The sequence below is a fragment of the Lepidochelys kempii genome, chromosome 14 (assembly GCF_965140265.1).
Source record: "Lepidochelys kempii isolate rLepKem1 chromosome 14, rLepKem1.hap2, whole genome shotgun sequence".
NCBI lineage: Eukaryota > Metazoa > Chordata > Testudines > Cheloniidae > Lepidochelys > Lepidochelys kempii.
The window spans coordinates 3,777,930-3,993,270 of record NC_133269.1 but is presented as its reverse complement, the minus strand read 5'-3'; the positions used below and the strand labels follow the sequence as shown (position 1 = coordinate 3,993,270).

The following is a 215,341-nucleotide window of genomic DNA, read 5'->3' as shown; positions in this document are numbered from 1 at the left end:
AGCCATCCCGTTTTTCATATGGGCGCGGGAACAAAGCATTGCACAAACGGAGCGTGGCTGGGATTTGCAGACAAAGAACCCATCAGACCGCATGGCCCACAGGATACACACCTGCCTTGAGGCTGTTCTTGGCTGGGTGCTGCATGTAGTGAGTGCCTATGGCGAAGGGTCCAGCATTCGCAAAGCACTTTGCAAAGGAGGGATATATACTATTATCCCCATTTTACAGCTGAGGAGACTGAGGCAGAGGAAAGCTGAAGTGACTTGCCCAAGGGGAAAGGCTGAGCCAGTGGCAGAGCTAGGACTGGACCCCACCTTGGCTAAATGCTAGCCAGGGGTTCTACCCACTACCCCAAGCTGGTTCCCTAGCCATTGGCTGATAAATAACCATTTGTATACACAATGCTAACTACATTTAACTCTACCCCGCAGCCCAACACTGCTGCATCGCAGGGGGCTGGCAGGAGAGCGTGTTCGCGTGAGACAGCCCAGTCAGGAGGAATTAGAATCAATCGCCGGAGCTGCGCTGGTGGGGAGATGGCTGACATTAGGCTGCAGCCAGAGGGGCTGCCGGACTTTGCAGAAGGGCGACACGCAGGCATCCACTGACCTCGAAAACCTGCCAGTCAGCGTCGGGCCCTCCCAACCTGCCCCAGCTCTGCTCTGGCTCCAGGCTGCACAGAGCCTCCTGGACCCAGCCTGCGGGGTTTGTCCACGGTCACTGGTGTTTCCAGGCTCAGGAGCAGGGGTGTGGGTGGGGCGAGCTGAATCAATAACAACCCCTCCCCCACCCCAAAGTCCGTTGCTGGGTTTCTTCCATGGCTTCTCAGAACACTCTTAAAAGAAGCGGCCAGAAACCAATGAAACAGCCCTCGCTCACAAGGCCAAAGATAATGTGCCAGCCCATGACAGCAGCCGCTGCCCCGCCATTCCTCCAGGAACTGTAATTGAGCGTGCAAGACGATGGCATGCCAGGCTTGTCTTACTAGATCGTCTTCAGGGGCACAGGAGACCCTTTCAGAACAGCACAGCCTGAGAGAGGTGGCTTCCCATCATGCCCTCCTGGGAAAACCAGAACGAACCAGGTTTGGTTTACATATGAGCATAAGCGTTGTCAGACTAGATCAGCCCCTTGGGCCATCTAGCTCAGCAGCCTGGCTCACCACCAGGGACCAGATGCTCCAGGGGAAGGTTCAAGGAACCCTGCAGGAGGCAGATGTGGGATAATCTGGCTCCCCATGAAGTCCTCAGCCTAATCCGTAATGGAGATGGGTTTAAACCCTGGAACATGAGGGGCTTTTAATCTCCCTTCTAACACTCTTTTGTTCACATGCACCATTACAACTCTGGCTGTCCTTGTTATCCACACGAATGTCCAATCCGTCTTTGATGCTTTGCTAAATTCTTGGCCTCAATGACATCCTGTGGCAGAGAGTTCCACAGGCTAATCACATGCTGGGCCAAAAGCAGTTCCTGTGCCTAGTTTTGAATTTGCCACTTTTTGAGTTCATTGCTTGTCCCCTGCTCCCTTCCCCGCCTGGGTGGGCTTTTCTTGTTTAGTCTTTGAAATGGGGGAGTGAATTCCATGGTGGTGGTGACGGACGAGTGGTGATGGTTTCAAAGCTTTGTTGGGGCACCTCCCTGCTCGTCACACCCGAGGAAAAGTATCCAAGCTCCAGGGAATGATGTACGGACTCAGTCACGTGGGTAACTATCAACAGCCCTTCAGATATTACCACATGTGACTAATTAAAAACTGGTTTCAGAGTAGCCGCCGTGTTAGTCTGTATTCGCAAAAAGAAAAGGAGGACTTGGGGCACCTTAGAGACTAACCAATTTATTTGAGCCTAAGCTTCTGTGAGCTACAGCTCACTTCATCGGATGCATCAAGTGAGCTGTAGCTCACGAAAGCTTAGGCTCAAATAAATTGGTTAGTCTCTAAGGTGTCACAAGTCCTCCTTTTCTTTTTAATTAAAAGCTGTTCAAGGATTGAGGGCAGATCAATGGATTTAACCCTGCTGGCTGGGACGGCAGTTTAGAGGATGTCCCTTTGTTGTGTGTGGGTGTGTGTGGGCACTGGAATGATGTGCGCATGCTGGACTCAGAGAAGCCTCACCCATCCCTGCCTTCACCGGTAGCATGAAGCAACGGGTCTGACTGTGATGCCAGGATGCAAACTCAGCCACCTAAATTGCATATAGAGTCACATGCCTGCCGAGACACTGAGCTGGCTCCAATGTCTGCTCTGGGGGGATGAGTGTGGGTGGCCGGAGAAGGAGGGCAGGGGTCTGAAAGCTACAGTCCGGTGTTGTGTGAGGACCAGGCTCCTTCAGGGGCGCAGCCTAGCGGGGAGCTGACTAAATAGCCCGTGAGCAGCGGAGGGCAAAGCAGAGGGGGCCGGGCAGCAGTGGGCTTTACCCAGGTCCCACTCTGCGAACTGCAGGGTTGGTCACAGCTATACGTGGCCTGGCAGCTCCAGCCAGCCGGGGTGGCATTCTGACGGGGGGCACGAGCTGGGACTACTGGAACCCCGGTGGAAAAGCCTTGGGGCTAAGCCCACAGGCGGGTTGCTCAGAAAACGGGAGGGATGGCGCAAACCGAGTCTGACTTACACGTGGAGGGCCCCTCCCGCAGCTACACGTCCACCCTGCGTGTCACTCATTGGGTTCGATTCCCAGCTCGCCGGGTTCCCTTTAGGCCTTAAAGTGGCTGTGACCATCCTCATGAGAGTCTCCCCTGCCCCCTGGTGCTGGGGGCTTCCCCAGGTGGTGAAGGGCATGCATTAGGGCCCTGCTTCTCCCCCGTGGCGCAGGGGACAGACTGGGGCCATCTCGGGTGTGGCCAGACTGCACTGCCCTATGGCTCGTCTCTGATTCCCAGGGGATCTTGGGCAGCAGAGGCTGAGCGTACGTTAGAGCAGCCCTGAAACGGCTCTAAGTTACAGCCGGGTGAGGCTGGTCCCCAAACAGAGGGACCCGAGCCACCTCTGTCCACATCCTCAAGGGGAGGACAAGCCTCACTGAGAATCACGGCCCTTGTCGTACACTGACCTGTTCAGATTGCCAAGCTACATTCACCCCCTCCTAGCGCCGGGCAGGAATTGCACTGTTTGCCTCCCACAAAAGCAAAACTAGTGCAAGGGATTCTGCTTGCACTCAAGGGGCGCTGACCTGTAACTCTTGCCCACACTGGTGTGACTGCAGGATGTGGTCTCAGGGAGCTGTTTGCTTTGGGCAGCCTGTAGAGAAGCAGCTTAGGATATTTGGTGCTGCCTGGCATTGAGGGCGTAACCTGCATGGAAGGGGCTGATCCCTGTACCGGGGGACACGCCCCACCCTTGCTGTTGTATTCACGGCACAAGGCTCCGGCCTTTGAGATAGTCACTTGCACCAAAGCCAAGTTCTGCTCTTGGAAACTTGCAAATGTCACCAAGAATTCACGGCGGGCCTCCAGCAGCGGGAGCCGCTGCAGGGCCCAGTCCCACGGGCTCTGAAGACTGGGTCACGCCTGTCATGGCTGGCAGGGTGCTGGGGCTCCAACGCAGGGCTGGAGGGAGCTATCGGAGGTTCCTCCTGACGCGATGTGACGTGACGTGGTCGGTGGCGCAGGGCGGGAGGCTCGAAGGAACACGCATCCTCCTCAGATCTGGTACAGCAGGGCAACACCAGGCAGGAGATAACGTCACTGCTCCTTAGCCGCCGTAGGAGACCTTGGCTTCACATCCCCCCCGTGAAGGATGGCATTGTGAGACAGAGCAGCCCCCTTGCTCTGGGGAGTGCCAGCTCAAGGTCTAATCATAGAATCATAGAATCATAGAATATCAGGGTTGGAAGGGACCCCAGAAGGTCATCTAGTCCAACCCCCTGCTCAAAGCAGGACCAATTCCCAGTTAAATCATCCCAGCCAGGGCTTTGTCAAGCCTGACCTTAAAAACCTCTAAGGAAGGAGATTCTACCACCTCCCTAGGTAACGCATTCCAGTGTTTCACCACCCTCTTAGTGAAAAAGTTTTTCCTAATATCCAATCTAAACCTCCCCCACTGCAATTTGAGACCATTACTCCTCGTTCTGTCATCTGCTACCATTGAGAACAGTCTAGAGCCATCCTCTTTGGAACCCCCTTTCAGGTAGTTGAAAGCAGCTATCAAATCCCCCCTCATTCTTCTCTTCTGCAGGCTAAACAATCCCAGCTCCCTCAGCCTCTCCTCATAACTCATGTGTTCCAGTCCCCTAATCATTTTTGTTGCCCTTCGCTGGACTCTCTCCAATTTATCCACATCCTTCTTGAAGTGTGGGGCCCAAAACTGGACACAGTACTCCAGATGAGGCCTCACCAATGTCGAATAGAGGGGAACGATCACGTCCCTCGATCTGCTCGCTATGCCCCTACTTATACATCCCAAAATGCCATTGGCCTTCTTGGCAACAAGGGCACACTGCTGACTCATATCCAGCTTCTCGTCCACTGTCACCCCTAGGTCCTTTTCCGCAGAACTGCTGCCTAGCCATTCGGTCCCTAGTCTGTAGCTGTGCATTGGGTTCTTCCGTCCTAAGTGCAGGACCCTGCACTTATCCTTATTGAACCTCATCAGATTTCTTTTGGCCCAATCCTCCAATTTGTCTAGGTCCTTCTGTATCCTATCCCTCCCCTCCAGCGTATCTACCACTCCTCCCAGTTTAGTATCATCCGCAAATTTGCTGAGAGTGCAATCCACACCATCCTCCAGATCATTTATGAAGATATTGAACAAAACCGGCCCCAGGACCGACCCTTGGGGCTCTCCACTTGATACCGACTGCCAACTAGACATGGAGCCATTGATCACTACCCGTTGAGCCCGACAATCTAGCCAGCTTTCTACCCACCTTATAGTGCAATGTGGTTCCTGATGTGGGTTCCTTTGTCCAGGCTGCTTCCCGGAGGCCCACTGGGGCCAGGGGCCAAACTATATCAGGGCAGCCCTGGGACAAGTGACCCCGCCCTGGGTTCTGCACCAGTGCAGGGATGCATCGCACCGAATCTAAAGCATCCCTGGGAATCTCAACGCCCTTTATCAACTGCCTCGTGGCAGAGCAGTAACCGTTGGGGTCCTGGCCCGCGGGAGTTTTGCCGCTGGCCTCAGTGGGACGCGGGTTTGGCTGCCAGTCCGGAAGAAAGGCTGGGGTTGAGGTTTGCATGCATGGAGCATCGGTTCTACCTACCGCAGAACTGGGCAGGACAATGCACACAGGGCGGTCCCAGCCAGAATGTTACAGGGCAAGCGGCTGTTTGGTGCCGTCTGTGCAGGTGCTCTCCAGCCCAGTTGCCAAGACAGGGCGGATGGCCTGGGAAATAGCCCCTGGGCGGGCCAGGACAGCCCGGGGGCAATTAAAGCAGCCTGGAGGTGTCAAGCCACTTTTGACCCACCCGGCTTTGCAGTGAGCACAGCTCAGCCAGAGCAGAGGATCCTGCTGCCTGGGATCTGGGTGACTGGTTCACAAGCCCTGAGTGCTGCGGGAAGGGGAGCCATGGCCTTTTCCTTAGTGGTGCGAGGGCTGACCTCTTGGCACTGGGTAAGGTAGCAGCAGGGGGCCGGGGCTCTGGTCTGCCAGGATGGCTCCCTTCCCCAGAGCTCTGCCTGCAGAATTGCTCCTCTTCCCATCTTGTCTGGTTTGCAAACTGCTGATAAGCGACTGTGTTTTGCCCTTGGGAGAAGCTCAAGTCATAACAGTGCAAAACTCTGGAGGCCTGTCAAGGCCCATTTGGTCCCCACGCTGATCCAAGGAGACAGCTCGCTCTCCCCTGTTACTCCTTGGTACACATGGGCTGTTGAGTGTGTCTGCAAAGCCCAGTGCCTGGCAGCCAATGCCAAGGCAAGTGACATGATAAGACACGTCCTGGTGAATTCACGGTGGCCGTGTGGGGGTTGTATGGGGGGGCAGTTGTATAAACCTTGCTCCCCCCCCAGCCGCCTTCCTGTTTCTCAGCAGCCCTGGGTGCAGCAGGCACCCCCTCCAGCGTGCAGTGCTTGCATGGGCATGGGGGGGGGGGTCCTGTCTCAGTGTCAGACACGGGGCACCAGCAATCAGCCCATCACCTGGTGTAGAAGAAGGGTCAAAACAAACCCTGCCGTCGCCGGTTGCACCTGAGCAGGTGGGGAAGCATTTTGAGGACAGATGGAGCCGCTGGGCCTCACGCTTACGGGACGCCACTCCATGGCTGCTCACCGGGCCAAAGCCAGCAGGAGCCCGTCCATTGAGCACCCAGGGCTCTGCATCGGGCCTGCCCCTGCCTGTCAGCACCCACCCGGGACGAGTCACTCTCGTGGCTAGAAGAAAAGGAGGACGTGTGGCACCTTAGAGACGAACCAATTTATTTGAGCATGAGCTTTCGATGTATCCGATGAAGTGAGCTGTGGCTCACGAAAGCTTCTGCTCAAATAAATTGGTTCGTCTCTAAGGTGCCACAAGTCCTCCTGTTCTTTTTGCGAATACAGACTAACACGGCTGCTCCTCTGAAACCTCTCATTGCTAAGTACAGCTACTGCCAGCCGGGAGCCCCAGGAGCAGCTTTTGGTCATTCCTGGGCATGGTGCTGGAGAAACCAACAGCAATTCCTTCCTTCAGCCAAGTGCCGAGCAATCCCCCGCCCTCAGCTCCGGCAGCTCAAATCACCGAGCCGAGGTGGACACAGCCCCGATTCCTTCTGAGCCAGGTGGACGGGCACTGCCTCACACCCCACCCCGCAACGCAGGCCCCGGGGTGGAGTCGGGGAACCTCGCGCTTTCATTCTGAGTACACGGCCTTTCGGCTGGAGCTTGGCCTTCCACATCCACTAGTGAGTTCGCAGTCCCACGACGGGCACCAGCCAAAGGTGAACTAACACCAGCCACTTAGGGTTAAATAAAAGATAAAGCTTCCTGGTGGAGGGGTTGGACGGACACTAAAGCCAGTGCTGACGGTGACCCGGGGGTCACAACGCCTTTGTGCAGAAAGCCTCTCTGTATCCGGCTGAGCTGAGGCCGTTGCTCGCTGCCTTGGGACAGCACCACTGCTAAGCACTCACACGGACTTATGCTCCAGTCAATGATACAATTCTGCGTGTGTGGGTGGATGCAGATACACTATAAACACAATCTGGACCAACCGGGACTTTCTGTCAGGTTTTCCCCTCGCCCTGTACTTTCCCAGAGGTCGTCAGCACCAGCAAAGAGCGAAATTCAACACAGAGGAACCACTGCTGAGCCAGTCCTGCTAGCGGCAATGAGCTGCCTGTGGCATTTGGACTGGGCACTGCTCCCAAGTTCAGCTGCTCTGCTCCAGGCTCTCCCGGCAGAGCAGTTGGTCTTGGGGTCTCTGCGTGCCGCTCATTTGGGGAGAGGTCCAGCCCAAGGCACTGAGCAGCGCATAGGCCTTGGGCCAGCTCTCTGCATGGGCTGGATGTCATCCGGGTAGCAGAAACAGCTTAGCGGCAATGGGCTGGGGCCTGTCAAGTGACTGCGTTTGCAGCTGGGCTCTTGCCGTATGTGCAGCGCTAAGAGCCATCAAAGCAGCAAAGCCTCCCTGGAGAATCGGGCTTCACCCAGAGCTGAAAAGCAGGCCCCGGAGTCCCTGGAAAGGGCCTGGGGGCGGCTCGTTCACCAGGTGACCTGGTCTGGGATGCGGGGTGGAGAGAGCCGATGAAGGGCCACTCCAGATGTGCTGCTGTGGAAATGGCAGGTGCTCCGTGCAGCGGCTACGAGACTGGTGCTTGGAGGGGGAGGCCCGGGATGTGTCTTGCACTGGCCTTCGCACTGCATTTCTCCCGCCGTTCTGCTCACCCCCGAGCGCTTCACAGAAGGGTTAAATCCAGGGGTGGAGCCAGCCTGGATGCTCAGTCGCCCAGGCCTGGGGCTGTCCTTTGGAAGCAGGGAGTGGAAGGAGACGCATGGCGCCCTGAATCCCAGTCCAGCTGCAAACGCACCCTGCCTGACAGCCGATAAAGGGGACCTGTGCTGAGGCAGCTTCCGCAGCCGGCTACAGGCCCCCCATCCTCCGGCAGGGTCATCGAGCTCACCCACGCCCTTCTGGGCCCCCTTTAGGCCCATGCGTTTCCATGACTTTGCTCATGATACACAACGGCTCTGGCCACACCTGAGCTAAAGCCCCTTTCCCCCCTTCACATGCCACCTGCTCATGTGGACACCCACCATGGGAAGCGCGCCCTCTCTCTCTGTGGTTTTCCTTCTGTCAGTCCCATCCGCGGCTGATGGCTCTGGTCATGCAGGTTTGATGACTGGCTGTCACAGCTGCACAGGAAGGTTTCTGCCACTCTGACCTCACCCCTCAAACGCAGGGAGTGTGAGTTCAGCTCTGGGCGAGCCTGAGCCGCTCCCCAGGCAAAGTGTCCTTCTGCTCTTTGTCTGGATCCAGAGCGACCTCCCCCCATTCACCCCACAAGGAACCAGCCCCGCTGTTAATGGGTTTGGAATCTGCAAATTAAACTCCCAGCCGGCCCCCTGAGGATTCTTTATTACCTATTTCCTGGCTCTGAGCTAATCCCAAATCACGCCTTGGCCTGCAAGCCAGGGTCAGTGTCCTCAGTGTATTAGAAGGTGCTGATTAAATCCTGGGCTCAAGGGAAGCAGCCAGCACTTGCCCTGTCTGTGGTGGTGAGCAGAGGGGATGAGGATTTAGCTACCTTACAATGAGGGGGGTTATGGGTTTGACTGTCCAGGGACGCTTCTTTCCTGCATAGCTGTGATCCCGGGGAGGTAGAGATGGCGCGACAGGGCATCTTTACGCCACAGCTACGTAGGGTAGATGCTTCCTACAGTGACAGAAGGGGTTTTCCCTGGCTGGAGTTAATGAAACTCTCCACAAGGCGGTCTCTATCGACCTTGCCGTGCCCACACAGGGTTAGGGCGCCCTACCTATCCCACAGCCCTACGCGGTGTAACCAGCGCGATCTCATCTTTAGGTGTAGGCCAGGCCTCACTGTGGGACCTTAGACACCTCACTCAACTTCTGTAGGTCGCACGTCTCCCCCCTGCCAGGCAGGGATAAGACCTCGGTCTGCGTCGTAGGAGGGCTGAGCTTGGGAGCTCTAGTGTAGCCAAGGTTCTGGGAGACATGGGTATTTTAGCCCCGGTGCTGTCGAGCCCTGCCCTGACCGCTCAGACAGCACAGGAGAGCTGATTTCTGTCCATCACTTTCCCAGGATAACCTGTTTCTCAGCCACCTGCACAGAAACCATCGCTCCTTCTCCGCACATCTGAACACGGGGGAGAGAGACCCCGTGGGCCACAACTACTTAGCCACATCGGCCTCCCTTGCAGGAATACGCCTGCAAAAGGGACCGGCAGCTGGGAAGTTCGGGGTGATCCCAGTTCCATCCCTTTCTCAAGTTCTGCAGGGTACAGGGTTATTCCAGAGTGCGTCTCTCTATTTTTGGGGGAGAGAAATAAGCCAAACAACTATTCCAGTGCTTTTGATTCTTTATTAAAGGGACCCCACGCACAAGGTTCAATCCTCCGCCAACCAGACTGGACAGAGATGTGCAAATACGGGCGAGAGCAGGTGGGGTGTCATGGATGGAGCTACATCACCATGGTGACAGCTCCGGACCCCCTCCGCAGAAGGACACAGTGGGGGACAGCTGGATCCTCCAGCTTGCACTGTGCACCCCGCATGGAAGGGAACACGGCTGAGGAGTTTGGGATCCAGCTGACGAGTAGGCACTGTGTGTGTTTTGCGATGATGGAAACAACCACCACCACCGATCCCCCTCATCTCGATTCTGGCCCCCTCCCCTCGCATCCCCCACCAAACCTGGGTACTAAACCAGAACACAAAATCAAGGCTGCAGCGGCCAATCCATCATGCCAGCAGAGCCCTGCCCCCCCGCCCCTTCTGTTCTGCTGGAGTTAAAGGGGCGGCGTCCGTCACAAGCCAGGGGGAGAGGACCACATTGTGGGTGGAGTGTACATCTCACCCCGCAACCATCCTGGGGCCCAGGGAATTTTCCTTTCCCTCCCCCTCTCCAGGATGGGGCCAAGGAAGGAAGAAATGAATTGCTGCCCCAAAGCGAATGTCAGTGCCGATAAGCGATGCCCCCGTGCTGAGCTGCCCCGTGGCGCAGTTCCGCCGCAGAGGACCCCTCCCCAGTGGGCAGCGCTTCTCACCAGGGCTGGGGGGCTGGGAGGGGGATGTCTCCTCCAGAAGGATTCAAGAAAATTGATCACAACTCCAGCGTCCTTGTCCCCCCAAAATCCACTCTCCGCTCCCCCATCCCGTCCCAATGCCGCAAACCAAATGGCTGCATACGGGCTTTGTGTTTTGGTCTGTCACTTTTCCACTCTCTGACACGGTGCGGCACGGGGAGACAGGAGAGGAGACTGGCAGAGGAGGGACTGGCGAGCCGAGCGGGCAGCCTGGCAAAGCGGGTCCCATGTCCAGCATACGGGCCATCATTGGGCACATCCGCAGCCCACTGGGAAGCAAGGGCCCGCGGGCATGATTGCCACCTAACGCTGAGCAGAAGAGCTGCACCATTCCCATCCCATGTCAGGCTCTGCGGTGCTGGGCCGAGGACACCCTTGGTCGCTAGCGTGGGTTCGCTGCTTGAAGTCTTGTGCGACCACGCTGGCCAATGGCATTTCCACACCCCGCTCCTGTGGACGCCGCGGGTTGCCGCTAGCTGGCTGGCCACTCAGGGGTCACACAAAGAAAGCTTTGGCCAAAAAGGGGTGGGTTTGTCCTGCCAGCAAAGGCCCTTGAGGAAACCCGCCTGCAAGGAGCCAGCGCCGTGCGGAGACCCCAGCGTCGGCTGGGAGCCCACCAGCTGCTGTCCTTTCCCCCGTGAATTTCCTCTCCGCGCCTCAGCCTCAAAGAGAAGAGAAGGCCCCTCCAGACGGACTCGCGGCCCTGCAAACTTTTGCAAAGGTCCTTTCAAGGGGTTCCTCTTCTACAGGGCTCCATGCGCCTCTGGAAGCAGCAAATGATTAGAATCCGAACTGGGTCCGCGTGTCTCTCCCCGGCCGGCGCTGGGCTCGCCCTGCCGGGGTGTCTCCTTCGCCTCGGAAAAAATAACTCTGGACGTAAACGTGGGTTTGGGATTTTTCGTCCTTTTTCGCTTTTCTTTATTTCTTTTGAAACCATCAAACAAAAGAAGAAAATCCCGCTATGGGGGCTCGAGAGCCCGGAGCCAGGCTGCTGGGGGGGCGGTACAGGGTGCTCTGTTGGCTGGGGGGGTTGACGGGCGTCTGGGGGGTTGGAGTCCTACTGACTTTGGGCCGGAAGAGGCTGCCTTGCTGGGTGCTGGTGCTGTTGGCCAAGGGGCAGTGGTCGGGGTCGCCGGAATCGCTCTCCGTGTAGCTGTAGGCCGGGGCCCGTGAGATGCCCTTCTGCTGGCGCCGCCAGGAGTTGTAGTAGGTCGGGTCGCTGATGTAGTGGTTGACGAAGGAGTGGGCCTTCTGGTGGGTCTGATCCACTTCGTACTCGCTGTCGCTCCCCTGAAGAGACAGAGCGCTGGGTTACGACAGGTCTGGCTGTGCCCGGCTGCAGCCCTCAGCCGGCCCGACAAGCACATGCCCGCAAGGACACGGTGCTAGTCGAAGGAGCTGAGGAAACACCCGCTGGGCAGTGCCCCCAGCAGCCCACTGGGCACTGGACTTGTGAGAGGCATCTTGGAAACCGTGACCCTACACGACATCAGAGCAAGAGGCCTGCATCTGACTCCTTCACCACCGCACCCATCCTGCAGGCAGGGGAGGGGGTTGGCAGGTGGGCAGCAGCCCCTCCCTGTGTATCCACTGAGCTCAGGGGACCGGGGTCTCCCGTACACTGGTGTGAGCCCAGAGTGATTCCATGGAACCGCACTAGAGTGAGGGAGGGTCAGAATTGGGCCCTGGGGGAACCTGGTGATAGAGCACGACCAGACCCAGACCCCGTCCCGTCCCGGCGTCCCTTCCCCGGTGACCAGACCCGGACCCCGTCCCGTCCCGGCGTCCCTTCCCCGGTGACCAGACCCGGACCCCGGCCCGGCCCGGCGTCCCTTCCCCAGTGACCAGACCCAGACCCCGGCCCGGCCCGGCGTCCCTTCCCCGGTGACCAGACCCAGACCCCGTCCCGTCCCGGCGTCCCTTCCCCGGTGACCAGACCCGGACCCCGTCCCGTCCCGGCGTCCCTTCCCCAGTGACCAGGCACAGACCCCGTCCCGGCCCGGCGTCCCTTCCCCAGTGACCAGACCCAGACCGCATCCCGGCCCGGCGTCCCTTCCCCGGTGACCAGACCCGGACCCCGGCCCGGCCCGGCGTCCCTTCCCCAGTGACCAGGCCCAGACCCCGTCCCGTCCCGGCGTCCCTTCCCCGGTGACCAGACCCGGACCCCGTCCCGGCCCGGCGTCCCTTCCCCGGTGACCAGACCCAGACCCCGTCCCGTCCCGGCCCGGCGTCCCTTCCCCGGTGACCAGACCCAGACCCCGTCCCGGCCCGGCCCGGCGTCCCTTCCCCGGTGACCAGACCCGGACCCCGTCCCGGCCCGGCGTCCCTTCCCCGGTGACCAGACCCGGACCCCGTCCCGTCCCGGCGTCCCTTCCCCGGTGACCAGACCCGGACCCCGTCCCGGCCCGGCATCCCTTCCCCGGTGACCAGGCACAGACCCCGTCCCGGCCCGGCGTCCCTTCCCCGGTGACCAGGCCCGGACCCCGTCCCGGCGTCCCTTCCCCGGTGACCAGGCCCGGACCCCGTCCCGGCCCGGCGTCCCTTCCCCGGTGACCAGGCCCGGACCCCGTCCCGGCCCGGCGTCCCTTCCCCGGTGACCAGGCCCGGACCCCGGCCCGGCCCGGCGTCCCTTCCCCGGTGACCAGGCCCGGACCCCGGCCCGGCCCGGCGTCCCTTCCCCGGTGACCAGGCCCGGACCCCGGCCCGGCCCGGCGTCCCTTCCCCGGTGACCAGGCCCGGACCCCGTCCCGGCCCGGCGTCCCTTCCCCGGTGACCAGGCCCGGACCCCGTCCCGTCCCGGCGTCCCTTCCCCGATGACCAGGCCCAGTGCCCACCCGGCCTGGTGTCCCTTCCCGATGACCAGGCCCAGTGCCCACCCCGGCCTGGTGTCCCTTCCCCGATGACCAGGCCCAGTGCCCACCCCGGCCTGGTGTCCCTTCCCCGATGACCAGGCCCAGTGCCCACCCCGGCCTGGTGTCCCTTCCCCGATGACCAGGCCCAGTGCCCACCCCGGCCTGGTGTCCCTTCCCGATGACCAGGCCCAGTGCCCACCCCGGCCTGGTGTCCCTTCCCGATGACCAGGCCCAGTGCCCACCCCGGCCTGGTGTCCCTTCCCGATGACCAGGCCCAGCGCCCGCCCTGGCAGCGCTGACCCTACGCGCCATCTCTGGGAACAGCCAAAGTTATTTCTGTCAGAGGGCAAGGCGGGGAGGATGGGGGAAGAAGAGAGAGCTCAGGCAGAGGCTGGGTTGGCTCGCGTCCCTCCTTTCAACTCGCCCTCTGCTTTCCATAATTGAATTCAGCTTCCCCCTTCTCCAAGGCACAATGGCCCCATTCATCAGGAAGCTCAGGCGGGCCAGGAAAGCAATCAAGTGACAGCTTTCAGCTAGCTCAGCTCTGAACAGCTCCTCAAAGACACTCAACCATGATAATGCAAAGGGGGGTTAACTTGGACTTGCCTCCACTTTGCAGGCAAAGAAAAGGCCAGGCAAGGCCCAGGATTATGGGGCAGCTGGGGGGTTGCTGAAGATCTGCAAAGTCCTGGAGAGCAGGAAGCCCTCAGCTGCCTGTTCCCCTCCGTGGCTCTGAGACACAAGCCTGCACCAGGCTCAGGTGATGGGAGCGGCCACCGAATTCCCAGCTGTGCCACAGATGCCCCGAGTAAGCGTCACTGCACTTGTGGGGGCCCCAGCTCTCCAGCCTTTGTCTTCTCTGCTCCGAGTGCGAGGCCTTCTCCATGCGGGGCTACCCAGTGCCTGGAACAAGGAGGTCCTGATCTCTGGGGGCACCTGCAGGAGCTCCTGTCGTGGGGCTACACAGGCAGGCTTGGTACTCACGCAGCACCCACGTCTCCACCCCCTCGGGCTCCCTCTGCCCCTTCCCAGCGCTCTGCCACGGCTTGGTCGCGCAGCTACAGTCCTCCAAGGCGTAGGGAGGAAAGAGCCGGTCGGCTGGGTTCTCAGAGCCAGCTGGGCCAGATGCCCACTCCCTGCACTTCGGTAGCATAAAGGAGCTATGGGTGCAAGTGAAAGGGCAAAGGGACCTTGGTGTAAAAGAGATGCAGGCATTATGAGCCAGAGTCAGATCTCAGCTACACCCAGAACGTCCCCCCCAGCTCAGAGGGGATTTGCCTGGCTGCAACTGACAGAAGGATCTGGCCTGTCACCTTTGCCTGCTGCTCCGTGCGCGTACCATAATCCTGCTCTGAGGCTTAGGTTATTCCCTAGGTGCTCTCAGCACTGGCCACTCCCAAGTGAGGGTCCTGCAGGGCGGGAAGAACCAGTGCACCAGGAAGTCGAGTGGCTCAGCTGAGACAGTTGCGAAGTGGGATTAGCAGGCACGGGCCTGCTGCTCGCCCCACGTGGCCGGCGCGAGGTGCTGCATGACCACTCGACCGTCTTCGAGTTGCTGTCACAGCCCAGGGGCTAATGAGAACGCTGAGCGGCAGGGTCTGTTTTGGCCTCGCCATCACTCACAGTCTTCCAGATGGAGTGGGGATTCCAGGCAGCCATTTGAATCTCAGCCCCCAAGGCCACTGCAGGAGAGGGGCTCGTTTAGGCAGGCCTCGTTAGGGGCCAGTCCCAGCACAGCTGCAGCATCTGCACCTGGAAATGCACGGCCGGCCGGGAGAAACCGGGTTCCGTAATGGGAGGTCCTGGGGGAATACTCGGTTTCCTGGGGTCTCTCTCTAGCCCCGTCCTGTTCCCAGGAGTATCGCTGCCGAGGGTCTCCCTGAACCTTGGCCTGGACCCTGAGGCCACTGCTCTACATGCATTGCATCCGAGAGTGCTAAAGGAGTTGGCGGATGTGATTGCGGAGCTATTGGCCATTATCTTTGAAAACTCATGGCGATCGGGGGAGGTCCCAGACGACTGGAAAAAGGCTAATGTAGTGCCCATCTTTAAAAAAGGGAAGAAGGAGGATCCTGGGAACTACAGGCCAGTCAGCCTCACCTCAGTCCCTGGAAAAATCATGGAGCAGGTCCTCAAGGAATCAATTCTGAAGCACTGAGAGGAGAGGAAAGTGATCAGGAACAGTCAGCATGGATCCACCAAGGGCAAATCATGCCTGACTAATCTAATTGCCTTCTAGGACGAGATAACTGGTTCTGTGGATGAAGGGAAAGCAGTGGACGTGTTGTTCTTTGACTTTAGCAAAGCTTTTGACACGGTCTCCCACAGTATTCTTGCCAGCAAGTTAAAGAAGTATGGGCTGGGTGAATGGACTATAAGGTGGATAGAAAGCTGGCTTGATCGTCAGGCTCAATGGGTAGTGATCAATGACTCCGTGTCTAGTTGGCAGCCGGTATCAAGTGGAGTGCCCCAAGGGTCGGTCCTGGGGCTGGTTTTGTTCAACATCTTCAAAAATGATCTGGAGGATGGTGTGGATTGCACCCTCAGCAAGTTTGCAGATGATACTAAACTGGGAGAAGAGGTATATATGCTGGAGGGTAGGGATAGGATACAGAGGGACCTCGACAAATTGGAGGATTGGGCCAAAAGAAATCTGATGAGGTTCAACAAGGACAAGTGCAGAGCCCTGCACTTAGGACGGAAGAATCCCATGCACCGCTACAGACTAGGGACCAAATGGCTAGGCAGCAGTTCTGCAGAAAAGGACCTAGGGGTTACAGTGGATGAGAAGCTGGATATGAGTCAACAGTGTGCCCTTGTTGCCAAGAAGGCCAATGGCATTTTGGGATGTATAAGTAAGGGCATTGCCAGCAGATCGAGGGACGTGATCGTTCCCCTCTATTCGACATTGGTGAGGCCTCATCTGGAGTACTGTGTCCAGTTTTGGGCCCCACACTACAAGAAGGATGTGGAAAAATTGGAAAGAGTCCAGCGGAGGGCAACGAAAATGATTAGGGGACTGGAACACATGAGTTATGAGGAGAGGCTGGGGGAACTGGGGATATTTAGTCTACGGAAGAGAAGAATGAGGGAGGATTTGATAGCTGCTTTCAACTACTTGAAAGGGGGTTCCAAAGAGGATGGCTCTAGACTGTTCTCAGTGGTAGCAGATGACAGAACAAGGAGTAATGGTCTCAAGTTGCAGTGGGGGAGATTTAGGTTGGATATTAGGAAAAACTTTTTCACTAGGAGGGTGGTAAAACACTGGAATGCGTTACCTAGGGAGGTGGTGGAATCTCCTTCCTTAGAAGTTTTTAAGGTCAGGCTTGACAAAGCCCTGGCTGGGATGATTGAGTTGGGGATCGGTCCTGCTTTGAGCAGGGGGTTGGACTAGATGACCTCCTGAGGTCCCTTCCAACCCTGATATTCTATGATTCTATGGCCCAAAGAGTGGTTGTGTCAGATGGGGACACAGGCTTCCCTGGGGTCCTGGAGCAGCTGTTCCCTTGGCGGAGAACCGGGCAAAACACCCGACAGCTCACGGCGTGGTCAAGGCAGTGCAGGGTAGCCAGCTGGGGTTTGATACCAGTGTGGAGGGAGCCCGTAGTGCAGGCCTGTTTCCACTGTCCCTGGGTATATTCAGCTTCTGGCAGTTGCCGCAGCTCAGATTCCAGCCTTCTGGATCTGTGCTCAACTCCCCACTGTGCGAACGCCCGGCTCCCCCCTCCGACACCAGGAAAGCCAGGGTCCCATTGTGCCCTGGCCATGCTGGTCGCTGCGGGGCATCCTGCTAGGGTTCTGGCTGTCTGAGCAGTAAAGCAGGGGCATGCTGGTGCATTGGGGACAGGCCAAAGCCTCCGACCCCCACCCATGTGCTGTGCCAGCTGGGGCAGAACAAACAGTCCCGGGGGCACATGCCAGGGGACAGGAGTTTTGTGTCCGTCAGGCCCAGCTGAGAAGCTAAACTACAACCCTGGGTGCTCTGGGGGTGACCCATGCCCGTGGTGCTGCCCAGTGTGCATGGGGGGCAGCCTGCCTGCAAACAGGGAAAGAGCCTTTGGTGTTGCACGCCCCACGGCGGAAACCCCGGGCAGCAATGGGGATTCTACCAGGAATTAGTCGGGGGTGGGGAACTGTATCATTCCTCCCTTTCCCAGCATGCATTGGAACACACTCCCGTTCCCGATCCCCTTTGCTGGGTGCGGAGAGGTGATGAGGACCAGGGGATGCAGCTGACAGAGGGGACAGGAATTGTGGGGGATGATGGGGGCAGCCAGCCTGGGGATCCCAGGCATGGGATGCAATTTTCCCCCACAGGGGGCAATGGCTGAATGGGGTGGGGAGGCCTATCTGACCCCTGCCTCCAACCCGTTGGGCCGCAGATGCCTCTCACCCTCTAGCCAGGCCCTGCCATGAGCATGTGCTGCCCCCCAGCCCTGCCGAGCTGAGAGCCCTGGCCCCGGCGGGCCCCCCTCACCTGGGAGTCGGAGATCTCGGAGGGCTTCTCCGTCAGGCTGCTGCTCTCGGCCGGGATGAGGTCGTTGTACTTGGTGACGTCCTCGTCGGAGTAATGCAGGCTCCCAGGGCTGGGCCGCGGCGGGGACCTCGGCAGGAACATGGAAGCTCTACGTTTCGTTTGGAAGGGGAGAACTCTGGCGCTGGAGATGATCCCCCGGGCCCCGCTTGGGCAGACCAGCCACGGCCACCCCTGCAGGCCCCACCTGAGCCCATTGACGCCCATCCCTGTGACCTCTGGGCACTAGCAGGGCTGTTCAGAGCACCCCAGCTGTCCCCACTGCAGTCTGCCGGCCTCTGGGGCTGAGCCATTAACCAGCGGGGTCCCGGCGGCTCCGGCTTCCTCTCCTGCCGAGCAATCCTGTGGGATGCCTATGGGCTTTGCTTTGGCACAGCTGGGGTCCCGGCTCCAGGTGCTTCAGAGCAATGCTAGCCCCCGCCCGCCTCGACAGCCCTGAGTGAGGGGCGAGCAGCGGCAGCCCCACTGAGCCGACGGCTTGAGGTGGAGGGCCCGATCCGGAGCCACGTCCAACCCCTGTGTTGCTCCGGGCTTCCCCTCCCCGCCCAGAACCACCTGCGGGTGCGGATGGTGTTGGGGAGCGTCCGGCAGGTGCTCGCACACCAGTAAGCCGGCCAGTGGGGCACAGTGGGGGCGGGGGCCTGGCCCCAGATCTCTTGCTGGGCACACAGAGCCCTGGGCCCCTGCGGCCGGTACCTGGTGTAGATGCCGTTCTTCCTGCAGAAGGAGTTCTTGACGGAGAGGCGCCGGTTGTTGAGCTCCAGGGCCGGGAAGCTGCCCTCGTCCAGACTCACCATCTCACCGTGGCTCAGTGCGTTCGCCTTGGAGTTGTTCCCTGTCGGGGCGGGGGGGAGCCATCAGCTCGGGCAGCGCCGAGCCCCGTGGGGAACCCACACATCACACACCCGGCTACAGGACCGGCACAGACTCCTGGGCCGACCCTCCCGGACCTGCTGTGGGGAGCGGCCTGGAGACGAGCAATGGGATTTGGAACGGAAGCCCCCCCAAAAGTTGAGGGAGAAAGGGGGAGCAGGCAGGTGTACTGGAGCCAGGGGTTCCCCAGGCCAATGACCCCCCCTCTCTCCGCAGATGCGTGGGCATAGGAAACCCCCCAGCTCAGCCAGCGGGCACCCCGCCCAGCAAGCTCAGTGGCTATAAAGGGGTAGGGCAGCCTTCACCCGTCCCATCTCATCACTCAGTCTGGTCTGCACCAGTGCCAGCCACAGCTTCGAACTGGGCTGGGAGGGCTCAGGGAACGAGCTCACCCCCCGCTCTCCAGCCAGCCCTCGGATCCCAGGGCTGCGGCGCCTCCGTGGGGCTGGCTCAAGGCTGGGGTGCTGCTCTTCACAGGTCCCCAGCGTGGCCGGGGTGGGGGGCACGGGTTACGCAGAGCTCCCGGTGCCAGCCCACCCCCTGGAGGCGTGAGGAGCAGGCCGCATGGCTGGTGCTCTGCTGGAAGTTGGTCTCAGCTCTGTGTCTGGCCAGCCCTGCTCGCTACGCTGCGAGCGTGGTAAAATCCTGCCCGGCATGCAATCTGCTAAGTGCCCAGGCCCTCTGGCACGCTGCGCCCAGCGGTGGGGGAGCAGGCCCTGGGCAAATCAGGGCTGAGCATCAGGAGATCTGCGTCCCAGCTCTGCCAGCAGTTCACTGGGCAAATCACCACCTGCTTGTGACTCAGTTTCCCCATCCCTAAAACGAGGATACTGATGCTTCCTGATTTCCTGCATGGGTTAACTCTTTAATGTCTATAAAGTGCTTTGAGATCCCTGAAGGGCAAGTGCTGGGGTTGGGCACAGGGTTCCTCTGCAAACAGCTGCACAAGCTGCCCGGCTCTGGTCCCTTGGGGCCCCACTGCTCCCTGCCTTCCAGCCGGGGTGGGCGTTTCCTGGTGCAGAGCTGCCGTCGGACACTGGCACCAGCAGGGCGAACGGTGCGGTGGCATTTCACACCCACGATGCCCAGGTGGGAGCAATGACCCAGCAGCAGGGGGGCGGAGAATCGGGCCCCTTGGCATCTAACTCCGGGCCCCACGAACCCAGGCACCAGTGCTAGAGGCTCTGGGTGCGACTCGCCCCAGGAGTCCAGGCTCCCAGCGCCAGGCGTCTCTCCCTTGCTCTGCTACACAAGTGTATTGAGTGAGCAGGGCGGGCGGCATTAGCCCCACAATCTGAGCCCTTCATTTGGCTAAGAAAACAGAGCCGCATTTACAAACCCCGTGATCCTTCCTGCTGCTGGCAGCTCACAATGAGAGAAGCTGTTCGTTGGATCCTTAGCTCCCAGGACCATTAACACGGCCCGCGAGGCACTTTTCTAACCCGCGTCTGTGGCAGAGCAGGGGTGGGATGGGCCGGTTGTGCTGGGGGGACGGTTCTGGTGTCGCTCCTCTCCCGTCAGCAGAGCAGCTCGCGGGCCAGTGGCAGAAGGCGACAAGGTCTTACCCGCAGGCCAGGGCAGTGAAGGGAAAGGCTCCCACTGATCAGGCTGCTGGGGGGGCTTTCGGGGAAACTTCCCAGCACTGGGGGGCCGGGGCAGGCCCCATGCCCAGCCCAGAAACGCCAGGGCGCACCCCGACACTGGCTCCCCCGGCTTTGGAGTCACCAATTGAGCCACGTCCCACCCTAACACCAGGGTTAGGGGGTGCAGGGAGGTACGTGAACCATAACAACTAGGGCAAAAGCTGATGGAGAGCCCTGGCCCTCCACTGGTATATCCAGGCACACCTCCAGCAGAGCAGCGCTGGTCTACCCCAGCCACGCGGCCAGGCCCTCTGGGGTGCAAGCTGCAGGCAGGGAAGGCGAAACGCAATCTCCCGTACCCAGGCACGGCTCTCGGGTTCCCAGCACCGCACCTCTGTCTTTGACACCGGGGCAGCTCGGAGCCAGCCCCCCTGGTTCCCAGCACCTTGCCCCCGGCTGGGTGAGTCTGGGGGCTGCTCCTCCCGCGCCGCAGCCTCCGTGGCACCATGTCCCCCTAGGCCAGGCCGGGCAGCCCCGCTGGGCGCTCACCTGCATCTGACTTCTTGGCATACTTCTTGCTCTGCCCACGGATGATGAGGACGAAGACCAGCAGGAGGATGAAGATGAGCCCGACCAAGGCGATGACCACCAGGAACCACCACTCCTCGTAGAAGGGGTTGGCTTTCTGGGCTGGAAGGCAGCCGTAGAGAGCAGGGTGAGTCCCCCACCCGCCCTGCTGGCTCACACCCTGGGGCCTGTCCTGGGTGCTAGCGGGGCTTGGAGCTTGTTTGTGTGTTGGGATGGGACCTGACTCATTCCAGGGACTCTTCCTCTGCTCCCGAGGAACCCCAATAGACTTGCAAACAACGAACCTGTTGAACTGGGGGGCTGGGATAGCAGGGGGCTGGGAGGGGGAGTTGGGGGCATTGGCAGAGCGAGGGGGAGAGTCCAGGGCTGGGTGAGCAGGGGCAATGGGTTAGGAGTGAGGGGCCCTGGCAGAGCTGTGTGGGAGCCCAGGGCTGGGCTGGCAGGGGCGATGGGTGGGGAGTGAGGGGCATGGGCAGTGTCTGTGGGGAGGGAAGGGGAATCACAGTACGGTGACTGCCAGGTGTCCTGGCCGTATCTGTCCATTTTCAGGCACCCGAGCGGAGCTGCCAAGAGTTTTCTTGTTTCCAAGGAAGCAGGTGCCCGTGCGCATGGAGAGATCACCCCCTTCCCAGGAGCGGCTGCTCCAGTGCCCTTTAACTCAGCCCCCCACCTCCTCCGCTGAGCTCCCCTCCAGTCCCGGCCCCTGCCCCCAGGGCGCTAACAGCACCTGCTGCCCCCCACCCTGGGGGCAGGGGAAATGGGCTGCAGGGAGGGGGGTACATTAGGTGGGACAGGGTGGATGAGGTGGTCCCTGCCTCCCTGTGGCATGAACCCTCCTTCCTGGCACAGCGGCCCCACAGACAGGCCAGGAGAGCAGCCTGGGGCACGTCCCTCCCAGCCCCAGCACCTGAGATGGAGGGGGAGGGTGCACTGGGTGTCCCGTAGCCGTAGTCATTGACGGCGATGACCCGGAAGTCGTAGCTGACCCCCTGCTTCAGGATGTCCATGCTGAAGGTGTAGGAGGTCACCTCCCTGGGGATGTCCTTGATAAGGATGTCCCACAGCCCCTCGTCTGGAAGAGAGGAGAGGCGCCCAGCTTGGTGAGGGGCGGGAGCGGCCCTAGAGAGCCAGGGGTGGGTGCACGGGTGGGGGGCAGAAGGCAGCAAGTTCCTCGCCCCAAGTGATGGGTGCAAAGGTCCTGGCTGAACGGCACACACGGCATGAGGGTCTGGAGTCAGCACCTTTGGGTGGCAGGGGTCCTCTGAGCTAACAGGGGATCGCCATCTGCTGCAGCAGCACCAGGGCTTGTACTTCCCTGGATCTTCAGCCACCGGAGGGTCGCCTGACTGTAACCGGCTGTTCCATTGCCATGCACGCTGGGCTTCCCCCGCGCTCTGTGCATCTGGCCCTCCTTTCCCCGTGCTCGGTGCGGCCGGCTCTCCTTCCCCTGCACTCTGGGAGGCTGGCCCTCCTTCCCCCCGCGCTCTGGGAGGCTGGCCCTCCTTCCCCCGTGCTCTGGGAGGCTGGCCCTCCTTCCCCCCACGCTCTGTGCATCTGGCCCTCCTTACCCCTGTGCTCAGTGCGGCTGGCTCTCCTTCCCCCGCGCTCTGTGCATCTGGCCCTCCTTACCCCCGTGCTCAGTGCGGCTGGCTCTCCTTCCCCCGCGCTCTGAGAGGCTGGCCCTCCTTCCCTCCGTGCTCTGTGCATCTGGCCCTCCTTCCCCCCGTGCTCGGTGCGGCCGGCTCTCCTTCCCCCGCGCTCTGAGAGGCTGGCCCTCCTTCCCTCCGTGCTCTGTGCATCTGGCCCTCCTTCCCCCCGCGCTCTGTGCATCTGGCCCTCCTTCCCCCCGCGCTCTGGGAGGCTGGCCCTCCTTCCCCCCGTGCTCTGTGCATCTGGCCCTCCTTCCCCCCGTGCTCGGTGCGGCCGGCTCTCCTTCCCCCGCGCTCTGGGAGGCTGGCCCTCCTTCCCCCCACGCTCTGTGCATCTGGCCCTCCTTACCCCCGTGCTCTGTGCATCTGGTCCTGCTTACCCCCATGCTGTGTGTGGCCGGCTCTTCTTCCCCCATGCTCTGTGCGGCAAGGGGTCCCAGAGCGCGCTGCCCCACTCCCCCACCGGCCACTCTGCGTGTGGTGCCGGTGGGGTTACAAAAGCAGGGCTGCCCTGGCAGCAGTTCTGCCAGGCGAAGTGGCTGGGGAACCCAGGTACAACCCAGTAGAACCCGCCTGGCGTAACCCCGTTCGGTCCTGCACTGTAGAAAGGCCCCACGTGGGTTAGCATGGGTTACCTCAGCCTCCCTGCCTGGCGTCTGCCCACACCACCCACCGCAGCAACCTCTCAGGCCCTGGGGAGGCGCCGTCTAGAGTGGAAGGTGCTCAGGGGTGCCCATAGGGCCTGGTCCTGCGGTGGGCCCCAGGGGCCCAGGTGCCTTGCGAGGCCACCAGCACGTGTCCTGCCCTGTAGGGATGGCAGCCATGGGGCAGAGCTGGGCCCTGTGTTCCTGTCAGGCCAGTGGCGGGGGGAGGGAGGGGTGGGGGAATGCATGGGGAGGGGTCACGTACGGTACCTGAGGGCCGGGCCTCGATGACGGATCGGGTGATGGGCCCCTTGCCGGGATCCCCATTCGCCCAGTGGATAGTGATGGCTGAGCCATACCGGGAGATGAAGGGCTCACCCGGTGGCCCGGGGGCACCTGGCAAACCACAACAAAACACATTGTAACAGGGAGAAAAACCACAACCTTCCCCTAACATCGCTGGGGGCGGGGGAGCCCAGCCCCCTGCCCTCCTCTCTTCTCAGCCCCCCATGGCTCCAACCCCCACGTCCAACCCCGACTGCCCATCCAGGCTCCCACTACATTGGCCCATGGGGCCCTTCAGGTGAATCCTTCCTGCTGCAGAGATCTGTGCTCGCAGGAATCCTGGGGGACCCTCCCCCCATCACAAAGCCACTCCCCGCCCCCGAGAGGCAGCGTGAGCCTGCGCGGCAGTGCCGTACCTTCCCCCGGCCCCGTGGTGACATTGGCCTCGATCTCGGGCCCGTAGGCGAAGGTTTTGGCCCGGATCCGGAACCTGTATGTCACGCCCTCCGCCAGGTCCTTCACCTTCATCCACAGGGGGCTGTTCCCCTTCACGTCCACCGTCACAATCTTACTCACGCCTGGGGGGCAGAGGGCACAGACGTGGCATGCAGAAATCCTGGCGCCCACGCCACCCTCACAGTGCCAGGATCTGGCGTTGGGGAAGAGAGCTGCAAGCCTGGTGCTGAGTGTGGCCAAACCAACCCCATCCAGTGTGAAATCCAGGCCTGAACCCACCTCGCTCTGGCCTATGTGGGGCAGCGACGCCCTGCAGCACAATTCCGGAGTAGCCGGGCTGGTGTCTCTGGTCTGGGGACTGGATCCCAGGTCTCCTGCACTGTAGTCCAGGCTGTGTCTGTTAACATTCACCTACATGGCCCAGCGAGTCCCATGTCCTGCCCCCAGTACCCTGTCGGGGCTGCTTTGCAGGAAGCACATAATGCCCCCCGCTAGCTAGCAGAAGGAGAGCCTTCCTGACCCCGCGGGATCAGCGCATGCCCTGAAGCATGCCCTTTGCTTGGCAGAACCCCAGGCCCCCGTGCGCTGTGGGCGGCAAGCCGGGTTTGCAGGATCAAAGGACAACCTGCATGGCGCAGGTTCAAAGGAGAAGCCCCCCCTGCCGCTCCCTGGGGTCACTGCGGCCCGCCTCCAGAGCCCTCGCTTCACAGCCCTTCCTCTGAACCCGACTCTCAGAAGCCCAGGTGGCAGCAGGGAACACTGAGCAGCCATTGTCCCTCCGGCCACCCCACCCGCGCGCTTCACTGCGTTCTCAGGCTCTCTCCTGCCCACTCTGGACGGCCCATCAGCCGCTCGGGGAGGAGGGGGGAGCCAATGCTCCCCCTCTTTTGTCTGTTGCTCCGGACGTAACAGCTCGGGTAGGAGAGCTGGGGTGGTGGCAGCGGTGGGCCGGGCTACCGGGGGCACTGCAGAGAGACGAGGGAGGGAGGCGCTAGACTCCAGCTCTGAAGACGTGACGAAGGATCATTAGAGCTGGCTGCACCGGGATGTTTTGGCCCCGTGGGAATTCCACTGCAGATGCTCTGCCCGGTTTTGTTTTGTTTTGGTTTTTTTCTGAATCCCGGAAACTTTTCACCAACAAAGGGTCTTGGGCCAAAATTCTCCATTTTGTTGAAAAAACCATTTTCACCGTCAAAATGGCGGGACAGAATGTGCACGGACACGCTCAGAACCGGGCATCCCTGTGTCTCTCCGAGCCCTTTGCACAGTGACCTATGGGACAAACCCAGGGTTGCCCTGGCCTCGCTGCCCTGCAGCCACCTCTGGGGAGGAACACGGGAAAGGTTTTAAAGTGAATAGCAACAGAAGGGAACAGCACAAGCGGGAGTTGGGCCGGGACACTGGGCTGGTCCCCAAAGCCTAGTGATGAGTGGCAGGCAGCCACAGAGAGATTCTACCCCATGCTGCTCAGCACATCCGCCTGGCCTGGGGTAAATTTAATCCTTCCCCAGAAACAGATTTTCCTGCCACCCAGGCTCCTTTACCAGCTTTGCTTCCCCACTCTGCAGGGAGTGGTGGCCCCTGAACCCCCATCACACCCTGCCCCCCGCAGCCAATAGCCCTGCCGTACCTCCAGCCCCCGCCCCGCCCGTTGAGCCCTGGACCCTTACCATCCACAGGCGTGCAGGGCTCATAGACCAGCCTGTACCCTTCCAGGATGCCATTGGGCAGCAGAGGCGGTTCCCAGGAGACGTTCACCGAGGTGGTGGTCAGCTCGCTGAACCTGATGGTGCTGGGGGCGCTGGGGGCTGCATGGAGAAAGCAGAGGGGCTTTGCAGACTTCCCCCGGGTGAGGGAGGAGAGGGGTGTAGATCCCACTGGCCCCCCTCGCTCCTCTGTCAGCTCGTCCTGGGTTTGCTGGGCGGGGCGGTTGGCGAGCGAGGCCGTGGGAAAGAGATGGATTCAGTCACACTACGTCAGCATTAACGGGTGTGTGTTTGTGACCTGCCTGAATTCCCCCCCTCCCCGCAAATCCTCCTGAGCAGGTGAGGGAAGCAGACAGGCAGTCCCTCGGAGCTGGGGGTGGGGAGGGTGGGCCTGGAGACTGTGTGAGTTTGTGTTCTGTGTTTGAAAGACTTTGACCAAGTTTGGGTTACCAGGAGAGAGACACTGGACTGGGGCCTAGAGGGCCAGCATGCACCTGAGGACTCACTAAATGGGACCCTGGGAGGGGGTGTCACGGAGTCCCCGGGCGATGCTCTGGAACTGCTCCCCATGAAGCCAGTCAGGACTCTGGGGTAGTCGCCTTTCTGTGAGCAGCCTGTCTTCAGGACACACAGCTCACACAGCTTCCACCTTCCTGGGTCTGACCTCGGAGCATTCAGCATCCTCTGCCCCTCCGTGTGCTTCCCCCCAGCGAGTCCGCTCAGGCAGGGCTCCTGGGGAAGCCAGAGGGTCCTGCACCCCAACTTCGCAGTCAGACGTGACTCTCAGCCAGCCAGTAAAACAGAAGGTTTATTAGACGACAGGAACATGGTCTAAAACAGAGCTTGCAGGTGCAGAGAACGGGACCCCTCAGCTGGGTCCATTCTGGGGGGGCAGTGAGCCAGACAACCACGTCTGCCCTTCACTCCATGTCCCAGCCAGCCCCAAACTGAAACTCCCTCCAGCCCCTCCTCCTCTGGGCTTTGTTCCTTTCCCGGGCCAGGTGGTCACCGGATTCCTTTGTTCTCCAACCCTTTAGCTCTCACCTCGCAGGGGGGAAGGGCCCAGGCCATCAGTTGCCAGGAAACAGGGTGTCGGCCATTCTCTGTGTCCAGACTCCTGCACACACCGGCCCTCTAGGGCTCTGCAATGATCATACACCCTTACCCCACCCCCTAGATACTTAAGAACTGCATAGGGGAAACTGAGGCACCCCCACAATATTCGGAGGAAACATTAAGAACAGGCCCACTTCGTCACATCTCTCCCCCCTTCGAGATCGAACTGAGCGGGGTCACTTTACCCGGTGACCTGGGGAAGTTCGAAGCCACCAATGTTCCCATGGATGCCCCAGCATCTCTCCCATTCCTTGGTAGGAGTTACACCAGGCCCTTCCAGTTTCACGCCCTCCCTTAGGTCGGGGTGGTCGATAGCACTAGCAGGCTGCATGTGGTAAGGTTTCTGCAGCCCATGCCCTTTGGCCACCCCAAAACCCCAGGGGGTCAAACTGGGATTGGGTTTTCTCCGAGTGCTCCAGTCTGGAGGGCTGCAATTCGGGCTCTCTTGGTTAAGGGCCCCCATCTTGACCTGGGCCACATACTGTTCACTTACAGAACTAGCATGGAGACATCCCTTTCTCCACAACCTTGTCTCCCCAACAAGCTGGCCAAACACAGCCACTTGGTTATAGGACGGTGTACCTTTCTTAACAGCTTTCACTGCATCTGAGACCTTCTCAAAGCTCTCCACACTGGATCTTTCAACAGGAAAGTCAGTGGATCCATTCACAACAGAAAATTTCTGGCTGTTAGGAACTGAAACTTTCTTGATTAAATCATTTTCACACCCTTCAGTTGCAGTAAACTGCTTGCAAAGACTCCATGAGGATTCCTTTCCCAAGGGCTTTTCTATGCAACAATTCACCCCTCCCAGAAATTCTGCTCTTACCCTCTTTACCTAGGGCTTGCTCTAGGGGAACACTTTCCTGAGCAACAACAGACTCTTTCTGGGTCTCCCTTACATCCAGAATCACCTCTGGCCCATCCGGTGGATTCCTACATAATCCCCTTTGAGGCAAACTTACAGACTTCCTAGATAAAAGGTTAGAAGCATTCTCCTTCCCTTTGCCACACACAAGTTCAGGAATCTTTTCCTTCTTGCTACAGGTTTCCACACCCTCAGTAGGTAACACAATCACACACCTTCATGCTCTCCTTGTGCCCTGGCTAGGATCTCACCCTGATTAGACAGAGTTGCTCCACCCTTTCCAACAACACACTAGCAACAGGCAAAATACAAGCACCAGAATTGTCTGGTCTCTGGGATTTTACATAGACCCTAACTGGATGCGACCTAGTTACAGGGCCATTCTCCCGAGCAAACAGAAACTTAGGACCCTTCCCTTCCTGGGCTTTAGCTGAATCCAGAACCAGCTCTGAGACAACTGCACGACCCTCAACCATCACAGGCTGAAAGGCCCCTTCTGTCTGCTCCACAGACAAAGAAGAGCCGGACACACTTTCTCCTTTACCAGACACACAGGTTGGGATCTCATTCCCTTTGTCCCAGCACACAAGGCTGGTCACAGACAACTGCTTGGAGATCAGGGTAGCTCCCTCCATAGGCAAGTCAATACCCCTGACAGACAGAGACCCATTTCCTTCACTGTCCCAATTCTCCACCCAGCTAACAGGTAAGGTCCAGGGACACTCATCTTCCACTCTCCTCGCCTTCCCACCCTGCTGACTGGACACAGCCATCAGATCACAAGGCTGCCTAGGCTCATCCAAACTTTCCTTACCAAGCACCTTGCCACTCCCCACAGATCCCCTGCCCTGCCTGTGTCTCCCCCCACTCTGCTGGGGTCTCAGCTCCCACTGTGCTCAGCGCTGCCCTTGCTGTCCCAGTGGGGGCAGGCCACTGCTTTCCTCAATGCATCAGAGCCAGCGAGAGTCCCCACTCTGGTGTGCAAGGGGGCAGGGAGCATCTCTCTGTCCCACCCAGCCCCAGGGGTCTGGTTACAGGCAGGCAGGTATCCTGAGCCTAGCGGCTCCTCCCTGCTGCCAGCCAGGTCATCTGCATTTTCACTGACCATTTCCCTCTCCGCCGATTGGTTCCCTGGATTCAAATTCAAACCCTTGGCAGTTACAGGAACAGGGCCTGGATCCTGTCCCAAAGAGACACAGTCACCCCACAACAGGGTCTCGCAGCTGGTGTCCTGGGGCACCCCAACGACCAGCCAGCCCCACCCCTCCTGGGTCTGCACAGGGATCTGGAACCATAGGGAAGGCGAGGGGCTTCGTCCCTGGGACCCTCACACAGCTCACGCAGCCCCTCAGCATCTGAGGCTGCACCACCCAGGGTCTGACACCAGTTCTCTCTGTCCCAGGATCTCGCCACCCCAGGAATGTCTCCCCATTGACCATCACCTTCTGCTCCCACTGGGGGTCCGAGGGGCCTGGCCCCAGGAAACTCCACACAGACATATAGGTTGGGGTCAGGAGTGGGAGCGTGTCCACCTCCCCACCCATCTGGCTGATGGAGTCTGTGGCCTTGGGACCCAGCAAGGGAGCTAGACACCGGGGCTTTTCCGCAGGGTCCCCTTGGTTCAAATCGCCAGCCTGCTCAAAGGCAGTGAGGTGGGCATCCACCCCGCCCCCCTTAACTAGGGGCAGCAATTTAGTCTCGAGGTTCCCTGCGGAACTGGCTCCCCGGGGTCTATCCCCACTCACCCCGGGGAGGTCCCCTAGGCCTCTCCGCTCCCCCACCGCCAGTTCATGCTGCTGCTGCTTCTGCAGCTCTTTCTCGGGCTCTCGCTGTCTCCCACAGTCCTCTTGCTCTCTCGGACTCAGCTCCAATCCCGTCCATCTCCGATCCCCCGATGGGGAACCCGATCGTGAAGACCCCCGTCTGGTCGGGGACAGGAGTCTTGGCGATGCCTGGCTACCACTCCAGCTGCTCCCAGATCCTGCTATAGCCCCATTGGGGGTCAGGAATCTGTTCCTTAGAGCGGTCATCCTCCTCCAGCTGCACGATTAACTCTGCTTTGGTGAACTTTCCAACGCTCAACCCTCTCTTTCTGCACCGGGTTACAATGTCCTTCTTAAGGAGACGGGGACAGACCATCACTCCGCTCCTCCCAAGGTGTTGTGGACTCACAGGCCCGTGTGTTCTCAGCTCCCCACGGTTTCCAGGGAGAACCCCTAGTGTGCCAGCCCTTCTCGAGGTCACCACCTCTTTGCCAGGGTCGAGCTGCAGACTCCTCCGCCCCTTGGACTGCTTGCTGCAATCCCCAGGGGAACCCTGTTACTGCACAGTCCTTCTCGCTGGTCACACACTCCCAGGGGTTAACCGCCCCCCGAAACCGCTCCTCTCCGAGCCTTCAGCAGGCCTGGTCCTCGGCAATCCCCCTTCGTGTTACTGCTCCCCAGTCACTTACTGCAGGAAGTGCCATCCACGGGGTGCAGTACATCCCACCGCTGCCACCAGTTGTCACGGAGTCCCCGGGCGATGCTCTGGAACTGCTCCCCATGAAGCCAGTCAGGACTCTGGGGTAGTCGCCTTTCTGTGAGCAGCCTGTCTTCAGGACACACAGCTCACACAGCTTCCACCTTCCTGGGTCTGACCTCGGAGCATTCAGCATCCTCTGCCCCTCCGTGTGCTTCCCCCCAGCGAGTCCGCTCAGGCAGGGCTCCTGGGGAAGCCAGAGGGTCCTGCACCCCAACTTCGCAGTCAGACGTGACTCTCAGCCAGCCAGTAAAACAGAAGGTTTATTAGACGACAGGAACATGGTCTAAAACAGAGCTTGCAGGTGCAGAGAACGGGACCCCTCAGCTGGGTCCATTCTGGGGGGGCAGTGAGCCAGACAACCACGTCTGCCCTTCACTCCATGTCCCAGCCAGCCCCAAACTGAAACTCCCTCCAGCCCCTCCTCCTCTGGGCTTTGTTCCTTTCCCGGGCCAGGTGGTCACCGGATTCCTTTGTTCTCCAACCCTTTAGCTCTCACCTCGCAGGGGGGAAGGGCCCAGGCCATCAGTTGCCAGGAAACAGGGTGTCGGCCATTCTCTGTGTCCAGACTCCTGCACACACCGGCCCTCTAGGGCTCTGCAATGATCATACACCCTTACCCCACCCCCTAGATACTTAAGAACTGCATAGGGGAAACTGAGGCACCCCCACAATATTCGGAGGAAACATTAAGAACAGGCCCACTTCGTCACAGGGGGTCACTTGAGACACTTTTGGACCAAGTGAGTTCTTAAAGGGCCCTTAGGAGGGGGGGACATTGAGGCAGGGCGCGATGGAGCAACCTTGGACCATGAGGGGGCATTCAGGAGGTGGCTGTCTGTGGTACAGTGAGTTAGCTGAGAACTCCAAACTCATCCCGCCAGTGCCAACTCCCCAGTAACACCCTCCTTGCGGGGCTGGACTCTTCAGGACCCCCCTCTTCCCACCGCAACTTCGGAAAAGAGTGAGAGAACCAAGTGCTCCAGACCCGATAGGAAACAACTGATGGGCCCTGCTGGGCCCCTCTCTGTTTCTCCTCTGCAGAGCTATGCAGCCCCCGCGTGTCTGGGCTGTGTCTCCTCCTGACACCGGCGTGCCTCTGGTTTCCCTGTGGACCAGCTCCCTGCCAAGACACCTTGCATGTCTGGGTTATTTGGGCAAATGCTGACGCATTACCTCTCGGGCAGGTGGGAGGAGGAAGGGGTTAATGCCCCCATTGCACTTTTGCCCGGGGGGCAGGAATGGTCAAGGAGAACGAGGCGTTGTTGTAGCGTCCTCAAAGCCCGCCCAGCAGAGTGTCTCCAGGACTTGGCTCCTGAGGCCCCCCCGAAAGGCTGAGAAGGGGGGCCTGCCCCAGCGGGGAGCCCCAGAGCTACCTGGGCAGATCCAGCACAAAGAACTGGGGCGATTATTTTCAGCCTCCTCCTTGGTGCTGTGCCAAGAAGAAGCCCAAGGCCGTGACGAGAGGCTGGCTCCGAAACCGCCTCTGCTCCGCCCCGGCGGGTGACGGGCTGGAACCCCAGGGCCAGCTCCTGCACGGGCATCAGCTGGGGCAGCACCGTTGGTGGCAGTGAGGTACCATGGCCAGACACGGCTGTGGATCCGGCCTGGTTCCCCCACGCTGGCTCCGTACCTGGAGTACGTGGATGCACTGGCTGGTTTACTTCTTGAATGGGAAGGGAGGGCGTTGGGGGCTTCAGCAGCCAGGCGTCCCCACAGCATCGTTAACTGCAGAGCCCCGCCCTCGCCTGGCTTCAATCCCAGGCCGAGGCCAAAAGTGGGACGAGTCTGTCAGGTCTCAACCTAGAAGAGCCTCATCTGCAAATAGCACTGAACCACCCCCCAGGAGCACAACTCGGCCCAGCGGCCAGCCTCTGCTCAGGACAGGACCAGAACACAGAGGGACATGGTGGCAACACACAGGGCTTGGCAGAGCTGGGTGGGGGGAGTCCAGGGCTGGGATAAGGCAGGACAGGAGGGGCTGCAGGTTGGGATGGAGCATGTGGGCCGCTGTGCGATCCCTCCTGATTCGCGGCCCCATCAGTGAAAGGAGGATGGGCCCGGTGTCCCCAGGCACGGCAAGGAGCCCACCTGCCTGCTGCGTCCTGCCCCTGACGAGGGCGCTGCGGGGCCCGTCCCCGGCGGCGTTGAAGGCCAAGACGGTGATCAGGTATGAGGTGTATCCCGTGAGGTTCTTCAGCTTGGCCCCATTCTCGGGCAGGAAGAGCGTCTTCACCCGCTCCGTGCCATTCTGGCGCTGGGCCTCCCAGAAATAGATCTGCAGGGGGTGGGGGTTACGGGGAAGAAGAGGGCTGGGGTAAGGCCAGGCCCAATGCTGGCAGGGGCCTGACATAGCTGCTAGCCCCGCTGATCCCCAGGCACTCCCCTTCACAGCCTGCTCCCGGCGCTGACCACCCCGGGCTGGGGCTCCCCCCCCACAGACTCAGCTTCCCCCAGATCCAGCCCGCCTGGCTTCTCCTTCTGCAGAGCAGCACCGGGAAGTGGTCCCCGCTGCTGGCCCCTTGGCGGAGCGACTGGGGCAGTGGCTGCTCTGCGGTGGAGGAGATGTAGGGCCATTTACATTTAAGGTCCCCTGACCCCCAAGAAAGACCCTGCCCCATCTTTCAGTGGGACACAGTCAGACACGCTCCAGAAGGAGGAAAGCTCCTGGGCCTTGCCTACCCTACAGTGGTGTAGCCAGGCCAGTGCCCTCTCCTAGGGCTAGTCCAAACAGGAAACGCAACCGCTTGGCACAGGGAAGGGGGCAGGGGAGTTCAACCAATTTCTCGAAGCCTCTGTGAGGGGATATCGACTGCGGGTCAAAAGCAGCTTTTCTGGGTTTAGCTTAAATGCCTCCTGATCAGTTTCAGCCAAGCGCCACCGGGCTGCTCTCAAAGTGAAGTGAGTGTGTCCACATGGGGCTTGCACCGGTTTCATTAAGTCCCATTTTCAGCCCCTCGAAGTTAAAGGCCTGCAGTGTCTGGGTCTGGACAGTTGCAGGTTCTAGAACCAGCAAAGCTCCAGAGGCGTCTCCACTCCAGAAGCCCCCAGAAGCCCCTCTCGGTTCCAAAGGGCCCAGCCAAACACAGGCCGGGAGCACAAAAGACACACGCCTGTCTCTGGCTCTGAGTCGGAGAAGGGGCTTTCCTGTGTCCAGAGGAAAGGAGGGAGCAGGGTGCGTCGGCTCCAGACCATGCTAGATGGAAAATGTGACCCACGTCCCTTGGCTTAGCTAGGTCAGAGCCCAGAGAATCAAACGCGGGCTGAGGTCACCCTTGAGCGGTGCCCAAATATCCAGGGAGAGGCTGTACGGTCCCAGCAATCCTGCCCCGGTCCCACTTCCCTGAGAGCTGCAAAGCCACTGCCCAGAACTGGCCCTCTGCAGCACACCCCATGGCCTGGGCATGGGCCCATTCTGCCCCCGCCCGCTGACCCAGTATCCCGCAGCGGTACACCCCCACCAAACTACAGCAAGCGTCAGCTCAGGGGCACAGGCCAACCCCAGCCCTACAGGGGATGCAATGGGGTGGCTGACCAAGCTGAAAGCTCCCACCACCGGGTTATGGGGCAAAGAAGTCCGGCCCATGTGGAAATGCCAGGGCCCTGCCCAAATCCCAGCTATGCCCTGCTGCAGGGAGCGCCCAGACCCCTGAGAGGGCCTGGAGAACAGGGCTGGTGCGGGATTGGAAGTGAAACCACGCCGCCTGCTGAGCACACCGGGAACTGCGCACGGGTGTGGGGGCTGTGCGGGGGTGTGGGGGGGTGTGGGGGTGTGTACGCAAGCGCCATGCCAGCTGACTCAGGGCTGGGCACTGCCCCCGGAGTGGAAGAACCCGCGACGGCTGGGCACTGCAGCTGCAGGGTGGCAACAGACTGAGCAGTGAGGGGTGGTGGCAACATCCCCCGTTCCCATTCCCTTGCAAACCCAATGCCACGGACTGCTGGGCTTTAGCCCTCCTGGCTCTGATGGTGTCGGGTCAAACAGGTTCACTGTGCTTTGTATTCCTGGAGCGCCTTCTACCCGAGCATCTCCCAGCCCCGACCAGTTAAACTCAGTCCCTCCTTCACACACCCGGCTCAGTGCTCCTGGCCCTGTTGGCATCAGAGGGAAACTAAGGCACGGAGGGGTTGCTGAGCTGGTGTTGAGTGGGTAGCCAATGGGAACTCTGGGTGCCCAGCTCCCCGCAGCGACGTGCCCCTCGGGGAGCCGGGGCAGAGGGGGGCAGGCTCCTGGGTGCTGTGAGGATTGTAACAGCCAGCGGGAGATGGGGGGCCAGTACCTTATAGCCCTGGATGTCTCCGTTCTGCGCCTCCAGGGGGGGCGGCTCCCACGTGACGTCCAGCTGGGTGGCCGTGGTGGTCTGAACGGCCACGTTCTGCGGCGGGGCGGTGGGCACTACAGAAGGAGAGCGAGTGGGGTGAGAGCGCCCGAGCCCCCCGGCACTCTCGTCCCCCGGCACGGCGGCTGGGGTGCAGGGGGAGAGGGGGACGTCTGATCGCACCCTCTCCCTGCGGACACCGGGGGTCTCTCCGAGTCCTGCAGCCGCTGTGCCGCCATCCATGGGCCATGGCCACTGAATCCCAGCCCTTCGCCTGCTCAGACGGTGTCCTGCTGCTGGCTGGCGGCTGGGGAGTGGGGCAGGCCGCAGGCACAGGCTGGCTCCTGGCGGGGAAGCGCAGCCCCGCCGCCGATAGGGAAAGGCAACAGCGACCTGCTCCGGGAGAGGATCCCTTAGCTCAGCTGGGCAGGGCCCGTGAATTCCCTGGCGAGCGCTGGATGTGGCCAAGGGACGGGGCGGCCCTTAGTGACCAACGGGGGAGCTCAAAGCCTGCCCGGAAGCAGAGATGCTCACACCTGCCCTGACTCACCTGCCTCGCCCACGAAAACCTCCTGGGGGGGGCTGGAGGGCCCCTCGCCCGCGGCATTGTACACACTCATGCGGATCTCGTAACGCCTGTGCTTGCTCAGATCTGCAGGGGGTGAGAGGAGGGGAAGTGGGTGCCAGGAAGAGCCGGGCAGGAGCCCATCCACAGGGCCAGGAGCACTGGTGTTTCACCTCCCTCCCATTAACCCCTTCTCTGCCCCCTCGGGGCTAGGCTGGGCGGTGGGGATGTCCCGTCTTGCTGTGATACCCCAGCCGCAGGGGGCAGCTCTGCCGATACGTCTGCCCCCCGTCCCAGGTACGATGGGGAGCAGTGAAGTGACTAGCGGTCGCCCGTAGGTACCCAGCTAATACCCCGGGCACCCTGTGCTTTCTGGAAGGCGGAGGGGGCGGGGAAGTCAGGAGGGGAGCGACACGCAGACGGACAGAGACGAGCCCCGAAGCAGAGAGCGGAGACTTACTGTCCAGTTCGTGGTGCGTGAGGCCGGCTCCGGTCAGGTTCCGCACGGCGTACCCTGCTGCGGGCGTTGAAAGGGAGCGCAGGGGAGAGCGGTCAGTGGGGTTAGTCACACACAGACAGAACAAGCAGGACGGACGCCCCGCAGGCCTGGGAGTGGCGGGACGGCTGCCAGGGGTAGCGCAGGGGGCAGCGTTGGTTAGCGGGGAGGGAGAAGAAACCCCGTGGAGCTTCACTGCTGCCACCAGGGGTTCAGAGGGGCCCGAGCTGGGGAGCACCCCGGGAGTGACAGGAGCTGGCTGTGCCCTGCCGTGTGTGTACGCCCTGGGGACTGCCCTCAGACTGCTTCCTGCCTCCCTGGCCCTGGCGTGCCCCGGCTCTGCCCCTCAGCTCCTCTGAAGGGAGTCCTGCCTGGCATTGGCATTAGCCCTGCTGGCAGTGCCAGCCTACCTGCTGCCCACCTAGCCTCTGCCCTACCATCCCACTCCCCTTCTCCACTACCAGGGCGTGGGCTGCAGCCCTCCCCAGTGATGCTGTTCCTCTGCGTAGCAGCCTGGGCGTTAACCGGTGCCAGCAGGGAGCAAGATCAGAGATGACTGACAGTCCTCAGCACAGCAACCCTGGGAATTGGGGGCCGGGGCTCCCCTCAGGGGGGCTTCAGCATCGTCTGGGGAGGACCTCAGCCCCTGGCCAACACCCCTGGCCCCTGGTTAAGCGTACAGGAGACTTCACAAACAGGGAAAAGGAAAAAAAAGCACCAGGTCAAATTTCGGTCTCCCCAGCTAACCAACATCCCTCTCAAGCCGTCAGCTCCTGACCTAGCCCTCTCCAGATCCCCCCACCCAGCAGAGAGCAGCCCCCTGCCCCGCCCCCCCCTCGGCATCAGCACTCACACCGCCAGCCATGTCACTCCCCTGAGGCGCGGGGCTCAGCCCTGCAGGGTGACGCTGCCCCGAGCCCCGCGGGAGAAGAGCGGGACACGCTGGCCCAGGACAGCTCCTGGAGCTCAGATCGGTGCGTTGGAGGCTCTGGGGCCGGCCGGCTGGTGTCCACACACAGAGCGCTCGGGGGGGCTGCAAGGCAGGGCACGGGGCGGGGCTGAGCATCACGGAGAGCCCCGTGGGGTGGGGTGAGAGGAATCCCCCCACGACGTCCCTTCCCCACCCATCTGCGTTCCCAGGGGACCGAATAAGGGCACTCACGGGTGAGCTCCGTCCACTTGGCGCCGGGGCTGCTGACGCTGCGCGTGGTGAAGCCGCGCAGCCCATCGTAGACCAGCTCCCGGTAGCGGATCCGGAAGCCCAGCAGGATCCCGTTGATCTTGTCCTCGGTGGGGGGCTGCACGGGGGGGGACAGGAGCCAAGAGGCGGGGGCAGTCAGCGGGGGGAGCCCATGGAGACGGTGCATGGCACTGCCTGCCCCCGGAGCCTGTGCTGCCCTCACCCCCCTGTGGGATTTCCCCCTTCACTCGCTGCCTCCCGCTGCGCCCTGCTGCAAGGAGGCTCCCTACAGCCAGGGAGGGATCAGGGGTCCTTGCAGAGCCCAGCCCTGGGGTAAGCAGGGAATCTAACCTGAGAGGTGCAAGGTGCCTTAACCGCGCTCCCAGCCCCTGCAGGTCCCCGGAGCCCCGAGCCCGCTGGGAAGCAGCAGTACCCACCGGGGCCAGCCTGCTTCCGGCCCCTCTCTGCGGCAGCCACTGGGCGCCCCGGATGCCGGGGTCCTACTCGACCAGCAGCGGCATGCGGGAGCTTTGGAGTGGATGCAGCACCGGGTGGCAAAGCCACACTGGCAGTTAGCCAGTGGCCCTGCCCAGAGAGAGCAGAGCGGACAGGAACGGCGGGCGAGGGGATCCGCAGTGCCAAGGGGACACTGCTCCCAGGCCTTCCCGGGGCTCGGGAAAGTGAGTCAAGCTGCTGCCTTACAGAGACGGGTGGGGGCAGTGCAGTGCCGCACGGTACCTGCCAGCGGATCAGGACAGAGGTGGTGGTGTGAGGCATGACCGAGAGGATGGTGGGGGCTTCCTCTGGGGCTGGGGGGAGAAGAAACATAGGTGAGATGCTGAGAGGCACGAGGGTCCCTCCCCCTGGCCAGGAGAACAGGTGCTGGCTGGCTCCAGACTCTGGCTCCCTCCCACCCTGCGCAGCTCAGGCGGTCGGAGCCTTCCACAGGGTCACTGGTTTGAATCCTCTCCACGCTGGGAGAGGTGAGCCAATGGGCCCACGTGACCAACCCCCATCTCGCCCCAAGGAGCGCCAGCTGGCCTGCTGGCTGACCACTGGACGGGTCCCGGGGAACAAGGCTGCCTCGTTCCACAGACAAGGCTCCGGCCTGGAGTGTGCTGGGAGCTGTGACCCAGCGTGGGCTGCACCCTGCCACTGAAGAGACAAGGCTGGCACCGGGCGCCCTGCAGCCTCCGTGCGCCGCGTCTCCCATGCCTGCCCGGGGCCGAGCCCAGCTGGCAATGGGGCACCAGCCCAGTCCTGCAGGGAAGGGGCACTGACCGGCCTGCAAGGTGGTGAGTGACTCCGACTCTTGGCTGTATTCGCTGTCCCCGATGTCGTTGGTCGCCTTGATGCGGAACTTGTAGGAGGTGAAGGGCTTCAACCTGGGCCAGGAGCACACGGGAGGGGAAGGGGATGGGTGTGAGGCACAGCTGGGGGGCTGCAGGGCAGGGGTCCAGTGCCTTCCAGTAGAGGCAGGATATGAAATGGAGCAGCCTTACTTTGGCCAGCGCATGGGGGGGATGAGATCAGCCCCACAAAAGCCATTCTCCTAATTTCAGGTGGGGAAACTGAGGCACAGAGCGGTGCCTAAGGTTGGTGGCAAAGCCAGGAATAAAAGCCAGACCAGTGCCCCTAGGCCACGCTGCCTCTCGCCTGCCCCACCCTGCCACAGACCCTACCGGGCCTTGCCCACTTCGAAGGCCCCCGCCTCACCTGTCCACGACGAAGGAGGTGGCGTTGTGGCTGACAGAGGCGGAGTGCAGTGTCCACTCGCCAGCCGGCAGCTCGCGGGTCTGCACCGTGTAGTACCGGACCGGCGAGAGGCCGTCGCTGCCCGGCTCCCAGCACAAGAGCACACTGCAGGCCTTCACATCCTCCTGCCGCACCACGGGCTTGCTGGGGGGCTGCGGGCGGTCTGAGGAGGGGGAGAAGGGTGTGAGGGCTCGGCCAGAAGGCCCAGCAAGGCTGCACCTGGCCCCGTTCCCCCCTTGGGCAGGGCCTGGGTTCCACACCCGCGGCTGCCTTGGAGCCGTGCCCCACCCCTGCCCTGGGAGAGCGCCCCCCAGCCCCGGCATGGTCACCTCTCTTCTCGGTGGTCACCACCAGCGCCTCGGCCGCCTCGCCCCAGCCTTTGCGGGTCTGCGCCGTGATGCGGAAGAGGTAGGTCGACTCCGGCTGCAGGCCGGCGGCCGTGTACTGGCGGGCGCTGGGGTTGAGCACCTCCACGGTGGCAGCATTGGCACTGGTGGTGTTCAGGCGGTGGGTGATCTGGTACGCTGCGGAGAAGGGGGACGGAGGCGGTCAGCCAGAGCTGGGACAAGGCTGCCCCCCACCCCGGCCTGCAAGGGGGCAGAAAGGCTGCTCCAGGAGAAGCAGGATGGAGCCAGGACTGGCAGGGGGAGGCACAAACGAGACAGTCGTGAGCGCCTGGGCCCAGCTCCCCGCGCAGGGTCCGGCCCTAGGGCCCGCCCGGGAGGTGACCCCACGCCGGGTGCGGGAGGCGCTGGGCTGGCTCCCCTGTCTCAGCCTAGGCGAGACGTTCACAAATGTCCATGTCTGCCCCGCAGCAGGAAGATGGGTGCCCTTGCCCAGCCCACCTCGGTGCCAGGCAGGATTCTGCTTCCCTCTGGTGGCTGATGGGGCTCGCCAGCTCTGTGATTTATCAGGGGAGCAGCTTGGGCGCCTCCAGGGACCCAGGGACCGAGGCGGCTGGCTCCGGCCTGGTGCAGAGAAGCCCTGAGCGGCGGAGTAGCTGCTTCAGCAGCCGCCATTCCCCCAGCGGGAACATGCTGTGCACATGGACATGCGCTGGTGGGCGACTTCCTGCAGAGGCCCCCAGCACGGCCCTCCCCCCTGCAGGGCTCAGCTCAGCTGCATCCCCGGGCCCCAGCTCTGTCGCTCACACCCAGCTGCATGCCCGCGAAACACCTGCCAGCACAGCAACATCACACCCTCCCGCTGCCCAGCATCCCGAGCACGGCCCCCTCCCAGTGTTCCCGGGACCGCTACCCACACGCCAGGGCGCTCGGAGAAGCGCTTACCTAGAATGATGCCGTTCGGCGCGGCTGGGGGCTGCCAGATCAGCCGGACTGAAGTGGTCCTCACTTCTGGGAAGAGGATGCCCACCGGGGGCCCGGGCACTGGGGCAGGACGAGAGCAGAGGGAGCGCTGGGTGACGGGCAATCGGGCTCAGAGCCCTCGGCCGGAGCAAATGGGGAGTGGAGCCCGTCCCAGCCCAGCGGCTGGGGGAGCCCGCTGGCCAAGCCCTGAAGCTAGTGGCTGCTGGGCCTCCATCGCAGAACTCTGCTGGGTGCACCTGGGTGCAAATGCCCCACAGGGCACCCGGGGCTTCCCCTCCCCTGGGAGCCGTCCCGCTGAAAACTGCCAACGACCCGTGTGAGACTGACGGAGCAGGGCGTGCAGAAAGACTCCCACACGCACACGCATGTACTTAGGGACAGAGATGCACCCCCCCCAGAGACAAACACCGACCTGCCCTCCACACCTTTAGGGACACCCGCCCCACACACCAACACACACCATTAGGGACACCCACCCCACCCCACCCCCACAGCCCCTTTAGGGGCACACACCAACACTCACCCTGCTAGGGAACCCCCCCATCTGTACACACCCCCTTAGGGGCATGCATACTCCCTCCTCAGCATACCCTGGGGGCACAAACACACACATGCAGGCATGGGGGCACACCCGAGCGTTTGTGCACTCCCCCGGGGGCCCAGATGCACACTCAGGAAGGCAGACAGGGCAAAGTGCTCTCTCCTGCCCTGTTACGTCCCCACCTTGTATTTCTGGGGCTGGCACCCGCCCCCCTGCCCGTGCAGAGGCCAGAGCCCTCCCAGAACGGGCAGACAGAGGGGGAGGCTGTCCGCACTGAGTGCGACAGAGGGCCGACCAGAGGCTGTTTTCTCCTCATCCCAGCGTGACGGGGGCACTCGCCCTTCCACTGACCGGCCCTCGTTTGCGCCCGGCCTCACCCCGCGTGTCACCCGCCGCGAGCACCGCCCCGTCCAAAGACCCTGAGCGCCCCGTCAGCGCGAATGGGCGGGGGAGGAGTGGCGCCTACCGTCGTCCAGAGTCCTCTCCAGGATGGGTGGGGAGCTGGGCGCGCCGTCCCCGATCCGGGTGAAGGCCAGCACGCGGATCTCGTACAGCACGTACTTGCCCAGGCCTGCGAGCTGGGCGCTGCGGGAGGCGTTCCCCTCGGCCGGCCAGAACCGGGCCCGCGCGTCCGAGTCCTTCTCCTTGTACACGACCTGGAACACAGCCCATGTGAAACCCACGGAGCCAGTGCCGCACGCCCCGGGCTGCCCTGCCGCGCCAGCCGAACCCACTTCCCAGGCTGAATGGGGCCCCCCCGCGGGTGGGGCCGGGGCACCCGACAGCCCCTCAGTTCACAGCCCCATGCAGGGCAGCCTGTCCCCAAGGAAAAGCCATGGCAGAAGCATTGACAGGCATGTTTCGGGGAGCCCAGGAGTGGAATAGCCACAGGCCACAGGACTGGGGGAGCAGGGGGTTGCGGGTGGGGATTGAGGGGACCAGCAGAGCGAGTGGGGGGCAGCCCAGGGCTGGCATAGCCGGGGGGTTGTGGATTGGGATTGAGGGGACCAGCAGAGCGAGTGGGGGGCAGCCCAGGGCTGGCATAGCAGGGGGTTGCGGGTCGGGATTGAGGGGACCAGCAGAGCGAGTGGGGGGCAGCCCAGGGCTGGCATAGCCGGGGGTTGCGGGTGGGGATTGAGGGGACCAGCAGAGCGAGTGGGGGGCAGCCCAGGGCTGCGTTGCAGGGGGTTGCGGGTTGGGATTGAGGGGACCAGCAGAGCGAGTGGGGGGCAGCCCAGGGCTGGCATAGCCGGGGGTTGCGGGTGGGGATTGAGGGGACCAGCAGAGCGAGTGGGGGGCAGCCCAGGGCTGCGTTGCAGGGAGCTGTGGGTGGGGCTGAGGGGCACCGGCCCAGCTCTCGAGGGGGCTGCTGCGTCCGAACGAGCGATCACACGGGCTGACACCCACCTTGTAGCCCAGGATGAGCCCGTTGCGATCCGCCTCGGGGATCTCGCTCCATCGGACCAGCATGCTGCTGGAGGTGGTGGCCAGCGCGGACACGTTGGTGGGGCCGGACGAGGGGACTGGCGAGGGGAGAAGAAAGTGAGGTCAGAAGCCGGCCCGGCTGCTGCCCGTGGCAGTGGGGCCGGGAGCCGGGCAGGGCACACTCAGGCTGGGGGTCTGATGGGCACTGCAAGCTCAGGGGCAGCTGGGCACAGGACAGGGATCTCTCCGCCGGCCCAGCGGTGGGGCAGGCCCCAGAGCCGGCAGGGGGAGCGGCAGGTACCTGACTCCCTGGTGCGTCCCAGCACGACGTGGCTCCAGGGCCCGGCCCCGATGGCGTTGAAGGCCTGGACCTGCACGCGGTACTCCGTCCACTCCTCCAGGTCCTCGATGGTGAACTCCCGCTCCACCCGGTCGTGGATCACGTGCACCACCGTCCTGCCCCGCCCGTCCGCCCGCGTGTACCGCAGCTTGTAGCCCACCGACTCCGGGTTCCCGTTGTACTCCAGCTCCGGGAGCGGCTGGGGGAGGGGGTGACACTCAGCACCAGCCGCCCTCACCCGCCCCCCCCCCAGCCGCTAACAAACGTACCCTCCCCCCCACCCAGAACAGCCCCCCAAACCCACCTCCCCTCCCCCCCACCCAGCACAGCCCCCCGCTAACAAACGTACCCTCCCCCCCACCCAGAACAGCCCCCCAAACCCACCTCCCCTCCCCCCCACCCAGAACAGCCCCCCGCTAACAAACGTACCCTCCCCCACACCCAGCACAGCCCCCCAAACCCACCTCCCCTCCCCCGACACCCAGCACAGCCCCCCAAACCCACGCACCCTCTCCCGACACCCAGCACAGCCCCCCAAACCCACCTACCCTCCCCCCCACCCAGAACAGCCCCCCAAACCCACCTCCCCTCCCCCCCACCCAGAACAGCCCCCCGCTAACAAACGTACCCTCCCCCCCACCCAGCACAGCCCCCCAAACCCACCTCTCCTCCCCCCCACCCAGCACAGCCCCCCGCTAACAAACGTACCCTCCCCCCACCCAGCACAGCCCCCCAAACCCACGCACCCTCCCCCGACACCCAGCACAGCCCCCCAAACCCACCTACCCTCCCCCCCACCCAGAACAGCCCCCCGCTAACAAACGTACCCTCCCCCCCACCCAGAACAGCCCCCCAAACCCACCTCCCCTCCCCCCCACCCAGCACAGCCCCCCAAACCCACCTCCCCTCCCCCCCACCCAGCACAGCCCCCCGCTAACAAACGTACCCTCCCCCCCACCCAGCACAGCCCCCAAACCCACCTCCCCTCCCCCCCACCCAGCACAGCCCCCCGCTAACAAACGTACCCTCCCCCCCACCCAGCACAGCCCCCCAAACCCACCTCCCCTCCCCCCCACCCAGCACAGCCCCCCGCTAACAAACGTACCCTCCCCCCCACCCAGCACAGCCCCCCAAACCCACCTCCCCTCCCCCCCACCCAGCACAGCCCCCCAAACCCACCTCCCCTCCCCCCCACCCAGAACAGCCCCCCGCTAACAAACGTACCCTCCCCCACACCCAGCACAGCCCCCCAAACCCACCTCCCCTCCCCCCCACCCAGCACAGCCCCCCAAACCCACCTCCCCTCCCCCCACATCCAGCACAGCCCCCCAAACCCACCTCCCCTCCCCCCCACCCAGCACAGCCCCCCGCTAACAAACGTACCCTCCCCCACACCCAGCACAGCCCCCCAAACCCACCTCCCCTCCCCCCCCACCCAGCACAGCCCCCCAAACCCACCTCCCCTCCCCCCCCACCCAGCACAGCCCCCCAAACCCACCTACCCTCCCCCCCCACCCAGCACAGCCCCCCAAACCCACCTCCCCTCCCCCCCACCCAGAACAGCCCCCTGCTAACAAACGTACCCTCCCCCACACCCAGCACAGCCCCCCAAACCCACCTCCCCTCCCCCCCACCCAGCACAGCCCCCCAAACCCACCTCCCCTCCCCACACACCCACCACAGGCCCCTGCTAACCCATGTATCCTCCCCCCAAGCCCAGCACAGCCCCCACTAACCTATGTACCATCTCCCACACCCAACACAGCCCCCCAAACCCACCTACCCTCCCCCCCACCCAGAACAGCCCCCACTAACCCACCTACTCTCCCCCGACACCCAGCACAACCTCTCACTAACCCTCCTACCCTCCCCCCCCACCCAGCACAGCCCCCCGCTAACTCACGGACCCTCCCCCCACACCCAGCACAGCCCCCCAAACCCACGGACCCTCCCCCCCATGCCTAGCACAGCCCCCCGCTAACTCACGGACCCTCCCACCACACCCAGCACAGCCCCTCGCTAACCCCATTCATCCAGATTTATCCCCTTGCCCAACTAACCTGTGTGCAGGTCCCCCCCAGCACACAAAGGCCTTTTAGCCTCCCCAGCATTGCAATGCACAGCCAGGCTGCTTCCCCGCACCCCACAGGAAGACAGTGGCTAACGCTGCATTAAACAAGGCTGCAGCCCCCAGACCCTGTGACTGCCATTTTCTCTCTGCTTCATTCCCGGCTCCCCACCCAAGGGAGTGCCCCGGGCAGTGCCTGTCCGGGCAGAGGGTGGGCACCGGCCCGGGGTTTACCTGGCCGCCCCGCATTGTCACTTACCATCCAGCGCAACCACAGGCTGGTCTCGCTGGCCGTCCGCAGGGTGACATTGGCGGGCGCCACGTCCGGGGGAGCCTGCAGGGTCTGCATCCTTCTGGAGGGCACGCTGGGCGGGCTGGTGCCCACGATGTTCACCTGCCGCAGGCGGAAGCTGCGCGGAGTGGAGCCGAGTCACCGTGGGCAGGGAAGGGACGCAGGAGGGCTGCGGGCACCCCCCATCCCCTTCCCGAGGGCAACGGGGCGCGGGCTACAATACAACCCCCACCCCCTCTCAGCGCATAGCTCAGGGCGTCCCCACCGGCAACGCTGCACCCATGCTGTGCTCCGGCGGACACTAGGGGGCGCTGCTGCTGGGGAAAGGTTCAACCACACCTAGGACCCAGGGCCCCCCTCCCTGGTGCTCTGCTGGGTGCACGGTGCTAGGGGAGGAGAGGCTCTGCCCAGCCCCTCTGGGGTACCCGTCTTTGGGAGAGGAAAGCCTGGGGCCCGATGGGCTGAGAAGGCCCATTAGGGCCAGGCCCCCATGCCACCCAGAGTGGGTGCCAGCCGCCTGCAGGGCAAGGAGGGGGGTGGTAGCAGCCTTGGCACTCGCCAGGCGCCGGTCCCCAGCACCCACCTGTAGTGCATGTAGGGGTGGAGGTTGGGTACCTCCATGGAGCGGGCGTCGGGGTCGTTGGCCAGCTGGTGAATGAGCTCCCACTCCTCGTTCTCGCCGATCTGACCCACCTGTGGACAAGGGGGTGGCGTGAGGGGCGCCGCACGTGGGCCTGTCAGCGCAGTGTCCCAGCCCAAGAGCCCCCACGCGCAAGGTGCTGTACACCCCCTCAATAGGCCTGGGCTCCCCGGCTCCTTCACCTCCCCGCCCCAGAGACCCCCTCACCTGAGCTTCCACCAGCCAGCGGGAAATGGAGGTCTTCCCGTCGTAGCCCGGCCTGAACTGGAGCGTCACGGAGCGCGGGCCGATGTTGGAGATGCCCAGATTGGTCGGCGCGCCGGGGAGCTCTGTGGGGAGAGGACAGGATGGGAGGGGACATCCTGTTGCGGGTCCGAGGGGCAAGTGTGGCCGGCCTTCGCCCTCCCCGCCCGCGGCAGCAGCGAGGGGAGATGGTAGGGGAGAACAGCACAGCCATCATGCACACGCCCCGGCAGCGATAGGGCAGAGTCACCCCCAGCACGAGTGGCCGGGCCTGGCCGATGGCTACTAAGGCCTGGAGAGCCAGCTCCTGCCCTGTGCTGCCCCTGCTCCAGACCCGCTCCCCGCGCATTCTTCATGGGGTGCCCTTGACCCAGGGCCTGCTCGTGCTCTGCCGGAAGCCAAAGGGAGGGCGGTGACAGGAGCAGAAGGGGGCTGGGAGCCAGGTTTACCTGGAGGCACCCCGGAGGAGATGGTGGAGGAGGACACCTGGCCCTGCCCCTTGGACGTCATGGCGGCCACCTCGATGGTGTAGGTGGTGAGGGCGGTGAGGCCGGTGACGCGGTACTCCAGGGTGACGTTGGGTAGGTAGTGCGTCACCCGCGTGTTGGTGCGGTTGTATTCCTCCCAGGAGATCCGGTAGCCTGCAAAACACAACCCAGCCACATGGGCACATGGGTGTCACGCTCTACGCCCCATTGTGGGAAACTTCCCTGCCCCCCCGGGGGGGAGACTCCCTTCAACTTGCCCGCACCCCTCCCCAGGCCACCACGTGGGCCCCAGCCAATGTAGTGTCACCCCCATGCTTTGTCGGCAGAGGGGCCTCACTTCACAGATCTCCCCAGTAGCCTGACAGCCCGGCGCAAGGGGCCACTAGCCAGAGGCCAAAGGGTGCACAGACAGCTCCTCGAGCCAGCGCTGGTCCCTTCTGCCCCACACCTCTCGCTTGCCAACCGCTCTGCGGTTCGGGCACAAGGAGTAGGATGTTCAAGCCGCATGGGGGGTTGGGAAGGTCCCACCCAACGGCTCCTGCCCTGAATTCTCCATCAAGTGTTTGCCATGGAGCCGGTTTTCCACCATCCTCCATAGCAACATCTGCCTGGTTTGGCGGGCACTGTCCTGGCCACGCCAGCGTCTCCTTCGTACTCCGTGACGTGGAGGGAGCCAGACGTGGCTGGGATGTGGGGCCAAGGGGAGCGGGGTGGAAATGGGGTAACTGAAGCATCCCAGGAGAACAGCAGCAGCTGCAAGGACGTTAGGCCCCCACCATGCGGGAAGGAAGGGGTTGGGGGGCTGGGGAGACAGGACTGTCCCGCGGCCCAGAGAGTGTTCCCGGTTGCAGCCTTGGGCAGCACCAGGCTGCCACTGTTTGGAAGCATGGAGCCGTGCTGATCGCGCCGGGCCTGCAGCTCAGCTGGGCTGGGGGAGAGTCCGGTGAGCAGCCCCCCCGGGAGCTCCTTACCGGTCAGGATGCCGTTCTTCTCCAGGGGCTCCTGCCAGCTGACCTTCAGTGACGTGTCCAGGATGTCGCTGAAGCTGAGGTGCCCCACGGGGCCAGGCGCTGCCCAAAAAACCCCAACGCCAAGAGTTAGAGAGGAGCAAGCAGCGCACATCTCAGCACAGCTGAGCAGCCAGGCCGAGGTGACCTGGGGTCTCCCCAGGGCGCTGGCCAGTGAAAGCGAGTGGTGAGCTGGAGCGAGTGGGGGTCTCCCCGGGGTATCCCCCGTGGTGAGCTGGAGCGAGCGGGGGTCTCCCCGGGGTATCCCCCATGGTGAGTAGGGGGAGATTCTAGGGCCCAGGTCCCTGGCTCAGCAGGAGCCTCTGGGAGCTGGGCTGCCCGCCCCACCCTATGTCCCAAGGGAATGCAAGGCCTCCCCGTACCGTCCTCGTGGGTGCGCACCAGCTGCGGCGGGCTGCGCGGGCCGTCCCCCGGTGTGGTGAAGCACACCACCGAGGTGAAGTACTCCGTGAACTTCTTCAGGCCTCCGATGTAGCCCACGTGGATGCTGTCCTGGAAGTTGGGCCTCACCGTCACCACTGTCACCTCCTCCTCCTGCTCCGGCTCCCACGCGATCAGCTAGGGGTGAAAAACAACAGTGTCCCAGCCCCGCGTGGGGGTGAGAACCAGCCCTCAGCCCACAGCTGCCCCTTCAGTCGCCTCTCCTCCCAAAGGACGGGTCGTGAGTGACGGAAACGCCCGGGGCGTCCACTGATCACAGAGGGACGCCAAGAAGCCAGGTCACTGCCCCAGCCCCACAGCAGGAAGGGCTGCCCGTATGGGGGCTCCACAAGCAATTCCAGCTAGCTAGCAGGGTGTATGGGGGGGTGGGATTTCAAAGCCAGAGAGGCCCATTCTGGGCATCAAGTCTTTCTGACCTCCTCCGTAACACAGGCCAGAGACCCTCACCCAGCGATCCCCACATTAAGCTCAATCATTTGTGCCTGACTAGCACAGTATCTTTCAGTCTGCATTCAAAGACACAGTGATGGAGAATTTACAACCTCCCTTGGTAACCTGCCCCGATACTTAATTAGACAGACGGGAAGGTGTGACAAGGGTAGACAGAGCCAGATGGTGATAGATAAGCCAAGGACGCGTTAATCTCCTTTCAGCTGTTGCAGAGTCGTGACCTTGGCAGCAACGGTCAGGCAATAGGAGTTTGTTTCTGATGAATCCGTGTTTCTAGCTAGTGTGACTTTTGGGGTATAAGATCCTGGATCTCCTCTAAACTCAGCTCACTCCCCCAGCTTGATCTTGCATCTGGCCATGACGCTGGAGTTTGACTTTCACAGGGCGCTGACAGCCAGGCCAGAAGGGACGTGGGGAGGGGGAATGGAGCAGCTTTGCAATATCAGTGGAAAGGTTCCCAGCGTTGGGTTTAGCTGGCCCCCAAACACTGCAGCACCCGTCTCTGGCAGGAGACTCACCCAGGGCAAGGGGCCCGACTATTTTCAGTGCCCGGGCTCAGTGAAGGGCAAAACATTAAAACAGACCAGAAAACAGGGAAAAGGTAAATCTGATGCTTAAAACTAGGTCGTGGTCAACAATCAAAGGAGTTGTTAGCAACACAGCCCATGTCGGGGGTGGGTGGGTTATTTTTGAATATATGATTTTTAACCTTTAATAAAGAACATTTTTAAAACAGCCTCATTATTATGATTATTTGCTATGGCAGGTGCCCTACAAACACAGAACAAAGAGATGGCCACTGTCCCAGAGCCCGGGCAATCTCTGAGCGCTTAACAACTTGGCTTTACAAACTTCGCAGGCTCTCGGCCACCAGCCAATAAGTTGAACTCTGAGGTGGTTGTGCACTGGACACCCACTGCCTTTTCACTCACAAGCCATGGGGGATGTTTTTGCTTTCCACAAGGGAACAGAGATTTCCTTTGGGGAGGGGGCCGTCTCCCCACACGTCTCTTCAAGACAATGCAAACCCTCCAATGCATCTCCAAATCAAAGCTTTTCATTCGGAGTCTCTCATTTATTCGGAGTTGATTAAACATCAATTAATGGTGCAAAGCAAACACTCAATGAGTTTTAATAAGCGTTTGTATTTATCCGTACAAAACAACAGAGAGCTGATGCTTTGCGATTAACTCCCCCGATAACAATGCACAATAGCCTGCTTCCCTATGGCGTTACATTTAGAAGGGATGTCTAGGCATTAAATTGGGACCATGGAAGATAGCCTATAGCAAGTTAATTAGATACTAATTAGGCCCTAAAATACTAATCAGGCCCTAAAATACTAATCAAAAATACTAAGTGGCATTTAATAAGTATGTTAAATATCCTGCTTACTCTGGTTATCTCGTTTGTTGGCAATTAAATTCCTGAACTTCTTTGCAGTAGATTAAGAAACAAGTATAATATTTTAATTCAATGCAATTAATGTAAATTTGAATTAATTACAATTTGGAATTAATTACAGAGCATCAGAGGCTGAGCTCCTGTGTAAGTGTTAAATCTTAGGAAATATTACTTTAATAGTCAGTTAGACTCAATTAGAAGACCTGCTTTTGGGGAGTTTTAAATGCAAAGGGAAGCTATTTTTGTTCAGGATCTGGGAAGCAGACACAGGAAAGACTTTTCCTCAGAAAGAGGTTTAGAAAGTTTGAGGCCACGAGTGTGAAATGAGGGTTTAGGCAGAGATGCTGTTGATTTTGTTCACATTGCCGGCTCGCCCCCCGATGGAGAATCCAAGACGGTGGCGCAGTTCAGAGCAAAGACGGATTAGGGTCTCCTAGTACAGCCCTGAATGTCTGCAACACACGGGCGCAGTGTGTCCTGCCCACCCTGTAGCAGCTGGCTCACATTGAGGATAACAGCCTACTACTGCTGCCAGCTAGTGGAGTTATTCTGTTAGCTCAGTGGGAGAGGTTGGTGCTGGAGGTCCCAGGTCTAAGCCCGAGTGATGACCCATGGAGAGGGAGATGCTGTTTCACTCTCACCGTAGGGAGGTAAGGAAATGAGACATGGACTGGCTGTAGCTAAGTGTGAATGTGTGAGAAGAAAGGAATGTATTGAATGTAATGGAGCGCTCAGCACCTCCTAGGATCAGGCCCTTCTTTCACGCTGGGTTTCCTACCCCCAGCTTTGCTCAGGCTGATGAGGCCCGTACTGCTGGTGGGTGTCTCAAGGAGCGGGTGCCATCCTGTGCCTTGTGTTAGATTTGCAGCTCGGGAGCCCTCCCCTCCTCCGTCTGCCCCTTACCTTGTATCCCTGGTTGATGCCATTTATGAACTGGGGGCTGGGCGGGTTCCAGGTGAAGCGGATGGTGGTGGCATTGGTGGCCTCGGCCTGAACGTTGCCCGGGGGCACGGTGGGAACTGCAGGAGGGGAGGGCAGGCTTAGCATGGGGGCAGGGACGCGGTGCGGGATGGAGGTGCTGCTGGGCCTGGGGCTTGCAGTCAGGGGCACTGGCAACGGGAGCATCTCTCTGATCAGGCAGCCTCCCTCCCTGCCACGGCACTGGGACACCAGGCAGGCAGGGAGTGGCAGGCTGGGCTCCCCTCCCTAGCTGTGCTGAACCCCAGCACCCCCCCCCCCCCGACCAGTGGGCTCTGAAACCTCCCTGGGAACGGAGGCACTGCAGAGTCCAGCCCTGCCTCTGCCCCAACCGCAGGGCAGGTTCGCTTGGGGGGCGGGGGCTGCCTGGGGCAGACACTGGCCAGGCCCCTCCAGGGACCCAGCCGCGCGGCTGACCAAGCAGCCTGGCAAATGCTGCTTTGCAGGGCGGTGATCTGGGCCCAGAGCCCACTGCTGATCTCCTGGTCCCCAGCAGCTTGTGAGCTGAGGCCAGGCTCATGAAGCCCCTGGGGCCCAGCACCCCTCAGCCCTTCCCTGAGCAGACTGGGCCAGCGGAGACCCAGCCCCTTCCCCCCGGAGCTGGGGAAAGCCCCCCCCTCCTCGCCCACCTCCCTGCAGGGTCCACTCGGTCACCCTGGCGCTGTAGACCCCCAGGCCGGCGCTGTTGTACGCTGCCACCTCGATCTCGTAGTTGGTCCAGATGATGAGATCCTCCAGGAGCAGGTTGTTGACCTCGGCGTTGGTAATGTTCTTGAACTGATAGCCGACGGGCAGGCCAGCCAGGCAGAACCTGGGGGCAAGGGGAGGGCAAGTCAGGCCAGCAGGCAGCCGGGTCCCTTCTGGGAGGTAGGCAGATGCCACGCTGGGGACTGGCCGGGTGGGGAGGGCTGGCTCCCCACCCCAGTGGCCTACCTGATGAAGTAGCCTTTCAAGATGCCATTCTGGTGGCTCTCGGGAGGCGGCTGCCACTGGATCATGATGGACTGGTTGGTCCTGCCGCTGGCGATGACGTTCTGGGGAGGCGCGGTGGGGGGCTCCTCCGGCAGGGACACCCTGGGAGGGGAGGCAGCGAAGGTAGGGAGTGAGACCCCCCTGCCCTGCCCTGGCCAGCTCCTGGGCTACACAGGAGGCCACCTGGACCCGCCTTACCTCTCGGTGTCCTTGCTGAACTGCCCTTTGCCCACGTCATTGGCAGCGCAGAGGCGGAACTGGTAGGAGCGAGCGGGCACCAGGCCTTGCACCACCACGGAGGTCGCCTCGGGGTCAACGCTGGCCATGAGGGTGGTCCAGGGGGCGTCTGCGGGACAGAGAGGGGAGGGGTGGAGTGGAGAGCCAGCATGGGGCTGGGGGGCAAACGGTCCTTTCAGTCGCCAATAGGCCCCATCCCCGCTCCCTGGCCTGGCGCCCACTGCTGTCAGAGGTCCCTGGCTGGCTCCCGGCTGTCAGGGAGCCATTCTCTACGATGCACTGCAAGCAAAGCCTCTGGGGTGTGGAGGGCGAACTTGCCTGCAGGGAAGAGCTCCAGGCCCCCTCCCGATGGTGTGTGGTTAGTGCCACAAACCAGAGAGCTGTGTATGGCTATTGCACGCAAACTGGTAGCTGGACTTCCCCCTGCCCTTTGCAGGTTCCCTCTTGGGGAGCCCAGTCGGGCGGGCCAGGCCCCCTCACCCCTGTGCCCGCTCCCCAGCCCCAGCGCCCTGCTCCCAGTGCCCTGCGGCAGGGTGGAAGTGGCAGATGCCTTACTGTTCTCGGAGACCTCGAGGATGTAGTGCAGCAAGGGGCTGTTCCCGTCGAAGGGCTTGGCCCATGTCAGGTTGATAGCGCGCTTCTCCAGCGGGCTCAGCACGGCCACCGGATTCTCCGGGGCATGGGGGAGCTGCCTGGAGGGGGAGGAGAAACCACCGCTGGAAACAGTGGGACAGCTTCAGAGGGGACGGTGCCCTGGGCGGGGGTGTGTTGAAGTGGGACTGTTCTTAATGTTTCCTCTGAATACTGTAGGGGTGCCTCAGTTTCCCCAACACATTTCTTAAGTATCTAGGTGGTGGGATAAGGGGGTTGTGATGAAGTGGGACTGTTCTTAATGTTTCCTCTGAAGAGTGTGGGGGTGCCTCAGTTTCCCCTAAGCAGTTCTTAAGTATCTAGGTGGTGGGATAAGGGTGTATGATAGTTGCAGAGCCCTAGGCAGCAGGGGTGTGCAGGGGTCTGGACACAGACAATGGCCGACACTCTGTCTCCTGGCCACTGATGGCCTAGGCCCTTCCCCCCTGCAAGGTGAGAGCTAAAGGGTTTGGAGAACAAAGGAATCAGGTGATCTCCTGGCCCGGGAAAGGGACAAAGCCCAGAGGAGGAGGGGCTGGAGGGAGTTTCAGTTTGGGGCTGGCTAGAGACATGGAGTGAAGGGCAGACATGGTTGTCTGGCTCACTGCTCCCCAAAATGGACGCAGCTGAGGGGTCCTGTTCTCTGCACCTACAAGCTCTGTGTTAGATCATGTTCCTGTCATCTAATAAACCTTCTGTTTTACTGCCTGGCTGAGAGTCACGTCTGACTGCGAAGTTGGGGTGCAGGACCCTCTGGCTTCCCCAGGACCCCACCTGGGCGGACTCGCTGGGGGAAGCGCACGGAGGAGCAGAGGAGGCTGAGTGCTCCGAGGTCAGACCCAGGAAGATGGAAGCTGTGTGCCCTGCAGACAGGCTGCTCACAGAAAGGCGACTTCCTCAGAGTCCTGCCTGGCTTCGTAGGGAGCATCGCCCGGGGACTCCATGACAGGGGGGCAGGCAGGGAGGAGGTGGGGCAGGGAGCTGAGGGCATATGGGACAGGTCACAGGAGCTCACCCACGTAGGATCTGGCAACACGAGGGCAAGCCTGCCTGTATTGCCGGGCTGCCATGGCACAGGGTGCTGGAGCCTGTGGGCCTGGAGGGTGCCCAGGTTAGCCGCATCACAAGGGAGAAGGGGATGCTGTGGCAGGAGGAGGCAGGGCATTTGCGCAGGGGGGATGCCATAGAAGGAACGCCGTGGCCAGAGGGGACCCCATGGCAGGAGGAGGCAGGGTGCGCGGGTAGGGGGGAGGGGGAGATGCCATGGCAGGAAGCCGGCAGGGCGCCTACGTGGGAGGACGAGCCCCTGCAGTGTTCCTGTCCCAGGCGGAGCGCGTCGGGGGGTCTCAGGCCAGTAGCCTCCCTCACCTGACACGCAGGTGGGCGCTGCGGGAGTCGTTGCCGCCGGCGGAGAGGACTCGGCAGGTGTAGGTGCCAATGTCCCCGGACCAGGTCTGGGAGATGTGCAGGGTGCCCTCCTCATCCAGCCGGAGCCGCGGGATGCCCTCCACGCTCACAGGCGCACCGTCCTTCTCCCAAAGATACCTGCCGCAAGGCCACCACGGGCTTCAGGGCTGGAGCTGGGAATGGAACCCAGGCGTCCTGACCCCAGCCCTCCTGTGGCAACCACCAGACCCCACTCCCCTCCAACAGTTGGGGGAGAACCCAGGTGTTCCAGCCCCCACGTAACCCCCAGACCCAGCCCTGTCTCTCTGTAACGCGGCGACGTTCCTTGCTCTGGAGGAGTCCTACTGGCCCCTCGGCGGGACGTGCCGCGTGGGCTGCCCCATGCCCTCTGGCTGCCCCGTGCATGCTGGCTTTGCTCAGAGCAACCCCCCAGCCTGGGTCTCAGCCGCCAGGTGGGGCGGGGAGGGCGGCATGGGCATGGCCCAGCTCACAGCCTCCCAGGCGCTGTACCCAGGTCGGGCACCAGGTGGCGGTGCAGGGCTGCAATGCCGTGGCTCGGGAAGCTGGGGGGGGGGGGGGGACCCGAGATGGCTAGGGGAGCTCCCTCAGCAAGGCAGGATTTATCCCCCCATCAGATACTCAACCGGGGCCATGGGAGCGGATCTCTCAGGGCTGGGGTCTCTGGCTCTGCGGGGAGGGTCCCCTGGCTCCCACCTGCCCAGCACTTGGGGTGGGGGTGGGGGGGGACGTTAGTTCACCCACTGCATCTCTGCCCTGCCTGGGGGAATAGGGAAGTCCCTGATCACCCCCCCTGGGAGCAGGGCTGGGACCCCGAGCGCCTGGCCAGGGACCTTTGGGCAGGGCTGGGACCCCGAACTCCCTGGCAAGGAGCTCCGGGAGCAGGGTTGGGACCCTGAACGCCTGGCCAGGGAGCTCCGGGAGCAGGGCTGGGACCCCGAACACCCGGCCAGGAACCTTTGGGCAGGGCTGGGACCCTGAACTCCCTGGCAAGGAGCTCCGGGAGCAGGGCTGGGAGCTGGGGTTCCCAGGACGGATCCCTGCTAAGCCTGTTGTCTCACCAAGGCCACGTACCTGACGGTCACGCTGGGGTCGTGGGCGACGCCGCAGCTCATGGAGGCTTTGGTTCCCTTGATGACGCTCTGGTCCTGAGGGGGGCTGGTGATGCGGGTGCGGGCTGGGGAACAGACACATAGTGAGCAGCCACCTCCGCCAACCGGGAGGCCAGCCCAGGCAGGGCTCTCTCTGGGGCGGAGGGCAGGAGAGAGCGTCACAGCTTGGCTGGGGAGGGTCGTGCACAGCCCTGCCATGCCAGGGGCCTGGGGGAAACCGGACCCAGGGTGAGAGCCGTGCAGCGCTGGTGCTGGAGACGTCGGTTTGGGTCTGGCGGGGGCAGATGGGGCGGGGGCCAGCAGAGGAGGAACGGCCTTACCCCATACAACGAGGTCCGCAGTGGCCTCGTCCACCCCACGGGAGTTGGTGGCCAAGCAGGTGTAGCTGCCGGCGTCGACGATGTGCGTGGGGCTGACGAGGAGGCTGCCCGACTCCAGCAGGGTGAAGCGTGGCAGCTGCACCGAGCCGCTGGCCAGGATCCGCTCCCCTGTGGGGAGAGGGGAGAGCCCCGTCATCCGTGGGAAGCGATGGCCAGGGACAGCCTGGCACCCGTAAGCCAGCCCGGCACCCGTAAGCCAGCCCAGCGCCGTGCTCCTGAGCCAGACGGGGAAGGAGCTGGAGGGTCAATGGCTTGTCCTCCCTGCCTGGACACCTGCCTGCGAACCAGCCCACTCACAAGTAACATGAGTTTGCAGAGTCCTGCGGGGCTGGGAGAACAGGGGGGCTGCGGATTGAGGGGCATCGACGGAGCTGGGCAGGGTCCATCACACCTGCTCTGTGCCTGGCTCTGAGCCAAGCTCTCAGCCCCTCAATCTCATGCTTACCGAGCCGACCCCCGGGCCTGGCCTGGAAATGCCAGCAGGAAATGCTGCCTGTCTCCCGGGCACTCAGCTGGGGGCGGGCGAGCGGGCTTTGCCCCGGACAAGGAGTGAGAACCTCCGACCAAGGAGTGTTGCGGCCTTAAGAGCCGGCGCCCGGTGGGTGTTGACAGGGCAGTGACGTGGGCCTGTGGGGGAAGCAGCGTAACCCAGAGGTGTCCTCCCAGAGGGGGTGGGTGAGCCCAGCACGTTGGGAACAGGGTAAGATGCTGCTCCTGGAAGGGGGACATGCCGGGGGTGCGGCAGCAAAGGGACCCGGCCTGGCTGCCACGTGCCTGATGTTATGGGGCAGGCAGGGCACTGCCCGGGGAGTGAGAGCCCAGGTGAGTCCCCCACTGCCCTCTGGCTCGGGGGCAGGGCATAGAGCTTTGGGAGCTGCCAGCTGCAATGAACTGGGGCAACACCCACTGCCTTCCCCCCAACTCCTTCCCCCATCTCCAGCCAGGGGGCAGGAGGAACCGAAACGCTGCCCCTAGCCCCGAGCGCCTGCCCCCAGGCTGGATGCCCTGCCCAGGTCACACCACTAGACCAATGCCCAGTGCACCCCCCAGCACACGGGATGCTGATCCAAACCACTGTCTGCGCTGGCTTGGCATTAACCCTCTGACTGCTCCCCCCCCGTCTGAACAGGGGGGCCCAGCCTCAGCAGTGGGGTGGGGACCAGGTGGAAGTGGGGTGCTGTTCTTGGCAGCAGGAAGGTTGGGAGGTTGGGAGGAGGGCCAGGTCCGGCTGGGAGCTGTGCCCAGAGACGCAGCCCTGGGGCATGGCCCATCCTCCCCGTGGCCCCCTTTACCTTTCTGCCAGGTGATGGCCGGCCTCGGTGCCCCCGAGGTCTCGCAACTGAGAACCACGGACATGCCATCAATCACAGTGCTGTCCAGGGGGCCCTTGGTGATGTTGGGAGCGATGCCTGAGCAGAGGAGACACAGAGAAGCCTGTGAAGCAGCTCCCGGGGGCCAGCTCCGGGGTGACCCAGCGGCTACCACCAGGCTGCGGCAGCCCCTGGCCCGCTCGGGCTCTCAGCACCTCATCTTTGGGCTGACCCATGCCAGGGGCTTGGGATCCACTCCCACCCTGAGCACCCTCCGGTGCCCGGGGAGAGACCCCGCGCTCCCGTGGCTTTTGCTCTGGCAGCTGTCCGGCACCCTCCTTCCCTCGACGCTGCACAAGGGGCCGGACAGCACCGCCCAGCACGGGATGGGCAGTGAAGGGGCACTGGGGATTCTCAGTGGCACCGTGCTCAGGGCTGGCAGTGCCCCTTTTATCCTTAGGCAGCAACTCCCGCACCCTGTGCTGAGGCATTGGGGTCAGCCCTGACTGCCAGGGGAGAGCCCCCCATCCTGAGATCCCCAGCGCCCCTTAGCGCCACACTGGGGCATTGGGGTCAGCACCTCCTACTGGGGATCCCCACTCCACTCCCCACAGCACAGGCCCCCTAGCTCCACACAGGGGTCAGCACTGACTGCCCGGGGAGAGTCACCCACCCCACTCCCTGCAAAGCCTAGCTAGATACTCTCTGGAGGTCTCCCAGCGAGGGGCAGCCTTGGCCCGTCCCTGCTGGGCTCCCAGCCCGTGGCACGCCCGAGGGGCTGGTGCCAGGCACCGACAGGCCCAGGAGCTGAGAGTCCTGGGCCCACTGCTGGGCGCTATTCCCTGGCCTGCGGGGCTGAGAGCTGGCACCTACTGGTCACTGCCAGGTACGTGGAGGTCTGCACCTCGCCGGCGGCGTTGCGGGCGAAGCACTGGAACATGCCGGTGTCATCGGGCACCAGCCCGCTGATCTGCAAGCTCCCGTCGCCCAGCAGCCGGAACCGTGAGAGCTTCTCCACGTGCACCAGGGCCGCGTCCTTGTACCAGGCCATGGCTGGCGGCGGGAATCCTGCAACCCAAAGCCCGCCCCCGAGAGGCCGCGTTAGACACAAGCAGCCCCGGCTCTGGGCAGCAGCAGGGCGCCGGGGGGTGGGGCTGGGGAGACATGATACCTTTGGCCTGGCAAGGGATGGTCACCACCTTCTCCATCTCGGCCGTGACGTGCCTCTCTGGTTCCTGGATAAACTGGGGCGGCTCTGCAATGAGACCCCCAGAGCTGGAGGCAGGAACAACCGGAGCAGCCCGCTTCTCTTTCCCCTGCCACTGGATGGAGCAGCCAGCCGGGGGCACCCCCAGGGCCTGGCTCTGATGGGCCCCAGCCGCAGGAGGGTGCTGGAGGCAGCCAAGGGGCTGCGGGGGGCCCCACCCCCTTGCTGTGCAGCCCTGGGGAGCGCGCCCAGGAGGCAGAGAGAGCCCGGCAGCCCTCAATTCCCAGCCCGGGCGCTAATACACTCCTCCCCACCGGCCCCTGGCACTGAGAGCCTGGAACGGGCAAAGGCAGGAGCCTGGCCAGGCTGCCACAGCTCCTCCAGCACCTGGAGGCTGTACGGTGACCCGGTGCCGAGGCCTCCCCAGACTCGCTGCACTTGGGCCTCAGGCCTGGGCTGCCAGAGAGCGGGGCCCTTACCCAGCACGGCGAGGAAGGCCCCCTCGGCCACGGCGGGCACGCTGCTGCTGCGCAGCACGGCCTCGCACTCGTAGTACCCACTGTCGCCCAGCGTGGGGTTGAGGATGGTGAGCCGGCGGTTGTAGTCGCTGAGCCCGCTGGACAGCGGCTCCCCGTCCTTCTTCCAGACGATGTGCAGCTTCATCAGCGGCCTGGGGGGTGAGGAAAGCGTGGGAGAGCCGCCCCGGACACAGCCCCTGTCCCCAGCCCGCCCCAGGTAGTGGTGCCATTGAACCCCCACTGAGCGCCTGCAACCGGAGCCTCCCAGTCCGCAGGGGAACGGGGACCCAGGCGTCCTAGGGGGAGGGAGGTTTCAGAGCAGCTCTGGACCAGGGATCAGGTCCCTCTAGGTTTGCAGGGCTCAGCAGAAGGGGACCCCGAGCCCGAGGGGAGTCTCTGGCCACGCAGTGGGAGGTGGGTTCGGAGCCGGTCTTGACCTGCAGCATTCCCCCCTGCACTGCATCCCTCGAGCCCTCTCCTGGGGCACTATTGCTATGCCAGGAACCCCACCCCACACCTAGAGGAGCCTGCTCAGGATCTGCCCCAAGGGACAGCCCTGGATAGGCCCCAGACGAGAGTCCAGCCCCAGGGACCTTGGGGGACAGCTACCCACCTGGCGTTGGCCACGCACTCCATGGTCACTTCCGAGGTGCCGGCCACCACGCTGGTGTTCCTGGGCGGGATGATGATGGTGGGAGCGATGGGATCGGCCGGGCCGCCGACATCTAAGGGGAGCCGAGGTGGCAGAGCAGGCTGTTAGACGGGGCTTGCAGGGCAGGGCCATGTACCAGCACGGAGTCGAGGGGGAGGGAGCTGTGCTTTCGGTGGCTGGGAACCGGCAGCAGGCGAGTCAGTGCTCTGGCAAGCCGATCAGAGCCCCTCAGTCCTGCCTCGGAGACCTCTCCAGGCTCAGCACGGCTCCGCTCTGACCCACACCAACTCCCGGCTCGGTGCACGCTGGCACCCTCCTGCTCTCCACCACGGCCTGGCCCACCAGCTGCCCAGACACGGGGGGTCCCATGCCCAGACAGTCAGAGATGCCAAGGGTGCTTAGCTGAGTGCCTGGCCATCCCCTTTGGGAAAGGATTCAGGGGGTTCTGTAACCCACCCTCCCGCATGGTCCCTACAAGCCCTGCAGGGCGTTGGGCATCCATCCCCTGCCCCCTGCTACGGTCCTCCTGGGGCAATCTCGGCAGCCCTGCGCTGCCTGCGGCTTCGGCAGAGAAGGAGGGAGTGGGGAAGTGTAGAAGGCAAAATAATTGCGATGATAAAAAACCCTCTTGTAGGTGCTGTAAAAAAGGGATCAGCGTGAAAGCTGCTGATCTAGCTGAATCCATAAACCGGGCCTCGGCGTTGTTTATTTACATGGCGGGACGCAACAGGGCAGCACTACGGATTAATGGCATGCCGGGCCGAGCCGGGCAGATAAAGCCCGACAAGGAAAGCCATAAAGCGGCCGTGGAGCACACAGCAGGAGGGAGAGAGCTAAGGGAGGAGATCGCGCGGGTGCTTTGTACCAACTCAGGGCTTTTCCGTGGGATGGGTCACTCGGTGGCAGGGACCACGCTGGTCAGGGTGGGCCATGGCCAGGTGAGGTCAAAGGGGAACCCATTGCTCATCGCAAAACCACCGTGTCACTCGACACAACTGGCAGGACAGGCCCTGGCCTAGGGAAGCTGGGGCTGTGGGGCAGGATTGAGGGGCACCGGCACAGCCATTGGGAGGCAGAGCCCAGGACAGGAATTGCACAGTTGGGTGGAGCTGCAGGGCAGAGCCAGAACAGCTGCACCAGTGCATGGGGAGTCCCTGCCCCATGCAGAGCTCCACCCCTGCCAACAGCCCCGCACGCGTGGGCAGGAAAGGTAGGTACCATGAGAACCGCTCAAAATGCCCACAGGGGCGGGGCGGCTCACTTGCAAAGAAATCCAGCCCTCTCTGCAAGGCGGCGCTGCCCAGAGCGGCTCCTATGCGCCCCCATCTCCAGGGACAGAGCAGGGGATGTGCAGTGCGGAGGCAGGGCCTACGGGGAAGGGGCTGGGCTGGCGGTATAATTAGTGTCCGCCGGCTCCTGCGGCACAGCCCAAAGTGCCGAAATAAATTTCGAGGAGGCTGAGCTGTTAAGTCAGCAGAAGTCAGAGCCTCCGAAGAGATTTACTGCAAATTAAATTTGGGCCTGAGCCAACGGGAGCGCCGGGAAGTGGGGCCAGAAAGCCAGATGCACAGAGACAGCCCTGTAAAATGGCCTGGAGACACTGGGGCTGTGGGGGGCGGAGGGGTGGGCACCTCCTGGGTGGGGAGGGATGGGACGGGACCGGGCCCTGATGGAGCCAGGAGAGCTATTTGCAGGGAACAATTCCCCCAAAGAATGTAGGGGGTGAGCTGCAACCCCCAACCCATGAAAAGCCCTGGTACAGCTTCTGTGGCCGGCTGCTCCCCCCTCCCCGGCACCGGACGGCACTACAGAGCCAGTGTCACCATTTAGGCTTCCCTGCTCCCTGGGCGTTCTGGTTAACGCCAGGCCGAGCATGGGGGCCCATCACCCTCCTCTTGAGAGAGTGCACTCACGCCCGCCCGTGCACACACACTGCACCGAGTCTCGATGTTGCGGCTCCAACCCAATGCCAACACCCCACGAGGGTGACCAGATGTCCCGATTTTGTAGGGACAGCCCCGATATTTGGGGCTTTTTCTTACATAGGTGCCAATTACCCCCCACCCCCGTCCCGATTTTTCACCCTTGCAATCCGGTCACCCTGCACCCCGCCTCCTGGATCTGGCCCTGGGATTCATGCACCAGGCGGTGCAGAGCCAGCAGGGCACTTATTCTTTCCCTGCGCTTCCTGGATTCCTCCTCTGAGGAACAAGCCCCTGGGGTGGCCTCCGGAAGCTCCAACCAGCTCCCTTTACACCCCCCCGGAGCTCAGCACTTACTCTCCACGGTGAGAGTGATGGGCTGGCTGGTCTTGTTATCCCCGTTCTTGTCATTCACGGCCTGCACGTAGTACCGGCCTGCGTCGGGCGCCACCGTCGACAGGATGACCAGGGTGTTCTCCAGCGTGATGGCTCTGGCAGGGACAGTGCAGAAGAGACAGCGTGAGAGGAGTGAACCCGCCAAGGGGAGCAAGGGTGCGGGGCGGGGGGCAGCCCTCAAGTTCAGGGATCTTTGGTCCAGGGCCAGTTCAGGCTGGTCTCCAGACAGGGGTCCCTGCGGACATTCGGATCCAGAGCTGGTGGGGAAGGCAGCTCAGAGCCTAGCTCAGATTCGGTTCACGCTCTCCCATCGCGGGTTTCACTCAGAGGGTAAAATACCACTGCAGACACCGAGCGCAGCGCAGGAAGACTCAAATTAACGAGCTCACAAAACCCTTAATCTCGGACAATGAGCAGAATTCACACAATTGATCACGCCTGTCTTTATGTTCCCCAGTGCCTAAGCATTGAGGGAGGGGCCGACAGATCGGACCGTTGCCGATTAATAAGCTTTTCTTTTCTTTTTTTACCCAATGATCTAATCTGATGGAAACATAAAATGGCCTGAGGAATACATTTTGCCATTAAATACGAGATAAAGGAGTTTTATCTCCTCCATCCTGCTTTGCAAATAGAAAAGAGACCGGTTCAATTCTCACATAATGTGGGTTACAAATTCATTTCCATCTCGCTGCAGCTGTCAGCACCCAACACTGCCGCCACCACTGTGAGTGTGTGTCCGTGTCCCCGTAGTTGTGCGTGTACGTGTGACTGCATGGGAGTGTCTGCCTGGGTGTGTCTCTCTGGTCCGGAGACATGGGTACAAGTGTGCATAAGTATTTATATATACACGCACGGGCGTGTGAAACGCATACCGGGAGCATGCGACTCCTCTAGCAGCTGGTCCGAATAGGAAGTTACAAGCCTACTACAGCTGCCAGTGAGTGGAGGTGCTCCTTTAGCTAAAGCAGCAGACGTTCAGGCTTTTTGGGCTTCAGAGTTCAAACTCCCGGGGATGCCCCGAGCAGAGGGGCCGTTACCCTTGCCTACGTGTGTGTGCGTGTATGGAATATGTCTATCTGTGTGCCCCGTAAGTGTGTTCAGAACGATGACATGTGTGCATGGCTGCAGCGTGTATTATTGGTATGTACGTTTACGCATGCCATGTACGTGTTCGTGGCCGAGGCTGTGCACCGCCTCGCTATTACCCGCGTGTGTGAGCACACAAGCAGAGAGGAGGCTGGTGTGAGAGCTCTCTTTCCCCAGGCCTAACCCAGGGGAGAACGCGTGTCTCACTAGGAATGTATCTGTCGGCATGGGGAGAGGGAGCCATTTTTCCCGGCAGACTATTCCAGCCCGCGTGGGTGCCAGCACTTTCCCTCACCCATTTCCTCTGGCTCCTGCTTTTTTTCTTTTTTTTTTTTTAAATTCATTTTCTCAACGATAAACAAAACCATTAGTTTGTCAAGTCTATCGCTGGATCCTAATGTGATGCGCCCGCGACATCTGTTAAGCATCCTTAATGCTAGTTTAACAAGGACAAATACAGTCTAGTTCCTTTCGCTTTCTCATTAGGTGAGCGTGGCAGGGTTTGGATGGATTCTCTCCAATAAACAGCTCTGCTAATGTCTCTGCCTCCCCGCAGGCGGGTTGGCGGGAGGGGGGATTGGGACGTCTGACGCGCATCTGAAAGGCTGTGAGAGAAGTCCGAGATGCCCTTCTGCAGCCTCAAAGTATCGATGGTCCAGGAAACAGTACTTTGTCTGCCTGATCTCGAAGCAACCTGACCCACAATTTAGCACAATCCAGGGATGCAGGTACACCCCCATATGGCTCCCTCCCCCAGCTGTGGCCCCAGCTCTCCTCGAGCTGCCAGCAGGTTTCAGAATTAAGATGAATGAGGCATCTTGGAGCTATTGTTTCCGGCTCTCTGCAAACTCAGACAACCAATAGTCACGCTTGGCTCACATTTCCAAGCTTTTCTTTGCACGCATGAGAGCGAGAAATATATAGATGTTCTTCATCATGCGACTCCGGGAGCTGTGGCCCAGGCCTACGATATCCGCACTTTAAACCAGACCCGGGCCCAAGCAACCCTGTCATGCAAGACAAGCTCACTGCACCATGGTGACACCGGTGACACGTCCTGGGAGGGAACCGGTGGCACGTGCTGGGAGGGAGCGGCACGTCATGGCTTAGCAGCAGCAGCGTCTCAAGGCTGAGAAGCCGCATGACAATGGGGTGGCAGCAGCCCGGAATAATCTGGGCGTCACGTTAACAGCTGTGCCCACCGAGCTGGTGAGAAGTGTGACCCCACAAAATCCCGGAATAAGTGTCAGCCCTAGACTGACCAGCCTGGGCCAGTTCTTTCAGCTTGGGGCTGCTGGAGAGAGCTGGGGCCAACTCTTTCTTTGCACTCAGGGTCGGCTGGGATGGCAGCACTTCCGAGCCATCAGAGCTGGGAATCTCACCCGGCTGTGGAAGGCTGCTGGGCCCTGATGCATGCTGGGATGAGCTATCCCGAAGGCAGGGGACCTCAGCTCTGGGGACCCAGCAAGCGGGCACCCAGGACTGGGGGTTTGCGTCGTGCTGGGAACCCAATCGCTACAGAGATCTTTGAAGTCAAAAGGGACGTGGCTCCCCTTCCCTCTGTTAGGCTCACCCTCGGCACACCGGGAAGCACCAGCATTCCACAGGTCCGTCAGCAGGGGGTGCTCTTTGCCCTGAAATACTTTCTGAGCAATACCCGGACGCACCACCAGGAGGTGCTGTGCTGCCGCTGTTGGGTTATTAGTGTCCTGGTTCTGTTTGCCTGGAGAGCTCAGCCCCTTGGCCGTACTCCCTGGCTCCTGCTGGCGCGCCTTGTGGCTGTGTGGGGGTGCCGTGACGGCTCTAAGAACAGACTACATACCCCCTGGAATCCCGAGGAAGAAAGGGGCTCTAGGGATGTCATGCAATGATAATAAATACTTTGCACTGATACCGCTTGGCCGTGACTGTATGGAACAGCCCAGTGCCGGGGGCGACCGGCTGCTGCCTCGGAGGCGACTCCATTGAAAGGAAAGTAACCCTTCACGTGGTTGACAATTTAAAACGGAAAGCGTCAGTTAGTCTGTGTCCTGCACGCAAACCATGCAAGACAGAGCGCCGGCTGCTCTCAGGCCTGGGCTACGCCACGAGCTCCAGTGCTCAAGGCTGTGAAACATTTCACGCCCTGCGCGCCGTAGTTAGGTGGACGGAAGAATTCTTCCATCAGCTGAGCCACCGCCGCTTGGAGAGCTGGGTGAATGACACTGACCTCCACGCACCAGTGTATCAAGATTGGAGGTAAAACGATAACACTGAATCTCCTGCAGAGAGTGGCACGGTGCAGGTGCTGTCTGGAAGCGGAGAAGGAGCTGGGGGCACCAGGGAAGAAGCTGGGGGCCAAGGCCTTAAGATGCTAAGGGGACAGAAGGCCAGTAAGGGGTGGGGGAGATGAGGGGAAGGTAAATGGGGAGAATCCCCTGTGTTTTGGATGCAAGCTGTCACCCTAAGCAGCTCCATCACTGCCAGCCTGCGTTAAATAAATGAAAGGCTGCATCTCCTTGTTACCCATTGTTGCCATGGGTACATTTCCTCCCTCTCCCTGCTCTCCTAGACAGGATTCTGTAGTTACTTAGTCGAGCTCCTGCAGCCACCTGATAATTTAATTAGAGGACAAAAGCAAATCAATCCCAAATAAATAAACGAATAAACAAACCCACTGCCGGCTGCTCCCTGCTTGTCCTGGCATGGGCAGGACCCGGCCAGTGGGTTGATAAGCAGCTGCTAATCACCAGGTAGGGGGCGGGAAGCTGAATTTCCCAGTCAGATAGTGGGCTCCCAGGGCTGGTGGCTACATGCCACCCTGGCCTGCCTCTGCCAGCCTGATAGCATTCATCAGATCCGTATCTCTGCCCCACAGACACCAGCCGATTCACTCTCCAGGACCCCTTTGAACTCCGAGATGAATATTAATCTGCTGTAACTGCCAGGAGCAGGGTGACGGAGCGGGCGTTTAATTGAATCAGCGCGCAGAGCCCGGGGAGGAGGCGGGGGGCTGGTTTGCGGGCTGGTAAGCAGGCTGGCTCCCCAGAGGGCTGTTCGCCAGGGGAGGACACGCTGGAGTGCAGACTCCCCCAAGGGAAGGTGCAGTACAGGGCCCCTGGGGGCCATGGGGGATGTGCTCAGGGGTTTTCTCTGTCTCCTGACGTGCAGCAGGCGCTTGGCAGGCAGAGGGGTGAAGCTAGGGGGCAGACAGTTGAAGAGGAGCGAGAAGCTGGTGCGTGGACACATGCAAGAGGAAGGCTTGGTGTTTCCCTCCACACCGCGGTCCCAGTGTGCTCGGAACACTACTCCTGCCCCCAGCGTTCCCTGGGGGTCTGCGCTGCTGCAGGGGGGCGCAGTAGGGCGCAGAGTGAGCGCTGCCCTGATGCCAGTCGTGCCCTTCCAGGCCCGGCTGGATTGCTGCCCTGGGGACCGCGCTCAGTACTGCCGTGCGGGCGGCCTGGGGGGAAGTCACCTTGCGCAGTCAGGGTGGGCTTGCCTTGCTCAGTAGGGGGTTATTTAGTTAGAGAACCCCCTGCCTGCATAGGCCACAACAACCCCCCACAGGCAGCAGGCCCCAAACCTTCACCCCGTCCCGTTCCAGCCGGTGCTGTTGGGCCACCGGGGCAACTGTCTTTGGCCTCCCTAGAGACAGCGGCTCCTCCCCGCCTCACCCCGCCCACAGGCGTCCTTCCAGGGCTGGGACTAGGACTCACATGCGGCTGCTGGGGGGGATTTTCCGGCCGTCCCGGAACCAGGTGACCTGGGGCTGTGGGAAGCTGGCGATGCGGGGGGCGTGGATGACGGCCGCTTCGCCGTGGGACACGCTCTGGTGCGTCTCACTCTCCTCGAAGCTGCCCATGTCTGGAAAACAAACAGAGACAAAGGGGTCAGGGCCAGCAGGGAGCCGGCAAGGTGCTCTCGGAGCCCAGCACCAGAGCGTGGGCCAAGGAGGGAACTGTCTGTGTCCGTCTCCTTGCCACCGCATGGGCCTGCCGCTCGCCCCCATCCCGAGCAGGGCCAACGTGGCTGTCCCCAGCACCAGCCTCACTGCTCAGCTGCCATGCCTGGCTCCGAAGGTCATGGGCAGCTCTTTGTCTCCTGCTCATGGCAGGGCTAGACTCTCCTTTGCTGCAATGCCGACACTAAGCTTCGGCCATGGTTCAGCTGCTGGTGTGCAGAGACCACAGCCCGACATGCTGACCAGTACTGCCTCACTGTCTCCTGGTGCCTCCCCACTCCGCCCGTCTGCATCCATCCCTCGTTTCATGTCTTTGACCGTGACTGGAAAGGCTTTGGGGCAGAGACCGTCCCTTTGTCCTGGGCTTGTCCAGCGCCCGGCACACTGGGGGCCTGTTCCCAGGTGCCACAAAGAAATTGCATTTTGGGGTGACCCACAGACGGCTGTGAATCCCCTCCTGCCTCCACACGAACAGACCTGGTGCTTCAACCGAAGCGGCGGAGGCTCATGCTTCGAGGTCGTGAGTTCAGTCCCTGAAGACAACCCACCCGTGCTCCATTCAGCCTGCCCGTTGAGCACGCCTTGGGGAGAGGAGGGCAGGGCGAGCTGAGGAAATGAAGGCACGCCCATTCAAGGCTCCGTACCCTTTGTGGATAACCCCCTACCGCTTCAACACATGGGGGAAGTCCACAGGGCTGAATGCATTAGAGAAGGAGGAGGAACCACTATTTATATCCACTATTGGATATTAGGAAACACTATTTCATGAGGAGGGTGGTGAAGCACGGGAACGGGTTCTCTAGGGAGGTGGTGGGATCTCCATCCTTAGAGGTTTTTAAGGTCAGGCTTGACAGAGCCCTGGCTGGGATGATTTAGCTGGGGTTGGCGCTGCTTTGAGCAGGGGTTTGGACTAGATGAGCTCCCAGATGAGCTTCCAACCCTAATCTCCTAGGATAGGCCAACTGTGTGGATGGTTCGAGCCGACTCATGACTGTGGCACTGCGGGCAAGGTCAGAGTCTCACTCTGCCGTCTTACTGCTCAGCCACGCGCACCCTGGAAATGTATTGCGGTTTCAAAAAATAGGAGTAAACGGAGTAAACTAGGGTGTGTGAGGAAGAGGGGAGGGAGGGGAGATATTTTATTGACTTCCCTTAATTGCTGTAATTAAAAACATGTAAAGAATCTTTTTTTAACGACTTCGCCATTATCATTAGTTGTTAGCGCAGCTGCCTTATTAATTTCTCATTAGCTTCTTGATTTGTCATCACTCTTCGGGAGCGGGGTTCATGGGGATCTGGCTGGGACCAGCTCTGGGGGTGACACTGGAGTGGGGTGGGCTCCCATCCAAATGACCAGAGGAGAAAGCCAGTCCCTCAGCACTGGAGTGAAATCACCGCTGGGCAGGGGGCCAAGACAATACCTAGGGCACCGCTTGAGCCCTGCTTTGGCCCACAGGATTAAGTGCCACTCCTGCAGCCCACACCAGGAACGGTCCCAGTCCAGACACAGAGCCACCAAACTCATTGCACCAAGGCCTGGGCCATTTTCAAACTAAGCTGCAAAGGCCTCCTTACCGATCAGCTGGATTGTACCGTTCTGTCACTGCTTGGCTCTGCTCGGAGACTTTAATGCTAGATGAGACAATGAGACACAAGCGGGGGCTTGCTCAGACAGATTCCTCAGCTCATTACAACGGCCCGGAAATCTCTCGCACTGCAGAGGATGGGCTGAGTTTCTGAGGAACCCAGGAGAGCTCACCTGGGTGTGCCGGTACTTTTTGATTCATAGATTTGTAAGGCTCAAATGGCACATGGGGACCATCTAATGTGACCTCCTACGTCACAGCACACCCCCACCCCCATGATTCCAGCATGCAGCCCTCACCTTCTGGCTGAGCGAGAGCGTGCCTTTGAGAAAGAGTCTTGATTTAAAGACTTCATGTCCCCCATTTCCCTAGCTATCCTGTCGCAACGGTGAATTGTCTTCCCTGCAAACAGTGTGCACCTTACTTCCAGCCTGTTCTCGCACCGACTCCCAGCCACAGCCTGCTGGGCCTGTCGCTGCGGCTTTTTGGCCAGGTTTTTCATGACGGCAACGAGCGGTTCCGTTATCAAACAAAAGGGTAGACGAGCGTTTGCATCTTCAGATCCAGCCGCTGTGAGTCCCACTGGGGCAGCTCGGGCGGGGCGAAAGCCCTCGCCGGACGTGTCAGGGATGATGACTGAGGGAACCTTGTCCTGCCATTTTAATATTTCACCTTGAAAATCTGTTGCCTGCAACAGGCTTGTTCGACCTCCACCTGCTCTGCGCTGCCTTGACAACCCGCTTAGCCCCACCCCGGGCTGGGGCGAGTGTAGGGAGCTGGTTGGTCTCGCACGCAGAGCCCAGCTGCGCTAGGTGCTGGGCTTAGCCATCGCAGGAGACAGATTCTCCTGTCTCGCAGGAGACTCCAAATCTGAACAGACAACTGGGCCCGGGGAGAGGAAGTGACTCGCCCAAGGGCACACAGGGAGGCTGTGACAGGGCTAGGCCCTGAACCCAGATCTCTGGAGTCGTAGCTCAGAGGCCACCCTTTCGTTCTAGCAGAGCTTTGCTCTGAGGGTAAGGCTGTGCCCGTTAGGAGCTGTAATTCGCCCCCCTGCCAGCTCTGCCGGGTGGGACCAGGGGAGGCTGCTGCGCAGACGGGGCTCTGAGCAGGGGCAGGTGACCTGATGGTTAAAACGCCCGAGACTGGCTTGCTGTGCAGCCTCCACCTTGCTAGCCCGGAGGGCTGCCCCGCTGGTGAATCATGGGGCCTCTGCCCAAAGCAGGGGCCAGCGCATTGCCGTTATACGGACTGCTGGAGATGGCAGCCCTTCCCAGGCTGTGCTCGTGACCAGCGGGCACAGGACCCCATTCGCAGAGGCGGCTGGGAGTGCGCAGGCCTGCTCAGGTGGCTGCGGTGGTTCTGATTGCAGCGATGAGGGGCTCACCCCTGAAGGATGTAGGTCCGCCGTGAGGGGAGGGGACACGTAGCCCATCCCAAGAGGCCTCAGGCCTGCGTGGGAACAGTGCTGGGAGAACCAGACCCGGAAGGGAGGAAGACAGAAAAGCCTTGGGGTGACAAACACTCAAGGACGCGGTCAGTGGGGGGCCTGTGCTCCAGCGTTCCCCCTCCCGCCCCCAGCTGAGTAGCTGTCAGATGAGAGGCGGCTCAGTTAATTAGAACGAGTCGCCTGGCTTTTCCCTTCGTTACTGCTGAGAACCGGTCCTGGCCCGAGGCTTTCATCCTAGCGCCGAATGAGGGGGATCCGAAGAGCCCGGGCGCTGCGGGACAGCAAGCCCCCCAGCCAACCAGGCTCCTGTCATCCCTGCATTACCAGCCCCCTGCCGCTGTGGTGTTTGACCCCATGGTTGGGGCACCCCCCTGCCTCCCTCAACAGCACCGTGCCCAGCGAGGATCCCCCTTCTGCCCGCTTCCTGCCAGCCTAGGCCACCCCTCCCTTTTCAAACGCTTCCCAGCCAATTCTGCCTCTGCCCTTCTCCCGTGCTGAGAGGCGGGGAGCTAGGTCAGCCAGCCCTGGGCGCACGGCTGGCTCTGGGTCCCTGCCTTCCACATGCCCCATGTGAACCTCCAAAACAACCACCCCTCTGCCCGAGGGGTCCCAGCCTGCTGTGCTGGTTGCCCACCTCAGGGCCTGATCCTGCCTGCCTCGTCTCTTTACAGTGTCGGCCCTTCAGGGCAGTGCCCGTCTCTCAGCAGGTGTCTGTGCAGCTCCTGGCAAAAGGGGTAGGAAGCAACGCGGCCAGGGGTGGGCCCCGACCCAGACTGGGACCCACCACTGGCCGCGTTGCTTCCCAGCCCCACGCTCCTTGGCCCCGTTGCTCCAGTTCTTTCCCCTCTCTCTGACGGACGAGACTCGCCAGCTCCACACGGCTCGGCAGGAGCCATCTGGCAATCCCGTGCCTCACGCCAGCCTGAAATCCATCATCTTCCTTCCAGCCTTTCCCGCTCTTTAGGGCGCCTGCAGATGCCTCACTGCTGATTTATGCGGGCGGCTTGCCCCACACCAGCGTTTGCATTTGCTTTCCATAATGATTGTAAATGCTGTTTACTTTGGGTGCCTGTCGAAGGCTACTCAGAGGAACAGATTTCTCTCGCTCTTGGGTGAATTCTACTTCTGAGTGAAGCCTGGACGATGCCAGCTTGAGATAGGAGTGGGGCAAGCTGCCCCTGCCCTAGCTCTGCCAAAACACCCCAGTCCTGACCCACAGCCCCCCCTGCTCTTCCAGTTTGGCCCTGCACCCCCCAGTTCTGTCAATGCTCCCTTCGTGCTGAACCACAGCCCCCTGGCTATCCCAGCCCTGGGCTCCCCACCCCCAGCTCTGCCAGTGACCCTCAATCCCAACCTGTAGCCTCCAGCTATCCCAGCCCTGGGCTCCTCACCCCCCAGCTCTGCAGTGACCCCCAATTCCAACCTGCAGCTATCCCAGTCTTGGAAACTTCTCACAACTCTGCCAACACCCCCAACTCATGGCCCGGTTGCAGCTAATTTCAAGCCCAGCAGTGTGTCTGAGTGGCTCAAATGATTCCTTCCAGCGTGTATTGTCTTGCGGTGAATTCTATCTACCGTCCTGCCGCCCGTTCCCCTCGCTTCATTAGGCCCCTCTGAAGTTCTTCATGCTCTCTCCTGTGTCCTGCACATTTTGTCACCTCGCTGTTCCCCCCGTTTTCCAGCCAGTGCCAGGATGCCCTGTCTGTGAACCTTTAGTGTGTCAAAAACGGAGCTCCAATTCCGACCCCTTTGCTGCTGGTCTCTTAGCCAGAGTCTGAGCCAGCCGAATCTACTGCACTGAGCATCTCTTAACGACAAGAGTGGAATTCACTCGGGGGAGTTACACCCGGCGAGGAATTTATCCCGAGGTCACCACTGCTCACGAAGGGCTCTGCCCATATAGAGGTAGCATCACCAGGCACAAGATTGGAAGGTCCTTGGGGCAGGGCCTCTTTGCTGTTCTGTGTTCATATGGCACCTAGCGCAGGGGGGCCGCGGCCTCGGTCAGGCGCTACTGTCATAACCAGAATTAAGAACAATGACATCTGCCCGCCGTGGGCCGTGAAGGTCTTTGGGCCCTGGTGGATTCTTCAGGGCACTCCAACTCCGGGTACAAAAACTCACCCACCAACGGAGACAAGAAGGAGGGTGCGACTTACATGCCACCTGGACTTCTGTCTGCCTTTGCAAGAGGGCCCCCATCCGATTGCGGACGATGCAGCGGTAGATGCCGGCATGGGTGCGGTCCAATGATGTGATCATGTACCTAGAGGGAGAGAGGGAGAGGTGACTAAATAGATACAGACACGCAACTGATTAGGTACGCTGGGAGGCCAACCACAATCTGTCATCTCAGCCAAGAGACTAACCGAGTTCCCACTACCTTTAAATCTCTCTGTGCAGAACCACAACGATCCAGGCACTTAGCTATTGATGTGCCTCGCTGCAGTCGCTCATCAGGTGCCCGTTACTTCTCCAAAGCCAGACCACAGATGTCCCAACCCATGAAAGAAGCTGGAGGGGTGGGGGAAGGGAGGGAAAAAGAGAAAGCCCCCTGCTGGCAGCCAATGGTATTACAGGAACACAGCCTGCAGGATATATTTGCATTTTTTACCCAAGATGCTTTGTGGAGCATAGATCCATCAGTGGCTATTAGCCAAGATGCCCAGGGACACAAGCCCGTGCTGCAGAGATGACCCTAAACCTCTGACTGCGAGAGGCTGGGACTGGGCAATAAGGGGATGGATCAGTCAATAAATTGCCCTGTTCTATTCTTTGCTTCAGAAGCACCTGGCACTGGGCACTGTCAGAAGACAGAAAATTGGGTGAGATCAGTGGTTCCCAACCCGTGAGCACCTTTCACGAAAATATCAAATCTCGCAAACCCCCTCCTGAAAATGAATATTGCCAGGGATTTTCTCCCTTACCTGAGCATAAATTATAAAAGCAGTGATCTTGGAAATAATTTGTTTTGTTTTTTTTGACACGCTTGTTACACACTATTATTACATTATTATTGATCATTACATTATTAATTTTATTACATTATGAAAACGGCAACACTCTTCCAAGATCTCACTTTTGTAGCTCATATCACTTCGATTAAGCCTACATGTTTCATCCAGGAGTACAGACGTGAACCAGCACAAAGGTATTTAAGAAGCCAACCCAGATAAAGAGTTCCTCCCACAAGCATTCGGGTCTTGAGCAGTCCAGGCAAACAATGCATGACTACAACAAAACTTAAACTTGTTCTGCCAGGAAGTCATGGTCCCGGGGCTTGAGCTGCCGGGCCCTGGTGCCTGGGGTCCCTAGGGACGGCTCTGTCTGCCATTACAGAATTTTTTTTCCCGAGAACCCCCTGATACATTTCGCGAACTCCAGTTTGGGAACCACTGGGCTAGATGGACCCTTGGTCTGCCCCAACATAGGCACCATCTTTATGAGTTGCTGACCCCTGCTCTGCCCCCAAAGGCACCCCGCCCTCACTCCTCCCTCTCCCCCCCAGTGCCTCCTGCACGCTGCTGAACAGCTGATCTGCGGCTGGCGGGAATCGCTGGGAGGGAGCATCCACTATTTTTCCCTGTGGGTGCTCCGGCCCCGGAGCACCCAAGGAGTCAGTGCCTATGTGACCCAATTTGGCCGTTCTTATGGGCTTTGCAGCCACGTGGCTGCCCTTGCTCTAACGCATACCCTAACGCATGCCTTTCAAAAGCAACCACGCCAAGTGTGGGATGGGAGAAACCTCTTGCTGCGGTGAAATTGGCACCCTGGTGCAGGATTCGGCACTCCTCACAGTACAGGACACAACGCAGACATGCGTTGCGTACGTATTTCTGCCAGGAAACACGAGCAGTGTTCACTAGCTGCCCCACTGCCCGTGTCCACCTGTGGCAGGGATAGGAGACGATTCACATGATGGAGAGGCAGCAGGCTGTCAAAGGTAGAGACGTCTGGAGGGGCTGTCCCAGAACTCCTGACCTTTGCTTGCAGCCTCTGAGCTTCACAGAGGCCAAACGAATTCCCGACAAAGCGCTGCTCTGAGTCACTGGCACCCGGCTGCACAGCTCTGACCCCCAGCAAGGACCCAGAGACCTTCAGGTCTATTCTGGGCCTTGGGGAACAAGCATCCTTGGCCCTGCTGACCCCACGAGGGAAGGGGAGAGAGCTCAGGGCTCCTTCCCCCACATTCTGGACTGCAGCCTTTAATGCATGTGCTTTTCCCTTTCACTGCTGTGCCGTTAATGGCCACACCATTCCCACACCTACCACTCAGCACGGCGGGGGAGTCTGGAGCTTGTGTGGGCCCCTTGCCTGGGGGATCCCCGCCCAGGTCTGGGGCCAATGCTGGGAGCTGGTGCCACGGGTCAATGCATCACACTAGACCTCCAGGCATCAGATTAAAGCGAAGCAAAGTCCCAGGGGCTGTCTCTGAAAACAACCCTGTTCTGCCCCCTTTCCGAGGGGACCCCAGGTAAGGAAGTGGCTGTAAAGGGTTGAGCCGTGCCATTCGCTAGGCGCTCTTCAGAGTCTTTCTTGGCTGACTTTATTACACTTTTACACTCGACTGGCCAGAGTTTATGCTCCTTTCTCTTTCCCTCACCAGGATTCAACTTCCTACTTTTAAAGGAGGATTTTTTGCCTCTAGCCGCCTCTTTTACTCTGCTGCTGAGCCCTGGAGGCATTTTTTGGCCCCTTGACTGTTCCTTTCTTATTTAGGGTCCATATTTCATTCGAGCCTCTATTATGGTGTTTTGAAATAGTCTCCATGCAGCTTGCAGGCATTTCACTCTGGTGACTGCTCCTGTTGATGGCCGTCTAATTAGCTTCCTCGTTTCCGTGTCGTTCCCTGTTTGGAAGTGAAATGCTACAGCGGTGGGTCTCTTTGGCATTTCCCCCCTACCAGGCTGTTAAATTTAGCACATTCTGGTCACTATTATCAAGCAGTTCAGCTGCATTCACCTCTGGGACCAGAGCCGGTGTGACACTTAGCACTAAATGAAGAACTGCCTCCCGCCCTGTGGGTTCCAGGACTAGCTGGTCCAAGGAACAGAATTTTTATCTCTGCATCCCGCCCTTTGACTCGATGCGTCTTTCACATACAATGCCAATCCCCCAGCAGCACGACCTCCTCTGCCTTTCCTGTCCCTTTTGTACCCTGGTATAACTGCGTCCCATGGATTATCCTCATTCCCCCAAGTTTCCACAAGGCCTCACTTCCTGCCAGGCACCCTACCTCATCTGTCTTAGTATTTCCACTCTAGCATTTTGACAGGCTGTCTGCAGCCAAAGATTCCTGTATGAAGGTAGCTCCAGCCCCTCGGCTAAGGCAGCCAGGAGAAACAACCCCCCCCCGTGGCCCAAGATCCAAGCCAAACACCGCAGGAACCCCAGAAGAGCGAAGTTCTGCTTGGCCAGTGGCGTTCTCCCTTTCCTGCCCACGTCCAGGGCTAGACGGAGGTTACAGGACCCCATGGTCAATGCTAGCTTTGCAGTCAGAGCATTGCTCTGAGCACAGCAAGCCCATTGCAGCTCAAAGAGAAGCGAGCCATGAGCCAGCGTGGCCATTCCTGGGGCCCAGTCCAGCTCCCCGGCATGACACAAAGGGAACCCAGGAGCTTCCCCTGGGGATGGGGAACATGGAGCAGCCTGGCTTCCCAGCTCCAGCTCTCGACGGGAGACAAGCTCTGCCAGCCTGGGGCAACAGGCAACTTCTCCAGCTCGAGCAGGGACGCTGCCAGGCATCGCTCAGACAAACTAGCTCTAGTCCCTGAAGCCCCACTCTTTGCCTGCTCCTCGGCCGAGCCGCTGTGCCGCCCCCTCTCGAAAGGCCCTCATGGCTCACTCCAGCCCACCCAGTTTGTGCCAACGTGACTCCAGTGCCTGGAGAGACAGGATGCAGCCTCAGCCGCTCCCAGGAGAGGGCCCAGTGAGGCTGCCGGGGGAGCAGGGCCGGCCCGCCCGGCAAGGTCACCCAGCCCGGCGTGGTTCTGATTAGTCTGGATCGAGCTGCACGCCAAGCCTCTTATCATCACCGCCACCCGCGGCTGCTGCGCTTATCTCTCCCTCGCTAGCCTCAGAAGATTATTAGGAGATAAGGAAAATAAATGTACATTGGCTCGTTTCGGCGCCCTTGGGCACGAGTGCTTACCTCCTCCATCCTAGCCAGGCCCCACTCACCCCAGCTTGGAATGGGGCGCCAATTCCCTGTGTATTTAACACTCATCCCCCCGTATTGAATCATGTGGGGATTACAGGGGCCCCGACCACGATCAGAGCCCCATGGCACACAGTCCCTGCCCCAAAGCGTTCACATCCTAGACCAGGCAGGAGGGGGACAGGGATGCACAGAAAGGGGGAGCGATTTGCCCAAGTCATGCAGCGGGGTGCGGAGCTAGGAACAGAACCCAGCTCAGCAGTGTCCCAGGCTAGCAGCCTGCCTACTAGACAACACTGCCCCTTAGCTTCAGCCCCCCGAGCTTGCAGGGTAAAGCAGCACCTCACTGTTGGAAGGCATGAGTGGCAGCCGGGGCATTAACCTCGGGGCTTCCTCTGGACTATTTTTCTTCAGAACAGAGAGAAACCGGAGACGGAGAGGAGTAAATAAATAAGGGAACCCAAGCCTCCCCCGTGAAATCCAATCAAATGCCGCAGACTGCTTTGATTCGGCTGCGTTTTGTCTTTTCGATACACAGTTTAAATTAAACTTTAATAACGAGAGACTAATGGATAGTCACTGCCTGAGAGACTAAAACCCCCTGCCCAGCCGCTGAGGGCGTCAGCACTGCCAATGCCCCCCATCGAGGCCCCCCACCCGGTCAGCTGGCACCCAGACAAGAGCTCGAGTTGAGCATCTCGCCCCCTGCGCGGCTGCACATGGAATTGAATCTGCCCCATGCGGTGGCTGCAGAATGGGAGCCGGGAGCCTTTGATGCAGCAAAGGGGAGGAGGGCGATAAAGGTTTAGCTTCAAAACCCCACAGAGATCTGGGGGGAGCAGCAGCCGCAGCGCTCTGCCGTGCCAGGGCTCCGATGCCAAGCAGGGGGCGGCTAAGGGAGTCGAAGAAGTGGCTGTTTCACCCCAAGGAACCTCTCAGGGGGCCTGAGATAACCTAGATGTGCCCTGAGCCACCCCTGGGTGCATCAGTGAGTTGATAGCTGGGAGAGGTAGTCATATCGTGGGGACGTGCTGTACAAAGCTTCCCCCACCTGCTCCATCTTTGATGACGCCCCTCGATCACAAGTGGCAAAATACCTCCCTGCCCCCTGTTCCACTCCTGGGCTTCAGACATACCCAGCTCTGCCAGGGCACCTCAATCCCGACCTGCAGCCCCCGGCTATGCCAGCTCTCGGCTCCAGACACACCCAGCTCTGCCAGGGCACCTCAATCCCGACCCGCAGCCCGCGGCTATGCCAGCTCTCGGCTCCAGACACACCCAGATCTGCCAGGGCACCTCAATCCCGACCCGCAGCCCGCGGCTATGCCAGCTCTCGGCTCCAGACACACCCGGCTCTGCCAGAGCACCTCAATCCCGACCTGCAGCCCCCGGCTATGCCAGCTCTCGACTCCAGACACACCAAGCTCTGCCAGGGCACCTCAATCCCGACCCGCAGCCCGCGACTATGCCAGCTCTCGGCTCCAGACACACCCGGCTCTGCCAGAGCACCTCAATCCCGACCCGCAGCCCCTGGCTATGCCAGCTCTCGACTCCAGACACACCCAGCTCTGCCAGAGCACCTCAATCCCGACCCGCAGCCCCCAGCTATCCCAGCTCTCGCCTCCCCACACACCCAGCTCTGCCAGTGTATCTCAATCCCAACCCGCAGCCCCTGACTATGCCAGCTCTGGGCTCCCCACACACCCAGCTCTGCCAGGGCACCGCAATCCCGACCTGCAGCCCCCGGGTATGCCAGCTCTGGGCTCCCCACATACCCAGCTCTGCCAGAGCACCTCAATCCTGACCCACAGCACCCCCTGATATTCCATTTGTGCACTGCACCCTCTTCACGCACATATCTCTGCCAACGCACTTCCTCATCCCCAGTGTGAAGCCCACCCCTGAAACGCAGTCGGCTCTGCTGATGCCCCTGAATCCCAGCCCTGGCCACCACACTGGACTGTGCTATAGGGCACAGGAGGCCTTCTGCTCAGGGGCACGCTCACTGCTGAGACCTAGCAAACTCATGTCACTCACCACCACAGCCTAGATGACTCCTCGGTCTCTCCATAATGACTGACAAGCCTGGAGGACCCCAGGCCTGCCATGGGCTATGAGTGCTGGGCCGTCTTCCTGTCCACGCTGCTTGACTGCCCTGGCCTTGGGAGCTAGCAGGGGATTTGCAGAGACAAGACAAGCACTGTCCAAGTGTGTCTGAGAGAAGGATCCTTGCGTATTTCAATCCCCTGCCGGCTCACAAGAACAGAGCAGAAAGGCAGATTGGAGCCAGGAACAGGCGCATGCCGGCCTGGTGTGCATGACTGCAAGCAGGCCCTGTGTCCTGAGAGCTGCTCAGCAGAGATACAAGAGCTAATCGGCATGGCTTGCCAGGCCTCTTCTCAAAAACAGGGCACCGCTGTTCCGAGAGCAGCCGTGCGAGTCACCAGCGTGTGCAAGCCACCACTGTGCTGAAATTCCACCGAGTCCCCTACCAGCCCCTAGGTGGCAGTGTAGGACCCCCGTTGGGCCAGGAAACCGTTTCCTAAGCGCTCAGCTCTGGCTCTCCAGCGCAATGGACAGGCCAGGGGCCACCAGCGTCCTGCCAGCCCTCCCCCTGCCCCGCTTTCCACTGGCGGCCAAGCAAGCCCGGAGTTCCAAGCCCCAGCTTGGCTGGCCTCGTTAGCCCGAGCGGCTGCGACTCCCTGGCAGCCGTCACTGTCACCGGCTCTTCGGGCGCTTTGGGCCAGAGGGAGCACCGCCAGGCCCCTGCATTCCTGCAGCACCTCCCTTTCCACAGCACACAGCTGTCCCCCCGCACCCCCAGATGATCACAGCGCTCCCGGCTGGGCCAATCCCAGCATGCCTCTGGTGGCAGCCGCCCAATGCAGCCACCTCTGGGGTGGAGGGTGTTAACCCACTGGCACACATCGCGCTGCACAGGAGCGAGCTGAGCCTCAGGACTTGTCAGCCCAGGCCCCGGCTGACAGGTTATGAGCTCAGCTGGGTGGCGGTAGAACCGGGCTGGCTGAGTGATTGCTCCTCCCCCTGCCCGGTTCCTGTCCCGATCGCTCCTGATCCCTTGCTCCCGACTCCTGCTCCAGCCATTAGGCCTGCCTTGCCCACGCCTCGCTCAGGACGCCACCATTCTCCCGCCTAGGTGGGGCTGGGGTGAGGGTCATCGGGGGATGCATCCCCCTCCCAGCCCTGGATCTCCTGCTGTGCTGAGCGGGGGCAGATGGCTCACTAAGGGGGAGCTGCTGATCCTGCCCCCCTGCCCCGGCCTTGTCTCTGCCTCACGTTTTGTCGTGGCTCAGTTTTGTCGTGGTTTGGAGAGACACGGTGAGCGAGCGGCATCCAGGAGAGAAGCAGGCGAGCCCAAGTCCCCCCAGCCCCGACCCCCGCTGTCTGGGCCAGTGGCCAGCAGTCCCTTGGGCACTGTGTAACTGCCCCCATCCTCCGCTTCCCCCCAACAAGGGCCGGCTGTCACTGGCCACTGCTGGAAACGTCTGACCGAGCTGTCCCGGGCAGGGAGCTGGCAGAACAGGGCCGGGGGGCAGGATAAGCCCCAGGGGGGAAAACGCCCTCGCCCCCGGCAGGTGTTTGCAGTGTGACAGTGTCCAGCAGTCCCCCAGAAGGCCTGTGTGCCCCACTGGGGTCCAGAGCCAGGGCTGGGCTCTGAGCGTCGCTGGGGCCAGGGCACGAGAGAAGAGCTGGGTGGAGCCTCTCCTGCCTGACGCCAGCCTCGGGGAGATCAGAACTGGGCCCCACCAGTGAGGGCTTCCCTGCTCCCCTGCCCGAGCGCCCGGCTTCAGAGCAAAGCTTCCTGGAGCGGGTCTGGAGCCTGCCCTCTGGGGCGGGCACAGCGGGGCCGGCAGTGCTGTTCGAAAGACAAAGAGGTGCCAATATAAAAGAACCGGCTGAGCCCTATGGCCTGTGCCTGACCCTGCAGGGAGCACGCCTGGTGCCCGGTGGAAGAGAGTCCTTCAGTGTCACGCCCGATATCGACCAAGATCCTGACTGGCTTTCAACGAGAGATTTCAATTCCGCCGAGCTGTCAGGAGCCGATGCGGACACCAGAACTAATGGGCAGACTCTCCTTGCACTGTCCTCGGTAATAAATCTCACCCGCACCCCCAGCGCCGGCGTAGAGACACACACGTGCTCAAACCCACACACAGACATGGAGCCACGGACAAGCACACATATGTATGTGCCTACCCTGGGGCCCAGAAACACACACGCCAAGGCCTGGCACACCTCAGAACAGACCCAGGTGTGTTTCCTTACACAGGTGCACGCACACGCACACCCATCCACATGTACACAGACGCAGCTGTGTGCTCGTACCCCCTCCCTCTGCTCACTCGCCTGGAGCTCTGTGGACCTGGACCCCATGCACCTCTCACTCCCTCCCCATGGGAAACAATGGGAGGTCGCGGCCCGGCAGGGCTGCCGCGCAGGCCAGCAGCGCCAGGGGGAGATATGCACCCCAGGGACCCGTGCGTGTGGCTTGGCAGACCCGGTGCTGTCCCCTGGCTGAGTCACACGCAGACAGCTGGGCCAGACAAGCGTGGGGCTGGCGGGAGGAGGGCGAAAGGGGCAGGGTGCTGCGGCTGGCCCAGGTCTGCAGAGGACGCTATGCCCTGGTGGAAATTAAACAGGGTGCCCAGGGATTTGCAGCCACCCCAGACCAATGACACACCCTGCTGGCCCACCCGCAGCCTGGTGCTGAGACGGCCACATGCATGAGCTGGGCACAGAGGGAGCTGGCAAGACTGGTGTGATGCAGGGGCAATGATACACAAGGGCACGGGGGCAGCCAGGCAACCCCAGGGGTGTCAGCCGCCCCCACGTGCACTCCTCATCTGGGGACAGCAGCGAGATCCCATGGGACCAGCGTCCTGCTCAGAGATGCAGAAGGGCTGGCGACCCTCTGGGCTTCTCTCTGCCCTACGTCTGGCTGGCATTGGCAACATGTCTACTTCAAACTGAGCTCCCGCCGGGCTCCAATCTGCGAGTGCTGCGTCCGTCTGGAATTGACCAACCAGTCAGAAATGGCCCACGCCCCCACCCGTGAGCAAGTGAGCAAGGCTCATTGGGGCGGAGCACACACTGCACCTGCACCTCACCGCAGCGGGACTGCCAACCCCCCGGGCACAGCGTACGGAAGAGACAGCGAGCGCGTGATACTGCAGTCGCACGCCGACTTGCAGAGAGCAAAGGGCGGGAAAGCTCGCGGGGACTCGGCAGCTGCATTCCCGGCTCCGACACTGTCTCACTGTGTGACCTGGGGCCATGTCCCCGTGCCGTGCCTCAGTTTCCCATCTGTAAAAGGGGGATGAGAATATGCCCTGTTGCCTTAAGCAGACTGTGCAGGGCTCAGAGCTTGCTAAGTGCTCGGTAAATAAACAGGAAGGGCTGAGTACCACACGTGCTTCCTGAATTGCTGGCTCACCCAGAGGATCAGATCACGTTGGGCGTGTGGGTAACCCTCACTTGTCTGATCCCCAGCAGCGCCCGTTACATGATACCTGGCCTTGCATCATGCCTGGTGCACATGCAGCCTGCTCACAGAAGTGCCCTCTGTGTAGGCACAAGCATAGCCATGTCTGTAAATGCACAGACAGACACAAAACTCTTACGATGCTTCACCCCACCGAGTCTGTGCTGTGAGCTGGGTGTGTCAAATTGGTCCGCCAACCCCCGGAGCCAGGGCTAGAGACTCATTTGAATTCAACCTCCCCGCTCACACCCCTGCTGGCCTTTTCTATCAAATGAGCAGCATGTCAGTGTCTCGGCCTGCCAGGCTCTTTGCCTGGATTCACCGGCACTGTGGAGTGCATCAAACACCTCGGAGCCGTCACCTTGGGCCTGCCAGGGGAGAATGAAGAGATCCTGAGCTAGGTCCGTGACGCGAGACACCCCTGCAGGCCCAATTAATGGGCCTCTTCTCCTTGCCACCAGAGGCAAAGGGGCCATTAAGGAGCCGGCCTGTTTTGCACACCTGAATGGATGGAAATCGCCCAGAGAAAGGAAACAAATTACTCAGCACAGCTTGGCCTGCAGTTATTAACCAAATCAGAGGAGAGACTTTGTTCTCCACTGCTGGCCTTCCGTAAAGGCTTTTATCTACTTTGGCTTTAATTTTGTTTCCTTTCTGATCTCCCTTGGCATTTAGAGGATCGTTACTGAGTGCAGGTGGCTGCCTGACAAAGGGCCAGGGCTGTCTTCACGGGGACGCGAATTAATCGGGGATCACAATGCAGTGGTGGGCAGCTCTGCAGTTATTAAGCAGGAAGTTTTGTTTATGGTATAAACCCTTAGGAGCGTTTGGCACTGAAACCAGCCCCGTCGTGGCACGGCCTGTCCTCCGTCACAGCCTGGTTTGTTGCTGCCACGCTGCTCACGAGCACTGGGCTGGGGCAAACCGGTTTGTTATTGTAGGGTCACTCACAGGGTGGGGAGAAACATGCTGGTTTCTTCTTGTACGGTCACTCACAAGGGTGGGGATATACACAATGGTTTGTTATTGTAGGGTCACTCACAAGGGTGGGGAGAAACACGCTGGTTTCTTATGGTGCGGTCACTCACAAGGGTGGGGATATACACACTGGTTTGTTATTGTAGGGTCACTCACAGGGTGGGGACAAGCGCTGGTTTGTTATTGGAGGGTCGCTCACAGGGGCTGGGACACACGATGGTTTGTTATTGGAAGGTTGCCCATACGTGCCGGGCTGCTGGCATTGATTTTCCGGGCTTTTCAGTGATAGAGAGAACGTTGTTTCTGAGCGGAATCCATGCCTACAGAGATGAATGGTCCGGGCTGTGCAAACGGGACCGATGACCGAGAGTTAGAAGGAAAAGCCAAGCCAGACTTCCAGGCCCAGGGTTCAGGAAGGGAGCTCAGCCCAGGGAGGGAGAGGTTATGCAGGTGGCTTCGTGGCTTTTCTGAAGCACCAAGCCAGAGCCCCTGAGAGCTGCAGTGATAATGTGACATGGCGATGGCCAAGCGATAGCGTGACACTGAACCCTCCCCGTCTATCTATCCAATGTGATCTAGCTCTGCGTAAACCCGGCACCACTTGACACCCTGATGGAGAACGGCTTAATTAAGTCCCCTCACGTGTCCATCACAGACAGCTAATAGGCCTGAAAGCTCAGTGGCTGTCCAAGCCCCCGGAGCTGTCACCGCACTGCTACTCCCGGGGTTCAATAACGCTGTTTTAAATCCCATTGGCCATAGGCTAAACCAAATCAATCCACGCAGTAGGTCTTTTCTTCCAGGCCTGGGAGAATGACGCTGCATCCAATGCCGGGGCAGCAAAGGCCAAGGGGCAGAGAAAAGGAACGGCCCCTGAGCTGCCCCAGGAAATCCATCTCCCAAAGCCCTTCCCCTCCAAAAGGGGTTTGGAACCGGGGTGACCCACACCTGCTCCCCTGGGCGAACCTGCTGGCAAAACAGCCCCTTCTGCCCAGGGGAGGAGACGTGGGGATTTCTAGGCTCATCTGCTTTGTTGGTTCGGGTGGGAGATGCCCTTGTGGGCTCCTTCCCCAGCCCTCTCCTCCCATGAAGATGAAACAACTAGAAACAGTGGCTAGCACTTCCTTCTGTGGCAGCAAATCCGATGCAAAGGCATCTGGGCTATTTTGGGGGGTGGCCGCCTGACCCAAGACATCACCCGAAGCTCATGTCACTTTATTATCATAGGGTCACTCACGAGGGCTGGGCTGCAAGTGCTGGTTTGTTATTGTACAGCACGGGTGCTTACGAGCCCTGGGATGCTAACACTCCCTTTGTTAGCGTAGGGTTGCCCAGGATCGTGCAGGCTGGTTTGTTATTGAAGGGATGTTTAATGGCTTATGCCACTGATTTATTTTGGGGGGTGAGGGGACGTCGCAGCTGAAGCATCTGCTTTAGCAAATTAAAAACCAGAACGCCGCAAGGTCCAGTGACGCTTTCAACACAAGCCACGGTAAGCAGCAGCTCAATAGATTTGGGATCGCAGAGCCTTGGCACAGCCCCTTTGATTAACACACTGTATAACGACTAATTAATTCTACAGGGGGACGTGTACGAGAATCGTTATTGTGTGATCAGGACATGGCAAGAGAGCATTAAAACACACTTAGCAAGATTTACCAGCTCCCCACATGCAGAGAGCCGTGGCCAGCCCCAGCCGAGGCCTCACTCAATATGTTTTTAACCATCCCCCTGGTATTTAATCAGCTCATGTTAACGGCATTATTGAATCTCAATTAGCTCCTGATTGGAGAAAGCTGCATTTTGACACATGAGGCCAGAGCCATCCTTGGCGGCTCCTGCAAAGAGTCCTTTTGCTGTGGTCAGGGGAATTCCAGTAACTCCAGCGGCCTTGTAAATCGCCAGCTCAATTGGTCCGGCTAGAACAATAAGCTGTTTAATAATTTATGCACATGCATTAATCTGCTGGCTTCCTACGGCGCGCAAGGGGCGGAGAGCCCAGCCACGTCGGGCCGGAGAGAGGCACAAACAACAAGACGGCTATTCATGTTTCAGTATCTAAGAGGGACAGAGCCAAGGTCAGGGCAGGAGGCTGGGAACACGTCCTACTTTCCTCCGCTGCTGGGGTGAGTGCCTTCCTGGACTGCTGATCCAAACTCACGAATAGACACTGGATCTGTAACCCCAGCTCTTCCACGGACACCTCCCCTCCCCATTAACCAATCAACACGCACAGCTTGGCTATCCTACAATAACACACGCAGCCCCGCCCTCCAGAGCAACCCTACAATAACATACCAACCTGGGTAGGTCAGGGCTCAGGAGAAAACTGAAAATCAAAAAAGTGTCTCTTTCCAAATATAACCGGGAAACACCCCCCTAGGGCTTCCCATGATATTGGCCTTTTCAGTGTTTTTTAAACTTTGTTCCTCTTCTCCAGAAACAAATAATTCGATGGGGACACTGCGCTGCATGGACCCTCCTGCCAGCAATGGGGCTAGAACTCAGAGCCCCCTGCTCCAGAAGCACGCACCCCAGCTATATGAATCAAAGAAAAGTCTCCCCTACCTCGGAGGGGCCTGTCACACGCAGTAGAGCGGTCCCGATTGCCCCCAGTACAGGGCACTGGTACATACATACACGCGGCACTGAGCAGACCCTTCAAACGAAGTGACACCCAGAAAGGGCAGAAGCAGCAGCCTCCCACAGGGCGGGGGTGGGGACTCACCACTGTGAGTGGGGGGCGCCGGCGGGAGAAGTGACTGCAAACCCGCTGCTTCTCCAATCCGCCCCAATCCCTGGCCAGGCGGTGGCCACCTGGCTCACTGGAATGTGGGTCCCCACAGGCAGGGCAAAGCCTGACGGACACGGGTCCCCCACCCTTTCCACTCCTCCTTCCCGCTCTGGTTTAAATGTAAAGTTCACTGAACCCTCAAGAACCTTGCAGGGTTTGGGATGTGTCTGATTTTTAACTGGCTGCATTTCCCTCACCCCTGCGGTCAATTCCGATCAGACAGCCAAACCCTGAGCTCTCCGCTCAGCTCAGATCCCCACAGCCGGTGGCCATTTACTTGTGAGGCGCGAGGAAGGAGCCCAGAAACCAAACTGGGATTCTGCTCTCTGGTTTCAGCAGCCGATTCTTGCTCTCGCTTGCGTCAGCTTCGCACTGGTGCAAAACCACTGACTCGGGCAGAGCCGCTCCAGAGGGAAACCGGTGGGAGCGAGAGCAGAACTAGGCCCGTTTTCTTCCCAGCTTCCTCCGAAAAGGTATTACAAGAGCCAAAACGACAATCCTGTGCCAGAAAGAGAACCCGCGGGCATCTGGCCCGAGCGAGGCGGTGTGGGGGCTGTGGCATAGCAAAGGAAACCCAAACCAGAGCCTTGTGGGGAATTAGTCATGCAAAAATGTTTTGGGGGGTGAGCGATGTGTCTGACGAAGCTAATATGCAAGCCAAGGAGCTAATTAAATTTTCCTAGTCTCCATGCTTCTGGCAGAGGGCTTCTGGGTTCTTGGGAAAACGTGGGAAATCCTCTGGGTGGGCGCTGGAGTCCTGCACCAGATGTGGAGGGGAAAAGGGATGGAAGCGGAATGAGAATTTATTTAATAGAGGGAGAGGGGCGTGTGTGTGAGAGTCCGTCCGTCCTTCCATATTCTAATATATGCGCGATGTAATTTCAGAAGGGAGCAGGACTCAATGCAAACCCTAATACGACAATCTCATGTGATAAATTACCAGCTCTAACCAATCTGCATGTTAAATTTCTTGCACGAGAAATAAATATCCTCAATCCGCCAGAGAAGCTCTTTCCTTCGGAGGGTTTCATTGAAGACATCGCACGGCCTGATTTGCATGTTATGATTCCGTGTATGAAAAGAGCTCAGACTCCGGAGAACCCACAGGAGAGCCACACGCTGGAGAGAGAAACCGCAGAAAAATTTCTTAGCCCCGAGCCATAGGAGTGTGTGCGCACCGGGCTGGGGTAGAGAGAGTGCAGCACACAATAGGCAAAATCTTTCCAACTTCTCGGCCTCAAAACTCTCCGGAGACGCTGCGTTAAGCTGCCTTCTCCTTAAGGAAGGACGAAACCCTCCTCTGAGCTGTTTAGCTTTTCCCTGAGAGCCTCCCCAGGATTTTTCCAGACACATGCACCAGGCAGGTAAAAGGGGAGGGTGGGAGCTGACCTGCAGAGACTGGTGCACAGACACAAGCTAACCAGCACAGCGATCTTCTGTATCCTTGCAGCGCCCCGTAGGCCGGGCTGTTGGAGCCACAAGGATGAGCCCAGCACGCTTCATGGGGGAAGCTCGCCAGCTCTGCGCCAGGCTGATGCAACCCCAGGGCTGCGCAAGGAGGAAGGGCTCCCTGACCCGCATCCTTCCCCCTCGCCCTTCTCGGCACCTCCACAAGTCGCCCCCCTTTGCGTGCCAGGCCCTGACTGAGGCAGGGGAGAAGAGGGGGGTTACTATGGAAACGCCGGGGCAAAGCCGGGAGACAGGTTCTTTTCTTTAAAAAGAAAAAAGTGAACTTATTAGTCTTAAATGCCATAATGATTGAAAGGCAGCGCAGGAGCCCTCGCTGGGCTAATCAGCCTTCGTGCCCCCGCTCCTTCCTACTTCCCTGCTCTTTTCAATCGGTTTGAGGGCTCGGTGTATGCGGGGGGAGGGACTCCAGGGCAGTTGCACCCATGACGGGCTGCCCGCGACAGCACCCAGATCCGGTGCAAGGTGGGCAACGAAAGCAACGGAGCAGACGCCAGGCTGGGGGGCATGGCGCTTGCTTTGGGAATTAGTGATGCCTTGTTTGGCAAGAGCAACTGGAGCCTGGGCTGTCCCCATGCCAGGGCAAGGAGCCCCCAGCGCTGCAGCCAGCTGGCCAAGGGCTTTCCGGGAACCACCGTCCACCGGCTCCTTGCGCGGAGCCTCGGCAGACAGGCTGCCACTTCCTCAGACACTCCCTGCTCTTGGCGAGGGAGGAATCTGTCTTGCCAGGGGGCGGCATGGATGGGGTGTAGGCAGGGGCGGATGTAGCCTCCAGATTCAAAGGGTGCACTGTTCTAAACTCTTCTGGGGTCACGGACCTCCCTCCCCATGGGCATGGGGGGGTCAGAGAGGGCCTGGGCCTGTTGGGTCACTGCCCTCCCCAGGGGGATGGGGGGACTCTGCCCTGCGTGTGGCCAAGGGCTGCTTTCCTGTCCGGGGAGAGAGAGAGAGGAGATTGCTGGAGTGGTTAAATGGGAGACAGAGACAGGACGCCTGGGTTCCTGGGCCAGCCCTGCGACTGCCTCACTCTGCGAAGCTGGGCAAAGCCGTTCCCCTCTCTGTGTTCCACACAGAGCCTTGGGCCAAACCTAGCCCAGAGGGCGGGTGCAAAGGATAACAAGAAGCCAACCCAAATCCAGAACTCCCATCTCGCATCCAGGCATTTCTCACTGGGCAGGCAGCTGGCATCTTGGACACCCCAGTTTCACGGGGGCAGGCTGCCAGCTCTTTGGGGCAGGGACTGGCTTTCTGGCCTGGCCTAGCGCAACAGTGTCCTGGCTCGGTCTCGGGGCGATACGGTGACACAGACAATAACCAGTGTCTAGGGTGGCCATCAACTCCTAGGCTATCAGCCAACTCCTAACGCTCTGGCCTGCATCTCTGCTGACCAAGCCGGGCCTCCCGGGGCGAACGCCTGGATGGAGAGAGAGGATCGAGCGACAGAGCAACCAAGCCAGGAGTCAGCCGGTACTTCTCTTCTCCAGCTGTACCCAGGGCTGCTACCGGGCGACAATACCCCAAACTGCTTCCTTCCTGGGCTGGTGCCAAGACGGAAGGATCAAGGCACAGAGATTACTCAGCTGGCTTGGTAACCGGGCTGCCCTTGTGCCACTTTAAACAACTACAAATCAAACTGGGCACTAGTTCATAGCCCTGGCAATGGAACCGATCAGATAGTGAATAGCTATCAATGGCCAGCGCTCACCCCACCCTGTCGCTGTCTGCTGGCTCCCAGGTGCTCCTCTGGAGTCTGCTGTCAACACCTGTTGTGTCTCGTCTGAAACTCAGTGCTTCAGGGTAGAGACCTTGACTGGTGTTAGGCTTGAATCGGGCCCAGAGTAACAGGTCCCTGGGCCCAGCTCCTCAATGGAATTTTGGTGCCTAACTCCCCTTCAAATCAAGGTGCCTAAATACCTTTGGGGTCTGGGTCCTGCCCCCTTAGTGTACCGCAATACAAATAAATAATCATGTTGTGCATTTCGAAAGCACCTTCCACCCAGCGGCACCAATTTGCTTAACGATTGCATTAAGCCCCACACCCTCCGACTGGAACCCCTTAACAAGAGGGGAAACTGAGGGCGCAGAGGAAAGCCAGGGACTTGCAGAGCCAGGATTAGAACCCAGGAGTCCCCTGTACTAAGCATTATAACAGCAGACTCTACAATCCAATTACCTTTCTCCTGATGTACCTGAAGGGAAAACACTCTCTCCAGATGCGGCAAAATTCACTGTTAATTGTGAAAAAACTTCACTGGTAAAGCAATTGATCCGAGCAGAAACCCCGGCTAGTGAAGAGAAGCACTAAAGATGATAAACAATTTTGACCCGCGTAATTACTTTTTTCCACCCTGAAACTGGTATTTGCTGAACAACCGTGAGTGATTTTCCTGTTACGAGGGCTGCACAGTGCAGTAATTGTGCCATTAGGAGCGAGCTATTGGCAGGGCTGGCTGAGCTCGGCTCCGGAGAAAGGGGAAAGAAAGCCGCAGCATTGGGTTTCAGGTCACATTTCAGCATCGCTGCTAAGCCCCAAAGCATCCCAGTGGGAGTGACCGGCTGGCAGCCGTATGGTGCATGCTGCTTGACTTACAGTCCCTGGCGCTGTACATAGCCGGAGCACGCTGAACGGACCAGGTAGAGCATATTGCTACGCAGGCTAGCTCTGCCCCGGCGGGCTGCCTGATCAGTCCGATGCTGAAAGTAACAGCCACACAGCTACACGGCTCTGGCTTGTCGCTAGGCCCCTGGCAAGCCAAGGGGTGCAGCCACCCACGGGATGTTGGAAAGAGACCGCCGGCCTAGTTTGGTGCTTGATTTTGTAACCTGTAATGACGTGGCGGTGGGTTGCCTCTCCATTCGCCACTCCCACCTGATGTGTAGCAGAGACCCAGGCAGCTCCACATCCTTCGCCCCGGTGCTGGGAAGAGCTGCCGAAGCAAACCCACTGCAATGACCCAGCCATGCTGGGGCCCAGGGCAGTGAAGGAGAAGATGGGTTTCCTGGGGGCAGTGAAGGAGAAGTGAAGGGTTTCAAGGGGCGCACACGGGGGGCCTGCCTTGTTCCTTTTGCACCAGGGCCCGCAGCACAGACGGATGGCGGGTGCGAGCTCTTCCAAGCCTAAACTGGCAGCAAAGAACGAAACTGCCGGAGCACTGGGGAGCGAGACGCTCTGCAAGGCCAGCCGGGCCCAGCGGCAGCTCCACGGCGTCGATCCACTCGCCCGCTGGAGAGGTGCCCATGGCCGCACCCCGGCGCAACCCTCCCGAGGGTCAGAGAAAGGCGGGAGCCCTTGGCATAAAGGGATCTCCCAGCCCTGCCCTTGCATCCAGGCCAGCCCTACTGTCCCCAAGGACAAGTCCATTTCTAAACTCGTTAGCAGCTAATTACTACCGCCCCTCTGGCTGGCACCGTGCCACCTACATCTTTATTAACCTTCCATTTAGGCCCATCACAACTAATTCTGGTGCTTCTGCTTCCTCACCAGCAGCCCCCCACTTCCAGACAAGAGGCCCAGACCCTCGCCTCAATGGCGTCCGTCTCCACGGAGACTCAGGCGGCACCAAGCTGCCGAGGGCCGGCTGGGCCCGAGCGGCTAGAGAAGAGGGTTAGAGTTAGGCAGTGATTTGCTTCATTAGCTGCAGATCGGCGGGTTGACTTGTTTGCCTTTCCCCGCAGCACGTGGTTGTTTTCTCTCACAAGCCTCTGGCTGGAAGCTGGATTGGGGAATCTGGAGCCTTCTCAAAAAACGGCCACCTTTGCACCCAAGAGACAACCGTGACCGTCACACTTACATGAAACCTTTCAGCCAATGATCTCAAAGCGCTTCAGCAATATGGGCCCTGCTCGTATATTACAGATGGAGAAACTGAGGCCCAGAGCTAGACGGTGACTCTCCCGTGGCCACCCAATGAGTCAGTGGCAGACCCGGAAATAGAACCCAGAAGTCCTGACTACCAGTCCTTTAATTACTAAACCACGCTTCTTCCCAGAGCCAGCAAGCAGACCCCCAGAGCCCCACTGCTCTAACCACTAGCCCCCACTGCCCAGCTCAGTGGTGGGAATAGAACCCAGGAGTCCGGACTCCAGGTCTCCTATGCTAATCAGGAGGCCACGCTGCCTGTAGTAAACCCAACCCACCCACTCTCGGCACCGGGACACGACAGTGGTGGATGCTGCAGGGTGCATTTGGGGCGGCCTTGTCCCCGTGACCTCAGCACCCCCTTTGCAGACTCTCCTCCACAGACTGTGCACGCCGCCCCTCCACCCCCACCCTGTTCTTACTCGGGTTCCCACAATCCAATTTAATGGTTGACATTTTGCATTATTCCCGCAGCAATGGGGACCACGTTTTGCTCCTGGCCTGAGAGTGCTTCAGCTAATCTGGGCCCCTCTTCGGGCTCCCCATTCCTCATCGCCAATGGGAGATCTAACGTAACTCTCATCAAGACATGAACTGTGCCACCCGCCGGGCTTAATGACTCCTGTTTTCACCGACACCTCTGGCCTGGAAACGGAGGGGTTTCCACACGCTGGCCAGTCCAGCTTGTACCCTAGAGCACTGAGAGCCTTGATGTCATGTGGGGCCAAATCCAGCCATGGGGTAAAGGAGGCATCAAATTCAGTGGCCTGGCACTTGCTTACACTAGGCCTGCAAGCCCCATGTGCTGAGACACGGGAGAGCAGCTCCCCTGGCCCAGAACACTGGACGACCAGCTGGTGGGGGTCAGAAAGGGTCCTCTCCCCTGGGCACGCTGACCCACCAGTCGAAGATGGCATTGGTACGACTGACCACGTGCATCGCAGGCAGGGGCAGCAGCATGGTCCAGCAGAAAGGGCAGAGGAGACCTGGCTCCTAACTCCAGGCTCTGTCGCTGACTTGAGACTCGTCGTCGGGTGCCCGGGCCTCCGTTTCTGCCGTGGTTAACTGAGGAGAGGGAAGCCTGCGGGGAGCCACAGAGGTACGGCTAGTTATTAGAGCGACGATGATGGTTTTCACTTTGCATCAGGTGCTTGTTTTCCAATGTGTCCAGGTCACCAAGGGGCAAGACCGTTGGCGTGACATCCTCAGCCCAGCCCTGCTCTCCTGACACCTAAAACCTGGGAAACCCGGCCACAGCCCTGTGAAATCCAGAGAACGTCCCCATCACTCCAAGGGCTCGCGGGCCGATGCAGTCAGGGAGAGAAAGATGGGGCCATAACTGAAGGGGTTAATCCCCCCTGACCCTCTTGGGAGTTGGACCCTGGCAGCCAGAGAGTCCTTGGAGAAGTGGCTACGTCAGCTGCCCTGCCTTTCCACGCCAGACAAGTGACTGGCTGCCGTTTGGCAAAGTGAAAAGGTTTCCTTCCTCCAGCAGCTCAGAGGCACTCTCTCTCCAGTGTCCAGCTGGTGCAAGCAGGCTGAGTAACTTGGACAAGGCCCTGGAGAAGGTCTAATCTTTATTGTTTGTCCCTTTCCTTTCCCTCCCTCCCACCCTGGCATCACATCTCCCCATCCCTCTCCCAGCCAGAGGCTGGGCAAAAACCCATTTTCATTTCTGTACCTTTCGATGGATAACAGTGACGTTTATTCTTAAGCAGGTTTATTTTTTAATTTTTATCAATGTAAATTTTCACAGTTGTGGGAAATTATGGGGTGGGGATGTCAGACAATGGGGAAGCCGGGCAATTATTTAATGACAGTAGACTTGAGATTCAAAAAGTTAAAGGTCTCTAACAGTGGTTTTCAACCTGGGGTCCACAAACTATGTCTAACATTCCCCAAAAGGGTCTGCACCCTTCATTGGAAATTTTTTTAGGGGTTCGCAAATGAGAAAAGGTTGAAAACCACTGCTCTGTAACCCTGAAAACACAACCTGTCATCATCCCGTGTCAGAACACACAAAGGAAGTAGCCTTAAATCCAACTCGAACGAGTTCTCAGGCAGCATTTGCCTTACTTTGCCTAGCTGTAAATTTCACTTCTCCTTGATGGACCTATTGGTTTGTGGTGAAACGGACATTTTCTGATATCCCGCTAACCCTTCCAAGCCTCCCTAGCCACGTGACCCTTTCCCACGGGGAAAGGCCTCGATTCCCCCTCCCCATGCCACTAACAAAGATAGGACGACACCAGCTTGGTTCTCAGCGGAGGCAGCCCGTATCGAAATGCCCCGCAGCACCTACGCTGGCCAGCGGGGCGGCGCTGCGGGCGAGGGGGCAGCGAGTGGCTCTGCGTCCCGGTCTTGCACAGTGCAGCTGTTGCGGGACTTTCCAAGAAGACGGAAAAAGCCCCCTTGACATACTGCCCCACACCATAACACGTTAATCAGGAGCCTGTTTTCTGTCTTCTCCTTTAAGAGCTGCAATGGCTGGCTCCTTTCCAGGCTGATCCGTGTGCATGCCACAATCCCAGCCCCAGCACCTGTCACATGAATAAATAAGCCCACCTTGGAAACACCGCCACAGCAGCTGCCAGATAAGCTGTCGGGTCGGCCTCCACCTCAGCGCTTCTCTCGCTGCCCTGATTCATCGGCTCCCCATATTGCTCACCACACCGATCCCCAGCCCCCCACAGGGACCCAGAGATCCACCCCGCCCACAGCCCCGCCGGCTTTTCTGTTGCCTCCCGGATGTTTCAGCATCGAAGGAGAGTTTATAGAAATGCACAGGTGGCAGAGCAGCAAACCCAGCCTGATTCTAGCTCCCAGCTCTAGCCCTCTGTCTGGGAGTCCACACCCCCGGTCGGGACACTCATCTCGCTTCCCACTCCAACAGTGCCCTCAAGTCCCCATCTTGGTGCCTCCCCTGACTGGTCAGTCCCCTGAGTCGGCTGTGCTAAGCGTCTTGGTGGGTTTGCCCCAGCTGCCCGCGGGGTGTGTGTGTGTGTGTGTGTCTGTCTGTCTGTCTCCTGGGCCTGCGGGTTGTCAGAAGCCCGAATGGGAGCATTTGTACCCACAGATCCCTAGCTCCCTCAAACTGGCAGCTGTGTTCCCATGACTGGCTGCAGTGTAGGGGGCTCCCAAGAACCCTGGGCTCTGCTGCCCTGGACAGGCTCCCCCCCCCACTCCACGGGGCTGCTGCGGGCATCACGGTGGTGCCTCCCTCCCAATTCAGGGTGCAAGAGCTGGGGCGGGCGGGTCTGTTCTCACAGCAGGGGGCAGGGAAGGCTGAGGCGTGTGACGGGCTGCGTGTGAAACACCCACACGTTGTGCTGGTTCTTCCTCACCCACCCGGCCCCCACTCCACTGGGCAGCACCAGCTTCACTCTCGCCCTCTCACTGGCAATTTGTTCTATGCTTGTTGGCTTAGTGAGTGACACCCCCCTCCCCTGCCCTGCCCCAGAGAGTCACTGCAAGCCAAGTCTGGAGGGTCTTACGCTCGCTGCAGGATTGTGGCTAAGGCACTGGGCCAGTATTTGGGAGCTCTGGGTTCAATAGCCAGCTGCCTCTGTGACTGCAGGCAAGACCCTTTGCAGCTCTGTGCCTCAGTTTCCCTATCTATAACATGGGGAAAATGACACTTGCCCAGCTCCAGGGGCTTATGTAAAGACAAAGTCATTAATGATGGTGCGATGCCCAGATGCGATGGTGATGGGAGCTGCAGAGACATTGTTCACTCAGGCAAATGCCCCAAGAGGTTAGCTGGAGTGCAGAGCCCAGGAATGGGCCCTGGGTGCAGAGCGACGGGGTGTGACTCTGGCTTTCCCAGAGCTCGCTGCCTGTCTGGGCACAGCAGGGAGGGGTAATTTGACTCTGAGTTTGGCATTTTTTCTTGCAACCCCAGAATTTCAACTGGAAAAATAAACCTCAAAGCAGAAGCCCACCCCAGCCGCCCTGCGCAAGGTGCCCCCTCAGTCTGCCTGCGGAGTGCTCCCACGGACATGCCAGGGAGCTCAGCAAACCTTCCCGCATGCCGGGTCCCGCTTTCAGCCTTGCAAGGAAAGCGAACGGCTCCAGACAGCTCCAGAAGGCAGATCCCACCCAGTGCAGCGAGGGCAGAGACTGGCATTCCTGAGCCTTCTGCTCCCACCCCCTCGGCTAACACAAAACAAAGTTACTTCCCTTCATAGCAGGCCGTGGGCCCAGCGGCCAACAATGGGGCCCTCAAGGCGACCGTCAGGGAGGGGATTTCACACGCGGGCCCATTGTCTGCAGTTCCCAGGGTCCTGGACCACTTAGGAGTTGCTACGGCAACGAGAAGCTTTTGGATTTGATTACTTGAAATGGGGAATGGCTTATCTAGGGCTGAATTATTGATTAAAATAGAGAGGATGACACACATGGAGGAGAGGGGGAGAGGCACCCGGCTTGATTTAAAGGTGAGCCTCGAGCGGCTGTGACTCCGGGCCAGTGGCTTTTCTTTCTGATTCCTCCCACCTGCCACGAGAGCCGGGGAGCTGGGAATAAAGCTGACAATGGTCCCCGGGGTCAGCGGGAGGGGCTATCATCGCCAGGCTGGAGGGGGTGGCGTTGCCAATCGCGGCGAAAGCTATCAATAATGGTCAAAGCACGGGACAACGTGAAGATGGCGAGCACCGGCTAAGTACACAGCTCTGCAATATTAGCATGCGGCGCTTTTCATCTTCAAAGCGCTCTGCCCAGCGTTAATGGATTAACAGAGCGGGGTGCACGCCGCACACAGATCTCACCGCCCAAATCAGTACCCAGCCCCCTGCCCCCGTTTGCTGTAGCCACCCGGGCAGGGGCTGTCTTTGGGTTACACGTGTGTCCGGTGCCTGGGGAAGCCACCAGGCGGATGCCCTGGCCCACGTGCTCTCCTGCCGGAGGCCCCAGTCCCTTTTCTCCCAGGCCTCAGCTCTGGATCTTCCAAATCAAACAGTGTGACATAAATTCAACAGGTCAATCCGATCCTCTCCCCTGACCAGGGGTCTTCTGTTGGAGCCAGCTCCTCGCCAGAATTACCCCACACTGGCTGCCTGCCTGCCTGTCAAAGGCCTCACTGCTTCCTTCTCCTTCCTAGCCTGCTCCCTGCAGGATCACTCTTTGCAGGCCACCTGCCTGAGCTGGCTAGAAACCCGGTCCCAGCTGCTCATGCAGGATCTACCAACTTGCCGCAGTTCTGCTGGGCTCCTGCTGGCTTTTATGAGGACCAGGTGATCTTCAAGTTATCACCGGGTCCTTGGCCTCCCAGTCTCAGTGGGCGGCAGCTGATCAGTCCCAGGTGGGGTCAGCCTGGGACAGCCTAGCACAGTGAGGGCCCCATCCCTACCCGTGGCTTCCAGGTGCTACTGCACTATAATATTTCAACATCCAGTGGGTTTCCCCATGCCCCCCCGGGTCCCGCACTCGCTCCCTGGGAACGTCTCGGCCAGGGGGTGGTGCTGGTCCGGGGCAGAGGGAGTCCACAGCCAAACTGCTCCTGGGAAACGGGTTTTAAACCCTCCTGGGAAAGCAGGGACCTCAGCAGGCCCGGCAGGCTCCGGTTCCTGCCCCTTCCCCCTTGACAAACATGCAGGCCTCTCCAGACCGTGCCCTGGGTGTGCTGCATGCCAGCAGGGTCGCCTTGGCCTCTGCCCACTGCGCAGTCCGCATGCCGCTCTGCCTGAGCACTCCCTCCCGACGCCGGCCTGCTCAAATCCGCTTCCCCAGACGCGGCAAGGCAGCCCTTGGCATGCTCAGCAGCGTGCGCCGACCCAGGGGCACCACACGCACGGCTCCTTCCCTCCCACCCAGATGGACCAGAACCAGGGGCCAGGCCTGAGGAACCTCGGGGGGAGGGAGCCACGTCATTTGCCTAAAATGTGGCCGATACCAGCTGCTCTCATCTCCTGCAGAGGGGCAGCCAGCTGAGACTACAAGTCCCAGCATGCAACACTCCCCCTTAATCCCCTGTGCTGGGCCAAGATGGAGCACTGAATGCTGGGACCTGTAGTCTCCCCAGGCCGCACTCCACGGTCAAGGGGACGGCAGCCACAGATCGCATTGGCATGGCATTGGCATGGGCTGCACCGTGGCCACCTCGTCCCTGTCAATCCTGAGTCCCTGCTCAGCCACCTCCCAAAAGCCCCTGCCACAGTGTTCACGGGGCAGCCTGCAGGGCAACAGGTGGGCAGACTGCCCCCAACGGGCACAAGCCAGAGACTAGACCGTAGCGTCTGGGAGAAGGGGGTGAATCTGGGAATTAACTGTCAATTCCCACAGGCCTCTTGGACACCCATGGCCAGCACAGGGCAGTTGCCCACGCCCCAGGAAAACCACCGCCGGCACCTGCCACCCTCGCTGCCCAGCGGGGCCCTTAGCAAGGGACAGGAGCTCGGAGAACAAAGGGGGACACGTCTCCTGCTACTCTTCACTTTTTCCTCAGCCCTGGCCCTTTAGCCGCTCTCCAGTGCCTTGGCTGTGGGGGCTGGTGCATCCCGGCACATCCTGGGGGCCCTGCCTGCTCCTCGATCGCTGATCAACCTACGGGGGCGGACGGCTGGCGACATTGTTAGCGATTTCCTGCCCTCGGGTGGATTGGGCCCAGGGATGTGGGGAGAGGGCAACGTCACTTCATCTTGGCTCCGAGCTTGTCCCTGCATCCCACCTCCCCAGCAAGCCACCCCCTCTGTGGGCCCAGACCACGGGGGAACTCGTCCGCTTCACAGGACACTTATGTGCCCTCACCTGGGGTCCCCCAGCGCCAGGCCAGCTCCCCTCGCTCCACCCCACAACAGCCTGAGCAGAAGAAACAGTCAAGACGCGGAAGCCTCCCCAGCGCCGTTGCTGAGGAAAGGTCCCGGCAGTTCCCCACCGGGGCAGGGCAGGGCAGGCCTAGGGGCTCGCTCACCTGTATTCCAGAGAGAACTTGGTCAGCTCCTTGTTGTTGTGAAGCCACTTGAACTCCAGGGGCCAGCTGCCCTCGGCCATGCAGGTCAGGACCAAGCGGTTCCCTTCCAGGTGGACCTGGCTCCGGACCGGCTCCGTTTTGAAATATGGCGAAACGTCATCTAGAAAGAGAGGCAAAGGGGGCAAAATGAAACCCACTGGATCCCCAGAGCACCCCACGGGGCCCCCGTCCCCTCTCACGGTGCATACACCTCCCCATGGTACCCACGGCATTGCAGGCGCCGGACACCAGGCCGAACAGCAACTGGTAGGAGTCACCCCCTCCCAAGGCCAGCCTCAGCCCCGTCAGGTGAGCACACGCCAGCCCAGCTGCCTCCCTGAGCCACTGGCAGGTGCCTCCGTTGACTCCAGCAGAGCTGCCCTGCGGGGAGGTGGGGGCTGCACTGCTGGGCATTGGGCCCTGGGCTGGCTTGAGACTGAGGCCTCCTCTTTGCTCGTTCGGCCTGGACGGTCAGAGCCCCATGGTCCTAGGCAGGAGGACGCAAGGATTACCTGGGGGGACTGAAGCCCTGGGAGGTGAAGAGCCTTGCCCGGGGCACACCGGCACTCAGTGGCAGAGAGGAAGTTGATCTCTTGACTCTCAGCCCAGTGCTGTACCCCAAGGCCACTTTCCCTCTCCCAGGGCTGCCAGGCACAGGGGCAGCACTTCTCCAGCGACCCCTTGCGCCATCCCGGGGCCCCATGACACACCTTGGCCAGTCTCAGTCCTGCTTTACAGCTGGGGAAACCAAGGGCAGGTGGCCCGGTTCAGGGACAGAGCTGGGACGAGAACCCAGGAGTCCTGTTCAAACCGTCAGAGCCATCTCCCTCCCTCAATGGGGGTAAATCCCTGGGACCTGGACTCTCAATCCCATGCCCTAACCTGCCTCCCAACCCCCTGCTCTAACCTCCCTTGTCACCATGCTAACCAGCCCAGCCCACTGTTGCCAGAACAGTGGGCAGCTCGTTATGCCGGAGCTGGGAGGGGGGTAGGACTGGGAGAGGTGTGGGTTGGGTTTCCACAGAGAAAACCCCCTCAACGGAGCTGCTGGGGGTCTACTCCAATGTCCCCGCACTGGCTGACAGTGCCACGGTCTGGCCGGGCTGGTGGCTGAGAGACGGAGCCAATTCTCTCCTCTGCATACGCAGGATGGAGCTGTCAGGACTCCTACCAAAAAAAGCCAGTGCAGCCCCCGAGACCCGCCCGGGCTGGGCCTCACTGAGGCAATTTCAGCCCCAGCCTTGCTCTCTGGAAGTCCCCCCCTTGCCAACCTGACCCCTCCTGTGCAGCAGGGTAGAGGCCCTGGCACACGTCTGGGTGGGGGAGGAGGTTTGGAAAGGGGCCGGGGTGGGCAGGGGCGAAAGGCATGGGGGATGGAGAAGGAGCAAGTGAGAGGGGGGGAGTAAGGGGACTTTGAAGGGCTTGTTCTTTCCAGCCACCTTGTGCTTAAAAGAGCCCTGCCAAGGCTGAGATGAGACCTGGGGACGTCTTTGCCCCAGGGAAGATTTCTTCTGCGCTGACAGTGGAGGCTTCCATGCTGCGGCCAGGGAGATAATGAGGCTTTGGTGCCAGGGAGTCTCAGAGCCCTTTGCAAACCTCCTCCCCACCCCGCCAGGCCGGGCAGGAGCTGTACCCCTGTTTCCCAGCACAGGGGAACCCCGAGGACATCACCCACAGTCACACAAGGGGGGTATGGAACCCAGACATCCCAGGTCCCCAGACACATGCTCAGGCTGTGAAACCAAGCGTTCTCTATCCTAGGCAATGTCGGGGGCACACGCCAATAGACCGTGTCCTGTGAACATCTCCCTGGCCACTAGCCATTGCCCTGACACCACTACCCCTTGCATTCGGCACCCCACCTTCCACTGATCATCAACCAGACACCACTACCTCTCACATTCGTCACCCTGCTTTCCACTGGCCATCAACCAGACATCACTACCCCTCGCATTCGGCACCCCGCCTTCCACTGACCATCAACCAGACACCACTACCCCTCGCATTCGGCACCCCGCCTTCCACTGGCCATCAACCAGACACCACTACCCCTCGCATTCGGCACCTCACCTTCCAGTGGCCATCAACCAGACACCACTACCCCTCGCATTCGGCACCCCGCCTTCCACTGGCCATCAACCAGACATCACTACCCCTCGCATTTGGCACCCCGCCTTCCACTGGCCATCAACCAGACATCACTACCCCTCTCATTCGGCACCCCGCCTTCCACTGACCATCAACCAGACACCACTACCCCTCGCATTCGGCACCCCGCCTTCCACTGGCCATCAACCAGACACCACTACTCCTCACATTCGGCACCTCGCCTTCCACTGGCCATCAACCAGACACCACTACACCTCGCATTCGGCACCTCGCCTTCCACTGGCCATCAACCAGACACCACTACCCCTCGCATTCGGCACCCCGCCTTCCACTGGCCATCAACCAGACACCACTACCCCTCGCATTCGGCACCTCGCCTTCTACTGGCCATCAACCAGACACCACTACCCCTCGCATTCGTCACCCCGCCTTCCACTGATCATCAACCACACACCACTACCTCTCACATTCGTCACCCTGCTTTCCACTGGCCATCAACCAGACATCACTACCCCTCGCATTCGGCACCTCGCCTTCCACTGGCCATCAACCAGACACCACTACCCCTCGCATTCGGCACCCCGCCTTCCACTGGCCATCAACCAGACACCACTACCCCTCGCATTCGGCACCTCACCTTCCAGTGGCCATCAACCAGACACCACTACCCCTCGCATTCGGCACCTCACCTTCCAGTGGCCATCAACCAGACACCACTACCCCTCGCATTCGGCACCCCGCCTTCCACTGGCCATCAACCAGACACCACTACCCCTCTCATTCGGCACCCCGCCTTCCACTGGCCATCAACCAGACACCACTTCCCCTCGCATTCGGCACCTCACCTTCCAGTGGCCATCAACCAGACACCACTTCCCCTCGCATTCGGCACCTCACCTTCCACTGGCCATCAACCAGACACCACTACCCCTCGCATTCGGCACCTCACCTTCCAGTGGCCATCAACCAGACACCACTACCCCTCGCATTCGGCACCCCGCCTTCCACTGGCCATCAACCAGACACCACTACCCCTCGCATTTGGCACCCCGCCTTCCACTGGCCATCAACCAGACACCACTACCCCTCGCATTCGGCACCCCGCCTTCCACTGGCCATCAACCAGACACCACTACCCCTCGAATTCGGCACCCCGCCTTCTACTGGCCATCAACCAGACACCACTACACCTCGCATTCGGCACTCCGCCTTCCACTGGCCATCAACCAGACACCACTACCCCTCGCATTTGGCACCCCGCCTTCCACTGGCCATCAACCAGACATCACTACCCCTCTCATTCGGCACCCCGCCTTCCACTGACCATCAACCAGACACCACTACCCCTCGCATTCGGCACCCCGCCTTCCACTGGCCATCAACCAGACACCACTACCCCTCGCATTCGGCACCTCACCTTCCAGTGGCCATCAACCACACACCACTACCCCTCGCATTCGGCACCTCACCTTCCAGTGGCCATCAACCAGACACCACTACCCCTCGCATTCGGCACCTCACCTTCCAGTGGCCATCAACCAGACACCACTACCCCTCGCATTCGGCACCTCACCTTCCACTGGCCATCAACCAGACACCACTACTCCTCACATTCGGCACCTCGCCTTCCACTGGCCATCAACCAGACACCACTACCCCTCGCATTCGGCACCCCGCCTTCCACTGGCCATCAACCAGACACCACTACCCCTCGCATTTGGCGCTTCGCCACCCTCTGGCTGTCCGCTGGACACCCTCCCGCCTCGCATTCAGCACCTCCTCTCCCACTGGCCTTCGCCCATGTGATGCCGGCAGACCAAGCCCCAGCTCATGCCAAGGTCCTCATGTTTCAACTGGACACCGACAGATCTGGCCCTGGAATCCGCCGGGCCCGCTGGCAGGTTAATATTGATCAAACCGGTATTAGAATGCGAAGGAAGCGTTCAGACGCTGTCAAATGCTTGTAAGCGTCTGCCTGAATTAACCTCACTGGCAGCGTCTGTGCTCCGTACTGCAGTGTAATGTTTGAGAAGGCGTAGCGTGAGCCTCTGTGACCGGCTGAATGACTCTGCAGGGGAGGGACATTCATTAGGGAGAGGCGTTGCTCTTCGAGGGAAATTGTTCCACCCCTCCCGAAAGAGGAGCCCCATCAATGCCAGACGGGCTCTGGGTCCATCTGAGAAGTGGAAACTCCCCACGTCTGGATTGGGGAGTAGCCAATGAAAGGACCAAAGACTCTTATCGTTGCTCTCCTCCCTGGGAAGATGAGTCTTGCCAGTGGACTCCTCGCAGCACATCGAAGGCGGGGTAAAAAAACCAGACCAAAGGAACTGAGGATCTTTGTGGTGCTTGGACTCAGGGGGGGCGAGGGAGGGGAGGTGTTTCTAGGCATGGCTGAGGTAGCCGTAAAGGACAAATCAAGCTTGCTTCTCTGGCAGGGTTCTGGTGTCTCCTGGAACGCAGGACACCATGAGGGCCTTTAGAGCAGTGGGTCTCAACCAGGATTATGCATAGCCCTGGGGGTACGCAGCGGCCTTCCTGGGCATGCAACAACTCATCTAGCTATTTGCCTTGTTTGACAACAGGCTACATAAAATGCACTAGCGCCGTCAGTACCAACTAAAATTTCATCCAACGACTTGTTTATACTGCTCTATAGACTGTATGCGGAAATGGAAGGGCAGTAGTTATATTCCCCTGGATTTATTTTATAATTCTATGGTAAAAAGGAGAAAGGAAGCGATTTGTCAGTAACCGTGTGGCTGTGACACTTTTGTGTTTTTATGTCTGATTTTCTAAGCAAGTAGTTTCGAAGTGAGGTGAAACCTGGGGGTACACGAGACTAATCAGACTCCAGAAAGGGGGACGGGAGTCTGGAAAGGTTGAGAGCCGCTGCTCCAGAGGGCTCCCACTCAATTCCTATCCCACCCTATCACTCTCCAGCAGGTCACCCTGTGTAAGCGGCTTTACTGACACAAGCCAATTCGTGCTCCCATTGGCCCGGCCTGAGCCGACACAGCTAGAGGAGAGTGAGCTGGGCACCCTTCCTCCTTTGCAGCAGCGAAACCACTGGCCGTGGTGATCCAGCACCATTAAGGACTTCCTGCTTTCAACACACAAACTGCGCCAATTAGATCTGGGAATAGTGGAAAGAACCTTGGGACACCTAGGAAATCACAGCAGTCATCCCACTGCTGGTGGAAAATCCTGGCATGAGTGGGGACGGAATTTGGATCTTGCCACCTGAACTAACGGAGAATCCCCATTAGTGATTAACAGTACAGGTTCTATGAAACACAACTGAGCAGTTCTGATCCATTCACTAGATTGCAGCGGTGTCACAGACACAGCTGGATCCATTACAAGATGAACCCCCGCCACACTCCCGCAGTCACTCTTTAAACTAGAGGTGGCTGGCATGGGCCTACATTAATCTGGTTACCCCGAGAAGCCACCCCCAGTAATCACACAGCTCAGAAACCTCCCTCCACCTCTCCCCTCCAAGCCATTTTTGCAGCCATATCGACAGGAGCTTAGTCCATCTAGGGCTTATTTAAGCTGCTTTGTTTCCTTTATTCCCCGCTCCCTTTGCAGCAGCTCAGATGGTGCTGGACTTTTAACACTGGGGGCTGGGGAGTTGCAGGCTGAGCGAGAGAAGAAGAAACAGTCGCTCCTCTCTGGTTTTATTTGCTAAGGAACCTCTAAATTGAAATACACAGCTCCATTTTCGGTTAAACAAATGGAAGCCCTTATACTTCAAAGGCACAATCATATTCCCCAGCAGCCTTCAAGTGTGCTTTGAATTGCAGTTTTATTTTATTTATTTACGGGGGGGGGGAGAAAATAAACACGGCGCACAAAATCCACTGCCCTTAGTTCTTGTCATCAGCAGTTTGTTTGATGACAATAGCAGCCCTGGCCCCCCGGGATTGAATGCCCCTTCCCCGCTGGGGGCCTGCTTCACAGCAAACAACAGGGCGGGGGAAGAAGGGGGTGCGCATGGAACTAAAAGGCTCTCAGCTTCTTTCATGCGGGGCAGTTCGCTTGCAGGTGGGCATTTGGACTTCCTGGCTTCTCTCGTCCACGGACCAAACTCAGGACTGTCAGTGTAAAGGCGGCAGAATGTCTCCGGTGAGCCAAAGGCGTCGGGCTCTTACCCCAGGGCAGGCAAGCGCCATGGTTCCCCCTATGCCCAGAGGACAGCGGTCACAAGCCCCGCTCCCAGGACAGCAGGGATTCTATGGCCACCCCAGCACAGACAGGGGAAGCTAATCTGAATACATGCTAGCTGGCCATGGACTGGGTTGAATGCACCCAGATAACAGGAGATTTATTCCCTAGTCTAGATTTGCCTTCTCTGGCCTTCAAGATTGCCCTGCAGCATGCAGCTGCCTACCAGGTGCATTGTGATGACTGGAAAGTGCTTTGAAACCCAGGGACAAAGGGCACCGCCCGGAGTCCCTGGCCCAGATCACTCTGAAGATAGCAAAGCCCCAGCCGCACCAAGGAACAGGCCAATAATGAACGGGATTGGTGTGTTTCAGGGCGCCCTGCATGGCAGCGAGGGGTCTGAGCTCTCTCTCGTGCTCCATCCTCTTGGGGGTTTCAAATTCACCCCTAAACATATCCTCTGCCGCCGGACTGTCTGCCCCCAGAATGTCCAGTGCTGGCTAATCTTCCTTCGCTTTTATTTTCAATCTAATCTTTCTTGAAAAAGAAAAGCAAAAGAAGAAAGAAAGAGAAAACGCCTTCATCTTTTCCACCCCCCCCCCCCGGCATAAGTCAAGCTCTTTAGCTTAAGCAAAACTGCTAAGTGTTGAGAACTGAGAGGAAAACAATAAATTGATGCCAATCTACAATACAGATGCCCTCTGTCTGCCATCCGGCAGCATTCCTAACAGTGGAGGGGGATCAAAGGCATGCCCCCTTGGCAGAGAGCGCACAGGATAAACACATCTCAGGGGGCATGAAAGGCACTTGCGCCCATTCGGCTGGCTGAAATGCGCCAGCTGGAGCTGGCTGCTCTGACAGGCTGGCTCCCAAACGAAAGGGAAGGAAATAAACATGACAGACACCGTCCCTCACCCCCCCCCTTTCATTTCTGGAGGTGCTATCTAGGAACCGAGTAGCCATGTCTGGTTTGTGACCTGCTATGGCCATGGCTAGCAGACAGCCAGCCTGCAAAGAAACTGCTATGGAAAGTTGGCTCTGCAAACAGGGATGTGACTGACCACAGAACAGGCCGTACAGAATAAGGAGTAGCAGCAATACCTGGCCCCAACCCAGCCACTTGCACCGGTGTGTCTCAATGCATTTGTCCCACAAGCCCCCTGCACGTGGAAATCCCATGGCATTCAGTGGGGAAACTAGGCACTGAGGAGTTTGCAGCTGGATCACACCCAAAGGAAAGCAAGCAGCATTAGCCCCATTTCACAGATGGGAAAACCGAGGCATAGAGCAGGGACGTGACTTGCCTAAGGTCACCCACTGAATCAATGGCATTGCTGGGACTAGAACCCAGGTCCCCTCCATAAGCTAACCTACAAAGTCCCACCACGCTGCAGCCTCACAAGCCCATGTGACAGCTCACCGGGGAGGCTGCGTCCTGGAGAAGTCAGGAGAGCTGGGAAAACCGGTCCTCCATGATAACTTGGCGAGCTGCTTCACTGATGTCCTGGGTCTCGTCTCCTGGATGAGACGAGCCAGGGAAGGAACTGACAGCTGCTGGTGTACCCAGAGCTGGTCCCTGGATGAGTGGCCTTTCAGGCTGCTCTGCTCCCAGTCCCACCTCACCCTTCAGCCCCTCGAGGAAGTATTTGGGCCTGGAGCACGTCCTGCATTCACTCCTGGGAAAGGAGATGGTGCCAGAGAGCTGAGACCCTGACGCTCTCTGGCCCTGCCCAGAGCAAGTCTACGAGAGGCAACCCGGTGTGATCTCAGGGGCAGCGCCTGCCACCCCACGGCCCGACGCTATCCGTCAGGAGGGATTAGGGGCGCGCAGTGGCCGGGCCGACACGGAGCCTCACGCTCTCACCCAAGCAGCTGGGTCACTCCAGCTTGGGCGGTGCATGTGGTCCTGCTCATCCAACACGCACGCTGCCGAAGGGAAGACCCAGCTCTGCCCCACCTGCAGCTAAAAGATCGCCTCCTCCAGTTATCGCGGAGTCCCCGGGCGATGCTCTGAACTGCTCCCTACGAAGCCAGGCAGGACTCTGGGGAAGTCTCCTATCTGTGAGCAGACTGTCTGCAGGGCTAAAAGCTCACACGGCTTCCACCTTCCTGGTTCTGACCTCGGAGCATTCAGCATCCTCTGCCCCTCCGTGCGCTTCCCACAGGCGGGCTCCTGGGGAAGCCAGAGGGTCCTGCCCCCCAACTTCACAGTCAGACGTGACTCTCCACCAGCCAGTAAAACAGAAGGTTTATTAGATGACAGGAAGATGGTCTAAACCAGAGCTTGTAGGTGCAGAGAACAGGACCCCTCAGCTGGGTCCATTTTGGGGGGCAGTGAGCCAGACAACCCCGTCTGCACTTCACTCCTCCTCCCCAGCCAGCCCCAAACTGAAACTCTCTCCAGCCCGTCCTCCTCTGGGCTTTGTCCCTTTCCCGGGCCAGGAGGTCACCAGATTCCTTTGTTCTCCAACCCTTTAGCTCTCACCTGGCAGGGGGGGAAGGGCCCAGGCCACCAGTGGCCAGGAGACAGAGTGTTGCCATTTATGTACACTGGCCCTTTGCTCTGCAACAATTACACCCCCTTATCCCACCACCTAGAGACTTAAGAAATGCATAGGGGAAACTGAGGCACTCCTACAGTATTCAGAGGAAATATTAAGAACAGTCCCACTTCGTGACAATAATCTATTGTCCAGTGCTTGTCAGACAGCAGGGCTCCTGTCCCATCCCCTGCGGACCCTGTTTCACTGCTGGGCTGATCTAACTGTCAGGGAGCCTTCCCTGATCACCTCCTCATCTCATCCCCCCCAGGGGCACCCCATTCACACCCTAGGTAGATTTAGCTCCTCCAATCTCCCCTGTCTATGGCACCAACACCCCCTCCCAATCACTCCAGGGCTCGTCTTCCCTGCAGATTTAACTCCTGTTGTCCCCGCACTCCTGTCTCCAACGCCTCCTCCCACGGCTGATTCCAGTACAATGGGCAAGGCCCCGCTCAGCGTGCCAAACACAACCAGAATCTGGCCTTCTCCCAGCAGACCTGCCGGATGCTCTGCTAAAATCCAAATATACTGCACCATCTGCTTGCCCGTCCCTCACTAATCTGCTGCCGGGCCGGTGCTAACACAGCACCCTCCAGTAGCATCGATGAGCATTTCTGGTTAGAGCTGAGACCCCGGCTAGCTGTGCTAGCCAGGTAACTCCGCGCCTGGTTTCAACACAGATAGAAAGCCCCCCAAGTCTGCTCCTCCGGGGGACAGGGTCTGGCAGGAGAAAGCAGATTGAGCCAGCTCGGGTCCTAGCCACCCCCTAGAGGTGTCAGCCTAGCCGTTCCCCCCACACCTCCTCCCACGCAGCTTGTCTATAGCCCCGCACCTGTCCTGGCTGCCCCCTGGGAGGGCAGGAGGGGGGCTGGGTGCAGGGTGGCGGTTACACTGAATGACCCCCCCCCCACACACACACACACACTCTCTCCCCACCGAAGCCGTTACCACAGGCGGGCGACCCGGCGGCCCCTCCACTCTCCAGACGAAGCAGTTAATCAAAGCCGATTCCAGGGCCATTCCCAGGGCAGCCCGGTAATTGTGAGGCTGGGAACGAGATCGGAGAGGAAGATTGGACCAAGGGGGGGCGGCGGAGGGTGCTGGGGGCAGTGGCTCTGAAATGAGCAAGGCCCAAATGGACTGGTTACAGATGAATGGCAAACAGGATCAGCAGCAGAAAACCCAAGAGGTGGGGGCAGGTGTGGGGGGGAGGGATACGGGTTGCGGGGAGGCGGGTCTGCATGGGGGGAGAATTACAGACACTGACACTGGCCGGCCCTGTGCTCAGCCTGCTCCATGCCTGGCGGCAGGGGGCAGGCTGGGCTTGGGGGCTCCCCCTGAGGGGCGAGAGGCCACCGCCTGGAAAGTGTGGACAACCCAGGCCAGGGAGCGCACGCGGCCTCTGGGGATGGGCAGAGTCCTGTGCCCCGCAGCCCAAGTCTCCCTTTCTGGCTGCCACAGGATCCAGTCCCACTCACGACAGGGCGGGGTGGGCCAGGCTTTCTTTGCTGACAGGCTGAGACCTCCCACCCCAGAAGGCATCAGCAGCCAGGATCCGGGCTCCAGAATTCCCAGCCCCCCAAGTCTAAGGCGCAGGCCACGAGCAGCAGACGGACTTCGAGCAACGCAAGAGCTCTGGGGCTGGTCCGAGACACTCGAGGGCTGAGGCCTGGCATCTTCAGGGCACCCAGGCAGCCCCTCCCTGTGCCAAGCCGAGATCCCATTCCAGCTGTGGGGGGCACGGAGCGATTGCCTCCCCAGTCGGTCCCGCGGCAGTCTGCACACCTCCGAATCTGATCGCAAACAGCAAGCTCTCTTCTTGCCGCTTTGAAGCCCCTCCGCCATCTGTTCTGTGTTAAAGGGTGAAACGCAGCGCAGAGGCGGAGAAGTGGCGTGTAATTCTGCTACTGATCATGCCATGGGTATGCGCTCGCGAAGGTCACGGCAGCCTTTTTACGGCAGCTAGTTCTGTGTTCCCCCGCCCTAGCCCCATCTGCTGAGAGCCCACCAGCAAGCAGCAGGGACTTCAGCAACACTGGGAACTCATCTCGGCTCTGGGCCGAGACTGGGAGGGGACAGTGGAATGCTGGGAGATACAGATCTGAAAAGCTTAATCTCTCTAATAGCACGGATCCGAATTCCTCACTCAACACTGAAATGCAGCCACCTCTTGGGTGGGACACAGCTGCTATTTAACCACCACACCGCCACACTGCACAGAGATTGCTCATGCAGCACTGAAATGCAGCCACCTCTGGGGTGGGGTGCAGCAGCCATTTAACCACCACACTGCAACACTGCACAGAGATTGCTCACTCAGTGCTGAAATGCAGCCAGCTTTGGACAGAGCCCGCACAGCTCTTCCAAGTTCTAGGCGAGTTCCTCAAGGTTTGTCTGCCTTTCTGGCACCCCAAATGTCCCATGATGTCTTTCATAGGAGTGCGGGAGTTTCCCCAGCCCGGCTTTCCGGTCTTCATGGTGTTGTGCTGTGCATTGGCGGTTGCCACCCTCCACCCCAGAGGTGGCTGCAATTGAGTGGTGTGGGCACAGTGTGACCTGAAACCCTTATTATCCTCCCTCAGACACTCTCCTCGTTTGCATGCTGAGGCTTTCCTTGCTCCTTCCCCCCTGGAGTCCTCCAGCCCCCCTCCGGGATGATGAGGATGGTTGCTGTGGAAATGACGAGGAGGCAGCTGGTGGGAATGGAGGGGGGCTTGGATTTCAGGTGGGACTGGGAGAGGAAGCAGCAGGCGCCGAGGGAACCTGAGCCAGAGGGAGAAGGAGGCCTGCAGCAAGCCCTAAACGACTGAGGAGGAGGAGGCAGGCTGCTCGCAAGATCAACCCGCTCCCAGCCGGCCATCTCCCCTCACAGGTCCCGCTCTGGCGCCTGCCGAAACCAAGCCAGACTCCCCTGGACTTCACGGGGAGCAGGTTCAGCACCAACAGCCTGACTTTGAAGGCTGCTGCCTCCTCGCCTCCCGCTGAATGCCAGGACAGCTCGGGAGGGGTGCAGGCAGCAGGGCCGTGTCGGTGTCCAGTGCCCCGCTCTGCTCAGACCGTCACCGGCTGGAGGTTCCTGACCAGGGAACAGGCCTGCCAGCTAAGGCTCTGGCTTAGGACTCCCGGGTTCAGCTCCTGACTCTGCCACTGCCTCTGTGTGTGCCCTTGGGCACATCACTTTGTCTCTGGGCCCCCCATAAGGCCACTGATCCCTCCTTTGAGGCAGTCACTCAACCATTGGGTGTCCATCCAGCACCTAGCACAATGGGGCTTCGATCTCAGCTGCAGCCTCGCGGTGCTGTTGCAATTCAAACAATGAATAATAATAAATGGAGGCCGATTTGGTGCCCCAGCGTTCCGACAAGCCCTCGTTTTCTGCCTCGCCACCGCGGCGTTTGGAACCTGGCGCCCTGGAGTGACGTCGTTACCATCCCAGCTGAGGCCGAGAAAGGAGCCTGCTGACGAACGTTGTCTAGCTCGTTAATGGGAAGCTGCAACAGCAAAGTCTTAATAAAACAAAAATAAACCAATCCCACTAGTGAGCAACGAGAGACAGCACAGGCTGGGTGTGAGCAAGAGGAGCACTCTGAGACGCAGCTCTGTAATTCAGGTATCATCAATTTAGTTACTGAACTGAAATAAAAGCGAGATCTGAGGCTGGGAGATTTCTGGGCCTCCAATTTACATGCAGCAAAGTTCTTTCCCTGGAAATTTTCCATGTAGATTCTTTTTTGATGCCCCTAGACATGAGCGCGAGCTCCTGGAGTTTGATGGCAGAGCGTGTGGATTTTTGCACTCAGGTGGCTCAATTTGAAAAGGAGGAGACGGAGGGGGAGGAATACAAAATTACTCCGAGATGCTCATGGGGGAGAGAGAGAAGAAAACCTGGCTTGGTAACGGGGAGATGATGGGAGGGAACACGCGGGGGTGAGCGAAGGAGGATCTCTGGTGGTTCGGGCACTAGCCTGGGTCTAGGAAGAGCTGGGTTCAATTCCCTGCTCTGACATCTCCCTGCGTCACCTTGAGCACGTCGCATTATAGCTCTGTGCCTCAGTTTCCCATGGGTGCAATGGGGATAACAGCAGAGTGTGCGACAGGCACAAGGGTCCGGGAGCCACCCTGGAGCCTGCAGAGGGCCCAGCACAGCGGGAAGCACCATGGTACAAATCACGAGTCACATAGTGCAGGCAGGTTTCAGAGTAACAGCCGTGTTAGTCTGTATTCGCAAAAAGAAAAGGAGGACTTGTGGCACCTTAGAGACTAACCAATTTATTTGAGCATAAGCTTTCGTGAGCTACAGCTCACTTCATCGGATGCATACTGTGGAAAGTGTAGAAGATCTTTTATCCACACAAAGCATGAAAAAATACCTCCCCCCACCCCACTCTCCTGCTGGTAATAGCTTATCTAAAGTGATCACTCTCCTTACAATGTGTATGATAATCAAGTTGGGCCATTTCCAGCACAAATCCAGGTTTTCTCACCCTCCTCCCCCACACACCCCCAGCCAGTGCCAGTGACTGCCTGGGGGTGAAGTCTGCTGAGGAGTGGAGGGACGGGGAGCCAGGCAGAGAGTTTCACCTCTCGGTCGCTGGTTCGAGTCCCGCCCAGACGGGTTGGGATGGGGAGGTTATCGCGGGCTGGCGGGAAGGCTCAGAGTGGCCAGGAGAACGGGAGGAAGGCCTGACGCGGTGGTGATGGGCTTAGTAGAAGTGGTTGATACGTGCATCGCTAGACAGGTGTGTATGGAGACACACCGATCTCCCCCCGCAGTACTCAGCGCTGCATTTACCGGCCCTTCGCACCTCCAGCTCCCCAGCCAGCCGGTCGCTAGGCCCCCCGCGGAGCAGCCCCCGGCCCCGGGCAGCGTTAATGGTAACTGACGGTGCCATGATGCAGCAGGTACGCAGGCACGGGATGATTGGCACTTTGACAGGCGGGGACGTGAGTGGCTCAGGCGTGATTGACGGGCCGAGTGTATCAACAGGCCATTTCCAATTCACTCCTCGACACCGGCTCCTTCCCCAGGAGCAGCCTTGCTTTGTCCCCCCGCTGCCTCTCCCCATCCCCAACCCTCCCACTGACACCTGACGCTCTCGCCTGCAGATCTGAGGCAGGGAGGACGCTGGGTAAGAGGGGGAGGGCGCTGGTCAGAGCTGGGGGGTCTTTGGGGGCCCGCTGCAGGGTGATGCTCTCCCCCTCCTGGGAGGGCAGCGTCTGCACCACCTACTCCCCTGGCCCTCAGCCGCCCGCCCCGCACTGGACCCCCGTGGGGCTGCAGCCCCTGGCGGGTGAACCCCGTTGGTGGGAGGCGGCTGTGGAGCTAAGGATCCCACGCAGGACTGGGCGAGGGTGAGGGCAAGACGAGGACTGTCCCACCTGGCAGGTGGCTCAAAGGAGAGTCCTCCCCGCCCCGCCCAAACGGCTGCAGCTCCCGCGGCTGGGCGCCCGAGGGGGAGCGCCCTGGTTCTGCAATCGCGTTGAGGCAGCGGCCATAATGTGCCGGCCAGACGTGCATTCGCGCAGCCCGGGCAGCGTCCTGGGCACCCCGCGCTCCCCAGGCACAGCCGCAGCGCACCCCCGGGCCACGCCGGACGCACAAGCCCTGGGGGCACAGCCGCGCCCAAGGAGGGGTGTGCCCAGGGGCTGGGCGCCCTGGGGCTCCTGCTGACGTCCAGGGGGGCTGAGGCAGCTCAGGGCCTTGGCGAATCTGGGCTGCCAACGCGCGCGCAGACATGTGGGCATAAGTGCACGCAGATGCACCCCAGCAGGTGGAGGCCTCGGGCTGATCTCCACCAGCAAAAGCCAGGCAGACGTCGCCCACACTGGGCCCACGCTGGAGACACCCATCGGCGTCTTCCCCGAGGGCGGACAGAGCCAGCGGGTTGGGATGGGGAGGTTATCGCGGGCTGGCGGGGAGGCCACGCGCTAAGCCCAGCTGGGTAAGCGGTGCTGGCAGGGCTCTGCCCCTTTCTCTCCGGCCCGGCAGAGGCAGCCCCGCCACTGATGGGTCATTATCGCTTCGCCCCCATCTGCTGGGACTGTTTACACGCCACTGGCTAATTAGAGACTAATTAGCTGGTGCAGGAATTCAACCCCTTTCCAAACCCAGGCGGTGGCGAGGAGGGAGAATTGGCACTCGAAACATCTGCACATCAGCTCCCCGCTGGGGCGGGGTCTGCTCCAGGCAGCAGGGGAGTGGGGTGCACTGGGGGCGGGGGCCCAGCAATTCCTGGCACCCGACAGGCAGGGGCTACCGGAGCTCTCCCCGCCCCCTCCGACACCCACACACTGTTAGGACAGGTACACAGACAGACAGACACAGCCCTGGTGCGGCGATACCAGTCCTGGCCAGCAGCCCCCCCCGCTACACTGGTCCTGGCCTCACACAGTGCCCCTCAACCCCGACCCGCAGCCCCCTGCCAGTCCAGCCCCAGCTTCCACCCCCCCAGCTCTGCTGGTGCCCCTCAATCCTGACCCGCAGCCCCCTGCCAGTCCGGCCCCAGCTTCCACCCCCCCAGCTCTGCCGGTGCCCCTCAACCCCGACCCACAGCCCCCTGCCAGCCCGGCCCCAGCTTCCACCCCCCCAGCTCTGCCGGTGCCCCTCAACCCCGACCCGCAGCCCCCTGCCAGCCCGGCCCCAGCTTCCACCCCCCAGCTCTGCCGGTGCCCCTCAACCCCGACCCGCAGCCCCCTGCCAGCCCGGCCCCAGCTTCCACCCCCCCAGCTCTGCCGGTGCCCCTCAACCCCGACCCGCAGCCCCCTGCCAGCCCGGCCCCAGCTTCCACCCCCCCCAGCTCTGCCGGTGCCCCTCAACCCCGATCCGCAGCCCCCTGCCAGTCCGGCCCCAGCTTCCACCCCCCCAGCTCTGCCGGTGCCCCTCAATCCCGACCCGCAGCCCCCTGCCAACCCGGCCCCAGGCTCCACCCCCCAGCTCTGCCGGTGCCCCTCGACCCCGACCCGCAGCCCTCTGCTAACCCAGCCCTGGGCTCCACCCCCCCAGCTTTGCCAGTGCAGATCGGGATGGCAGAGGTGTGTATGGGGAACCCAGTGGAAGCCGGCCACTACTGGCATGTTCCTGGTCCAATTAGCCATGGATGCTTTTCACACGGCTGGTGCAGATTAGCATCAGCGGCTGCTCTTGGCTCATGGCCGCTGCTTCGCACTTAGGGAAAGCCAGCCACCAGTGAGAGCCTCTCCGTCCCAGCCAGCAGGAGCGCTCACCCACACGAGCCAGACTGCCCGAGTGGACGGGGACAGTAAGGGGGGGCATGGAAACCCAGTGAAAAGAGCAGCAGGAATGCGCCGGGGCTGGGAGAGTGAAGAGCCCTCCCTCACTGCTGCCCCTTTCATGCCATTAATCCCTCTTAATGGGATAAAAATCTTTGCCCCTGCACTTTACTTACACAACGGGCATTAGGAGCCGTGCTCTGGACCAGCGCTCTGTGCATTAGCATGGGCAGGGGGGCGTTTATATAGGTCAAGGGAACGCTTCACTGCCCCCCAGCCCCGCGCCGACGGGGAGTAATGGAGCCTAATTCCCAGCCGTAATGGGGCAGCTTTGCAGATAAACCCCGCGAGAGAGCCCCTCGCCCTGCCCCGGGAAAATCCCCTTTTATGGACGCCGCCTTCTAAGCCCTGAGAAACCAAACCTGAACCCCTGCCAGGACTCCACTCAGGTCGAGGGAGGCTGTTAGCGAGGGAGATAAAACCGAGGGGCAGCAAAGGAGATGTTAAGTCTGTCGATTCGACTGCGTGTCCTTCGCAGCCCCCCCGCCCTCAGGTGCTTTCAGCCAGCGAGGATGGGTTATTGACTAGGCGCCTTTCACCATCAGCCAGCTCAGCCAGAGAAGGGGAGGGGGCCGGGCATAATCTGTAATGAGAGGTGCTGGGGTACAAGCAATTTTTCCACTTTAATAGCTGATGCGGTAAAGCCAGAGGCAAAGCTCAGCCCTGGAGAGCCTGGGCACCAGTTAAGCTCTGGGAGGGGAGCAGGGGCCACGCCCGGAGGAGCGCTAAGAGCTGGTGTCCTGCGGGCCCCCGGGCGTGGCACAGGAGGGGAGGAAAGGGCAGAGGCCCCGCACAAACGGGCAGGGGGCTGCGAAGCGGCTCGGCAGTGCCGGGCAAAGCCAGCGAGAGAGACACCGAATCCCCCTTCGCCTGCTTGGCTGCTCCGGACCTGCTGGCCGCGCTAACAAGCCGCGGGACGGGGCGCAGGGACGCCTTGGGCCGACAGGGCGCGGCCCTGAGCAGTGAGCCGACGCAAGCCACACAGCATGGCCAGGAGCACGGCCGACCAGCTCCAGCTCCCCCCTGACTGCGCTCAACTCTGGTTACGGGGGCAGCTCACCCCATGCTGGGGCAGCCACTGCAAGGTTCCCAGAGCTGGAGGGGGCCGAGGACACAGTCTCTGTCCTGAAGCCTCCCCTGGCCCCAACTCCAGCCAGGCTCGGCTGACTGTGCTGCCGGCCGCTAGCTGGCTAATGCACACGGATGCCGCTGCGTCTCTGGGCTCTTGTCCCTGGACATCGATCTGGCTCGCTCCACGCCAGGCCTCTCCTGGAAAGGACACTCCCGCCAGCGTGACTCTGGTTTCCATTCCCCGCTGGCTGGGCTGACTCGGTGAGGGCAGAGATGCGCATGACGCCCCAGCGGGCAGTGTGGCTGGGTTTGCTTCCCGGGCCGGGCCCCAGCTTCAAGGACAGGTACTAGCTTGTCCCTGGGAATAGTGGAGATTTTTTCACTTGTGCTCTTGGATACAGGGGGCTCCAGCACAAAGGCGAGGACTCTGCAGTTCCTGGCCCAGCGCCGCCCACCTGAGCGTGCGCCCGTCTCATCAGGCTGCCAGGTCTTTGGGGCAGGGCCGGTCTGTGCAGCCCTTGGCACAATGGGGCCCTGATTTCTGCTGGGCCTCCCCATCTGACCCCCCAGCTCTGCAGGCTGGGGCTAACCCGGGGCCTGTTTGCTCTGCTCTGCTGTTGTCAGCTAGATGTTCGGGAAGCAAAGAGCGACTCCGGCTTTTGGAACGGGAGGGTGAGGAGAGGGGAGGCGGGCGGGCGGGGCCGGACTGATGGAGGAGGACAGCTAAGGGGCCTCTCAGACCAACACCCCAGGGCTCTCCTGGAGGGGGGGCAAGGAACCAACGGGAGTCGAGGAGCGTGCACGGTGGGCACAGGGAGCAGAGGGCCCCCTTGCGCCCGCACTCATGGGCAGGCAGCAGGGGCTGCAGGCTAACAGGTAACCCAACAAGGCAGTGCCGGGCCTGGCATGGCCCCTTGCACGCGGAGTGCCAGGCTGGTGCTGGCCGGCAAAAGAGATTGTGCAGGTACCATCAGCAGAGAGGAGGCAAGGGAGACGGAGGGGGACCCTCCACGGTACCCTCCCTGCCCGCCTCACGCTCCCCTGTGCCCCCCTCACCGCACGTCCCCTGCCAGCCCCAAGGTTGGAGCCGGGGCAGGGGGGTGCCCTCTCAGCAGAGCTGTGTGCAGGGCATCTTTGTTCTAGAGGCAAACCGACCTGAGAAACCCACAGCTCAGCCGGAGCCCCTCACTCCCGATCCGCAGCCCCTCCTGCTATTCCAGCCCGGGGCTCCCCGCATCCCAGGCCCGTGACTCCACGCAGAGGAGGATTTGGCTCCATCCTCAGCTTCACGCAGGAACGTGGCAGAGGCTGGGATGGGCTCAGCCAGCCCCTCACGCTCTGCCTGTATCGATGTCTCTGTGGCTGCCGTTAATCCTCCGGCAGCTGTCGGGAGCTGCGTGCCACTGAGCCGGGGTCCCGCGGGCAGCTGCAGGGTCAGACCCAGAGCTGCCTGGAAAGGGCAGCGAGCCCGGGAGACAGAGGCGAAGCCAGACGCGGGTGGAGCAAGCGCCCAGGAGAGGGGGGCACGAGAGAGGCTTGGGGGGTGAGGGAAGGTGGGGCGTGCAGCGGGCACGTCCCGACGGAGGGGGCTCTGCTCTGTACGGACACGGGCAAGGCGGTGTCAGGAAGACCAGCCCCCATGGCCACAAAGCCCCTTTGGGCTGCTCCAGCCTCGATCCAAACCAACGTTGCCTTGGAACCTTTTTCGAGGGACTTTAACTTTGTTCTAGAGGCAAACCGACCTGACAAACCCACAGCTCGGCCGGAGCCCCTCCTGCTATTCCAGCCCGGGGCTCCCCGCATCCCGGGCCTGCTGATGCACCTCGTTCCTAACACCTGCCCCCTGCACTATTCCAGTTCTGGGATGCCCAGCACACAGCTCTGCTGAGAGGGCATCCCCCGGCCCCAGCTCCAACCTTGAGCCGTGCCCAACGGTGTCGAACCGAGTGGCAATCTCACGCCATGGGCAACTGGAATCCGCAATGAGATCCACCAGATTCATTTCGCCTCCTGAGCTAAAGCCAGAGGGGAGGGCCGGGAGCTGCCCCCAGGGCCCTGCTGAGGGAAAGCTGGAGGAGCCAGCTGAAGAATTCCCACTGCAAAGCAAACGGTGGCGCAGTGAGACATGGCCAGTCATTATTTGCTCCAGGAGCTGGAGAGACCCAGATGTGCTACGTTCCAGATAATTGAGAGATGCTTTTCCAGCCAGAGGGTCCGCTGCAGGCCAGGGGACAACACGCCCCGCTTGGTTCTGCTAAAGCACCAGGCGGGGCAGGGAACCTGGCTGTGCCTGGAGGGCTGTCCCCAGGGGGGTCAAAGGTCAATCCCCAATTCATTAGCTTGCATACTCTCGCAACACTTAAGGATTCTCTCAGCTGCTGCTGTCCCTCCTGGCGGGCTCTGCTTATTAAGTTACACAGAGACCAGACAGGAAGCATAGGACAGGGATAGCAGACAGGATGCCTGGGTTCCATTCCTGGCTTTGCTGCTGCATTGATGTGTGCAAGTCTGTGACGAAGTGGGACTGTTCTTAACGTTTCCTCTGAATACTGTAGGGGTGCCTCAGTTTCCCCTATGCAGTTCTTAAGTCTCTAGGTGATGGGATAAGGCGATGTAATTGTTGCAGAGCACAGGTCCAGTGTACATAAATGGTGACACTCTGTCTCCTGGCCACTGATGGCCTGGGCCCTTCCCCCCTGCCAGGTGAGAGCTAAAGGGTTGAAGAACAAAGGAATCCGGTGCCCTCCTGGCCCGGGAAAGGGACAAAGCCCAGAGGAGGAGGGGCTGGAGGGTGAGTCAGTTTGGGACTGGCTGGGACATGGAGTGAAGGGCAGACGTGATTCTCTGGCTCCCTGCCCCCCAAAATGGACCCTGCTGAGGAATCCTGTTCTCTGTACCTTCAAGCTCTGTTTTAGACCATGTTCCTGTCGTCTAATAAACCTTCTGTTTTACTGGCTGGCTGAGAGTCACGTCTGACTGCGGAGTTAAGGGGCAGGGCCCTCTGGCTTCCCCAGGACCCCGCCTGGGCGGACTGGCTGTGGGAAGCGCACGGAGGGGCAGAGGAGGCTGAATGCTCCGAGGTCAGACCCAGGAAGGTGGAAGCCGGGTGAGCTGTGTGTCCTGAAGACAGTCTGCGGTGCCACAAGTACTCCTTTTCTTTTTGCTCACAGAAAGGAGACCTCACCAGAGTCCTGCCTGGCTTCGTAGGGTGAAGTTCAGAGCATCGCCCAGGGACTCCGTGACAAAGTCACAGGCCCGCCGTGCCTCAGTTTCCCCCACTGCATAATTGGGAGGATGGGGCAGGAGGGAGGATGATCAGCTAACGCCCAGAATCTGTTTCTGTTTCAGGATTGGAGGTGCCCCCTTGTGTTCGATTCCTCCCAGGGTTACCAGGAGGAAACAGGAGCAAATAGGAGTGAGGGTCCCTAAGAAGCAGCAATACAAATCCAGCGAGCCAGAGACCCCAGGCCAAGCGCAATGCTCACCCCGTCAGGAGACAGGGCGAAGCCGCGTGCGTCCGGTCAGCGTTACCACCACCACCGCTGGGATTTCCCCGCTGGCCGCCCCGAGCGGGGAATGAGCCCCAGAAGCCACGGGCGAGCTGCTCAGAGAGGGCGAATGTGACACTGTCTCTGTCTGTGCACAATCCAACAGTATCGGCAACCACGGCTCTTCTTTACCACTGGACTCTTACCAGCAGCAGCTGAGAGCCGGCCCCAGCGTGCTGCACAGACACACAATAGCCGAGATCGGGGCCCCGTCGGGCCTGGCACGGCACAGACAGCGACCGAGATCGGGGCCCCGTCGGGCCTGGCACGGCACAGACAGCGACCGAGATCGGGGCCCCGTCGGGCCTGGCACGGCACAGACAGCGACCGAGATCGGGGCCCCGTCGGGCCTGGCACGGCACAGACAGCGACCGAGATCGGGGCCCCGTCGGGCCTGGCACGGCACAGACAGCGACCGAGATCGGGGCCCCGTCGGGCCGGGCGCGGCACAGACAGCGACCGAGATCGGGGCCCCATCGGGCCGGGCGCGGCACAGACAGCGACCGAGATCAGGGCCCCATCGGGCCTGGCACGGCACAGACAGCGACCGAGATCGGGGCCCCATCGGGCCTGGCACGGCACAGACAGCGACCGAGATCGGGGCCCCGTCGGGCCTGGCACGGCACAGACAGCGACGGAGACCGGGGCTCCGTCGGGCCGGGCGCGGCACAGACGGCGACCGAGACGGGGACCCCGTCGGGCCGGATGTGGCACGGCCGGCGACCGAGACGGGGGCCCCGTCGGGCCTGGCACGGCACAGAGTATGTCTGAACTGCAGTTTAACACCCCTGCTGGCCTGTGTCAGCTGACCAGGCTCACAGGCCCAGGCTGTGGGGCTATAAAACCCATATAGACATTTGGGCTCGGGCTGGAGCTGGGGCTCTGGTCATTTTCCCAGACCAACGCCTCCCCACCCCACGGAGAAAGCACGTCTCAGTGAGGCTGGTTCCCCTGCTGCAGCCCGGGGAATGGTCCCTCGCTCCTGTGCTCTGCTCCAGCAGGCCAGGAAGATGGAGGAGCAGCCGCTGCCCCCTTGCTGAGGATGGCAGGTGGGGAGTCACACCTGATCCCAGCACCCCCTCACCCCAGGCCCCCTCTACGCTCTGCCCTTCCTGGCGGGTGTGCTCAGCAAGCAGAGACCAGCTCCGGTCCCTGCTCCGGCCCTCGGGGACCCACGGGGGAGGCCGGGTTGCAGCCAGATAGCTTGGCCCATGGGTGCACTGAACACACACCAGGTCTGGCAGGCGACTGCCTGTCTGCAGCCAGGGCGGTGAGCGGCTGGTCCCAGAACAGCCAGGCCAGGCCCCTTCCCTGCCAGCGTGGAAAGGGGTGGGTGTGGGTGTCAGCAAGGCAGCATGGTCCGGAAGAGGGGAACTCCGGCCTTGATGCAGATGCTCCATGAGCGCAGGTGAATCCCTGCCCCTCTGTACCTCCATTTCCCCCTGGGAACAATGGGGAGAGCGGCCCTGGCTCCCAGCACTGGGTAGCGTTCACTATTGCTGTTCCCCGCTGCAGGCCGGGAGCATGGGGCTGGGACGCTGCACGGGGGGCAATGAGCTTGGGGTTGCTGACCCATCACTGGGCTCTACTCCTTCTTCACTGTGTGAAGAGGTGCCACCCTGCTCTGTGCCTCAGTTTCCCCCCCCCCCATGTAAAACAGGTTTCCATACAGCCCACCTCCTGCGGCGGGAAGGGGAATCATTCAAGTGCAAGGCCCTGCAGAATTATCCTCCCCTGGCCCCCCAGGTTAGGTTGATTTATAGGAAGCGAAGCAGCCCGGAGCCTGCTTCCCACCAATTGATATTAATCAGGCTAAGAAACAGCTGGAATAGCGAGCGCAGCCGGGGCCAGAGCTCTGCTAATCCCTCAGCCGCTGCCCCACCACCTCCCCGTGTCCCCCACACAGTCCCCAAAGGGGGGGCGGCTGCCTGGATTTTTCAGTCTCATTTCAGTTGGGATTCACGGGTCCTGACTGCGCAAAGCCCAGCTCTCCCCGGCCGACGCTGGTGCTGGTGCGTCCCTTCGCTAACGTTCCTCTTTGCAAAGGGGGTTGGATACCCTTCACTTTCACACGCACACCCACGGGGGGTGTCCACCGGGGACCTGCACCAACCTGGCTGCTGCAATGCAAAGCAGGTGGCTGGCTGGACGTAGAGCACTCGTGCAGACGCCCTGCATGGCTGCAAATCACTTTTTACACTGGTGAAAATATGGGGCGGGGGGTTGCATGAAGGTAGCTAAGCCAGTGCAGAGCATCTCTTCACACAACCTGGTCGGCGCCTCTGGGCAGACCTCCTGCCCAGCTCTCTCCCCGGACCTCTGCTGTAATGGGACACCAGCTTCCCTGGGGGTAATGGACAGGAGCCAGTGACTGTCTGCAGGCAACTGCCCCGGCGGCTATTGGGATAAGTGGGGAAAGTCTCATGTTAGGCCTGTGCCCAGCAAGTCGTGTGGATTTAGGCAGGTCTCACTGTCCAGGAAGCTGTGGCTAGCGCCCCCCCACTTGCTTCTACTGGGCCTGCTCCCCCCACTCTGACCAGCAGGAGGCAGCGCTAGGACCTGCTTGAAAAGGGCGGCGTTTGGAGAAGATAACATCTCTCGGAAAGGGTCAGGCGCCCACCCCCACAGAGCTATCAGACATCCTGGGGTTAGATAAGCAGCAATAGACCCAGCACAAAGATGCAGAACTATTCCACTGACTCATCCTGCCAGCCAGACCAGGTGGGCCCTATCAGCTCCAGCCCTGGAGCATCGCTCTGACGCAAAGGGAGCTACCGGCAGAGATAGAGGAGGTGCTGCAAGGAGAACCCCTAGACAAGAATCGAGTCCAAACCGTTATCCACTGCAGTGTCTGGCAGGAAGACGTATTACAAGGCCAAGACCTGCTCCCAGGGGGGATGGGCTCCCCAAATCCTGCTAAGGCCGCTGGAAACACTGAACAGAAAAACAGCAATTGGCTGCGCTGAGTAACGTGGAGAACAGCAGCAGAGAGACGGCGCGTACGCTGGGTTGCTGGCTGAGGGGACAGGGGTTAGCATCTCTGGGAGCTCTCTTCTGCTGGCAGAGTGACTTACGGCCCAGCCAGAGAGCCCCCTTGTCCACCGAACAGGGCTGCTCCTGGCAGCAGCTCGGCTCTGACAAGCAGCTCTGAGCATTCTCCTCAGCTGAGAGTTTTTAAATCCGCTGGCGTGTGGGGAGAAGAAAGAGAGAGGATAACCAGGGAGGCGTTGGTGACAAGCCTGATCTCTATCTCTGTCAGCTCCACACACAACTCACTGCTGCCCTGTCTACACACATGCTCATTACACGCACACTCATTACACACACACACACTCATTACACACACACACACTCATTACACACACACTCATTACACGCACACTCATTACACGCACACACTCATTACACGCACGCACATGCTCATCACACACACACATTACACACATGCACACACTCATTACACACACGCACACGCTCATTACACACACGCTCATTACACACACACACTCATTACACACACGCACACACTCATTACACACATGCTCATTACACACACACACTCATTACACACACGCACACACTCATTACACACACATGCTCATTACACACACACACTCATTACACACATGCACACACTCATTACACACACGCACACGCTCATTACACACACGCTCATTACACACACACACTCATTACACACACGCACACACTCATTACACACATGCTCATTACACACACACACTCATTACACACACGCACACACTCATTACACACACATGCTCATTACACACACGCACACACTCATTACACACATGCTCATTACACACACACTCATTAAACACACACACACTCATTACACGCACACACATGCTCATTACACACACACATTACACACATGCACACACTCATTACACACACATGCTCATTACACACACACTCATTACACACACGCACACACTCATTACACACACATGCTCATTACACACACACTCATTACACACACGCACACACTCATTACACACACACATGCTCATTACACGCACACACTCATTACACGCACACACACGGACACGCTCATTATACATACATGTGCACATGTTCATTACACACACATACTCGCTACACACATGCGCTCATTACACACACACACGCTCGTTACACACATATGCTCATTACTCTCACACACACACACAGACTGATTACTCACACACACGCTCATTACACACACACACACACACACGAACATGCTCATTACAGTGAGTCCAGCACAATAAACCACTTCAGCAAGGGACAAAAATACCCCACCTCCAGCCCATGCCAAAGAGCGAAATGCAGCAAGCAGCTGGCGGGGCTTGTGGGAACGAATGGACCCCAGCACTGATCCCCTCGCTCTGGCTCAGGCTCACACCGAGCCTTTATGGAGCCCGCCTGGCCGGGTGGGGCGAGGTCCCTGGGATGGGCGTCCGCGCAGGGCCACGCGTCCCGGCACTGGGCACACCAGCCAAAGCCTTGTGGGGCGCAGTCCCCGTGGACAGATGCCTCAGTGCTTGAGCTGGGTACAGATGGGGCAGAGTCTCTCCTGGCTGAACCGCAGGCTTGGGAGCCAGGACACCTGGAGTCTATCCCCAGCTCTGCCACTGCCCTGCTGGGTGACCTTGGGCAAGTCACTTAAAGCTCTGCCTGTGCCTCAGTTTCCCCAGCTGTAAAATGAATGATAACAACCAGCATCCGGGGTGGGAGGTAATTCAGCCCTACATACAAAGCGGTTGGAGAGCCTGGGGGTGGGGAGGGACATTCCAGGAGGGGGCAAGGTGGATCCACGGGGATTTCTCATCTCCAGGCTCCTATAAGGTGGTTTCACTAGATGTGCCTAAGGTGCAGGGGGAGCACTGAGCACGGCGGGAGGCAACTCTTGACTCTTGGAGCATTTGCCCCAGGCTGCTTCCAGCACCAGGGCAGTGGCTGGACCCGGCTGACGCTCCCAGCCCATGGGCAGCAGTCCTGTGCCCAGAACCCCCGCGATGCTTCCACTGGTTTTACAGAGCCGTCCCTGGTGTTTGCCACTTGCTCTCGGCCAGTGGCCAGCGGGCCGGGGAGGCCAGGTTCAGTATAACAGCTTCCGGCTCTGCAATGCCCCTGCCCGGGCCGGGCATTGCGCTCTCTCCCATCACCCAGGAGGGAGCAGGCCGTGCTTGCTGGAGGCTCTCCCAGGTGCGTGCGGCCAGGGCACCGTCCCAGCCGGGCACGCAGCTGCCCTTGAGAAGTCTGGGATCCTGCTAACCTCGGATCAGCTTTGACAGGAGCTTCAGCGAGAGGAAGAGAGGGGAGGGGACGGGACGGAAGAGGCAGGCTGCAATGACAAGAGGAAAACGTGATAGTGGTAAATACCGAGCACATGCCTGCCCCCCCCCGTCAAAGAAGCCCCTTGCTGGGGGGCTAGGTGCGCCCCTAGCTGCCTTCCCAGCCCATGGAGCTGAAGGAGGGGAGGGTGCAGGGCTGGGGGAGATACAATGTGCCCGTCTCTTTCAGAGGATCTCAAAGCACTTCATGGACATCGGCCCAGTTCTCGCCATGGCCCCTCCCCACCGCTCCGCTAGGGCCAGCCTCATTCACTCATTGGCACAGCAGAGGGAGGGGCCTCATCAGGGAGAGTCCATATCATTATGTGCCCAGGGGAGAGGGTATCGTCTCCATTTTACTGGAGGGAAACTGAGGCACAGAGCAGGCATGAACCGGGGAGTGAAGAGTTCACTGGATCCTTGAGAAGAGATCCCAGGAATCTGGGCACCCAGGCCTCTCCTCTAGCTACTAGGCCACACTGCTCCTTGCTGACAGCGAGAGAAGTGTCTTCATCACACACAGCAGTTCACATGCCTACAGCTGAGACACATGAGGGGGGCTCTGCACAGGCTTCCCACCCCCACCTCCCGCGGTTGCTGTAACACCCATCACAGCCTGTCTGCGGCTCTGCTGCCATGATGGTAGTTCCTTCCTGACCCCGGCTTCTGCCCTGAAGCAAGCGGATCCATAACACAAACACTGGCTGCAGCTGAGCTGGCCCGGCTGCAGACGCTCCCCTCACCCCCCTTGCAAATAGCCAGTGACTGCTTTGCAATCGGACCAGGCTCCTGGCCTCCATCACACCTGCAGCAGGAAGTTCCACGGTGATTTATATAACCCCCCACTCATCCCAACCAAGCAACCACAGAAGAGCGTCCCTGCAAGAAGCCGCACAAACGCGGTCTTTTGGGGTTGTTTCCCTCCTGCTCAGGAGCCGCTGAGCCTCAGAGCAGACCCAGCTCTGCCACATGAAACAGAGCCAGAAAAGCCGCATTCTCCCCCCAGAGCAGCCCCCAAAGCTGGCAGAAAGGTTTGGAGCCAGGCCGCCAAGAGCTTGGAGATTCAGCGTCTCACCTTCTGACCCTTCAGTGAGGCAAAAAGGGCAAAGAAAAGCAAATTCCCACCTTTCCCCTGTGCACGAGGGGCCACTAAATCTGCTCCTGGCACGGCGCCTACGAGCATGGGCTACCCCCCGTGAGGGGCCCAAGGTATGCACCCCCGGGCACTACCAGCAAGCGCTGCATCTGGAACATCTGTCCCGCAAGGAGCAGCGCAGGCCAGCCTAAAAGCCTGCGTTCTATTTATACCAGTGCTCCCATCCAGGGAGCTGGTTAAAAGCCAGAACAACTCCAATACCAGCAAAGCGGTCGTAATTGCAAGCAGATGGGGGAAGGGGGTCGGAGAACAAGCCTTGGGAGCGGATCTTTCCGAGGTCTCTCCTCCCAGGGCTCTCAGCTGCCTTCCACCATCCCTTCCCCAGCCAGGGTGGGGCGGGCCGGTCTCCCTGCGGGGGGCATGCCCCGGTCTCGAGGTGCCGATCAGGTGAGGCATGGGGACAGCAGGATGCGCCGCACCCCAGCAGCTGGAGAACACGTGGACGCAATGAAAACTCGGGGGGTAATTGGACCGTAAAGCCTCAGCCTGTTAAATCAATAGTGCAGGCCTGCTAACGTATCAGTTCCCTCCCAAGAGCCAGCAGCCAGGGGCTCCCCCAGCAGGAATTTACAGTGCAAGCCGCATGGAATGATCAACACCCCCCAACCAGGGCTGAGCTGGGGGGGGGGGGTCACAGCCGGGATAGCGGGGGGCTGCGGGTCGGGAGTGAGGGGCACCAGCAGAGCTGGGGGGGGACAACCCAAGGCTTGGATAGCAGGGTGGGGTGCGGTCTGGATTGAGGGGCACAGCCAGGAGCCAAAGATCCCAGAACACTTGCTGGGTCCGTGGCAATTTCCCCCCTCCCCATCCCGTTGTGCAGGGTGCAATTTGCTCACTCGGCTGCCACCCACTCACCACGTGTCTGGGCAGGGGTGCCTGCCTGGTTTGTTCAGGAGGCGACGTCAGCGATTGTGAGGAGAAGGAGGAGTGGGGATGGGGGCTCTGGATGGGATTTGGCTGGGCAGCCGGAATCCAGCTCACTGTGCCCAGTGCCAGAGGAACCCTGGATTTGAGAGGCAAAAAGGGGAGGCCAGATTTCCTGATGCGACTTGTTCTGGCAGTAGGCAGGGCGCTCTCCTCAGTCCCCAGGGATCTGGACCAAGACCAGGACAGCAGCTCAGCAAACAGCTGTGAGCAAGGAAACAGCCTGCAAAAAATTCCATCTAAATCCCACTGGGGGCGAGGCTCCCGGCCACTGTCCCAGCGAGCTCCGCCGGGCCTGGGAGCATGGCTGGCCCCTGGTCCAAGGCTCCTCCAAACCTCCACGCTCCCAGTCTGGGGGAGACTCTCTGCATCACTGGGGCTCACTGCAGCCTGGGCCACCCCCTGCCATGGCCTTTGCCACCGGGCTTTGGCAGCTCCCCAGTGGCCCTTGAGCTGCAGGCTCCCTTCAGCAGCACCAGTGCACCAGCACCCGAGCCGCGGCGTGTCCGCAGGGGCCCTTCTGTATAGCCCCCCCCATCGCAGACCTCCAGCTTCCCAGCATGCACCATGCTGGTGTGGGCCACATGCCAGGGAGAGGGAGGGAGGTGTGCCTGGTTGCTGAGCTCGCTGCATGGCACTGCCCACAGGGAGCTGGGGAGCCCCTTGCCAATGGGCACTGGGGCCAGAGGGGCACCATCTCCTGCAGGGTCCACGTGTGCATGTGTCACACAACCCCCCCGTCTCCTATGGAGTCACCGCTTCTGAGGTCAGACAGGAAACATCCAGTCTGACCTGCACAGCACAGGCCAGGGACGCCCCTGAATTAAGTCCTGGCTGAACCAGAGCAGAGCTTTCAGAAAAACATCCAATCGCCACGTAAAAGCTGCCCGGGATGGAGAATCTACCACGACCCTCAGTCGATTGGACGGCCACTGCCATCACGTTCCCCCCTAGCGCTAGTCTGAACGTGTCTAGCTTCAGCGGCCAGCCACTGGACGGCGTGAGACCTTCCTCGGCTTGACGGAGGAGCCCGTTATTCTGTATTCGTTCCCCACGTCGGTACTTCCGGACTGGGATCCCCATGAACCGTCTCTTTGTTAAGCCAAATACATTGAGCTCCTTGGGTCTGTCCCTGTAGGGCAGGTTTTCTAACCCTTTAACCCTTGGCTCTTCTCCAACCCCTCTCCAATGTATCAACGTCGAGAATTGTGGGCCCCAGAACTGCACACGGGATTCCAGCCGCTGTCTCGCCACAGCCACATCCAGAGGTGAAAGAACCTCTCCGCTCCTCCCCGAGATTGCCCCGTTGGCGCATTAGCCAAGGATCGCGTTAGTCCGTTTGGCCACAGCGCCACACCCGGAGCTCTCGTTCATCTGATTATCCACCACGATCCCCAAATCGTTTCCAGCGTCCCCGCTTCCCAGGATAGAATCCCTCATCCTGTCTGCATGGCCTGTGCTCTCTGTTCCCAGACAGATACATTTCCATGTAGCCGTATTGCAACACACATTGTCTGCCTGTGCCCGGGTTACCAAGCGATGCCGATCGCTCTGTATCAGTGACCTGGCCTCTGCATTATTTCCCACTCCCCCATGTTTGTGCTGTCTGCCGACTTTATCAGGGATGATTTTAGGGTTTCTTCCAGGTTAACCGGGGTTGAGCCACAGTGTGTCACAGAGATGCCCCGGTCCCCCGCCCCCATCCGGGCAGGCACGTCAGCATGACACAGACCCACATGTGCCACAGGGTAAGGGTGGAACAAACAGGTCGCTCATTCATGGTCGCTCCATCCTTCCCTTCCCTCCCCAGCCCAGCGCACAATGGATTTGCCGCCCTGTCCGGTCTCGCACACACACTGCCAGCTCCGACCTTTGGCCTCCAGCCATTTTGCCGAGGGCTGGATCGAGGTTTTGGCTCGGAGCGGGGGCAGGCGGGGGTGTTACTTTGAGCCTGTGATGCGTCTGCAATGCACGATCAAAACTGCATTTCGCTCCGGATCAGGCAAGGATTCCTCCAGCTGGGCCAGCCCCCTTTTCCCGCCAACTTGAGGATCAAGCCCCCCTCCGTGCTGGGGAGAATCCACCAGAGAGGGAACCGGGCTAGCACCGCATCCAACAGCGGCTAGCATGAGCAGAGCCAGGAAAGCGCAGCTCAGACGGCGAGCACAGCCTACATCTCACAGCTGGGTCACACCAGCCATCGCCCTGCCCAGGGTCAGCCTCCCACATCAGTGGAACCCCCTCTCTTGGGAGGCTTGCTCCTGCCTGTTGGAAGGGGACGGTCTGCACGGTGCACGGAGCCGGAAAAGCAAGCTAGATTTTTTTGCCCACTGCACCTTTAAATCTCTAAGCAGCCACTTTGGCCTCAAAAATGCCACAGCCTGTGACAGAGGAGACATCCACACTGCGCTCTCTCCACAGACACTTTACTTCTGTTCTTTCTTGGGGATGATTTTCTTTAAGACTCTTTGGAAGGGGGAGCCGGAAAAGGGAGCCAACGAGGAGGAGGAGGGGCAAAGGCGCGAAAATCCCGCGTGACCGTTGGCCACCATCTGCCTCATGGACTGACAAGACGCCCAATGGCCACATCCATCCCCAGCGCCATCCAGCCAAGTAGCCCGCACAGCGGCTATGCTGGCCTTCCCGCCCCACCCCCGTTTTTTCTCTCCCTCGTCAGGTATCCAGTTAAGTTGCTTTGGCATCAAAATATCATCAGAGCCACACAGCTCGGGGAGAGATTAAAAACCAATAAAGAGCGAGCAAAACCCTCTGCTATAATTACCAGCCCTGAGCCGCCAGCAGCGAGAGCAACGGAGGGAAAAAAAAAAAAGAACTCCACTAAAATTTTAATAGAAACCACTGCATTTAATTTAACGACACATTTTTTCAATTACTAGAATCATTGTTTTATTCATAAAATGAGTTTCCATAAAGAGGGTCATTTGCCTTTGTTTTTATTATTCATTTGTGCAACATATTCGAGGCGTCATTCCCCGGCGCTGAGGCAAGTTCGAGGCGAGGGGATGCGCATCTGGAGAAACAGGCCCCGCCAGCACAGGGAGCGTGGGGAGAGGAGGCATGGGCAGGCATGCACACATGCATATATGCCCCGGGGGGGAGGGGGTTATGGGCATACGTGTGCATGGATGCACACACATGTCTAGGAGCATGCCCCCATGCCCACAGGCAGTTGGAGGGGGCGTCACACGCATGCATCGATCTATATACGCACGCACATCTGCCGAGGAATTAAAGGGTTAAGCCCTTTCACCTCCACCGAGAGCAGGGTTCGAATCCGGTTTCAGATCCTACATTTCTCAGCCCCTTCTCCCCGCAGCGCTCCCGTTCGCACCAGGGTGCCGGCACCTCCCTAAGCAGAGCCCGAGGGCACAGCCTTGGGGGGGGTGGCCGTTCAGATCTCAGCTCAGCCCCACGGCTCAGGAGTCTGCTGAGCTCTCTTCTTCCCTCCGCTCCAGCTGGAGCCTCCCTGGAAAAGGGATGTCGCACCAGCACCCCTCCCCCAGATCACTCCCTGCCGCCCCCTGCTGGGCCCCCCGGCAGGACAACCAGGTGCTCACCTCATGCTGGGAAGGGGCAGGTTGCAGAATCCAAAAAGGGGGAGGGGCACCAAGAGGGGAGTCCTGGAAAAGCCCCTCAGACTCCCAGACACCCCCAGCCCACGTGAGAAGGGAGAGCCTAGCTCCTCCTGCCCAAGGCGCGAGGGGATTGGCTGCACAGAACAGCGTCGCGGCGGGTCTCTGCCAGGCTGCTTCCTGTGGCTACGAAGGGGGCGCGTGCCCCGTGCTCCCAGGGCTCCCCCCAGGGCGCCGCAGGCTCTGCGTGCTCCCAAAGCTGACCTGGGGCCGTCCTCGGGCTGCATGGGACCCGGGGGCCTGGGAGGACTTTGCATGTTCCTGGCCCGAGCCCTTCCTGCAGCCTGGAGAACAGTCTCACCCCAAACACGCTTCCCCTTGGCAAAGCCCGTCCCAGCAGTGTCTGTTCCCCTCTCCCCGCCCCCCCCCCCTCCCGCTCTGAAGCCTTATTTAGCCAGCCGGAGTTGTTCCAAGTAATAATACTGCCCCTCTTCTAAAAATAGCTCGGCAGCCAGCGCTAGGCGTACGGGGCCTGCTCCCAGATGTGGCCTTGCTTGGCCGGGCTCCCGGGTTCACAACTGCACGCTTGCTTCCTTCCCCCAGGCGAGCCGAGCGCCCGCCAAGTGCGGACGATCCAGCCCCTCTGGCTGGAGAGCTGAGCCAAACCCCACTTCCTGAGCCTTAACTCAGCTCCCAAAGCAAAGCCCCCCTTCCCGCCCCCCTCCTCCATGCATTCAGGAGCGTGTAATAGCCGTGCTACTGCCGGTTTGCACGCACACACACGTGCAGGCTTGTGTCGGAAGTTATTTAACAAAACCTCCACATTTAAACCAACTAGTCAAGTCATTTGGTCCTTTGGAAAAACCCAGGCAAGGGCCATCGAACCTCAGTGCCCGAGGGAGGATGGGCAGGAAGGATTGGCTTTGCTCCCCTTTCTGGTCCATGGACTGCATTGTCCAAATGGCACAATTAACCTGTGGAACTCGCTGCCACTGGATACTGTGGAGACTGAGAGCTTTGAGGAGTTGGATATCACTACCCCCCTTGCTCAGCCCCATTGCAGTAGCACTTAGCACCTCACCATCTGTAACGTGTTTATCCTCACAACCCCTGCATGGCAGGCCAGTGGTCTGACAGGGAGCCGAGGCCCAGAGAAAATAAGTGACCTGCCAGGGGACATCTGTGTCAAAGCAAGGAATGGCACTCTGGTCTCCAGAGCCACGGGCTACAGCCCTACCCACTGCACTGGCTTTCCTCTGCACAGGCAGCTAGGATGGGGGTACGGGCAGCGAGAATGGCTAGAGAGACATGGGGTAAAAACAACCAGGAAAGAGAAAAACCTCATGCTTTAGGGCACGAGGCAGCCAGGGAAAGAAGGGGTCAGGAAAGCGTCCCTGGGGCAGGTTATCCCAAATTCTCGCTCCTGCCCCCGAAGCAGCCGGCTGGAGCGGACTGTCGGAGCCTAGATGGATCCCCAGCCTGACCCCTGTTCCAGCTGAGTCTGGGGGCTGAACCAGGTGTCTCTGGGAGGACAGCAAGTCCAGGGTTCAGAGAGCATGCATGGACCCCCCCACCCCCAGCCCGAGCCCCTGCTGGCTCTGCTGCCAGCATGGCAGAGGAGGTTACCACACCAGGCTCTTCCAGGTCACCCCTCCCGTCACCTCGCAGGTGCCCAGAGAGCCAGAGGGTGAAGGTACCAGCGGAGGAGATAAGGCCAGGGACCAGAGCGTGTTCAGCTGTGTCATTGCTCTGGGGCCAGCAGAGCCCTGCATTGTGCAAGTTACATTTGCTGCTTGGTAAATGTCAGCGTGCGGTTAGGAGCCATTAATTTTTCATTGGCTGTTGGTCGAGTAATCGCGCTGATTAAATGGCGCACGTCCCTGTGTGTGTGTGTACGTGCACACGGCTACAGGCCACGGCACGGAGTGTGTGTGTGTTTGCAACCCTGGTGGCTGTGGAGTAAAGCTGGGAACCGCTGGCCTACGCTCCCCGCCCCCTCGCCCGCCCAGCCTCCAGGGCCCGTCTGTCACCGCGGTGTCAGTCCCGGGGCGATGCCCCGGAACCCTGACCGAGTTGTTGCAGACTGGGTCTCCTATCGACTTATTGCAGAAGACTCAATGATTTTGCTGTTGCCTGTCGGCCTAAAACTTGGGAGAAGGGAGGAAAGAAACAAAAGGCTCTTTTCTAGCACATTTCAAGAGCCCTGCCAGAACTTTCATCTCCCCAGCCCAGAGCCTGCAGCCCGGCCTGACGTGGCACATTTCAACGGCAAATCCTTTATCCTTTACCCATGCACCGCAGAATCCGCCCCCCTCAGCACCGGAAAATTTTTCTGGCTTTTTTGAGTACAAGACAATATTGTTCCAGACATCTCCAGCCTCCTCTGATAGCAAAGGAAATCTCTTCTCCTTCTCCTTGCGCAGACGCAGAGCCAAAGACTGGCTGGAAAACCCAGACTTGTCAGCAATATGTGTTTGTAAAGGGTTGTTTTGTCCCCCTCTTCCCGTAGTCCACGAGTGGCAAATCGCGAAGTGAAAGCTCCTTCTACTCCTCTCTAATCTTCCTGTCACACAAAACGCCACCGGCAAAACCAAACCTTGGCAAATATTAGCTAAAGAACAAAATGTAGCTGGAGGGAAGGAACTTGTTTATTTTTTATGCATTTGTTAAAGCAACGAACATTAAAGGGAACGTCGCCGCGCAGAAGCCTCAGTTCCAAGCTCCGGCGGGGAAACCGCTTTGCGCCTGGGGCCGGCATCGGCACCCCGCCTATGGAGAGTCGGCATTCGGCTCAAACGTTCGGCGCGCTCTCGTTATTTTGGAGATGTTTTGGGGGTGAATGTAAGGCTAGTGACGGGGACAGCCCCTCCTCCCCCGCCCCGGCTCTGCCATGCACCCCACGGCCTGCCGGCTGTCCCAGTCCTGGGACCCTACACGGCTCTGCCAGTGTACCTTAGCTCTGAGGGACAGCAGCGATTGCTGTGTCTGCACCAACTCCCGCCCGCGCCCGACAGGGCGGCCAATGCACCTCGCTCCGGATCGACTGAAGGGATCGGGGGGCGGACCTGAGGGTTCTTCCGGGGGGACGCTCGGAACACGACATTTAAAGAGTGGGGGAGGGGTAATGAGAGCAAATCTCGGGGGGCAGGGACCCCTGGATTCCTCTTTGCAGACCCCAGGAACTGCCCACGGCGCCCTGTCTCTACCCTCCAGCTGCCTGTGACACATCTCTGCTCAGCGAGCCGGGCACAGGCAGGGCCATAGGAGGGCACCGCCGTGCTGGGCAAAGAAGGATTTCGAGCCATTTGCAGCTGGGCGCAGAAAGGCAGGGTCAGTGTCCCTGTTACAGATGGGGACCGAGGCCCGGGAATTACTGGCCGGGTTCTCCAGAGAGCCCAGCTCCCAGTCAGTCACCAAAATAAGTGACCCGTCCAAGTTCACTCAGGGAAGGGGTGGAAGAGCTGGGAACTGATCCCAAATCTCCTGACTCCCAGCCCAGTGCCTGGCCCCCTCAGCCCACGCCTCAGCCCTAACCTGGAGGGACGTGCTCAGACCCCTGGGCTTCTCTGGTGATGATCTGCCCAGCCAGTGAGGGGCTCGTGTGTGGTGCAAGCCTGGCCCACAGGAGCTGCACTGCGACCTCGCAACTCCCTTCCCAGCGACCACGCGTCACAGGGACAGGCATCCCGCGGGCAGGGATGCAGGCTAAAAGCCCACGCGCCCCAGCCCTGCTGGAGTTCTCTCTCCTGAGCGGTGCCAAGGCTGAGTTGCCCCTGCAGGAGCCAGCCATGGCCTTAAACTCCAGCTTCCCGCCTGCCTCCGGGGCCATTAGTTCTGTGCAGAGCATTTGGAGAGCTCAGGCAATTCCAGGGGCCGCGCCAGCCGCGCTCCTGGCAGCCGAGTCTAGTGCTCACGCAGGTGCTTCGGCCACTCCGTATCCCCCTCAGACCCGTCGGGAGGTCAATGCCAGCGGCCACGGAAAACATGGCCAACCCTACGATAACAACCCTCGGCCGCGGCCAACCCTACGATAACAACCCTCGGCCGCGGCCAACCCTACGATAACAACCCCCGGCCAACCCTACGATAACAACCCCCGGCCGCGGCCAACCCTACGATAACAAACCGGCACCCGCAGCCAACCCTACGATAACAAACCGGCACCCCCGGCCAACCCTACGATAACAAACCAGCACCCGCGGCCAACCCTACGATAACAACCCCCGGCCAACCCTACGATAACAAACCGGCGCCCGCGGCCAACCCTACGATAACAACCCCCGGCCAACCCTACGATAACAAACCGGCGCCCGCGGCCAACCCTACGATAACAACCCCCGGCCAACCCTACGATAACAACCCGGTGCCCGCGGCCAACCCTACGATAACAACCCGGTGCCCGCGGCCAACCCTACGATAACAAATCGGCGCCTGCGGCCAACCCTACGATAACAACCCGGTGCCCGCGGCCAACCCTACGATAACAACCCCCGGCCAACCCTACGATAACAAACCAGCGCCCGCGGCCAACCCTACGATAACAAACCAGCGCCCACGGCCAACCCTACGATAACAACCCCCGGCCAACCCTACGATAACAACCCCCGGCCAACCCTACGATAACAAACCGGCGCCCGCGGCCAACCCTACGATAACAACCCCCGGCCAACCCTACGATAACAAACCGGCGCCCGCGGCCAACCCTACGATAACAACCCCCGGCCAACCCTACGATAACAAACCGGCGCCTGCGGCCAACCCTACGATAACAACCCGGTGCCCGCGGCCAACCCTACGATAACAACCCCCGGCCAACCCTACGATAACAAACCGGCGCCTGCGGCCAACCCTACGATAACAACCCGGTGCCCGCGGCCAACCCTACGATAACAACCCCCGGCCAACCCTACGATAACAAACCAGCGCCCGCGGCCCCCAGCCAACCCTACGATAACAAACCGGCGCCCGCGGCCAACCCTACGATAACAACCCCCGGCCAACCCTACGATAACAAACCGGCGCCCGCGGCCAACCCTACGATAACAACCCCCGGCCAACCCTACGATAACAAACCGGCGCCCGCGGCCAACCCTACGATAACAACCCCCGGCCAACCCTACGATAACAAACCGGCGCCTGCGGCCAACCCTACGATAACAACCCGGTGCCCGCGGCCAACCCTACGATAACAACCCCCGGCCAACCCTACGATAACAAACCGGCGCCTGCGGCCAACCCTACGATAACAACCCGGTGCCCGCGGCCAACCCTACGATAACAACCCCCGGCCAACCCTACGATAACAAACCAGCGCCCGCGGCCCCCAGCCAACCCTACGATAACAAACCGGCGCCCACGGCCAACCCTACGATAACAACCCCCGGCCAACCCTACGATAACAAACCAGCGCCCGCGGCCAACCCTACGATAACAACCCCCGGCCAACCCTATGATAACAAACCGGCGCCCGCGGCCAACCCTACGATAACAACCCCCGGCCAACCCTATGATAACAAACCGGCGCCCGCGGCCAACCCTACGATAACAACCCCCGGCCAACCCTACGATAACAAACCGGCGCCCGTGGCCAACCCTACGATAACAAACCGGCGCCCCCGGCCAACCCTACGATAACAAACCAGCGCCCGCAGCCCCCGGCCAACCCTATGATAACAAAGCGGCGCCCGTGGCCTGCGGCCAACCCTACGATAACAAAGTGGCCTGCGCAGCCCCATGCCTCTGGAACAACCCTACAATAACAAACCAGCATCCGCAGCCCACGCTTCCCACGCCTCCCACGCAGCACTCCGACAACAGCCAGGCGGTCCAGGCAATGGACCGGGAAGAATAAAACAGAGAGGGCTCTCCTGGGGCTGCCGTGTGCAGGGAGTACGCTGTCCATCCACACACGACTGTCCAGGGCTGAGGTGTAAGTGCCCTGTAAAAGCATTAGAGCAATGGGCAGGCTGGTGGGCAGAGAAGGTCCTGCCATCCCAATGCTACGCCGGCTCAGCCGTGCCGCAGCCCCCAAGCAGGGAGGGTGCGGAGCGTCCCTGCTGGCACGAATCTCAGCGGGGTGAGTCCCCTGCAGAGCCAGGCTGCCCCCCGCCCTTAGACTCCTCTTCCCTGCTAGCCCCTTCTCCCTCCTCTCACTGGCATCTGTGCCAAGGGTCTTCATTAGCGCCGCTCTGGCTCTGCCTGCTGCTCTCAAAGCGCTTCCTGGGCAAGAGGAGGCAGGATTCATTTGCATAGCTCACTCTGCCTTGATTGATCCCGTTGGAACCACGCAGCTGAGGTTGAAAGAACCTCACTCTGCCACCCCCTTAGCCCAGCCGCGGATTGACAGCGCCGGATTCCACCCTGCTGCGAGTGACTGGGAGCTGGGGCACGGGGAGATCCGGTCTCACCCTCACCCTGCTCAGACCCACGTGCTCTGGGCCCAGCCACGCAGGAGACCCGGCCCTGGCCTCTCCTCCCGGCATGAGGCACGGACATGGCCGCAAAGGCGCAGCTTGCAGGAGAAGGGAAGAGGAAACATGCCATGCCATAGTCTGTCCCCTGCACTCTCACTAGATGGGCCATATCTACCAGTATGGGGCCAGTGCTGGTGTAGTTCACTGGAGAGTGCGTGTTACAGGTCCCAACCATGCCTGACCCATAGCGAGGAGCCTGTCAGAGCCCCACCTAGACCGCAGCTCCAGGTGCCCCATCCCCCAGGAGATTTTTGCTCTGTTAACGCCTGCCCTTCTCCACTCCTCTCCCCTCGGCAGGGGATGACAGCGTTGGCAGCAGCTGGGGCCGCCGGCTGGTACAGTTACCCACGTCGCTCTCGCTAATGGACACACGCTGACAGCCGGGCATTGGACGTGACGGGGGGGAGGAGGGGGGTTTGAAGAACTCAGGGGCTGCGGGTCAGGATTGAGGGGCATCGGCAGAGCCGGGGGGTGGTCTGGCCAAGCAGCCGGGCTGCGGGTCAGGGTTGAGGTGCATCAGCAGCGTTGCATACGTGGGCAGTTTGCCCAGGGCCGGGCTGCACTGTGCCCTGTTCGGAACCACATCGGCAGACCCACTTCCCCTCATGGCTACAAGCCACCAAAGCCAAAAAACAGCCAGGGCTGGTGTCACGGAGTCCCCGGGCGATGCTCTGGAACTGCTCCCCATGAAGCCAGGCAGGACTCTGGGGAAGTCTCCTCTCTGGGAGCAGCCAGTCTGCAGGACACACAGCTCACCCGGCTTCCACCTTCCTGGGTCTGACCTCGGAGCATTCAGCATCCTCTGCCCTTCCGTGCGCGTCCCACAGCCAGTCCGCCCAGGCGGGGTCCTGGGGAAGCCAGAGGGTCCTGCCCCCCAACTCCGCAGTCAGACCTGACTCTCAGCCAGCCAGTAAAACAGAAGGTTTATTAGACGACAGGAACATGGTCTAACACAGAGCTTGTATATGCAGAGAACCGGACCCCTCAGCTGGGTCCATTTTGCGGGGCAGTGAACCAGAGAACCCCGTCTGCACTTCACTCCATGTCCCCAGCCAGCCCCAAACTGAAACTCTCTCCAGCCCCTGCCCCGTCCTCTGGGCTTTGTCCCTTTCCCGGGCCAGGAGGTCACCTGATTCCTTTGTTCTCCAACCCTTTAGCTCTCACCTTGCAGGGGGGAAGGGCCCAGGCCATCAGTTGCCAGGAAACAGGGTGTCGGCCATTCTCTGTGTCCAGACCCCTGCACACACCTGCCCTCTAGGGCTCTGCAACGATCATACCCCCTTACCCCACCCCCTAGATACTTAAGAACAGCATAGGGGAAACTGAGGCACCCCCATAATTTCAGAGGAAACATTAAGAACAGTCCCGCTTCATCACAGCTGGATGTGAGCTAGTTTTCTGACTGACAGCTCGGGAGCCCCGTCCACCGAGGCAGGGCTGATCCGAACCAGCACCAGGCACAGGGGTCAGAGCGTCCCTGCGTGACCAGCAGCCCCGACCCCCCACGCACCGGAGGCACTGAACCAGCACAGACACCGAAGAGGGACTCGCTCGCGACCTCGGCGTGCGAGGCCACCCCTGTAGCCAGGGAGACAGGCAGGGGCCAAGCGGAGATGGAGCCTCGGCAGGAACTCGGCTTTCATCCCAAGACAAAAAGCGGCAGCTCTTCTGAGGAAGGCGCCCGCTTTGAAGTGGGAAGCTGTCGTGCTGAATAGACTCATACCCGGCCCTTTCACTCCTCCACCGCTCGCTCCCCCTCACAATGGCGTTGCTCTCTGGGCAGGGGGAAACACCACGTCTCCGCATCCCAAGCAGCACGTCCCTCTCCCAGACACCGGCCCCGGCAGGCGGTGCTGGGCGATACGACTCGGCCAAGCCACGCGGGGGCACCGCTGCCAGGAACCCACCCACGGGGACTCGGCGGCAAACCCTTTCCAGGCGCCGGGGAGAGCACGGGCCCTGCAGCCCTTAGCTGCGGCTCTCCGGCCTCGCCCCACGTTCGCAGGGCTCGGCGCATGGACAGAGAGCCCTTTTCACCCCCGCAGAGCCCCTCAGCCCCTGCCGGACCCTCCCCACCTGGCGTGGCAGGGTGGGTGGGTGACAGAGCTGAGGGCAGAGCTGCTCAGGGCTGGGCTCGGCCGGCCCGTCTGTCTCAGACTCAATTCTCAGCAGTCGCGGTGGAGTTCACAGGGCTCTTCCCTCAGCAGGGAGAGGCAGCTTCGCCCAGGCCCCCCGCCACAAACCAAGGTCCCTCCCAAAGGGACCGGCGTGGCTTTCTGCCTCCCTGGCTCGCTGGGCCGGGACAGCAGCCTATGGGTGGGCAGGTGCCAGGACCTCTTGGACCGAGGCCAAACCAGCCACCTGCCCTTCCTCGAGTTCCTTCAGCCTCAGATGCTCTCGAGTCCACGCAGCGGGGCCGACGCCGGCTCCATCGCTTCTCGCCACGTGTTCTCGACCTTTCATGGCTCACCGGGAGCTCCGTGCCGCTCCACCGCTCCGGAGTTAGGTCATCAAGAACCCCGGCAAACAAATGAAGTGTCCTGAGTGCCAGGCATCACGCCTCCTCCTGCCCCGGGCGTGGGGGATACGCACGGGTGTGTTCCTAGCACAATCAGAGCCATGCGCCCCGGGGCTCACACAGCCCCTTGCATGTCAGCGCTTGCCAAGGAGACCCCAGCCCCGCGGCTGGCAGGGGGGTTGAAACACTCCAGCGAGCACCAAACACAAACACAGAAAAGCCCCCTGGACGCAAGCCTCTCGCCATGCACAAGAGGCACGTGGTGCATTGGCGATACCCTGCCGCAGGAGCTGCTCCCAGGCTTGGGGCTTCTCCCAAGGGGACCCAATTCCCTCTCTAATTTACTCCCGATTCTCCCCTAGCTGCAGGCCCCAGCAGCGGTGGAGGGAAAGGATGCAGCGACTCCAGGCCAGAGCTAGCAATGCTGGGCCGGTGCAGAGGTGAGATGGGGAAGTGCAAACACTTACAGAGGGTGATGTTACCAAGAGGGGGAGTCATGCACACAGGTTGGGAGGCACCTCACAGCGCCAGGGCTTCATTTCCAACCCGAGCCAGGATGCGAAGGGGACACCTGCAGCCGTGGCTCTGGGACAGGTCCCCATTGAGATGTGGGTTTCAGGCACAGCTCTTTGGCTGCAGTGCTCGTAGGAATGAGGCCTTTCTCGTTACCAGCAGCGCTGGAGGACAGACAGAAGAAAGGTCCTGGTTCCTGCACCGGGGTAGGAAGGAGACAGTGGGTTCTCCTCCCATGACGGGCTAGCGGGGTTTGTGAGGTGGCCAGCTCTCCCATTGCCTGCTTCAAGATAAAAGGTCTGATTTGTTCACATTCTTATACCTCCCCCATTCATCCCATTGTCGCCTGCTGGTCTCCTTGACGTGAGGGAACTGCTGGCCTGGCCCAATTTGGTCTGGAACACAAAGGGCTGACACTGGACTGAGGTGTCAACTACTTGAAAAATCAAATCGGAGTTACGGCCACATTCTGCAGCCCGGCAGGCACTGGCCGCTGAGGGGGGGTTCCAGTACGGACACACGCCCTTCTGCCCCGGGGAGAGAGCAAACCACACGGGACGAGGTGTAGTCCCATCGCTTACTGCACGGCCGGAAGGTGCTCAGAGCCCAGGGTGACGAGCAGGAGGGAAGAACTCACAGGACAGATGGGCTGAGCAGAATTCACTGGTTATTTTTTAAATAATTACGATGGACAATATCGATGGTTATTTTTAAGCATGTTTTCTAAATGTATCTATTGAAATTGTCATAGTTGTGGGAAGCTATGGGGGGAGGGTCAGGAAATGGGGGGAGCGGGACAATTATTTAAGGACAGCAGATGCTGAGATTCAAAAAATGAAAGCTTAATAACTCCTAAAACACAAACTATCCACGTCACGCCAGAGCATACAAGGTAACCAGCCTTAACCGAGACTCTGGTTCTCCAGCAGCACTTACTTTGCCTGCGTCTCTCTCCATCACCAATGGAAATATTTTCCCACCGGTTAGCGTCCAGTGAAATCGACTCTTGCCGATACGTACCGATAAAACTCTGATCCTACCCCGCCTACTGGGAGAATGAAGCAGCTGGCATGTGGGCACGGATGGCCAGTTCCACCCCCCGCCCGCAGCAGCAAGGGTCAGTTAGTCGGTAGGCGAGCAGCACAGCGGGAACTGCCTCCAGAAAGGAGATGCCAGGAGCCCTTCTCCTAGGAGCAGTCATGCTCTGAGGAGCACAGCGGACTCATTAGTCCCTAGGGCACATCAGAGCCCACTGAGCTACTCACTCAATAAGTGCAGCCATTCCCTGGCGGCTGATCTCTGGAGGCTCAGCCAGCCCACCATGGGTGGGCTGCTGGATGCAGACTGCAGGCCCTCTGTGCTAGGACTACAGGCGGGCAGGGACTCCTCGCCCCTCCCAAGGGAGGCCGAGCTCTGCTAAGCCCGCTCAGAGACAGCAAAAAGCAGCTATGGAGAAAGCAGGATGGGGAGAGCTCAGGGGAAGCCAGGGGTCCAGACCCAGTCTCATCCTGAGACCATGCCAGGGAAGGCAGGAACGTCACGGGACAAATCAAACCCCAGAAGCCAAAGAAGGGGAGAAGGTGCGTTCATCAATGGGCCAAGGCACCTGCTAAAGGCCGGTAGGTTTGTGAGAGCCAAGGAATGACCATGCGGCTGGGATGCGCGCTGGCCAGGGGACGTGCGTGCGGAGATCGCTGCCGGCCGCTGGGGAGCAGAACGATTCCCTCGCACCAGAGCAGCATGGCCGAGTCACTGGAGCTGCTGGAAGATAAGCCACCAGGCATAACGGGCATGGCAGAGCCGGGCAACGATAGCTTATTCAGCCGGATTATCGGGTTAATCTTGGACCGGGAGCCAGGACCTATGATCTGCTCCCCTCCCCTTTGGAAAGGCATCTCTCCAGCCAAGGAGGAAACAAGAATCCTCACCCACCTGGCCCTCCACTGGCAAGTCACCCAAGAGCCACAGGAAGTCTCATGGCTCCAATGACCATTCCTGCCCCAGCCAGCGGGCCCCGGGCTGGCACAGGTCCAGTCAATCACTTCCGGGCCAGCATGACCAGCGATATATATACACATTAAAAGTCATCCGTCATTAGCGCAATCCTGCTGACAGGGAGCTTGCATCTGTCCCCAGCGACCCAGCGAAACTACTAGAGCCCAATGATCTGGGTGTTGCAGACGGGAGGAGCCCTGGACTGGGACTCGGGAGATCTGGGTTCTGTTCCTGTCTCTGCCACTTGCCAGCTGGGTGACGTTAGGCCAGTCACTCCCCCAGTCTGAGCGTTGGTCTGGACTATTCAGAGTGAAAACTCTGCGTAGCACGTGGTGCCAGGGGGCCCGACCTCCCACCCGTCGCTGTGGCCTCCTGCAGTTCTCTGGACGGCGGATGTAGCGCCAGCACCTCTCACTGACCGTACACAGAATACACCCTGGGTTTTCAGATCCCAGGCCCCAGCCCTGCCCTCCATCCAGCACAGCAGGGGTTAAAGCATCCACAGTCCAGCTGGGGCAGGCCCAGGTGCAAGCCCACAGCCAAAGTGCCAAGTGTCTCCTCTTGGGTCTGGAGGCAGGACACCATGCGGACAAGTCCCCCAGGCAGGGCCATGTGGGGTGCGTTGCTTTGGGACAGCTTTAGAAGACACTAGGCCAGGGCAGTGCAGGTGGGCTGCCGGTGGCACAAGGGAGCATTGAAAGCTCAACTCCCCCTTGCCAGGAATGGGCTGGGGGGAGAGGGATATGTGGCCTCTGGGCCGAGCATGGTTAGCCCAGGAAGGGAGCCCGGGCTGCCGACAGCTCTGCCATGGCCAACTCTCTCTAATGCCCCATCTCCTCCCCTGAGTCCCTGCGTCCCGCTCCACCCACAACAGGACAAAAAGCACAATTAAAAACTAATCAGCCAAGGAAACCCAGGGCTCCTTCTGCTCCACACGCTCCGGCCCCCACTCTGCCCGCGTCTCTTCAACTAACGAAAAGGCAGATAATTGCAGATGTGTCCATTAATCTTTGTAACTGACTTTGCTCCATTCTCTCCTCCCATCCCCCAGCTCGCCTTCCTGCCCCCACTGAGACAAAGAGCTTTCAAACTCCTTCTGGCTATTAATTAAAAGCAACCTCTCTGTTATCGTGAGTGTACTTGCCATAAATTAATAGCGGCCTTCTTAATCAAATCTTATCTTCTCTCCGCGCTCTGAACGCACAGTGCAGGAGTTGGCTTTGCAGCCCGCCGGGCTGTGAAATGTAATTTCCAATGCTCTGATAGACTTCATGGTTCCCCCCGCCACACACACACCTTTCCTAAGCAGCATCAGAGAGGTAGCTGTGTTAATCTGGGTCTGTAAAAGCAGCAAAGAGTCCTGTGGCACCTTATAGACTAACAGACGTATTGGAGCAGGAGCTTTTGTGGGTGAATACCATGACGAAGTGCCGCTTTTTCCTAACCGGAATTCCCAGGCTCTCAGTCAGTAACATCCCTTCCCCCTCCTGGGGCGCTGGTATTTTGGGGGCTTTGCCTGGGGTGGTTTCGTGCATGTTTGGCGGCTGTGAAACAAGATGTGGAGGACAGAGCAGTCCGCGCACAGCCCCAGAAGCGACTCCCCAAACGCATGCTCCATTTCTCAGCCACTTACCGCGTTTAGATGCAGCCTCTGCGGAGGGCTCTAACATTTTTGCATTATTTAAAAAGTACAGCGGAGCAGGGCGGCTTGTATCTCAGCGCGAGTTTCCAGGAGAAGTTCCAGGAACTTTCCCTTCCTCCGTTAGCTCCCGAGTCCTCCCCATTCTGTCTCTCCCACAGGCAGATGGCAACCTTAAGCCACGGCCGGCGCATGAAACCTCCCGTGGGCCCAGTCCAGAAAGGGCAGGCTTCAGAGGCCGTGTGGGAACCAGGGCCACTCTGCTGAGCACATCCAAGGTGCCAGGCTGGCAACCCGAGAGACTGAACGTGAGTATAGGCACACGTTGGGTTTCCCCGGGTCCTGGCTGGGAGTTTAGATTGCCAGCTCTTTGGGGAAGGCACTGTCATGTCCATTCAGCACCCATTACAACAGGGCCCCCGATCTCAGCGGGGGCGGCCGGGCACCTTTGTACCACAAATCACTTGGGGCAGAGCCCAGCGTAGTCCATGCAGAGCAGGATCAAAACGGGAACCAAAGTCCCGGGTGAATCTTCTCACTTAGCTCAGCAGGCTCTGGCCTCTGCTAGGCTGCCGAGGAACTTTCACCCCTTTACGGCCACACTCGCTGTAGCTTTCCACGCCTCGCTGGGGGCAGGCAGGTGCTGGGACCGGGGGCGAAGGGGTAGGCGCCTGACAGCAAAGCAGCCGTGGGGTCTCTCCTGAGTCCATTGAGGCTCCTCGAGCAAGGAGAACCTGGGCAGGGATGGGCGACTTGCAGGAGGGAGGGACACAAGGACAGCTTGTGGGTAGCACGACCCCCGAAGTGTGTGGTGGTGAATAGGGGCTGTGCTAGGCTAGGACACTATCCCCCCAACACAGCTCCAGGGCCAAGCTTCCCCTCCCTCCGCCCGCGACAGAGAACCAGGCCGGGGGGATCTCACTGACCTGGCCCCCAGGTCACTGAGTGCCAGGCACAGGCCCGGAAGAGAGGTGCTGAGAGGCAGGGCTCCCCCTGAGTGGGGAAGGGGGAGGGGGGTCACACGCACGAGAGAAGCCGAGGGACGACTGCAGGTGTGGCTCCGGGAAGAGGTTTTCTCGGCATGACCCAGAGAGCTTTTAAAGCAGTGTGAAACACGTCCTGGCAGCCCCAGAGCACTGATGGAAGCTCCCATTAGCCCTGGAAGTGCTCCGCAGTCTGGAAAGCTGGGGGGGGGAGGGTGCCATGTGGGGGGTAGGACGAGGCCCCCACACAGCCAGGCTCTGCTGTTCATGCAGGCACATGGCCAGTGCCCTGTGCCACGGGGCAGCTGCTCTCTGTCCTTGCTGGGGCCAGACTGCTCCATCTGCCTCTCTCCCAGCACCGCCAGCGTAGGCAGCCCTGCTGACAAGACTGGCCTGGCACGCCAGAGAAGCCGTTTGCTGGGAACAAGAGGGTGGAAGGAGATTCCCACCCCTGGGAGGGCGAGAACGCCCCCAGTCTCAACACAGAAAGGGGGCAGGGGATGATCCATCTGTCAGCTCGACCCCTCTCCGGTTCCTGGAGCCCTGTGCAGCGGGCTCCTTCGCCCCCTGTGGACACACAACCCAAGCAGGAGCCTGGAGAGGTGGCGGGGCTAAGTGAGCATCCGGCCAAGAGCTTTGGGGCAGCTGGGCCCTCATTCCCACACACACAATGATGGGGGTCCCCAAGCCCCTGCCCCTCCGCCAGCCCAGCCCACAGTCATCGCCCTTCTCTGGCCCCCGACAAAGGCCAGCTCAAACCCCAGCCTCCCACTCGGAGAGTCTCTCGCTCAACCTTCGAGCCCTGCCTCATGGGCGGTGAGCCAGGCAGCTCCGCAGACCCTGTCCCGGTGCAGGGAGGGCACAGGCAGGGAAGAACCAGACTGTAAGAGCCCCAGGTGCTGTGGGGCTGCTCGGAGTGGTTTGATCTCGGCCCCTCGTGGGCGCTGTTAGCCACAGTCCCAGCATCTGGCACTGCCTGTTCCCGCAGCTGTCCCTCTTAGCACCCAAATCCCTGAGACTCTGCGACATCCTTTCCTGCCCCGTCCCCTTTTGCTTAGCAGTTACTGATGCAGAAGAAGATTCAGTGAGCCCTGGGCATAGGACACAGTCCCTGCCCACCCCATCCACAGACCCAGCTTTCACCACCTCACCATCCAAGCCACCTCCCCGAGCCCAGCGGCACAGCCAGCTTTCAAAGGTGCATGCGCAAAGGGACTCTAAGCAAACATTTGTTCCTCCCCTTGATAACACGCACTGCCTGGCGACAGAACGGGGTAATTAATCATAACTGCAGGTGCACATCTGGCATCAGTGTCCGGGGGGGACGGGCAGGCATGATCTTGCCGCAAACGGAGGTGGTCAGGGAAGACTGCAACGCTGCGGACGTGACAAGGGAAAAGTTACAGACCTTGCAAATGGAAGCATGCAAAAAGTACTGTGTATATTCGCACGCACGCATTCACACACTGAGCACACCTGGAAATCCGCACACCGCAGTGCACCTGAAACAATCCAAAGTCACGAGCGTTGTGCAATTTGCTTCGGTTTTGGTGACGCACACACTTGTGCAAATAAAGGATGCTTGAAAAACCTTTCTTACGTCTCAGGTAAAACCTTCAAAAATGCCTAAGGGTTACGAAGGGATTTAGGGGCCTAGTGAGATTTACAGAAGCAAATACATAGGTTAGGCGCCCGACTCCCATTGAAAGCCATTTAGGTGCCCAATTCACCTCGACGCTTTTGAAAATGTTGGCCCTCCCTCTTGCCCTGCTCCTCCCCTCTAGCCAGCACTGGCTTGCTGCCGGTGTCTTGTCCAAACCGGTTCTGTGATGACTGGGTGTCCCCAGAGGCCTCACTGGAGATGACAGCCCATGCTAGAAGGGACATGAAGGAGTCACGCAGAGACTTTCCTGGCTTCCCTCTCTGGGCACCAGCATGGTTGTGAAATCATTTGTCAGAATCAGAGGTCGGGGCCCATCGCGCTGGGTGCTGCGCGGAACAAGAGTCCCTGCCCCGAAGAGCTCCCAGTCTGAACAGACGAGACAGATCCCAGGTGGGAGAAAACAAGTGCTGTCACCCACATTATGAACTGGATATCCCAATCCGGGGCCTCAACCCCACTTCCCCTCTGACCATGACCACCAGACACGCCATCCCATCGCCACACCTGCCCTCTCTCATTCACTTCTGCTCCATCTGCAGGTCAGGTAGGAACCACAATGCACCCACACTGTAGGTCCTACAGAAACAATGAATGCAGGTGGGGTGTGTTTATTCATCTTTAAGAGAAACTGCAAATCAAAACATGACAATGGACTCAGAGCTGCTTCTGGATTGCTATTTCTTTGCCACGCTGGGGCTGGGAATTATAACCCTTGCTTGGAAACCCTACCCATGCTGGTAATTTTCCTATTTGCCCCACCTCCTCCTGCGTTCCTAGTTTATCCGACGTGAAGAGGGTGGGTTTGGGCTCTGGTCCTGTCTTTAAGTGCCAAGGTCAGACGGAGGAATGTTGTAAGCAGCAGCATGCTGTGGTAGAGACAGCGGGGGGAGCCCACACCTTGGGGCTGGGGATGTTTTATTTTAACTGGGCCACACCAAAAAGGAGCCTTTTATTCTCAGCGAGCGCAAAGCACGGTTAAGAGGGTTTTTGAGAGACAGAGCAATATAGAGATCTCCCCTCACTCAGTGCCAAATGCATGAGATCACAGCAGGCTCTAAAAATAAACCCATTTCCCGCCCCCGGCCAGGGCCTGAAGGTACCGGCTAGGTTAGACCTGAGCTACCTTGCTTTTACAGATGCACGAGCATCTAGAAGTGCCAGTGACCAGGAGAGATGCTAAATCCCTCCATGTTATTACCCCCTCCACACCCCGTACCAGGGCAAACAGATGCTATTGACAGCCCTGCTCTGTTTTGCACCATGACTTGCAGACTTGTGGGAGGGGCAGATCTCTTCCGAGGGTGCTCTCCACCGCCCGCCACCCACGGAGGGCATGTGCCTTCCAGCTGCATTTCAAACCCTCCTCCCCCAATGTCATTCTGGTATCAAGGTTACAGCACAGGCAGCCCCAATCCTAATCACTGGGTTGCACAATAAAACCTTCCGCTGACAGCCCCTGTGGCCAACAGGAGGACTAATCCGAAAAGCAAGCATGAATGGTAGGCTGAGTCAGCTGCCTGGGCCACCTAACCTGCATCGACTTTCCCCTGCGTGCTCCATTATTCCAGTGAAGCTCAGCCAGGCCCCCCGTGCCCTCTAGCCATCTGCCAGCGCACCACCCGCATACCTGGCTTACTGAAATGGATCTGTCTGCAACCTGACAGGCTCACGCTGAGCCCCGTCCAACGGCGGGTTTATTGCAGTGTGGCAGCCCGGGGCTCTGCCAAGGTTAAGAGGAGCAAGGCGGTGCGGCAAGGGAGTGTTGGTTCAGAGCTCACCGCCCACCCAGACAGGAACAGTCTGCTCCCACCTACCCCTCTTAGCTGTGTGTGTGACTGGTGTCACGCCACCAGCAAATAACTATCTGGTGGGGTGCCCAGCTGGGCAGCATCCGGTTGCTGGGCCGGAGCTTCGGTGGCCCGTTATCCTGACAGGACACTCGCTGGCTACTGTAAAACACTTGGGAAAGGCAGGGCTCATTGTAAGGTGCTCCAGCCACCTTGTGCCCTTCCCTGTGATGGTGTGTTGTATGCACCGGTTGTCTCTTCCAGCTTGTCTACAGGAGACACCTGCAGGGGTTTAAGCGACGGAACTAGTTGGGTGCAAGGCACTGTGTGGACGCTCTGCCTTTGCTGTCAGCCAGGCTGATCTGGAGTCAATTCGGACCCACAAGAACAACTTCCACACGGGTTGGCGCTGCCTGAACCCAATCAGATTCAAAACCTGCTGAAGTGAAACAGATGCAACTTTCTCATACAGACAAGGTCTTATTCTTAGCTGGTCAGAGCTGCTTGGGGCCTGGGCCAGCTTTCCAGAGGGGGGTGTGTACAGTGCAATGCAAATAACAAACAGGGAGACAAGCCCAGCCGTTCATATGGGATAACGTGTCTGGCTGTGAAACGTAGTTTCTCTCTCTGCACACAAACCCCCAAGCCGGCTAAAGGGTGACCCGATTCCTTCCCTCCAAAGAGAATGATTGTCCCTGTGACTTCGCAGAACACTTGGTCTCTCCCTCAGCTGCTCACAGCACAGGGTGTGTGCACACAGAACATGCCCAGCTGCTCACAGCAGCACCCTCACTCTGCTGAAGAGGTGGGACAGCTGAATGCTCACCACAAAGTGGGAGAGGGGGGAGGAAAAAAAAGAGGGAAGCATGTCTAGTGGTTAGAGCAGGGCAGGGCTGGGGAGAAAGGTGGCTGGGAATCAGGACTTCTGGATTCTACACCGCTGACTCACTGGGGCAAGTCACTTAGCCCCACTCTCTGCCTCAGTTTCCCCACCTGTAAGAGGACGTGAGACTCAGTATCACACACGCGCAGGGCTGACCAAATTTGCCAAATGTGGAGGTGTGGACAGCAAACAACCCTTTGAAGGGCAGCGCAGCTGTCCCAGACTTAGGAGAGTGACTACAGGCAACCACTTCAGTGAGGATCAGTCACGGTCTCGGTGGGTGCGGGGCAGGTGGATGAAACCCTATGGAAGCAGGTGTGCATGGTACAGCACTGCTAACCCAGATCAGGGCCCCCACCACACCAGGTGCTGCACAAACAAAGCAAGAGGCAGCCCCTGCCCCAAAGAGCTCCCTGTCCAAACACACAGTGGCAGAGGGTGGATACCCATTTTACAGCCAGGGCCCAGGCAGGTCCCGCAGGGAATCAAACCCCAGTCTCCGGCACCTTAACCCTCGCCCTCTCCCGCTGCAAGGCAGCGAGGGCTGCTGGGGGAGCCAGGGCTGCAGCTACAGGCAGCAGAGCTGTTCCCAGCGGGGCCCCGCAGAAGCATATGGTGCTGAAGCTGCTTCCCCCGCAGCCACTCACATGACTCCCGCTGATGAGATTGGGTTTCTCACACCTAATTGGATTGCGAAGGGGTGTTAACTGGATTAGGCAGGAGGCTTCCAAGAGAAAACACGGGGCATGTCTACACTGCAGTGAAAACCCTGCGGCTGGCCTGGAGCCGCTGACTCGGGCAGGGGCTGCAGGGCTAGCAGACTGCAGTGCAGCTCCTCGGGCTGGGACCCCACTAGGGAGGAGGGGCCCAGACCCCCAGGTCCCTCCGAACCCCAGTATCTGCCCTGCAGTTTTATAGCCCCGAGCTGGCCGAGGTGCGTCGGCCGCGGGAGTTTTAGTGCCGCGCAGACCCAAAGCGGCCAGTAAGTAGCACGCAGCCTCCTGCCCACGTGAGGCTGGCAGAGCCGGCTCTTAAACTGAGTTCTCAACCTAAGCCCCTGGAAAGGTGATGCTGCTTGGCTGCCTCTCCCATTGCATGCTGGAGGATTTGACGGCCCTGGCAAAGGGGGCCACCGCACAGCTCGCTTGCCCCCCCGGCTACAGACCTCAGGGCAGGGGTATGACCCGCAGGTCACCACAGTGCCAGGCTCAGATGCCAGCTCGGAACCCCTTCAAACACTACACAAGGGGGTACAGGCTGCTGGGACTCGGTGCAGCTGCCTCTGGGGTGGGGCACACACAGCCCACCTCGGCACCGTCACACGGCCCAGTGATCACAGGGCTGCTAGGCAGTAAAGCCCAATTTAAGTAACTTGCCGGTTTGCAGGAAGTGAGAGCAGTGAACCCCAGAGCCGCTGCGGCGAGGCCTGGCCAAGGTGACAGCCTGGCCCTGCTGTCTCAGCTGCCAACATATCGCACGTAGCACATCACACCCCAGCTAGGGCCCAAAGGAAGCCGCGTACGGGCCCACAGCATTCTGGCATTGACGGTTCATTAACACAAGAACCTGCGGTGAAAAGGCCGGACGGCAGCCTAACTAGGGCGGGAAGTGCAGGATCGGACCCCCTATTAGCTGGTGAAGCCCCATTCCTAACCCTGCTACCAACGAGGTGCCCTGGAAAGCGATGGGCTGGTCTCGTTCCGTAGATAGTAACTGTGTCTGGGCCCAAATCGGGGCACGCAGAGGGGCGGTAAGTTGTCAGGCCATGGGGCGGGTGGGAGGGGGTGCACTGTCCCACTGTGGACCCTGGCGACAGACTCCTGGAACGCGGGTTGAGCCGGACATTTTCCATGTTTCCTTGTATTACCCTGCTATATAGACACAGCTCCCGCCGGGAAAGACCAGCTGCTCCTGGGCTGGAGCCTGTCAGTGCCATTTGCGGGAGGTGCCAGCCTACAGCTGTGACAGGGGACGGCTAGGCAGGAGTGACCCGGCCCCCACAAAACAAAACCCCCAAATGTTTGTGAACAGCCAGAAAAAGCTTGCTTTGGTCTGGCTGGGCTCAGGTCCCAACTCCGTCTCCAAATGGTGCCGGCCCCTCCAGCCCAGGCTCCCGGCATGTTTGGCACTGCTCAGGGGTTCTGCGGTGCTAGGATCTAGCATGGGCCAGCCTTCACGCCACCCCGGGGAGCTGGGCATGAGCCCGGCTGTACAGAATCAGGCACAGAGGGGAAAGCCACTTGGCCAAGGTGAGAGAGCCAGGAACGGAACCCAGGAGTCCTGACCCTAGGCCTCTGCTCTGGCCACTAGCCTGCCCCCCCCACTGAAATGGCTGCACTGGCAGCGGAAGCCCACGAGCCCACCCTCAGAGAGGTCTCTCATACGAGCCGCAGGGGTCTGGCTGCAGCGCTGAGCTGCACAGCCATGGCCAGACAGAGCCCGGACGGCATCAGCTGCCCAGTGGGAACGCACAGGGGACACGATCCAGGGAGATGCTGGAGTTTGGGAGCGGGGGTGAGAATGGTTGCAGCATGTAGGGTTGCCATGGTGACTGCCAAGGAGGTAACTGAGGTCCCCAGAAATCTCCAGGCCCAGGCTGCTGCCATCTGCCAGGGAGGCTCATGCCTGGGGGGGAAGCGTCTCGGGCCGGCCTGGGTACCCCAGCACAAGCACCTGGCTTTGTAGCTGGCCGATGGGCAGTGCAGGAGCCAGAAAAGCAAGCCACAGCAGGGCTGGGGCAGGGTCCCGTGACCTTGGGGAGCTGGGACCCAGGTGCACAGCCCCTTGGCTGCACCGATCCTTCTCCCAGAGGCTCTGGGGAGCAGAAGCCCCATCCCCTGGTGAGGTGTGAACCACCTGGGGTAAGCCAAGGGCAGGGCACCCACATAGGGGGCCAAAGGCAGCCGCAGGGGAAGCGAAACTCCTGACGTTTCACAGCCGCTTCCCTCCCCCACCCACCCCGGCTGCACTGTCCTGGCTTCATTCCCCTGGCACCCCTGCCAAGGACACAGCAGGCGGGGGTGCTGTAACGGAGCCAGGCTCTGCGCTGCCCCCCTTGCAGGGGGATGCCCCCGACCCAGGGAGAGCAGAGGGCTGTGCTGGGACTGGCTCCATGCACTGAGCTCAGGCGGGCTCGTTCTTCACCGCCCCTTCCCTCCACGTGTGCCCAGTGGAACGGCTGCACGGGGTCCCCCGCCCGCGCCGGGCTCAGACAGCTGCAGCGCTCCCAGGCCGACAACGGCCCTGCCTGTGACCGCAGCTGCTTTTGCGTCGGGGCTCGCTTCGCACACCCACAAACACAGCCCTCCCCCCCTGTTCCCCCCAGCCATGGTCTCCCTCCCCTGCTGCATCACAGCCTCCAGCTTGGGCCTTGAGCAGGCTGTGTCCCCCATCCCTGTTCACGGCAGGCTGTAAGGGGCCGCAGGGCGCTCCCCGAATCTCCCGGGAAAGGCTGCACTGCGTGAGAGGCACCTACGGGGGCTGCAGGGCCCGACGCACCTGGGGTTTGCGCTTCCTATCCCGATAGAGACTGAGCAGCATTGGTCTAAGGCGCCAGGGTCACCGGCGGTAGCTCTGGGGGGCACAGGAGGCTGCCCGGTGTTGCAGGCGGGGACTCCGGAGGGTGCAGGCCGCACCGCTGTTGGGTGCACGGCGTGAACACATTCATCAGCCACTTTTAGCTACTCCTCTAGCTTGTTCACAGCCTCGTAAAATTCATAGCGCAGGGAGAGGCCGGCTCCCGCCCCACCTCCGGGGCTCAGCGTTTGCTGCACCATGAATGCTCCAGCCACTCACCGAGTGGTGCCCACTCAATGCCCCGCTGGAGGTGCGCTCTCTGCAAGGGCTGGGCGAGCTGCCCGCCGGAGAGCACTTCCCTATCAGCCACCAGCCACTTCACTAGCCCTTCCTTGGCTCCTTAAGTGCAGCGGCCTCCCAGGGCCCCACGTGTGGGGCAGATGCAGGGGCTGCGCTGGTTTGCAGCGAGAGGCATTAAATTATGCCCCAAGCGCCCGGGGGGAGGCCAAAGCCACCAGTTATCCATGGCGCTGTCAACCCCGAGCTGTTATGCCGGAATAAATCCAGAGTCGCTCCATGGAAGTTGGTGCATTTATGCCAGGGCAGGATCTGGCTCCTACCGTCCAAACCCTGGGGCCAGAGCTTCCCTGGGGGAAGGATTAGGGTGGCTACAGCCATGCCGGCAACAATCCCTTTGCCCACTAGCCCAGCCTCGCTGGGTCGTACGGTCCTTTTCCCTTCCCCTCCTGCATCCGGCTTTGGGCCTGGATTATTTATTTATTTTTTTAATTAACTGCTGTTTCCATAACAAATGCTCTGGCTTCTCCTGCCCTCCAACAGCCCTGGGGCTGGATTGTTAACGAGGATTTTAATTTGTTAATTAAAAGCAGACTGCCTTCATAACAAGATCCTCTGCCACAACCCGCCTCTGTGAGGGGGAAGCAAGCCAGTGCCAGTGTGGCCCAGAAGACGGGAGGGGATGTGGGCACAGAGGCTGGGGGCCCCACGAGAGCGGGTCCACATCCAACAGAACTGGGCTCAAGCCGCAGAAGGAGCCAGAGCCTGGCTCTTCCAGCAGTTTCGGTGAATATGGGCCGGAGGGCCAGGAGGCTCCAGCATTAAAGGCGGTTGAACAGGAGAGGCTGATCCCAGAGGCAAACAGCTCCATCTTCCCCGGCAGCAGTGGCTCCGGGCACTAAACCACAGGCTGCACCTCCCGTCTCCTTGGGCTTGTCCCTGCCAGCCCTGCGGCTATCCGGCTACGCCCTAAATCCTTGGAGAGGCGACGGGCATGTGGGTGGCACAAGGCCTCAGTGTTGCGAGACTCCAGCCCGGTGCGTTGCAGGCCCAGCCCCTCTGCCGCCCCCTCCACAGGAGGGTCATGGAGCTCCGCTGTGACTGACCCTCACAGCCCCCAGGGAAGCGGAGAACACACGGGGCGGGTGGGGGAGGGACTTGTTCCGGGACGGCAGGGAGAGTCGGATCAGAGGCAGCATTAGAACTCCGGGGCTCCAACGTCCCAGCCCGGCGCTCGAGCTCACCTCTCCCAGCCTCGCACAGACCCGGCGCCAAGGCAGCAGGGCTGGGGGCTGTGCGCATCTCGGCTCTCAGGGCAGGGCGGGCGGAGGCCGGGCTCATGCCCCTGCCGCGCTCCAGCCAGCTCCGGTTCACTTTGCTCCGCTGCATGGAGGCTGCCATGCCAGACGGCGCCCAGGAACTCAAAGCCACCCTCCCTTTCCGGGGCCCATCTCTGAGCCCCCTGCTCCTTCACCCTACAGCTGCAAGTGGCCACTGAGGCTGCCAAACTCAGGGATCTAACTCCCCAGAGCTGCCCTCTTCCAACACAGCAGGTCTGGGGCAGCGCAGGGATTGGAGCCCGCTGGGGCTGGGCCCACTGTGCAGGCAGCATCGGGGCGTGGAACGCTGACTCGCGGGGCCACGGGCCCCCCAACGACCCCTCACTCCTTGGAGTCGGTGCTCCATCAGGGAACAGGAGCACGCTGTCAAACTCAGCTGGCCTGGACTGGGCCATTCAGGGGCTCTGAGTTTATCCCAAGGTGGGGCAGGCGGCTGTATTTTTGCCACCGGGATGGGAGGCAGGAAGGGGGCTGAGAGTGGAGAGCCAAAGCTGCAAACGCTTCGTAGCTGGGAGAGGAGGCTCAGTCCCGGCTGGGGAACAGAGTTGCTTTCAGCCAGACGGCCTGTTGACACAAACTGGGGAAAACAAGCATTTCGGTCTCGGACGGAGGCTCGGCTGCAGAAACATCAGCCCCACCCAGCCCTGGAAAAACCAATATTTTCCCCCAGAAGAAACGCACATTGGCACCTTTGTTCAGTCCCAACTGCCAGGGGAGCCGGGAGCCAGCACTGCCCTCATCGCACAGGACGCTCCGGCTTGCACTTAGCTGGGGTGGGGGGCCAGCACGGCACATGCCCAGTGGGATTTTTAAAAACACACTGCAGCCGGGGATGCCAAGCGCTCCTGGGATAGCAAAGCAGGAGGATGAACCCAGCCACAGGCGAGAGAGAGACAGGGTCTCTGATGAATCCCTGCCACACAGACACCCAATGCTTGGAGGCTGCAGAGCCAGGACAGAATAGTCTCTCTCTCTCTGACCCTGTCCACCCTTCATAACGCTCCCCAGCTCCCAGACTTCAGTGTGATAGCAGAGAGGATCAGTTGCTCTGTGTGCAATGCCACTGGGGGGTTGGAAAGTGCTGGGATCCAGCCCCCCACAAACCCAGCCCAGAGCACTTCGGTTCACGGCTGCAAGGCAGTCAGCAGGGTCGCTTACCTGGGAGCAGCCAGGTGCGTGGGCCCCCATCGGAAGCAGGCTCCTGGGCACCCCCCTTTCACCATGAAAAGGGCAACCCGCTCCCCTGCCTTTTGTCTGAAGAATCCCAGAGCCAGCGTGGGATCCGAGCGGTGGTGTGCGAGGGGTTGCAGCACGGTGGGGTGGGGTGGGGTGGGGAGGGGTGGGGAGGTCTGCACCTGGAGACCAGACCCCAGCCAACACTGAATCTTCATTTGCTCATGCAGTTTCTCCCAGCCTCCTCCAGAGCTCCCCCGCCCCTTCTCCTCACCGACCAGCCCCCCCCACTTGCCGCCCCCAAGTGCCAATGATATTACAGTCGACATTTTCGGCAAATTCACTTGTCAGCCTGCATCAGCGCACGGGGCTGAGAACGGCTGCCCGCTCCGTCGACTGGCCAGCCGTCCCACCCAATCAATCAGCCCTGACACCAGCTGGGCAGCGGAGAAAACCAGGGGACACGACAAACACGGACGCTGGGCTCCGGGGACCGACAAGCGGGGGCTGGGCCTGGGACAGGCGACGGGGTCTCGCTGTTGCCGAGCCCTTCCCGGCCCCGCCGACCCTCCCATGAACCCGGCACGTGCATTTCTCAGTGCTGCTTCTCGTCACACCGCAGGTCTGGCAAAGTGAGGAGAGATGGGAAATGGCCACTCCCTGGAGAAGCGTGGGGCAGGGAAGGGAGGGGGCAGGAGACGGAGTCACTGCCAGCCCCCCCACTCAGTAACAGGGTGTAAAGCATTGCGTGTACGACTCCTATGAAGAGTCACAACGGCCCAGCGATCAGAGCACCAGGAGCCTTGGGCTCACTTCTCTGCTCTGCCAGGCGCCCGGTGCAACCAGGTCACTCACGGCTTGGCTACACGCGCACTCGCTGGAGAGCTCAGCTGAGTTAGCTGAAGGTGTGAAGCTGAAGCACGCTAACCCAGTGCAGCCACTGGCATTGCGAGCTGGCCTGACTTTCCTGGAGTTTCATTTCACTCAGGTCGCATCCCTATGGAGACAGCTCTTAGTCGCTCCGTGCCTCAGTTTCCCTGATGCCCAGGTGCGTGTGTGAGGATCGCTCCATTACACTGTGAGGTGCTCAGAGACTGCGGTAATGAGGGCCATGTAAGGACTCTGCCTGAGCCCAGGGGCTGTTGCAACAAGCCAGTATGCACTGTCAAACCCAAGGTTTTTCCTCCACAAGCTGAGCTTGGGGTCCGAGCCACCATCCAACCCCTGCGGGCAGGCTCCACCACTGAAGGACAAACAATGGGTTTGCAGAAAGTGTGCGGCATGAGCGCCGGAGACGACGGGTGCCGCAGCCACCCCGCTCGGTTCCCCAGTCTCTCTCTCAGCTGCCTCTGGGTAGGCCAGGACGCAGCTCGGCTGTGTCTTCAGGCAGCAGCTGCTGAACCGGAGCTCCCGGGTTAGCACCCCGGCGCCCAGATTAGGGCTGCAAATTAACAGGCTCAGATCCACAAGGCAAGAGTCCAGGACGCTGACCCTGATCTTGCAGGCAGGGCTCAGTCGGCGAGTCTGACGCCTCAGCGCCAGAGCTGTTCCCCTTCCCAGCTGGCGGGGATGGAGCTGTGATTTCACAGCTCGGCTTCATGGATGCACCTGGGTTAAAAATAGCGCCCTGACCTGCTGCCACCTTGCCTTCGCCACAGTCTGATAGACGGGCACCAGGCAGCAGAGAGAGAGGCCAAGCTGGGGGAAGGAGGACAGTGAGGGAACAAAGAGGCTGCAAAGAGATGCAGGGTTTAGAGGAATTTAGGAAGGCAGCTTCCAACTTCCGGTGCAAGGCACAGGCGGCCCCTAAACCCTGCTCAACGTCTCCAGCCTTGGACTCTCCTACCTCTCATGCAAAACCCCCTGCCCTGTGGGGTGAAGGAGGGCAGAGGGGGAGTCCCATTTCCTCAGCCCTGTCACCACGCACCGAGGCCCTGCCTGGGCTGGGTCCAAGTCTGCAGAGTTCACAGGGGGACGGGGCTCCCCCAAGGGGCGCTGGTGTATCGAGGTAGGGGAACACCAGATTCCTCACTGTGATTTAAGCCCAGTCTGGATTAACATTCACTTCCCCTCTGTGTACCCAGACGCTCAGCCAGGAGCCAAGACACAGCCCAGGCAGGGGCCAGCCACCCCCACTTTGCTCTCAATCACTTGGCGGCTCCGGCTATCAGCCCAAAATACCTTCAAACTTCTTCAGAGGCTGCCAAATCCTTCAGACTCTGCGATTACCCGTCTTCTCCGTATCTGGGTCACTCGCTGGCTCCATGACTCAGAGCGGTGACTCGGTGCAATGAAGGTTCTGCCAGAGTGGGGGGAAGGCAACAGGACTGGCTACTTTCCCCAGGAATGACTTTAAGGGCAAGGGGCGGGTGGGGGGAGCACTCCAGATCAGGGGGCGTGGGGGTAGGAATGGCTGGGACAAGTCTCTGGTCTGTGTTTACAGGAGGTCAGACTGTGATCACCAGGGTCCCTTCCGGCCTTGGACTCTCTCGGCTCCAGCTCGGGTTCCTAGAGACCCACGAGTTCTCTCATTCTTCGGTGGTGGGGGGGCACCATCTACAGAGGTGAAAGCGCGACCTATGACGCACAGCCCTTCTCTGCCCGCTCCTCTGAACGGCAGCTCAGCTCAGCGACCTCCTCCCCAGCTCCTCTCCCAGCCCCCTTCTGCAGCCAAGAACCAGGAAACTTGGGCCCGCGGCCTTTGCCAAGATACGCGCCCCCCTGCCCCAGCAACGGAGAGGGGGCCGCTGTGCCCAAGGCACCGACCTTCCCCCCGCCGGCTCCTCTCGCTCTGCTCCTGGCGCTGAGCCCGCGGAGCTGCACCGGCATGGAGCGGGGTGGGGGTCAGGCGCGCGAGGTTCTGCTGTGACTCCCTCAGCCCCTGCGGGACGAACTCTGCCCTGACGCCCAAGAGGGTGAAGAGTGGCCTTGCATGGGACAATCCGCGACAGCCCCGGCCAGCGAGAGCAAGGGTTCTCAAGCAGGGGTACACGTATGCCCGGGTGCACTCAGAGGTGTTCCAGGCGGGACGTAACTCATCTAGAGATTTGCCTAGTTTTACAACAGGCTGCATAAAAACCACTAGCGAAGTCAGTACCAGCTAAAATTTCATACTACGACTGGTTTGTGCGGCTCTACCTACTACACCTTGAACTGCCAGGGCAGTGTTTGTATTCCACTGGATTTATTTTATCATTCTCTGGTAGAAAGGAGAAAGTCAGCGATTTGAGAGTAACAGCGCGGCGGTGACACTTTTGTGTTTTTGTGTCTGATTTTGCAGCAAGTAGTTTTGAAGTGAGGTGAAACCTGGGGACACGCCAGACAAATCGGACTCCGGAAAGGGAGTCTGGAAAGGTTGAGAGCCGCTGAGCTAGCCTCAGTGCGGCGTGCGCCTGCTCACGCCAGGCTGGCTCCGGCCCGCCGGGTCTGCGCTCCGGTTCACTGGGACACGTGGCGCTGACTAGGGCAACGCCTCAGGCCCGACCCACGTGGGCTCTGCAGCAGGGCAGCGGAAGCTTGTTGCCATGTGGGAATCGCTCAGGCCCCAGGTTGGCCCACAACGAGCTGTGCCCCGCCAGGAGCCCTTAGCCTGGGGGCACACAGATCTCTTGGTGACCTTTCCATGGATGATAAGGATCTACTGTGATCATCCAGTCTGACCACCCGCAGGCTATGGGATCCCCTGGGGAGAGGATGCTGTCGGAGAGACTCGAGAAGCCTCCGGCTCATGGACAACGGGCGAGAGCGGCACAACCCAGAGCGGACGGTGCCTTGGGAACTGGTGACCCAGACGGCTCCCCAACAGAGGGGCACAGGAGCCCGGCGCTTCAGAGAGGCCAACGCAAAACTGCATGGACCATCCAGGGGCGCCTCTTGCAACGCTGGGGGAGGGGAGGGGCCAAGGGAAGCGGAGGCGAGCCCTCGAGGCGACTGTGTAACCCCAGCCCTGATGCCCCCCTCCCAAATTACTTTCAGGGAGCCTGCGGGCCGACAGGGGTGCCAGGGAGCCCGCGGGCCGGCGTATCACCCCACAACCCTGGCGCTGAGAGACTGAAGCCTCCCCCTCTGTGGATGTGCCAGGAGCCGTGGGGGAACCCATGTTGCTCCTAGGGGATGGAGACCCGGCTGGAGCTGAACGGGGAGGCAAGCGAATGTCACACTGAAATACCAGCAGAGTCCATTGCTCCCTCTCCCTGTGCACCAGGAGCAGCACCCTGGCTGCAGTCAAACTGCTCTCGTTTATTTCTCTGACCTATGTTAAAAATAAATGCCCCGGGGGGGTGGGGAGGGAGCGCAGCTCCCGACTGTCCATCTGACGCTCGTTCAAGGTGACGGGGGATCCTCCCGGCAGTGCCCAGGGCCGGGGCTCTAACAGCCTCAGCAGAAGAAAGGTCACGTCGCCTGCGATAAGCTTTGCTGGGAACACGCTCCACGCAGAGCGCACGAGCCCTTGCGGACGGTTGGCGCCCCATTATGCACACACATATGTACGCGGTGTGTCCAACCCCGGACACATGGAGCCGCCTGGGGCTCTGGGCTGGTCTCCTGCCTCCCGTAGCTCATCTCCTCCTCCCCAAGGGGTTACACCACGCACACCTCTTGCTCTACTAGGAGCAGACACTGTGGTGCAGCAAATAATGCACCGGGATGGGAGTCAGGACACCTGAGCTACTTCCCGGTCTCTGCCTTTGACCTGCTGGGTGACCTTTGGCAAGTCACTTATCTACAGGATGGGATAATGGGCATGAGGAGACGGAGGAGGGAGGAGCCTTGCTTCCCCCGAGCCAGCATTATGAAGTGCGTCGAGGTAGACGGATGGAAAGTGCCAGTGTTATTAAATTAATATTAAACCTCTCCTGGTTCTTGTCATGCCATCACTGCACTAGTTTGCCAATCAGACTCCAACAGGTTAGCCAGATAATATTGAATATTGAGCAGAATGATTGCATTTATTTATACCAAATGATAGATTTTTAAGGCCAGCCGGGCTTGCTGTGAGCACTTACTCTGACCTCCTGGCCAGAGAATTTAGCCCAGCGATTTCTGCATCAAGCCCATCTCCTGTGGGTGAGCTAGAGCACATCTCATAGACAGAGACACCTAATCTAGATATAAAGACTCCAAGTGATGGACAATCCACCACTCCCTTTGGTGATTTCTTCCAATGGCTAATTCCCCACACTTAATATTGCACCTTCGTTCTAGACTGAAATTATTTTGCTTCAGCTTCTAGCCCCTGTATTTTCATTCTTACTTTAAAGTGATCAGCCCTGCTTTCTACATGACCAACAAGCAAAATTTAAAAAGGCTCACGTCTAATTTCTCCCCTTTACACTCCCCTCACCATCTAGGCACACACCTGGATACACAATACATGCAGGCGCAGGCAGGGTGCTAATATTACCCATCAGCCACTGGGAGGGGGGAAATTTCCCAACAGCAGAGTTTTGAATTAAACATGCTGCCTAATGAGTTGATTTTATTAGTTTGCGAATGCACTGAGAACTCATTATCAAAACAAACATCAATTCATTTCACCAACGCCCCCCCCCCACATCTCAACAGCATTGCAGCTGTAAATTAACTAAGTGTGACTCAATCCCTCCTGCTGCAGCCCCCCCTTCTCCCAGTGTCTCTGCTCTTCTGCAATTTACAAAATCAATAGGCGCTACAGGTCCCCTCTTGAAGTTTACTCCTCACCATGCAGCGTTGCTAAAGTAACCGATGCCTGAGCAGCAAAGCCCAGGCCCTTTGCAAGCTGGAGGAGAAGGCAGAGCCTCTCTCTCCTGCTCCTTTTCTTGGAGGGCTTGTCCTGAGCTCCCAAGCCAAGCAGGAAGAGTGCTGTAGCTGACGTGGTCCAGGCTATGAGGTCTGGCTGAGTACCTTGTGTGCGTGGCGCAAGAGGGAATCTAAGTGGGATCAGCAGCTGCCTGGCACTCCCATGCAAGCTACTAAATTCAGAGGAGACCCAAGGTCAAGTTTGCCAACTGCCTCTGAAGCTCCGGGGAGTCTGGATGCAGGGCTGGGAGCTGGGCCCATCTCCATGGGGTGAAGTGCTTCCCTGAGTCTAGGATCGGCCATTTGCAAGAGAAATGCTTCTTCAGAATAACTTTAGCAAGCCCTTCCCACAGGAGTGCCCCCATGCATTACCGCCATCCTCTCACTCTGGGCCAGGGCCTGGAGAAACGCCCCGCCTGTCAGCTGGAGAGGCAGTCACGTCCCTTACTTCACTCCCCTGGAAGGTGCTCAGGAGCTGTGCTGGTGGGGGCGGACTAAGGACCTACACAGAACAGAACAGAACAGAAGGAACCACTCCCAGAAACACCAGAGGCTGCTCCCTCACTCCCCCAGAGTAACCCATCTTGCAATCCCCACAACGCGCCCAGCCCCGGCCGCACTCGGCCATCTGTCTACATGGCAATGCGCCGCGAAGCAGCCCTCGATCCCTACTCTAGACAGGGGCAGTGGCTGCTGCGGGGTGGCCCGGGCTGGAATGAGGCTGTCCAGACACTGGCAAAATTCCTGGGTGGATGGGTGGGGTTGTCTGTTTGCAGAGGAAAAGCTGATTGCAGCAAGATGGCTAAGGGAGGAAATGCAGGGGCCCTATGGCCAGCAGGAGCATCCCGAGCTCATGGCAGTACATCGGCCTCCCTGCCCCCACCCTTGCCCTTCCACATCGAACTGGGGGGTTGAGAAGTTAAGCGGGAAGCCGGCGGGACAGCGGGTGCATTGTGATTCTCTGCAGACTAGTCTCTCTTTGGAAAGGATGGGCTAATCCCACTTTATCCCCCTTCATGACTGTCAGCTGTTTTCAGGCATTCAGGATGCGGGTTTCTGAAATCGGAGCTATTGTGTCCACCCCCAACCTCTGCTCCCCACCCCTACTGTGTCAGTCAATAGCACCGGCAGGGAACGGCCTGTCTTAAATCCCCCTGGAATGGCATTCCTGCCCACCCCTGCCTGGCTAAGGCATACCTCGCCGAGGCCCCGGGGGTTGGGGGTTACGCCTACAGCAATGCACGCCAACGGCCCTGGGACGAAGTGAGTTTCCACGCGCGTGAGGTCCTAAGCCACTTAGCTCCTTGGAACAAGAGCAGTGGCTGCTGGGACCTGTCTTCGCCATGGGCTACACAACCACATTAAAGCTGGTGGAGTGCTCAACTCTGCTCCCCTCTCTGCCCGTCGGGTACCCCCAGCCCACTGCCAGGCTGGGCAAAGCTGGGGCTCCCTGTGCTGTTTGTAACTGGTTATTCGTAACCCAGCTTCCCCGGATCTTGCATCACACAAAGTCCCTCTTCTAGAAGTACCCCAGCCCCTTCGGCCCTGCAACCGTGGGCTCCTGTCCCAGTGCACCAGCCCAGCTCCTGCCAGCACTGAACGGAGTCACATGGGCGCAGTGGGCCCGGTTCTGGGTGGGGCTCTTGCACACAGCCAGGCTTATTCGCCCCCGTCCCACCCCGGTCAGCACCGCAGTCACAGGCCGTGCGGCTCGCACCTTGCACAAGCGGGAATCGGACACAAAGAATCCAGATCTCGCCCCACAGCGACGGGAACGGGAGAAGGAGGAGGGGGACTGACTAGCCATGGATAGAGTGCGGGGAACAGCTCCGGGAGACTGAGCCAGACCCTTGGGGCCCCCAGCCCAGCTCCCAGCAGACAGGAATCTATACCCTAGAGCTGCCACTAGTGGGTCCCCTTGCTGGTTAGTGGAGAGGCCAAGGACTGGGGACCCCTCTCCCCCCCCCCAAAGGGGGGCAGCGTAGGGGATCTGCTCCCACTGGACCTGCTCGGTGGTTAAACCCAGCCAGTTTGCCCCAAGAGCTGTCAGCCGGCCCCTCTCCCCAGCGCTACGTCAGCAGGGCCCTAGCAGTGCTGGGGGAATGGAATCGGCAGCGAGCAGAGAGAAACGCGGGCTGGAGACGAAAGCTCGGCTGCAGATTTGAAATCCGACGCACCGTTCTGCTTGAGAAGCCCCAGCCTTGGTGAAAAAGGGAAAGCCGGGCCTGAAAAGGTACGCGTGGGGGGAGTCAAGGACAAGCGTGAATAGAACACTCAGCCATTGTGCAGAGCAGCAAACGCTTCCCAGATACCTAATTAATCCTCCCTGCCAGGTAGCCATTATCTCCAGTGCTGCGCTCAGGGATTAAGAGATGAGGCCGAGGCCATGGAGGGAACGTCAGCGCTAGGATTCACACCCCACGTGCCCCTGATTGCCAGGCCCTGCTAAAGTCTCTCCGCCGGGGGATGAGGACCCTCTGGGGGGGGGGGGGGTCTATGTACACAGTCCGCACAAACAATGCCCCAGGCCTCAGCTCCACCAAACCAGAGCACAACTGGACTTGTCTGGACTTGCGTTTTAGGAGGCGTTACATTGAGGTAGCTAGCAGGATGCATCCTTTACATGCTAGTCAGGATAAAGCCAGGGCATCTTGGGGGGCACCTGGGAGGGCCACAGACTAGAGATTCTCAGCCAGTAGCATGATTCATAGGTCAGCATCCCTTCAGAAATGCCAGCACCTGCAGCTTCCACGCTGGAGCCGCCTGGAGAGGAACAGTAGGACACCGGGGTTCACGAGACGCTAACGTCCAAGTTGGAGGGGGCTTCTTCGGGGGAACATGGGAACATAACCTCGTCCTTGGAATGGCAGGGGGGTAGGGCTGGGAGGGCGAGGGTCAGTCCCTGGCACTGCCCTAGCTATTGAGTTCTGTGGGTCAGGAAGCCATGTGGAAGGCGGGTGGCCCAAATGGTCACACTGCTGGCTGACCCAGACGCAGAGATCAAGCCAGACATCGAGCCCCGCTTCTCTCATTTTGGGGCCTCTCTCTTCAAGCTGCCCCTGAGAAAATCTAAAGCCGGGGAGGTTGGGATTTGGGAGCTGGGTGGAAGAAAGTAGTGTCTCTCTGCTCTCCATTTCCAGGCAAGCTCTACTGGTCCCCTGCAGAAAGGGGACAGCCAGTGGATCCTGTTCAGGAGCCCAGCCCCCCACGTGGGAGAGAGAAACCCGGGGAAAAAGCTCCCACTGCAATGAACGAGCCGATTTATTCACCCGTCCCACCCAGGGTTGGGTCTGTCGCCAAAACGCGGCCAGAGAGGACCAACCGTCTTGCAGGTTTGCAGGTGTCTCTTTCAGTTAGCACCAGCTAAATTTCATAGATACATCATGTAGATGTTGCTTTCCTCAAGCCCTTCCTCCCCTTCTCTTCCTTCGCCTAGCAGAATTAATCGTCCCATGGAATGCCCGCTCGTTAGACAGGAAACCTACACACAACCCCCCACCAAAAAGCCATCAGTTAAAGGCTCTAAAAATAGCGCTCCACTCCAGCAACTTGTTCTGAGTCATGAATAAACAAAATGTGCTGGATGCTCTGCCTCCCCCCTGCTGCTCGGGCCTCTCCTAGGTGGCAGGAGAAGCTGGGACCTGGGACCCAGCTGATTTGGAGCCCCGTTGGCTCACCAGCATCTAGCCTGGTTCTCCTCCTCCAGCTCTGGGCACAGGTGCCACAGACCGGGCACGAGGCCCAGCTCCTATCTGCCAAGGCAGCAGAACCACATGCCCATCGCCAGCAGCGCGCATTGCTGCCCCAGGACAGACGGAACCAGCTTAGGAAAGCTCTGAAGCGCCCGCCGAGGGGTCGCATTCCCCCGTCTCTCTGGAAGGGGGCACCATGCCCCACAGTCACAGAGCTGGTCCCATCCCGAGCTGCCCACACTTCAGGAGGGGCCAAAGAACATCTGCCTATAGGGCAACAGGTGGCATCTGATGAACTCACTGCAGACACACGCCAGCTTCTGTCCCCAGCTCGCAGGCTTCAGCCCCGCTACACAAGGGCTGTGTGCTAGAAGGGCATTTGGGGTACCAGCTTGCAAAAGAAACGCCCAGCATTGGAGCTGGCATTGGACGCGGGGTAGCGTTTGCCCAGGTGGTCTGTGCAGCCCAAACTCCTGGGCCCGTCAAGTGCCCCAGGCTCCGCAGACCCTTGGTCTAGTCCTGCCGATCCTTCCCATGCCAGGCAGACTCAGATCCAGAAGTACGGCTTACGTAGGGAGCCCCGGTACCCCGGTGCAGCAGCTGACGAGGCAAGAGAAGGTCCCGCACCAGCTGGCTTGCTGAAAACAACACAGGCAGCAGACTCCAGCGCATCCCGCCCGCATTGCCTGGCACCGCTGTGCCCAGGTCTCAGACAACGGCAGTCCAGACACAGCGGCGAGCTGGAAGGGGGCCCAGCGAGCCGCTTTGCCTCCCGACGCTTCAAGCATCACAAACATTCTGGAGCAAAGCTCTTCCAGGAGCCAACGGCAGCATTGCCCATTGCCCTCCGCAGCTGGGAAAACCCCCTTTGCCACAGTCGCTGGCAAAGCCGTTTCTCCGGCCGGGTGCCCGGGGCACGGAGGGGAACAGGCCAACTTTTCTGGACCCAAAACCCTGCGACACATGTGGAACGGGGAGCTCTGCCCACACGTGAGTCAGGGCAAGCGCTCAAGGTTAGAGGAGGGAGGGCTCTCTCAGGTAGTCACCTCACCGAGCGCCGTAAAAGGCAATTAGCGATCGCAGCTAAAATTAGATCAATGACTTCCTGCCGCTAATGGTCGAAACCATCAAGGTTGCCTTCCCTTCCCCGGCTCCGAGAACAACGGCGTTTTCACATTAGGGCTGGGAATGATTTATGAGACAGAACTGAAAAAGGAGCACCCGCACACACACAGAGCGGCCGCACAGCTCAGGCTACACCCCATCAGCCTTCATGCAGGAGGCCGTCCACAGCCATCGCTTCGAGATCCCAGCCAGGCACCCCCCACGCTCCTGCAGGCAGCATCGAGTGGAAGAGGACACATGGTCCAGCTGCTGACGTCCTGGTTCAGGCAGCAGGATGCCTGGGTCCCGTTCCCAACTCTGGCCCTGACTTGCAGGGTGACTTTGGGCAAGGTGCTTCTCCTCTGTGCCTCAGTTTACCCCCTGCACAAAATGAGAGGGAGGGAGGGTTACGGGGACTGGTGCTTGCAGCTCCAGAAGCAGACATGCTCATCTCGCTGGAGGAACGCTCTTGTTTAACCCTTTCAGGTCTGACCTGATGTTTTTGTGACCTGGAGAATAAAAGCCGTGGAGCGGTCGAGGGGAAACTCCCTGGGGCTCCAGAGGGCGGGAATGGCTCCCCCAGCACCTCTTTCATTGACAGCACTTCCCATGCAACTGATGAGCTCATCCTGCTGTGGGTCACTGAGCACTGTCCCCCGCTGGGAGCTCCCCACTCTGTCCAGCCCCTTCCTCTCTCCAGCTTCTCTCCTGGCTTCGCTGGGGGCCACCTCGGCCAGCCATAGCTTGGCGCACCACACGGGCTCTTGGCCCGCTTGCCAGGCCTGCGGGACAGTTTGGGGAGATTCGGGGTTGCTGGGTGGCCATTCTGAAGCATTCTAGAGAGCCCCAATCCATTGTGTTTCTCTACGCGTCCCTGCACCTCTCCCCTTGCTCCGCCACTGAGGCTGCTTGTTCAGGGGAGAAAAAACCAAGAGAGAGAGACAAGACCTCCGCTCTTCAGAACTACAGTCTGATCCGGCTGCTTGTTTCTGCCCTCGACGTCGTCATCATCCCGTTTGTGACATGGCTCCTGGTTGCCGTGGGGATGATGCCGAGGTCCCAACGGGGCGCGGGGGGGTGCATGGGGAGAGGAGTTCTATTTATCCTGGGCAGTTTGGGCTTCAGAGCCAGCAGGCCCCTGCAGAGCTGGGGGAAGAACTGGGAGCCGCAATCCGCTCCAGCGTCCCCAAGTCCAGGGGAATCCAGCAACCCCTGTGCTTTCAGAGTGCTGTGACGGTTTACATGCACCCTGCCCTGGGCACTCGGGTGCCCAGCTGCCAACACCAAGAAGGTGTTTGCCAAGGGCTCCTCGGGCTTTGCCCAGCTGGGGGCTGCGCTGGCTGCTTGCCAGGAGGTGGCACCTGGCCGACAAACAAACGAGGGCAGATTGCAGCTGCACTTGCTCTGAGCAGCAGCTGGAGGAGACGGCAGTTCCCACCATGCAATTCTCTCTCTCGATCAGCGTGGCCCCCAGCGGAGACCCTATAGTCTCCTCTGTAGCAAAGACGAGGCGGCCGGCAGGCCACATGGCAGCCCCCTTGGTGCTGGGCTCACCCAGCTGGGCGCTGCTTCTCCTGGCCTCAGCAGTCACCACGGGCCAGAGAGAGCAGGGCAATGGCAGGTGGGCTGAAGTCCGCCCACCAGAAAGCCAGGCAATGCCACAGCAGGGGAATCCCAACTCCAGCCTCTGGGCAGGCCTGGGAGCTGGAGTCCGGGCCCGGTCAGCTGCCTCCACCCCAGCAGAGAGGTTTGCTCCCAGCTCCTGGGTACCCTCCTGCGGCTAATTCCACGTGCTCGGGGCCAGCGGTTTCGACCCAGAGAGAGCACAAGAAAGGCCGGCCAGTGCGGGGACAACACACCAGTTGCTGCTGCTGCTGTCACATCCGTGGCCCCCCACCCTTTTCTCCCCCGACCCCCAGTTCCCAGGATCAGGTTACGGAGTTCCCAGCCAACTCGGTCCCCAGCCAGGACTTTGGCAGCAGCAGCAGCATTCCTGAGGGTCCCGGGAGGAGGCTGCCCAACTGACTGGAGGCAGGTGGCCCACAGCAGGCCGCTGAAAGAGGGGCCAGGAAGGAATGCAAAGCATTTGCCAGCTCTGCTCCCAGCCGCATGGTGGGGTGGGCCGGCTTTGGGGCTGCAAAGTGATGCTCTGACAGCTCCTTCCACTCGGTACCGAGGCCTTTCCTGACTGCTGCCGACCCGGGGGCTCTGGGGAAGTAGCTCATGGTGCTCAGGAGATGCCCCCTCCTCAGATGGTCCAGCCACCCCAGAAGCAGCAGTGCCCAAGTCCTCCTTCGCCCTAAGGACAGGAGGGCCAGGAGAGGGGGGAGGAAGAGGAACCCCTTGTCCCTCAAAAGGGCAGAGAATTTAACCCAGGCGAGGCAGCACTCCCGGCCGCCCTCCCGACCCAGCACAGGGTCACATGGACACAGGAGTCAGCTCCACTGGCCGGCACGTGACTCCAGGAGCTGGCCTGTGGGAGGAGGCGACAAGAGAGCCGTCGAGTCGTCTGATGCCCAGGCTGCAGTCAGAGCGCCCGCCCATTAGCCTCGCGCGCTGGGAGCCAGGCGGCCACCAGAGCTCTGCGGGCGCTTCGCTTAATTACCCATCCAGAGAAACCTGCTGGAAAACAAACCGCCACCCTGCAGGGCACCCTGGAGCGCGGACCGCCAGCAGCAGGGCGACTCGCTCGCCGGGCGCAGCATCGGCCCATCTGTTATCCTGCTTCCTACGGCACGCTTGGCACGCTCCAGCGGAGCCGGGGCAGCTCCTCTCCGGTGCTGGCTCTGTCTGAGATGGGCTCCTGTGTTTGGGTGCAGGGCTCTGGTTCGGTCCCAGCGCCAGGCTGAACGGATGGGTTCCTGCCCTATGCCCAGCAGACAGGCAGTCACTGGCATCTTTTGTCCACGCCTGGATTCCTCAGACGGCACGCCCCTTCACCGTGGCGAAAAGGCATGAAGGAATGCCAAATATGTCCAGCTGGACGGACCAGAGCCTGGCTAGCAGCACTGTCCTTGGGCCATGCAATGAGACCAGCTGACGAGCCAGAGAACCCTGCCGCCCAAAGCAGCGCCCCCTAGAGGCTGAGCCGCAGATCCTGCATTCAACCAGCGCAAGGTTTTGAGCTGTGTTGCTTTGGTGAGCTTTCTGCTCAGAAGTCTGGCCCCCACTCCCAGTGAGAGTCAAAGCCATTTCTCCCCTAGGCCTGAGCCTAAGGAGCCTAGAGAGACAGAGGCCACCCTGGGAGGAACCCACAGAAGATGCTTGGCAGAACAGCCCGTGTACGTCTTGCAGCCCACATTGGTAGGAGTCCCAAGTCAGCCTGGCCTCCTCCCTCCCGTCCCCAGGCAAGGTGCATCTCTCCCAGGAGAGCGTTCCCTGCCTGCCTCCGGGAGCTGCTGTCCGGCTGGAGGCTTGAGAGATCCCATGGCGCTTTCCAAAGACAGCAGGCCGAAACCCTCCTTTTGCACCCCCTACCCAAAGCAGCAGCTCCCAGAGCCCCAGGCAGCGCACAAGAGCTGAGCCTGTATTTGCTCGTGTGGGCTGGTGTCCAACCCGGCAAAGTGGCAAGTGCCCTGGGAGAGCCAGACGGGAAGCGCTATGCACTCGGGAAACAAGCTCTAATCCCATGCTCCGAACTCCCTGTCGTGTTTCCAATGGGCCCCCGAGAGTGGCCCCCGCTTTCTCCCTCTCGCTCGTCCGCCACCTCCGCCCACCCGCCTGTCACATTCCCTTGGCTTCCTCTCTCTGCTGCAGAACCCCGGGAAAAGGGGGCAAAGTGCACCCAGCCTGGGGGGGAAGGGAGTTTGTGGCAGTGCGGCAGCTCCCTTTCGTGGCGGATTTCTCTTCATTAGTCCAATCACATCAACACTGACAGCGGCATATTTATTATGGTCCCAGCCCTGACTGTTTTCCACCCAGCAACGCGCAACTTGATAACGAGCTTAGAGGGCAGCTATGCTAATGAGCGGTCTTCCTGCAGCCCCTTCCGATAGCTCCATGCTCTGAGTGGGGAGCTGGTGTCTTGCTGGCCAAGAGCTTAGGAACAGCAGTGGGCTGCTCTCCGAGGGTGCGTGCACGGCGCGGCCGGGGGAACAAAGGTGTCGATTGTTTCACTATCCCGTTTGGGACCGATCAGCTGAAAGAGGATTTCACTTCTGCCTAGTTCGGGCTTCAGGTCTGGCGTACGCAGCGTAACCCCGCCACACGTGAGGCCTGCCCTCTGGATTCCAAGATTGATTCAAACGGAACGCCCCGTGCTGCCGAGAAACCTTAAAGGCAGCCCAAAAGCCACTGTTTACGTAGGACCTATGGCATGCCCTGTCCTGCTCCCACAGGGTCGAACAGAGAGCAAGCACAAGTCCCCCCATCTTATGCCAATGAGGAAACAAAGAGGAGAGCTGTGTTGGCCTGGATGCCATGGAGTAAGGCGTTGGGGGGGAAATCTCAGGGGATGCACCATAGAAGAGGCAGGGCTGGTAAGAGGCTGCTCCAGCATGGGAGCGGAGGGATCACTATAGAACTAGCGACATGGACACTCGCCAGGCCTCGCCAGCAGCATGTGTCATACACCTGCAGCTTCCTATTCCCAGCACAGCTGCCAGCTGCGCTCTTGGGTATTTCCCACCCAGTGTTTCACTAAATAAATATAGTAGAAGAAATCCACGCAGGTTCCTTGCTTCCCGCAGGCTCTTACTCCAGTTGAGTGTCTCTTTGGCCCCCGATCTACGGGCAAACGCCAAAACAATGGGGCTGCATGACCAGCTTTTGATTTAAAAATATGGGGAAGCCGAGAGCTTTCATCAACTCCAGGCGAGCGACCCCAGGACTCCCGGCTACCAAGTTCGATTCTGAAGTGCATCTTCCTCCTACATGCCGGGTCGCAACTGCCCTTTGCGCCTTTTTTTTTGAAACATTCCTTGGCGTGCAGCAAAAAAAAAACACAATCGCCCTCTTTGGTGGGATCAGGGCCGTGCTGGCCCCTCTGGAAATGGGCTGAGGAGGAGACACAAACATTTAGGGGAAGAATTACTCTCTCTTAAAGCAATGGCTCAGAATAGGCTATACAGGGCCCTGCAACTTACAAGGCTAACCGCAGCACCGGGGCAAGCTCATCTGGCTGTATTTGGAGGGCCACGCACACAAAAACTCGCTGCATTCAGAGCGTGAACAACAGACGGTCACTCTGGCAACTTGCAAAGAGCCCAAGGGTCCAGGCTTACCTGGACTGGTGCTGAGCAGAGCCAGCCCGCAGCACTATCCTTCTCAGTGCCAAACGGCAGCACTCGGCCTCTACAAATCCCACCGGGCAATGCTGCCTGGCCTCTGGGCTCGAGAGCGGGCGCTGCAGGCTGGGACTCGCGGTCTCCGTGGGCTGCACCTCCGCGCCAGGAGAGCGTGTCAGGGCGAGGCCAGCTAGCAGCTGTTTTAAGCAGTGGGCGCGGTAGGAACTAGCCCTCCACCCTGGCGCGAGGTGCACAGGCCAGACTCCTTCGGTGCATTGCCCGGGGGCGCTGGCTGATGGGGGACGAGATGGGAGATACTTCCCATGACGCCTCAGATACAGGAGTCACCCTCCAGCCCTGCTGCAGCTGGGCCCGCTCAGCTTCCACGCCGTCACCGGAGGCTGCCTGAGCAGCGGCTGCAGCTGGGCTGGGACGCCTCACACAACACGCCCCTCCGGCATGCTTGGATCCGCCAGACGTTACGTACCAGAGCGCCCGCAGGCCGCCTTGGCAGCGGGGCGTCAACCGCCAGGAAGTCACACTGACCTCAGGCTCCCGCAGGGCTCTCATTCCTGCCCCAGCCTGGCCCCAGCCTCAAGTCCGAGGTCAGAGCTCCGCTCGCCCCAGCCACCGAAAAGGGGTGCAAAACCAGTGGCAGGACTGAAGCCCCTTCACAGCGCCGCCTTTCAGGCTTGCACGTGGCCCGCAGACGCCTGGCCTGCCTCAAGAGCCCGCTGCGTCTCCTCCTCGGGACTCTAACCTGGCCTCACCATGGCAGAAAGGCTCTTGCCAGGAACAAAGCGGAGAGCAACCTGTGCAAACGCAGATCCGCAAGCTGAAAGCAGCCACGCGCTGCCCTCGGCCACTGTTAATTTAGCCCATTTGCTTTCATTTGTTGCCAAGTCCAACTTCCCCTGGAGTTCAAAGGAGCCCCGATGCAGACGAGTGGCTGGGTTTTATTGTGAGCGCTGAAAGGCCTCTCACCTGTCCTGCTAACCCTCACGGCTGCGTGTCAGGCAAGCTGATCCCATCTCCCATTCAATGCCAGAGCTTCCGCACTTGACGTTTCCTTGCTAGCAGGCCTCCACCACTTCCCTTAGCCCACCGCCCCAGCCACGCAGTCCCAACTGAGAGCCAAAACTGCGCACACCCCACCAGAGGCCCAGCTTCCGTCCACCGGACCACCAGAGAACACCCTACAGAGCCGTACAAAGTCAGGAGCTTAGTCCCAGGGCTTTGGAGGGCCCAACAGCTCACCAAGAAAGGTGGCTTCTAAACACGGAAGTTGTGATCATGCCGCTTCATCGTGGGCATGCTCAGCTCGTCTCTAGCGGTCTGAGCCAGAACTCCTGGGTTTCCCTGCAGCCTCCAACGCCAGCTCCCCCGTGCTTCAGGGAAGTTCTGGTGATGGCCACAGAACAGCCCTGGAGAGGGCAGGGGGAGCCTTTCCACCCCACTTGCCCCATGTCATTTTAGTTTGAGGACAACATGAGCCTGTTTGCAGCAATGTCTCCTTGTTCACCCAGCCCCTCCCATCCAGAGCAGAATGCGCAGCGGTTCATAGCCACATGGCCATTGCCCATCTCCGAGACAGCTGGCCTTGGCTGGAAGCAGCCTGTGTTATAACAGCAACACTGCAGGAATGGGGATCCAGCTGCAGCATACAGGGACTTCCAGGGATCGTGCACCCGATGCACCTGCCTTGCTGGGCTTCAGCCAGGGCTCCAGGGTTAACACCGCTGGCTCCAGACACTGTTCTGCTGAAGAGAGCAGCCACGGCCAGGCCTGGATTTCCATCTCATCTGAAAGGCAGCACCTCTGACGGCACAGCGCCACCCCCGCTCGCTTGTCCTGGGGCAGGCTGGGTTTTCCTGGAAGTCCCCCCCGCCCCAGTCCGAGTCCTGACCCTGCTTAGCTTATGAGCTCTGAGAAGAGGAGGGCTGCAGGCTGTGCATTTACATTCCAAAATAACCCTTATTAAATGACTCGCGAGGTCACGTCAATACTAATCGGGCCGTCGTGGCTGCCTGCTTCTCAGCGGGGACGGACAGGAGCCGCGTGCTGGAGAGGTGCATTGGAGTCTCTCTATAATCACTGCATCATTTCTCAGATATTTACACAGCGCCAGCCACCACAGGCTCTAGTCTCTCCAGAGTCTGATTCAAGTCCGCCAGGCCGGCCGCTCGGACGAGTATGCAGGCCGGGAAGGAGAGCACTCCAAGCACAGGAGTGGGAGCCAGGACTCCTGGGTTCTAGGCCAGGCTCCGGGGCGCACTGGGGGACAGTGAGCAGCTTGTTTTACCCCTCGGTTTGCCCATCGCTGGAGAAGGGCTCTTACTCCTCAGGGGCAGTGGGTTTGCAAAGGGCTGAGAAGAGGGGAGCTGCTAAGCATCCATGCCCAGCAGCTGTCTCATCGTCCCCGCCCTAGGGGAGCACCACATTCGCCCTGCAAGCTGCCACGCACACAAGCGGATGCCACTATCCTCCCCCACCCTCTATCCCCACAGGTTAATAATGGGCATTTTTCTGGGGGTGCGAGCAGCCAGCCTCCAGGTCTCACCTCCGGCTCCCTCCTCTGAGGCCTGATGGCCCCTCTGTCACGCCAGACCCGGCTTGTGACCAGATGGTGGCCACCCACGTGCAGTGCCAGGGATGGTCCCCAGCCCGGGCTGGTGCTGAGGGGGAAGGTGTCGGTCAGGATTGGGGTGCGCTGGCAGAGGGGAGGGGGCCTAAATTTATAGCTCCCCTGACTCAAGCTGCCACCATCAGCCCCTTCCACCCACAGGGATCATGCCACACGTATGCATGCGCCACACACACACGACGGGGATTTGCTCAGTCGGGAACCGCAGCTGCGAAGGGCACCTCCCTGGGACCCAAATCGTGATAAGCAATGGTAAGCATGGTGCCCCTTTGCTTTGCAGGCATGGGCCTGCTAAGCCTTATGCCCCAGGGGGTGGGGGCTGGAGAATGTCCTCCATTTTTACAGGTGGGGAAACTGAGTCACAGAGGCGGGGCAGTGACTCACCCCAGGAAACTCTAGATCCAGCCAGCCCTGCTCAGCACCCCCCTGGCACCATGCCCAAGGGGCTTCCTTCACCAGCATGGTGCCCACTAGGCCTTCATGCCCCCGCAGCCAGTTATCCCAAAGCACTTGCCTGGTCAGTGCTCCTGCTGCCTTCAGTGGGAACTCTGCCCTGTTGGTTTATGGCCTATGCACTTAGCTTTGCCAAGACAGGCCATGCCCCTCCTGTGACCCCGGGCTGGAACGTCCAGTGGTGGAACGTCAGGTGATAATTACGCTTCTCTCGTTACAGCTTCGGGGGATGGAGACCAAAAGCAGAGAGAGATGCCAGCCCAGAGCGGCTCTACTAGGTTACAGACCATGGGCCCATGTTCCCAGCCGCCCGAACAACCCCCCGGCTCTGCTCGAACCGAGCTCCCTCCAGAGTCATTAACAGGCTGCATTGCAGCCCATAATATTCCCTCCCCTTTCGCTTACTGGATCATCAAAATGTCATGGCCATTGCTGGCCACTAATGGCTTTCTAAGCAGCATCAAATTTGAATCGTCCTGTCTTCTCCCTCACCCCCCTTCTTCCCCAGAAGCCACTTTCCCTCCCCCTGCCACTTCGCACAAGGCCAGCAGCTCACGCGCTCGCCCACCTTAAATCAGACACAGCGCTGCGAGGAGGGGGCTGCGATCCAGCGCAGAGCTCAGCCGTCAGCTGGGCCCCAGGGCCACTGGCGCAGAGCAGCCTCTGGCTGTCGTGGAGGCTGGATCGGTGAACGGCGCAGCCGGCTGGGCCTCTCCAGGGCACGCTGGGCCTGCCAGCTCGGTACCGTGCCACTCTCCCCATGGCACTGAGGGGCCCAGATGGGCATCCTTGGCAAAGACCCACGGGGGCCGGGGGGGGGGGGGGGCAGAGAGAAGCTCCAGGGGCACGAGAGGGCTTGGCCTATGGGAAATTGTATTCAGCAGCAGCGAAAAACCAATACAATGCGGGAGGGTGAGATCTCAGTGGGGAGCGAAGCCGAGGAAGGCTGCAAGCAGCAACCCCATCCCTGCCCGGGGGGACGGAGGAGCCCAGCACTGATCGGGGGCAGCGCCAGGAGTCAGGGGTGGGGGGCCACCCAGTCTTAGGGCAAAACCAGCCACTTGCCCGAAGCCAGCACAAGGGGCTGAGCCTAGTGTAGTTTGCAGGGAGTGCCGCTCTAGAGCCAGGAGGCAGCCGTGCCTGACAGCGCCTCTCCATGGGCGCGGGCGGGACACCATGCCAGCAGGGAACGCAGCTCCTAGGCCAGGATGGGATGGGGCAGCATCCCCCACAAAAATCCACATCCAGCGGCTAAGCAGTCTCCATTTCACAAGCAAACTGGCTGCATCGCAAACCCGCTGCTCAACCCGGGACCATCAGCTGCCTCTGCTCCGGCAAGCCCAGGCACAGAACATCAGGCAGCATGACAGGTCAGCACCAAGGCTTGCCAGCAAAGCCAGGTACAGGGCCAGCCAGCCCAGCTTTAACTCACGGCACGCCCGGCCCCAGCTCCAAATTCACAGCACAGTTTGAGGGCAGCCCCTTCCCTGCAGCAGGGGAATCTCTCCCCTTCCGCGTGGTGCTAACCTGCCGGCCGTTGCTGATCTTACACAGAGGAACCTGCCCGCCGAGGGTCCCCTCATCCAGACGGCAGGGCCGGTAGTGGACACTCTGGGGGGTGCCTGCCCAGTAACTGGGCTGGGCGGGAAAACGTGGGGCAGGGAGATGTTCGACAGAGACCGTTCCGCCTGCGACCATGGCCTCGCGGCGGGCACGGCTAGTTCTACCCAAATCACCCGACTAATTCAGATTACTAAGTTCCTAAACCCCATCTGCCTCTGAGTAGCAGGGGAAGGGGCCTCTCTCCCCGCTCCAGTTCAACCCCTGTAAAACAAGCCCGCCCGGAGGGTGAGACCTCACAGTAGCCAGGAACCCTGCGTGGAGCTGGGGGGAGGGGAGGGGGCAGACCAGCAAACACGGGTGTGCAGAGCCATGGGATGGCCCAAAGCCCATGAATGCCAGAAGGTGCCTCAGCATCTGATCTAATAAGCCCCTTTGGCCTGGGGAGGTAGTCTGGTCCATCCCTCCCGCCCAATCCTGTCTGGAGCCCTAAATCACCCAATCCCTTGCAGGCCCGACCGCAGCACTTTAAATCCCACCAGACTATCTTTTCCCTTGGGAGGGGTACCGCTGCTCCCTCCCCCCAGGACTGGGTGGGAGACAAGTCCCAATGCAGGGTTCGTCCTTAGATCAGCGAGAGGGGGTCCGGCAGGGCTCCCTGCTGAATGGTGTCAGATGAAAAAGTTGAAATTTGCAAACAAAATCCCTCCCCTTCGCCCTCCCTCCCACCCACAAAAATCTTTTTAGTGACATTTTGAAACATCTGATATCTTGCCAGGTTCTATTGCCCTGCCTGGCAGCAGAGCCCTGGCTGTTTTCGACCAGGTCACAAGGCTTAGCGCTGGCAGTTCGTTTTGAGTCCTAGACAAAAGAAACTCTTGGGCCAGGAAAGGCTTGACAAACCAAGGATCTGACACCCCCAAGGTGAAAGCATCCCCTAGACCGGGAGAATAGGGGGTCCATTTGTTGCAGAGCATCAGCGTGCCCGGCGCTGTACAAACCCAAGACAGAGGCCTCGCCCCAGGGACCTTGCCGCCACAGCTTCAATCCTGCAATGGAGCCTGGCACACAACAGGGCTCCGATCACGGGGTCAGGGCCTAAGTCAAACTCGGAGCAGCCACAGGAAGCAAAGCAGATGCAGCCTATGCCCTTGTCTAGCACAGCTGGGCAAAACCAGGCAGGCAACGGGAATGGGATGCAGAGGCCTTCCATCCAGCACCCCGCTTCTTCAGACCTGTGACTGATTAGCTGGTGCCGAGTGCTGCATTCTGCTGGGTAATTAGCGAGATGCCCTAATCAATAAGTTATTTTTTGCCGTGGGTAATTCAGAATTACATGTCACAGCCAGGCTATAATTAAACTTTCATTCCCTCTTCCCCAGGTGTCAGGGTGTCTTTTGTTTTAATGTCGGCCGGTAATAAACTCTTCACTCCTCTTTACCGGGAGCTGGGATGGCAGAATCAGCTACCAGTGCCGGGAAGCACCTCTGGGGCAGCAACGATCCCTGTTTCAGCATTTGAGTGGTTTCCACTTTTTTATTCTTTTCCTCCTTCGCTCTCGCTCTATCGATCCGTCTTTCTTCAGCCGGCTGAATCAACTGTGCACACAAACGCACACTGCTCGCGTCGGTTCAATAGGAACGTACGGGGGCCACCCCACCCCCCCAGGCTTCCCACACTTGGGCCTGGGGGAGCTTTTGGGAGCACTGGGGGGGCTGAAAGTCCCTGATACAGGTGGCAATTGACGCACCCAGCTTTGCCCCCCCCAGCCCCAGAGCACAGGGTGGGGGCACACAAAGAGCAACTCGCTATACTGCTCGGTTATTTTCTTCCACCGTCAAACGTTCTCAAATAGAATCTGGCGCCCAGACACAGCCCCGAAGAGCAAAGCCCTTGGGTTCCTGGGAGAACGGGCACGGGCTCCCCCACGCACCACACGTGATCCGGAGGGAGGCGCTTCCTCACAGGGCGAGGAGTTCTATCTCCACGGCTCGTGTTCTCTGCCCATCAGGGACCCGGTTGCTGTCAGCTACTCACCAAGACAACCCAGCTTGCTACGTAGGTGGATACGAAGCAGCCATCAGCTGGGAACAACAGTCAGCTGGCCTACCGAGCTACCAAGCTGGGCTGGATTGGACCACAGCTCCCCTTCACTCCATCCCCAGGGCCCACACCTGGGATGCTCCCGCACAGCTCACGTGGGCAGCACCAAGACAGGGAGCCCCAGGAGACTGACTGAAGACGCTCCGCTCAGCCCCGGGGCTCACAGTCAAGGTAAGGGAGTGCAGGCAGGTGAGATTCAGCCAGGCGCTCCCCAGAAGGGCGACAGTGGGCATACAAGAGGAGCCGGCCCGGCATGCCTGAGGGACATGGCACTTTGCCACCAGAGACGAGCCGAAGCCGGAACCTCAGCTCCAAACTCCTTCCGCTGGGTTTTGGGCGGAGGAGGGGGAAAGGGCAGCTGCTCAGAGCAGAGCATCCTCTGTGGTTTTGGCCCGAGTCGGTGGGGAAGAGCAGTTTCCAGCTCAGACGCTGGCATCGCACAGGGTTTGGCCCAGCCGCGAGCTGAAGAGACAGTGCGACCTTGTGGGGTTTCTCCCACTTGGGACCCAATGCTCATGACGGCTGGCAGGGCTTTTTAGTGGCTTCATACGCAAACGCAGCCTTGACGTAGCTCCAACCTCAACCTCCCCTGGATCCTACGCTGCCTCTCTTAGCCTTGCAGCATGCCCACGTTGGCTCCAGCAGGATACCTCCCAGCAGACCCCCCTGGAAATCTGTACCTACCTCGGAGCTGCAGTCGCAGGCTCTGGGGCCCAAAGCCACACTGGGAGTCTGCTCCAGCAGGTTTCCCTCTCCCCTTCCTCCAGCTACACTCCCAGTGCAGTGCCCTAGGCTTCTTTGCCAGCCTCTGGGGCTAGTAAGGTGGCTTTCACCCCTGGCAGCACTCCACTGCTTTATGGCTGCTGTGAGGTTACCCTGTGCTCACAGCGCGAAGGAGATGGCAAGTAACAAGTCTCTGCATCGGGGTACCGCTATGCCTAGATCTATGCCAAGATCCCTGTGCAAGCCCCAAGTAACCCAACTCCAACCACCTGCTAGTAAAAATCCAACCAGGTCGCAAAGGGCCAGTGTCACAAGAAAGCCCTGCACAGAAAGGCCACTGCTTCAGATTCCATGAGCGCTCCCCAACGTGGCCACGCTCTCCTCGGTCACAGCTCGATGACCCGGCAGCGGCCCTGGTTAAGCGGAGGTATTTTGGACCATTACCAAAAGGTAATGGTAAAGGTAAAAGGTAAAGGTAAAATAAGGACTGCCTAAGCCTCACTGCCAAATTCTCTCCCATCTCTCCCCCAATTGTTCTATTTCCTGAAGCTCACACATATTTATAACAACCAGCCCCATGGAATTAAATATGAAAAGTTCAATTCATTAAACAATAGGTCTGGGGGGAAAGGGGAAAGAAAAAAAAACAAAACAAGCAACCGCCCATCACCACTTTTGACCCATTTAAACAAGGCAAAGCCATGCACGTAAACCAAACTTCACAGTCCCTCCCGACTGAGAGCTCCAGAGCCCTTAAAACAAACAGGAGGCAAGTTCCTAAGGCCAGGAAATAGTTCCAAAGGGAACGAACAAACGCAGCAGTGGGGAAATCTGAAAGACAGAGATTCAAAGACAAGGAGAAGAGAAACTCAGAGACAGAGTGAATCAATCAAAGAGACCGTCACAGCTTCCGACACAGGGACTGCCTGTGTAATATACTGCCAGTTTATATGTTATGTTCTGAACTTAATTACTGAGAAATTATAGCACCGGTGCTAAGGAGAGGCAGTGGATGGGGAGTTTGAAGCCAGGGGCAGAGAGGGCTTTGGCTCCATTTGCTGCTGAAAACGATGGCTGTAAATTTAGAGGGAGAGTATATTATATCCCTGGAAGACAGCTTGTCTCGGGGAGGGGTTCAGAGGCCTCCTTACCCACCCCCCTCCCCTTCTACAGGCCAGATCCACTGCAAGTGACCTCCCCTTGTCCGAAATTTCCCAACCTGTCTGATCACAAGGTCTCTGCACACCCAGCCCCCAAAACCTGGGGGACGGAAGGACGCTAAGTGTGGCTACAGAGCCATTTAGAGTCAAGCAGTAATACAAGATCTCAGGCAAATCTGCTACACGGATCAACATGCTTTAACACACGTGGGCATCCCATGTACCTTCCATGGATGTAGAACTGCATACAACAGACACCCTCCTCCTTTCTATCCCTCCCTCCTGCCTATCTAGCTCAAGTCCCGCAAGCACACAGCTACTGGCGCAAGGGCCTTCTCCTGTGCAGCTCCCATGCCTGGACCAGCTGTCCCATAGCATGCTCTGCCTATAGATTCTCCCTCTCATTTGAAGCCTGGGCTGAAATCATACGATTTCCCCCTTGCACCTGCAGAGAGAGAGAGAGAGAGAGAGACTCCCTAACTCTTCCTGGGATGCAGGCAGCCCAGAAGATGCCACACAAATCCAGCATGCCTAGGCAGGAGATGAGCCCCAGAGTTAGCAAGTTAACCCCTGAATTCTTTGCAATCTAACATGGCTGTTGAGCAAGGAGATTCTGTACTTCCTCAAAGTCCTCATTAATGAAAGGACAGAAGGGCTGTGGTTCTCTCTGCCAGCGAAATCCCCCTTCCCTTCAGCCCGGCCTTCCCAGCGTCCAGGGTCTGGCATTGCTCCGCGCTCGTGAACTCAAACTGTACCGTGGAGAACCAGGCAACCATTTCTACAGCCCATTCAGATGACAGAGGCAGCTGAAAATAGGCTCCACAGTACATAAGCATCCTGGAGGCGATTAGCTTGTCAGAGGGGCTCGCACTGCCCTGCAGGATTAGCTCACTGAGCACTGCCTTGAATCCCCTTTAAACTGCAGCTCTAATTTACTTACATTACTGCAGCTCAACAGGGAGGGGAGAGCAGGGGGGACGGACAGCGTAGGACCACGCCGCGCGGGCTAGCCTTTTAAACATACAAGCGTGCAGTTTCTCAGCAGCCAGTGACAAGCTCAAGCCCCCAATCTCTGACTGGGGCCTCTCGAAGCAAGGGGTGGAAACGCATTCCAGGGCTGTCACCCCGTCTAATCCCAGTGTGCACAGATGGTTAATCTTAGCAGAAGCCTCATAGCACGGACACAGGAATTCAAGAGCGTGAAACAGGATGCAACAAAGGCAGTTGCCATCCACCTACCCAGCAAGATTATGTAGCATTTTACTGCACAACCCACCTCCCCCACTATAGGTATTTACAGCTCTGCCTTCTCCCACCTGATGCCTCCCTTCTGCCCCGTAGGGTTTCCTTTAAGACTCAGCCTGCCAAACTGTCTGCACCTGCGGGTGCTACAGTTTTAGCTCTGCTTGTGCAGATGCTTCTCTCTGAACAAGACTCTGCTATCGGGAGCTGCCAGTTCTCACCAGACCTTGGAAGAAAAGAATAAAGTCGGGTTGTCGTGGGTCCCCCCCTCCTTTCACCCCCTACCTAAGGAACCGTAATAAGCTTCCAGGGTTCAGTTGGCCACATTCTCCTGCCTCCTGAATGTAAATCTCTCCTGACTGTATTGTTATCTTGACAGGTCTTAAGATAGGGAGAGAGAGAGAGAAAGGTGCTTGGGAGAGATACACACAGTGTAAAGCTGTTCCTAGTCATTTAAAGCAGCTGTTTGGATAACTAACCAAATATTCAGTCCCTTTCCAAAAGAGCTTCTGAAACTTTCCAAGCAGCGAGCTCTGGGGAGGGAGAGAGGCAACACCCTTCCTCAGTGCATGGCAAGGGACTTCTTCAGTTCCACGTCAGACAATCAAATATTCAAGGATGCCTTTTTTGAGTGGTTTCAGAGTAGCAGCCGTGTTAGTCTGTCTTTGCAAAAAGAAAAGGAGGACTTGGGGCACCTTAGAGACTAACCAATTTATTTGAGCATGAGCTTTCGTGAGTAGTCTCTAAGGTGCCACAAGTCCTCCTTTTCTTTTTGCGAGTGGCTTTTTCTCCAAGCGTGTAGCCCCCTGGAATACACAACTTTCTGATTCCAGCCACCGGCGCCGGCTCTTTTAAGACATCAGACCAGGAGCCTGCGTTTCAGGTCATGGCTGGTGTAAACAGGGCTTCTCAAATCAACGCTTTTCTACAGATACAGATCCGCATCCCTGCAGCTGGGAAAAAGAAACCTAGCCCTACTCAGTTCACTGATTTCACACAGGTAACCACTGCATGCAACTGGGACTAGATGTCAGGGTAGCACGCAGCCCTGGAAAACGGCCCGTGTGCTTCCCCATGGCATGTAAGCAATCAGCTAAGGAAGCCAGCCACGCGAGACCAGCTGTGGAAAAGCGTGCGTGGGGCAGGGTTTCGTGCCCCCCAAAGCCATCATCATATGGACATGCTTTGCCTTGCTCCTTCTGCTACCGCTATTAACAACACGCCCACCTGTAGCCAGCTAGAAACCTTATCTTCAGGCAACAGATTGAAGGACCTAGGGAGATGGAGGTCACAGTTTACAGTACAAAGCCAGATTGTTTAAGGCCAGCATACATCAGAAACCATTCCCCCGTCCCTCCCACACACGCGTAACTCTTCTCCAGCAGGCGACCTTAACTCCTAAATAACACCAAGATTTTGGGGGACAGGAGGAATAAGGAGAGAGAAATCACAGGTTTCACATGTTGCCCTATTCCGCTCTCTTGCTTCCTCTCAGCTGTCTGCAGGAGCCCAAGCACACTCAATACCACCCTGCACAATCAAATAAAAAAAAACCCCACACACAATACTTTTGACCAGGCCCGAGAGAGCAAGCCCAGAGCCCAGGGCTGGGACACAACATCCTGTCTGGAAAGGGCTCCTCGGCTCAACGTTACAAATGCTGCCCCGGGTTTTCATTTTTTGAGGGTTAGTCACAACCTGGCTGGCTAGCACCGAGCCAGGCAGAAAGATCCCTCTCCCCCACGCCACCGCCACCCCCACCCCGGCCTTTATATTCAAGTTGGGTTTTCGTTGTTTGGTTGGTTTTTTTTAAAGTCTCTCTTTTCCAAATCTTTGTGGCTCGAGTCTCAGGACGCTGCAGCCTCCCCCCCCCCCCCCCCGCATGTCTCCTTTCCCATCCCTCTGAGCTCTTGATGTTTACCCCCACTCTCCATCACGCAGACACAACTTTCCATGGCCAGCTGCTCCTCCTCTCCATCAGCCAGGCGAGGTTTCCGCCTCCCTCCAGAACCAGCGCAGAACATTGTTTAAAACAAGCACCGGGACCAGACGCTGCCTGGACAAGAAACTCAAACGCCTGGGGAAAGGGGCACGGGGAGGGGACACCCCCAGAGAGTCAATCAACACAGAAAAGGGACACCTCCAGAGAGCGGCTGAGCACAGGGCGGGCTGCGCGTCTCTCGAGCTTTCGGTAGCATCCAAGTCAATCCCACAATTAAAAATAACGAACCGTGCAAATCCGGGCTCCGGTTTCCTGCGCGCTCCCAGGCTGCTCCATGCCCAGCGGGGGCTGGTCTGGAAAGGGCCCCCCTCCCCTCCCCTCCCCTCCTCTCCCCACCCCTTCGGGTCGTGCCCCCTCCGCTTTACCTTGAGCCCCGGCGCCGGGGGTCCCCTGGAGAGCGAGGAGGATGCAGAGCAGGGGCTGCCAGCGGCCGCCCCCTGCCATGGTCCGCGGGGGTTTGGAAGGGAACTTTCCCCGACTTTTATAATCCTTTCCCCAGTCCGCGCCGCCGGCTCGGGCTGCTTCTCCTCCCCGTGCAAAGTCTCGCTGGCTGCGGCAGGCAGACAGACGCGCCCCGAAAAACAGCCGCCGACCCCCGGGGGAAGATCTCAGGGGAAATCGCCCATCCGCGCTGCCCTCGGCCCGCAGCCGGCGCCGCCCCAGCCGCCGGGCGAGAAAGGCTCCGCTCCCAGTTCTGGACACGTAGCCCTGCCTTGTCCGCACCGGGTCCCGCCTTGGACCGGGGCTCAGCACCGCGGGGATCTCCCCCGCCCCGGTTGCTCCAAAGGGGGAAGCACAAGCCCCCCCCCAGCTTCGCAGGGCGCCCCAAGATGGCAAAGCCCCGGAGCGTGGGGAGCCCCCCACCACTGACGCGCGGGGGTCGCGGCCGTTTTATCCACTCCTGGCGAAATCCGCGCTCCGCATCCAGCCAGAAAAGTTTTGGGGGGACGGAAGGGGGGGGCTGGGATCCGATGGGGGAAGGGGGCGCTCCCCCTTGCCCCCCTCCTTAGCCCGCCAGCGGAGCGATCCCCATGGCCGGTGGCTTCGGGCTTTTCCTCCTGCCACCCGCGCTCCCGGAGAGGTGCCCGAGGGAAGGGAGGCGAGGTGGGGAGGCGGGCGCGCTCAGCCCCTGCCTGCCGCCGCCTGGGGTGCGCTGCTGCCCGGCTCTCGCCTCTCCGGCTCGCTCGCTCGCCCGGCCCCTCGGCTCTCCGGCGGGCTGCCGCCGCTCCTTTCGCTGGCCGCGGACTGAGCCCGAGATCTGGGAGCAGCAGAGCCGCGAGCAGGGGGGGGCAGCCTCAGCCGGGGGAGGCGGGGAGACCGAGAGGCGCACAGCGCTACCCGGTGGCCAGCCGGGGAGAGGGCGCGGGGCGGGCGCTGGGGAAGAGTCTAAGGCCCCCAGCGCGGGGAGCTCAGAGGGCCCCTAGGGCGGCGGGGGGTGCCTGCCTCCTCCAGGCCGGGCCTCCCATTCCGCCCCAGCCCGGCTGCAGCGCCGAGGGCCCTGCGCGCCCGGCCCTGGTGCAGAGCGCAGGGATGAAACTTGTCCCGCACACGGGGCAGGGCTAAGAGCCCCGACATGAGCGCGCCTGGAAAGGGGGAGTTTTATCATTCGCTGGTGCGGCTGGGCCACTAAATAACCCAGGCCAGCCAACCTGCAGCACTCCTAGAAACAGCCACAGGCTGCAGGGATTATGTTTTGAGCCTGCGCTAGTCAGGGATCGCTTCTGTCCTCTCTTTCCCGATCTTCTTCAGGGTGTCTGGAGAGTTGCTGGGCTTTTTTATAAAAACCCCTGCACTTAAAAAACCCCCAATATTAAAATTCACAATCAGACGGTGGAACTCACTGCTACTAGATTGTTAAGGAAGCCAACTTAAAAGGATTGAAAAGAATTAGACACATGTGAGTTAATAGCTTCAAAATACTCCAGTGACTCAGGTCCCAGCCTTGCACTGGGCTCTGTGGTCCACCCATAGCAGGACTGTGGGCCTTTGTCTGTAAACCCAGCGACTAGCTTATTTCATGTTTGTACAGCTTTGTGCACAGTGGATGTGACTGTGACTTCTGGGCACTACTGTATTATAAGTAAGTAGTAGTCCATTGCCAACAATGATGCCCACATGGTCACAATTCTCATCTACGACTATGGGTATGACTCTGAAGTCCGAACCCTGATGCACAGAGTCAGCCGCACGGAGGGCATGGGAAGGCCCTATCCGTGATGTTTGATGATGCAGCTCTGTGGCACCTTTCACGCCCAGCTTGGAGATGATTTTGTGGATCACGCTAGAACCTCTGATCTTATCAGAGGCCGCCAGTGAGTCCTGTTCTGAGCCGTTTGCTTGAATTCTTTGAGATTGACACCAGCCCGCTGGAGACTTCTCTTTGAAGTGCTTATACGGATGGCCCTTCTTTCTTTTGCCAGCCTCAGGTCCCCATACCAGATCTGTTTTGGGAGGCGGTGGTCTTCCATTCTGACATGCTTGGTCCACCTGAGTTGTGCTCTCAATAGCATTTCCTCGATGCTGGCTGGTGTTTGCTCTTTCAAGGACCTTAATATTGGCCACTCTGTCCTGCCAGCGAATGTGCATTATTGAGCAGAGGGAGCGCATGTGAAATTGCTCAAGCTGTTTAATGTGATGACTGTAAAGAGTCCGTGTCTCAGAACCGTACAGGAGAGATGTCAGGACCACTGCCTAGTAGATCTTCAATTTGGTGGAGAGATTAATGTTGTGTTGGTTAAGGACTTCTGCTGGGAGTCAGCCAAAAGTAAAGCAAGGGATACTGGACTAGACTCTTTCCTATGCAGACACCGGATTCTGTAACCAGGAGATAGCCTCTGGACCAAGGGCAGCGAGGCATCGCTGAACGCCCTGCAGATGTTGGACTGGGCACTCTTCCACCGCGAGGTGCTGTCTGCGTGACGCTGCCCTGCCATCGCAGTGTGGGGAGGAAAGCAGGCCAAGCCGGTGCACAGCTGTGAAACTGGTCAAGCCAGAGAGTAGCCGGTTGAGCCTGACCCAGGAACTATGTTCAAATGGACCCCAGAACTGATTTGCTGTGTTCGACTCTCTCTCACCCATGCTTCCACTCTGGCAGCGCCGATCACCCACGCATGGTGAAGGGCTGGTAGCACGCTTGTCCAGGGATGTGTGAGCGGCCGTAGCAAAGGCTGTCGGGAAATGAACCGTGGCATCCCACCCCGGAACACAGGAATGGAATTCCTCCCCTGAATGCGAGCAGGCACCGTGAGATGTTCCCTGTCTGAGAATGGGGCATAGATAATAAGTTAGTTTCAGCCGTCGCAGTTCTCCAAGCAGACGTAACAGCAATGGCATCTCGTTGAAGGTCCAGTGGAGGGATGGGTGCCAGGACATACAGATGGGAGGTCAGGGTATAGTTCAAAAAGCCACTAATAATACAAGCGAGTCTCCTGCCTTCGCATAGAGCCCCCCGCCAGGAGCGACAAGCAAAGCTACAGTAGACAAAAATGAGAGCTCGGGTGCTTGAGGGACCTCTGCATTGGTCTGGTCTGGCAATGGTTCCGGGACTGAGGAAGGAGGACAGCCTCGTGGTTGGGGATACTGCTACGGGAGACCCGTGATCCGTTCCCTGCTCCGCCCCAGACTTCCTGCAAGCCACCGAGTCTCTCCAGCCCGGCCCTACCACACAGGGGTATTAGGAGAAGAAATACATTACAGGTTGGGAAGGCTCAGCTGCTGGTGACGAAGGCCGTAGAAGATAGAACTTACCTGGGTTTCTCTCTGGATGACCAAAGCGACGAATACAGAGGAGGGTGACAGGAAAAGGGAGTAGCTTGGGGAGAACTCAATACTTGGGAGGAATTTAGAAGGTTGGATTGGGTTGGGAATGTAGTTGTAGGGCATTCTTTTAAATAAAGCGTACTGCTGCTCTACACCTGAAACAAGTGTGTGTATTTCTTATACACACCGATATATTTGTGTGTGTGAAGCCTCCTGGTATCAAGGAACGCACCAGCTTCTCTGGCCTGGAAACGGGCTCAAGCCTCGCCCCCTGCCCCACAGCTCACCAGCTGTACTGCTGCAGCCCAGGCCTCTACCACCTGAGCTAGAGGAGTAACTCCATTAGCAGTAGTAGACTGTTATCCTCCAGCACACCAGCCACTAGAAGGGGACATAACACTCTGCTAAGCTCACTACACAAGCTTTCCTCCATCATTCTGCGTAAGCCTTTCCAGGATCAAGGCCTTGTTCTGTGAAGAATAGGAACTCCTGTCTCCAGGGCTCTAATCCTCTCTCAATGCAAGTATTGGGCTCACCCAGGAACTCTGGAACCGCACCGGCTCAGAATCTTCACCTTCCAGGCCAGGTGTTGGGGCCATTATATGGTTAATTAACCTTTGAACTGGAATGTTTTGGAGACACAAACCAGCTCTGATCGATGCTGCGTGGCTGCGTCACCTGCCCTGGCATGGGAACTGCACTGGAAGGGGAAAATGCAGGCGTCTGAATGTGCTGGTCAAGAGGTGCAGGGAGTTTTTGAGTGTTCTGTGACTTTCTGTAGAAATCTTCCCCTGGGTGAATCCCACAGGAGGCCTCTGCCCCCAGCAGCACTACAGGAGAGGGATCCGTGTACAGGTCCCCGGTGCCAGAGGAGTATCTGGATCCTGCGCACAGGCTCTCCGGGGCTAACAGCTTGGCTGGAAACGTAAGATCTTAAACCAGGGGGGAAGGAAAGCAGCCGTCTCCCTAATGACCAGTTAGCTCTTGTGTAACCCATGTGGCATGTGGCAAAGGGGCTGACTGTATGCTATTTGCAGGTTTCAAAGCTGTTATTTTGCTCCTTGCTTGAAGAGGGCGCATCAAAGACAAACCCAAAATACTTCGCTGGGTTTGAATTAAAACTTCTCCCAGAAACCGAGGCAAGTTACAGAAAAGATGAAGGGTTTATTTGAAATGGAAAAATCTTCCTCAACATGCCAGACACTCTGGGATCTGCCGGCCTGTGATGCTGGAGGGCAACACAGCAACAGAAATGGATTTCCTTTCCCCACACCCGAACTCCCAATCTTTCTGCTTTGAATACATCCCATTATCCCCCTGCTATTTAGAACAGTGGTTCTCAACCACTGGGGTACACAGAGGTCTTCCAGGGGGTACATCAACTCATCTAGATATTTGCCTAGTTTTACAACATAAAAAGCACTAGCAAAGTCAGAAGAAGCTGAAATTTTATACAGACCATGACTTGTTTATACTGCTCTATATACTATACACTGAAATGTAAGTACAATAGTTATATTCCAATGGATTTATTTTATAATTAGATGGTAAAAAGGAGAAAGTCCGTGATTTTTCAGTAACCGTCGCTGTGACACTTTTGTAATTTTGTGTCTGATTTTGTAAGCAAGTAGTTTTGAAGTGAGGTGAAACTTGGGGATATGCAAGACAAATCAGCCTCCTGAAAGAGGGACAGCCGTCTGGAAAGGTTGAGAGCCACTGATTTAGAAGACCAGCATTCCCCAGACAGCCTGGCTCACTGACATTCATAGGGATTGTGGTATCGTGTCAGGAGGAAGAGAGACCAGCATAGGACACCGAGAAACATGCTTTATATCATCTGTGTGATCTTGGATGTATAAACAGAGGAATCTCGAGTAGCTGCTGGGAGGTTCTATTATCCCTGTATTTGGCACTGGTGCGACCGTTGCTGGAATCCTGTGTCCAGTTCTGCTGACTGAAATTTACGAGGGATGTTGATAAATTGGAGAAGACTCAGAGAGCAGCCATGAGAAAACCTGCCTTACAGTGATAGACTCAAGGAGCTCAATCTATTTAGCTTAACAACGAGGAAGTTAAGGAGTGGCTCGAAGTACCTATATGGGGACTAGAAATGTGAGAAGAGAGCTCTCATCAAGCTGGCAGACAAAGGTCTAATGGGCTCCCCCGGCTGGAAGTTGAAGCTAGACAAATTCAGACTAGAACAAAGGCATATATTTAGAAGCGAGGGTAATTGACCATTGGAACAATTTACCCTGGGTTGTAGGTGGATTCTCCATCACTGGATATTTTTAATGCCAGATTCTAGATCTGCTCTGGTCCAAGCCAGAAGGAATTCAGAGAAATCCTATGGCCGGTGTTAGAGGGGAGGTCAGACTAGATGATCACAGTGGTTCCTTCTGGCCTAAAAAAGTACTAATCCCTTGTTTCAGATTCCCCAGCTCACAAGGCCTGTCGTAGACCAAATGGCGCCCCCCTCCCATTTGTCAAACTTTTGAATTTCTTACAGCACCCCCAGCCTGGTGCCCCCCCAGGCGGTCGCTTGAGTCACCTGCCCCTTAATCCAGCCCTGGCTGCTCATTGGGGCCAACCTCTCCTTCCAGTTAAGGAGGGCTAGACACGGCAATGCCCAGACTCACGTGCCTTGCTGCTGTCTAGGCAGACAGGGGTTGTTCCCCATGCCATATTTTTTAATGGGATCATTCCAATTTCTGTGCCATTCCGCCTCCCGAAAGCCTAGCTTTGCAGAGCATTCCATGGGACCTCCCCTCCAATATATATATTTGCAAGGCCTGCAAAACTTGCATCCCAGCCTTGCAATGCGATGGTGGGATGTGAGGGGACAACGCGGTCACCCGGTGCGCCTTAGCAGCGCACTAGGAGGTCAGATGCAACCCAAGGCGCTTCCTGGTTTTCTCGGTCCCCAAGGCTCTGCCTTACCGGTGCTCACAGCCCTGTGCTGGGGCGGAGAGCTGAATCAGGGTCCCAGGCACGGCACTGATAACTCCACGCGGCTTAAATTGAGGGAAATTATCCTGCTAGAGCCCGTCACTCCATCAGCCTGGCTTTCCCAGGCATGGGCACCCCCCACTTGCTCTCATTATGATCACCATGAAATTAAACAGCGGGGGCACGTCTGGGGGAGGGAAAAGGGACATAATTATACTTTGTCCTACACAAAGAAAGCAGCAGCTCATGACCCAGGTTTGGAAAAGTGCCTTTTGAAGGATGCCCTAGAACGATACATTAAGGCCCTTTGCAGAGAACACTTTAACCTTGGAGCCCCAGGAGGCGAAAATCAAGCTCTGCTAAGACAAAACCAAATACACGCTTCGGCTTTATTTATTTATTTAGTCTTTCATTCAGCCTTTAGTTTCAAATAGAACAGGCATTGGAACAGCTTGTTCAGAGACTAGCATGTACTAGCGTGCAGTTCATCGAGGCTCCAGACAGGGAAAGGTTTGGAAGCTATTGCCTGGCGCTAAGGTAGGGTAGGGTGCGTGGGGGGAGTCAATAGATGCAAAATCCAAAATCCGTTCTCTCCGGCTCTCTCGCTCCCATGCTGTGCTCTTGTGAAGCAATATTGAGCGTTACCGAGGGAGGGTTATTCTCCAGATGACGGCTGTTCCAGCTCTCCTACAGAAAGGCTGTGGTTAGCGGGTTTTTCATTGCACTGCTGCAGGGTGGAGCCCTCCAGCCACAATCAGGGGAAAGGCACCCAGGGAAAAGGACTCGGCTCTGGCAGAGACTCCCAGTGTGACCTTGGGCAAATCACCCCAACTCTCAGGGCCTCAGCTCCACCCAGCTGTAAAAGGGGGAGAAGAAATCCAGTACCGCCGATCCCAAGGGTTCAGAAATCAGACAACGCCCCCCAAATCACGAGATGTTGAAAATACAAACAGTGTGGTTTTCTTTCCTTTGCTGTCTGGTTTGATCACGAATGTGGGATCCGGTTCTGAGATCGTCCTCACAATCGCGAGGGCGAGAAACTTACTTTTAAAAGACCACCACGCAAGATTCTGCCCGCCCCCCCAAAGTCACAAGACTCTGGAGCTGGAGCTCAAAGAAATACAACAAATATCACAAGACAAGATAAAATGACAGAAACTGGCAACTTGTCTCTTTCATCTAGGAGCTCTCTGGGGGAGGGGCCATCTCCCCCTGTGTCCATGCAGCACCCGGCGCAATGGGGCCCTGATCTCACTTGCGGACTCTAGATGCTACTACAGTACAAATAATCAGATGAACCAAAACCCCATGCTGATGGACACAGTACATCGCACAGGGATCAGTTTCCCCAGCAGGGAAGGGTGAAAGATGGAGTGGACGCTTCTGGGATTAGAACCTGCGGTGTCCCCCACACTACAGGAGGGACTAGATCCTGCTGTGGTGAATGCAGAGGCATCCACGGAGGCTGCTGGGCACAGACGGACCCAGTGGTTCTCCCAGGCTGACACGCACAGCCTGCACTGTCCGGCGTGACTGCACACGGGCCCTGTCTTGGACCAAGCAGTCCTGCCACTTTGGGGAGTCTGCCACAAGCAGTCACCCCACCCCACAGCCTTCTCCTCATGCCACTGACTGGTTTGGAGAACCTAGTTGTCAGTGTTCCTATCTGAAGGGTCAGCCCCTCGAAAACCCATTTATTTGCCGTTTTCCTCTGGCCCCACCCCCTGAACGCTCTGGGGAGTCAGGAGCCAGTTTTCATTTTTTCAGCTTCCTGCCAGCCACAGGTCTGAGCTACACCTGGGATTGGACACTCCAGCCCATGCACCTTTTGGATAATTCCTGCATTTCGGAATGGCGAAGGAAAGGAAAGAAACAGCCAGCCCAGCAGCCACTCCCAAGATTCCCCCCACCCAGCGTGAGGGGCCGGGAACAGCTGAGCAGTCGCGTGTACCCATTTGGGAACGATGGTGCCATGCTCTGAATTTCCTCTGACTACACCGTTGCTCCTCCGAAGGGGACCCTCTAAACTAATTGTCGCAAAACAGAGGCTTGTGTTAAAGAATTGAGGGCTTAAAAGAAAACCAAACAAAGAAACCACAGAGGGGGAGAAAGAGAGAGAGAGAAAAAAGAGAACAACAACATGTTTTAAATATCTTCTTTGGATACCAAGTTAAAGGCCAATTTCCTTTCCCCTGGTCCAGAACTGCCCACCCCAGTCAGATGCCCTGAAAGCTTCGGTGCCAATTAAGATCTGCCTTCCACCCTGAAATAAGATTGATCCACGAGTAACTGAATTCTGCAGCCATCAGCGCCAGGCGCAGGGGAGCCCAGCGGTTTAGTCTTTCTCCAATAGCTAGAGCTAACATGCCCGCGGGAGAGGGGGGGAGAGAAACCACTTCAAGCCCACAGGATTATTCCTGGATCACCTGCTGGGGCAGGAGGTCACAGGAAGCAGTCTGTTAATGATTACAGCCCCGAGGGGCATCATTTCAGAGGCACTGGCTAGGGTCAGGCTGGCTCCTGGTCTCATCTCTAATAAGCAGGGCTGACAACAGGTGCTGGTTCGACACACATGCACTCTTTGTCTCATATCCCCCGCAACTGGCAGATCCTCATGGAGGATAACAGCCGACTGCTGCTGCCAGCCACTGGAGACGCTCCTTTTGCTCAGGTGTTAGGCGACTGTGCTGAAGGGGAGAGGTTCGAACTCCGCCGATGACCCCCAGGGGTGGTTATCACACCAGCAGCGTGCATGGTGCTGCATAGGACAGGAGCGTGACGCAGATGGGTGCAGGAGACATGACGCACTGGGAAACCCCGGGGGGGGGAGCATCATTAAACAAGCAAAAGTGAGTGATCAGTTCCCTTCCTGGGGCATCAGAAAATTCAAAACCTGGAGGGACAACCAGATCCTGCAGCCCAACCTCCCATGTATCAGACCTCCCGCTGCTCCTTACGCACTAAACCCAACAGCTGGAAGGAGACCAAGGTCTTGCAGCCCTGAGGAGACTGACCAGGAAGAGAATAGGAAGGACTGAGGCTCACTAATGGACAAGGCCATGCAAACTGTGAGATGAACCCAGCACCCAACCTGGGTCTCATGCAGGAGAGAAAGGTGACCTCCCGCCCCCACCCCAAAGGCCACTGCCAATCTGACCTGGGGGAAAAAGTCCTTCCTGATCCCACACACGGCGATCAGCTAGATCCTGGCATGGAGCAAGAACCAACCAGCCAAGCACCAGAGAAAGAGAGAAAGCTCGGTGCAACCTCCAAGCCCTGGGCCATCCCGCGCACTGTGTCCCATCTCCAATGCATCAGTGAAGAGGAAAATCTAGGAGAGACATGCATGAGGGCAGGGAGGTGGCTTGGGACAGCAGGGTGGGAAGAACACGCCAAGCACAGGGGGCAGCATGGGAAGTAGGCGCAGACCCAAGCTGGGCACAGCATCTGGCTTTATAGGCCATGCCCCCGCCCAGCAGAGATGGGAATCCGCCCCCTGCATTAGTAATGTTGCAAGAAAGGCCCTGGCCAGGGAATTGAATGGCCCGTCTTCAGGGGTGCCTTTCAATCTGGGGCAGGGGCCTCCATAATTGGGAGCCCAACATAAGACACGTGGGGGCTGATTTTCAGAGGAGCCGAGCCCTGGCAATGACTTCAGCTGGGTGTCGAGAGTTCCGCACTTCCGGCAAGCTGGAGGTCCCCAGACAAGTGCCACTCAAGAACCCTGGCCTGATGGCTTGGCATTCTGCACCGCCTGGTCCTGAACGCCCCAGGGCAGAAGCCACCCCAGCCCCACAGTCCTCCTGAGCTCGGACAAGCAACGGGTGTGCCCCCATGGTGGGATGTAGGGAAGAAATGGGGGCAGCGAGGCTAATACACTAGATCTCCTGGGGGCCCGGGCTGACAGCAAGCAGCTAGACCTGGGCGTGGAGCTTCCAGGAACCTAGAGCTTCCCCCCTGATGCAATATAACAAGGAGATCTGGACACAGCATCCACTGGCATCTATCAGGGCTGCTCCTTTGCCTTCCCCGGGTACTTGGGGGTGCCAAGGCTCCCGCCAATAGCTTGCAAAAGGCAACAGGCCATGTCTAACCATGGAGCTATCGATTCCCATTTCTGGTTCTGATCAAGATTTATTTATTATCCCTCCAGGTCAGCAGCAACCTTGGACTTGCCTCATTCGATAGCCCCCTAGCAGGCCGATACATCTCCTCGCTGACCTTCGCGCCCGTCAATAGCTGCTTATTGTTCAGCTCTTTCAATGTCAATGCGTAGTCAGCCAAGGAGCAGGGAGACGCGCATGCGTGTGCTAGCCCGATCCCTTCCTCAAACAGAGGCTTGGTACTGGAGACCACAGTTTAAAACCGAAGACGCTCTTGGCAAACAGGGAGTAATAAGTGTGAAACTCAGAAAATGACTGAACTACGGCGGCAAAGACACTCGCAGCTCTTACGGGCACTACTTGAGAGGATGCACGCGCACCCACGGCAGAGAGGAGGCATTCTGCGGGCTCCCTGTTTGTGGAACGGACCCTCCAGCAGGTGCAAGGTCTCGCTAAGACCAAACCTGCCTCCAGGCCTTTCAGAAACAAGCTCCCTGGCATGGGAAGGAAGCTGGGGAGCTAACACCCTGTGTGCCAGTGGCTGGGAAGTTAGGAGCCATCCAAGGGGACAATCGATTTTTCAGGCACTCAAACCAAAACACATCGAGTAGGCGGTACAGAGCCCACGATGGGCTGAACACCGTCCCAGCAGCCTGCAAGGGGCTCCGAGAGGAACTGATTGCAAGGAAAAAGAATACCAGACATTAATCCACCCAGTGATCCCCTCCCTGGGGAAGCAGGCAACAATAAGAGCATTTGCTACCGAACAAACACACCTGTTCTCCCCCGAGTGCATTAGGCACCAGCCCTCCCCGAGGCCTGCTCTGCAGCTCAGCAAGAACGCCCCACGCGGCCCCGAGGGCTAAGCGAAGGCAGGGGGCGCTCTCAGCTAAACCTCAGTGACACAGACCAAGTGTGACGCACCTGGATCAGGGCAATGGGGCTGGGAGTCCCGGAGGCCCCATGTGACCCTGGGAGCGCTGTTCTCTCCTGGGGAGTAGAGCCGCCTGGCTCCACAGGGTCTTTGACAATCACTGAGGTGGGCCGGTCTCCAAAGAGCTTTGCCACCAAAAGGAAAGGCAGACTGGCTCCCTCACGCCTGGGACTCAAATACACCCTGAGTGCAAGTCGGTCACCTTGGGAAGAGACCAGATGGCACCGGAAGAGTCACACGGGCGTACAAGCTCTCCCCCACCCCAGGCCATGCCATCAGTAACTCAGTAGAGCTTTCAGGGCCAAAGCGTGCACACCCCCGGCGAAGGGTGCTCGATAGACAGCCAGGCTCCAATCCCATGCGGGCGGCACCTGTCCCCAAGCACAGCTCCCCGACTGTACCAGGGTCCATCTGAGCGGAGCGGGACTTATAAAAACACAAGAGTGGCCACACTGGGTCAGACCAATGGCCCATCTAGCCCAGTATCCTGGCTTCTGACAGTGGCCAGTACCAGAGCTTCAGGGGGAGTGGATAGAACAGGGCAATTATAGAGCAACCCATCAGTCTTCCCCTCCCAGCTTCTGGAAGTCAGAGGTTTAGGGTCTCCCCAAGCATGGGGTTGCAACCCTGGCCATCTTGGCTAAGAGCCACCGATAGACGTATCCTCCATCAACTGACCCAGTTCCTCTTTGAGCCTGGTTAAAGTTTTGACCAAGTGCCGCTGTCTGCCCCCTCTCCTTGCTCAGGGGTAGGAGAGATTACACTTCAGCGTTTGAGATTAAATATCGGCAGATCTGCCTCTCCGTCAGCCTGCCCCGCTCCGTGCGGCACGCAGGCAGGGCCGGAGTAGCCCCAGGCGAGCTTTGGGTTGTGTTCACCTCATGCTGTCACCTGGAGGCCCATGCCAACCACGTGAAACCGGGTGGCGAAACCGGGCGGGGCAGCTCCAAACTGGACCACTGGGGGGAGCTATTCACTGGGGCTCCCTGGTGGGAGTGCACACGAAGGGGTGAGGGCAGCTAAAGCTGGCGTGGGAATAACGAGAGAAGGGAGGGATTCCTGGGGGCTAGTGAGGCGAGGGAGGTGGAGAGGCCATTAAATGGCACTGAAGGGGGGTGCCCGTTTCAAGGGGTGCAGGGATACGGAAGCCGCAGGAGAAGCGGCTGCTTCAGTCAAAATTCTGATCAGCTTCCCAGGGGGCTGCAGGCAGGTCTGGCTAGTCCTCCCAACCCCCCGGTCCAACAGCCTCCAGCCCCAGCCACCCAGGGCATGGCCCCGGGCTACAGGAAGGAGCCCCCAGCGAGCACGGCAGCCCCGCGTCCCTGTGGGAAAGAGGGTGTGGAAAGCACATGGAGCCCAGCGGGGGAAGGTGCTGGAGACGCGGAAGGCCTCATCTCTCGGGGCAGAAGTCTGTTCCCACTCCCATCAGCCTCCAGTGTCTTTCCCAGTAGGGGGCTCGGAGACAGAAACCCTTGTCTGGAACATCGGCTCTCACGTGCCCTCGCTCGTACAAACAACCTAAAGCGGCAGCTGCAGGATTACGAGCAGGGCCGATTTGTTATTATTATACAAATACTTTTTGAACCCAGCACAAATTCTTCCAGACTCTGGCAAAATATTCCTCCCAGCAGCTCCAAAAATTACAGACCGCCCCCTGGCCTTCTCCTACCTGCCCCTGGAGACCTGAGTTTTCCTTATTGTGCTTGGAGGAAAAACCACCACCTCAGAATCAACCCCCAAGGCAAGTTGGGGTAGCTCTTTGTGACTTGAACGATGGAAGAGTGACCCCTGGGGTAGTGACCACCTCTGCCCACCTGCTTGTATCTCAGATGTCTCCCCAAGAATTCTCTTCAGCCAACCCCAAGCATTCCACAATCCACAGTCCAGCCCCCCCAAATTCCCAGCCTGGCATATTTCACTTGTTTCTGAGCTGTGTGCAAGCTTTTCTCTGCAACCACCAGGGCTGGAGAATTTGTTTTCTTTTTTTAAATAACGAAGACTGAGATTCTCCCTTAATCTCAGGAGCTCAGGTTTTAAAAGAAACCGTCACCAAATATCACCACAGCCGGCACAGCGTGACACAGCCGAGCTTTGCCCAGCTACCGCCTCAGAGACCAACGCTCGGCTTTCTTTGAGCCAACCCCTGCAGCTGGATTTGTGGCAGCAAACAGGTTTTTTAAAAAGGGCCAAGTTCTCCCTCTAAGAGTCCCCTTTGATCCTGGGACAATGGACTTTTTAGTTCTACCTGGGTCCAGCAGCAAGAGCAAATGGCTCCAATACGCCTTAGGAACACTTGCCAAAATACACGGGCTTTTTATAGCATCTCAGTATTTGTTGTTATAATACCATATTTTTAACAAACTGTCCCGCGGCAGCCCTGGACTCAGCCCACGCCCGGGCATGGAGAGGGGAGAGCTGGCAGGCAGCCTGGAAGGGAGGGGACTAAAGAGCAGTTTTAAGAAGTGGTGTGAATGGAAAAGACTCTCTTACCGGTTTCCTGCTGGGCACACCCGCCTCCACATGGCTGCAGCTCCCTGCGGGCTGGGCCCAAGCCCCAGATCTGAAAGAAGGGCCCAGTTCAGAAAAGAAAACAACCATTTCCCCCTGGAGCACATCCTGTCTGGTGCAGCTCCAGCTAACAGCTCCACCCTCTGCAGAACAGCACAGGTGTGCCGGAGGCTGAGGTAATGAGCCGCACAGGTGTGCATTTGCAAAATTTCCTGCCAAGGCTTCCTTGAGTCTGGCTGGCCCCAGAGACGACAGTTCAGCAGGCCAAGCTGGTCCCTGTGGGTCCATAGTGGCCTGCAGGGGCAGGTTCTGCAAAACCAACAAGCCTTCTGCGGTTTGACAAAGTCCTGGTGGTTTCTTTAAAATTCCCAAGGAAACAGGCTCGTTGTCTGGCTTCAAACTTTCCCCTTTAACGTCTGCTACCCCATCACCGCAGCCTTGTGTGAGTGTCTGAGAGCTGGGATGTTACACCCTGTTCAGTCCTACTGGCATCAGCGGGGGTGGGGTGGTCTATTACTTAACTAGCTCTTGCCCACCACCCAGGCTCTGCCCCTCTGATACTGGGGTGATTGTCAGGGGAGGGACTGGCATAAAATGACTAAAAACCTCAGTGACACCCACAGGTCTGCAGAATTCCCCACCCCAAATGTTCAAAAATAATCACCAGCTCACACCGCCACCGCCCCCCCCCCCACAATCCTGAGATTTGCTAACAAGTCCTGAGATTAAATAGTAAATCAATTCTGGTTCTTTTGTGGATTTAGGGGTTGCCTGTTCAAGTTTTTCTCCACAACCTCCAGGTCTAGAAATTTACTTCTTGTTTTTAAAGGAGAGCGGAGAGTCTCTCATCATCACAGGGCTCCCGGAGCTGAGTCTTTAAGTAAAACGCCAGCTCTTGCGAGACTACAGTAAAGTCACAAGAGTTGGCAGACCGAGGTCTGCCCATTGCCCGTGCTGACCGAAATGCAAAAAACAAACAGGATCAGTGGAAAAAGGGAAACAGGCAGTTTGAAGTTCTCCTGTTGCTCATAATCTTTGGTTTTATTAGACAAATGGGGGAGGGAATTTGTCTCTTAGAAACGTGTCTTTGATCAGCATCCCCCTGATCTGGTTCGGATTAGCCCAAGACCATTGCTATGGGCAAGGTTTCACCCAGAACAGCACCTTTAACCCCTCGCTTCACCACTGCGATGCACCTGACTTACCCGCGGGCTGCCAGCATCCTGGGGTGATTGCTCTGCTCTCACTGGCTTGGGCCTCCTGGATCCCAGACAGCCCTGACAGGGAGGCAGGGCTGTTTGGCAGTACAGAGCACCCCGTCCCCTTCTCCTGCTGTCCCCCACGCATACACAGGGTGCTAAGTCTGCTACCAGCTTTGGGCTACCAGGGCAGCGTGGCGAAGACATGTCAGAAGTCTTTATGGGAGCATAAATTGCCCCCGGCCCAGACGTAGCATGCCTGTTGTACTTCGGCTGAGGAGGAGAGAGCAGGGCGTACAGGAGACACCCGTGGTATTTGCACACCAGCCGGCACCGAGTGGGCCTGCCTTTCCGCATCAGCGTCGCACAGCTCAGGAGGGGCATGGCCTCTCCCTCTGTAACAAAGTTTGTGGATCAACACTTAATTTTTTTCCCAGTGGCCTCGAGGCCCCTGTGTTTCCTTGCACCATGTGTCGGGGCTGTGATTTGCTGGGATTCGAAAGCTGCAAAGAAATCCCAGAAGTGGCCAGCAGTCCTTTCGCAAACACCTCTCAGCAACATCATCCGCACATCAGGAGAGTGACGGGAGATTGACCCCAAGCCGCGTTATTCTCTTTGACAGAGATCAGCGCTCGCCCGCTCGCTCTCCTTGCTGATTAAATTTGGGTCAGACATTTGCATGACTGTTAACTCCTGATCGGCCAGCGTGGGCAGGGTCGTCTCACACAGTTTGCACACAGCCTGGTCCCAGGACAAGATACTTCCCCGGGGCTGAAGGGGACTGGATGGCTCAGAGAATTAGGAAGGAGATAGAAGGGATTCAGTGCGATTGAGGCGCCTAACTCACTTTGGCTGCTGTGAAACCCCAGCCCCGGAGCCTTCCACCTTTCAAGTCTATGTGGAAGGTGTTTTTGGTGGATCTCAGTCCAGACCCCACACCACACAAACTGGTGTCACAGACGAGAGCAGCCCGCGCAGCTCAGAATGAGGCCTGAATTCACAGCAGATGGAAACAGGATCAATTCCTTGGAAGCCCATTTATAACGAACACAGAGACTGAAATATCCCCCTTCCCCCCCCGCCAGCCAGGCCCACTGAGGCAGAATGTATCCTGCTGGGGACTCAGGGGCATCAGCAGGCGGGGTGGGGGTGCCCAGGGCAGAGGTCAGATCAGAAATGAGGGGCACATGCAAAGCAATGACGGATGGGAGAAGCTTGCTCAAAACCTGCCTGCGCGGTGCCAACAATCCTCTCACGAGGGAGTTCAAATTCTTCGCTTACGCAGAAGCAAAGGCCTGGGAAAGTATGTGTGCGGCTGTATGAGTGTGTGTAGGGGGGGAAGAGGGGGCGCTCCCCTTTGTTTGCAAAGCTCCGTGTGTTTGTTTCTCCCGTTATCTCGCTGTTAAAGCAAATCCGCAGGATTATCGCTCTTTATTTGCCACGGTTCTGTTATTGCGGTTTCTGCCAGGGGCAACCATAATGCCTTGTTAACTGGGAGGCAGCGCGTGCTCAAAGGCCCCTGGGTCCGATGCAACGTGTAATTCCAACGCTACGAGCCACACGGCTACGTGGCCCGCTGATGGCCAGAGTGGGACAGAGCCAGGGAAAAGCGAACCGCAGGTGGGAATCTCTGTGCGCAGACATGCCAACCAGCCCCTGCCCAGGCGCTAGCCACGACAGCACGAATCCAGCAGACAGGACTGGCCCCGGCTTTTATTTGTGTGATTTACAATCCGAGGGAGGGAGCAGGGCGAATTCTTCCCTCCTAGCAAATTGTCCAAGGAAATGGGCTTTTCAGAGGGTTTGCCAAGGGACATGGCCGGGCCAATCATCTCCCCTTGGGCAAGAGCCCTCACCCAGCCCACTTCTAATAGGAGATTTTGGCCAGTAGATCCATGGATACCCTGGCCATGTCCCTGACCCCAACACTTCTGCTACAGGGGTTGGTGTCTTCACAGCGTTCAGCTCCATGGCAGTGAATGAATGCCACCGGGCAACTTGAGACCCTGAGGGACTGGTTTTCAGTGGCTCAGCCCCTCTGAAAAACAGGACTGCATGGTGTCTTGATTTGGGCTCCTGAAAAACAGGACTGCATGGTGTCTTGACTTGGGCTCCTGAAATATAGAGGCACCCAAACAATCAGTGGCCACTTCTGAAAATCTTGGCCTAGGTGACTTGCCCAAGGATGCCTTTCAACTCAGTGGCAGGGGCTGGGAACAGACTCCCAGCCCGCCTCGCACTGTCCATTATCTCAGGCCACTTCGCATGGAAAGGGGGCTGCAGAAGCACCGGGGTCGGCTACCCTTGCTGCTGCCGATTGCTGTCCGGTTCTCTCTGGGGCATAGGGAATGCATCTGCCTCTCCCCACTTACTGGACCAGATTCTCCGCTGGTGGAAGTCAGCAGCGCTCCCACCGGCTTCCGTGGGGTGACACGGGTTTCGGGCAGCGGAGGATCAGGCCTGCTGAGGGTTGTCTACACTTGGAACAGTACAGTGGCACAGCTCCAGTTAGGCTGCTTCAGTGTAGACACCCCCTACAGACACCCCCTACAGACACCCCCTACAGACACACAGTGTAGACACCCCCAACAGAAGGGGCTCTCCCTTCGGCGTACACACTCCACCTCCCCGAGAGGCGGTAGCTAGGTCGATTGAAGAATTCTTCCGCTGACCTAGCGCTGTCTACATGGGGACGTAGGCTGGCTTGATGTCACGCTGGGGGTGGATTTTTCACACCCTGAGCAACGTAGCTGGGTTGACCTCACTTTTGAGTGTAGACCTGGCCTGAGAAACGACTGGCCCCTCTATGCTCTCTTAGCTTGGGCCTTGGGGAAGGCAGCGTGCTGGTGACCAGGCCGCGCTGGTAGCAGCTTTACTGTCACTTTGCCATCCTCAGTCGCATCTGCTTCGCACCTGCTTGGCAGAGTTTTCATGTTGTTCCCAGTGCGCCGAGCCTGAGCTCCGGCCTTGCTTTCCTCCCCTCCATGCTGCTGTCACGTGTGTCTCACCTCCTGGGATTGTGCCTTTCAGAAATCGGGGGATACCAAAGGCTGGGGCCACACAATGCCGCGTCGAGTGCTCGCTCCAGCGATGGGACTGTCGGCTGTCCGTGACGGCGCAGAGAAATGGCAGCTTGCAGGAGCGACGGTGGAGGGCAGGCGCAGGGAGTGATCAGCACGGGACGTGGGCAGGCTCAGCCTTTGCCTCCTGGGAAGGGATTTTAGCTAAGAAAACAGCATGTTGCAAACAGCTGATCCACCTCTGGGGCCCGATTCTGTCAGGGTGCTGAGCGAATGGGCTGCAGAGACTTGGAAGTCCTGTCTCTCAAAGCGGGCTGCTTGGTAGGTGCTGTGTAATGGGAGCCAGAGAGCGGCATGCTGGGGCGTGGTTTATGGACTGGAGGCATGGGCCACCTGTTTTGTTCCAGCAAGGGCCAACGCAGCCCCGCAGATCGTTCATGCTCATGGCAGCTGGGCCAGAATACAGCTGGACATTAGAGCTGCTTTCGCAGAGGCAGTAGGGTCTAGCGGATAGGACACTGGACGAGGTCTCCGGTGACCAGAGTTACAATTCTTGCTCGGCCACTGACCTTCCGGGGGACCTCGCATGCGTCACTTGCCCTCTCTGTGTCTCCATTTCCTCTCCCACCCTTTACAGCCTCGTTTATCTAAGGGCAGGGATGGTCTCTCACTCAGTGTTTGTGCAGCACCCAGCCAAGGGTTAGGGGGATTTCAAGTTCTGGTTTAATGTGTCCCCCCCCTTTTTTATTTTTTTTTGGTTCAGTGTTGTTGTTCATAAGACATATTAATAATGCACTTTATTTTCCATATCATCTTTCTTACCGGTGCAGCCCCGGATTGCAGGAGCTACAGAATTAAGTGATAAATAATAGATAATAATAGTAGAAAATAGTAAATAATATATTTCCAGACGAAGAAAATAAACTGGCAGAGTTCAAGCTCAGCTGGAAAATTCCAGCTCCCAGGACATCCTGCTACAATACAGCAACCAAAGGCCAAATCGACCAATGTATTTAGATACCTAAAAGATGCAAAGAGCACCTAAGTGAGGTAGGTGCCTTACCTGCTTAGGGTTCTGTGAAACCCCCTTGATAGCTTCAGGTGACTAAACAACTGACATTCAAATCCTAGCGACAGCATCTGGTTCTTGCGAGATTGAGCCGATTCATCAGTGGTAGCCCTGCAAACTGCACTGCGGATTGCACACAGACATCGGCTGAGGCTGGTGTCCTGGCCCCGGCAAAGTCTGGATCTGGGAATAATAGTTCCTCCCGAAATCTGGATCAGTCGCCACACCTTCTATTTGAACTGTCTACACGGATGATAATGGAGTTGGGGTGGTGGGCTTGGTGTTCTGATAAGATTGGATTTAGTTTTGACAGGTGAACTGTTAATGCAGGTGAAATATAGAGGACCAGACAGAGGGCTTAGCCCCAGAATAGATCTCAGGTGCTCCCCGTGGTGAATTGCCCCAGAACACCTTTCATTTTTTAACTGGGAAAAAACAAAACCAGTAGTCGTTGATCTTTTCTTCGAGCGTGGCGGGCCCCACAGAAGGACTGCTGCTTTTACACTCTGGATAATGGATTCAGGATGGTTCCTGTGGAGTAATTATGGTCAATAAGAGTCTGTCAATACAATTTGCTGTCAATTGTCACTTTGTACAGTATCAAGCCTAATGGGTTCAGGTGTGTGGGGGAACGGATTGACATGGAAAATGCTGATTCATAAAAATATAAGCAAAGCTAATGCAGGCTGTTTATCACCCAATTTAATTTCAGGCACTTGTGTTTGCACAATCCAATGTAGTGCTCCAGCCCTTGTTCACTTAGTGAGTTTCATGCTGGTTAAATGTACCAGGGAGACTGGAACCTGTACAACTGATACAGCACAGAAGCAGCGCCGGGCACTTTCCCCCACCCCGTCCTTTGTGCGCTGGCCTTGAAGAGAAAGGAAAGGCGAGCGGTGAAGGATCTGGAGATCTGCGTTCAGTTCTTGGCTCTTCCTGTCTGACCTGGGGCAAGTCGCCGCTCCGTGCCTCAGTTGCCCCATCTGTAAAATGAGGCTTAAAACCCTTTGCCTGTCTTATTCATGCAGATTGCAAACTCTTCAGGGCAGGGACTGCCTGCCACTCTGCATGCTTAGCACAATGAGGCCTTGATCTTGGTAGCCGCTACTGTTATAAGACTAATAAATAGCGCCCCCCCCACTGCTATGCCTCATCTCTGGGCTGGAGGAACCAGCACCAATCACCGGGGTGGCAAGAAGTTCCCACCTCCATGTTCATCCTGCCGCCAGCTCTCCTGAGCCTATCGCGAAGTTGGCACCAGTGACCACGGCGATGGGGTCAGCTGTCCACTGGCAGCCATAATGGGCCCCCCCTCCCCCAGCTCATTCCATGTAGGCGCCTTAGGAATGAGTCCTTGGGTCACTAGGAATGGAGGGGGCATGGACGTTGTCTGGGAATGGGACGCAGGATGCCTGGGTTTCCCTATTTCCCCGTTCTGCCGCTGGCTCGGTCTGGAGCGCGGTGCCAGCCGCAGTGGGTAGGATGGGGGATAACGGACCATCCCCCTGGAAAGCCCGTGGAGCACTGAGTATTATTGTCACTGAGAGCGGCCTGGGAAGCCACACTCTGAGCCAGCCCCGGTTGTTTCAGACAGCTGGGCCCATGGAGCGCTCAGAATGAATCATAAATATTGTCTGATAATCAGCCGATCACCCTGATGACTCTGGGGCCTGCTGAGCTCCTCTCCAGAGCGCAGAGCCCAGCCATGTCAGATAAAACCCACTCAGATGCACCTGGGAGGAGGCAGCCTGGCTCAGGGGCCCTGTCCCTCCTGAGAGTATGGCTCTTGCCTCCATTAACACTGCGGGAAGCACAGCCTTTGCCTGAGCATAGAGCTGATGGGACTCCGGGGTCCTATTCCCAACTCATCCACTGATTCATTGTGGGGCCTTGGGCAACTCACTTTCCCCTTCCGTGCCTCAGTTTCCCCACTCACCCACCGGGGCTAAAGACCAAAACACCTGGACGAAAATCCCGGCCCCAGGGTTATTATTATTGTTAGCACAGGTTCCATAATGCACTGGCTACGGGGGCGGAATCTGAGATGCCTCCGGGGCAAGTCTTGGTTTCCATGTATATTTCAGATCCTCAGTTCGAAGCACTCCACCCGACACGGATTGGAGCAGAATCAGAGTTATGCTTGAGGGTTGCCAGCGGCTGCTAAGCCCAACCTTCAGGTGCAGGCGAGTTCTTTTGTGTGCGTACCAGGAAAGCAATAAAGGGGAACAATCCCAATGAGACGCAGGAGCGAGCAGAATTAGAGACAGAGAGAGAGAAATTAAACTCGCACACAACAGGGCAGAGAGCTGGGGAAATTGACTTCCTTTTTCTTTTCCCATTATGCTTTGCAAGATGAAAAATACATTACACACCAGCCCTCTCCCGGCAAGTGCAGTACTGCCTGATGGGGTGAGATTTAAAGAAGCTGGGGTGGGCTTTGGAAAGGGTCACATGGATGCCGGAACAAACAGCTCAGGGTGCTCAGAGCGAGACGGGGGAGATCCATCTTCCTGACTGCAAGATAAAATGGTTACATTTCAGATAATTCCAGATAGTAAATTTTTTGAGTCCCTATAAGCTAAAATCAATATTGGCACAACTGTGCGTCATTAAAAACTAAATGAACATGACAAAGCCAAACTGCTGCCTATTAAACAAATGAGTTTTCTATCCACACAGGCACAGTGGGTTATTAAATTCTTTATTACCGGCACATTGCATTTTATAAAGGGGTAAAAAATACGTCTTCTTCATATAAGGAGCGATGTGTGATAGAGGCCATGGAAATCTGAGCCACCAAGGGCAGCAACGGCTGATTGTCCTCTGCTCCAAAATGTGGGATATAAGGAATTCCCACTGGAATGATTCAGGTCTTGCAGTGGGAGAGCAGGGTCCCTGAGAAAGAAGAAGGCAATGGCTGGATTTTCCTTGAGCTGGAAATCCTCTGGAGTGGCGTATGGAAGTGAAGGGCCCACAACAAAGTCCCCTGGACTCTGAGCGAGAGGAGATCTGGGCTCAGACCTCACATCTGGCCAGCCTCAGCTCCGTGCTGAGCTTTGCCGGCCCCCAGCTCTGGGGATGTCGGAGTCAGGATCTGAGCCTTGCAGCTGGAATTCATCTCTAGAAATTCTGCATCTGGCGAGGGCTGCTGAGGACTCCCATACTCCTGCTGAACCCTCCTGACCTCAGCACTCGGGCCAGCCCCAGCTGGAGAAGCTCTTTCTTCATGGCAGCGCAGTGGCCCTGACCAAGCCGCACCTGGAAGTCCTGGGGCCGCATGCCATGGAAGAGCAGATCTTGGCCCAGCTTTCCTGCTGTCCGCTCAGCCTGCCGCGGAGCTGGCAGGGCCGCAGAGGCCACATGCCCAGCCCTATGGAGGATGGCGCAAAGGGCGATCCCGCTCACAGCAGCCCCAGCAGACAGAGGTGGCTTTGATATAGGGCCGTGCTCCTGTGCAGGGACGGAGCCTGGCACGGGGACAGGCAGAGGGGAACCACACCAGGGGTTACCAAGCACCGGATGAAGAACCCCGGGCTGGATCTGAAAACAACAACCCAGTTCCGACAGTCATGGGTGGGAAAACAGGGCTCCTGGATTCACTTCTACCACATCCGCTTCCCCGCTGCCTCTTGCCTTGCTTTCCATCGCCAGCTCTTTGGGGCGCGGGCTGTCTCTTTGTTCTGTATCTGTGCAGCACCGAGCATCCTGGAGCCCCGAGCCCTGACTGCGCCTTCTACGCCCTATGGCAATAGCCATAATGAACAATAATAGACAGCCCTACTGTGGCTGCCATTATTCATTATTCAGCTTGTGACAGCGCCTGGAGGCCGCATTCAGCACTGAGCCCACGTTACGCACTGTACAAGGCCCACACGTAGGAAGACACCTGTCCCAGCCCCGAAGACCTCCCTGGCTCGGGCCATAAATGCCTGTGAAGCGCTCTGAGATGTGCAGAGGAAGGTGCTCGAGGGGAGATGTTCTGATAGCACCTTTATAAATGCCCGACAGCGCGGCCTGGGGCGTGTGTACATCCATTCTGTGCATCATGTACAGCTGTGTGCGTTCAACAGCACAGCAATCCTTCTCCACGGTGTGTGCGCTTCCATCGAACCCCTCCTCTTCCCAGTTATTTATAGAGCACCTAGGAGATTCACCTACAGTCTCCCGTCAAGCACACTGTGTGCACGCCTGCCTTCTAGGCCGTGTTAACGACAGGGAGAGCAGCCTGCTCTTGTGCCTGACACGCAATAGGGCTTGGGCGTCATTAACAGGGGCGCAGCTAGCCGTCTATTTACGTGTACCCGCTGGAGGGTCCGGGAGCCTGTGCAGGAGGCTGGCGGGGGAGATGGCCAGGGTTGCTAACCGCAGTCTGCACGCTGGGAGCGCCCTGGACGTGGCCTTTGCCATCCCATAGATGAGGTGGGGGCAGTGTCCACATCTCTTACCAGCAGCCAGGGGCCCCAGGCCTTCGAGAGAGATAATGTGACCCTGCTCCAGCTCTCAGGACCCCGGCCGTACAGACTTCAGGCGAATGATGTGAAGCTTTATCCTGGAGATCAGAGATGGGAAAGGCTCCTTCACGCACTCGCCCCAACCCAGGAATGGCAGGGCCCGCCCCGCAGAAGGCAGTATTCATTGCCTGGTCCAGTTCTGCCCGGCCCTAGCAATGGAGCTCCTACACCTGGGAGGATCCAGAGCTCGCAGTCATGAAATGCCTCCTGCTACCGAACCCATACGGTCCTGGTTCTCGCATCGCAGCCCGTTCCTCTCCCGCTGGGCTACGGCAGATGCCCTCTCCTTGCAGCGCACACCCCTCCCTGTGGCATCCGTCAGCTCTGACTCTCTCATCACAACATCTGTCTCTTCCCGGGACCAGGGACCTCCCAGGATGGGTTGGGAAAGGGGCTTCCAGCTGCTTCACATCTGGAAACCAGACCCCGGGCATTTCAGTCTCTTGGGCCCTAGCCGTCTGCCTGAGGGGGGCTCGCCTTTGCCTGTTCATCTGTCATGACGCACTCTCGAGGCATGTGTCACACACCCATGCACCCTGTTATTTCCTTCTCCCTCGGGGCGATGGCGAGAGAAGTAGGCCCCAGGTTGGGGAAAGCAGAGGCAGAGCTTCACTGAGTTACAGCTGAAACCACTCGTGGCCTCCTTCTTGCCCCACGGCTGGCTCCTGAGCGCGTCAGCTCAGCCCGGCTGGGCGAGGGATAACGACAGGATTCGCTGCGGCCGGGGGAAGGGCGCAGAGCGGGGCGGCCGGGGTGCTCTCCTTGATCTGGTTCCAAGGCTGGCCCTCTTCGACAGTTACACCCGACCGCAGCCCTGCCTGGCGCTGAATGCTGATCTGCAGGGCTGTACCGGTGTCGGATGAGCAGCGTCTGGCTCCGTGGGACTAACCTCAAGTCCCTCCCACTGTTCAGAGAATCAGGTGCAGGCGCGAAGGGTTTTGGCGCCGTGACATTCATAGCACCAGTTAACAGACAGCTCAGGCTCTACCAGGCCTGGGGGGGGCCAAAGGAGGGTGCCCAGGGTAATGGAGCTCCAAGGGCTGTGGCTGCAGGGCTGAGGGTGGCTTTAGATTCTTTCATCCAGGAGCAGGATGTTCCCAGGACTGAGGTCCTTGGTTCTCCAGGGAATGTGTGCCGCATTTAACCTGCTTAAGAGACCCCCCCGGCATCGCAGGGGTCATATGCCCACTCCTGCATGAGCTGCTCAGTAAATGGGGGTTTCCATGGAAAAAATGTGACTTTTTGGTGAAAAATTGAAAATGTTCACCCCCAAAACCAAAAATTTCAAAGTGGAAAAGCAACTGTGGTGCCTCCTGGGAGTTGTAGTTTGAGAGTCTCACCCCCCCTTCTCCTCTATGGCACTGGCTCCCTGATCAGACTACATCTCCCATGGTGCACCACAGTCTCCTCTCTTGCTGAGAGGACAGTGCATCATGGGAGCCTATTGGCCCTGGTGCATCATTTCTCTAGTGCCAGTGACAAGTGCCATAGAAAGGCCTAGCTCGGTAGGAACAGCTTCCCGAGCACTGTCCATCCACTGATGAATTAAACCTCACAACTCCTCTACGGATTATTGTCTCCGCTTTAGGACTGTGTGCGTGAATGTCTGCTCCAGTGGGGCGGGCGGCAGGGTCTGGGAGCAGTACCCTTGCTCTAGAGAGGCCCACAGGGCATTATTACCACTGTTATTTACGTGTGCCATGGGAATGCACCCACATATAGTGAGAGACAGCCCCTGCCCAAAGCAGCTTGCAGTCTAGATCGACCCGCCAGACACAGGCTGGGAAGGGTTAGTCTCCCCATTGTCCACATTGAAACAGAAAGAAATGAAATGTCAGAATTCGGACTTAATCCCAGATCTCTAGAGCCCAGTGCCTCAGCCACAAGATTTCATCCTCCCCTCCTGAGACTGACTAATTACTGCTGCTCCAGACACGACAGTAATGCCCAGGAATTCCTCCCGCCTTTCTTCCCAGCCGGCCTCCGTTCTCCTTGTGTTGTAGCATGTCCCTCACACCCCTCTGCGCGGGGTTACCCATCACAGACAGCAGGCTGGCTGGCTAGGTATTTTGCCTGTGCTCAGGTTAAAGCCAAGATGGATGGATTCACTAGCCAAGCTGACAGGGCTATCAGCAGCCAGTGCAATTAATTTAAATCTGGTCACTTTCATTTCCCAGCCCCAGCCCAGCGGATCTGCTAATGCCTTTAATTGCTACTTTCTCTCCTCTGAAATTAATACCCTCTTCAGCAAAGGGAAACTCAGAGAACACAGGGCATCACTTCCACAGCAGTAATTGGCCCCAGCCTATGAAAAAATCAAACTCTCTCTCCAGAGAGGCAGGATCCGTTGGTAAACCAGCTTCTTTTCCCCATGAACTGTCTCCGGTCTTCAAACCCAGCTCTGGACGGCAGCGTTACCTCACATGGGGCCTGTGGGCAATAAGTTTGGTGGGTCACAGCGCGGGTCCTAATGGGCCAGCCAGACGTGTGGCAAAAATCACCTCCTCGGGAGGCCACAACTGGCTTCTTTGTGGGCAGTCTTGGAGGAGAGGCCCAGAACTGAATGGGCCTCCCTTGCCTCACTCGGGATCACTGTGATTCTTGGCTAGTGTTTCTAGTAAGGCAGGAGTGGGGAAGACATCCAGGCCAAGGCCTCATTGTGTTTTGTCTCTTGCTCCGTAACGAATGGTGTGTGTGTGTGTGTGTGAGCATGTGGGGGATGGGGAGTCAAGGGTATATATTTCCCCCCCTTGGAGTTTCCATTTAATCAAAGCTCGCTCCTTAAAGCCCCATCTTCTGCCTGCAAGACCGCTGCCGGCCCGTCGAATTCTGCTCACCGGTGGCTCCATATCAGGAACGCTCAGGAAATGCCCTGGTCCGACTCCCCTCCATATTATTTGACTGTAATCTTTTCCATTTCGCCACAGCCATCAGGCCATACCAGCAATCACACCCCTCACGGCAATGACACCCCTTTTCTGCCAGCTCCAGTCACTTGGCCTCTGGTCTGGAGCATTCTAACACCTCCTGAAGCATTATCATGAAGAGAATGCAGGGCCTGGCTTGTCTCCCTACTTTAGTGTACCAGCAAGGTTGAGCGGGGAGAATCAAAGTACTTATTCCTTGGGCTCCTCTTGGCAGATCTACCCCACCTAGTCCACTGGCTCTAGCTCTGGCATACCCCTAGGTCCCATGCCTTGCTACTGCATCCAGCTAGCTGCCCAGTTTAAGTTTCTATCTGCAACAAGTATGATTGCATTCCAAAAAAAAAAAAAAAAAGAATAAAATCCGTTCCTGGAGACTAGATCCCTCAATGGCTAATAGCCAAGATGCTCAGGGACACAACCCTGTGCGTCAGGTTTCCCTGAGCCTCTGACTGCCAGAAGCTGGGACTGGATGATGGGATGGGTCACTCAATAATTGCCCTGGTCTGTTCATTCCCTCCGGAGCATCTGGCCATTGTCAGAGACAGGAGACTGGGCTAGCTGGACCATTGGTCTGACCCAGTGTGGCCGTTCATACATAACAAAACACACAGAACCAGATCCTCAGCTGGTGTAAATTGGCATAGCCGTCAGCGGGAACCAAATCCAGGACCTGCAGCACAACCCTCGACCACTTGAACGAAAGGAGTAACACTATTAGCTCACAGCAGTAGTAGGCTGTTAACCTCCGTATGGACCTGCCTGTAGCGGGGGACCTAGCTCATTTAGCCAGCGTGAACCCCAAGAATCTCACGCGCCAAAGTGGTTTCCTTCTTGAAAACCCCCACATCTGTCAAAATAAGTAAAAACGGAGACCCTGGGCCTGCTGCAACTGGGCCTCTGGGCCTGGAGGGTGCATTCAGTGCTGGCCGGCTCCTCCGGAACAGGATGCGCACACAGGGAATGCTGCATACCCTGGAGTGCCGCTGGGGGACACCTGCAGGGCTGATGGGTAATCTATAAAGGCCTGTTCTGCTCTATTTTTTTTGAGGGGGGGGAGTGGGGTGCAGGCTTCTCCTCTGACAGCCAGGCTTCTCCTCTGACAGCTTCTGCCGTTTTTTGTTGTTGCTCTCGACAATGTCAGGGCAAAGTGCTATCGATTTCACATCCAGGGTTTGTTGGTAGGTGTCCCAGACATTTGATCAATAGGGCAGCTCCATCTTCCTCACAAGCCCAGCCAGGGCTGGGAATTATCCCCTCCAAGCACTGTCAGGGTCACCGAAAAGCACAGCACTTGGGAGGCCGGGGGTGCGTGCAGGCGCGGGGCGGAGCGAGAGGGGGAGAGTCGTGCTGCGGTTTTGTTTTAAGGGCACAAGCTGTCAAGAAAGCAAGCCCACCAACCTGAGCCCTTTTCAAACCTACCAGAGGGTTACAGGGGTGGGAAGAGAGACGGTGTCGGGAAGAGCTGACCTACAGGAGGGAAGCTGGGATGCCCAGCCCTGGGGGGAGATGGGGCCTGCAGTACGCCATCCCGGAACAGCCCCACTGAGCCCTTCGCTTGGAGCTTTTGCTCAGCAACCAAACTGAAGTGTCATTTCGCAGAGCTGCTGAGCCGGAAAGACCCTAAAGAAGGGTGCTGGGACTCCAGACGGCAACACAGGCTCCGTGAGGTGGCAAAAGGGTGACAGAGAACGGGGCATTGGGGCCTCACGGGCTTCTGGGCAACAGAATGTGGGGCGGGGGCTGGCGGGGCTGCTCCTCCATCTGTGCCCACAGGGCTGCACCTTGCCCCCGGTTTTACAAATGTCACAGCACCACCATGTTTATGTAGGCGCTGCAGGAATGCCCAGCCGTGACCCCCCTCCCGGGCAGCCCAGCAGAACTGGATCCCTGAGCCACGGGGGCCTGGGCACCAGCGGGACATTTCCCATACCCTGTGAGAGCCATGGAGCAGTCTCCTTCCCGAATGCAACCCTGTGCCCAACCTCTGACCTGCCTCCGATGCCCACGCATCCACCCACGGCTGACGCCCCTGCCCACCAGGCTCCAGACCAAGGTGCAGGAGGGGGGCTGGGACACAGCAGCGAGGTGCCCTCCTATCCTGGGACCCTGCAGGAAAAAACCCAGGGGTCTCATTCTTCTCCCACGAGAGTCAGTGGGTTAATATGGCTGGCCACCGCTGCCCAGGGATGGGAAAGTGACACGTCTCCCCTCGCCCACCGGACCAACCCCCACGCCCCGATTGGTAGGTCCATTCACTGCATGACTGTCACCACTCCTGGGGTGGGGGCAGTTGCAATGTGAAGACGGGCACTGGAAACAGCTTGCGATTAGTCCCTGTGTAATAATGTATGTGGCCTGATTGGCACTCTCGCTGCATACTCGGTGACTCGGAGCGATAGGGGAGAGATGGGGGGGGGGACCAGGGCCTCAGCGCAGTGGGGAGGGGGAATTCCCACCCCCTCCCCATCCCTCTCCCTCCTTCGGGAAGCTGATTAGACAAGGTGCTGGCAGCCAGAAGGACTTGGGTGCCCGCAGGGGAGCGGGGGGAGGGATTAAATGATGATGCGTCCAGAGGAAAATGTGTTAAAACATAGTTGCTGGGAGAAGTTAACGTGCTAAACAGCAGGAGGGAGGGGGGTGCGTGTGTGTGTGGTAGAAGCTGCCACCTACCGCATCTGCTTGATGCCCAACGGCCAAGACAAGTGCCAGCAGCTAGGAAGGCGCTTGCTCTGGCGTCACCACCGCTATCCCGGCCTCCCCGATCCTTTCCCCCGCCCGCCACCCCTCTGGCCTTGTGCACAGTGGGAGCTCAGCCCCCAGTGGAGGGGTGTGGTGCACCAGCGTGGCATGATGTGCACCAGGATGGTGCGACGTGCACCCATGCTGTGTGATTTGCACCATGCAGCTCGCCGCCCGGGGTCTGTGCCAGAGGATTGCATGGGCCCAGAGATGGCAGTGGCCAAGCCCCTTGCAGAAGCCGGGCCTACATTTCTCCCCCGCATTGCTCTTGGCAAGGGGAGGAAAAGCCCAGAGACTTTCCAGACAGTGGGTAACTGCAGCTCCTTCCCAGCTGTTTGTGTGGGAGCTGAGCTACCTTGAAGACCCCGCCCCTTGGTGCCCCATGGGCTCCCCCAATCCTCCGGGGCAATCAACGCCCTGCCCACAGTTCTCTGCACTCTGATGGGCCCGTTTGGGTTTGATGATGGTGATTAATCGCACCGAAGAGCAGCATTAATGCCTTCCCCAAACTGTCTGATGCTCATTTCACACAAAGGCAGTTGCAATGATCGAACTGGACAGGTTGCCTGCGGGCTGTGGTGGGAGCTTTGCTCTCTCCGGCACATGGTGCCGCTGACCATCTTAGAGATGGACAGGAGGGAAACCCAGTAGGTACCACCAAGGCCAGCAGCCAGCATCTCTACTTCCTGGCTTTCCCCTTTGTCTCTAGACCACAGTCTGTTCCTCTGGGCCGGTTCTCTTCACGTCTCCATCTGATCTCCGCTCTGGTAGGGTGGGGAGGCAGGAGGACAAACATTTTAGGTTTCCTCTCCATCCCACCTTTCTTCTCCAATTCTTCTGTGAGGGGCAATGTTACCTAGTGGTTAGAGCAGAGGCTGAGCTTGAGAGGCATCCTCCGAGCTGTGGGCGTGGGTTTCCAGGACCAGAGTAGCAGGGAGCGGGGGAGCTGGATCAGGACTGAAGGGTATTGGCAGAGTTATGTGTGGGGAAGAGCCCAGGCCAGGAATAGCCGGGGAGGCTGCAGGTCAGGATGTGGGGTGCTTCAGCAGAGCTGTACGTGGGGTAAATTTACCCAGCTCCTGGTTCACGATCCTGGGCTCAGCCCTGAACTATCAGAACTTCACTCGGGTGAGTGGAAAATTCACCCACACGAGGGGATAAAGTGATTTCAAAATTTGCCCACATTTGTTTTCTCCTTGGAAAACCATAAAACAACCCCCAACCTAACAGCATCCTGATTCCGCTTTATGCGCTCTCTCTCCTGATTGATACTTTGACAGCATGATGGATGGGCTCTGTACGTTTTCTGACACAGCCGCATATATTCTGCATTCTTTAGCTGGAGTGGGCCTCTGATGGAAAGCTGAAAATAGACTACTCATAACAGGGATCCCAGATAAAATCCTGTTAAAGACAGAGGAGTCAATCAAGTTCCTATTCAATAGAGTGTCACCCGGGGCTGGGAGGAACAGGCTGGGAAGGTGTGTAAGTTGCCCGGGGAGATTTTATGGGGCTTGAATCAATCAGTGGGGATTCCATAAAAGTCAGTGGGTATAAATGTGTTCCTCAAATTGCTTTTGACATCCAATTGTCTTTTCTATTTTAGATGGTATAAAGCTATTACCCACACACAGTCTCTCTGTACACATACACACAGTCTAGTTGCGCACACACACTGTCTCTCTGTACACACATAGAGACACAATCTATCGGTACACACACACGCACACACAGTGGGCCTGCTCGTCAGGTGGTGCAAACTGCAGCTGCTCTGTTGAAGTCAGACGGGAGGTAGTATTTAGCCCACTGAGCTTTTGGCCCAGCATTTGCACACAAACACAAGCACCCGGTGCCTGCACATATCTATCGGCGGCATTGCAGGCTGGCTGGCTCACTGAACTCGTCAGAAGCAGAAGTCTATTGCTTTTATTGACACACCCGGTAAGTTACTGTTCTCTCCTCACTGGCCCATCCCTGCTCAGACACAGACTTGAGCAACGCCGGGCGAATACTGAGCGGCGTTTGCCTTGTGAATATTTGTGCGAATTAACTCACCGGTTTGTGGCTGTTTGCATTTGGCCCCAGCGGGTGCAAGGACCTGGAGCGTCACCGGCACAGAGGTGGGGCGGGAGCAAGTTTGTAACTTGCCCATGCAAGGAACAGCAACATGTCAAGAAATCCCAGCCGATGCACACTGGGAACAAGGGCAATGCTTTGTGACTGAGGGGACTAATCAGAGCTCAGCTAGCCGGGTCAGATTTCGGGTGTCAGATGCTGGCCGCCTGATGACTGGGATCTGTGGAGTGAGGCAGAAGGCACAGCTGCAGTTTGCCAGATACCTCCCAGTGGCAGATAACCCCTCCGGGTGAAATTCAGCCTTGCTCAAAGGCCCATGTGCAGAGGGGACCATGGAGGCTGAAGCCAGTGGTCAGGGTGCTCATGAGGTACCAGGAGACTGCTGGCTGCTGAGTCACTGATAACCCCCTGACTGGCGCTCAGGGGATCAAGGTTCCTGGCTCTGCCACAGATTTGCTGGGCGACTCTGGGCGAGTCACGGTAGCTTTCTGTGCCTCCATTCCCCGTCTGCACTGTAAGGACAATAACCCTTCTTGTGTCTGTCTAGACTTCAGATTCAAGCAAGGACTGTCTCTGACTGTGTGTCCGGGCAGTGCCCAGCACAGCGGGGCCCTGATCTTAGCCAGGGACTCCAAGCATCAGTGGAAAAGAATAATAAAGCTGCCCCCTGCCCAGAGAAACTCAGGGGTACAGGCTTTCCCTGAGCCATCTCGGAGCCTGCCAATTACTCAGGTCCAGCCGCGAGGTACCCAGTGCTCCTCTCCCCAGAGCAATGCCTGGAGTGGGTCCCCCAAAGATCCATCAATTAATCAGCTCATGGACGGAGGCGGATGGAGCAGTAACGCTCTCTCCGATCTCTCTCCCTCTGCTAATGATGGCCCTGGGGAAGAGGCCTAGCTAGCTGGGAGTGGATTCAGGACTCTCTCAGGCTGCCATTAACCCTAGGCAGCGCGAGGAGATGGGTGGCTGGGGATCAATTTGCGAGCCTGTTTAAAAACCTTATTTTTTTTTAAACCGCCAGCTTTCAAGCAAGGCCAGAATGTATTACTGCTGTGTCCCGGCCTCTTTTGAAATGGCACAATCACAAAAGCCGGTGTTCTGCTGAGAGACAGAACTGAGGAGGAAAAGCTTTTTTTTTTTTTCCCCTCCCCCTTTCCTCTGCAGAGAAATTTTAGCTCGAATATTAGCTGCAAACTAAGATGAGCAAGCGGGTCGTAGATCATCTCTCCGTAAATCGTCTGCCGCCCTTGCGCGCGTGAGTGCCGGTGCTCAGGGAGACGCCTGCGCTTAAATAAAACAAAATGAAATTTACACACACCGAGAAGAACTGAGCTGAGGAGTACAAACTCAGGGCAGTGGGGAAAAAATCTCCTAGAGATGACGGCATGGAGACAGTGTACAGATTGTAACGCGTAGCTCCCAGCTTACCCAAGGAACACGTTGGGCTGAAATTAATCTCTTTATTTTGCTGATGATTAATCATCTCTGAAAGTACCACAGACTTTCTGTCACACTAAGGACTAACTGCTTGCAGATTAAGAGGACAAGACATACTTCCTTGCCACGCTTGGTTCAATCACACACATGCCCTGGTGAGAGCAATGCCTCACCACACCTACAGGAGTTGATGCATGCCGCCATTTCGCCCCCCTCCCAGGATATGTGGCAGGGTTTGACTGCTCACAGCATCAAAAAAGGAGAGGAAATGAATGTGAAAGGGCTAGGCCCCACTGGCTACTGAAACAAGCCCGCTCTAGGGCCTTTGACCAGCACGTCTCAAAGCATATTGCAAACACTTAGCAATTCCACATGGCAACAAAACCCTGGTCAGGAAAGTGTTTCAATCTTTTACAGCTGAAATGCAGCCACCTTGAGGGTGGAACGTGGAACCTGTTGAACAGCGCGCCACAACACCACATGATCGCTTAGGATAGGGCGTAAAGAATAAGGTGTCTGACTGAGCGGTGGTCATATTAACTGCAGTAATATTAACTTATTCTCTCTCCTCTTAACATTGCAGTTGGGTGTTAACATAACAACTAATTAATGCCCTACTCTTACAGAAAGTGCTGTGGCAGAGGTTCTCAAACTTTAGCAACCCGAGGACCGCCCATTTTGATTTAAAATCTTTCATGGACCCCCCCAAAGCTCCTGTTCAGCCCTAGGCCCTGCCCCTACTCCACCCCTTCCCCCAAGACCCCACCCCACCTCTTCCCACCCCTGCCCCTCCTCTTCCCCACCGGTTCCTCCCCTCCCCTGAGCACACTCTGTCCCGGCTCCTCCCCCTTCCTCCCAGTGCCTCCTGCATGCGGCTGAACAACTGTTCCCTGGCGTGCAAGAAGCGCTGGGAGGGAGGGGGAGGAGTTGATCAGAGGGGTCTGCGGACCCCTGGAGTGCCTTCGGGGACCCCCAGGGGTCCGTGGACCTCAGTTTGCGAAACGTCTGTAAAGACCACGTGGCAGGCCCTCAGGTCTGCTCCTGAAGAGGGAGTGTTACCTCAATGTGCCATATCGGGGCATTTGTTCAGTACTGGCTCAGAGAGAAGACTGTCACCTATTAATTCACCCCCTCGTGCCATTCCCAGGCGGTTCCATCCATTACTGTCCCGGCCCATGCTCCCTTTCCCAGCAAGATAGGACAGTCCCCCAGACAGGATTGCTGCCTGCTGCCTGGGGCCATTGTACCCGTCAACTTCAAAGTGGGCACTGGTCCCTTGGCAAAATTTAAAAGGATGGCATCAGTTTCAAATTCTGCCACTCCATCATCAAAGCCACTAGTGGTGACAAGAGAAAAGCCCCCCTCCGCCGGAGCTAACCAATAAACGCTGTTCCCAGAGCCACGCGGGGTCTTTCCCGAGGGCAATGCCGATGACACAGGCATCCATGCAGAGAAGCAAACAAAAACACTGCCATGGTGAGCTGCTGCTGGAGTGAAAACTCAGCCACTGCCAAGCGCAGAAGGATGGGCTCAGCGGGA

General features: G+C 59.0%; 1 protein-coding gene across 3 annotated transcripts; it reads right to left on the bottom strand.

Moving 5' to 3' along the window:
• Window positions 1-9,793: 9,793 nt before the first annotated feature.
• SDK2 (sidekick cell adhesion molecule 2) lies at window positions 9,794-181,803 on the bottom strand. Of its 3 annotated transcripts, none has more exons than XM_073310176.1 (45): window positions 180,940-181,803; window positions 96,327-96,486; window positions 70,821-70,927; window positions 65,381-65,528; window positions 60,558-60,691; window positions 58,240-58,351; window positions 57,588-57,778; window positions 57,073-57,156; window positions 56,775-56,969; window positions 55,884-56,000; window positions 54,532-54,699; window positions 54,174-54,276; window positions 53,043-53,219; window positions 51,600-51,736; window positions 51,006-51,153; window positions 50,769-50,909; window positions 50,465-50,646; window positions 49,761-49,876; window positions 46,925-47,120; window positions 46,506-46,604; window positions 45,496-45,687; window positions 45,011-45,132; window positions 44,747-44,856; window positions 44,131-44,281; window positions 41,765-42,002; window positions 41,446-41,561; window positions 40,505-40,694; window positions 39,459-39,557; window positions 38,499-38,693; window positions 38,131-38,332; window positions 37,696-37,799; window positions 37,153-37,223; window positions 36,397-36,532; window positions 35,199-35,255; window positions 34,724-34,825; window positions 34,135-34,250; window positions 31,946-32,132; window positions 25,315-25,452; window positions 23,605-23,766; window positions 23,174-23,299; window positions 21,518-21,682; window positions 20,572-20,712; window positions 18,263-18,401; window positions 17,510-17,657; window positions 9,794-11,470 (listed from the first exon to the last, which is right to left on the bottom strand). In XM_073310176.1, the coding sequence occupies exons 1-45, from the start codon at window positions 181,016-181,018 to the stop codon at window positions 11,117-11,119; spliced, it is 6,555 nt and encodes a 2,184-aa protein (XP_073166277.1). In that variant the 5' UTR covers window positions 181,019-181,803; the 3' UTR covers window positions 9,794-11,116. The 3 variants fall into 3 exon arrangements, with proteins under 3 accessions (XP_073166277.1, XP_073166280.1, XP_073166278.1); XM_073310179.1 differs by having other exon boundaries at window positions 17,510-17,636; XM_073310177.1 differs by having other exon boundaries at window positions 35,199-35,252.
• Window positions 181,804-215,341: the final 33,538 nt, after the last annotated feature.

Bases quoted from the DNA above. Each gene is read 5' to 3' on its own strand.
- SDK2 (XM_073310176.1), bottom strand. From the start codon at position 181,018: ATGGCAGGGGGCGGCCGCTGGCAGCCCCTGCTCTGCATCCTCCTCGCT. The intron at 60,692-65,380 runs GTGAGTCCTAGT...TGTCCCTGCCAG, and splicing joins ATCCCCCCCAGCAGCCGCAT to AGCCATCACGCTGGAGAACA. The intron at 54,700-55,883 runs GTAAAGGGGGCC...CTCTCCCCACAG, and splicing joins GGCCATCACCTGGCAGAAAG to GGGAGCGGATCCTGGCCAGC.